The 234724-nt window shown below is 42.0% G+C and overlaps 15 protein-coding genes across 24 annotated transcripts; 6 read left to right on the top strand and 9 right to left on the bottom strand.

Moving 5' to 3' along the window:
• Positions 1 to 1205: 1205 nt before the first annotated feature.
• Positions 1206 to 13196, top strand: LOC122624306 (probable E3 ubiquitin-protein ligase IRF2BPL). 2 transcript variants are annotated; one of them, XM_043803799.1, is made up of 4 exons: positions 1207 to 2817; positions 10578 to 10667; positions 11047 to 11684; positions 11913 to 13196. In XM_043803799.1, exons 1-4 carry the CDS (start codon positions 1833 to 1835, stop codon positions 12051 to 12053), a joined length of 1854 nt encoding a protein of 617 aa, XP_043659734.1. In that variant the 5' UTR covers positions 1207 to 1832; the 3' UTR covers positions 12054 to 13196. The 2 variants fall into 2 exon arrangements, with proteins under 2 accessions (XP_043659735.1, XP_043659734.1); XM_043803800.1 differs by lacking the exon at positions 10578 to 10667 and having other exon boundaries at positions 1206 to 2817.
• A 5671-nt stretch (positions 13197 to 18867) lies between these two features.
• LOC122623178 lies at positions 18868 to 69151 on the top strand. The gene is given in 10 exon segments (XM_043802163.1): positions 18868 to 19295; positions 19652 to 20032; positions 21104 to 21263; positions 54211 to 54345; positions 61526 to 62282; positions 63059 to 63924; positions 63995 to 66164; positions 66233 to 66416; positions 66478 to 66597; positions 66675 to 69151. Coding segments are annotated over 10 exon segments (5388 nt in total). The 3' UTR covers positions 66862 to 69151.
• Positions 29683 to 30400, bottom strand: LOC122623179 (endocuticle structural glycoprotein SgAbd-8). Of its 2 annotated transcripts, none has more exons than XM_043802165.1 (3): positions 30138 to 30400; positions 29868 to 30077; positions 29683 to 29803 (listed from the first exon to the last, which is right to left on the bottom strand). In XM_043802165.1, the coding sequence occupies exons 1-3, from the start codon at positions 30398 to 30400 to the stop codon at positions 29683 to 29685; spliced, it is 594 nt and encodes a 197-aa protein (XP_043658100.1). The 2 variants fall into 2 exon arrangements, with proteins under 2 accessions (XP_043658100.1, XP_043658101.1); XM_043802166.1 differs by having other exon boundaries at positions 29683 to 29797.
• Positions 69152 to 69364: 213 nt separating the features above from the next.
• LOC122623739 (myosin heavy chain kinase D) lies at positions 69365 to 88313 on the bottom strand. Its single transcript, XM_043803057.1, has 4 exons — positions 87895 to 88313; positions 70311 to 71359; positions 70110 to 70235; positions 69365 to 70050 (listed from the first exon to the last, which is right to left on the bottom strand). The coding sequence occupies exons 1-4, from the start codon at positions 87913 to 87915 to the stop codon at positions 69816 to 69818; spliced, it is 1431 nt and encodes a 476-aa protein (XP_043658992.1). The 5' UTR covers positions 87916 to 88313; the 3' UTR covers positions 69365 to 69815.
• Positions 88314 to 88825: 512 nt separating this feature from the next.
• LOC122624377 (Meckel syndrome type 1 protein homolog) lies at positions 88826 to 91040 on the top strand. Its single transcript, XM_043803886.1, has one exon. The coding sequence runs from the start codon at positions 88934 to 88936 to the stop codon at positions 90998 to 91000; it is 2067 nt and encodes a 688-aa protein (XP_043659821.1). The 5' UTR covers positions 88826 to 88933; the 3' UTR covers positions 91001 to 91040.
• A 189-nt stretch (positions 91041 to 91229) lies between these two features.
• On the bottom strand, positions 91230 to 93715 carry LOC122623991 (larval serum protein 1 alpha chain). The gene is made up of 2 exons (XM_043803404.1): positions 93506 to 93715; positions 91230 to 93449 (listed from the first exon to the last, which is right to left on the bottom strand). Exons 1-2 carry the CDS (start codon positions 93713 to 93715, stop codon positions 91230 to 91232), a joined length of 2430 nt encoding a protein of 809 aa, XP_043659339.1.
• Positions 93716 to 95082: 1367 nt separating this feature from the next.
• LOC122624839 lies at positions 95083 to 97028 on the bottom strand. Its single transcript, XM_043804565.1, has 4 exons — positions 96932 to 97028; positions 95967 to 96181; positions 95516 to 95695; positions 95083 to 95335 (listed from the first exon to the last, which is right to left on the bottom strand). The coding sequence occupies exons 1-4, from the start codon at positions 96941 to 96943 to the stop codon at positions 95083 to 95085; spliced, it is 660 nt and encodes a 219-aa protein (XP_043660500.1). The 5' UTR covers positions 96944 to 97028.
• Positions 97029 to 106260: 9232 nt separating this feature from the next.
• Positions 106261 to 120638, bottom strand: LOC122624211 (serine/threonine-protein kinase phg2). Of its 3 annotated transcripts, XM_043803682.1 has the most exons (6): positions 120103 to 120638; positions 119458 to 119712; positions 108624 to 108824; positions 108457 to 108539; positions 108251 to 108366; positions 106261 to 108192 (listed from the first exon to the last, which is right to left on the bottom strand). In XM_043803682.1, the coding sequence occupies exons 1-6, from the start codon at positions 120636 to 120638 to the stop codon at positions 107950 to 107952; spliced, it is 1434 nt and encodes a 477-aa protein (XP_043659617.1). In that variant the 3' UTR covers positions 106261 to 107949. The 3 variants fall into 3 exon arrangements, with proteins under 3 accessions (XP_043659617.1, XP_043659619.1, XP_043659618.1); XM_043803684.1 differs by lacking the exons at positions 119458 to 119712; positions 120103 to 120638 and adding an exon at positions 113014 to 113253; XM_043803683.1 differs by lacking the exons at positions 119458 to 119712; positions 120103 to 120638 and adding an exon at positions 109195 to 109347.
• A 1216-nt stretch (positions 120639 to 121854) lies between these two features.
• LOC122623971 (ras-related protein Rab-40C) lies at positions 121855 to 125155 on the top strand. Of its 2 annotated transcripts, none has more exons than XM_043803382.1 (5): positions 121855 to 122089; positions 123078 to 123214; positions 123300 to 123493; positions 123727 to 123949; positions 124373 to 125155. In XM_043803382.1, exons 2-5 carry the CDS (start codon positions 123082 to 123084, stop codon positions 124588 to 124590), a joined length of 768 nt encoding a protein of 255 aa, XP_043659317.1. In that variant the 5' UTR covers positions 121855 to 122089; positions 123078 to 123081; the 3' UTR covers positions 124591 to 125155. The 2 variants fall into 2 exon arrangements, with proteins under 2 accessions (XP_043659317.1, XP_043659316.1); XM_043803381.1 differs by having other exon boundaries at positions 123270 to 123493.
• Positions 125156 to 126595: 1440 nt separating this feature from the next.
• LOC122624092 (glycine-rich cell wall structural protein 1.8) lies at positions 126596 to 128047 on the top strand. Its single transcript, XM_043803531.1, has 3 exons — positions 126596 to 126626; positions 126719 to 126795; positions 127019 to 128047. Exons 1-3 carry the CDS (start codon positions 126596 to 126598, stop codon positions 128045 to 128047), a joined length of 1137 nt encoding a protein of 378 aa, XP_043659466.1.
• Positions 128048 to 128954: 907 nt separating this feature from the next.
• On the bottom strand, positions 128955 to 129613 carry LOC122624091. Its single transcript, XM_043803530.1, has one exon. It carries the CDS (start codon positions 129611 to 129613, stop codon positions 129032 to 129034), a length of 582 nt encoding a protein of 193 aa, XP_043659465.1. The 3' UTR covers positions 128955 to 129031.
• Positions 129614 to 130879: 1266 nt separating this feature from the next.
• LOC122625371 (putative protein kinase C delta type homolog) lies at positions 130880 to 149840 on the bottom strand. 5 transcript variants are annotated; one of them, XM_043805522.1, is made up of 15 exons: positions 149633 to 149822; positions 147667 to 148029; positions 146776 to 147113; positions 146572 to 146687; positions 146421 to 146506; positions 146232 to 146361; positions 134081 to 134182; positions 133591 to 133674; positions 133265 to 133311; positions 133036 to 133209; positions 132109 to 132263; positions 131893 to 132040; positions 131646 to 131825; positions 131445 to 131585; positions 130895 to 131374 (listed from the first exon to the last, which is right to left on the bottom strand). In XM_043805522.1, exons 2-15 carry the CDS (start codon positions 147757 to 147759, stop codon positions 131225 to 131227), a joined length of 1944 nt encoding a protein of 647 aa, XP_043661457.1. In that variant the 5' UTR covers positions 147760 to 148029; positions 149633 to 149822; the 3' UTR covers positions 130895 to 131224. The 5 variants fall into 5 exon arrangements, with proteins under 5 accessions (XP_043661453.1, XP_043661452.1, XP_043661457.1 ...); XM_043805521.1 differs by having other exon boundaries at positions 130896 to 131374; positions 133265 to 133401; positions 149633 to 149840; XM_043805518.1 differs by lacking the exons at positions 133591 to 133674; positions 134081 to 134182; positions 146232 to 146361; ... (3 more) ...; positions 147667 to 148029; positions 149633 to 149822 and adding exons at positions 136732 to 141427; positions 142892 to 142972 and having other exon boundaries at positions 130880 to 131374.
• Positions 149841 to 172663: 22823 nt separating this feature from the next.
• Positions 172664 to 173660, bottom strand: LOC122624544 (ubiquitin-conjugating enzyme E2 4). Its single transcript, XM_043804174.1, has 2 exons — positions 173030 to 173660; positions 172664 to 172971 (listed from the first exon to the last, which is right to left on the bottom strand). The coding sequence occupies exons 1-2, from the start codon at positions 173534 to 173536 to the stop codon at positions 172747 to 172749; spliced, it is 732 nt and encodes a 243-aa protein (XP_043660109.1). The 5' UTR covers positions 173537 to 173660; the 3' UTR covers positions 172664 to 172746.
• A 25377-nt stretch (positions 173661 to 199037) lies between these two features.
• On the top strand, positions 199038 to 201120 carry LOC122624089. The gene is made up of 3 exons (XM_043803527.1): positions 199038 to 199426; positions 199519 to 200077; positions 200134 to 201120. Exons 1-3 carry the CDS (start codon positions 199038 to 199040, stop codon positions 201118 to 201120), a joined length of 1935 nt encoding a protein of 644 aa, XP_043659462.1.
• Positions 201121 to 202361: 1241 nt separating this feature from the next.
• Positions 202362 to 203641, bottom strand: LOC122624153 (casein kinase I). The gene has a single exon (XM_043803596.1). The coding sequence runs from the start codon at positions 203546 to 203548 to the stop codon at positions 202514 to 202516; it is 1035 nt and encodes a 344-aa protein (XP_043659531.1). The 5' UTR covers positions 203549 to 203641; the 3' UTR covers positions 202362 to 202513.
• Between the last annotated feature and the right edge of the window lie 31083 nt (positions 203642 to 234724).

Below are 234724 nucleotides of genomic sequence, written 5' to 3'. Positions count from 1 at the left end.
GCTTGTGTATAAACGTAGTGTATAGATTCTCGTTTGATTTTAATCGTAAACCTTTTTTTTTTGTTAATTAAAAGTGAAAATTATAAAGAAACCATCAACTTTGTATTGCATTTTTTGTGGAACTTTAATTAAAAAAAGATGCCTGGGCTATTTAACCTTTAATTGAGCCAAGTATTTCAAACAAGAATGAAATCTTAACTGAAATGCGAAGAAATTGGTACAGTTGTGCGCGCACGGAAATAAACATATGGTCAGGACTGTGGGGGCGTATGGAAGGAAGGGGGGTGGAGAGGGGGCGTGAAGAAAAGGACCCCGTTTACGAGGTCGTTGCTTGTTCGTGTGTTTCTGTATCTGGTGGCTCCTTTTCCGCATTTCCTTTTCACAGGATGTACGCACAGATACGGAATTTGTCCCAGACCATGGTCGGGAAATCGATTCAGGCCAACAGCCAGGAACACGAGCACCGAAGTATATATGTATATATGTAACGATATTTACATATATGCTTGCAGTTTGTGGTCCTGCGCAGTTCTATTTAGATGTCCTTTTTTTCATTGAATTCAGGGCTTTTAATTTCATTAACAGTTGCGGAGCGCTGTTAAGTCAGCTGTTCGCCGAGCGAAAGAGACGGAGCATGCGGATTCAAGGTCTACATTTCTGTATCCTATGTACGTTTCGTATCTATGTATCTGTGTATCTATACAAAAAACGAATGTGTATCCAGTTGGGCCACGAACTTAACGTGGTATACTTACTGACGGACATTCGGGGCAGGACTTCGTCACTAGATTCCGTTTCGTGACTATGACGTGCAGGCACGTACGCCTGTGGCAGTGACGTAGCGCAAAGGGGGTTTCCATTCATGTATATACTACCTTTCATTGCATACACAGTTAAAACGATTTTTTATAATATTTGGGCCTAATATTAAAAGTAGTATATCAAAGGGCATACGCATTTAAAAGAAATAGTAACAATACTGCTCGCAAAAAAAAGTTGTTAAATTAAAAAACATTTCAATTTCGCTCGGTTCAAGTCTTCGCTGTCGCATTAGCCAATTCACATCTCCGGTTGGAGTTCATGCTAAGGTTGGTGTCTCTGCTATTATCAGCATTTCTGGTATTTCCTTGGTATTTTCCAGTAAGCCAGCGCGGATTTTTTAGTGCATTTCGCTAGGCTCCTGGGGCATATTCGCACATGCCCGCCAAGGCCACACTCTATCAGCGAGTTTTGTGGCGTCCGGTTGGCCTTTCCGTATTCGCTGCGTCGCTGCGATCTTGTTCCTCCACGTTTTTGGCGTCGTCGTACGTTTACGTGTCCCGCTTACTCGCGCGCACTCTCTCTCTTTCACTCTGCTGCGCGCGTGCCTAAGTGTGCTGTGTGTGTGTGTATGTTTGTGTGTGCCTCTGTGTGCGTGCGTGAGGCGAGCAGCGCAGCGCAATAGAAAAGAAGAAGCAGAAGCAAAAAACATAAGTGAATTTTTTTCGGGTGGAAGCGCGGTGAAAAATGCGTGCCTGCGCGCGTGTGTGTGTGCGTGTGTGCGAAAATCAATACGAAAACATGAATAACAAAAGCTAAGAAAGAAAAATAGCTACAACGCACAACAGAAAAAGAAGCTGAAGCTGAAACATAAAATACAAACAAGAAAAAAACGAGAAAATAATAAATAATAGGAATAGGGTAGCCAGCAGGAAGGAACAGTTAGCCATTCCAGTGAGCTAAAACAGCACACACACGCACGAACCCATTTCCACATCCAGCCCATCCAGGGCTTCCAATTGACAGTTGCCAGTTGCCAGTAGCCAGTTGCCAGTTTCCAGGACCGCAGCAGGATGTCGCTGCAAACGAAAAGGCAGCACTGCTATCTGTGCGATTTACCCCGCATGCCATGGGCGATGATCAATGATTTCTCGGAGGCGGTATGCCGCGGTTGCGTCAACTACGAGGGCGCCGATCGCATCGAGGCGGTGCTGGACGCCGCCCGCCAAATGAAGCGTCTCCATCCCGCCAGCAAACAGCAGCGTTCCCATGAGAACGGCGAAGTATCCGCCGCTGCAGCAGCAGCCGTCGTCCTGCAACAGCAGCAGCAACAACAGTTACAAGTTGGTCCAGTTCCGGGACCAGGACCGGGTTCCCATCGCGGCGGTGGCGGAGGCGGTCCACCGGGTGCTCCGCCCGGCAGCGGTGTTCCCGGTCCGTCGGGCGCCGGTTCGCTGAGTTCGCTGGGCAATGCCGTTGCTGCTGCCGCTGCCGCTGCTGCAGTGCATCATCACCATCAGATGCCCTATCAAATGCCCGTGCCACGCATCGGTCCGCCACTGGACTATCCCGTTAAGCTGGAGGATGCGCCCGGTGGCGGTGTGCGACCCGTACGCATTTCACACATGACGCCCCACCACCTGCCGCCAAATGCGACCCGCGGCGGAGGCGGTGCACCCGGCGTCGGTGTACCCACTGCCGGCAGTGGCGGTGGCAGCCTACCGCCCGCCCTCTCCGTAAATCTAAAGCGACCGCCCAGCGAGGATGTCGATGTGGATGTGAGCCAGCAGCAACAGCAATCGGGACACGGCCTGCCGCCAGATGGCGGTGCTGGCAACGCCCTATCCGCCGGCGGAGGCGTGGCCGGTGGCGGTCCGCCCGGCATCAAGCGCAGCGCCATGGACGATCCAACGGGCGGTGGCGGCCGACCGCCATTGACGCGCGGCGAATCCCTTCCAGCGGCGGTCAGCTACGTGCCCGAGCGGCAGCTCAGCGGACTCCGTGATAAGCAGCAGCCGGTCAGAGCGCCCAGTTTCGATGCATCGACCTTCAAAGCAGGTGAGCAAATGGGGAAGAGATAATTGATAATATTTGCTACAGTGATTACACAATAGGAAGAATTTTGCATTTCAATTTAATGGAGATATTTATCATTTACAGTAGTGATTCTCCTATATACATAGGACTTGAACATTACCTTTGATAATAATTAACTTAATAAATCTAAACAGTGCATAAGAAGTTGGGTTATCAACCCAACATGAATATTTGGCTTTATAAATAATAATTCAAAACACTGTCACCATCGCGTTAGAATACAGATTGGGATTATCTCCTATCAGTGATGGATTCCTTATCAGTTGTAGCGATCGAATCGCCAGTGGGAAATACGCGATATGGATAGGAAAATGGAGTGACAAGGGTGGTTGTGTTTCCAAGTCACAGTGAACACTTGATATCTTCTCAAGTCAATGTTATCGAAATATTGCCATTGAAAGCCATGGGAAACTCTTCGAGGGGTGATATTTAAGTTTATTTAGATAGGCAACGGCAAGAAAAAATCCAAACAATCGAGACTTGTTTAAACAATCAAGAGATTGTTTAAAAAGAGTTAAAGGAAATAATTTGTTTGTCTACAATTTCTTGCTGATTTCAAGCTAAAAATGCCTGGATAATAATAATCACTATTAAATTCCACGGAAAGCTAAGGAATTGTTGAAATCCCAGGTTACAAAGAGCTGGCGCCCACTGTATTTGTTTACCGTTTTTTCCCCCATTTTTTTTTTTTTTTGTATTTGAGCCTCGATCGCGGGATACAGAGCACTGTCTCTGTCTTGCTCTAGGCTGGATGTGGGCGGGTGGGCGTTCGCGGTGGGGGAGTGGCGCGGGAGGAAAAGCGGCGGCGATATAGTGGCACACATACCGCTTATTCAGGGCAGAGTGAAACGGCGTGATTGCCTGCTTCTTATCTCTCCTTACTGGAAGGCGTGTAAGAAGAAGACTATGCTTGTCATGTATATGCACATTCACATGTACATATGTACGTTTGTATGGATGATAAGGAGCGTTGTGTCGGAGATTAGATAACGTATTTGCTTATCAGCGCGTCCTTATCGCTTCCCAATGCGTATGTATAACACACATACACACGTGCACATGCATGTACATTCGTGCAGTATAAGAAGCGTAGAAACGCATTTTGCAACCCTCCGTAGAAAAAGGGGCTGCTAACCCTTGCCATTAAAAGGCATGCGCACATGCCAATATACATATGTACATGTAAGGGAATATGCATCTGCATGTACCGCATATACACACACACATAGCTACGTGCTCGTTTACATGCACGTACGTAACAGGCGCAATAGCAAAAACAAAAAAAAAACGGCGGAAAAAAAGCGCAAAAAGCACACGAAAAAAGGGCCGCAGAATGTAATAAAAACAGAGACGTGCAAAAATCGTCGACGCTGACGTTGTAATGTTCTCGCTCTCTATCTCTTTCTCCCTCTTTCTTCTGTCGCTTTCCTCTTCTTTCCAAACTGGTTTCGTGCGTTTGTGTTAGTGTGTGTACCTTTTGTTTTTTGTATTTTTTCTTTCTTGTCTGCGCGCGCAAAACGTCATTAAACTTGTTTTGGTTTTCGCTGCTGCTTCTTCTGCTGTTTCTCCTTTTTACGCTATGCGATAACAAGTTGCACACACACACATGCAAACGCACACAGTCAAACCTGGGTGTAGATAAATTTTAGTTGGTATACGAATTACGGAACGAGCTGCAGTGACAACAGCAACAAAATGAGACACCAAAGACGAGATGAAAAAAAACTTTTTCGCTCATACCGATGCCGTCATCAAACAGTGGGGCAAAACTTGTTAGCTGGAAAAAAAAACATCGTTATATTGCATTTTTTCTATCTTTAAACTTTGCTCTTTGAAAAACCAAAGCGTTACTTAGGTGTATTTTGCTGAAATTACAATTACAAAGAAATTACAAAATGTACAAAAAAAAAAAGAATAAAAAGGCCAATAAGACCAAATACTTTTTCCCAGACGAAGTGCAATAAGAACTGGCCAAACAAAAATAATTTCTATAAAATATGAAGATATATGTATACATTTTTGGAATTTCCCACCTAACGCCCACTGTGCCAATTTCGTTTGTTGTTTTGTATTTACGTTACGCTTCTGCTTCTTCCTTCCTGTGTGTATTCGTTTCATTACCAAAAAAACAGGGAAAAAAACCCACTCTGGTACATATTTATTGCGTCTGTGTATATACTAAAAATATAACAAACATTTTCTGGGTGTACAGAGGAAAAATTGTACAAATTGTATGTTGCTATATGTATGTTTGTACGTATGTATGTATATTCTTGTATGTACAAAATGATAAAATGGAACGGCAACGTGCGCGCGCCACCCCCACTCCACCCCTCTACTCATTTGCCCACCAACCACCCGCCCCCTCTTCATTGTTTCGTTTCATTCAGCGCTTCATGTTGCCGGCTAAGTGTGTCTGTGTGTGTGTATCTAGTTCGTATGTATGCATTTACTGACTGACCATTCCAATGCGTTCGCCAGGAATTCTGTTCGTGCTTTCGTTTTGTTGGGGTGATGGGATGGGGGGCGGAGTGCATCTCCCTCTTCCACTCTTATAATTTAGACATTGCGTGCTCAGTGCAGCTGCAGTGGCGGCAAGTGCGAGGGAGATGGCTAGCTGGAGTGCATGGCCGCTGTTAACCGTTAAAACACGTGAAGTAGCAAAGTCTCCGCCGCTGATTAGATACAGCAGCGGCCACTAGAATAAACCCATTGGAAATTCTTAAATTGGAATTTGGACATTCTGTAGAATATTTGTACACTTGAACTCTTCTGTAGAACATCAATAAAAGTTTTTTATGTTCAAGACCGTCAGATACTTTATGAGATACATTCCATGAAATATTAGTCAAAAGTTACAAAAGCTGTGTATCGTAACATCATAGCATTTGGCTCACTTATATAGAGAGTCTGTAAGGGTATCTAGAGCTTACACATTTCATTTGCCATTTTAGGGGTTGGCACTTGGTCTATGTGTGAAGATAAGCGATTAACTTATCGGCGTAGATTGCGCCATCGACCATATCTTATCTTAACTGCGGGACCCGACCATGTGGTTAATTGATAAGGCAAACAACTGCTCGATAAGGCGACCCGAAAAACAAACAGACGGAAAGAGCAGCGGCCTGAGGATTGTCGGTTTCTGCCGATATGATATGCTATCGCCTGGTTTTGATAAATGATCTTTTATTGATGGATAGATGCCGGAATCATATTACCAGCGTTAACTTATCAACAGTTGGGGGAACTTTATACCGCTTTTGATGATAATAATCTTGGGGTTTTCTAAGTTTTGTTTTTTCTTTTTAGGTTTGTGGGATTAGACGTTAAAACTGTTAACATTTATGAGGGGTTACTCCGAACCTAAAGTTATAGGAAGCCCAGTTTAGTGGTAAACCAAAAGTTTCTTGATCTCTTCAGTGAGATCATCTCGATTTGTATGGTTTGTATGTGTTGATAAGCTCTTTTTCCGCCCGATAGCCAGCCGCCGACATGGAGATAAGAAAAGCAATCTAGACGGATTCCGATGGAAAGTAAGACTTACTCGAGTACAGGGTACACAAAACACCGCGTCGTTTCCCATTTCCATTTCCAATTCCATTTGCACATCCAATTCCACTTTCGTTTGCTCTTGGGGCCGCTCTTGATACTTAATACACACAGCTGTTTTGTGTATCTTATCTAATTGTTAAGTGGACTGGGGTCCTTAGCCAATCTTATCAACTCTTATCAGCCCAGCCACGGCCAACTTTGACTGATAGTGCCGCGTTGTACCGGGTCGCTATATTCAATTTGAGTGCTGGCATGCCATGCACCCTGTAGCACATTTGTTTATTTTTCATTAGATCTTTTGTGTTTTGTTAAAAGTTTACTACACTGAATAAACACAGATAAACGAGCGCTGATACTTTTCCCTTTGAAGATGTGCTTTCGGAAACCAATCGATGGAGATTGGATCCACTTAAGAGTATTCCCACTTGGGGCAATGCTTCAATTTATTATATCGCTGAATAACTTATAACATTGCCCATGATAAGTATGCATTAAACAGTGCGGGCTGTACTTGTAAAGCTTATAAAACGTAATGGCCTCTCAGCTTTAAACTTTTTATTTTATTGTTTAATGTTTTGATATTAACGAATTCGAATCAAAAAAGGTTGGTAATTTTAACATTTCCGCCGTTCAGCCGTTTAGTTATCCAGAAATCACGTGGTTTGATAATTTGTTGATAAAATGTAAATATGACATAATCATCTCATCATTATAATGTACTTATTGAGCTATTAGAAATTTATAGTCTTATCAAATAAGGTTAAATACCTATCATCCACACTTGCGTTTGTCAATAAGGGAACTTTGATAACTGATTATAGCTGATTAAAAATAATACAAATTTTAGTTTGCAAGAAATACGTATTACTATAATACAGTATTTGAATTTGAATTAAATATTCAAATCAAATAATCGATTCCGTACAAATGATTCGCGAGGCAATTGAAATTCCTTTCCCCATGGAAGCTCATTTTTATACCCGCAAAATAGATTTCTAGTGCTGTGAAAAATGGGGAGGGCGAGGGCAAGTGGGCGTGGCCGCCCATTGGGTGTGGTGCGATTCGTTTTCATTCATTCGAAGGTGAATAGTTTCTATTCCACATATAAACACACACCATACACAATATGGTTTCCTTTCTCAAATACAACATTGTATAAATATTTATTGTTTGTATTTCTCGCCCCGGTTTTCACTGGCTCATGACTAAAAATGTGTAATAAATTGTCAAATGATTCATTCTAGCAAAGTAGTGCGAAAACGAAAAAAAAAAAAAATAATAATAAATGAACGCGGAATATCGAGAAATATTCCATAGCCAGGCAAAATGTGCTGAACGGCGGAAAACGTAAACTAATTCTATAAATAGTTTCATATTCGATACTGGGAACGCAGGAGATCGCGCAAATTTGTTTGTTTTCAGCTCCGAATGTATGAAAAACAAATAAACATTGGGCTGTATATCTACATATGTATATCTAAATGCACTAAAGCAGCACTGCATGTGTATGTGTGCACATATATCAGCGTTTAATAAAGTCGTTTCAAAAATAGATTGCAACGAAGTTGCAGTTAAGTGAAGTTCGACTGCAGAAAACTGAAACTGAATACAGTGGTTCGTTGGAATTAGAATGCCTTTTGAAAATCGCACTGGTGCTGAAGAATGTTAATGACCTAGAACGAAATTTAGTAGTTTTATGGCTAATTCACTTATGTACATTTGTTTGTAGTTTACTGCAGTTGCTTGGCCCAACTATTAATGCAAAATACCCATAAATTTGTATTTCTTTCTTTACGATTTTCGCATTTTGTATTACAGTTGCTCTAAAAACTAAAGTATGTTATTTCAAAACTGCAAATACAAAATTAGTTTAAATTTCGTTTGGATTTTAAATTTGTGGATTTATTTATGGATTTTTATTTGTTAATACTTAAAATACACAGAGTTATTTTTGTGCCACTGTTATCCAATCACTTGTTCTTGCATTTCGCCCACTGTGCGCCGCGCTTGCAACTGTATGTGGCAGGCTTGCCGTCTCGCTCTAACGCTCGCTATCTCCACATTCTTCTCAATGGGCCACGCACATGCAACTGCAACTGTGCAACGGCAGCAGTGCGAAAGGGATGGAGGAGAATGCGGTGGTGGGTTGTGTGTGGAGCGGGGAGGGGGAGGGTGGGCCGAGAGAAGAGGGGATAGGCTTTTGCTTTGGCATTTATTGCTGTTGTTCTTCAGCTCTTGCATGCAAAATATAAACAAATGCTATAAATACACACGCACACGTACTATAATGCATACGTGTTGGGGCCACACAACATGCACGACTTTGCCTTGCCGTCCTCTGCTCTCCTCACCTATCCATTTTCGCTCCTCCTTTGCCGTTTTCTTCATGTGTTGCTGCTGCTCGCTTCTTCTTCCTTTTCCTTATTCGCCAATTTAGCCAGCGTAAGCAATTTAGCAAGAGCAAAAGCCAGAGGAAAAGGAAAAGTAAAAGAAGCAACAGTTTATCAAATAAATAAACATAACAGCACACACTCGCCAAATGTGCGAGAGCTTCATTTCGTATGCAGACCACTGTGCGACGCCGGCAAACTGACAAGCGTCGACATTTGAGCAATGTGCTATCTTCTGTTGGGCATACAAATGAAATACGCTATGCCATTCGCTTCTTTTCGTCCACCTTCTGCAGCGCGCTGTTGTGTGTTTTAATTTTCATTTTTTATTTTCAATATCAAGCAGCTACGCGTGCGCGTGCATTGCATGCCAAAAGAAACCAAATTGAAGTCTTGTTTAAAAAAATCCACCAAGTTTACAGCAGAATAACAGCTTAATTACAGCGCCGTAACAGAGACAGCGAACAGCAAACACAAAAGCAGGCGAATAAGAGAAGAAGAGCAGCAGCAGCAGCGCGCAGTCAAAACAAATCGGCATATGCATGTATGTATGTATGTGTCTGGGGTACATACACATTATTGCATGCTGGCATGCAAAAAATAACAAAACGAGATGGAAAAACCGGCTGCATGTTCTCTTTCTCTCTCTGTCTCGCTCACTCGCACGCTCGTCCGCTTTTCGTGACGTATGCGCAGCAGCAGCAGAACTCGTTTCGTTTCGTTTCATTCCATTCCATTCATTTCGCTTTGCTTATGGCACTTTGCCAACAAGAAGAAGGTGAAGAAGGAGAATAAGACGACAGAGAGACCGCGAAACAAGAGCAACAAAAACAAAGGAGGCAAAATCGAAAAGGAAAAAAAAAACAGCTGTGTGAGCTGCACAGTGGAACAGAATGACACGCAATCGTATCGTGCCGTTGTGACGTCACATATTCAATGGCTAGCCGGTGAATGAAACTTGTTGTTGCTGTTCTTGTTGTTGAGCCGGCGTCGCCAAGTAATAAGTGAATGTGGATATTTGTATGTATGTACATACGTACAAGTACATGCTACGTGTTTATATGTACATAACACATAATATACATAGAAACATGTTTCGTGCCAAGTTCTAAAATTACACATACAACACAGCAACAAAATAACAAAAACAACAACAACTATAAATTCATTTTGCACTGAGGGAAGAAAAAACCGAACATGTGATTAACTCTTTGTTGTTTAATTAATTCGCCTACAAAATCGAAAGCACAAGTTGAATGAAAACGGCATATTCTTCCCCCCAATTCTGCAAGAATTTACCAATTTGGTTCAGAAATGTCTAGAAAGCATTTTCGTAAACGATTTGGGAGGTTGACTTTGCCCCACAATCGCCGATGTCAACGTCAATTATGGATAATTTAGTATTAATAATAGGATGAGCTCTTGAATTATAGGCTGTGGCGTCGTCAGTGATGATTTTGTGGGTGTGTCGACATACTTATGCATGCCAGTGTATAATAATGTGGCAAAGTGGGGCCAAGGCCCATAGTACATTGCACTTGACTCACGAGATTACATGCTTAAGTTTTCATGGTGACCAATGACACATATAAATGTGCAATCCATGACAAGTTTTTGTTTATATATAAATTTAGTATGTAAATGTATATAATAATTTCACTGGGAATGGAGTATCATATCATCCTGCGTATATCTCGCTGACATCGAGCTGCTTCTTGTTTTCTCTCTGTGCAGCCAATCCGATTCCTAATCCGATTCCACACCATCTTCACATTGCAGAGCACATGTCCCCGGCCAGCCGACGCAATGGATCGAGTCCGCCCTCGGGACCGCTGCCACCGCGCAGCGTACACTCGCCGAACAGTTCGGGTTAGTTTGCATCCACACAATCGGTTGCGGTTTTAGTTTGTAGTCATATGTAGTACATATCACCAATACATTTTATACTTATTTAAAGCAAACTTGGATATCATAAGTTGTTTTTCCTTATTTAAGTAGAATTTTTCTTGCATTTTTCGTAGTATTATTAACCATTTGAGATTTTACACATGTTTCTACTTAATGATATTTTTTTTAAAATTCTATCATTTCCTTAAAACTGTATTATAATCTTGTAGAGATATATTATATATTTTATTGGTGATTTATTATTATATTAATTTAGTTTCTTTTCATTTTCATCAATTTGTTTGCGTATGTCGTTGCTTGCCAAGTCTAATGGAATCGATTTCTTTGTAAAATCTTGCAGGTTCCTCGTCGGGACGTCGTTCTTCCGGATCCCGTCACGTGTCCAGCACCACTGTTACCAGCTCCGAGGTGGGCGGCTCGAATCCGGGCCAGGCGGTGGTTGCCGGCGGCCTTGGGGGCGGTGGCGGCGGAGGACCCGGCTCGAATGCAGCCAGCGGCCAACTGGGCGGACCCAGTGGCGGCAGTGGACAGCTGAGCTGTACAAGCGGCGGACCGGGCGGCGGTGCCAGTTCCGGCAGCGGAGGCAATGGAGCCATTGGTCCCGCCTCGATGGCGCCAAATTCAGTGACCGGTGATGGCAGTCCGGCCGGCGGTAATGGTCCTTCCGGCAGCAATGGCAGCGGCGGCTCAGTGAATCCCGGTCCCGGCAGCAGTGGCAGTCAGGGCGGCGGCGGAGGCGGCACACCGCTGGCCAGCGGCGGCGGTTCGGCGGGCAGCGGCGGCCTCGGCGGAGCTCCAGGCAGCAGTGCCGCCTCAAATTCAGCAGCGGCAGCGGCGGCGGCAGCTGCCCAGAATGCCACGCTCAAGTGCACCCTGTGCCAGGAGCGATTGGAGGACACGCACTTTGTGCAATGTCCCTCGGTGAATCACCACAAGTTTTGCTTCCCCTGCAGTCGCGAGAGCATCAAACGACAGAATGTAAGTGGGGCGAAAGATGGTCCATATATCCATTGCAACATACTTTTACACTGTCACGATCAATTATGTATCTGTAGAAACAGCAGACAATTCTGCATCTCCCAAAAATTAATTTAATCTGCGTAAAGAACTGTGATAGTTGGACAAATATGTTGCAGTTGGATTGATAGCGTTTTCATTATGGAATTATATACTAATATAATACTAATTGTTTCGTTTCCTCGACAGGGACTGGGCAACGAGGTGTACTGTCCCAGCGGCGATCGCTGTCCGCTAGCCAACTCGGTGATACCGTGGGCTTTTATGCAGGGCGAGATCACCACCATTCTGGGCGAGGAGGTCAAGGTGAAGAAGGAGCGCGAGTCTTAATGTCCATTTTACTGTAAGAAGCTGCGCAGGGCTTTGGAGCACTTTTGAGAGGCGACAACTCCCCGGATAATATCTGGCATCCAACTCTCGACACTCTCTGTTGGGTCAATGGTTTAAGATTGGGGGGATTTTAAGGAGTAACCGTTTTTTTTTTGGCCACGGCGGCGGCATCTCAACAGTAGCAGATATGAATGTATATGCACTGTCTTTGTCCATGACGACCGACCAAACAACAACAACTACAACAACAACATCAACAGCATCAACAACAACAAAACCACAATTTTGTAGGCGTAAGCAACAAAAAACAAATAAGAGATGAAACCACGTAAATGAAAATTGCAATTTGTTACCAGCAAAATGAGTTTATGAAGAAAGAAAACACCAAAACGCTCGCAAATCAGAAAATCAGTAAAACAAATGTAAGCGAATGCGTTGATACACATTTTTGTAGCTTACTTATAGACGGGCGTTGGTAAATTTGTCCAAAAAGAAAACCAACCAACACGAAATTTCTACGAAAATGCATACGTAGTCAAGTGAGAAAGATTTTCGAACCGAAATGAAGCGAGAGAAACTTGAAATTTTTCTTAATAAAACGATAGTAAACTAAAATCAACCTAATTGTAGCAGACACAAGCGGCAAACACAAACCACAAATAAAGGAAAATACACTTGCTGGCATTAGATATAAAATCCTTTTTTTTAATACGATTATACATAAAACCTATACATTAGACGATAATTATAATTCTGTTATGTAGGCGAGCGATTTATTTCATAAGTTACACTTAGTTTGCACTAATTAATTAATTTATTTCTATACATGTTGCCTAATTTACAATCGACATTTTACCCTCCTTCCCTCACTCTTTTACTTTTTTTTTTTTAAATACTTTTATTCGGATAATACCATTTTTTTTTTTGTAAGTTAACTAATTTAAAACACAATGAAAAAACGAATGGAAACGATAGAGAGAAAAACAGTTATTATGCTAAAGAAATGTACATACGTATGCATACCACATAATCGGAATATAAATATATACATATATTTAATAATATAGAAATATATTTCATGTTGAACACGAAATTGGCGGCAAAAACAATTGGCAACACACCGATAACGGAGTTGCAGTGGAATTTTAAACAGACTTTTAAATCACAGCGAATCCCATTCGCTCACTGAACATTTTAGCAACACTTTTTGTGCTCTTGAACGAGGCGATGGACCCAACTGGGCGATAACTCCTCTTGGGTATTAGATTGGCAAATGTTTTTTAGCTATATATATATATATATATATATATATATATATATATAGGATGTATATAGCCGATGTTGCTGGGCATGAATTGCAAAAAGTAAGAAGCACACACAAACTGGACCAACCAATCGAAAAAGCACAACAAATCTCGATATCGGTTTGAATCGAACATTACCAGCAATATAACTTTTTTGAATGCGTCCCAATAGACGGCATTTGGTGGGACTGTATCAATGCCAATTGTCCTTTTTGCGGTTCCAATTTGAAACTGATTTATAAATGCTGTCTACTAAAGGCTGTTTTTACTCGGCTCGCAAGAAGTCCGAATGGAAAGCTATATTAACATATAGGAGGAAAGCTGTCAAGCGACTCGATCATCAAATACAATTTATATATGTATGCATAGCACATATATCCATATGTATAAATATATGATTATATACAAGTAGAGGCATATTGAGCAAGGCATATTATCAAGTTCGATTTGCCAAATTCATTCGATTTACTTCGACGTCTTTAAACTCTATTAATGAAAGGAAAATCGTAGGGTTTATTTGAAAATTTATTTAAATCTATCAATACGATATTAATTTCATTTTTTGTAGTTCCAAAACATATTTCCCATTCAGTAGAACAATTTATTCTGTTTGATTTTAAGGAAATCTCCTTTTCTGATAGACAGCAGCAGTTTGATTGTTGAGGTATTTCGATGATTTCGATAGAAGCATTAAATAATCGGCAATTATCGATAGCACCACATTTTCACGAAATCGCTGGAAAAGTAAGTGAAATAGAACGGAGAACTTACATATGTATACATATGTGAATCTTTAATTCCCTATTAACAATAAAAGCTGTCATTACTTTTTCGTTCAACGCACGATTTAAGTTAACAAAAATACTTTCAAAACAAAAAACTCAAAAAACTTTACGGTAGTTTTTTCTTTTGAAACTGATTTTGTTTGCATAAATGCTGAGTTTAATGCACAATTCTACACATTTTGGTTCCTCTTCAAGCGAAAGAGCAGTTGGAACAAAAACAAAAAGATATAAACACATTTTGTGATATAGCCTAGCAAGAAGAACAACAAGAAGAGCATGAGATCCTGGAAATCGGAAATACCAAAATGGAAAATGCATGAAAAGCAAAAAAGCTAAGAAAACTTTAAACAGGTTTAGCACTTTGGCGACCCAGAAAACGATCTCAATTAAGAAAAATGAGATTCCCAATTAAAGAAATCAACAAGAAAAGTAAAGAAAAATGGAAAAAAATGAAAAACAATTTATAAAGAAATCATACAATAGGCCAATACCAACGTTTTAGCAATCTAAGTCTAAGAAGAAAACTAATCGAAATTTTCTTTACAACAAAACTAAACTAAATAATAACTAACGTTTGTAAACCTTGTGCGTGTGTGTGTAAAACAGTAGTGCTATCTAAATATAATACAGATTAGATATCGCATAATGCATCAACCCTATATAAGTACGAGTACATACATATTAAAAAACCTAAAAAAAAAAAATCAAACGAAAAGGAATATAAACTATATTTGTGTGTTTGATGTCAGTCAACTAAATGTTAAAGTCAACTAACGATCACGTAATTGTATTGCATAGCCTATAACATTTTTTGAAAGAAGCAAACCAAGTCGATTCGATTTAGCATTGAGTATCAACTTTATACTACATATACACTTAACGACTAAAGATAGACACACATGTGGTACAACTAAGAGGAAACACCGGATGCAGCAGACACGAAAACAAATACCTAATCGGAAGCGGATGCTGGCAATGATTAATTGATTGATTGATTGGGGACTTTGATGACGGGCAAAACAATTAAAAATACTATACAAAATCGATAAATTCGTTCATGTTTTATTTGCTGGGCGGCAGAATCGAACTTACCGTACTAAATGTATGGCTAGACAAAAAGTATTGCCTACTTATCGGATGAGTGTTGCGATACCAGACATTCGACTTTGTGTTTCTTTTTTTAATTTTTGATATAGAAAAAAATGTTGGTTGTCCTGAACAAACCAATTTGGTCAATCTTTGATTTTAATAAATACGTATGCCAAACACAACAACACTGCGAATGAGTGATATTTTTGGTAAATATCGCTCATACGACATGTGTTTCATTTGCAATATTACGCATACGACATGTATTTTAGATATATGATATGATTGCTGGTATTATTTTGTAAGTAGAAAATACCACAGCGCCCGCTATTGGTGGCGTTCCAAGCAGTTTGTCCATAAGGGAAACTTCCAGCTTATTTTTTTTTGTAAATCTAATCTCAATTTTCTTTGCATTTACCACCGATGCGCCCTCTGTTGGTGGTTTCTTTGGGGGTTTTATCGTTTTAGTTGCGAACAACACATGACAGATGTCGCTTTGCTGCGCAATCGTCCTGCAATAGGATTCTCTTTCAACGGCTCTCGCTCTCGCTTTTAAGCCCGGCAAGCGATATTTCCAATGTTTACATTTTACCGACCTGATATTCAAGCGGTTGAGCTGTCGTTTCAACTTCGGGTGTGGGTCCTCGTGTCCTCGGCTCTCAGCTGCTGAGGCTGCTTTCACAGCCGCTGCTTTTGCCACAGTGGCTCCGTTATTTGTGCGTGCGCGTTGCCAATAAACGGGCAGCGGCTTCTGCTCAGCTCTCGTGTGATACAAAAATGTGGATTCCTGTGGATTCCGATTGATTGTTTACCGTTAGCCGTTTGCCAATTAGGCAGTGTGTGTTTTTCAAAATTTTAACCGGTATTCAAAATTCCTTTGTGCGACCATGTGTGTGTGTGTGAGACTGCTGGCCCCAAAATATAGGCAACAAAAGGTGTCAAAACGGTTAAACAGCCAGCTTCTTCTCGCTCTCACTCTCATTCTCTCTCTATCTGTGCGAGTATATTCCTCTGCAGCGCAATGTGTTTGTGTTATACACAGGACACAACTATGAATACAGCCCCAAAAAAAAAACCAACTCACACGTATACGGAAACGGGACTGGATACCGTAACTTGGCTTGCGCCCACGCACGACCACATTCACATCCTAAGCGGCAAGAGCGCACTCTCTCCAGCTCTTGCACTCTCTATTGTAACCTTTCTCTCTGACTTGCACCGTGGGTGTTTTTGGTTTCACATCTCAAACAATTTGCGAAAATTATATTATAGTGTCCAATTTTTTGTATAATTAATATATTTAACGAATTATAATTACTATTTTTCTTGTGTTTATAACAAATTTTTAGTTTTGGAATAAACTTGACAAGCGAAAGCAACCCACTGTGCAGAGAGACAGTGTCCCTGTTTTTTTGGCTTTTTTTTGGGTGAACTGAAATGATGTTGACTCAACGTGCCAGCAGCCAGGCAGGCGCTAACGGTAACAGCAACAACAACAACTACAGCAACAACCTGACAACGAGACAACAACTGCGTTGTAGTTGTGGAATTCGCAGCACTTAATAAGTGTATTTTCCACGCAAAATTACACAAATTGTGTGCAAAAATTAGATAGTGAAAATGAAAGAAGCAGCACAGCTATTAAAATAAGTGCATAAAGTGTGCTGATAACGGGATAAAAAGTAACTCTTCTGAGCAAGCAAGAGACAAAAGAGAGCGAGAGCGTTGTAGAGAGTGAGTGAGAGGCAGTGGCAAAAAAATTCGTCATTCATTCACAAGTGCAATGTGGAAAACAACAACAGCAACAAATAGGGGCAAAAATAGAGCGGCTTAGGCAGAAAATAAAACAAATAACAAACATAACAAAACGAAAAAAAGAAAAAATGAGTGAAGCGCGTGCTTAACCTAAAAGTGCAGGCCACTCACCCACACAATTACACACAATCAGGAACTTAAGCAGTCTAAGCATACACATACATACGTACATACATATATGTACCCTGCAGTTCCATTCATTACGTTTGCAGCAGTGAATCACCGCCTAGTATTCATCACGAGCGCTCAATCACCGCTCAGTTTGTTTTTAAACTAAAAATAATTTTAACATTTTACCCATGGTATTATTTGTACATCACAAATCTAGGGAAATCGCAGCGATTAATTGTGGAACTGCAGGGTACATTTGTTTCGACTCCTAGACTCAAATTCATGCTCTTTGATTTCCGCTTCCGCTATTCGCAGACAACAACAACAATCGAAATGACAACAACAACAATGCATAGTTCCTGCTGAGTAGCTTTTTTGTATAATCGAATGTGTGTCCCTTTGTGTATTTGAATGAGACGTAAGGTAATCCAAGATGAAAGCCAATCAAGCAATAACAACGGCTTCTGCAACAACAACTAATCACTGCCACCTACGAACAATAAGTTAACAACAATAACAACAACCGCAGCACAGAAGAGAGGAGAAAGACCCCAAAGACCGAAAGGAAAAGCAGAAAAGGAAGATGAGTGGCAAACAGGAAACTAGAAAATGTCCCAGCCCTCGTAGCTAGCTGAAATTTCCCAATAGGAAAATGGATAACCAAAACAACTGATAAATATATTAAGAAACAACAACACGAAAAAACAAATAATAAGAACGTCACATGAAATCGACCCCTAGGTAAAAAAACTATCTAAATCAACGGGGGAATAATCGACTATCAAAAACTGCCAAGAATATTCAACAACAACGATAATTTACACCAGCTAACAACCAAAGTTTACTAAGCCGATCCCATTATTAAATCCCATTAAAATTATTCCACAGTAACTTCGAGAGAAACCGTTATCTTACAAAATAACTATTGAATAGAAAAAACTTCAACAACGAAAGTAAACATCAAAAACTTCCTAGCAATAGCTAAAACTTTTCGAAAAAAACATGTGGCAATTGAACTATATAAATTAACCAAGAATAAAAAAAATGTGCTTGCCAATATCAAAAACATTAAATCTTTAGGATTAATACAGATTAAGGGTAAACTAAACTCGCACAAAAGTTAAACTAACGTAACGCTTTAGCAACAACAATTTTTACATTTAAATGCATTTAAAACAATGTTGTGGATTACGCAAATAAATTTATCTTAGATCTACGGCTTCCATAAATTTAAAGCATTTATAAATAAACTAAAAAATTGCTAATCATTTCACATTATATCACATATTTACAACAATTAATGTATTTAACAAAGATTACGTTATACCCATACAAATTTGACATTCTTTGTGCAAATTATTATATAATTCAACAAGTAGTAATTTTAAAAAGAACAAATTTTGATCGGTACATGAAGAAAAACACCAACAAGAGACATTCAACAACGCACACAAATTCTCAACAATGAATCAACAAAGGAAATCCAGCAGATCTAACGCATTTGGCATTAACTTAAAAAAAGCTCTTATATCTTAACTACAAATACTTAACTATTTAACAACAGTATATATATATTAAAAACTATTTGCTGGGGTAAAACGAAACGAGTAATGGGAACTGTAATAAGCTAACAAAGAAATTCAACAACCACTTTCAACAACCGACTAACTTCATCGATTGCACCGCAAGGAATCTAGCGGACTCTTCAAGATGGAGCGCATGTGGCGAAAAGTAAACCACAGTTTGCGCAACACCAGCAAGTCGCAACCACAGCAAGCAGCAGGTGGCGATGGAATCATCGGTGGCGCCGCCACAGGAGCCACTGCAGCCACGCCTCAATCCACCGACACGATTAGTTCGGCTGGCGGTTTCGGCGATGGCCAGCTGGTGGTCGCTGTCCAGGGATTGGCCGCCACTGGTGGCATCACCGCCAGTGGGGGCAGCAATGCCACCGGAAGACGCCTGGCCAGCAGCGGCGGAGGTGGCGGATGTAACAAATCCCTGAGCCAACATGTCCTGCAAACACGTACCGCTTCCTCGGAACGCCGCAGGCGACGCCGGCGAAAGAGTCGTCCGCGACGTGGCGGTGGCATGGGAGTCACCAGTTGCGTCGGTGATCCTGGTGGCGACAATATGTCGTAAGTTGAGATTTCTTTTCAAACATTTGCAATTTAACAGAGGCGGGCTTAATTTCGTTTCATTGTTTGCATCCTTCCACTAAGGTGTTCAAAAGTATGTCACGATGTGCATATTTGAAATCCGGATTCCGCGTTCCGGAAGTTCGATGAATCAATGCCGCAAGACAATATGCTCTTTTGGGCGCCACTTGAAGCGCATTCAAAACTGTAGAGATTTCTCGAGCACCCCTTTTCATGGTGGTTTTCTTTATGTTCAATGTTCTCGTTCTCACCAGACAATGCCATTCAATGTTGAGTGGTGGGTTGGTGTTCCTGGCGGCGACTCTAACGAGGCCTTGACTTGCTTTCCATTGCAGTTCCTCGGGCGGCTTTTATACCCTGAAAGAGCACCAGCACTATCGTCCCAGTCACCATCATGGCGGTGGCGTCTCTGTTGGCGGTGGCGGTGGCTCATCCCGTCGTCTGTTTGCCACTTCGGCGCCCAGCGGCACAGTGATGATGTATCCGAATCCCCAGCGCGCCACGGCACTAGCACCAACTGGAGGATCTGGATTCGGGCAGGCAACCACTGCGGGCGGAGGAGGAGGAGGAGCTGGCGGTGCTGGAGGAGGTGCGGCTGGATCCGGATCTGGAGGACAGCCGGACATCTCACTGAGGCAGCGGGCGGTGGCCAAGCTGCGCATGTTCAACTTCCATCTCAACTGGGATCTGCACATGACGCACTGCAAGCCCTGCGGGTGAGTACCACTTATACACTTAAGAAAAAGGAACTCAATTGATAAGCAATTCACACTCCAAACAGAATAGTTAAACAAAAACTGGAGCACTACTTATATTTTTAAAACGAAATTTAAGATACCTTATATAATCTTAAGAAATATATAAAGAACTTTTGTTAACACCGATTTTTCTGAGTGCAGCGCGCAACTGGAGTTGCAACTGGAGCTCCAGTGCATTGGAGTGCCCAAGTGGCTGCCACTTGAGTCTGCTCCAGTGGCTTGTGCTTTTGTTTGCCGCATAGTTTTTACCGGGTTGCCTACTATTTTTATTTTTTTTTATTATTTTTTTTTGTTTTGTTTTTTATCGTATTTATGTCCCCTCGGGACATGTTCGCTCGGTCTTTTCCTTGTTTCTTAAACCTTTTTACCCCATTTTCGACCGCCCTCTCAGAGTTTTTCATTTGTTTGTTGTTGTGGCTGTGGTTAAGTTGGGGCGTTGGAGTTTTTGGTTGCAACTCCGAGTTTTCAGTTTTCAGTTTGCAGCATTTTCGAGCCACTGAAGTGGCCGCGGGCGTTGAACGAACCCAAATGCAAAGTGGGTCGCCGTTCCATTGGGCGCTGAGCTTAACTTTTTGAGGCTTTAAGCCAACAACATCAGACATCGCGCATACATAATAAGGTAAATGGAGCACAGTTTTCTTTACCGCCGAATGTGTGAAATTTTAATGAAGCGCCAGCTAACGAGCTCCAATGTGACCCGCCCACCATGCGGTGGGCACAGTATTATTCTTTTTTTTTATTTCTTTTTTTTTTTTTGCATATCCTTACTCTTTTTTGATGGTTAATGTGCAGAGAGGGGGTGGGGCAGGCGCCTGTCAGCAGAGAAATCAAGTTGATGGCGCCCGAACAGCTTTTACAGCAATTAAGTTTTGCGTCGGATAAAAATATTTATAAATAAGGAACAATAATATTTATTTAATTACCTGATACTTTTTGCATACCCTTTAGCTTTCTGAATATATTCAAACTAAGCACATTTCTATGCAAAATCCCAATAAAACCTTTATTATTGATTTCTTTCGATTGCAGTCCGCGTTTGAGTGGCAGTGGCGGCAACATAATCACCCGCAGGCTGTGCCGCAACCGTCGGCGGGAGGACAACGAACTGTACCGCTCCAACAGCTTCAAGTTCGAGCGATTCGAGCGCAAGGAGTGCCTGGAGGAGTTGTCCAACACGTTGCAGAAGCAGGTGAGTCATGCCAACATAAATATTCGTATATATAGTATAAGGGGTAGTATATGTATGTAAGTATTGGGGAAACCAAAATACCAATCGAACACCACATGTTGCACATGCCGCATCAATTTATGCGCATAGATTACAGCTAATTGCGGAGTCCGATGGAAAAGCTGCTTCGTCAACAGCGTCGGCCACACTAATTAGTGGGGCCGCCATGCGCTGCAGGTGGTGGCGAGACTGATCAAAGGATGTGGGTACACTTGCATAAAGATAAATGGGTGGCTCGCTTGTCTAATGACACTAATAATGGTGGGGGATACAAAGTCTCAGGTGGCTTGCGTTTGCCATTAGAAGAAAGTTCAGTCTCCTCCTGCAGCCCCGAAAGCCATCATTGAACATGAACACGAAGGGGGGAAGGGGAGGAGAATCTAATTAATGGCGCGCAACAAATTGAATTTTAATTGGGCGTCGAATTTGATTTGGCAGCCGAAAACACTCTGGCCCCGGGGTGCCACAGCCGATAACAAAGTTTAATTGAAATTGAAACTGGCGGCTGCGAAGCAGAATGCTGCAAATGCGGCAGGACTCCGGGCCAAGCTTAATGAATATTTAAACATAATTAAAGTCACTGCTTAATAAGGCTCTCCAACTGGGAAAAAAATACAAGTGAAACTGAAAGCCGCTGGCGCCAGCAGGTGGACACTTTTAAGTCGATTAACTAAATTATTTCTAGAAATTAAAGTCTAGAGGCGCAATATTATAGGGCGGTGTATTTATGCAATACTTATAATGTTTTTAATGAATGATGTAGTGAATTTCCTGAACTGTCGCCTTCAAATATATAGTTGTATACATGATTGTTGCGATTTCATATTTTATAACAGAACTTTAGAGACGGCTTTTGAAAAATGCACTTCCAGCCGGAACTTAGCCGTAGGCTACTCAGTCTCCACCTCAAGTTGAAGTCCACACGCTGGCCTAAAACTCAATCTCAAATCCAACCTCAACCTCGGGCTGACTAATGCGATTTCTCGTTTGGGGAACTTCAACTTTGTTTTATTTTTTAGCACGCCTGCGGGCAAGTTGCTCCGACTGTGGGTTAAATGGGTGCTGGTGGATGGGTGGGTGGATGGTTGGGTGGTTGGTTGCTTCGTTGGTTGGTTGGATGGTTGGATGTTTGGCTTAGTACTCCATCAAGAACGCGGCTAAGTGACAGGCAACCATTTATCAGCCGGCAAACGTTGTCTAAGTACGCTGCGGTCTCTGTCTGCAGAGCACTTCAAATCGCTTCTACCTCGCTGCCTCATCATCGCTCCCATCCTCCCGTGAATCCTCCAATCCACCCATCCATCCATCCATCCATCCATCTATTCTGGTAGTGGCTCCTCCGGCTCCTGTGAGCTTCCACAACTGTCAGCTGTCCGATTCGATAAGCTGCGTGGACAGTAAACGTAATACCCCTGACGAAACCGAATCCCAATCCAAAAAGGCGGAAGTCCAATCCAAAACTTTGCCTCACCTGCCGCCGTTCGCTTGATAAATAAATAAGCAGGACAAGTTGGTTGGCAAAAGTGTTTTGAAATTGTTGAATTGCTAATACCCTTACAAATCATTGGCTTTGTTGCTCTTCAGTATTTTTAAATTTATTGAGCTTTCTATTTTCCAAATTTCCTGTTTGTAGTACTATTCTTAGAATACTATTTTTATACTATTTCAATGTTTGTATATGCAAGCGAAAATTCCCGATTAATGCCAGTGTACACGAATTCGCCATTCCACTACTGCGGCTTCCGGATTTTGATGGATTTATCAGGTGTGCGGCAGACGGATCCGGCAATCCGTTGGCGTGGGATTTGGATTTATTCACCCCCAGGCGCCCAGTGACATCGCTCCCACGTAAGGGGCACTCTCAGTAATCAGAAGTCGGAGTAAAAGTTGGAGTTGGAGCTCCCTCGATATTTCCCATTTGGCATTTACCCCGACGCATGGCACTCCTCTAAAAACCAACCCAACCACTTGTGGCTGTCCTTGTCAATTCGATTTTCCCTAATATGAGTGGAACAACCGAGTAATGCAAAAAGTATAGACGGAATATACAGGGACGGTAAACAAATGGCATTTGAAAATGTTGTTGGCACTTTAAGTAACTAGTTCAGTCCAATCGAAAAATAAACTTTCAAATTGCTTCCATAATCGACCGCACACACACCTCATTTCGGCATTTCATTTGGCTTGGGGGAATTAAATTTGACTTTGATTGAACTTTATTCAAATTCGATTGACCCAAAACGGATGGTAATCTGTTTATCAATTTGTAATATAATGGGATAATGTTTTTTGTTGGTTAAAGGATCACAAATTGTTGTAAGCTAGCAAGTCATTTAAAGCTATGTAATTGTGCATAGTTTAATTTGGTTTAACTATAACTTCTTTAGTAAAGAGATACATAATTTAATAATTTCAAGGATTTGCCATACAATTCAATTTAAATTTCTTTGCATTAGTTGAAATACCCTGTAATGGTCGCTTTTTACTAAGCCTTACTAATGTCTTTTCTACAACTTACAGAGTGCCCAATCATTTTTTATACGCATAATTCCTGGTTTATTTTCCATTTTCGACTGATGCCAGGCACTTGCTCATTTCAATTTCTGCGCCATTTGAGGACCTTTATTTGTCACTGTTCACCTTTGACTTTCTGCCCCACCCCACTTCCGCCCACTTTCTCCTTCGTCCTTTCGCCAGGCTCTAGTTTCCATCATGGGCACCACAATGACCCGACGACAGGCTTTCTCTTCCATTGTCCCGGATAATTTCCATCATCTAATGCGTTATCTTGGCCCAGCAAGTGCCTAATATTCTTTATTTTTTTGTGGGGTGAGTGGGGGGTTTGTAGATGCCATCGGGGTAAAATTTCCCGCCCACGCATTATTTTTGATGGCACAATTTTCAGCATTAGGAGGGTAGCTGGATGCTGGTGAAAAGCCCCCCCTGCCCCAATCTTCGTGCTCAGTGATCTGTGTGCGCTGGCAATCATTAGCCTCAATGTCCTGTCCGCTTTGCGCTTTATTCATGCAACAATTGTTGATTGCCACCCCTCTGGAAAACAGCCAGAATCAAGCAACCACCCACCCATCGTTTGTTGCGTGTGAATTATTGTTGGTAATAACGTGGAATTGCCCTGTCAGTCAGCAATCTGCAAGAAATGAAGCCTTCACTTGCTAGGTAAAACTCAAGTATTAAGTAGCTGGGTAGGTACGAGAGCACCACCACCATCACATCACAGAAATAGTTCCATAAAAGGCGCAATAAAACGAGTTAATTTCCGAGTCAAGTTCCCGAAAACTTGCTACAACTTCAAGGAGCTTACTCCATTTCTCCTACAAATTTAATCAAACACACACATGGGTGGCAGCCAAAAGGGGGGCGACTATAAAGGAGGTGAATGGGTGATGGGGGAGGGGGGCATTCTCAACCCAGTTGGCGCTCTAAATAATTCATGTCGGCAACATTCGTTCTGGGTTCGCTTTCTAGCTTGGAGAGTTTTCTGCAACATTTTCCAACTTGTTGTAATACATTCAAATGAGTCTGGGAAAGAGGTTGCAAAAGTGGGGGGGTTACATGGAGTGGTGGAGGGGGGCAGGGATGGGCGCAGAAAGGTGGCACGAATGGGGGAGAAATGGGCCGAGTTCTGTGGCAAGGTGGGTGGACTACTGTCCAACCAACGCACATGAGAAAAGTCACACGTGCAAGTGGGAAATATTAAACAAAATAAGCAATTGAAAAAAGGTATGAGAAAAGCTGTAACTTTTATTTTAAAAAAATACCCTTTAACTAATTCTTCATTTTATTTATCAATTATAGCAGCATTCTTTTATTTTATTTCCATTTGCGTGGAGCGTTTAGTTTTAGACTTCATTATATATCAATTTCTCACAATTTTTCCAACAAATTTTGATACAATTTCTTTTGAAATGAAGTTTCTTATTTCATTAATTTGGCCCCAGCTTAGTTTTGGCCACGTTTTGTGGAATCCACGGCGTCATGCCGCTGACTTGAGTGTGCCATTCACTTGACTTTTCTCTTCACGCCACCCGCCGCATAATTTGGCGCACTAAATTTATGTGCGCAATTGTGCTGAGTTGTGTGAATCGCCCCAAAACACCAGCAGGATGTGATGTGGTGTGCTCCCCATGCTCCACATCCCCATCCTCTATTGCAGCATTCGGAATGTATTACATGGCACTGCCTTTGTGCTGCTGAAATGTGATGCACTGCGCGAAATAAAACAATGCTGCTTTACAAATTGAATAAATATTTCTAGACAGAGTTCAGTACCAGCTAAATACTCGTTTCTTTAAGCTACTATTGAACCAATGCACCAAGTAAGTCGTATAAGTTTCTTGCCGTGTACAACTGCTCACTTTCGTCCTTTCGGAGGTCCTGCGTGGAATTCTCCATTTGTCGCCGGTCTACAGTTACATGTATCCCGTGGATACGGATACTGTCGCTGCACCTTCTTTATCCTGCGATTCGAGGGGTCCTTTGTGTGTTATTATTCAAAATCCAGTCAATAATGCGAAACGCGATGCTAATTTATTACACCAAATACGCAACAAGATGCTCCACGCTTTTTTATACAGCGAAATTTTATATTTTTTTTTCTTGGTTGGGGCTGGCGAGAAGTTACAATTACGACCAGGGAATACCGCTAGCAGTTAACGCACACATATGCAAATTTTACATATGTATTGCAGATAGGGATATATATGTGTATCCTTGGGATTGTGAGTGCGCTGTCTGGTTTTCAATTTTATCCCTTTTATTGGCTCTGCATTTGTTCCAGCTGCTTAAAATTCATACGCAAATACTTGGTAAAAGTTTGGGGGACTGAGAAAAAACAGAGGCGTGGTAGGGGGTTAGGGGGGGGGGGTGGCTGGTTAAGCAGATTGCAAGGGGGCTCAAATTGTTCCTTTTGGGTCCATAAAGTCCCCCGTCAACCAGCTGCCAAAAGTTTCCTCGACGCTTTGTGCAAATTAGTTTATTGGAATTTCTTGTTTTTTTTTCCTTTTTTATATTTTATTTCGCTTCGATTTATTTCCTCTCGAAACGAATTGGAAAAAGGGGGCGGAACATTTGTGGGAGGGAAAACGAGGTGGCATGTGCGTAGAGATTTATAGTTTCCCTGAAGCCATTGTGCATATTACATGGCTTTCAGTTGCTATACCAGCTACCAGTTTTATTAAATTACTTATTTTTGTTTTCATTCATCTCTCTTTTTAATATTTGTTATTCAAAGAATTTTTCATATTTTATGTGTTAGGTAAATCCTAATTTTGTAAATGACTCGTAAAGTTGTGAATTTATTCATAAAAACTGGAAATATACGCTGTCATTAACCTGATTTTTATACAAAAAAAATGAAATAGAAAATATATACCAGAAACATTGTTAAGCAGAAAAATTGTTCAACAGAAAAGGTTGATATGTGTAAAATGTGTAAGAGAATGACTGTTGGTATTTTCAAGATATTTTATGCGATATTTTTTAATGCCAAACGGGGTTCACTCTGTTTTTTTCACCCGTAAGAACTAAAGGCCACTTTATTTTCCCCCATAACTTGCTAAATTTATAATATTACGTGTTACACACTGAGGGAGCTCCAAAAGGGGGCGGGTGAGGCGCGGAGGGGAAAAACTGGGGGCCAACACACACAGACTATTAAAATTTTAATGAAAATGATGTCCGTTGGGACGGGTAACAACGTTCTCGCATTGCCAATGAAGATGACTCACCCGAGTCGGAAAAGCCGGGGGAAAAAGCGGGCGAAAAGCGGGGGAAAGCTTTTGGCTAAGGCTAAGTAATGTAACTGCCAAAGGGAGAATGGGGGATGGGGGGAAAAGCGTGGAAAATGTGCGTGCAACTGCCATATCAATATCAACACACACACATGGCGCAGCACATCCATTCCAAACACACAGGTGGATTAACATTGAAATTGACTGACACAAACGCAAGGTTCGCTTTTCTCAATTTTCTCCTCGGGTCGAATTCGCACGCAATTATATTCCAGGTGTAGCCAAATTAATGTGCACATCCCAGTTAAAGTTCAGCTAAGGTCAAGCTTTAATTTTATGTTTTTATTTCAAGCGCAGAATGTATTTTTTAAGCCATCCCACAACTAAAACTAGCAGTTTATCAATAATATGCTTAATATGTAACTTGCACTTTTGACACCAGTTGCAAAGTTTGTAACATATGTTTTTAGTGGGCTTTTGTAAAATATATAATATTAACTATCTTTAGTTTATATATTATATGGAATACTTGCAAGTGCCTAAAAATATTTATTTGAATTTGCATTGTGTAATTTTCTAAACGTTTGCCATGTGCCATTTTGTGTGATTTTCTTCTGGCATTAAAACTGTGTGTTTGCCCCTGGCAAATGTCAGTACACCCGTTTCCGCCCCCACCCCTCCGCCACACCCCCTCACAACGACGACGCCCCTGAACTGTGAAAGCCCCCCTCAACCCCCTTTAAGGGTTGCTTCATGCCCGGTAACTTGATTTTTTGCTCGCGGCACAGCGCCAAATCCGTTTAAATTTATGGCGTGTCATTGTTTTGGCATAAAATTAAGTGAGTTCGCTTTTCGGGGGCTGGGGGTGGGGGTGGAGGTGGTGGAAATGTAGTTAAACATGCACAGACATGCATGCAAATGATTGCAGTTGCCACCCCGCCAACCCGCCAGAGGAAGGACCTCCGAAAATAGAAGACCCAGTTCACATGTTAATGAAATTCAATAAGCGCTGCCTACTTTCGGGCGCTTTCGGAGCGATGCCTGTTCATAATGGCCGCTCCTTGTGCACTGGCAGAAAATTTAAGTGAATTGAAAATATACTATGGCGTTTTTCTCTGCGAAATATATTCGGATTTAAGAAACTATCATTTTTGAGATCAACACATTGGCAATAGCTGAAAACTAATAGTATATAATAATTTCGTTGAGTGTAGCCCCCCAGCTAGAATCTCCTCTGTTCTCTAGACATCCCATTTCTGCATTTTCCCCCCTCGCATCGCCAGCAATTGTTCATCTTCCCCAGCGAGGCCGCAACATGGAAAATAATTTATAAAATTCATAAGCGCCTTTAATTTATGAGAACATCCTTTTCCCCCCTCGCCAACAGCCCCCCGCCGCCGCTGGCTCCTTTCCTGGGAATTCCCCCGCTGCCCCCGCAGCAATTCAGTGTAATTTTAATTAATGCTAAAACGGAATGCGAATGCTAAGCGACCAAGAGACGGTTAGAAAAGGAAAAAAAAAAAGAAAGGAAAAAGAAAGATGAAGACACAAGAATGGCTCGGGAAAAATCATCGAAAACAATTCCGAAAAAAGGACGGAGAAGAAAGTTCAGAGACAATGCGAGAAGGAAATTTGACAGTAGAGTGGAGAATGGGCGGAAAAACAAGGGAAAAGCGGTGGGAAAATCGTGTGGCAGCATTTGCATTTGAAAAGCCTGTGGGTTTTTCTTCTATCCGTCTTTTGAGATCTTTCAAATAATACGAATTTTTGGTTTGCACTCCAATTATAAACACCAATCATATTAACTGTTTATATGCATATGATTTTGATATTACTTAAAGCTAATTAAATTTAATTTCACTAATTTTTAACTCTTTTAACTGAAAACCTTATTATCTTTCCCCATTAAAGTTTCGCCACCTTTTTTTTGTCTTTTAAGAGTCCTCAACTCAAAGCTTCAACTTGCAGACAAAAAATAAACAGAGCCTCAGACGTTGGCAAAAGTTGGCTTTACTTATGATTAATGCCAGGCGACAATGGCCAAAAAGTTTAGACTCTTTTTTTTTGGTTTTTTGTTTGCCAAAAGGGCGCAAAAAGTTGGTAACGTGGCAAAAGCAGGGATTTCGCTTGTTTTGATTGCGGACCTCAAATGCTTAACTGCATATTAATTCACCCCTTCCCTCGAACGTCTGTGTGTTTTTGTATTGAGCACTTACTATATTTCGGTTTTTGGCCAAAAGTCAAAGTCCACAAAAACCAAAAAAAAAAAAAAATGCAAACAGCAAAGAGGCGTGGCAGTGTGTTCTTTTGGCAGCCTTTTTGTGGGCGGGGCTCAGAAGTTGTTCACTTAAATTAGCTACAAAGGCGGTTACTCGATTGTCGTAGTTTTTCGCAATGGTTTCTGTATAAAGCAGTATATAAATTAATGCTGGTTAGCCCCTTTAATGGGAATAGAAGGACATCTGTCGTAATTGCTGGCATATTTACTTTTAAATAATTGTGCTTTTAAAGAACCAGCGTATAAAGTCAACCGTTTTTCGAAAATTACCTAAAGAGGCTTCTATTTATTGAAATTTACAGTATTAATAGCAGTTTACTGGGTGTTCTGTTCATCCCATCGAGTATATCACTTAGTAGTGCCTGCGCTGGCGATATCCTGGTGGCAGATACCGAGTGGCAGGAGCAGGAGCAGGGACATGCGATGAGGCCGATCCACGGTAGCCAGATCCACCGGCGCCATAAGAGCTGCGACTGAGATTACATAAGGTTTAATACTCATAGCAAGTGGTTCATATAAAGTGGTTCTTGGTCTTACCCAGCTGAAGCAGCGGGCACCGCGGGAGAAACGGGCAGATGGGCACCTTCGGCATGGAATCCGTTCTTATCAGCCGTATAGTTCACCGTGTACTGCTTGCCATCGTCGCCGGTGTATGAGTAGGATCCCTGGACACCCAGCGATCCGTGGGGCCATCCGCCGCGGAACTCACCGGTCTCATCGCGGTGAATGCCATTGCCAGTGTCAAAACTGAGAATTTATAGGGTACCATTAGTTCATAACTTAACGGGGAAATTGAAGGTTTCCTACCCGAAGTTGTAGTTGCCATTGGCGTCGCTGTTATAGTCGCTCCTCACGATGGGAATTTGCGGCTGTTGCTGCCGCTGGAAGCTGGAGCCGCCTGCAAATGAATGTCCTGCGCCAGGACGAGCGTGTCCTTGGCCACTGACACCATGGTAGTGCAGCTGACTCGCCTGCGGAGTGGGCAAATACCGCTGGCTAAGGCGACCGGCCCAAATGGCCGAGGAAAAGCCGAAAAGCACAAGGGCAACGGTCAACAGAGGTCGCATCATTTTCGCGCTTTTAAACCACAAATCACAGAACACACAAGACACTTGCAAAAAAAAGAAAGAAATCAAATGATGTACAGATGGATTATGGAGACGGATTCTCGATCTGGGGAACGCTCGAACGGCAACTGCTGGCGAATCCGCTGGAGCGATTTGGTTTTATAGCCCCTCCATCAAGCACTCACACTCCGACAAACATTCCATGCTCGGTTTTAATTGTTTTCTGTTCAACTTCTTTTTGCCTTCTTTTTTTGCCCATTTTTTTCTTTGCTGAGATTTTTTTTCGTTGTTGTTGTTGTTTTGTTTGCTTTGGCCGTTTAATTAGCCAAAGGCAGACGCGGCCAGCAAACAATTTTTGGAATAGTTTTTCAAACCCCTCAAGGCCCGCCCTCTTTCTAATTTTTTTTCTTCTTGTTTTTGTGCGGTGGGTGAGGCTGTGGTTGGTTTGGTTTTTGGCCTGCAACCCGCTGAGTGGTGCATTTTCGCAGTACATGCCACTTGGCACTTGGTCAAAATGCTGCGGCTAAGCTAATTTTGGCTACAACGAAGCCATGGGTTCAACCTTTTCGGGGGTTGGCACTCATATCAGTACCTAATATTATTCTGCAAAAGTTGTTAGGCAGACAGTCTGCTTTGAAATATGCATATGCTATATACATGAATGCTTAGAAAACTTATTTGTATAAAGAAGTGTTTTTTAATAGTTACAAATAGTTATTTGCATTAGTTGTATTAGTTCAATTTATGTATTTGGGCCCTAAGCAGATCCATGCTTCTAATCTTATTAAAGTGATCTCTGATCTACGCGCCTGTCTGCTATTAAAGATAGAACCATAAACCGAAAAAAGCGATAAATGCAAAGAGATGAACACTTCTGCGGAGTTCCGGTTCGCGATTCGCTGGCTCGAGTGCTTTTGCTTTGGGGCTATCCAAAAACCAAAAATGCCCTCACTCGAGGGCCATTACAACAAAAGTCGCCGCTCGATTCTGGCAAAACAACTCGAGGGGCATCAAAGTCGGCGTTGATGATGATGATGTTGATTGGGATCAGTGGATGTTAACGAACAAATGATGATGGGTAAGAAGCACAGACGATGAAGATCCAATCCATGATGATGTTGTACGCGGCGAAAACGGTAGCAAAAGTTTGACGAAAAATTCCTCAATGGATTTGTGAATTCTAATCACAATTAATAGGTGTTGAAACAGCAGGGCACCCATGGATGGTTCAAGAGTTCAGGGCTGTTGATCCATGCCGAAATTCTGTGGAACTTAATTGGGTTTTGCACCTTGATTATTCTTCTTTGATTTTGAAATCAAAGAATATATTAACTATCTATATAAGATAAAGGCAAAAAATATTAACGACAAGAAGACTGGGTAGATTTCAATCATTATTGTTGTGCTAAACTATGAAATATAACAAATGGGTGTGAAAACAGTGGGGGATCCTGAATGGATTGGTAAGTTCAAGGTTAGCCACTCATCGTGTACAACTTTCAGCTGAGTCAGTTTAGTTTTACTTTCCTCATTTATTCCCATCAAATTTTCACCCAACAATAAACCCATTCAAGTGGGATTAATGTCTAAAAATACTTTTGCACCATCATCATAACTTAATAGTGGATTGCAGTTGAACCCAAAAAACCGAGTTAAAAATACAAAATAAAACTGGTTATCGAGTGACTTATTATGTTTGTTAGGATTTTCCAGCGCAGAACATACAATAAATTGAATTCTGACCATATCCGCAATTATGATGATAATCGCGTCAAATTTGTTATTGTTTGAGGTGTTTAATAATGATTAATAATAAACACAGCCAGCGCTGCGAAACGCCATTAATTAATAATAATAAATGATGAACTAATCAAATAAAAGCGTGAAAAGTGAAGCTGCGACGTTAATGATGCTTGAGGCGCAGATCATTCATTAGCTTGACTCGCGTCGGTTGATTTGAGCATAGTAGTGTGGAGTGCACCCACACTGAAAGCACAGTACAGTCACATCCGCAGTGAAGTGCAGCCACACTAAAAGCAATGTACATAAACACCAATTGAACGCTTCGCTGGCGCCAAAAAGTGCATAATGCACAGTTAGCCGCGACACTCGCTAATGGCTCCTCATTATGTTCCATTAGCGGTGACTGTACCTTGTCCACAGTCCATCCTGCTCCATCGCCTTCTCCATCGCTCTCTGTCGTTCAGCTGCTACCTCTGCATCTCGGCGATGGCTTATAATTTATGCAGCTTGGCAAAGTATTCGTGTAAGACGGTATGGCTTAGACGCTTAAGCGGATGTAATGCCAGTCGCAAATGAACTTGTAATTTACAATGCAACTGACAACTGACAGGTGACTGTACCCAGGTACTCGATACTTGTACTCGTTTTTCGCAGCACATTCGCTGACAGCGGGTACTTGGCTAGTGCTTGTCGGATTCTTGGCTGGACTTAATCTGGGGCTTAAATCCAATTTGGTTATTTTTGATGTTGCAAGGGATTGGCTAATTGCGGCTAAGCTTGGTATCGCTTGCAGTTAAGTTTTAGAGTTTGCAGATGCATAACATTATTTTAAAGTGCTTGAAATGTTGGGTGGCTTTTTTTTTTTACAGTATATCCTAAGTAATTTGAATGTGCTTTGGTTTATCCCCCCGAAAGTTCACTCGTCTGTGGCTAATTGAATCATGAATGGAACTGAATTGCAATGTGTTCATTTTATCAAAGTTTCCATTTTCCGGGACATTCAAGTAATCGCCTTAAAGAAACGAAGTGGTTGGAGTGCGGAGTGAACGTAAACATTTGCCTAGGCCAAGAGCCTGTTTCACTTCCAACGTTCCCCGCAGGATTCTCGATGTCGTCGTGATAAGAACTTCAGTGACGTCGAAAAGGGGGATGGGAATGGCCTGTCATCGCTCTTATCGCGTTTTTATACCTGTTACTCGTAGAGTAAAAGGGTATACTAGACGTGTTGAAAAGTATGTAACAGAGACATAGACGCAGCGCAAGTTTTTTGACCCATGTTGCCACGCCCACTCTAACGCCCACAAACGGCCAAAAACTGTCAGTGTTTTCTCCTTCGCACTTCCAATAGCTGAGTAACGGGTATCAGATAGTCGGGGAACTGGACGATAGCGTTCTTTCTTGTTTTTCTTCTCTTTTCGTTCACATCGACTTGTTATTTCCGTTTATGATTTTTCCTTTGAACTTTTCTTTCCTTTGTCGTGCAAGAAAATGTCAAATTCAGCTATTTGTTTAATTGAAAATAAAGAACTGGCGCTGCAAGCTTTAATACGGGGCGTGTCCAATTGTTGTGTGTCATTAATTTAAATTAGAGCTCGAAGCCCAATTCCATTTCACATCGATTTGCTACTTCACTGGATACGTTTAATGGGGATGGAGTTGAATGTCGGTAGATTGTTTGTTCGGCTAGATAAAGTAAGTTCGTGGGGGAAATGTAGAAGTACTTCTGCTGAATCACTGAAATTCAGAGATTACAATTTCTATTGCTATATAACGTGTTTTCAAGGACTTGAGAAGTTGCTTAAATTTTCCGCAAAATAAAATGTATTTTCGACACCTTCTGTGCAACTTCTGGTTGATTTATGAAATGGTACATGAAAATGAGTTATATTCACGAGTATCATTATCTATTTGCTTTCTTTCCCCTCTTCTATTTGGATTTCCTTCATTCCGTTGCCAAAAGTAAGTTTAACTTTTTGCTTATCGCCCTTAGCCTGGCAACAATAACAATTTGTTGCTAATGCACATTGCTGTTTACTTAACCCACAAATACACACACACACACACATTTATAAACAAACAGAAACCACCACCCAGCACCTTTTCATATAGCAAACCCCCCACCAAAGTTGACTTCCCCGTCCATGAAAGGCTGTGGGAACATGAGCTAAACTACTCATTAAGCCAACTTTGGCGTTTCTCCATATGAAACTCAAGCGATTTGTCCACAGTTCAGAGGAAAAAGGGGAGATATGCTGCGATGCAGAGTCAGGGGCGGAGTCGGTTGAGCTTATCCCCAGCGCTGTGTTTGATTAAGCAATTCCAGGCGGAAATTAAATGGACACGCAAAACAAACTGTGAGCTGGAAAAGCTGCTCCCAGGATCATCACTACCAGTAAACAAAAAAGTGACCGAAAAGGGTCATTCTGAGGGAAAATGGGGGAGATGCAGGACGTTGGGCAGCTCTGTGACCCCCATGGGTTCGTCTCTATCAAACTTAACTGAGCAGCGCTCAAGTGAGAAGATTAAATCGCCATAAATATTAACTACAGTTGCTTTCCCATTTCAAATGGGTGGTGGGTTGGTCCACGGCTCCATCGAAAGGTAAGACAATTCGAAAGCGTTCGCCTTGATTTAGCACCGGAAGGCACGCACACCACGTGCCACCAGTTCAAGTCCCCTGGACCCCCCAACCCATTTACCCAACTCCGTGCCTGCCCGCGGGCAAGTGTACAAATCAAATGATTTATTGGACCACGGTCAGTTGTTGTGGCATGCGAATTTGGAGCATCTCGCGTGAGAGGGCCACCAAATAATTGAAACGTACGTCTGTCAGTTGGAAAAATCCCCCAAAAACAAAAACAAAAAAACATGTTTCAAGTTGAGGGATCCTTTGGGCGGAGGCATCCACCTGGTGCGGAAAATTCGTTTTCTGGCGTCTGCTAATTGGTGGCGGGGTCAAAGGTGGTGTGGGAATGCCAGGGCTCGTGATGAATTGCAAGACTCGGTTTCTGGGGTACGTATTCTCTAGCATTTACCTGAAAACTGCGTCTTTATTAAACATTTTTTCATGGAATTATAAAAGCTTCATAAATGATGTATGCTGTAATATGATCCTGCATTTGTACAACGTAATTACGTCCATTTCAAATCGGTGTTATTTTAAGTTATAAAATGCAAATTAAATTCAAATTAGTTGGCAGATAAGGACTGTAGTATTACAATTATATTATTTATGATTCTATTTTGGCTATACTAAACGTTTAAATGTTTAACACATTTTAATTGTGTTTACAATTTGTTTTTTTCATCAAACTGCTTTAGAGTTTAATGCGAGTCATTAGGCAATAAAGCTGATGCATAATCAGATTTCAACTGATTTCAAGCATCCATCTAAGGCATCCACTCCCCGGTACTCCACCCCCCTCCTTTGGCCCAGCTGGCATTCAGGAATCATCCCCATTTTCAGTTAGTTAATTGCCAATATTACACAAGTGCCACATCCAGAGTTGCCGCGCTCAATAGTATGCTATGCGAGTTGCTCATCCAATCCTTCGTTTTTGGTCGGCTTAGCTCGGCTTTCTTCGTTTCGATGCGGTCTCTCAAGCGCTTTCTCTCACTCTCTCTCTCTCTCGCTCTCTCTGCTTTTTTGGGCACAGGCGTTGTGGTAAGTCAGTGGTCATAACATTTTTTATTTGCATTCTTATTGTTTAATTTGTTGATTTGTGTTGATATTTCAAGTCATAAATCTAATGTAATAACAATAAAAATAAAAGTAATTAAAACCACGTAAAACAAAAAAAAAAAACTATATAATCAAAAATATGAAATTAATATTAAAATTGTAAAGAAGGAAAAGGTTTTAGGGGAATTTGATTTTATAACAGCATATTTATTTCCGGTTTGGTCAATAAACACTTTTCGACCTCACTGTGTGAGCTGCCTTTGCAGCGTTGCCACTGTGCGCAGAATCCGGAAACCGGCAACGTAGGGTGGCAGCGCTCATCTCTGTTGTTGTGCTTTCGGGCCTTCTCTCGAATCCTTTCCGTCCTTCCTCGTCCTTCCGCTGGCATTTCGTTCGCTCTGTTGTGGGTGCCGCCGCACGTGCCGTATCCGCATCCGTATGCTTGTTGTTATACCCGGCACCCGTGGATTTCGAGGGTATGTAGTACTCGAACTATGTATATCGAACTATGTATATTTGATAAAATTGATTATGTTAAGCTATAACTATACGTAATTTACCGTGTATACATAGAAATTGTACACTAATAAAGTTTAAAAATGACTAAAACCATATTTTAAATTGCACTTCCAAAACAATTGAGATATAATAATATAATATAATAAACATATAAAATAGTGAGGAAGTAAGTGTTTATAACTTGCAGTTATTTTTTTATTCTGTAGCTACAGTGTCGTATTCGTCCCTTTACGAGTAACGGGTACTTTCCAGATTGAGACACCCGCTTTAAACTTTCTTACTTGTTTTGCATGCTCTCCGGCGCTCTCACTCTTTCTTTCCCTTTCGCTCGCGGGGGTTGTCACCACTACGAGAATGAGAGAGAGTACGTGTTGTGGGGGAGTGGGAGAAAGGCTGGGAGAGCGGCGAGGCGACTTGGCGGCTGTCGATGGAAGTGCCGTTAGTTCAGCATCAGACTTTGCAACGCACGCAACTGCACGCAAATAACGCGGGCGTCGCTGTCACGTCGCCGCCGACGGCCCAAAAACATCTAAAAACGAACAAACCTACAGTGACTAAAAGTTAGTTAGGCGAACTCTTTCTGGTACGCCAAGAACCAAAAGAAGAACAATTCGCGAACAGTGACTTGAAAATCAGTTTAAAAACTGCAAATTGTTGTTACACATTTTTTCTAAATATTTTGTTGTTGTGAGTGAGCAAAACTTTCAGTGTAAAGTCAAAAACACAAACACACAGCCGCACATATCAGTGAAAACGAGGAAAGTGTGCTAGAGGTGAGTGATTTTCTGGGGAATTTTTTATTGAAACCAATGAGTTATGTTTCCGCAACAAGGTGTTTAATTAACGCTTATTGATAGGCGTAATTTGAGATGATGGTTAAAGGCGCAAAACAACAAGAAATTAATAATAATAAGAGGGCAAACACAAACACAAACAAACATGTGCGCAAGTCAACGTCGTAACATTGCGAAATTGATTTTTCATCTGCTTGCGGTACTTTTCGCTCTCACCACGCGAGAGAGCAAGAGCGAGAGAGCGGGAAAAGGAGAGTGAATGAGAGCGGGAGAGAGTGCTGCCAAACTGTCTGGCAGTCAACCTGTCATGCCAACAACAAAAACAGCTAGAACAAAAACAAAAACACATACAGCGCCTAATCAAAGCAGCGCGTTTTGGCAGCGACTTTTGCCGCTGCTTTCGTCATGACCTTCATGACTCATCGTTTTTGGGGGAAGGCCCCTACATTCTTCCAGCCCAAGCCCTCCTTCTCCCATTCGCCACACTCTCTGGCCCTCTCGTTCTCTCTCTTTGCAGCTCCTTGCGGTTTTTGCTCCAATTTGCTGGCCTGCGAATTTAATTAAATTGTCTTTATATATTAGCCGGATCAAATTGGAGCGCCTGTAATTTATAGTTGACCCATTGTGTTCATTAATTTTACCTCCGCATTTCCTACTGTTTATTTTTTCTTTTTTCCTGCCACTTGGCCACACCTTTGTCCTGTTTTGCTTTTTATACGCATAAAAACTCCAGTTATGACAGTTGAACATTTACTTTTGGGTCTTCAAATTGCGTAGCATACTTTCAGGAAGGCTCTGTGTTTTTGTAATTAAAATTGCTCAAAACAGTTTAGTAAGGATGAAAATTTCCATTGAAATTGTTTTTAAATTTAGTCAAAAGCCGTTTTTCCGAATTTCCGTCATAAAATAATCCGTTTTTTAGCCAATACTTTTAAAATAGTAGTCTGAATATGGAATGGCATACCTCTATGAGTTCGTTATTATATTTCCAATCAAACTGTGTTTAAAAATGATGATTTTACTTTTTTCACATTTTTTGCAAATTTTGACGATGTTACCCCTTACAAAAAATGCGAAAATTTGGCCAACAATTATTTTAACGATGTCCGTCAAAAGGTGATTTGGTTGGTTAGTATTGGTAATTAGGAGTAAAAAACTGCAATTCTTTTAGCTTTCTGACCATTTTTAGCCGAGCTATGCAGAAAATACCAATTGTAAATATTGCATTTTTGACGAAAATCGTTTTTCTGATTTTTTGCGTAAATAATTATCAATATTTTAATCAGAACATTCGAAATAGTGGTCCAAATATGGAATATCACACCTCGTTAAGCTCGTAATTAAATTCCCGATCGAACTGTGTTTAAAAATTGAGATTCTATTTTTTTCACATTTTTTGCAAATTTGGACGATGTTACCCCTTACAAAAATGACGAAAATAGTGCCAAAAATTAAATGCCTACTTAATAGCTCAAAAAGTTTTTAAATATGCTGTACGAAAGTTTAAAAAACTTTCTGTGCTTAAATTCATTTTATTTTAGTTCGCGTATTTTAATTCCCAAAACTTCCGTTCATTTCAAGCGAATTGCGCTTAAATGCTTTTTATTTGAACAGTATTTTGCCGAGGCCAAAAGGAGCGAAAAGTCGGCGGTACTGGCGATGGTGTCAAGTTTTAAGCCTTTTAATGAGCCTCGAGGTCGCCCGTCGAACTTAATGAAAAAGCTCGAAAAAAATATGCAAATAAATTTTCCAAAAATAGCTGGGAACTGGGGAAAAGTTTCTCCGTAACGGAGGCGTTGCTGGGTTGGATCTAGATCCCCTTTCATTTTCGACTGTGGGCTTGGATGTCAATCCCCCAAAATAGAGTTCGCAACCCAACACAAAAAAAAGAGGAAAATGTAATCAAAGGGCAAGAAGTCCAATTTTTTTTGTTGTCACGTTTTTTCTTTTTTCTGGTCAGACGTAATATTAACAAATGGCTTGGCCATCAATTTGAGGCTTATTTAATGTTCAACAACTGCCCAAAAAGGCAACTGTCGCATTTCTTATGCCAGCCACTGTCAAATTATATAATCCCACTGAAAAGTACGTGTTTCTTGAGAATTTTCTGCATATAAGGACATGAATAATAAATTACATGTAATAATAGGAGGGGTTAGAGAGGTACAAGTCGGTGTTTCATGAAGTGATTTTCCGCAATTTTCATGCAGACGTCTGCGGCACGAGATAAAAAACATTTTAGGCCCAGTCTATTGTTGTCGAAAAGGGGGAGGTTGATATACGAATAATGCGGGATGGGGGCTAAGAGATGAAAATACTCAACAAAAGAAGCAACAGAACAGTCAGAAGCCGCTTAGCAGAAAAGCTTGGACGTGGGACTCCATTGCTTACTTCGCATACTTATACCCACACTCTGTTCAAAAATTCCCCCATATCCTCTAACTACACACAGAAAAAGCATGATCGATTATACATTAAATTGCAATATGCAAGTTTTTTTTAATGTCAATGTGCAAACAAATCCTTGAAGCTTAAGCTATCAAAAACTTATTGCTGGTCACAGACTCCCATGCTACGTAGTGTTTAGCATATTCTTAAAATTCATAACTGCGTTATAAATGGATTTTTTTTGTGTGTATTACTGCCTTTCCCATAGACAGACGTCGCACTTTGGCGCTAATGATTAATGGCTGTCGTTGTCCTGGAAGTCTAGCTGCTGTCCTCGCCTCCGGCTTGAAAATGCAAAACTCTCGGAGTTTCAAATGGCCTTACCTTCCCCTCACCACCTCACTACCTCACCACCATGATTTTCCACCCGCTTTTCCGCACTTGTCGATTGCAGCTGTTGCAAATCTCAGCAGTCAGTGTTGATAAATGCAAGCGGAGCGTGTTGTGTTGACATTTGTCATGGGTCTTAAGTAACCAGCTTATCGGTTCTCAATCTTAAGGTGTTGTGCCCTCCTAGCTTCCTTCAGCTACCCAGTCACTCAGCCACCCATCCACCCGTCCACCCAGTTACCTTTCACTTTTGCCACCTTTTCCTGTGCGCTTGTTGTTGCTTTTGAACTCCCTACTCTACACGGAAGCTAGTGTTGTAAACTGCTTTGTAAGTGTCTGCCATTCATTTGGGTTCATTAGTGGCATTTGCCACATGACAGCGTTAGAGTGGAAAAGTTGCGTTCCAGTTGCGATAAACCAAATGAAAATTGACAAGCTCTCACACACGTCCACGCGCTGAGTGTTTATATAAATAAACCGGATGACAATAGAAAATTCGCAAGGCAAAGAAAAATATGGCCTGAACTTGGGTGCGGATGTGGGGGGAAACGCTTACGGAATTTTAAAATGCTTCATCTCATCCTTTGTTCGTTTTTCGGCTACGAGTCCCTCCCAAGAAAAAAAACCGTGACAGGTGCCAGAAAGGAAAGGAAAAGTCAATAGATTGTTTAGGCACTTACATTTTCAAAGAAAATGTGCCAGCAAAAGTGGTAGTTTTTGTATGGAAAATTATTCTTACATAAAATTGCATATTTAGATAATAATAATGATTTAAAAACAGAATTTTGTATTTACAAATTCAAATAACAAGAGTTAGTGAGTGACTTGCTAGTAAAAGGCTCCCGAACTCAGTATTCCATGAAATACCAGCTTTGTGTTGATTTAATGATTCATTAGTTTCAAACGTGAAATTACCCTATATCCCACATTAAATGGCTTTATGTTAATTAATTAAAGTGACTTTTAGACCAAACAGCGCACGCCTTTGTTTTATTACACAACGAATGGAGTGAATCATCAAAGTGTTTTCTAGACTGATGACTAAATAGCTCAATAGTTTGAACAATCATTTATTTACCATTCGATGGCTGAGTAATGACATTTTCTTATTGCATATTTAATATGGAATTATTGGTGTTGAATGAGGGAGAAGTAAACAGGAATAAATCAAATTATCTAAATTGAATAATGTATTTGTATATTATGACCAAGCTAATGTTATTTCTATTTTATTGTACATTTAACAAGTTGGAGATTTGAGGCAACACTAAAGTACATATCTATGTAGAGCATAAAATAAGGGCCTTGAGTAATAATGAGCCCTATTTGTTAGGTGAGCTGGCTACACCTTCACAGGTGTAAATAACTTCGTTCAGATAGATGATCTCATCAGGTATTCAAGTTAATGATATTACATATATATATTTTGTGTGTATTTGGCGGCGAACATTACTTTTTCAATTTCAATTACGCACCCTGCAATCCCCAATGATTCCGAAAGTGGAAATCTTTTGGCTAATGCCTCCCAAGTGTAACTCGTGCAAAATTGCGTTGAAAGGTCTCTCGAAAAACTTACTTCATATATGTACCATATATGTGTGTTTTTCGGGGGTGTGGAATAACAACAACAATTGGCGGATGTGAAGTGGATTGGGGGTGTAACATGTGTAACAACAAGTGTTAAGTCAAACACCTTTTTGTACCTACCCCTCCACCAAACGCCACTGGCCAGCGCAATTTGTCATTTGGTAAATGAAAAAAATAGAGCCGAGAAAGTTGGAGAGGTTCACCTGGCACTGGCTCTATTAAATATTCACCCCTTTTTCGTGGGCCGAACGAAATCCAAGGAATAAAAGGAGGCATAGGGGAAAGATAAACCCCTCAACATGTAAGTTTCGTTTATTTGCTGATGTTTACAAATTTTCACGGCAAAATGAAAAAAGTTTTCCTGTTCTCGATAAGGTGAAGTTGTTTCTGTTTGTTTCTAGTGGGTGTGTATATTTTTTTTGGTCACTTATGCAACCATTGCCATGAAACGTGAGTTGTTGCGAAAACTTGTTTAGTATTGTTTTGCTTTTCCAGCTCAGCTCCTTGGCCACTTGTCCTTGTCATGTGTCAAGTTGGTGAGTTGGTAAACAACTTGCCAAGGAAATGCAAAAGAAATTGGAAAATTGGAAAGGGTGTGACCAAAGCGGTTTATAGAAATATAGATTGTCCATTAAGCCGGGGCCATACCCTCATAATTTTCCCGTTTCCCATTTGCCATTCGCCATTTCCGTTGACCATTGACAGTAATGAGTCCAGGGGCTCCTGACAACGCCTAAAAGCTGGCAACAGTTTGCCCAAATTGCTTATTTATGCCATGTCCACGTCTGCCAATGTGTGTGTGTGACCCATGTTTGAGCCATGCGTTGTTGTGCATGCGACTTTACACATACCCAGTAGTGCATAATTTCAGTACTGAGGAATGTAATGCTTCAATCCTAGCTACTACCTACTAGTCCTACTTTAAATTCTCAAATACGTACAATTTCTTTAGCCAGCTTGTGCAAGTAAGAGCTTAAACAGCAACTAAACTGATTTCCTGCCCTACAGGGGTACCTATAAGTCGGGTATTTCGATGGCAGCCCATTTGCCGCTATTAGTTATGTAAAGTGCGACTGGCTGTATGGTTTTGTTTTTTTTTTCTCTGTTTTGTCCAGCCGTGTTGCGGTCAATCCCCACACCCCCCTTAAATACCCACCGAAACTCATACCCCTGCTTGCAATTTTTGTTGATTTGTCACGTAGGACAACCAAATGGCAGATATACGAAATATGTACGTTTCAGTAACGAGAGGATACGGCATTTGGCCAACAGATGGCGCTGCGGTCGATCGGTGACTGACCACTGCAGTGCACTGGCTGGCTGGCGCCATCGTGTTCAAATTGCGAATTATGCTAATTTGCATTCTCTGCTTCACTTCTCCACCTTATCGCCTTTTACCCATTCTCCTGCTTCGCCGCTTTTTCCCACTTTCTTTTGCCTCCGGTCTGCTTCCTTTTACACTTGTAAACGTGTCAAAAAATCTAGTTTCATACATTTCCGCCTCCCACTCAATTTTACCGGACGGTGTTATGTTTCATAAAATATGCAGAAAGGGGGTGGCAACAGTGTGACAGGGGAGGGGGGTGGTGAAAGGGCAAGAAGAAAGGCGGTAGAGAGGGAGAAAGACATGGAGAGAGATGATAGACGGTCAGCAGAATTTCACTGCAATACTAAAACTAATAGCAAAATAGTTGATTTCCTGTTTTTTGCAGTTTTTATCAAAAAGATAAATATTCAATTGTTATTTGGTTAAGATGACAAGTACTAAAAGAGTTGGTGTTGTTAACTTTAAAGACATATTTTTTGTGTGTTTGGGCAAAGAGCGACGCAACGTGAAAATGCGGACCGGAAACCGGAAAAGCAAGTCAGGTGGCCATTTGTCTCAGTGCAGCTGTCGCCGTCCCCAGGGTTTCCACCATGGGGGCATAATGCGTCATCGTCGGCGGTGGCTTTATATTTACCGTTACACCGGCAACGCACACACACACACACACACGCACGCACAGATACTCACACTCATACACAGACAAGTGTGCGTCGTCACATGTGCGCAACAAATTGCGTCTGCCGCTTTGAATTTTTGCGGTTACATTTCCGTTGCACCGGCGGGCGAGAACGGCGACATCGACGGCATTTCAATAAGCCAAAAGGAAAGCGACACCAGGGGGGAGGAGGTGTAGGTGGCGGGGAGGAATGAAGGAAAAGGGGACAGGGAAAGCCAGAAGATGAAGGCTCAGATGGAAGAAGGACTCGAAGAATCGGAATCATACAGATGCTTTCCCCGCACATTGGTATGCAACGAGAAATTGATTCGCTAGAATCAGCAAACTCGCGAAACGTAAGTAAAAACTAGATGAGTTTAAGTCGGAAATTCGATCCTAATGCTTTGCAGATTTACAGTCTTATATATTAGTTAGAATCCATTGAGCATATCTTAATATATTTCGATTTACTTGATGGATTTCGGTTCCACTGTGCCGGCATCTGCAGCCGCAAAGTGTGCAGCGTGAATGAGAAAAAAAATAGAATATAAATCTGATTTATGCCCCTGGCTATTCCGGCTATTGCCGGCCCCCTCAGAAAGTGGCCACATGTGGGGAAGCTAGTGGTGAGATACAGAGATTGGAAGAAATCGCAGCAAATTCGCATCAAATTTTCATATTTACTATGAATTACAAATTGTCAGATTATGGAAATGGTGTTTTGCCTGTGGCCCAGCTGGGAATCAGTTTTTGGCTTAGCCTCTTACGGTTATTGATCTTGCAGGCCACACATGATGCACAGGAAAAAAAGACTACTACTACCTGTTCTGGATATATACAAAATACATATATTAACATTAGCTGAACGCCATGTTAGTAAAAAATACAATGTGACCTTGCCAACTAGCTAAAACTATTACCTAGTGATTTACATGTGATTCTCTAGTAACAATTCTCTCAGTGCACGTACATGATTGCTCATAATTCGCACGTGTGTGTGTGTTCGTGTGTGTGTGTGTTTGGCCTGTGCGTCGTAGTAGTTAAGATAGATTTTCGTTGATGTTATGACTCATGGATGTCTGCTGGAATAAGCGGAATAGATAGAGTCATAGAAGCGGAAATGGGGGGTGGGATGAGGCGAGATTTTCCTTATTTTTTTTGCCCGTGGTGGAGGATTAGGTGGCCTGGATGTTTAGCTCCTGCGGTCTCCCTTTGGCATAACCTGATACTTGGGGCAAAGCTATGCCATTCCAGCCATAATACCTGTGGACAAATAATTACAACAACAGCCGAGTGGGCTTTGGGTGCGCATGTAGCATATTTAATGACAAAGGAACTCGTGTCAAGGATTACTAATTAGTGTCTGGACGTTGACGACCACGATGATGTTGCCCGGCTGGCTGCTCTCTTGTTGCTGTTTATGTCCTTTGGCTTAAGTGCACACCCCACCCATTCACCCAGCAACCTCCCAAAATCCAAAAAGGTGAGGGGGGAGGGGCTGGGTTATTTTCGTTTATATATTTGCTTTTTAAATTGACTTTGGGCGCGCTGGCAAATTGAGTTGTCCAATGGCGTCTGTCTGATAAGCGTGTGCCATGTTCCAGGTCTTACCTGCGACTTAAGTGAAATTTCCTCAAGGGTTTTAATATCAGTGGGTAGCAGGGGAGGAGGGTGGGGATTACACTTGTCCTTTCAGCAGTTGGGGGGATGGGGGGGTGGCAAGTGGGTGGTGGTGCCTGTTTAATTGCGGTGGGGGCACATTCACCGCTTGCGTTAGTGGCTCGTACAAAAATGTGCGCCATTTGCGGCTGCTGCCTAAGCTGATTTGTATTTAATGAGCTGTATATCCTTATACACACTCACGCTTGGCTACACAACGAAAACATTTCGCTCTTACAAATTGCTGGCCATTAAACATTAAAAAATCATTAAAAACGCACACAGCTATCATAAGCTAGTTTTGAAAGCATTAATAAATTGGCGTTTGCATACTTTTAAGCAAGTTCATAAATACAATTTGGAAATTTGGCTTAATTAATTATTTTTCTCAGTGCATTTCGGCACAGACAGGCACTTATAAGGGCAGACAAATTGCCGTTAGTCTCGACGGCGAAATGAAAACATTTACTTGAGGGATGCGGGATTAAGGATGGCAACGCGTCTGGGTGGGAAACCTAAAGTGGGTGGTGCTCTGCCACCTGTCAGCGACTTTTCCACTCGCCGAAAAGCATCAACCTCACATCATCGCCAATTATTTGTTTATCTTGCGGAGCGCAGTGGGTGTTGTGGGTGGTTTGGGTGGTTTGGGTGGCTTCGTTGGCTTGGGTGGTTCACGGTTGCCTGGGAGGCTGTGTGGTTGGTGCTTTCCTTCTGGCTTATCCACGGAAACCCCGTATTTGCTTAGCATTATGCCGAGCTCCGTTTTTTGATGTTTTAACCCCGCGGCCAGGGCATCATGCTCTTAACCCCCGAGTGGAGATTCATAAATTAAATTCCTCGAATATTTTGGCAATCGGAACATTTTGAGACATCTCAAAAGCAGGCGAAACGAAACTTGTTTGCCTAGCAACAAATACGGAAGGCAGCCTGGGCAATCCCACAAGTTATCCACTTAAAGTTTGCAGTCTAGCCATATTGAAATTTAATCTAGTGAAATAATATTTGAATATGGGTGGGTTAATACACATGTACATATGTCTGACATGAGATAATTAAACGCAAAGTTTGCTTAAGCAGTTTAGAATATTCTAAAAGGTGTTTTCTTTAATATACAGTCTTTAATAATACAACAGAATTTGTATTATTTCATATAAATTCTTTGCTTCCTTTCCATGCAGCATTAAAAATTAAATATTTCTTTTCAATTTGGCTAAGCAATCTTTTCAATTTCCGGCCCTGTGTTCTGGAATAAATCAAGCTCATTGCCATGGCTTTTATGTTTTTTGTTGTGGCAAAGGAATTTTGTGTGGACTAATAACAATGATAAGGATGTGGCCAAGGATGGTCCGTCCTGCCACTTTCCACGCAGCTGTGGCTGAGTCATAGACAAGCCATTAACTGAGTCGGCGGGGTAATCTCGATGTCCTGAATGGGAAATGTCCTTGCCGGAGTTGCCTCTTTCCATCGGTTAGCAGCTGCCTTTTGGCGGCGGACAAAGCTTAATCGACTTTGCCGACATTAAATGCGTGCGGTTAGCCAAGCCCAAAGTTGGAAAACCCCCCACCCCCTCCCCACTCTATCGGAAAATGGCGTGAAAAACAGTTTTCCCTCACCCGCCCCCTTGTCGCCAAAGCCAAGGAAGAACATCCCCTTTGTGGACCGTTGTATTATTTATGCCCATAAAAATATTATTGCCATTTTTTCGCATTTGGATTTCTGTGCGAGTCTCCTCCGCTTACTTTATTTTGTAGACGTCATGGAGGGAAAACCACCCAAGGCACACAGCGTCTTGTCAAATGTCAGGCGTGAAGTGTTTGTTGATGCGCCGCCCTACAGGATATACATACATACATATGTATATAAATGTATATGCGTATGTATGACATTTAGAGTGGGGAAACCCGAAGGAAGCGCCGGAAATGCTGCGTAATTGGACCCATATGCTCAGGAATGCCAATAGTGGCTGGAGTGGAAAAAGGATATGACCGTGGCCACCGCATCTTGGGTAGCTTGGTAGTTTTTGCGTGGTGGTGACATCGTGTGGAACCTGCCATCGCCCCATCAAATGCCAGATTAGTCAGGCACTGTGACTCCGCAACAGAAAAAGGGGTCTCTGCCAGGAGCCACCACAAAAAAGTGCGGTTTTTTGGGAGCAAATCCAATTGGGCTGTTTTCGGGGCTATGGTTTGCGGTTTACCCAGTTTTATAAGGAGAAACTCCCGCTGCGAATGTGAAAATATTCAGAAATAGTAGAACTTCCTGGAAAATGCTGGTTACTGCAATGACAACTAGGGATAAGTTACATTCACAAAATGGATTCAAAAGAGAAGGAAATGTGTGGGAAGCTGCAAGCTATTTAAAGTTAAGTATCTAATACAAAAGGATCAAAACTCTTGAACTATTGCTGCACAAATTATATTTCATTTGTTGCATATTATGAAACATGCCAGTAAACACGCGATTAAAGCAAAAATGCAAAGGGTATCAATTGGCAAATGTTGTGTATAGATTTTTGTTAAAAGCAATTTAGTTGTCATGCAATCTGAATCTAGCCCCATTTCATTTACGAACTGGTTCTATTCGTTCTATTTTAACAAACCACGACTAACTGCCGTTTTCAAATCAGCTAAAAACCATTGCCAATCACCAGCACAGGGAATACAAATCAAATTTGGTCAACAGCATGGCACCTAAATTGATGAAGCAACCATTAAAAACCGGCAAAAAAGCAGGTTGCGGATTAGATAATGGCCAGTGGGCAATGGCCTCGGATGTTGGCTGACCTAGCCCACAATCTGCAGTCCATATTCCGTAGTCCGTAGTCCATAGTCCGTAGTCCATATTCCGTAGTCTGCAGTCCGCAAACTGCCAAAGTTTGATTGCATTTTGAGGTTAGCGGCTAACTGGAGCGACTGTACTGTAATTTCCGATCTGGCGAATGCGAATGGGAATGGGAATGGGAATGGCCATTGGGTCTCAATTATGGCCACTCGGCAATGGGCAATTCATTTGGCCGCGCCACGTAATGTCCATTTAAACAAAGAAAGAAGGGCAGCAAAGGCAGCAAAGGCAAAGGGAAGGATGGCTGCAAATATTCGCAAATAAAGTGGCGATTGGATATTACAACTTTCCGGTCACTGCACTTCTGCAAAGTTCACAAAACTACAACACTCGGTATACAAGCAGCGCCCATCCACAGTTGAACCACCCACAACCACACTCACACACTCACACCCACACCCACAAAAGCAACCCATTGAACCACTCACCCACTCGATAAAGTGCCACCCGCTCAACTTCTGCTCCCGTGAGCAGAACAATTTCCAATGTTCGCTCAACTGTGGTGGCAACGAAAGGAGCCTGAATATGTCGTATACAAATGCCAACTGCAGGACTCTACATATATATGTGGGACTATGGAACTACAGGACTACGGAACTACAGGACTACGCGGACTACGGGACTAAAGGACTACGGGACTACGCGGACTGCGGGACTACCGACTACGGACTACGGACCGGAAACCGGAAGTTGGCTTCGCTTTGCACTGGGCCAACAAAAAAATGAAAACCAAAAAGGGAGCAGCAAAGAAAAACAGAGGGGGTGGCGGGCGAACCTGTTCGTTTGGCAACATGTGTAGTATTTAAAACTCAACCGGCCTTGGTCAGCGGCCACAAATGAATTTATTTATTTTACAGTCTCACTTCGCCATCTCCTTATCCATTTACCCGTTTGATACTCTACCAAAGAGTTGGTACAAATTATTAAGTAATGGAAAAGGATTACCAAGATAAGCACAAAATAAGTGCAAACTACACTCTACAAGTAGTTTTCCATATTATATAGTAAATGTAAGAAATCGTTGTAATTAGTTTTGTTTGGTAGAGTATTTCTCGATTCGTTTCCGGCATCAATTTGTATCTTTCTTCACTGGGTTTCCCCACGCTCTTTTGTGTGATTTTCATTGCATTTGGCCAAACAATTTATGTGGCCCAAAGGGGTGGTCGTTGTCACTTGGCCAGAGGTTGAATCTGGACAGGGATGTGCCTGTGGATGAGGATGTGGATGAGGAAGAGGAAGAGGATGACGATGTGCCTGTGGATGGTGCACTCCTGATCTCCAGCCACCCTTGACTCGCTGGCAAAGTCAAAGTTGTCTGCCGGCACGCATCGCATCGCATCGCGTTTGGTTTGAGTGTTGCGACATTGAAATTTATAGACCTCCAGCCTCCTGTTTTGGTTTCTGTTTTGGTTTGGGTTTGGGCCTGCTCCTGGCAGTCAGGTGGTGCGCCATTCAAGTGGTGCAGAGGATACGTTTACAACGCACCACTCATCCGCAGCCTTCGTGTCTGCGCTTTAAACAAACAGCAAGCATTAAAAAATAAAAAAAAAGGAAAACAACATAGAAACACATCGAAACATACCGAAAAATATTTAATTAAAATTTATGTGCAACCCCAAAAGCAACCCAACCTCCCCCGCCACCCCCCGCCACGCAGCATGCCCCGGAAAGTGACGGCTGCAGTCGAGGGAACGCTTTTGACGATGACACCCTTCAGCGACCTCCCCCAACCCCCCTCAATGCCCCTTAACCTGCAGAATCCGCTGGGGTTGAGCACTTGAAACTTTGCTTTTTACCGCTTTGCTGCAACACTTGCAAAAAAGCCATGTGAAATACATAAAAAATAGGCTATAAAACTGGTTTAACAATTGAGCAAGTATTCAACAACCTAATGCATAATTTGATAGCTTTGTTGTAATATTTTACAAAATGTAGTATTTACTCTAAATTGGCATTTATAAAATCAAAGGGGAGGGATTTTCTATATATGTAAATGCGTTTTTTTTTTGAGTGCAGCTCCTGTCTGCTGCTCCCAAATGTCCCATTGACGAGGCCGCGTCGGCCATTTTTAATGGTTCCGCTGCAGAAGGACGCCCCCGGTTCGGTGCGGTGTATTTGCAGGAGAAGCGGAAAAAATTAAAAATATTTTGCATACTTGCCGGCGCATATGCCGCAAAATGCTTGGCCGAAGAGCTATTAAAAAGTTTCCAAACATAATGAAGGGAAATACATACCTATATATATATATATACAATAGGGGAGTCCCCTTTTCTAGGGGTTGGAAAACTGAGTGTGTGTGTGTGTGTGTGTAAGTGCGTGGAGTGTGTAAACACTTCGCGGAGCAATTGCCCGGTCAGAAGGCGGAAATTTACCTGTAATCGGCCACGCATTAACCAAACAAATCAATTGAGCGTTAAAGGCCAAAAGGCCAACAAGGCAACAGGGGATTGAGTTTGAGTTTGGGTTGGGGTGTGGGTTTTAGCCTGGATATATGTATGGACGCCTTGTGTTGCAACCGTAATGGGTAATTGAAAGTGGCCCATTCGTGCCCCATACCGACGAGCTAATCAATCAAGGGGCAAGGTGGCAGCGTGGAACTTGGAAACTTTGATCTAGGCGGCGAGCTAACCCCAATCGATTAATCAATCAATCAATCAATCAGCCAAACAGCCAGACAGATAACGCCAGTTTAACGGATTGCAAAGCAAAGCGAAGCAAAGGTCAAAGGGTTCCGGGGTTTCGGTGCCAATTAGCGAAGCTCAACATCTGGATTAGGGCCGCGAATTAGCGATTGAGAGTGACAAGGGCAACGGGCGTGGAGGAGATTACCCACTGATATCGATCCCAGTTAACTCTGATGCCAACTTTCGTTTCACTTGCATTTAACTCAATTAAGATCGCTGTTCATTACGGAAGATAGACAATCAATATTGGTCGGGTTCACCAGTCTGTGCATTATCCACTATTACAACTTGAAATGCTAAGAATAGTTATAAAAAAATTCACTAGCCACAGAAGTCACTATTGATGCAACTACCATTGCTGCCATGGCATACAAAAACCATCCATTTATTCAGTGAAAGACCCTGAGGTCACCGCGAGCAACGTGGCTAGAATGGCACTGCATATGAAGCAGCCATCACCACGAGCGCTTTTGTTACCTGTCGGTGTCATTTTAATAAAAATCAAAGCCAGCACAAAATAGATGGATACAGTGGATAGGGGACCGACCACAGAGCACAGAATGTGCCACAAGATGCACGAGATTTTCTGTTCTCTGTGGCAACGCAATCTCCGCAATATGCCAGCTGAATAGAGGCGAGGAGCAAGAACCAAGAACCAAGAATAGAGAACCCAGGACCGAAGACCAAAGAGCCGGGCCATCATTTCCTGCGCGGCCAAAATGTGTCACACAAAAGCCAGTTGGCGGAGACAAGGGCAACATGTGGCCAGGACTCGTTGCAGTGGGCCCAGTGCCAAAGTGCCTGCGGTTATGCAGGCAAAAAGACTGGAAATTCGAATGGAACGGAATGGCAGAGGCGAAGGCGGAGGCGACACCGAAAATGGCTGGCTGGCGGCAGCAGCAGCAGCAGCCTTGCAACATTTACCTGCAACTCTTGTGCGGAACGAGCGCATTAATGCCGCCTTTAAAATTTATGATATTTACTCAGCTCAGACTGAGAGAGAGCCAATGAGCCCAGAACCCAAACATCCCTTTGCCCCTTTTGCCATTTTCAACGCAGTGGGTGGCTGGGTGCATTCTGCCTTATGCCTTCTGCATTTTGCATTTAGCACTCGGCATTTCGCATTTGCCATTTGGCTCGAAGGACCCGTGAGCCGTGAGCCAAAGTGGCAATCACGACGTTGGCCAAGCCAATGAGTTGAGCCTCGGTGAGTCATCGTCTGCTTTTGTGGCTGCTGATTTGCCTTACATAAGGAGCCACTCAACTTTCACTGCAGCCAATTTGGTGGCTGCAATTCAGTTTAGCTGGTTGTAAGTTAATAAAGAAGGAACTATAAACTCTACTTTCAATCTTGTTAGTTATGACAAGAAAGTGTTGCAAAGTAATCAAATTATGCTCAATTTTGAGATCATCACAAGGCTTTGCCCATAAATGTTTTACTCTGGCAGTTAATGGTAACCTTTTTCGTTGGCCATCCAAACGGGGGTCAATAAGGGCTGGCTGTGACCCATGTCAGACGATGTTAACACCTCGGAGAGCCAGACACTGGGTGCACCAACCGGCCAATTGCCCGGACAAGACGCCATCACCAGGTCCTTCCTCCTTCCTCCTGCCGAATTGGCCTTTCAATCGCCCAACTAACTAACTCATGGCCCCGGGCCATCAGCGACAAACATCTGTGCACAAAAGTTGGCCATAGTTGGCCCCATTCATGCCACGGACCTCCTCCGCGAGCAACTGGCTCAGTGCTGCTCCAGCGCTCAGTTTAAGCTTCCTTTCATTTCACTTCGCCGCACGACGTTCGCATGTCAACACCTGAGACGCTCGCTATCGGTGGAAATATATACGTATATCCTTTTTTTTTTTTGTAATTTTCTTAAGTGTTGTCATCGTGGTGCTGGAAATTATTGGCAACATGTTCTGTCGTCTCTGCTGGATTGATTTTAATGCCGGCGAGTCGATGGTGGAGTGCGCGGGTCCCTGTGGAAGTTGCTACCACCGCAATTGTGTCGATGTCACCGGGGATGTGGCGCACATCCTGGCCACCGGCGGTGGTTACTATTCGGGTCTGGAATGGTATTGCCGCACTTGTCGTCAACTTTATCGCCTGCAAGTGTACTTCGAGGTAGCTATAAGTGAAGAACGACTCCATTCCACAAAATCTCTAGTTGTGGGATTTACGGCAAATTCGCGCTCGGCAGCCCGGAAACTTTCCTTTCTGATTGAATTTGTGGCGCGTGTGTCTGAGTTCAGAGTTCTGTTCGTTTCTCGATGACCTTGGGGCGGGGACTCTACTAGCACAAGTTACCCAAGTCAGCAATTAAATTATGCTTGCCATTTTGATTGCTCCATGGCATAGGATAATCATAATAGCATTAACGAAATTAGCTTAAACGCAACTGTACTTGGAAAATTCTAAAGTGGATATATAATGTGTGCTTAAGCTCAAGTTATTCTATAAATAAACGTTTAGATACAGCAGACAAATTGCAAAAGAGCATGGGGCAAGCCAGGAGATTAGGTTTTGTATACGCAATGGCGCCCTTCGCAATGTTTTGCCACCTACTGTACTTGCTGCACCAAGTGGACTTTTAAGTTGAGTCCTGTGTAAAATGACCAGCATAAGTTTGGCTTAAGGCGGTAATTTGTTGGCCACTTTAATCCATCTCGATTCGTTTCCATCAGCCGCTAAGCTCTTCCGCTTTTCCTATGCTCCCTTCCCAATCCGCTATATCCGCTATATATATGTATAATATATATATGTATTTATATACACCAACCCCTTCTCGCTTCACCACTTAACGTTAATTGCAATACTCAAGACTTTGCCTTCGGTATCAACAGCAACAGCAATAGCAACAAAGCTTTGTACATTTGCATCATCTGGGCTTGAATCTTTAGCAGGTGGAAAATGTGTGGGTGGTGGCGATATGGGGGAAAAGTCCCAACAAAAGAACCAGCTGGAAAAGCATCGTCGCCATTTTTAATTGTAACTGTAATTTAGCCATTGTTGCACACTTTTGATGACGCAGACGTTCAGCCAAATGGCAAGAAGTCTGCTTCTGGGCTTAAAAGATATGGCATGGGTTGGAAAATGGGGGGAGGGGTGGGGAAAAGCGAAAAAACAGTTGGAAAAAGCGGGGCAGGTCCACACACTTGAGGTGCACGTGTCGTGGCGTTCGTTATTGTTTTTCCCTCGTATTTTCTTGTTTTATTCAGTTCAAGGGTATTCATATGCAACGTGGCAAAGCCTGTCAAAAATATATGCTAAGGTTTCCCAAATAGCCAAGAAGTTTATCAATCTGAGAACGTTGTGTGTGTAGAAAGTTTAAAACTTCTAATTATATTGTATATTATAATCATTTAACTTCTATAAGTAAATACATACATATGTAATGGTTTGTATATATATTTAAATAATTGAAACCTTGACTCATATTATCTTAAGTATTAATTATGTGGGGAATCTATTATAGCTATCTATAAAGCTTTTATCTTACACCGACTAATTGAGCGAATCCCGCTTCTTGTTATCCCATTCCAGATTGCCATCTGTGATGATTACAGCCTGCCCGTAGACTTTGTTAAAAAACGACCGTCCAGCTTCGATCCGTGCCTGGCGGAGGCGATACCAGCGAATCCCGAGCACTGGATAGCCCCCAGTCCGCAAACCGAGTTTGTAAGTCCATGCTCGTTAAGTGGGTTGTTTGAGTGGCTTGGTGGTTGAGTGGTTCGGTGGTTCAGTGGTTCAGTGTTGCAGTGGTTGGGTGCCTGGGCCGTTGAGATGGATGGCTGTCTCGTTGGTGGGGCAATGGCAATTAACTGCTCCGGACAGCTAATTGATAAACTGCACGCTCCAGCGAATCGAGTGCTGGCAGTGGTGGTGGTGGTGGTGATGATGGTGGTGGTGGTCTGGGATTTTGGACAAGTCGCAGCAACGTCAGCCGCATCAGCAGCAGCAGCAGCAGCATCAGCAGTGCGTTAATGAAAAGCTCACTCCTGCCCCCTGCCCCCTTCCCCCTGCTCGTTTGGCTTATCCTGCAGCGGCAGGCGGACAAACAAAGAGCTGCTCAAACAATGCACGGACTATTGGCTAAATATTGAACAACAAAAAAAAAGAAAATAGAAGCGCAAAAAACCAGGAAAGCCAAGGCAAAAGGCAAAATATATAAGCGATACAAACAAAAGGGGAAGTGGCAGTGGCAGTGGAAGTTGGGGGCAAAATGACAAACAAACGAATCTGCCCAGCGGGCGATGGCTGACCATAAAAAATGGACACGGATAGGATAATAGCCAAGTGTGGCTGCCACTTCAGCTGCTTTTTAGCCAGATTTATAGGTGCAAAATGGGACACTAGAGTGCATTAATATTTACTATTTGAATTAAAAAATATTTAGAGCCAGCTAGATAAACACAAAAATTATAAGAAAAATTGGACATAAGGACTTGGAGTATAACTTTTGGCCAGTTTATTGCTCTTTAATAAATATTTTTTTTATAATTAGTAAAAATACATAATACGGCTGCATTTATAACGAGTATATCATTTTGCAAACATTCGACAAGATTTATTTGAAGTTTTTAAGGCCGAACTCGTTCAACAAAGTTATGGAACCAATTTAGTTATGATTATATTCTGCTTATTTTGCCAATCAAAGTTTCCCAGCACTAAAGTAAACGCAAAGAGCAAAAGAAAGCGATAGAAAAGCCGCTGAGATAGAAGATAGGAGAGTAGATAACCTCGGGCTGCAGCAAATGCGCCGTGCCACAAATCAAATGATGCCCCCAAAAACCAAAAAATCACCGTGCCCCGTGCCCCAAAGCCCCCGACCTCTGAAGCCGCCCCGGGTGGGCAAAAAGGAAAAATAAAATACGAAAAACCCCCCCAAGGGGGTGGTGCGTCGCCTCTTTTTTATGGCCCATACGGAAATATTTCGCTTCGTGTTTTGTTCCCTTTTGCATATTGCCACTAAAAATGAAAAGGAAAGCCGCATGAGGCGCACACATAAAACACACAGAGAATCTGACTCGGGAACAGGATGCAGGGCTTTCATGCCACTTGAAATTCATTTTTATTGAAATTTGTTTAGCCCAGAATGGCGGCCAAGAATGCTGCCAAGAAAATACGATTTGCGGCAACGACCTTCAGCTCGAACTTCTGCAGATTGAAACCATATTGAGGGTGTGGAGTGGATAAATCAGTGCCAAGTATTCAATCCCTGGGATGGCAGAAAGTCTCGTAATTTAAAGGCAAATAACTGAAACAGAGTGCTATCTGAAAATTAATAACAATCAATTGGTGTAAATATAATATTTCAAGCACTTTAGCTTATTACTTTTTAGATGGATTTATGGAATGGCAGGATAGTGTGAAAATCAACAAGTTGTTACAATTTTTAAGCAAGCTATCATATATTAATACTTTAATCCTACTTTAATATATTAACAATGTAATGCAAATACGTGAGCTACCGAATAATATGCATAATTCATAGGAATTTAAAGCTGGTTAAGGTTTAAGCACACAGGAAGTTGTGTGTACACATTACAGCTAATTAAATGGCCATAAATGTTTTGAAAACAATCTTCCTCGAATTTCATGGCATCTTCTTCCTATTTTTCCTTATTTTTATATGCACATAATCCTGGCTTTTCGTCCTTCTTCCGGGAAAAATAATATTCCAGCAGCAAATGGCCCAAAGCGATAACGTTTAGCGCCTTTCGATGCTCGCTTTTCCCTCTGCTCTTTCGTCCTTTTCTCGCCTTCTATGCCGCTCTCTTTCCCACGCTCGGCACTTTCCTTGCTGCATTAATATGCAGTGTGTGTGTGTGTGTGTGTGCTGTGAAGCCGTGTGCGTGTGAGCCTGCTCACAATTATTAATGTAATTTTATCTTATGACTTTTGTTTGCCATAAACATTGGAGCGGCACAGCGAAAGATAGAAGATAAACAGAGAAAACAGGCGCTACACTTGCAATAAAATATGCCAATGTTGATTTACTTTTTGCTGAATAAAAAACACACATTTATAACAAATATTAGGCAAAGCTCTTATATTAAAAGGCAAATGCTAAGGACTCATTTGATTAGAAGCTTTAAATTCAAAGTATTTCGCTTATTAGGTTATCAGTTTCAGGACTATATTCATGGGTAGTGTAGCAGCATCCATGTGATGATGCCATAATAGCTTTCACCAGCCATGTGTGTTGGCCATTGTTATTTTCTTGACTTTCTTTTTTTTCGTTGGCAACTCACGTTTTAATGGAAGCGAACGCGACATTTTTCGATATATGTATGTTTGTATGTATGTGGAGCGTCTGGCTGTGAAGTGGAATCTGTTTAAAAAAAAAACAAGGAAAAAAAGTGAGTTTGTGGAAATGGAAGGAAATTCGTTTGGCTTTCGCAGTTGTTGCTATTACTCTCCATGGAGTAATATTCAACGATAACTCACACAAACACAAAAGGCGGCAGTCCGGACACGTTTGTGTACATGTTTGCGTGCTTTTTGTTTATTTCAATAACTTGGCTATGCTCTTTATGTGTGCATGCGCATATACATATATATATATTATTTTTACTTTCCAACAAAATAAAACAGCGAAGCAAAACGAACAGACAGCGTCAGCTTAGATATCACTCATACGACGCGTTGTCTGTGCCTGAAGTACCGACTACCAGATGCCCTTTGAAAGAAAGAAGGTTGGCTAAGCAAATTAGTTAGCCTACTTTAATGATAACCAATGTGAGCTAACTGGAAGTCTAGGTAGAAGTCCTGTTAGGTACAAAAAAACTTTCCTTTGGTAACAGTTTCTCTATGCGGATTACACGTGGCTTGATGCTTAAGGGATGTCCAATCGTCATCAGCCTTGGTCGCCCAACAATGGCAGTGGCAAGGATGAGAGTTAGATTTGCAGACAGGACATTAGACCTCCCATCACTCTCCCCCCCTCCACAATTGGAGTTGAATTCTTTTTTCATTAAAGTTGGCATAAAAATCACGTTGCTGCGGCAACAAGCGCAGACAAGTGGAGTCGGAAGTGAAGTTGGGGACGCTATCCAGCAGTTTTCATTATTCTAGATGTGCCCCGCCCCCCATTTCTTGCCCGATTTGTGGGCGCAATCGTGCATGAGTATATGCCATATGTATGTGATATATGTACATACATATGTACATATGTATATGTTGGGCACAACGCATAAACGTCTGCTTATATCGCTTGTGGATAATCAAAGGCAAATATTTAAACGGGTACATCTGAATGGATGACTGGAGAAGAGAGCCACCCCCCTCTCCCCTTTCGCCCGGTTAACAGGGCACAACCCCATTATCAATGTGCCTTGGAAACCAAACCACCCCACCCCCCCTTTTGTTCACCCGGGGCATGGGGCATGGGGCATCGTGGAATAAAAGCGCCGGAAGGCAGGAGCGCCAGCACTCGGTTTCAAGTTCAAATTCATTAAAAATGTTTTTGATTCAGGCAGAGAAGTGTGTGTGTGTGGCGAGAATGGTGGCCACCACCACCACTTCTCTCGTAATTTATGTGTTTCAATTAAAAAAGTTCCCGCACCAGCGGGAATGCATCTGCACTTGTCTTCGCCTGCAGAACAATGACAACCCTGCACCAGAGTTGTCTCCGTCAATTTCCGTTAGCAACATATCAGGACACCGCAGGCTAACCCGGCCGCAGGACAAGTTACCAAGTGGACATGGGACATGGGGCCATGTAAACGGAAATTTATGTTTAGCATAATGGATCCAGAAACAGAGTCTGGACAAGGGGGAGGGGCGATGATAGATCCATAGATACCGTCGAGCCTCATAATTTGCACACATTAGGATCCTGTGCTGATGCCACCGATGTTGCAGTTCCGTAATGTCCAGCTATTTGTCAAACTCAACGGATGTGAATCGATGGGGATGGGCGAGAGCAGAAGGCAAGGATATTGTGATTGACATGGATTGTTATGAGCAAACTGAGGAACTGGGAGGCACGAGTGGGGGAGGGGCCAGGACATGGAATATTGTGTATGAGAAATGAAATCCATCTATCAACGAGGAAATATCCAGACAAATGGCGAATGAAGCGAGGGGAATGTGGTGTCTTTGACTGCCATCATTACGACCAGTTTGCAGTTCACATTTCAATTTCATTATCACGACATCAAAGGGGTGACACTCGTTCAATACTTTTAATGTTTTGTCCAAAAAAATGATTATTTAATTGGCAAAAAATGTGAAAAAAGTAGAATCTTTATTTTTGAACACAGTTCTATTGCAAATTTAATTACGAACTCAACGAGGTATGTCACTCAATATTCAGACAATTATTTCGAATGTTCTGATCAAAATACTGATAAATGTTTACGCGAAAAATCAGAAAAACGATTTTCGGCAAATATGCAATATTTACAATTGGTATTTTCGGTATAACTCGGCTTAAAATGGTCATACAGCTAAAAGAAGTGCAGTTTTTTACTCCTAATTACCAATACTAACCAACCAAATCACTTTTGGACCGACTTTGTAAAAATATTTTTTGGCCAAATTTCCGCATTTTTTGTAAGGGGTACCATCATCAAATGCATGCAAAAAATGTGAAAAAAATAGAGTCCCCATTTTTGAACACAGTTCGATTGGAAATTTAATTACGAGCTCAACGAGGTATAACATTCCATATTTGGGCCACTATTTCGAATGCAGTGATAAAAATAGTAAAAATAATGTTCGCAAAAAAACAGAAAAACGATTTTCGGCAAAAATTCAAGATTTACGATTGGTATTTTCTGTATAACTTGGCCAATAATGGTCGGAAAGTTAAAAAAATTACATTTTTGTACTCCTAATTACCAATACTAACCAAAAAGTTAACTTTTGGACCGACTTTGTCAAAATAATTTTTGGCCAAATTTTCGCATTTTTTGTAAGGGGTACCATCATCAAAATTTGCAATAAATGTGAAAAAAATAGAATTTCAATTTTTGAACACAGTTTGATTGGAGATTTAATTACGAGGTCAACGAGGTATGGCATTCCATATTTGGACCACAATTTCGAATGCAGTGATAAAAATAGTGAAAATAAAGTTCGCCAAAAAACAGAAAAACGATTTTCGGCAAAAATTCAAGATTTACGATTGGTATTTTCTGTATAACTTGGCCAATAATGGTCGGAAAGTTAAAAAAATTACATTTTTGTACTCCTAATTACCAATACTAACCAAAAAGTTAACTTTTGGACCGACTTTGTCAAAATAATTTTTGGCCAAATTTTCGCATTTTTTGTAAGGGGTACCATCATCAAAATTTGCAAAAAATGTGAAAAAAATAGAATTTCAATTTTTGAACACAGTTTGATTGGAGATTTAATTACGAGGTCAACAAGGTATGGCATTCCATATTTGGACCACAATTTCGAATGCAGTGATAAAAATAGTGAAAATAAAGTTCGCCAAAAAACAGAAAAACGATTTTCGGCAAAAATGCAATATTTACGATTGGTATTTTCTGTATAACTTGGCCAATAATGGTCGGAAAGTTAAAAAAATTACATTTTTGTACTCCTAATTACCAATACTAACCAAAAAGTTAACTTTTGGACCGACTTTGTCAAAATAATTTTTGGCCAAATTTTCGCATTTTTTGTAAGGGGTACCATCATCAAAATTTGCAAAAAATGTGAAAAAAATAGAATTTCAATTTTTGAACACAGTTCGATTGGAAATTTAATTACGAGCTCAACGAGGTATAACATTCCATATTTGGACCACAATTTCGAATGCAGTGATAAAAATAGTGAAAATAAAGTTCGCCAAAAAACAGAAAAACGATTTTCGGCAAAAATGCAATATTTACGATTGGTATTTTCTGTATAACTTGGCCAATAATGGTCGGAAAGTTAAAAAAATTACATTTTTGTACTCCTAATTACCAATACTAACCAAAAAGTTAACTTTTGGACCGACTTTGTCAAAATAATTTTTGGCCAAATTTTCGCATTTTTTGTAAGGGGTACCATCATCAAAATTTGAAAAAAATGGCAAAAAATAGAATTTAATATGTTGGAAACAGTTCGATTGGAAATTTAAATACGATCTCAACGAGGTATAACATTCCATATTCAGACAATTATTTTAAAAGTTTTGGCCAAAAAACTGAGTTTTTTAGGACAAAAATTAGGAAAATCGACTTTAGTCGAAAATTTGATATTTACTATTAGGATTTTTATCATAACTTGGCTAAAAATTGTCATAAAGATGAAAGAATTGCAGTTTTTAACAGCTTATTACCACGGCTAACCATCCCAATCACTTTTTGGGAACATTTTGTAAGCGTAAGAATTTGAAGAAAAAAAGGCCAAAAATTAGAAATCCCATTTTGAACACAGTTCGATTGGAAATTTAATTACGAGTTCAGCGAAGTATGGCATTCCAAATTCAGACAAATATTTTTAACGTTGTACCCGAAAAACGGATTATTTTATGATGAAAATCAAAAAAAAGGAAAAGGTTGTGAGGCGTAGCTTGCTACCAATTCCGAAAAAGTACCACATTACGTATCCGCCACCGAACCCAAATGAAAAGGAGGCTTAAAAGTGTTGCCTGCTTTCGGGGGGAGTGCTTGATTCGATTGGCGGTTTGCGGCGTAGTTCGTGCTTTTACTGACCGGGGGGAAACCCAATAAGCGCCACAATCGCGTTGGCCACGCACATTCCTTTATTCTTTTCAATTAAATGCCAAACAAATTGGAAATTGAAATGCAAATCAAATTAGCCGCGTAACAAAATGCTAATGCCCCTTCTTCTTTTTCTTTCTTTGCCTCCCTTTCTTGATTTCCGTTTGGCCTGCTGTTTGAACCAACAGCTGCCATTTGGTGAAGCCCAACAAGCGTTGCAGCTACAATCAGCAGCAACCACAGCAGCAGCAGCAGCAACAACATCCGCAGCAGCAGCAGCGGCAAGCGCAACTGCAGCAGCTCCACAACTACCGCCCCCGCTGCCCGCCCCCGTGGCAACATTGCCCACTCAGGCGGCGACGGCAGCAGCAGCAGCAGCAACAACAGCTGCTATTTTGGCCACTCACCAGCAGCAGCAACAGCAACAGCAGCAGCATCAGCATTTGAGCAGCAGCAGCAACAACAACAACAACGGCGGCAACACACACGGCCAACAGCATACGCACAGCAACAACAACAACACATTGCCAGTAGGGGCACAGCAACAGCAGCATCAGCAGCAACCACAACAACGTGCAACATTGCAACATCCACCGCTGCCCAACAGCAACATCAAGCAGGCATCGGTGAAACTGATCGAAGGATATTCAGATCCCAAGGATACGCGCAATCACAAGAAGGTCTACCACAAAAAGGCCAAGAAACGCTCGACGACTGGGCACAAGCGGCATCAGCAGCAGCATCAGCCGCATCAACAGCAGCCGCATCAACAGCAGCCGCATCAGCAGCAGCAACAGCAGCAGCAGTTGCATCAACAGCAAACGTTGCCAACGCCCAGAAGTGCGCAGCAGCAACAGCAGCAAAAGTTGCAGCAGCGGCATTCCACCTACAACAACAACAACGGCAACTTAAGGAAGGACAAGCGCAACAGTCAATATAACTCAGGTATGCCAAATGATAAACAAACTATTATTAACCAAAATATAGAAAAATAAGTGACTAAAAACTAAATTCAAGCTTGATTAATTAATTGCGGAAAGTTAGCTGCAGTTTGTAGAAAGGCGCATGCATACTTATAACTTTTGGAAACTTTTCTAGAACAAAAAAAAAAAGAAAACCCCTTTTTAAATCAATAATCAAAGTGGAATCAGCTAAAGTTCATTAGGCGTTCATGGTCCAGAGATCGTTGCAATCCTGCCAGAAAGGACCCCATTGCAAGTGGCCAGCAATTAGGAAAACCCAAAGGCGGTTCAACTTTTCTCGCTGCGGCAACATCGATTATCCAAGCGTAAAATGGAAACTGGCAGGCTCTGATTAAGGGGTGCAAAAATGGGAAAGGCAAGCAACTGCAGTAAGATGGAGAGTTAGTTGTCCTCCTCGGATGCAGTGGGGGTGATGGTGACTGCGGCCATGGAGACAGTGGAGCAAGCAGCGGGCAGCCAAGCGCCAAATAGACTGCGTCAACTCCATTGGCGTTCCGATTGCGTGGCCCGCGGCGCCGCAATGTCGTCGCAGCGACTTAATTAGAAACTGTCAGCGCCAACTCAGTGCCTCGGAAAATAGAATCCGCATCTTAAATTAACCAGACGCCTGTTCATTTGCAACTAGATTGTTAGATTGGCCAGCTAGGTGGGAGGTGGTAACCTTATTGAAATATATTTAAAACGCACTTTAATTTGATTTAACTTCGAAAACTTACTTACCTCTTTGATCATTTGCAGACTCCTCGGCTCCGAAGTCATCCGACGACGAGGCGGACATCGACGAGGAGGTTGAGCAGCAACCGCCGCCCGTGCCACAAGCGGCCCAGAGTGCGCCACTAGCAGCAGCCGGTCTCAACTCTCCGGACTCCATATCCGATGACCTGGTGCGTCCGCTGCCACCGCAACTGCAGCGCAGTCCGCGCAAACTGACCGTCGCTCCCGCGGAGCACAGCAAGCGGCAGCCCTCGCCCTACTACTACTCCGATCTGCTCAAGAGTCGTGACAAGGACAAGGATAAAGACAAGGATAAGGACAAGGATAAGGACAAAGATAAGGATAAGGATAAAGACAAGGACAAGGATAAGGAACGGGACAAGGACAGAGACAAGGACAAGGACAGGGACAAGGAACGGGACAAGGACAGGGAGGACTTCAAGCTCAAGTGCCGCCAATAGACGGCCAGTGAACCGCCGCAGCAAACTCAAACGCAGTTGGCTGGCTACCGGAAGAGCTCCAGCTTGGATGTGCCGCCGGCGGAGGAGCAGCCGGAAGCAGAGAGTCACGAGGAGGAGGAGGATCCCAGGACGGGCCAGGACTCTCAGTCCACGCCCAAGCGTTACAGTTTCACCGAGGAGGGTGTGCACATCATCCGCTGCGAGACGCCCAGCACCAGCACTTCCGAGGAATCCGATTGCAGTGAGTGCCTCAAGCGACGCGAGTGGCACGCTCGTGCCTTAGCCTTAGTCCGCAAGACCTGCAACGTTCAGCCACGAAATCAGAATCCCACTGGCAGCGAACTTCAGCTGCAGCTGCAGCACTGCGACGCCGGCGAGGGCGAACTACTCAAGTGCTGTCCACCGCCACCGGCTCCAGCGGAGATCCAGGTGAGTCAATCAGTACACTCCTCTAGTTCGCATCACGAAATTCATTGAAATCGATTTGCTTTGCTTACAGGTTCAGGTCCAGCCGATGCCACCGCACCGCCTGCTGGGACCAGCAGCCGTGTGCGGAGCCTGCATCACATCCGCTCCTGCCTCCTCCTTGGCCGGCGGACGGGGCAGCGAGCTCGGCGATGATCTGGAAGAGGAGTACTTCCGGCCGCGCAGCATCTTCTATGTGCATCCGCATGGCGTCCACGAGTGCGTCGAGTGCGCCCAGCCAGCCCAGCCTGCGACTGTTCAAGCGCCAACGCTGAGCAATCCATCGCTCGATATCTACGGCGACGACGAGGACGAAGTGGACGGCGACGAGGACGAAGAGGACGAAGAGGACGACTCCGAGGACATCATGGGCAGCCGGCGGCGGCAGATCTATGAGACTGCCTTCGACTGCAAGATTGCCAAGTCGGATGACGATCTGGATGAGGTGGATCGCATTACCAATTGCTCGGTGCTGCTGCAGTTGAGCAATGGCAACGGTGCCGACATCACCAAGGTCACCGGCTCCACCAAGACGCGAGCCGAGTGCAAGCGAGCCAAGAACTCCAAGAACCAGGCTCTGCAAGAGCAAACGGGCGAGGCCCATGTCCAGGTGCATCATGTGGAGGCGGAGCTGGGCAAGCTGCAGCTGAGTCAAGTGGACCAGCAGAATCAGAACCAGAACCAGAGCCAGGGCCAGCAGCATGGAGTTAGTGCCACCGGCAGTGGAGCAAGTGCATCCAGCACGCAGCAGTTGCCCGTGCGGGGATATACGCCATCGCCGCCATCGACGGCTCCGCTGCCAATGAAATTTCCCGGCAAACATGATCGCTACCTGAACATGAACAGCATCAGGAGTGCACCCAATCTGCCCGCCGCCAATCCAGCGCATCCCCGTCTCCGGGATCTCCGTCTGCCCATCCAGTCCATGCGGCATCAGTGCGGCGGCAGCAGCAATGACAACAGTCTCACCGACAGCGCCTACGTGAATCCGCCCTCGACCAACTCGAATTCGAATGCGGCATCGGCATCCGCCTCGGCCTCCGTCTCGGCAACCGGATCAGCAGCTGCCCGCCGACCGCGATCCTTTGTCCTGGAATCGGGCCGGGTGCTGGAGCTGCGACGCAGTGCCGGGGGCCACCAGGGTGGTCAGTCGACCCACCATCACCATCATCATCATCATCATGCGCCGGGGAGCAGGAGAAATCGCCATGGCCACGGCCAGGGGCAAACGCCCGGTGGTGGCCACAACTACAGCAGCACAGAGAGCATTGCCACCTCGAGCAGTGGCGGCAGCATGGAATCGCTGCGTTCCAGCACCAGCGAGGGCAATCGCAGCACCTCCAGCTCCGAGTCGCGGCACTCCAGTTCGCTGAGCTCTCACAGCTCGGAGAGCGGCAGCGGTGGCAGTGGCGGTAGCGGTGGCTCCAGTGTGGCCTACCCCCTGCGACCGGCTCCGCTTCTGCTGCACTCCAAACTGCACATCCTGAGTCCCATTTCCGACAAGTCCTCGCAGGAACCGGCCTCGGCCAGTGCGTCGGAGCAATCGCAGCAGCCGTCCCAGCAGCTGGCGCCGATGGCGTCGCAGGAAGACGATTCCACAACGAGTGCCACCCCAGCAGGAAACCAAGTCCAGGTGACTGCCTCCCTGAAGCAGCCGCGCAGCAATCGGGGTGCTCCGAATAAGGCACTGCTCCAGCTGGCCGATGAGCTACTGGGTTCGGATAGTGGCATATCGTTGCATTCCCGGGAGGAGGGCAAACCACAGGCCTTGGCGCTTCAGCGTTTAACGCTGCCCAAGCTACAGTTGATTGGTGCCGAAGGAACAACAACGTCAGCAACGGCCGCCGGTGCAGGAGGCAGCTCAGCGATGGGTGGCAGTAGTGGGGCCGGTGGATCAGGATCCGGATCGGTAATCGCCAGCGGATCAACTGGCATACCGCAGGATCTGCGTGATCTGCCCTTCGATATGCCCAAATTGAGGCGACGCAAGACACTGCAACAGGAGGCCGCCTGCACATCGGGCAGTGCCACGTCCGTCGATCTCGGCGAGCTGCCCTTCGACATGCCCAAGCTGCGACGACGCCTGAGGGCCAATCAGGCGGAGATCAACAACCTGCTGATGCACAGCACCGAATCCAGTGGCATCTCGCAGGCTTCCTCCAGCCACTCGATGCGCGACGATCAGAAGTTGGCCAGCAAGTTGGGTTAGTTGACCTAAACTTAATCCCTGCCTTTTCTTTATAACAAGCTACAACTTTTATCCCAATTACAGATACGGCACTGTTCCGGCAGAATCTTACCCTAAACCTTAATGAATCGCGACAGGCGACCAAGCAGTTTGGCAGCCTGGATCTGCGGGGACTCAATAGCAACAAGGAGCTGAACATGAACCTCAGCCAGGGATATGTCACTGCTGTGGATCTCATCGATGTGACCATTCCGCTGGAGCGACAAGGGTAAGTAGCTCGCCTGATATTCGAGTAACATAAAATACCAATGCTCAACTGTTTGTTTCAGTTGGTACCATGGTGCCATAACGCGAATTGAGGCGGAGACCACACTGCGTCCGCTGTCCGAGGGATCCTTCCTGGTGCGCAACTGCGAGTCCACGAAGCAGGACTACTCGCTATCCCTCAAGTAAGTGAAGTCAAGTAATGTGAAGTGATTGCATCTGGAAATACTTGATAATAAACATCTGAATCCGTGCTTTTTAGGGGCGCCAAGGGCTTCATGCACATGCGCATCCAGCGCAACGAGACTGGACAGTACATCCTGGGCCAGTTTAGCCGTCCCTTCGAGACGGTACCGGAGATGATCCGGCACTTCTGCCTCAACCGGCTGCCAGTGCGCGGTGCCGAGCACATGTGTCTGATCGAGCCGGTCATCGCCCAGCTGCTCTAGAGAGGCTCCAAGGACTCGAAGGACACCGGGAGTTAGCCGATCAATGGCTTTAGAGGCTCCAGGGGGAAGGGGAACCAAACAGAATTACATATTAATAGCGTGTAGAGAACGTAGGAACCTATGTGAACAATGTGTATGCACTAGTTATATATGCGAGTTAGTTGTAAAAGGATGATGGCAATTTTTTCATGTTTTTTTTTGGCCTCGAACTTTGTATGTCGGTCTACTAAAGTACACACACACACAACTCACTCACTAACACACGAACTAGTTTAGCGTTTAAAGTACGTAGCACATTCAGACAATACCAGCAAATTACAAAAAAACAAAAACCAAACAACAAACGATATTTATATAGAAGGCATATATACAAGCGAGACGATATATACAAGAGCATATAGATACGGAAAACAAGAGCACTTGACGACAGTTGCTAAAAACGTAGTTGGTACATGATGATCCCAAATGCGGACAAAGATGGTACAGATTTTAGATGTGTTTACACCGAACCGAGCATCAGATTAGGAGCAACTAATTGTAGCATTGGGCGCCAAAAAACAGAGAACAAAACAAAAAAAACAAAAAGAACCCTTCCGTTTGGCTAAAGATTTATGGTAGAACACATACAACTCACTTCTAGCGATTATATGGTCAAAACTTATGCAACTTTTCGCAGCACACACACTCACACACACACACTCGCCCACTAGCACCGCCCAGCATCGTCCGATTATTCAGATAATTACGCCATTATTTATAAACCCTGATTCCTTTGGCGACGGATGCTAGTGGGCATCGCTTAAGGCACTTTTACACTAAGAAAAGTTTTAGCAAGCAACTCTAAAAATTTGTTGATTAATTTTATGTTACCAAAACGAAGAAAACGAACAAAAAAAATATCTAAAATATGTATATCTATATGTATGAGAACTAACTTTAGCAAGAGCGATGTCTTTTTTTTTTGGTCTTAGCTGTAGGTCAGAGGTACGCGAAATAGAACGCTCAAAGCGCTTTTGGTTAATGGATCGAAACGAATAGGATCAGATCAGATCGGATCGGATCAGATGAAATAGGTGGATCGATCGATGGAATGGGATCGATAGAGATGGTTAGACGAGGCAAGGATATAGCAACGCATATGAAATGTCAGTTTAAGTGTTAGTTTCTAATTGAGCGAACGAAGGGCAGACTATTTATATATATATATACATACAATATATATATTATGTATATATATATATATATATATTGAGTGCTAAAAAATGATATATACTTACTATTTATATTTCTATATATACATCTATATATATATATACACGATATTAAAGAGCAGTCAATGGTTTTTTGGTTCCAGTTCCGAAAGAGAAGCAAGTGTCAGGATGCAGGATGCTAATTAACTAATTAACTAATTATTGTTTCTGGCAGTTTTCTGTTCCACCCTCGTACCGCCGAGCAATACAACTGATTTCCAGTATCTCACCCAAAAGTTATGTTTATATGTGTGTGCCAAAGTATTATTCTAGTCGTATGTATGTGAATCGAATCTCCGTGTGAATATCAGCGCGTTATATTATTTTCGATATGTTGATTGTTGCCTAATTTCTAATACTCAAGCAATCCAATGCAGTGCAATATACGAATACGTTTATATATCTCGGTTATGTATCTATGATTTGACTAATTTAGCTTTACGTTAAGAATGCCCTGATTTGTCCATAGTTAAGCGAATCGGTTGATAACCATCTCCATTTTGGCGAAAGCTGCGCCAGTTTGTAAACGGCTTTTGTAAATATACGGAATATAAATACAACACGACAGTTATGTACGATATATACAAGTCGGTATGATTTTAGTTGCAATACACAACTTTTAAGCTAAGATTTCAACTTCACATAGAAACAGCAAATCCACATACATAAACGACGTACATAGCAATGTATTTTGAGGCTTCCGTAGCAGTAAAAAAAAGAAAAACCCAACCAACCAAACTACCAAAAATCAACCAAAATTCCAAGATTATCGCAGCACTCGGACACCGTTTACACCTGCAATCCTCGTGGATCGTAGTGCAAATTCGCTGAGTGTCGATCGCTTCCGTTTTGTTGTGTATAAAGATTGTACTTTTAGGTCTGTGGATGATGATGAACAACCGGCTTACTCTAACCGAAACTTGTACTCCAAACTAGAGGCGCTCTCTATCTACGGCACCCTAATATCTGATTAATTCAATTAGTACAGAGCGAATACGTAACAAGAACTTAACAAACAGAAACCGTAACAACAAACGAAAGAAACGAAATGTATTGAATAAAAATAAATATGATAAATTTCCAAAATCTATTATTAGTATCATTATTGCAGTGCTTTGCATATTTCAGGCTTGCCACGGATCCCGCACCACACACTAACGGGTATCAGATAGTCGGGAAACTCGACTAAAGCGTTCTCTCTTGTTTTTGTTTTTTTTTTTTATTTTTTTTAAATCGTTTTTTCATATTGGTTTCGTACATATAGTATTTTGTTTACATATTTTCATATATGGTATATATAAAGTTGATTTGTAATAAATTATAAGCAAGTCGACTGTACTCGCACTGGAAACAAGAAGAATTATATATATACAATAGAGTTCTCGAACAGTTCACGTACACATTACAAATTACACATATAAATCGCTTTAAGTACAGGCAATTCAGTTTCGTTATAATTTCAATTCCCATTAATTGGCATTAAGATTAATTCGTTGATAAGCAGCTTTCGCAGGTGAAGAGGGCGAAGAAGGAGGAGGACCTGGACGTGGACGTGGACTCGTAGAAGTGGGAGGATCAAGTGTGTTAGTGTGGACACTATATTAATAATTTGGTCTGCTCTGCACCAGATCGTTGGTGTGTATGTTTTTGTATTTCATCATTTTTGTTTTTGTCGTTTTAGACAGGATTCACGACCCACATTCTTTAGATGATCGCCTCGACCGTTCCCACCTCGGCGTTCTTTTTGATCAGGCTCTCCCACTGGGCGATGAGTCCACGCGATGAGGGCGCCTCCTCGGGCGTCAGGTCGCAGAGCTGGGCCAGCGACATAGCCGGACGCATTCCGTTGCCATTACCATTGCTGATGCCATTCGATATGTAGGCGGCTGCGTTCAGACTGCGATTACCCGATGGCTTGTGCACGATGTCCTGCTCGTTTCTGTAAGGATTACACTGTTTAAATCTCTCTCTATCAGGGGCTAACTTTGGTATACTCACCCATTCCTATCGAGTTCCTGTGTGGACTGGGCATTGCGCAGTTTTCCGGGCCCGTAGCAGTGCTCCACCTCAGAGTCCTCATCGTCATCAGCATCTGCATCAGCCTCGTCATCTGTGCTGAGTTGGCTGCAATAGAAACACAAACATTTAGATTCTGGAAGTTTTCACAGAATTGTGTATCCAAAGCCATCGAAAACTCACAGCTTGTCCAGCGAGGCCTTCAGTGTGTTCTGCCGGTTGATCTTGCGCAGACGCTTCAACTCCGATTCGCGTGACTTCAGGTCCTGCAGCTCGCGCTGGATCTTCTGCTCAACGGGGACGTATCCACGTCGCAGGGGCCTGCCCTCCGAGTCCCGCTCGATGCCCGCCGACGAAAGCGTCACCGATGACGAGTTGATGCCCCCCGTTGAGCCGCCAGACTCCAGGAATGCCATTGCTGTGCGGGTGTTCAGCTTGAGGGTGTTGTTGTTGTTGGTGCTGTTGCTATTGTTGCTGCTGATATTATTGATCTGGCCATTGGCATTTGAGGTGCCATTGGCATTGACAGCGCCCAGGGAGAGGGTCATTGGAGAGGCAGCCGGCAGGGGGCTGGTGTTGCCCAGCTTGCCATGCGAGGCAATGAAGCGCTGCATCACACCCTTGGTGGCGGCGCCACCGAAGGCAAACTGCCGCTTCTGGGGCAGACCACTCAGCTGGGGCGTGGATATGGTGCGGGTGATCAGCTTCTGCTGTGGCGGCTCAGGGGTCAAATTGTAGCAGTTGGGTCCAATGTAGCGCTGCTCCTGACGCGTCACCAGGGTCAGTTTGAGTGGCTGCTGCTTGGCCACGTTCGTGGTGATCCCAGTGATGAGGGTGTTGCTCTGCGAGGAGGCCGAAATGCCCGAGTCATCCGAGTGCTGGCCATCGAGACTCTCCTCCTTGGCGCTGTTCACGCTGGAGGCCAGCGATGGTGTGTTGGACAGCTCGTCGATGGGCAGCAGGAGCGAGGTGGTCTGCACGGCCGCCGGTTGGGCGGTGACCAGCATGCCCTGATCCTGATCCTGTTCCTGGTCCTGGCCTTCAACCAGATCGTGCTCGTCATCCGGCTGCAGTTTCGGCTCAAAGTTACCATTAACCGTGTATGTCTCGAAATCCGGCGAAGCGGAAGTGATCGTGGCGCTGGACGAAAGAGTGGCCAGCTGGCGGTACTCCTCCTCGCGCCGCACCACCTCCTTGATCTCCTCCTGAATGCGTGTCAGGGGATCGATTTTCTGCGAGCACAAAGAGCACAAGAAATGGGTTAAAAAGAGGTCCTTGTCTCCTTTTAAGAGCATAAGAAAGTATGCACTGAAAGAATGCTGTCTAACTGCAAGAACTTGCATATACAATCGATTGACTGAATAAAGAAGAAACCTGGTCTAATTTTTTGCAGAGTGCAGTTGGTAACCCAAGGCGGTGGAAGTGATCGAATTACCCTGCGAAGTTCAAACTTCTAAGTTGAATGTAATCGAATATGCCGCAAAAGCGAGTGCCATTCACTTTCGATCCGCTTCAAATTGAAAGAGTTGCAAGCCGCATTACAACAAAGAAACCGAAAAAAAAACAGAAGAAATACACAAGATACACCCGCATCCGTGGATTGCATCTTTGAGCGAAATCGGAGGAGACAAATCCGCTGTTTGCATAATCCGATTGGCTTCGATCGTGCTGCCCAAATGATCCGCCTAAAACCACACACGTCGTGGGTCGTGTGGTTCCGTGTGTTACAGAGTGGTTCAGGGTGGCCCGCAGTAATGTAGAGTGTAGAGTGGCCCACAGTTCAGAGTGGACCCAAGCGTAACCTAAGCCGATTATTGTGCGTGACATCGACAACAAAGTTAGGTGGCTTGGTGATTCCTCTACGGTTCGTTGACTGTTTTGTATCGCGGTTTTTGAATCGGTGTTTTTTTTTTTGTATAAAATATGCGAAACTATGACAAAACAACCCATAGAGAGTAAAAGTGTTTAGCAGTCTCACTTTCAGCGAGCTTTTATTATATTCTGCATACAAACATAGGAAAGATATTTGGGTTGATAATTTATGGTGGCAAGCTATTTCCTTTGAAATGATAACCAAACTTATAGCAAAGTCACATTAATTTGTTGTCGGGTTTTTGAAATTATATCGTATTCGTTGAAATTTACTTTAATCATAAATTGTGACTCATAGCGCACCCAAATCATACTTTTTAACTATTATTATGGTGTAATGCAAATATCACATGTTTGATGATTACACACTTACGAATTGCCCCTTTGAAATGTATAACATGGAAAACTTTTGCCTAAGATAAGCATTAAATGTGTTCATGCGATTGTTTTCGATTTGGTGAACTCAGAAATATTTTTGCATTTATAGTAGTTAAACAAATAATAAAAAAGTAACCAACCTAGTAAAATGTAAAAATGGGAAAATTTCGTGAAAGATAAGATATAAAATGCTAATGTGTTCATTTGATTGTGTTCGATGTTGTGAAATTTAAATTATTCCAACATTGATAATTGTTACAAACTATATATGAATTGCGCACTGTTTTTCATTATGCAATAAACATTGGGTAGGGCAATGCATTGAAACTATGTACACGCCTGTCAATTTAAAATAAAAGTTTTCTTCATTTTCTTTCACTTTTCTATCTGCTTTTCTCAGTCTTCAGACTCTTTGCGCAATAAGAACATTCCCACAGCAATCAGCATCTATTTGATGGCTAAATACTTCCCCTGCAGTCAGACTTCAAGCACTTACAGGGCCTCCACCTTATCCGCCTCATATATGTATATGCATATTACTTTATTTTCCGGGGAAAAAGGGAGGTTTATTTTCAGGAAAAGGGGGACTCGACTGGTGGTGGTTCGGGGGCAGATGATGGGGCAGCTTTTTCGGGTCACCGCATTGCCATTTGGGGGCATTTAGGGTCTTTGGGGTCTGTGACACCGCCATGTGGGTGCTCCCATTGATTGTTGATGTTGTGGTTGCTGTTGCAGGTGTGTTGCCTTGCTGCTGTTGCGTTGTTGCAATGTTGCTGCAGTGCTGCTGTTGCTGCTTTTGCTGCTGTCGGCAGTCGAGTGTCGTCAGTTGGCTTCCGCATCGTTGTCGCATTAGAAAGTGCCAGTCTTTCGGAGTCGCCAAGTGCTCGCCATTAGCGAATGCGGCATTTATGCTTCATTTTTTGTATGCTTTTCCTCACTGTATTGTCTTGTTTTGTTTGGTCTAAGTCGCCAAAAAAAAATATATACGTATGTATATATTGTGTCGCAGTCGCAGTATGAAAAAAGTGACTGTTGCCGCCCATAACTCATCGATTCGATGCAGATTTTCACTCAATTGTTTGGGCTAGGCACCCAAAACGACAACAAATCGCATCAAAATGTGCGTTTAACGACGTCGTTTTCACTTACTTCAAAACAAAAATAAGCTGGGTGAAAACCACAGCGCGGAAAAACTGGCAACGCAAATCGAAGTAAAAAATACTCTAAAGTTCAAAATAATCTAATCACAAAATGAGCTCTTGCTCAAAACAAAATGTTGTATAAATACGCAAAAACACTGTTTAATTTTTTTAATTTTGGGCCAGGTAACTTAATATCGTAAGTACTTCCCTTAACGAAGTGTCGAAGTTTTATGTACATACATATTAATTTGTACACAAAAAGTAACGTGATGCCGAGGGTTCAAAGTTTAATTAAAAAAGAAAGAGCCATGGGAAGCGCTTCCTGCGGTGGCTTCTTTCCCCCGTTTGTTGTATGTTGCATGTAAAAAGAAAGGGTATAGCTATGCACAAAAAAAAAAGAAGTTGTACGATACTTCCGTTTTCTGCTACTTGTTGCTGCCGTCCAAGTGCAATGACAGCGGCAACTTTTGGCGGCAGCTGCCTAAAGTCAAGTTGACAGCTGCTCCTCGACCGGCTGTCACTTTTGGCGCGCGTTTTTCCAGCAAATTTACCGCAAGGGGGAAATGCAAATGCAACTGCAACTGCAACGGCAACGGCAAATGCGAATGGCATGCGGCTCTTGTCCAAGTTTGAACCCATTTGCATGCCACATTCGCTGGGGTCAAACGCCCAATGGGTCGCGTGAACAGGCAGCCAGCTGAAAAACAGCAAAAAGCAGGCAACAAGCAAATAAGCCAAAGACTTGGGCGCAATTTGTTGCTGCTGCTGCTGTTGCTGTTGCTGCCGCAATGTTGCTGCCACGACAAGATCGGCCAACAATAAGATCAGCAACGAGGCAGAAAGCAAATTGGCAAGAGGGGGAACAACACAAAACATGAGTAACGAAAAGCGAAACAAATAAGAACATGCTGGCGATGATCGGGACTGCAAAGTACCCATTACTAAAAACCAATTTAACATTAAAATAAATTATACTCATACTTATAATATGTTTATTAGAAACACATACAGTATGCAGAAAAGAACCAAATGAGCAATACAAGTAACATACATGAACTAGAAAGTTTCTAAAGATTGAATTATTTAGTGAACCTTCTACTTGGGAAACCTCGGAATGGGAAATCAATTAGCGTATGGATAAGGAAAATTGTATACCCAAATCGGTGGCATTAGTGGGTACGAACAGCAGAGGAGAAGAAACAAGAGAAGAAACGTAGAAACAGCGGGAGAACGTGACAAGAAACGTGACCGTGACTGTGGCTCTTTCTCCGCGCCCCCCACTTTCCCTCTCCCTCTTTCCATATCGCGCTATCTCTGTCTGGCAACTGATCCACTTCGGGCAATAACACAGCGACACTGAGACAAATTTAGGGAAGTTCTTTACAATATGCAATATTCTATAAATTAGTTAATTATGCAGATTTTCTCCTTGCATTTCGGATAAGTAAAGATCAAGTTACAAGATGCTCGTACATTTTTCTTGCAGTGTAATCTTCGCTGCTCTGCTTGGGCTGCTGCGACGCTGACGTCGTTTCCAGGCGAGCGATCAGCATTAGCATAACGACCATCATTATCGTCATCATCGCCTTCGTGATCATCGCGTACAACACTCGTATTTGGGGCAATTCATTTAGCGTTTTCCTCAGTGACCGCCGCATATGCAGCTGAAGCGTGCAAAAAAAATTGTACAAATCAACAAAGAAGAAGCGAACGCAACAAAAACCAAACTAAAGGTACCAAAAAATCCAAAACAATACATTGAATATGCAAACGAAGGGCGGTACTTAAAACTTTTTTGCCATTTTAAAACAAAAGACGCAGAGGGAAAATCACAAGATGCCAAAAAGCAGATTGTGCTCATATCCTGTGCTTAGAATAAACTAATTTATCACTTCGTGATAGGATCGGCTTAAAACCAAAAACTACAAAAAATGTTTTTTAAACTACATACGTAGTTAAACTTATCAGCATTACATGATTCATACATAAGTTGACTAATTTGCTTACTAAATTCCTAAAAGCTTAGAAGCAGCATTCTTAGTTATAATATATATAAGTAATACCACATTTTAAATTAGTTTTTAAGTTGTTTCATTTCGATGCGATCTATTATAGTAAGTTCTATGCTATATCATTTCAGAATTACTTGAGCTCAAGCTATTACAATTGATACAAAGTCCCAGGAAATTACTATTATTGCCTTTAAATCGGCACCATATCATCTTGAATATAATCTAAATTTCTGTTTTCAGATACGTATATGCAACCATAGACCTTCAGTTCCCACGAGTGCATGCTTTTGTACCTCCCATCGCAGGTATTTGCCAATGCCATTATCTTTTTGCCCAACTGCAACTGAACATTGCTCCGGCTGAACGAGCTTTAGCCACGATCCGATCGACCCAGTTTCGACTTACCTATAGCAAATCGTGATCCACACACTATATATTTTGGTCTAAAGGGGGAAAAGCAAAAGATAAGCAAAGCTACGGAGACGGAGATAATGGCCAAGGGAAATCTAAGGCGGATGCACTTGGAGCATGTGTCAATTATGACGCCATATCATTAGCATTACCAATACCATTAAGAATGGACCGTTACTGGGATGGCTGGTCATTAGATTTCTGGATTTGCCATGCCACAGAAGAAAATGTTGGCCAAAAACCCAGAAAGGCAACAAAAAACAACTCAACCAAAATACCAAGAGACCACTCAAAATGATGGCCAGAGTCACGTCCCCAGCTCTGGGCGCTCCATTAGCAAAAAAAGAAGAAAACAAATTGGTCAACAACGCGAAAACAGGCCGAAATAGATGGCCAAAAATGGTACAAAAGGGGCGGGGGCTTGGGGGTGCGGAACCCAGGATTGTGGGTGGGATTGCTGGGAAATGGGGCCAAAGAGATATTGGGTTTTTGCGCAATTCACGGGCAAATACATAGTTCGTGTTGCTTTTCATTCGAACCTTATCTTATATGATGGGTAGGTAGGTTCCTATAAAACGTTCCCACACACATGTGTGTTAACCAAAATGAATTTGGCGATAACCGAATGGATGGGTGGGGGGGGCGTGGAGTGAAACGGGCGAGTGCTGATAAAGAAAAGCCCATCGATTCGATCGTTGTTTGTTTCCCAGCTGCTCCAGGTTTTTCGGCTTTTTAGCCAACAATGCGTGACCTGGCCAAATCAGGGGCTTGAACTGAAGTTTGCTTTTTCAATTCCGTCTCGTTACATTCGGCGGCTTGATTGCGGATTGTTTGGCCATTAATTTGGCTTCGGCTGTCGGTCTTGGCCAGCTTTTTATTGGCCCCGGACAGTTAGTTAGTTAGTCGGTCATTAAATTAAGTGCCTGGCTGACGGGAGGCAGAGCACTCAGCTCTAAAGATAGACACGCCGGATGATTCAGTCAACCGAACAGAAAACTAAGTGTTATCTTGGGCGAAACTGTTTTATTGACCCAGCTCTAAGCTCTAGGCAAACACATTGATTTAACGCCAAGGGAACATTGAGCAAAGTTCAATTCTTTTATTATTTTATTATAAACAAAAAGTATGCACAGCTCAAAATTCGAAAAGAGTATTGATTGGCCAAATACTGTATTATTTAACGAAGAAATTGCTAATAATTATTCAGAGCAAAAAGGTGCAACATCTGGCATTTCAAGCCAACTTCCCATGGAAAAATGTGGCCTGGCCACTCAACCGGCGCACCAAATATGCGATCCGCACCGCATTGCGCCGCAAAAAAATGCCATAACAATAGGGCATAAAAGCCGATAAAACAAAAAGCCAAACAAAAAGTGAAACAAAAACCAAATTATGTCATACGAATGCAGACTAGAGCGGAGCTGCATGCCGATGACCAGACCCACAAAACGTGCCCAGCATATCTTACTAAATAATATAATAATATGGTAAGGTAAAGTGGCGGACCATTATGTCATCTGTCCACTGCGAAATGCGAAGGCAGCAGCTGAACATCTTCCCAAAGGAAAAGTGGCCAAGTGGCAGCTGGTTTGGGCCATTGACACTTAAAATAAGCGCCACAAGCGAGGAAAAAACTGCTGAACTGTTGAGAACTGCTGAGAAGTGTGGAAGCAAAGAACAAGCCATGTAGACACATGTATGTGCAGCTGTAAGTGCAGCAAACAGTTGCGTGTTGAACTTGGGGCGCTCCACGAAGCACGTAAAAGATGCAGGGCACACTGAGAGAAAAACCTAACGAAATATATGCACTATTATGCTTTTAGGTGTTCAGTATCATTTTGTATATTCTACTCGCTGTACTCATTGATTTCCGTGCACTACACCTGGGCACCTGTTGTCTGTTCTTTGGGCCAGATCAGATCGCTGGGGTGCACATATCTGGGCCTTTGTAATTGCCATGTCTTTTGATGGCTGCTGTAAATTGAAACTGTGTTTCATATTGTGTCGCTGGCTGATTGAAATATGTACCTCAAGTACCAAGACAATGGCAAATATTTGCGAAACACTTTGTCGGTGAGCCGCGACGACAACAACCGCAAGATTCTTCTACGGATGGGGACAAACAGACGCGATTCAGATACAAGATACACGGGCAAAGTTAATTGACTTGCTTTGTTCGCTTTCGAGCTATTTGCTCTGCATTTTCAGTATTATTATTTGTTTTTACTCTAGTTGTATTTTTCTCGGTTTTTTTTGGCTAACCTGGAAACGGAACAAACTGAGATCGATGGGGTAACTACGTAGTGCCAAGAGCAGCAGTGACAGGCGGGAATTACCTCAGTTTTTTGGGTTGATTAAAAGCGAAACCATTTCACTGACTGCCTTGAGAAAGTGCCCAGCACTTAAGACGTGACAATGGCCCGCGTTTGCTGAACGGTTTGGCTCATTTTCCCGCCCAGACAGTTGACCGTTAAGCATTTGAAACCGAACCCCACCCACCCGATGAAAAGCACATACCATCCTATCCAAGTCCACACCCACTGGAGCTGAACTTGAGCCAAACTGAATGGGCACGGTTTTCTTTTTCCCCTGTTCTTTTTTATTATATTTTCTTTTTTGTGAATGAAATGCGCCCGTCCATTGTCCGCATTTATGACATTTAGCAGCCGCTTAGCCAACGAGCCACTGCCAACGAACGGTAAACGGTTTGGATGCTAACTGCACTTTATAAGCGTCATATTTTGTCCGTTTGTCTGTCTGTCCGTTTGTCCGTTGGTCCGCTGTCCGTCAGTTGGCATGGATCGTAAAAATTATCATTATCATTATCGTCGCTGGGTTATTCCTATATTTTTGTCCAACTCCCCTAACACCTTGCATTCCATTTTCATCATTTTTTGTTTCTTTTTGTTTGTTATGTTTTGTGAAAGGTTGTGCATACTTATTAAGACCATGTGCCATGGAAATGTTTAGCGGTTGCCTTTCACCAACTTTTCCGAGTTTTCCAGGCTAACAGTTATTGCACTTCCTAGAATTTTCGTGATAGTGCAAATAGATAAGTCTTGTGGACATTGACTAGCAGCAAATCAATGACAAGGTGAAGCCATTGATAATGGTTGTAAATCATTATTAAATACCTATGGCAAAATAGATTAATGGAGTGTTATTCTCTGAAAGCTCCAACTATTTTTCTTGAAAATGTATATTTTTTTAGCTACCTTGTAAGAGTTTTTTCCCAACAAACTCAGTCAAGAAACCAGGTCAAAAGAGACGTAAACCGCCAACACCTTCACAAAATTCGCCAGCGAAAACAAAACCGAGTGTTGAAACAATAACAATATCTGTCTCTAATTTAGTTAAATGTACTTATAACAAGCATAACAAATGTGGGAATGTCTTTCCCACGCCTTTGGAACAAAGTGGAGTTGGAGTTGGATACGTCGTTTTCTGAGTTTTAGACTTGGAGAGACAATTGCCAAATCATGTCAGAGATAAATTACGCGAAAGGCAGAAATCTCCAATGCATATGCAAAGTTAGTGACTCTTTTTATGTTTAAACACATTTATATGTACATACATATATGCTCCACTCGGAATGGATGGGGGCCAACTGTCTCCGCTGGCTTATTTATGTTACTATGTCTGTGTGACAGCCGATGTCGACGATACTTAGTGGCGATGGCGATGGTGATGGTGATGGTAATGCGTCGACCGTTAAACACCCGACCATTGTTAAGCAAATGCAAAAAACAACACCGGACACCGGACAGTGGACACTGGACAGTGGCATTTGAGACATTCGAGGCATTTTGCAGAAGCAGGTGGCAGCGGAAATGCCCGCACTGTGGAAATGGCTTCATTACGGGAAGGCGGTCATAAACTCGATGGCACGAGACCTGCAACTTTTCAGCGATTTCAGATTGCAGCTTATGCAATCCACGGGGGCAACATATGCAAAGAGTTTCTATTATTTTATAGAGCAGTACTAAATAGCTCGATGAAATATATCGATAAAGGTGAAGTAATTGCCATGTCATAGCCAAGATGATGGGTGCTATCAACCCATCTGGTACTACTAAATATAGATACTGTTCCAATGCTTCTTGAGCAACATTTGGGGAAGCACTCGGGCCGGTAAAATACACTTTGCTGTTGTTGCTGCTGCTGCAGTAAATGAGTCACCTGGCCATTTATAATTGGCAACGGCATTTTCAATTACTTTCGGCCAAAGTATCTTATCTGGTTTCCTTTGCTCCAGTTGCCGACATTCCCCACTTGTTATTTCGTTTGTTTAGCACCACCAACACCACCACCACCAACACCAGCACCACCACAACCCACTGGAGCACTCGAACAGCACCACCAGCAGAATAGGCACCACCATGTACTCTGTACTCTGTGTTTTTTACAACAACCTGCTGCAATATTATCAGTAGATGGGCTGAATTAGCAGCTCAGAATTTGGCGCCCCTTGCAGGTGTCTATATACCATATTTACACCACGGACTTACGAATGTATGCAGCAAAGTTACGTCTGATACGCCTTATCAGCTATCATTTCGTTATCGATATATACATATTAACAGTCAAGTTCAGTTAACAAAATTGAGTCATCAGCGCTGGAATTTGTATTGAAACTCTCCTTTTGGGCCCGAGATTTACCTTCTTGGTGATTGTTGTAAGGAACGGCAGGTTGGTACGATATCACTGCTATAATTAATAGGTAATAAATCTGGGCCGTTTTGTATTTTTAAGTGTAGGTAGAATTCGGAAAAATATAGTTCTCTCTTGGGGGAATAAGATTACTGTGGCAATAGAACTTTTCGATTAGATAAAGTCGCTGATTTCTTTCACACAAACCAGTTGTTAAAAATATTTGTTAAGGTTCAAAGAAAAACACTTACTCCATTGGAATGAGTATTAAAATGAGAGGTTTAGTGGCCGCCCAAAATATTATATACAACATTTCCGGCTAATGGCTCTTATCAAGCGTCACTTAATGCCAGCCATATGCTAATTAGCCCCCAGCCCCGCCCACCAATTTGTGTATATAACACCTTGACATTGATGAATTGCAAATGTTGGAAACGTTGGCAGACTTTCGTTGTGAAACTTCCATGGTATAGGCACTGAAATCGTTCTTATCGTAGATATATATGGTTGATAATGACGCTTATCATTCAATGTTAGTCGCAAGTCAATAGAACCTTGACTTATATAGTAGATCCTACAATATCCAACCATATATATCAAACCATCCGTCGAAGTTTGCAATTGAACTTGGGGTTGCGAGCCGAGACAATTGCATTTGCACTTTGGTGCCATCAATTTGGCGACTCTCACGCCATGCCATATAAAAACCATGGCGTACCATAATATTCCATACTATACCGTTCCAATAATAATTGAATTTGGAGAAAGTACAGTCACGGCCCATTGTTTAGTTGGTTTTTTTCAGATGGCTGTTGATGGTGGAAATTGCGACACGCTTTTGCCAACGTCTGCCATTGACACTTGCTTCTCTCGCTTTCATTCAAATTTTCGCAGTCAAAAGCCAATAGAAATAAAACAGTGTTGTGTGAAACTAAAGATCCAATGCCATACCATACCATCCTCATCCTCATCCTATCCCATCGTTCAGCCAACCGAAGTGCAATGCATCGTGGCAAAAATGTAAAGTAGCACAAAATGTTAGTAAGTCGAGCAAACAAAATGCATCGGGAGGGGGTCTCTCACTCCATTATAAATCATAATACACCGTCTCATATACTATACCATACCATATACGTATCATACGTATCCATCATAATGCAAACGCCCACCCAGGCGATCCGACATGCAATCGAAAGCGGCTCTTCTGCCGGCAATCTAATTGATATTTCTACTGGCTGACGCTGACTGGCATTTACATGGCTCGATTTTCAGGGGCCTGTGAAAAAGTGCTGGGCTAATTGAAAGAGAGAGTGCGCACATCGGTGCCAATGGGTTAAGGTTGCCATGCAAATCGCAGTGCCGAGACAAAAACAAAAAACATTGTGGTAGGTCACCGAGTTCTCCTTTTTTTATTAGAGGACGGGGGCTTATTTTATCAATACACCCAGACAATGGGGCAAAGGAAAGTGTTTTGTTTCTTTTCGGTTTTTGGTTTTCGGTTTGGCATGGGAGCGCCAGTTATGAGTAAAGTGCCTGGGAAGTCGACACATTGAACCTTTGGTTGGGCGAAAGTTTTCCAATAATTTCCATGACGTGCCATAGCAAAACAATATGTCGTATTTTTATCTTTGCCAGTATGATTTAAAGTCGTCAGAAGTCTGGGTGCTCGTGTTTAAATTTGATATTGATAACACATGATTGAAGCTTGATCATTTCTTTCAAATAAATGATCTGATTTCAAATATCACTTGTTGCTAACACAAGTTGTAAACATAACTCAAACACCTTCCTGTTTTTGGAGAGCTCCCAACTTCCCAACTTCCCACCAGAAACGCCGTTTTATCTTGTGGCCAACAAGGCCATCTCCAGCTGACATTTCTCACACTGACAAAACCCTTTCATCTCCCCGAAAGCAATCAATCAAATGGTAATTGAAAAACTGCAAGTTATGAACATGTGTACCCTTGCATACGCATGACATCTGCCGCAATGAACTTGCATCTCTGCCAAGTTCCTTCTTCCGCGCGGAAAAACAAATCTGTGCAACTGGAAAAACAATAAGCGGGAAAATGAGGGAACAACAAAAAGGTCAGGCTGTGCTGAGGAGGAAGAAAAAAAACTTTCTAGAAAAAGAAAATATAAAAGCTCATTATTTCTCCTGCACGTTCTTCTTCGATGACTTGTGCTGAGGATGGAGTGAGTTGATTCCGAGTTGATTTGAGAAAACAACTTTCAAAGCGAAACGATCATGAGAAAAGAATGGAATAGATCTGGGGACTAGCAATGCATCTTTCATCATCTGGTCATCGATTTCCTTCGCCTCACGTTGAAGAATACATATTTCCACAGGGAAAAATGTTGGGAAATATTTAAGAGGCGATAAGCTACAAAAATATCTAATGTAAGCACACAATTGAATGTTTTCCTTTCTCAAACGCTCTAATTTTGTAAAAGCATTTTCATAGAGCACTCCAAATTGCCCCTAAAATCTAGGGAATGTCCTATTTTTTCTTACTGTACACTGAAAACTGATAATTTTCTTGTGCCATGACGAAAAATCAATTTTGGCTAATCGATGATCGTGGATCAGTAGTAAGTCGGTGCAAAATTACAGCCAATGACATCGAATCGATTCGATATCGAAGGTATCCGTGGTACAATCAATTGATTTACTAATTGCGAACAATTTAATAGCAATTATGTGTTATGTTCGGCTGCAATCGGGAAAATCTTGTATCTGTGAGATAATCGATGACTTGCGATGACTTCTTTCACTTTGATTGACACGCTTTTTGGGTTATGGTTTATACATTATGTACGTGTGTATGTGCATGGTATATGGCTAATTGATTTCTGACCACCTCAAGTTGAGTCGAAGTTATAAAATCGACTTGCGGCCGGCAATTATATCAGCCGGCCAACGGTAAACGAGCTGCGATCGATCAATTAAGAAACGCGCTATATATTGCTATCTATATATAGTATATATGTATATATTATGTATGGGGTACGAGTATTAGGTTTGGGTTATGGGTTTGCTGTGGCTTGGTTTCATTTTGTCCGCTTCGGATTGCCGCATAAAATGTAGTTCAAATCACTTTCGAAAATAGAGCTGAATATAGATACATATATAAAGGAAAACATTGCATTGTGTTGTATTGTGTTGTGTTGTGTGGGGCAGTTAAAAATGCTTGCCACAGTCCTAACGGTCATCGCATTCACATTCACTTTTCATTGAAAAACCGGGAAAGAAACAGAAACAGAAACTGAAACTGAATCAGCCTTAAACACATTTGAATTTCTAATCGGCCGACGACGAAATGTTTTATGTGCGTCTTATTACTATTATTATTCAGATTGGGGCTTATTCGATTTCGTAATCGCAGATCATTTCGCTTTTACACCTCGCCATCTCGACATTATTCCAATTTCATTTGTTACCAACAAAAATACATATACATATGTGTAAAAGTCTCGGTCTGGGTCTTTGGCTTTTAAGTTCATTGCCAGAACTGAATAATACAAAAAAAAAAGAAAAAACTGGTTTTCTGTTTCGTTGTCGGTGAAATTTATGATGCATAATATTTGTTTTATTTGCCATTGTTTGTGGTCGGTCATAGGCAGCCCCGTTGCACTCTCGTCATCTCGCAATGATTTGAACGCCAAGATGCAATTGAAAGTTCCCAGAAAAAAACTTGGCGAGTTCCCAGAAGGCTTACGAAACTTTGGGGATTTACCAAATGCTTGGGGTGTTTTAGAAATTCAATTTATGGGCATTTTTTTGAGGTAATCTAATATGGGAATTGTCAGCCGAAAGGAGTTTTTGGGTCATTTTTCAAACCGTTTTATGTTCTTAGTTTATGGTTCATCTTTTTGATGGATAATACCCTAAAATATACAAATGATGCATATTCCTAGCGTGTTGAATCGTTAATTAATCAACATGCTGATACGCTTTTTCATAGCCTAAAATGATTGATCTTTTGTAACCAAATTTAAGATACTAGGTATCATTAAAACGAAATCAAATCAGCATTTTTATAGCATCATTAAATATACTATGAAATATAAGAATATACCTGCTTAATTCCACATTTATTAAGCTGCAAATAAGTACTAAAAATGAAGTGAAAATTAAAGTTGAATGCCTGCCAGGCGCATTGATTTGGCTAAGCTCCATTTCCAGATTAGCTTGAGATCTAGTTTAGCTTAGCCGCCCATAATTAGTGGTTAATTAACTTGTCCGATTGTGTAGGATTCTCGGCATCTGAGATCTGAGATCTGAGATACATTTGCTTCGCTTCGTTTTCCATATCTTCGCTTTGGATACGTTCAACTGCTTCAGTTTCCGAGATAATATCTCCCATCTTTTCGGTTTGAGTGCTTCAATAATAACTGTTGTTTTTGGGATTTTCTCTGTTTGTTTTTGTTTTGGTTTCCCCCCATCTTGAGATTGCCAGAGGTCAGGAGTCGTTGAACCCAGACATTGACCTCCACCTTCTCCACCTCCGCCCCTTTGGCGATCGACACACGACAAGTTTCGAGTTTTGTTTTATTTTATTTCATTTTTTTTTTATTTAACGTACTTTGCGTTCGCCGTTTGCGTTTTTCATTTGAGCCTGACTTTGGCTTTGGGCCATCATCTCCCACCTCCAAAAAAAAGAAAGAAAAATAAAAAGGTAACTTTCGGCTATCCCCTCTTTTATCTGACCATCTGCGTTTATGTGTAATTACATCGGTCTCTTGGGAGACTCCAAGATCTGAGTTTTGAAGTTTTTGAGGGATTCTTTGCATTTCATTCCGATACGCCTTTTGGCTTTTGTCCACTAGACAACGTTTTCTTCTAGCCACTTTGGAAAAATTTGGAAAGAGCAGTTAGCCCATCATCTTTTCTACCCACTCACCCTCCACTTGAATCATTATGTTTATGTTTTTCGACTTGGGTAATTTCCATTTTCTATTACAAACGTTGTATTGGCTGCGAAGCTGCATTTAAACATTCATTAGGCATTTATCAAACAGTTTGCTGTCAGGATCTCACGGTTTTTCGTTGTTTGGCTGACCGGTTTTCGGGCATTTTTACTTTCAATTGGCAAACGGGAAAAATCGACGTGAAAATCTTACTACCGCCGTCTGCGTCCGCAATGCGCAAAAAAAGCGAAATTTTAATAGACCAGCAACGACCAGAAATGATGCATCAAATTCTAACCGGTTTTTGGGGTTTTTCTTCTACTTTTATTGGGAAAAAGTGTTTTTTTGTTGTGAAGAAAATGGGGGAAAAACAAATGGAGATGTTCAGGCCAAAGGTAATTATTAGGAAATAAATTGAAAAAGATTAAGTAAACAAGTAGCTATATTTTTGAAAATATTTATAATTTAAGTGGAGACCAATTATAACAAGGTTTGGGTATTTCTTGTCTAAATTGATAAAATATCAAAATAGCCTCGGCTTCAGTCGTTCTTAACTGCACTTTTAATAGTTAAGATGCAAATGGGCTTGTAAAAGTTTGCCGAGTGTAGCGAGGTTAATCAGGAATTGGAGTCTTCATTTCACGGATTTCAGACTTCTGCTCAAACGGACTGCTGATCGAGTGCAGATCTTCAGCTTGGCCTGAATCGCATCCGTCGGTTTGATGGAGATCCTCGAGCGCAATCCGCTGCCATGGCCAATCAGCCAGTCTCAATCACTTGACCATGGAGCCCCCACTGCCCCCGTTCACCGACCCCCCATTCCCCCCTCGACCTCTCCACCGTCTCGATCATTTGTCGACATGTCCATTGCGATTCTCGAGGCATTTTATTTGGGTCATGGACAGTCATCTGGCTCGATGGTCCCCTCTGCGATGTCTTGTGTCTACAGGTTTTTCGACTTTTACTTGCAACTGGCATTGGCCAGGCCGAAAAAGGCATTTTTCTGGCTCTGCGGTTCCGTGTTTCATCTCGTTTGGGCTTTCAATACGAAACAGTCATTTTTTTGGGGGGTTCTCGGCTGTTGAGTAAGCTGCTTGAGCAGCTGTTATGGCACTTCTCAAAGTTATTCATATTTTTTGACAGGTTTGCATACTAAAAACATCAAGTATTTATAGACCGTGTTTATATTGGTTCTTAAAGTATTTTAAATATGGCATAATTGCATATGAGAAGATTTCGAGTAGAAAGCTACTAACTAATAAGTTGTTAAGTTTATTATAAATTTCAAATTGCTACTAGAATGTTTTTCATTTGTGCTGGTACAGATCTTTTAATATTTTATCTTCATTTTTTGTGTGCCATGATGTGGATGATTTTGAAAGAGATTTCTTATCGAAAATGACATTTGTGGCACACTTTTGGACTTAAGGCCTGAATTCTCCGACTTCGCCAGAGGTGCGAAAGAGAGGGAACCAAAAAGAAAGAGAGCAGGACAGAGAGAAGGAGGAGTACCGCGAGAATTGTAGACCAAAACAATGGCGATCACAAATTTCACAGCTCTTACCATGACTTTGGTTTTGGCCCCCAAGAAAAAAGATCAAGACGGGTCCAAAAATATATATTAAACACAATAAAACAGCGTGGCCAACTGTGCAAATAAAGCGCCAGCCACAATAACAACAATGGGGGACACACACACATGCACACCTGTGGGCAACAGAAGAAGTAGAAAAACAACAAAAAAAAACCAAAAAAAGAACAACATGTAAATGAAAAACCAAACAAAACCATTTTACAATTGTGGCCATTGTTGTTGTTGTTCGGTTTTTTTTCTGCGGAAAGTCGGGAAAATCAGTCAATGGAACGTCACGGCAGAGCAGCGACAGAGGCGCCGGCAGCGACGCCAGCAGAGGCAGCGCAGCATCGGGGGCGTACTAAGTTCAATGGAATACAGGAGAAGGCAGGGAAGCGAAGGAGATGAAGAAATGGGTGGAGAATGGGTTGCAACAAGAATAAAAGGAAATACAAGAACCACTTCATAAGCTGCTACATTAATGTAATCATCTAATATGTTATTGTTCAAAATTTTAAGAATATATTTTTTATGTCTTTTCCTCAGTCATAAAATATAAACTGCTCCAGTTCAAACAAATATAGAAAATACTCTCAATCACCTAAAAGTCTAATTAAGGCATCTGAAATTATCTAAAAGTTTGTTGATTTTTTGATCAGCATATTCTGGAAATATTTCATTTTTATAAAAGCATTCTCTGCTGAGTTCTAGTTATAAACATATTCAATATACACAAAATAAGTAGTATTATCTTTCTAGCTAAGTTAGAATCAAATAATATATTATAGCTTACTGCTAAGATTTAAATATTTACTAACCTCTTCAACTTTCTGCTGCATTTTGACGAAAAGTTTTACTTTGCTGTTTTTGCAAAAATGCTCCTTTCAACACTTAACAGAACAAAATTTATAAAAAAAAGAAACGAAAGTAAATGTTTCAACTGGAAAACATTCACTGCAACGTCTATTTAAAATTGCACTTCCAGTGTTTGTTGCAGAATTTCTCCTTTTCTTGTTTTCTCTTGTTTATCGGCGGTTGCGCGCGCGCAAAGAGTGCAGCGAAGAAAGGAAACAACCAAACAAACAGACGGATGAATGGGGAGTTGGAGTACGCGCGAAGAATCGTAGAATTGTTGAATCGTGGAGAATCGTAGACTTGGAGGAACGACCAGCACGCAGAGCAATCGAAAACACAACTGGCGGCCAAAATGAAACGAGGAATGTGTGGAGTGCATAGAGCAGCCGACGATAACACAAACACAGCGGCAAAGCTCCGCGAGCAATCGATAAGCCTATCGAATATACCGAAACGGAGTTGGTATTTTCCAGGGATGGCGACTGTGAAACTAACAAGCTAAATTTAGCTAACGTATTTGATATTGGTATATTTTACTATAAATTGGTTGGACTTTTTGAATTACTATTATTACTATTATTATTTGTAGTTTATTAATTTAAAATTATAAACCTCTAGCCAACTAATTTTTGTAAATATTTACCATCTTATTGATATTATGTTTACCTAAAATAAATAAGTTACAAATTATGTCAAATTCATAAGCAAATTGCACTTTACACAACTTAAATTTAGTTTTTAAATCCCATTAGGTAGGTAATCTTTTGGCTACTTTTTAGCTATTATATTTCCCACTATAGTTATCGACCTTGACAGTTGTCACGGCAACAATAGATGGCTTTTGGTATATAATCGATTGGTTGCCTGGGCAACGGTATTTCAAAAACCATAAACAAAACATAACAAAATAGAAAACAAACAAAGAAGGCCACTAGTTTACAATCTTTGAGGCTTAAAAAACGAAACTATAAGACGAGTGGCAGGAAAAATCATCAATATATCATGCAAAAAAGCAGTGACATAAAGCGCACTGGCGTTTATCGCGTGAGCGGAAACATTGGCGATCTCCAATTGGAACTGAAGCTGCGTCACATCAGTGAATGGCTTCCGGTGCCCAAGTTTGAGTACGTGGGTGCGCAGTCGACGAACGCACATGGTGACCACTATCCCGCATCGGAGGAAGACATCTGGCATGATTGCTATATCCATGTTCCCCACGGCGATGACTCCTATGGTGGCAGGAATCGCTTGGGCTACTACTGCAGCTATTATAATGTGGGAACTGGTTACACCGGCAATGCAGTCAGGAGACGAAGGAGTCCCATGGCCCAGCACGAGGAGGAGGAGGAGGACAAGGAGAAGAAGGAGGAGGAAATAACGGATGTGGAGTCCCAGAGTAATCCCTCGTGGAGCATCCTAAGTGATAATAGTCGTCCTCCCGCTGGTGATCTGTTCTATGAACGGAATAAGGAACTCTGCAATGGTGCCATAGCCACGATACGCATATCCTGGCAGCAAAAGCACTTCAGTCAAGCGGAACTGGAACGATATGTAAACGATCCCGGAAGTTGTGCCTCGAAACTCCAGCGACGCTATCACAATTGGGCCTTGGAAAGCCTGGAGCTGCAACAGCGATATCTAAGGAAACTGGAGAATCGGGAAGATGGGGAAAAGGAGCCGGATCCTGAACCAATTACAGTTCGTCGCCGGATGCGTAAGACCAAGACGAAACAGAGAAGTTGCTCCACCCTAGTGCACCTGGGAGGTAATAGTCTGTCCTCGGCGAATATGTCGGATGTTTCGGTACTGGATGATCCCAACTTTGCTGCCAGAACTTGCCTCATACACACCTTATTGGATACTGATCCCGAGAATCTTATGCCCGCCGAAGCGACTGAGTTCCACAAGAAGGGCTATCAGCTAATGTACATCTATGCCGATCTGCAGCAGGACACTCTGTTGATCAGTATACGCTATGATCCCGAACAGGGTCTGCTCTATGTCTATCCGGATTTCAGCAGCAGTGCCCAAGATCTGGATTATGTGGTGCAGATCGAGCGGAATAACGATTGCCGACAGTTGTATGCCTTTGGCTTTGAGAATGTCACACCGCTGGAGGCCTACGACGATGCCAGTTTCCCGGAGGAGGCGAATGGGGAGGAGGAGCAGGAGCTGGGGGATGGCTTCACCCACGAAGAAGATCTGCCCGATGAAGCCTCCGCCGAAGACATTCTGGAGTTTTACCACAGACGCCGAGCGGCAGCCAGCGAGCGGAGAAGTCTCCTCCAGTTCGAAATGCCGCCCAAGAGAATGAGGCGGGTCAGCCTGCTGCTGGAACTACAGGAAGGCCAGAACTTTGAGAACCCCAACATACACGTCAGATACTATCTGAAAGCTCCAGCAAATACCCTTTACGAGGGCACACCTGGTGTGGATCCCATGCAGGGAGCCACGGCAACGTGCAGGAATGCCGGCGACTGGAGGACTGCCCATTTGGGTCACTGCTGGCAGGTGACCCTACTGCTGGAGGAACAACACCATCCCGCTGACCTACTGCATCTATATTGCGAAGTGATCAGCATAGACAGCTGGCAGCGGGAGCGATGTGAGGGATATGCCCACCATGCCATATCACTGACATCCGCCCTGCCAACGGACTCCATACGGTTGCAGTGCATCCGACCTCTGGGCAACTGGCTGGATGCCCTCAATCGGTATTTCATAGGCGGTCGGCAGCTGTTCGACTTTGAGTCCTTCTTCGATGTCCACCGGCAATCGGAAGTGCACACCCGTTTGCATTTCAACTCGGACAGCGCAATGACCACCACGGGAACACTTTCGCTCCGGCTCCAAAAGCTTCAGCAGCGCCAAGTGGACACATCTAGCCAGTTCCACCACCATTTCCATCTGGATCTCGGCAACGATAGCAGCGACGATGGCGTCAGCGAGGATGAGGATGTCAAATCCAGTTCGAATGCTGATACTTCGAGGGCCACCACTTTGGACGAGGTGATGGCCGCCTTTGTGGAGGCCAGGGAACGGATCGAGTTGCTGCTGGGAACCAGCTGAGAAACACCCTCACCATCATCGGCATACTTCCAGGCTGGGATTGGAGCTCTTCAATGTGTACAGTAATATGATAACCAAAAATGTTTTTTTATAAACTAATTAATTTGGTGAAAAAGACACCAAACTGAACAGAGAAATCAGAATACCTTGGATTTTCGAAAGTTTATTTCACTTTTTGCTATCTATAAACTAGATTCGATTCATGGTCAACATCAAAGTGCCATATGGTCTACAACTTGAAGTACTTGGTGTAGTAGTCGCTGAAGAAGGAGTAATCAAAGTGACCGTAGTTGGAGTATTCCTTGTAGTTGTAGTACTTCTCCATGGCATCCGCATGGTAGATGGTCACATCCTTGAAGTACATGTTGGGCACGTAGAACTCGTACTCGTCGATTTCGCGATCGAAGGGATATCCAAAAGGCAGGCTGTCCACGTGGCGAGCTCCGGATCCGATGCCGCAGGAGTAGGTGTAGTCGAAGGTGGTGAACTGCTCGTGCTGTGGGGCCATGTAGGGAACCACCATGAAGAACATCTGCATGGGCATGCCCTTCTTCCAGCCCATGGGCAGAACCAGACGGTCGGGGAATCCGCAGTGGGGCTCAGTCAGGTCCATTGGGTAATCGTACTTGCCATCGAAGGCCATCATCGTGTAGTAGTACAACTCGGTGTAGGTGGTGCGATCCTTGACGGTCCAAGCGAAGTCGTTGGACTTTCTGGTGATCAGGTTGCTGCCCGTTTTCAGGGTGTAGGTGAACTCGTCGATTTCCATAAAGTTGAAGCGGTTGTCCGCCAGCGAGATCATCCTGCCGAACTCATCGAACTTGGGTCCCAGGAAGGCGCGAATGACCACCTTCTCATCCCTGGCCGAGTCGATGGTGTAGGTGTAGCTGAAGGGTTTGTGGTTCAAACGCATCTGGCGGGCAAACAAGGACTTGTCCCATACGAACTGGCCCTCGTGGAAGACCATCTTGCCGTTGAGCATGTTGGTCACATCGAAATCAACCAGATCGAAGTAGGTAACCAGCTCGCTGACCTCCACATGCTTCAGTGTAACGCCGGGCATGAGAAGTTGCTCCTTGGTGTACTTGGGCAGATGGTGCATGAACTGGAAGTAGACCTGGGCGATCGACTTGTAGAACATGTAGAACATGGGATCCCGCATCATCGTCTCGAAGTTCAGCATAACGTTGGGGTACACCTCCATCTGATAGTAGGTGGTGTCGGCGAAGTACATATGGGCCAGCATGTACCAGAACTGGAAGAACATGTTGTCGATGGCATCAATGTTGCCCTGCAGCATGTTACCGATGATCTCAATGGACTCCGGCTTGCGCAGATCGATCATGTGACCGTCGGTCGTCTGGTAGTAGCCCAAATCGATGATGTTGTGGATGCGGCGCTGGAAATCGGTGATCTTGTCCAGCATCTCAAAGTTACCGTACGTCTCCAGTTCGTAGTAGTTCTTGCGGTAGCTGTAGCCAATGCCATTGTAGTAGATCATCTGCGGATCGTAGCCCATCTCGATCTGGTGGTACCAGGAGAACTGGGGAATCTCACCGAGGCCATGGGACAAACGCTCCATGTGGTATCTGCTGAGCAGCTGGTGCACATTGTACAGCCACCACTCGCCGCGACGATCGTTCTGCAGGCCAAAGGTCTTGCCGTCCAGGAAGAAGGAGTAGTCCATGTTCAGGTAGTACCAGTAGGTGTTCCAGCCCAGATCCTCGGTGAAGTAGGACAGCTTGGACTCCTCGTTGTAGACGTGCAGATCGCGACTGTAGTCCACCGGCATGTAGAACTTCTTCACGTCCTTCATCATCGTCAGCCACTTGCTTTCCTGGTTGAACTCGTAGATGTTCTCGCGCAGGATGAAGTTGCTCTCACTGTACCAGTGCTCGCCCAGACCCATCAGCTTCCACCACTGCCACGTCTTGAAGTCCTTCATGTACATGTAGTCGCTGGACTGGTACATGCTGCTGAATCCATGTTCGTAAGTCTTTCCGTATCCGAGTCCCATTCCTTGTGCGTATCCGTGTCCGTATGAAAAAGTGGGGATCTTGTGGTACACATCCATGTACTCCTTCTCGTACAGGCTAGTCTTCATCCACATCTCGTAGTCGAACTTCTCGGCCTCCATCACAAACTTGCTGTTGAAGAAGAACTGCGGGAAGATCTCGTGGATGGCGGGCAGCATGAGTCCATGGAAGTCATCGCGATGGATGACGGCCAGGGTCAGGGCGTAGACGAACATGCCCTCGTTGAAGTGCATGCGAGCGAAGGCCACATTGGCCATGAAGGTCTCCCAGTCCTTGGCGTAGTAGAAGAAGTTGAACAGTCCCCGTGCCTGCTTGGCATGGTGCTTCACCAGGGCGCCAAAGAACTCGCCCTTGGGCAGCAGGGCATGTGCCTTGTAGGCCTCGTAGAACTTCTCCATGTACATATCGAAGTGCTGCAAGGGATTAAAGGCGTATTTAGGTACTGACCATTTGGTCAACTCCCACTCACCATGTAGTGCTCCTGCTCGAAGTAGAACTTCTTGCCCATCGCAATGTACTCCTCGAACATCAGCGGATCCTCCACGCGGTAGACGATCTCGAAGAGGAACTTCTGCTTCATCAGGAAGTCCTTGTCAGCGACCTTGATGTCGTGGGTCTGGTGGTAGCCGGTCGCAGCGACCACGGCCACACAGGCCAGGAATGCGATGGCAAACTTCATCCTGGACACTCCTTTCTTCGCTCGAAACACACTCAACTTCAACTGCTCCGGATCGGATGCACTTGGTGGATCCAATGCCTAAAGACTGTTGCCTTAACGACGCCCACGGGTCTGCTTTTATAGCCCCAGCTGCCCGCGGTAATCGGGAGTAACATATCTGTGACGCTGGGGTCAGGGATCACCGGGTGTATCTCAGGTGCTCGCCGCGAACATCTGTTGCTACTGCAGCGCATCCGCTTATCACCTGGACAGCCTCCGTTGGTCCCAACATATCGAGTCCAGATTTGCATGCCAAAAATAGAGCAACCTTCGGTTCTTTGACTGCAATTTCTGCACAAGTTCCAAGCGCTTTCAATTTATATTATTTAATTTAATATATATATAAATATTTTAGAGACAATACCAATCAGATACCAACCTAGAACTTGAGTTAAATATTTGGCATACAATATTATAGGAAATTATGTACAGCATGGCGTATGAGTAATTTTATACCTTTGTCTTGAGTGTTGATACTTTATTCTGATTTTGAAAACGTTTTGGTTCCAGATATATAAAGAATTGATAAAGCAAAATTTGCCTGCTGCCAAGAGCTCAAACTAGAAGTCATTAATTATAGCTTTAATTTATACATTTTTGTATATGTGTATGTGTATGTAGATGCTGATGAATTTCACACTTTCGTTGCATGCTTTTAGGCTTTCGTGCAAAATCATTTCTGGTATCTTCGTTCAGAAATGTTATAAGCTATACTATCAAAACAGTAAACAAAATATGAATTTCAAGTTAATGAGATAACGCCCACAATTCAATTTTATTCTGAATCAATAAACTCCCGTTGTATCGATGATGAATAAATTTAAGAAAATGCTTGCAATAAAATAAAATGAAATCTCCACATCCATAATATTCCCAATTAAAGAAAAACACATTAAAACTTTGATCGTTAGTTTAGCCATTTTATTTACTACTAATATCACTCAGTGTATATACATAGATTCGTTTGTGTCTTTTCTCGGGATTTGTGTGTGTGTTTGTGTGTTTCTTTTTGTTGTGTTTGTGTGTGTGTTTTTGTGTGGGCTAGATATATAACATATATCAGTGTGTATATAGGTATAATATCATATAAAATTGTGCTCCGTGTATAACACTAAAAAATGATAAAAAAAAATTTTGCTAGCTCTGTTTTACTCTTCATTTGCCTGTTGGAGTTGCACTTAAAAACTAAATACTTGCAGCTGGGGGGAAAAATCAGGGATCGGGAATCAGGAATCAGGAATCAGGAATCGGGAATCAGGAATCGGGTGGGGCATAAATCTTGCGTTAAGAACGGTGTTGGATAGGGGTATATCTAAATTGTAACCGCCTTATGCCGTGGGCAAATACAGACGAGATGGCGTCGCCAGTGGCACCTGAGGAGGCTGGTAGTCGTAGCCATTGCCATAGGCACTTCCATAGGGAGACGTGTAGCTGTAGTCATCGCCGCTCTGGCCACTGCCCCTCAGAGGTCCCTGATCGGAGTCCAGGGTCTGCTGCAGGAACTGGAAGCGGTTCTTGTTGCCCAACAGGCTGCTGGGGTCCACGGTCTGGCGCTGTCCGGCGGAAGCCAAAGGCTGGGGTCTAGACCAAAAAAAAGGAATAAATACACAGTAAGTCCATGGTATTTATAATATGGGTTGTCATAATATCAAATGAATCTTTTGATTGGTATGCTAATGTGCCTTAAGGGTTCATTATCAATTTTCATCAGATTTTACACTCTTTTTTTTTAGGGTTGTGTGAAGTGCAATGGTTACTCACTCGGGGATGTCCAGATCCAGCTCGGTGATGGGATGGTAGCCGAACTCGTCGGCGGTGTAGCGAGTCTTGTACCGCTTGCCATCGGCGCCGGTGAAGGAGTAGGAGCCGCTGACCACGAAGGTCTTGTCGTCCTTCAGTTTGCCCACGCTGCTCACTTCGATGCCGTTCTGGGTCTTCAGTCTGAAAAAAAGGATTTTAAGTTGAGTTAGCCTTCGTGAATTACTTAAAAAATATATAAAATGACTTGAGTTTATTTTGGTATGCCCCAAAACCTTTACAGAACTTAATAACTCTATAAAGCTATGTTAAAATAGTACTATAAATCTTTAAAACTTCGTATTAATTTGCAAGAAAATGTGTTCTACGAACGCTTAGCCCCCATAAATTAATTTTAATTGATTCAATCGAAAGCAGTATCTCAGCTATATACACAAATGTGTATACTACTCACTCCAGCTTGAACTTCTTGCCCGAATTGTAGTTCTGCAGGGTCTCGGTCTTGGCCTTCATGACATCGCCGCTGAAGTGCACGGCCGGCTTGTCCTCATCGATGTCCTCGGGCAAGGTGTAGACGTCACTGGGATTGTACTTGAAGAGGTCCAGATTGCGATCCGTCAGGTGCTTGACATCGGCGGCCGCCAGAGCAGCGAAACCCAGAAGGATCAGCTGAAAGATAGAATGCCAGGTTAGTAGTGTCACTCGCCACGACGATTTGTCTGCCATACGCAAGTATCTGTGCATCACAGACGTTTCAATTTATTTTTTATTCGGAATCGCATTTGGATTCGAATTCGGATACGGATTTGGATTCGTATTTTGCATTTCGCATTAGCGGGCAATTAATCAAAGTCGCGCGCGAATCGCTGGCGTTTCTGACCGCACAGCGTCGCTTTGTCTCGCAAGTCTCTCGGTTTTTTTTTTCGGTTGTTTTATTTATTTTTTTGTTGCTGTTTAATTTTTTTTATCTATATTTGCCGTGATTTATTTGATTTGGTTTCGGGCCGAGGCACTAATCATAATGGGTTCCAAACGTTTCGATATTTGTCATTCGTCTGCTTTGACGTTGATGAGCTGTGCGGCTGCCCAAGGTGATTCAAACATTTCAAGTTTCGGACTTTCCTCAAAGTGTGGGTCATTAGTTCTTTAATTTGGCATACTAATACTCAGGTGATCCCAGAAATGTAAAAAAAACTACAGGGCAGCCTCACAGGAACTTGGCGTAAATTGATTTTAAATGTGTCTCAAACTAATTTGTAAAGTCATTTCTGTGGCTTAAAAGTATTCACACATTTTAAGGACATTTTTTGCGCGCACTTTCACTTGATCCTTGTTCTCTTTTTTACTTGTTATTGGGACACCACGAAAAAAAAATATAACGTATTAAATGTATACTTTTCAGCATTTGCAGGCACTTACAAAACTCTTCATTTTTATGTGTGTGTGTTTCGTAACTCGAGGACTCGAATTTATGTTTTATTATTAAGTAGCGGCTCGGTTAGTTCCGATGCTCACAGATTCTAGCAAATAAATACAAACGATGCGACTTCTTGTTTCCTTATATATGGTATTATCTGCGACGCCGGCAGCGAAGTCGGCAGAAATAGGAACCGGACAACGAACTGAGCCTCTGCCGGCGTCGCAGCCGCTCAGAATCGAAAAAAGCCAAAGTTTGTCAACGCTGAAATCGGTAATATATATATATACATCATATATGTGTATATATATATGTGAGTGTGTGGGGGAGGGGATTAGCCCAAAAGCGGGGCATCATCCATCTGCAGGCAGTCATCAACTTCAGCAACTATCAACTTCCAGAAGATGTAACTTTTTAGGGTCTTCTGGACAATTCTCCTTTGCCATCTCGGTTGCTGACGGAGCCTGAACGCAGATCGAAGCATAGAAATCTGGTTTTCGGGGCAACAAAATTAGAAAACCGCCATCATCAAATTAGCATACACGTTTAATGATGATTCTCGCCCTGAGTGTGTGTGTGTGTGTGTGTGCATGTGCGTAAATTTAAATCTGCGTTAATTTTTTATAAAGCATGGAATATATAAAATATATCTATATATATATATATATATATATAAATATATATACTAACGATAAAATATGCGCCGATTCACGATTAACGATTTTGGGCGACCAGTTTGTTTTAGCGGACACCCAAGAGCTCCACTATCCGAAAGTACTGCCGCACTATGCTGAATGGAACCAGCAAATCTTCCAATCTTTCCTCCGTTTCTTCGGCGGAAAGGGGCGATGGTGATGCTACTCCACTGATAAGATGCCCCATTCTCGAGCTACGGTTTCATATGCTAATGCATCCGTCAGCCTTCGCTTAATTAGCCGCTTCGTTTCGTTTCGTTTCGTCGCTCTTATCAAAATCTATCAAATGCGATTCTTCTGGCGGATCACTGTCTGTCTTGGGGTCTTTGGATCTCTGGGTCTTTAGATCTTTTGGATCTTAGGCTCTTGGGATCTGGGGATCTGCTTAAGATCGTGAGATCTTGGGCTCTCAGAAATGCCATTTAAACATTTTGGACCGCACAGGGTCATCGGATTTTCGCTTTCGGTAGCTTTGCAGCGTTTTGTATTTCCATCATTTGCATAGTTATTGGTTACACTAATGGCTCTATTTATGAAACTATTTGTTGGGCTTTGTTGGTCTTTTGATCTTCCAATCTTCCAATTTACTTGTAAATTGCATTATTGTATTTGATTTATGGTTCATGTTTCTATTTGGTTCTCAGCGCTCTTGCCTTGAATTCCAGTTATCTAAAGATAATTATTCATATTCCATTTTTAAACGATTTTATGTAATGTGCAAACATAACGTTTTTATAAACTAGTTCTCCATTAATTAATATTTATTTCCTTTTTTTGTTCTTGCCAATTTTGAAGATCTAAAAGTAAACCATTTATACAAATCCTGATATATGGCAAAATGACTTATCAAACTGTTTTAAAAATACAATGACACTCGTATACACTCGAAATTCAAGGTATAACGAAAATATTGTATATTTTAAAATGTTAATATTCATTCTGATTGCTAAACTTGGTTTGCATTTAATTTAATGGCCAGTTTATAAATACATTTACTCCTGGATGGCAATTTTTGCCAACAATTTGATTAGGCACTGGGATTTATAGCTGCCAGCAATCAAGTCAATCCAAAATCCAATCACATTTTGGTTTCCCATCGTGGGGATAAGATTGAAATCAAACCGGACCGGACACGCAGCTCTAATGATAATCGCTAATGGTGCCTCTAATTTAAGTTTTATGCTTAATAACTTAAACGAATACCGCACGGCATTCATTTTTCATCTGAAAAGAAGTATCTCTTATTTTTGGCGAGTTAATACTTCTTCTGGTTGTGATCTTCTTGGCCTAATGAAAACGTTTTTGGCCATTTCAGCGACTTGTCAAATGTGTGATGATCGCTGTTAGTTAGTTGGTTGGCTCAGTGGGCTCAGTTGGCTCACTTGGTTAGTTCGCCTTGGAAATTAACCTGGTGTCTGATGGTCTAATGGTCCGATGGTCTGTTATTTGATGTGTGATGTCTGCTGTTTCGTCCGTGTCTTTGATATCGCATCGCATTTGTTATGCATACTTGCACACGCCCCAGAGAGTTTTGTCTTCGATCTGTAGGCCGATCTTGATGTCTCACTTAGAGACCATGTCCAACAAAACGAGTTATATCAAAAGTCCGCCCAAAAGGGAGTGGCAATCGATCTGACTCATCTCGATCTATCTCACCCCATTAATTGTCATCGCCTAATTCCAAGTAAAAGGCTACAGCTGCCGTATTAATTACCATGCGATTAACGTGAATTTTTCACCATTGTTTTTGCAAATCATTAAGCTTTACATTTGCCATTTGCATACACAATGGCCCGCACAGAAAAGAAAAGAAAGTGTTTCATTTCTGTCTCTAATTTTTATTGCGCTCTTTCGGCCGTGTCTGCCTGTGATTTCTTTGGCAAATTAACAGATCGAACAACTTGTTACGCAGCCCCCAGTTCCCTCGTTTCGTCGGTCGCTTTGAATTTTGCCGATTTTCGGAATTATGCCCCATTATCTGGGGTATTTTGAATTTGCCACGTTTTTCGAGGATCACTGAAGAATTTTCAATCGACTTAAGGACGAGGACAAGACAATAAATGTCCTTTGCATTAGTTTATTATTATAGCTTTAAATGTCATTTGCATTACTTTATTATAGCTTTAGTAGTTAAGAACTTTTTAAGTATTCCCTATTGTTTCATGATATTATAACTAATTCCCTTTTGTTTCATGCTATTATAACTTATTAAGGTGGTTTTTCAGATGGTTTATAAAACTAGTAAATACATAAAACTCAAAAATAAATATAGGATCACCCGTAGAGCATTCAAATCTTCGTTGGGTCGTAAAACAGCCATCTCTCTGTTTATTTGTTTCCCGTCAACGCTTAGCCAAAACAATAAAGAAAGAGCTAAATAAAAAAAGAGCTAAAATAAATAAATAAATTAGCAATTATATGGAGACAGAAACGAGATTTCTAAGAAACCAAAACATTTAGTTCTGCACCATTCGATTCCAATCCCAATCCATTCGATTTCAGCTCGATTCGATTTGAAACGATTCTGTTCCCTCCTTCCTTTTCTTGCCCTTGAGCAAGTTGAGGAATGGATGATGTAAAAGTTATGTAAAATCACTAAAATCAGTAGAACAAGATTCGATTAGGAAAACACGCACTGAAATCAGAGCCTAAAACTGACCAGCATGACGAACAGTCATTATGACTGCGAGTAAATATGTTTACGAGACAGATTGTCTCCATCAATTCGGAACTGTGGGAATTTTTACGAGCCTCACAATATATTTTGCACCTAACCCACCCACAGACCAAAATTCACGGAAGCTTGCCATTTTTTCATTAATTTCATTAATTTTGCTAAGTAAATTAGATACCTATATATAAATGTTTCATTGATAAAACAGTTTGCGGTGTTCTGTGAAGATGTTTTTCATGCAATTAATGTTTAGACTTCGATTTCATAGGTACATGTATACATACGAGTATATGTCAGTATATGTCGATTTATTCATAGATAGAAACATGCATATAAGGCTCAGTTACCGTTTCCAATTCATGTTGCTGTTCCCATCTCGTTGTACAATTTATTGGCCAAATTAAGCAGTATCTATCAGTGCATCTAATATTCTATTGATATGCAGATCGCATTGTGAACCTCTCCTTATAGACAGTTCCATAAATCTGGGCAGCTCCATTTCGGAGCAACCCATCACCCAGCCAATCTGATCGGATCTGCCTACATCTCTTTCTCTCGATACTCGTATTGAACTGGTTCGATGGCGTCCGTTAATCCAACTGATTTGCATTGGGGCACATGCAGAGGAACCCCCCCCTCTGCTTCGTACATGCTATTATCAAATCGAACCTCCCCCCCTTCATATAGAATAATATTATAATTATTCTTGTAGGTGGCCGAACAACGCCCCTAATTTTTATTTGGCAATAGCTGGTTGTCATTAGTGGAGCATGTCCAGGGCGTGATTGAATCTGAATGGAATATTAAGAATCAGTTATGGCTGCACGTTCTCAATCGGAATCGGAATCAGAATCCAGAATCAGAATAAGAGAGAGCGAAAGAGAAAGAGCGAGATCTGGTTGCGGCCATAAATAATATGTGGCTAAATCATATTTTATGGCCAACTTAAGGAAATACGCCATACTCAACGCAACGCAACTCAACTCGACTCGACTCAACTCGACTTGACTGGGATCCCAGTGTGGTTGGTTCTACGGGTCTAGAACTCAACCGTGTAGCCGTGCAAACCAACTAAATCGAGTTGCGATCAGGTTCTCTGTGGTCTTTGACCGGTTATGCATATGCCACCTGAGCCGATCCATCGATCGATCGATCCAACGCTCCTTTTTATGGCTGTTTTCTACGGTGTTTTTTTTCACCTTTTTTCTATTATTTTTTTGTTGTTTTTGTTTTTTGTTTCGTGTTTTACTTTGGTTTTGAGGGGGGCATTTTATTTGTATTATTTCTGCGAGAGCCAAAAAAATAAATAATCAATGCGAATTTGCATAGTTTAAATAGAAAGCTTAACACGTTTTGCTTTTACCCCGAAAACGTAAAGTTATCTGTCTCTGCGCTCGGCTTTTTGTAGTTTTTATACCCGTTACTCGTAGAGTAAAAGGGTATACTAGATTCGTTGAAAAGTATGTAACAGGCAGAAGGAAGCGCTTCCGACCATATAAAGGATATATATTCTTGATCGGATCAGGCGATCATAATCAGCAGTAGGTGTCTACTCGAAACGAAATGACATTTCCTGACATTTCTGTTCGCCTGCTATCTGAAATCCAAAATCCCTTAATTTTCCCAACAAAACCCGCACCCCGCACCTCCACACTCTTGTTCTTTTTTTTTCGTTGAATTAGTATAATTAAACCAAAAGTTTTTTCGTTGTATTCGATTTTAGGGGAGTATTAGGTTCCTTTAAACATATGCAGACATACAGTGCGTTTCGGTGTTAAAAATGCCATCGACATTATGGGATGAAAGTAGATGCCGCAGTACCATAATTTACTCATTTTGTTCATTAAGCTTTGGTTTTTTGTTCGTTTTCGATACCTGTTCTAAATAAAACATACTAATGTGCTAAATTTAGAATTAAATTTAATAAAATATTTAAATCGTCATACATACTAATACCTGTTTTAAGCAAGTTTAACAATGCTATTAAGTAGGCCATTTGTTCGAATTTAATTTAATGTGTTATTTAATTCGAAAACTTTTTAGACACTGGATGAGGTAATCCATTTTTGGTTTTCTACAAGATTCTTGGTACAAATATTTACCAAGCGGCTATATATGGTGACTTTGAAATGTTTTACATTTAAAGATTTAGAATAAATGTATTATTTGTAGGTCTCCAAATTATTCCATATTAAATCTAGATGGAGCTTCTCGAGCGTGACAACAAGTGCAGAGCCACAGGTTCAGAAATCCAGAACCAAGCCCAAAATTTAAAGAAAAAAAGTTCGAGTCCGAGATCGCCAGCGAGTCTAAGAGAAATCACATAAAAGTGAAGCTGTCGCCATTTAAGACCGCCGTTCAATTAACTCTGCCTCACTAATTCCATTAAAGTTTTATAGGGATTATAAATCTCCCGGCAGATATATTAAACTCGTCTTTGGAAACGGGCAAAGCCAAAAGGAGCATTGATGATCCATCTAATTAATAGTTGGTAGGAGTAGTTCGAGTTTACGACTTGTTTATTTAATAATTTATCAGAGTTTTCCGCAATACTGAGATCCGGTCAACCCCCCGCCACATAAAAATCTGGTTTTCAAGATAATTTTTCAGCTTTCGGCTTGTTAGCATTTTGTGCGCACAAACTCTAAAAATAGCACAGAAAATAACAAAAAATATGTTTTGGGAAAACACTTTTGGGCGGCTTTGTTCACTTTAAGGCGGCGCCAAGGGCAAGAATTGATTGGAACTGTGTCAATCATGATTGTTGGATGGTTAATTTAATAACATATATGCTTAAAAGATTCTAAGTTTAGTTACATTTTTAGAGATTCACGTTTTGATAGTTTTTAGTATTTTGCTTGGTTGCTTGCACGGCTCATTTAGTTAATTATGTGCATTTAATTCCCAAAATTAACTTGATTATATATAACGGCTTTCAACAACAGAATTGTAAGGCATGTATTTTTTAATCTAGTATAAAGGAAGTTTTTGATATAATAGCTCGATTTTTCTTCATCCTGGTTCCCAGTATATTTATTTTTCCAATCAATCATTTATTGCCTCAATCTCTACATCAACAAGTTCTTAAATTTCTTAATGATCAGCCAACTTGCTCAAGCTTTCAATTAAGTTGAAAGACGAATCAATCATTCAGCGCCAGTCGCGCATAAATCAAAAAATCCCGAACAACAAAGAATGAGAAAGCGAATTATATGGCTCTGTTTGAATTTGGATCTATAGGTCTAAATAATGCCGCCCATGGAGTTACCCAGACGACTTATTAAAACTCGACGGAAAATCGAGACGCGCCGGCGAAGACACTTGCTCCACTTCCAAAAGCTTACAGCGCAGACAGCGCGACTCCACCGCATAAACAAACAATCACAGCCTCCCCATCCAAAGAGCACAGTGATGGCACAAACTGGGAGGCTAATGAATGAGATGATACACCAAAAAAGTACAACATTCTGTGAATAAAATATCAACCATATATGTTCAGTTCAAAATATATATGTTAACTTTAAAATGAAACACACAGCTAACTTAATACTAACACAATATTGTTACCTAAAAGTAAAAACTTTAAGAGAACTTAAAGCTAAGAACTAGGTATCAGCTACTTAATCTAGCTAAGAACTAGCTAAATTATGATCAGCTCTGCGCAGTAAGAGCAAGCGAGACAGCGCGTAAAAGGCAGCGTGTGCGCGTTTGTACAGTTAGACACACATGCGCCAATATTACGTATACGTATACACCACTCAATATTACGTATACGTACAGGGGCCACTGTTTGTATTTGTGCGGCGACGCGTGCGGCGCATGCGCAGCTTTTTTTGATTGTTGTTTTTTCGGTGTTTTTTCGTTTTTTTCGGTTTTTTTCTTATAAATTTTGATCGACCGATGTGTCCATTGCCTAACTAACCGATCTTTATCTCCAAGCGTGGCTACCTTTTGCCCCTCTGCCGTTTTACACATGTCGCGTCTTTATGGCACCCCTCCCCCGGTAACAGAGCTTCTTCGTTATTCTTCCTGAGATTATTTGGCTTATTCCCCGCTGTTTCTTTTTTTTGCCATAAATTATTGTGGCTTTTGTTGCTTTGGTTCGTTGTTTTGGGTCTCATCATAATTTGCACCTGCACGAGAATCGCACTCGCAAATTAGGTGCGCTTTTTTTTTTGGTTGGCAAAACGAGAGATATGAAGGGGGTTTTTGGGAACAAGATTTAGAAGCACAGTATCTGAAAAATGTTTGCGTCTTTGCCTATGTTCATTTTGTTTCAAAATTATTCAGGATCTTATTAGTTATTGCCTATTAAAAATAACAACGATGTTTTACAACATAAAGGAAGTTTTTTACCACGCTTTATGGTAACGTTGCTAGTATAACTGACTTAATAAGTAAATGTACATTAGCAATCTAAAGTGGTACTCAGACTTCTCAGTGCTACTGTGGGTGTCATGCCATATGCCCATTGGAAAGAAAACACGTTTGACCATTAACGATGACTGACTTTCATTAGATAGATGGCCAAAATCCAGTTTCCCTTCTCCATTTCTGAGTGGGTGCCTTGGGTAAGATCACCAATCGCCAACAGCCAAGTCGCATCATCGATACCCAAATCAAATACAGTTCAATTCAATTCAAATCGAAACGCGGGCTTGGTTCCAATTCGATGAGATCGTGATCGAGAGGCAGAGACATTTCCGCTTACTTAGGCGCAACAATTTCAAAATTGACAGCTCCCCGGTTGCCAATTAATCTTTTATTGGAATCCGAATCCGAATCCGAATGCGAGTGTGAATCGGAATGGACCAAAGCCATAAACCAAATCCAGATAAATTGCTATAAATGTCTTTCCGAGTAGAGTTCATAAATTAAATCAACTCCAAATTAATAACACAAAAAAAAGAACCAAATTCGCATTCTGGTTTTTCATCTTTAAAAGCCGTGTGACGTGGGTGAATTCAGAACTTGATAGTTCATTTGGGAAACCGTTGACCCTATCCGGAATATTCAAACTATATTTTAAAATCAATAAAAACCAGTGATATTTCCTACTTGCTTTACAGCTCTATTCATTATATAACGACATTTTCTTAAAACTTCCTTAAAGCTGTGCGAGCTTAGAAAACATATATTATATTTTCCGACAAACATTTTTAGTTTTTCCCTCAAATAAGAATTTCAATTGGTAAAAAGTATAGATAGATAGGAGTAAACTTGCTATAAGGAATATCGCCTAGAAAAATCCTGGGTATCAGAGCATTCAAATTTAAATAAGCTTAAGTCGCACATTTGGCAATATAATTATGCAGTTGCGCCATGCGATTAATTGGCAATTAACAAATTCGATTTCTACAGATTGCTTTTGCCCAATTTTGTCGATTTGTGGCGATGAGGTGAAAGGTTCTTTGGCAGTTCCTCGTTTTGTTGTTCATCGATTGGAATACTAAATTTGGTCGATGCGGAAGCATTAAGCGATTTGTTTGCCTTAAACAATTGCAATCAATTATCCGTCGATCGAATGAACTAAAAGCATTCATCAATCAATATGTATTTCTATCTCTCTCCTTTTGTGGATCCCACGCGAAGTATATACATACATATATATTCATATATTTTTTTGTAAAGCCTAGAAATTGGCTTCACTATTGCAGCCCCGAAAGTTATGCTACACTTGGAATAATACACATCTTGATTCATTTTAGCTTTCGTTTTTTATTTAGGATTTTTTATACAATAACTTAACATTTTGTTGTTTTTCTTTTTTTAATAGGTTTTTGCTTTTTGGAATCGGAAATTTACAATATTAAATATTGATTTTATTGCTGTACTGGCTGCTGTTTTATCCGTCTGATGGATTTAGTTTACGAATTTCTTTATTTTCATTTGCGGACTTTGAAATTTTCCCATTTGCTGTTTGCTTATTTCCAGTTGAAACAATATTGCTATTTCATATATCTGTGTGTGTGTGTATATATATATATATATATATTTAATTTATTTTTTGTTTTTCATTACGTTTATCAAATGCAGCATATTGATGCTTAGGCTGTAGGTGTGTGGGTGGTGGTGTTGGTGTGTCAGTGTCAGTGTGTTTGAGAGTGTGTGAGTGGGTGTGGCTGTCCATTTCGGTGTTCTCATTACATTCTTTAGCTATTTGGTTGCTGCTTTTTCTCTCTGTGTAAACTTTCTTGTACCTCGCTTTGCTCGATTTACCTGCATATTACTTCTGCATATTTGTTTGCCTTCACTTTTGTTTTTGCTTTTGATTTGCGTTCAAACTGAGAAAAATACTGAGTGAAAGGGGTTGGAAAAATGGGTGGTTGGGTGGTTGGTTGGTTGTTTTGTGAGGGTTTGTATTGTGCTTAACTAAGCTGAAAAACGGTGGTTCTTCCTTTTTTATATACTTTTTCTGGCCTCATTTCTAAGCTTTTGTCTTGGGATTTCGGTTTCTTCAAAGCCTTTCTTTCTATCTATATATATGTATATATATATATATTCTCCTCAAAGCACTAAGACCTTTTCTACCATTTTCGCCGTCTTTCTTCAGCACCGCTTGCCTTTGATCAGCCGCTACAGTGGGCCCCAAAAGTCAGCGCACCCGGTTTTAATTGTCTGCCTCATGTATATAATGATACAAAATAATTACTCATTATTTAGCCTTAGAAAAGTGGGATTTCTTTAATTAGTTTTTTTTTCTACTATTTCCGGTTCATCTCGTTTTGCTTTATTGCGTCATTCATTTCATCTCATATATCGTATAATATATATGCGTATGTGTGTGTGTGTGTATTTTGTATATGTACGTGTGTATGTGTATATTTGTTTTAAGGTTTAACATTTAATTTACTTTCATCTGCTTCGTCGTCATTATATAAATAAAAATAAATACATTATTCTTTATGTTAATTTTTTTTTTGCATTCTTTTTTTTCGATTTTGTATCCATTATGCATGCAAGCAAAACGTTTTTCGTTATTTTTTGTCCTTTTAGATTTTACTTGTTAAACGTCCCTACATCCTTTTCATTTTTTAAAAAAGCCGCACTAAATTTTACGATTACAAAAAAAAAAATAAATTCACATATATGCATACAATAATTTTTATAATACACATATGCAGGTCGAGTCCACATTACACAAAAAGGAAAAAAAAAGAGTATGTATATATAATAATGGTGAATTGCAGTGTGTAGCATCGCCTGCAGACTAACAGATATATATATAAACATATATAAGTGTGGTCGTCAGATTTACAATTCAAATTTTGGATTTTTTGTTATTCTCGAAGCTGGAGCAACAGCTGCTGGGTGTTGCATACATTTTGGTTCTCACTGTGGCTGCCGGCTGGTGCCGCTACAACATTCTTGATAATCTGCTGTTGCTGCTGGTCAGAGAGCTTGGTTTTCCTAATGTTCTTCTAGTTCATCATTGTGTTGCAAGAATCTCAATCTCGGTCTCGGTCTCAGTATTAGGGTCTCGTCGTCTTGCAAAGCGAAGCAAAGCGATTTATGCGGCATGCAAAATATCAACAGCTCGGCTCCATTTCGTCCAAAAAAACATTAACATCAAAAAACACGGCTAGCCGTAAAATGACCGCCCCCCCTAATCCGCTCAATCGCGTCGTCCCCCGCCGCTGTTTGCCCCAAATTATTGAAGGACACAGCAGCCCTTCTTCTTGTTCTTCTTCTCGTCGATGACCACATGACTAGCGGACGTCGGTCCGGGAACCACCTGTTTGGACACCTGTCCCAGCGAGGTGACCCCATTGTTTCCGTTCCCGTTTCCGCCGCTCAGCTCGGTCGCCGTCGCTGCTTTTCCGGCGCCAGCGTCGGCAGTTGCAGAGGCATGGGAATTTGTACCATTTTGTGCTGTTGCTAGATTCTGCGAGAGCTGCAAATGACATAGAGATTTAATCACACATATGGTTAACCTATATCTGCAATCTTACATTTGATTTGGTTACACTCTCGCCGATCGCCGTGCCGCCGTTGCAATTGTCGTCCGCATGCTGGGCGCTCCCGTTGCCAATTGTACGCTCCTCTGTGGGTGTGATGGGCTTGCCACCTGAAAGTAAGGGTGTTTGATTACAGATATATCATGTAACTGGCGTCAATAGGTCTGTACTCCTTATGTCTCTGATCAAATAGAACTCACCTCTGATCATGTTGACAATTTCATCAGCCTCTCTAGACAGATCGCCGCCTGGGCGAAAGGGGTTGTCCCAGCCGGAATCGGTGCTGCAATGGAGGATTACCAAAGAATCGATAAGATACATATATACATTAAATGGTTCATGGTATGGCCACCTGGCCACCACCCACCTTTGCTGTCGATCGTAGGCCGCACCCAGGCCAATCACCTGCTGCTGTGGGATCCCCGCCGCCGTCGTGGCCATCGTAGTGTAGTCTAGGAGGTTGCTGCTGTAGTTGTACTCCGGATACTCCAGATACTCCGCCGGTGGACAGATTATCTGCGGCTGGCTGCTTTGGTAGATTGAAACGCGCACTATCGAACGCTCCGATCTGGAAATGGGCAGAGCAGGCAAACACAAATCGAATTAGAGATTTGCTATATATTATATTGTGTGTATCTAAATGTGCAGTGGTTGATGTGCAGCGTTTGTTGTATCGAGATTACGAGAGGGGCCAGTGGGGGCGGACGAGCACTAAAATCACGCATCGGCGCATGTGACCTTAAAATAGCTGAGCAAGTGCGTCATCTACTGAGGAGCCACCTCAATGTCAATTAAATTAAGTCATTTGGCAATTGGCTTTCAGCTAAATATCTGATTCAATTGATTGAAACAACTGCCAGCGAAATACAATTTTCTCTCTGTATTTCTGTATTTTGGCCAGGCTCATGGGATAAATGTAGAAATTGCAACTATATTACTCTTCAATCATCTGCTTATCCGCGTCTGATATGGCGCCCCTCATCCAGGAATCGTCCAAAGATTCGTTGGGTTCCATCGAATACTCTATACGTGTGTGGTAGCAATCCATATTGTTGGCAACGAAAACGAATTCTGACTTCTGGCACTTACACAAATATCACAGGTCACTGGATCAAACAAGTTAAATCGATACAGGGGGAAAGTGTTCCAGATTTTGGGATTTCCTTTTCATTTTCTTTTTTTTTTGGGCATTGGGGGATCTTTGGCGTTATTTTAGGATTAGTTTCCCTCTCGGAAGACATTTTTGAAACATTTTTGGAGCATCCAGGAATACAATGCGTTATTTACAGAAGTTGGCTTTATTCTTGAAATATTTATATTATATTCAGCTTATTCAGCTGCACTGGCAGAAAATTGGATCAACAGCATTGAAGGTATGATAACCATGACATATTTTTATGCCCAATAGAAAACCAGCAATTTGACAAATCAGTTCAGAAATAAATTAGGTTTTTATAGCGCAGTCTGCTGGATGGGCAGCTTTTTTTTTTTATCTTTATAACTGGTTTATGTCGATGACTTCATTTATGGCTGGTTGGTTGTGCGAAAAGCCCGAGACTTACTGAGCCGAAACGCACTGTACTATCAAAGAACTGGAATGGGAGAGGCGATTCAACTTGTAAGATCTCAATCTCCGCCATCCATCCAATGGCCCATGGGACATTCACTTCCTACATCTTTCCAGCATTCGGTTTTATTGTCCCAGAACTTTGAACCCCAAGTGGGAAAACCATTAGAGAAACCTGTCGACAAAAAAAATTGAGAACCAGAAGAAGTAGCAAAAAGTAAACAGCCTACAATCGAATCAGACAACCCGTTCACTATATAAAGACCCCTCCCTCCTCCTCCTCCTCCCCCACACAACACAGCTTTTTATCTGTTTACATTTCAAATACACTTCATAACTCAGTGTGCTTGTTCTTGTAATTATTTTGTTGTTGTTGTTGCCGCTGCTGAACATGTGAAGATTACGTCATGTGCCGAAATTGATATGGAAAAAATTGATACAGGGCACACTCTACAGTGCGAACTAAGTTTGTTATGCAAATAATAATAACAAATTGGTTTTAACTTTAAGCAACGGATTCTTAACAAGGGACGTAAAAAGCTATAGCTTAACTATTGCCTGTTTTCCAAGTCAAATAACTGTAAAGGAGTATAACTTTTGTATTTGGCAAATAGAGTGTGAAATAATGAACTAAAACTAAATATTATGATAAGGAATTATAAAACAAAGACAATAAATGGGTGTTCTATAGTATCTCTTGATAATATTGACTTCTATGATATAACTATGAACTCTATAACTCTCAACTCTTTAGCACATTATTGAGAGCGGCCTGTAGCAACTGGAACAAGAACAAGACCATCAACAAAACACGAGTGTTACAAGCTCGAAAAACAAGTTTTAGGCAAATAACAAATAACAAAAAAAAAAAACAAGAAAAAGAAAAACGTTTTCATCTTGTTTCAGCCCAGAGCATTATTAAACGTTTTTTCCTCGGAACAAAATGCTTGTTAAGTAGAAGTGGAGAAAAAGTTTAAGGAGTTACCACTAACTCATAAACGCAACTTCAAGTGCCCCAACAAATTAAACAACTGAAAAATATGGGAAAAATACTTGTTGCCATTACTGCGAAGCAGGAGGTGGAGTGAATAAATGGATAATTCTCAAGAGAAGAGGAGTGGAGAGGAGAGGAGAGGAAGGGAAGCGAGAAGACACGAAGAGGAGGTGGAACATGAGCTGTAAATGGGAAACAGAAGCAGAAGAAGCAGCATCAGCTGGGGAAAAACGAACTCAAAGATGATCGCATTAATTATGTTTGCCACCAACGATCTGGTGGTGCTGAGCGCTCGGCCATTTTCTGGCTACTTAATAGCTATGTATATCCAAGGCTTAAATTAACAGGTGATCTTTGTCAGGGGTTCGACTTGTTGACACAATGCATTGCAGCTATTAGCTTATTGATTAATAAGGTTTATCATTGATTTTTACTGTGACTATGAATTTTATATGGGCTGTCACTGCAATATTAAATTGTAGTTTGCATTTAAATTGATAATTATTTTTTGTGATGATTTATTTTCCTCTCGCTAGGCAACGAAAGTTTCATACAAATTTCATGTCAATTTCTGGCATTTTTCTTGAGCACATATGGAACTTTTCAAATGAAAGATTGGCACATTGAAAAAAAGCACTTGAAACATATGTTTATGTTGTCATGAGACATTTGGCTACAATTTAGCCTATTCTTTTTTTGCATCGAATGGATGGCAACACTGTTTGGCGACTGCGACGCTGGCAGCGCAGCAGCTTTTCAATTAGTTTTGGTTTTTACTGTTGTATTTTGGGGCACACACGCGAGGGACTACGTCACGGGGAAGAAGAAGAAAATTCTAAGGGGGAGGGGGTCAAGTGCGAGAGGGAGAGTGAAAATTAATTTAACAAATTATGCGACCCCACCCGCAAACACAAAAACAACAAAAATAAAACACACAAGCACATGAGAAACATATAGCGGAAAATTCAATTTTGCACTTGAAAAGCGAAAACAGAGAGGAAAAAGAGAGCGCAAGAAACGCAAAGGAGGGAAGACAAGAGAGGGCCACTGCAGTGCGGCGTTGATTTTGATTTGTTTTAATAATTTCAAAATATATACACTGGCGCAACCGAAGTGGGCACATATTGTATAATGCATACGGTTTATATATAGTATAAATAACAGCGACTAAGGCTAATTTATGTACAAACAAGGTGCTATTTTAACACGCACACACACTGGCGCACATTTATTTTAATTGCGTTTAGCGGTGTACACAGAGCGAATCGGATATGATTTGGTAATTTAATTGAACTCAATAACCATATTACTAACTATATAAGATAAGGAATGTACTGCAAAAAACACACATTTATTAATCTGCAAATGTTCTATTATATATTTCAAGATCTGAATTTTATTGCTAATCTAGCCTCTATTTCTCGCAGTGCAGGCGTGCGAGGGAGAGGAGGCGTTGTCGTTCTCTCTCACGCTGTTCGTGTGTGTGTGTGTGTATTATTTTTTGCGATGAACTCACTGCGCGCAACAACAACAACAATTACAAGTGTACTACTAATGTTTAACTACTTAAGTGTGTGTGAACCAAATAGCAGAAATTACTTTCACATTGTTTTTGCTATTTTAATTGCGTTTAGCGGTGTACACAGAGCGAATCGGATATGATTTGGTAATTTAATTGAACTCAATAACCATATTACTAACTATATAAGATAAGGAATGTACTGCAAAAAACACACATTTATTAATCTGCAAATGTTCTATTATATATTTCAAGATCTGAATTTTATTGCTAATCTAGCCTCTATTTCTCGCAGTGCAGGCGTGCGAGGGAGAGGAGGCGTTGTCGTTCTCTCTCACGCTGTTCGTGTGTGTGTGTGTGTATTATTTTTTGCGATGAACTCACTGCGCGCAACAACAACAACAATTACAAGTGTACTACTAATGTTTAACTACTTAAGTGTGTGTGAACCAAATAGCAGAAATTACTTTCACATTGTTTTTGCTATTTTCTTATTTAATTCAAGTGTTTTTTTTTGTTTTTTCTCAACCACTTGCACTTGCTTATTCGACTCTCTTTGCCCGCCTACCCGCCCTCTCTCTATTTCGCTCACGCAGTTAACTGTAATTTTTCCCTCTCTTTTTGCACTTTTCTTGGGTTTAAACTTAATACTTTTCTTGTTTGTATTTGAAACGCACTTTTAAGGAAATTCTACGCGCGTTTTGCACTCGCTCTTCTTCTTTGATCCTTTTGCGAATTAAAAAAATAGCCGAAGAGCGGGAAGTAGCAGCAGCAACGATTGATGAGCGCGTAATTTTCTTTCGTTTCGGTTTTTGGGTTTTTGTGCTTTTATTTTTTGTGTGAGGTGAGCGCTCTTTTTTTTGTTTGGAGGCTCTTCGAACTTTTGCGTTGTTGCTGCCTAAACTGAAAAACTGAACTGAAACTGACTGTTTGAGTTTCACGCTGCTGAAAAGTAAAAGATACAAAACACACACACACTCACACGCAGGCGTTCACACGCACGAATGTTTGCAGGAGCGGGAAAGAGAGAGAGAGACCGCTCTCTCGCAAACTTTTGCCAATGTTGCCACCTAACTGACTGTTCAGTGGCGCGCTGTTTGAATCCTCAACTTTTCAAGTTAACAAATAAGCTAAACGGTTAATTAACAATAGTTTGTATCAGAAAACGAAATGAATAAAATTGTTAAATTCTTTTTTTAATGTTATGAATTTATATTGTACATTGTATTGTTTCAAGTTAACATATAACTTTATATAACTTGTTTTTAATGCAAAAAGCAAATGCCAAATAAAACGTATGTACATTCTTCTGCTAATAAAAAATAGTCCTTCGAAGAAGTCAACCCTATTTCATGCTTGAAGCCCGAAGTACTCGAAATAAATCACTTGAGATATCTGAAATACGCCGCAAGTGTTTCACTTTACAACAGAAGACACAAAGAACAATTAACATTCTCTTTAATGAGCTCTTTAATGGGCTCCAGACGCACACGTCTACGTCTATCTTTTGTCATGGTTTTATTGCGATCTATTTTGAGCGAAACAAAAACATTTCCAAATTTTTCATTTCGCGCATTTCCTGGCTAGAAAATTTACACATTTCGGGCAAACAAATGAAAACAAACAGCACAACCGGCAATTTATGCTTTTTGTATGGGGATTTTTGGCAGCTGCTGCAGGCAAACCTGAAAGCACACTAGCCAACAAAGACGCAAATATTTTTCAACATTTTCGTTTATAACTTTAAAAAATACAAGAAAATTTACATAAATGTTTCCATCAAAAAGTTGATTTCGAATTGAAATGTATAATTTATTTTGGATATTTTATATACATTTCTGACACAAATTCTTAATTTTTGTTTTATTTTAGTCAGCACTAAACCGCCGGAAACCTAACAAGTTTTGAAGAGTGTTCTTGCTGCCTAGTGTAGTTTTGAGATCTGCGTATTTGCTTGGTTCTTTTGTTGTAAAAGCCCAGATGAAATGCGCAATAAGCAAAAGGCGAAAACGCCGCGCATTTGTAATGGCAAAAACGGGAAAACAAACAAACGTAAATCCAAATGCGCCACATCTGGCAACGTTGCCAAAGCCAACAAACATGACATCACTTTTTTGCGCACTCACCAAAGTAATAAAAGAGCGTAAGCTCGCTCTACCGCTCCTCGCTCGCAATCTCTCCCTCTCTCTCACTTGTTATACACAAGCAACGGACCGAAAATAATATAACAACAACAACAGAAAAAAAAAAGCCAAAGAGAGCACAAGGGAAACACGGAAAAACATAAACACGTAACCACACACACATAAAGGTAAAAACGGGGAAGCTGCTGGAAATAGCGATGGAAAAGGGCGAGGGGATAAAAAACGACACAGAAGGGGGGTTGATTAAAACAGGGTTGCCACCGCTACCATACAGATGCTTAGAATCGGGGTCCCCAACTATTGTTGTCCAAAAAAAAAATGGGAAAAACCGAAAATATAAGCGAAAAATTAAAATAGGAGCAGAACAAAATCAAGAAAACCACGGCACACAAACCACAAACACATTCACACCTGTGGTCAGCCAAATAGCACACTATAAAAACAATATAGACTCGTACATTCAACAGTTGTGGTGAGAAGTCCGAAATAAATTGAAATATTTTACATTTTTCAAATAATTTCAAGATTTGCGTACACTAAAAAAGAAAGTGTTTATGAGTTAACGATCGAATATTTGATCATTATTTTTAGATTGAGATATGAATCATTGAACGCGAGATTCTATTTTCTCTGTGTACGAGATGCCGCAAAAATATCTCACGGTTTGCCATTTAGCACTTCAGATACTTTAGGTTAGCTGTAAATATTGGCAATAAACAATTATCGTTTTGGCATTGCATGCTAATTAAAAAGTTACTCACAGAAAATATTGAATACTGAATAAGGATATTTAAATTTGACAACAAACACTTAAATGTAATGAATAATAAAATTATAGATATTTACGTTTTTGGGTAATATTTTTACGACCTGCACGGTGCACACGTAAATGGGTAATAGGGCTAATGCACAGTGGGAAATACGAATACGATCCAATTTGAATATGACAGCATGACTGAGGCTAAAAATAGAATTTACTACTCCCGATTAATTCGCCTCTGGAATTACGCGCTCCTCCGCGTTTGCCACACAATATATTTTGGGCATTAAGTGATTTGAAATTATTTGGCATTGCCGTGGACAGAGATAAGTCCAGCAACAATTGATAACGAAACGATTTGAGGCGAAGATGGATTGAGTGACGTTGGTAGCAGAAAATAAATACTTATAACATTTGGGCAATTTGTTGCCATTGCCAATGGGAATTTGTCGAGAGTATTATAGTATTTACGAGTTATTATAGATCTATTATACATAAACATTTGAAAATCTCACGGAATGCTCGTGCTTGGGAACACAAGTATATTTCTTTTAGTATGCTCGCATTTTCCCCATTTCCGTTACAATTTCAAACAACTAAAACACAATTGGCATAGTTCCCAATGAAATTGACAGTATTCAAGATTGGCGTACTAAAAAATATCAAAGAAAATGCTTGCTATACAAGAATTTTTGCAGAGAAATTTAATTGAAATGAAGGCGACGCTAGCATTTGAATTATAGATACAAAAACTACCAGAATATAATTTTAATAAACTTGATTAGCTAAAACCTGAATATAATACATATGATATATTATACCTTTCGAAGCATCTGGAATAAAATAATTTTTTGCAGGGCTTACAATTGTTTTATATCACAACAATTTAAACCAATTTGTTTTGCAAGTATCTGTTGTAAAGCTGACAGCTTTAATTCAATAAGTTGAACAAAACTACACTGAACTATGCATAATCTTTGTGTGGAAAAATGTATTCTGCCTACCTTGTGGCCTCATAATCGCGTATCTTTTGTTCCTGCTCGTTTTTTTGTTTAGCCTAAAAGTTAATAATAATTTCCACTGTTCCGTTGCACAGAAGAGGCAACAACAATTACACACGCACTGCTGGCCAGCGGCACAATTACCGTTGTTGGCATTACAACAATGTGACAATGGGCCTGACCCGTCTGCCTATGATTATAATTATGCCTATATGATTATGATTATGACTGGGTCCGCTGGTGATGTTCATGATGACGATGCCGACGTTGATGATGATGATGATGAGCACGCTGTATGCATGTCAAGTGTGCCGTGGGTACCGGAAAATCAATTGACTGAGTGACAGGCGGACAGTTCGAGATGTACTTTCACAATAGCTATAGACATGAGCAAGGCCCACCGGCCGATCGAATTTCTTAAGTAAAAAAATGAGAAAAAAAAACAGAATCATGTCGAGGTCAGATGTTCAATCAGCCTCCTTTCGTTGGTTTTTAGCAGAGAAAAGAAAAGTAAATAGTTGGATTTTTAGCTCAAGAAATACCTTTCTTTTGCACAAACGGTCACACTATGTCAATTCAATGAAATAGCACACTAGAAATGGCATATTACTGAATAACTAATGAATGATCATTTTATGGGTTAAATTTGATACATTTGTTCCCCGTGTATCTGGATAATCGATTAGAAGAATAAAGAGCCGCAAGATTCCCGGTTTTTCTTTTCTCCTCTCTGCGTTCTTTTGCCTTGTTCTTTCCATTCCTTTCTTTTGTGACTCTGACTAACTGTAAGAAAGAAAGTTCTACAGCAAGTGCCGAGCTCAAAAGCTGATGACATCACGCTCCACCGGCAAATTAATGCTCCGCACATACAATAAAAACTGAAGAAACACACATGTGGAGAGACTGGCGAACAAAAAGGTCACAACATGTGTTAAGTCTAATCTCTCCCAAAATGGAATATGCCACCTAGACGAAACAGCAATAGACAAAGCAAAACAAATTGTCAGCAAATTTGATTTGATGCCCGTTTGACAGCCATCACAAGAAATAAAACACCTTCTATATTTGTCTTGTCAGCACTTTTAACTCAATGCTTTTTTTCACATTCTGGGAAATAATAATAGCAAACTTATTGTACTTTAAAAACGGGATAGTAACTTTCTTTTCGATTATATTCTCCTCATTTTACTCACATAAAACTTAAACTCACTTAAAAACTTAATCTTTAATTAAATATATAAATCATTTAACTGATCGAATGCTTTAAATTGCACCCGTCATTGAGATAATCGAATAATTTGGGCGTAGATTATCACATTGCAGCTCTTCTCCATGACAGTAATCGATTGTCAAGCTCTGTTATCGACGTGAATCCAACTAGAACTAAAGTTAAAGCGCCCAATTCGAATCTAGTGGGTGCGGCACATCCATTAGATACACGTTCAGATACGGATACACAAAATGCAGCCGAAAAAGATGTGGGTCAACAACCACCGAATGAAGTTGACCCACTTATACATATATATATATATTGCTTTAAAATGCACACACACAAACACACTTACATTGGCGACACACGCACATGGGGTCATTATGTAATAAAACGATGACGATGTTTAACGGTATTCCAGTTAGAATGACTGCAGCGCCGGCGCATTATAAACTCCAATTGGAGTTCCCTTTGGTGGTGGGAAATGCGAAAAGGCAGACGAAGAAGAACCCAAACAAACAAACCCATCTTCCAATTGGACTGATAACAGAATGGGGCGAGGAAGAAGTGAGAGAGGATAAACAACAATACAGTGTCAGCTCGTCAATTCGAATCCTTTTTGGCGCTTTTTCTATTGGAAAATAATTTCCTTTCCTATTTTGATTAGATTTTAGTTTAATATTTTCAAGCCTTTTTCAAGTACCATTTTTATACATAATTGACTTGTGAAAGGAACATCTCCTATTTAAATACGCTTAATTATAATAGTTTCCAATTATTTTAAGAAAAGAGACACTGTTTTTTTTGCGTGGAAAGAACACGAATAAATTTAATGAGCTTCTCAAGCAATGAAAACCAATGTTGAAATGTCTTTTTAATTGTTTCCGCTCCTACTTGGCATTATACACTTCGTTACGATTTTATTCAAGCCCTAGCCCCACCATTTGATTTGCTATAAAAAAAATGCATGTCCATCAACTGAGTGAACACTGTACGTGGGTTAAAGCTAGGTAGCAAAGTTTATAAAACCAAACTGCTGACGACGGTGAGCGGTAATTATCGATTCAAAAATTTGTGTGTCTCAAGCTTCCTGCCTTTGGGGGAGGTTGTGGGTAAAAAACGCGGGGATTTGGGGGGCTTTAGTTTTGGGGTTGGGTGCGATGAGCACAAAGTTCATCGCTTGCTATTTGGGTTGATAGCGATGTATGTACGTATGGTGGTGGTGGTGTGGAAAACCCAGCTGCACTTTTTGCCCAAAGGCTTTGGGAAAAGAGATCAGCTTTGGATTGGCCCAAAAACAAAAAGTGCCGGGCTTACTATGAATTAGAAAAGCGAAACAAAAGTGAAAGCTGCCAAAAAGTCATTAGACGGATATTTTAATTAGGTAAAAGTAGGCCCACTTTCGGGGCATACACAATAAAAGCCCTGCAATGAATGCCGAAGATGAACCACACATTGTTACACTGACAAAAATATATACAACATTATACAAAACTGTCCAAAAAGGGCACTAGATCGGAACCAGAGTTTACTTTTACACACGACGATAAACCACACATTGTTACACTGACAAACTATACTATTTAAAAAGTGCATAAGATCAGAGCATTTTATCACGAAGCCGTCGTCTAATCAAATAAAGCCATAATTTATGTGAGGAACCTTGAGGTGTATTTATACATTTTCTGATATCAGAGTTTACTTTTAGTCATTTTGCCGGTGCAAATAAGAGTTTGCCTTTACCTAGGAGAAATGGTGAATCAGCTTCGTTTTTTAAATGACCTATTCTTTTGAATATTGACCATACATTTTGGAGAACCACTAACTTGAATAGCCATAACTATTGTATATTTATTTGGTCATGAAGGCAGGTTTTTATAATACCAGCATAAGAAGAACTTGTCTGATTTTTATTGAACCTAGTTCCGTATATAGCAACACACATGTGACTAGTTTTATTTAGCAGGGAAAACTTTAATAAATATTGCTTAAAGTATGTTACTTACTCTTCCTGCACCTCAATGCCGCTGTCATCCATGGTCCCCTTGGCATAGTCTCCACTGTAGCCACCGGCCAGCGGCTGATGCGACGCCAGCGTCGACGCCAGCTGCGGCTGACCAGCGGCGGCAGCGGCGGTATCGGCAGCAGAATTCGCTGCCGCATCGAACCCAAAAGTGGACTCCATGTGCTCCGACAACGGCGTCGGCGTCTCGAAGACGAGTGTCTCCACCATCGAACCCTTTGACGACCCAAAGGATACGCTGTGGAAACAAACAATTAGAAGGTTAGAGGTCATCAATATATCATCAAAAACTAGTATATTTAAGATACCCCAGGGGCAAAAAGAAAGAGTTAAAAATCGAAGAAAGGCACTTTTCGAAAACCCCAAACTTTAAACTAGTGCTAATGTCACTGTTAAACTAAATCTATTAATTAAACAAGTAATCCCTTGAATACCCCTCAAGATATATAGCAGTGTGTTGTTGCGACAAAATTCGAAATTATAATCGATCGCTCAGGTCGCTTTTAAGTGATAATTATGAATTGCAAGGCTTTCTAATACCTATTATAGCCTTTTCGAAAATATTTGTATTCAGACTGTAGTCTTGGAGCATACTTTATGTAAGAGTAAGTAATAGTAAGTCATTTACCGTTTGAGGCCGACGCTTTTGGTGCCCAATTTGCTCAGTTTGCCGGGTTTCTTTTGGGGGCGTGGGAATTTATCGCTCAGATCGCTGGATATATCCTCATCATCAGCTGCTGTTGTTGTTGTTACTGTTACCGGTTCTTCTCCTGTCGTCGTCGTTGTTGTTGTTGTAGGCGCTGCAGCTGCTGCCGCCGCATTGTTATTGTTGCTGCTGCTGCTGGCCTCGTTGTTTTTGCATTTGCTGATATTCTTATTACTTTTATTATTAGCCATGTTTTTCGCACTGACCACAAGCGAACCATTATTGTTGTTGTTCACATTGTTGTTGTTTTGTTGCGTTGTTGTTGTTGCTGTTGTGTGCACCAGAGGCAGCGACGTTGGCGGCGCAGCAGCAGCGACGCCGGCAGAGAACGTCGACGCAGGCAGCGGCGCAACAACAATCTCTTCGCTTAGCAAAAGCGTTCGCTCATCACAGTCGCCAGCGACGCCGGCGGCGACGTCAACGTCAGCAGCGACGCCAGCAGAGCCGTTTGACAGCATTGCGGTTGCAGCAAAACGATTCGATTTCGATTTCGCGGCTAACGGTGCATTTCGAGGGGGCGGCGTGGTGGGCGGGGCCAGGGCCAGCATAGGTATATCTATATATATTATATATATAGGTGCGCCACACACACACTCTTAATTGAATCGCAATTTGTGTGTGCAAAATAATGACAACCCAACAAAAAACCAAACAAAACCAAGCACTTGCACAAAGACACAAATTTATCTCTATATTATTTAGCACATTAACGCGCACCTCTGTAAACAGCAACAAAAAAAAAACAAGCAGCAACAGCTACCGCAACTGCGACGTCGACGGAGGCAGCGGCTGCGGCAGAGGCGTCGGTGACCTGCACTTTAGTTCCCGACCAAAAACTCGCGTTTATAAATAAATATGCATGTGCATTTAATAAATCCGATGGCGCGCGCTCTGTTGCTCTTGTCCTGCGATTCGGAACTCGGATTTTTCGGATCGGAGCGATACAATCGGAACAATCGTGTGTGTATATTTGGCAACGCTTCGAATTTCTGTTCTGTTCTGTTCCGTTTTGTTCGAACGCACTGGCGATGACACCCGGCCGATAGCTCGACTGTCCGATAAGTATAGCGCCACTTGCGATAGTTGCGACGATAGCTTTTGTATAGGAAAGCAGAAATTTAAGAAAAACTACAAAGCCCAAAGCCAAATTTATGAAAGGTATTTTATACTTACATGTCTAATAATAAAAATAATGTAATAAGTTGTGTTAAGCGTGCGCAATAACATACTTATATTCAGAGAAAAACGAACGTAATATACTAGTTTACACATTTTTATACTTAACAGAATTTTATAGAAATTGATTTATATAAATTATTGTAAGAAATACATTGTAAATTTCTTATACATTTAAATTTGTTTTGTATAGGAAATCAGAGATTTAAGAAAAACTACAAAGCCCAAAGCCAAATTAATGAAAGTTATTTTATTCTTACATGTCTAATTATAAAAATAATGTAATAATTTGTGTTAAACGTGCGCAATAAAATACTTATGTTAAGAGAAAAACGAACATAATATACTAGCTTACACATTTTTATATTTAATACAATTTTATAGAAATTGATTTATTTAAATTATTATTGGAAATACATTTTAAATTTCTTAAACAACACTGTATGGAAGATCTGTCGGCCATCGATAGTTAATCGATAGGCGCTGCCTAGTAGTTCTTCCATCCCTATAGAGATGAGCAAAATTGCAATTTTCTGTATTAATATTCGCAGCAGAAAAGACACAAATAAACAACACTAAATCGGAATACATGGAAGATATAGCTGCGATTTAACTAGAGTAAATCGTGGGGCTGGAAAAGCGTGAAAAGCCCGCCGATGTTAAGTCGCCAAAGCGAGGAAAATCGCTCATCTCTATTACAAATACGAAAATGAAACTGCGTGCATTCTAAATGGTAAGTTAAACGCCCAGAAAAAAACGGTTAGTAATGTTCACTAAACAAAATACCCAATTACACGGCTATAATTAATTGGTTTTCAATTGCGGCGGGTGAAAACAATTAACATTGCACACATTTGCAGCAAAAACAACAATCAAAATAAGCACGCACACTAATACGCAAATGTTTTTCTCTATTTTCATTTATTTCCCTTTTTGTTTAAAACAAAGTGCTTAAAACGCAACAATTACACGCTTTAATGGTTTTGTACACTTCGGTAAATTGTGAAATACATTTTCATGCGAAACCAAAACACACCCACTTTTTACCTGTGCGTGTGTGTGTGAATGTGGAAAATCCTTTTACAGTGCGCGACATAAAAACAAGTGCGAAAATCTATAATTGAGTGTCATGCTTTTGTTTATACTTTTTATTACCATGACTCACATAGAGAATTACTTGGTCTGCAGAAATAGAACGCACAAATATTGCCGGTACAAAAATACCGGTTAGCCCGGTTAAGAAATGCAAGAAAAAAACAAGAATAAATGTTTAAGAACCACAACCACTTTGGCCACAAAACCCTAGCCCACATTTAATTGCAGCTGAAATTACGTAAAAATGGAAAAAAATGTCTCATTCAATGAGCGAACTTCTTGCGGCTCTAAGTTGTTAACTGGGTTATCTAAAAAAACATTTTTTAAAATAGAAAAATTGAGTGTGTAAGGTAATTTCCGGCATTCATTTGGAACACTCTAGTGGAACAATTTAAAAATACTTTGCCCTAGAAAATGTGTTGAGCGGTTTTAATGTTTGAGGTACACACTTTTTTCCAGCAATTTAAATATTAAAAAGCACACGTCGTCACGTTTGTGACATCAAGTTTTAGTAATAGTTAGAAATATATTTCAAATTGTAGTCATTTACCTTAGCCATCCAACAATAGTTATTATTTAAATATATATATTTTATTACAATATTAATAATTTTTCTACCATGCCAGCCACATGGGAACCATGACCAAGGATTACGACTATCTGCTGAAGGTTCTACTGGTGGGCGACAGCGATGTGGGCAAGCACGAGATCCTTTCGAATCTGGAGGATCCCTCCACGGAGAGTCCCTTCTGCAGCGGGAACGGTAAGTGTTGGCTATATCCCTTGAACGACCACCGATCTGCAATCCAATCTAATAGACTGCACATCTCATATCCTCCAAACGGTAGCCTACAAGACTACCACCATACTGCTGGAGGGCAAGCGGGTGAAGCTGCAGCTGTGGGACACCTCTGGCCAGGGACGCTTCTGCACGATCATCCGCTCCTATTCGCGCGGCGCCCAGGGCATTATCCTCGTCTACGACATCACCAACAAGTGGAGCTTCGACGGCATCGATAGGTGGCTCAAGGAGGTCGACGAGGTGTGTTGGGAATTGTAAATTGCATAAGGAAACAAAACACATTGGAAGGATAGAAGGAAACTAGACGTTTCTCAATATTTTTCTAACTACTGTTAATTTATACTTATAAAAGTATTGCTTGTTAGATGTCTCCGCGGTACTACCTACTACTTATGGACTCCAATGTGTTTGCCTTTCTTATTTTACCATTCAAAATTCCCAATAATAACATCTTATGTGCGTCAACTTTGCAGCATGCCCCTGGAATTCCAAAGGTTCTTGTTGGGAATCGCCTGCACTTGGCGTTCAAGCGACAGGTGGCGGCCAAACAGGCCGAGACCTACGCCAGCCGCAACAACATGTCCTGCTTCGAGATATCGCCTCTCTGCGACTTCAACATCCGCGAGTCCTTTTGCGAACTGGCGCGGATGGCGCTGCACCGCAACGGCATGGAGCACATCTGGCGCAGCAATAAGGGTAAATATATTACTAGGCGATTTAATGAGAAAATATAGTGCCTTTCGAGTAAAGACTCAATATATAGTTGCCTTAAACCAGGTTGAAGTTAATAAATCTCATCTATTTTTAGTTAAATTGTGAAAATGGCGTGAAAAAGCCTTCAGGTCATTTTTGATTGAGCTCCAATTAAAGCGTTCATTATGACATTCCAATCATTAATCATTTTTCGACAGTTGGATAAGTCTTAATCGCTATAATGTGTGAACTTTTGTAAATTCTCATACCAGTTGCGGTTAATATCAGATATCTTTTGTAGATTTCGGATTTAGTATTTTTAATACATGAACTTTAGAGAAACCCCGAAATGCAAATTCTCCAGCAGACAGATATATAAATATTGTTCTAAATTCACTTAGTAACCCATTTTAAATCCCATTGCAGTGTTATCGCTCCAGGAACTGTGCTGCAGGACGATCGTGCGAAGGACGAGCGTGTACGCGATCGATTCGCTGCCGCTGCCGCCGTCGGTGAAGTCGACGCTCAAGTCATACGCGCTGACCACGTCGCAGTGCTTCAACTCGCTGACCCAGAGCTCCAAGAGCAAGAACCGCTGCAAGACGCCGACGAGCAGCAGTCGGAATAGCTGTGCGATCGCGTGATCGTTGCCTTGTAGGCCGCCGTCCAGCCGCCTACACCGCCACGCCCCTAACCGACATTAACTTTAATTGAGCTCTACTTATGTACTCTAGGCTAACACACACACCCATACCATACCCATACCCGTACCCAAACACCCACTCACCCCAGCTCTTGGTTATATTTTGTTTCATTGACATTGATATTTGTGGTCAAGAATGTTTACTTTTTACACAGTAAAGCGTGCACCTTTTTACTTTTTAACCACCCCCATCCCAGCCCCATTTTCCCAACTCCACTCTTTTGCATTAATCTAATGTTGTTAATATTATTATGTTTGTATAATTCTAATATTTAATGCATCAAACTCATCAACATATAAGACAAAAAAAAAAAAGAAAAAGAAAAACGATGAAATAACATCAAGTGAAAATCAATTTTTATATGGAAAAAGATAATAATTTTTTTTTTGTTTGTTTACCATCGGATTTAAATATTCTTAGAGAAGTATTGTAATTGAAGCGAACTCAGCAAGAGGAGCACACACAAAGCGAATTGATAAAAAAATAATTCATACTGAACTAGAAATTGTGTTTTCATTTATTTTCTATCCCTTTCTGATTCCCGGCCAGGTGACTCCATCTCTTTCCATTTAGGTTTCTGATTTGTGGTAATCTAAAGTGAAAGTTCGCTGCATCTTTAATCCTATTAAGTTGGATGTCATTATGCAACTCGTTAAAGTTTTTGTTGAAAAACTGCGCTTCTATTTTCATTTGTTATTTTTTTATTAGAGTTAACCTCTAATAATACTTTATTATTAAATAATTGGATAGACCAAAATTATTTTATACTGGCCATTAAAATTGCTTGATATGTGTTGGAAAACTGATATTGTTTGAGCATAGGTTCTGTATAGCTCCTTATTTCGACTTGTATCTTTGAAATACTCTTCTGCACCTGTGCATTCTTATTATCATTATTTTATATAACAGGAAGATGACATTTGTCGAATCAATACCCTTCCCATTTCAGCTTGAAGAGCATTTGGATTGTCGATGTTTGGATTCTGCTCTTCCTCAGTAGCTTTGTTGGTTTTCCATCAACATCTGCTGGGGGTTGTCCCTTGTCGGATGTGATTAATCGGTTGGCTGCAAACCCAATTTGATATTGTAATATTATTTAAATGACTCAAATTGGCTTTTCGTCGGTTTGCTTTGCATTGGGATTCATTCGCCCTTTGAGGCAAAAACAATTCGCGGCTTCTATTTCGACATCTATTGCTTCCCCGAAAATTTCGGTTGTTTGGCGTTTTGCCTTTACACAATTCCCGAAGTTGGGCAATCAAAAGGGGGCGGGGCTCTCGGGGGCAGTGGACTCGTTATAATTTAAATGTATCTTCCCATTTCGAATGTAACACCTGGGGAATTGAATGCGAAGTGATAGCGAAATTATTGCAAAAATTTGCATACGCTTTAATTCACTTTATAAATGGTTTGACTGTCTTTTTTATTGTTTTTTGTTTTATAGTTTTGGCTCAGTTATAAAATCTTTTACTTATATAGTTTAGTTAAACTTACTCTATGCATGTATGTAAATATCTTACTAAGCCTCAAACATTAATTTCAAACTAAGTTTATGAAAAGTTTAAATGTAAAAGATGACCTTTTGCCATTCAGTTAATATTTTTATTTGGTTTGTAGTTTGTTACTACCACTGTTATTTGAGGACTTCCCCCTATTTAATGATTTTTAGTTTTTTTTTTTCCAAAAATGCATTCCCCATATGGGTCTGCATTGGGAAAGTGCTAATCCGACCTGAACTGCACTGACCTAGCCCATCGATCAGGTGACCCACGGGGGGCGGGGTCACCATCATTAAGTGGTCCGTTCATGCCCGGCGGATTAATTTCGGCGGCCGGTTCCAATTATGGAACTGCTATTTTTCCCATTTTTTTCCACCGGACTCATTTGCATTTGCCAGCCGTCGATGCGTTTGTTGTTGGACCAACGCGAGTCCAGATGGACGGAGATGATGGCTTTCGGGTTGGTTGGCGGTGGTGGTGGGCAGCAAGATGACGAAAGCAAGTTCACAGACAGATGGAGCAACTCGCCATCCGGCTGCTATAAAAACCGTGGATCGCTCGGATTGGAGCATCAGTTGGCTTCCTCTTCTGCTACGTGAAGTTCCACAGTTTTCAACCCCCAAGCAAGAAACTTCCAGCAATGAAGGTGAGTCTTCTCGACACAGTGCACAAAACATTATTATACTCATTAAGAAATATTTCAAATCAGTTATAAAACATTAAAAGTTCCAAAACTACGCTAAAAAATATGGACAAAGCTATTAACTTAATATACAATTAGTAAAAATCCGTGTGATGAAGAGTTTAAAATATGATTATTTACTTATATGAAATATAAATATTTATTAAATCCTTTTTCTTATTTACAGATCTTTGTGTGTCTCCTGGCTACCTTGGCTGCCACCGCATCGGCTGGCTTCATTGGCGGATCCGGCGGTGGTGGCGGTGGCGGTGGCTACAGCTATGGAATCGGTTCCGGCGGCGGCGGTGGTGGCCACCAGGAGGTGAAGACCATCCAGGTGATCCACCAGGAGGGTGGCGGCTACTCCGGCGGTGGCGGCGGCGGTTACGGTGGCTACTCCGGTGGCCATGGAGGCTACTCTGGCGGCGGCCACCAGGAGGTCAAGACTATCAAGGTTATTCAGCAGGAAGGTGGCGGCTATTCCGGCGGTCATGGCTTCTCTGGTGGCCACGGTGGCTACTCTGGCGGCGGACACCAGGAGGTGAAGACCGTTAAGGTCATCCATGAGGAGGGACATGCCCTGGGCGGCGGCGGTTATGCCGGTGGCTTTGCCGGTCATGGACACGGACATGGTGGCCACCAGGAGGTGAAGGTGGTCAAGGTCATCCATGAGGAAGGCGGTCATGCCCACGGACACGGCGGCGGCTACTCCCATGGCGGATTCTCTGGCGGTCATCAGGAGGTTAAGACAGTGAAGGTCATCCAGGAGGAAGGCGGTCATGCCCACGGACACGGCGGCGGCTACTCCCATGGCGGATTCTCTGGCGGTCATCAGGAGGTTAAGACTGTGAAGGTCATCCACGAGGAAGGACACGCTTTGGGCGGCGGCGGTGGCTACTCCGGTGGCTACTCTGGTGGCTTCTCCGGTCATGGACATGGACATGGTGGCCATGAGGAAGTGAAGGTGGTCAAGGTGATCCACGAGGAGGGCGGTCACAGTCATGGTGGTCACAGTCATGGCGGTCACGGTCACTCGCACGGCGGATTCGAGGAGGTCAAGACCATCAAGGTCATTCACGAGGAGGGTGGCCACGCCCACGGCCATGGACCCGCCCCCATCATCAGCAACGAGTACCTGCCGCCCAGCAATGAGTACCTGCCCCCCGTATCCGCTCCCCAGCCCGGATATCTGCCCCCATCCTCTAGCTGGAAGTGATTCCTTGCCATTCGATTCGAGCCATACTGATCCTTGAGTCTTGTTAAGTAATTTTAGGTCTACTTTTTTTTTAATCCCATGTTTTTTTACTGTTGTTCCCATTTTACCTCACCCTTTGAACAAATATACCATCTGTAAATTATAAAACATTCGGATTTTCTATGATATATGGGTACCAAAAGCTTTGGAAAGTTGGCAATGTTTTAGGAAATAGTTGGAAAGTTCTGATTGATGGCGAAATTAACGTATCATTGATCATTTCGCCCAGCTTGAAAATTTGATTAAAAAACCCCATTCCCTATGCATTCTTATTTCCAGCGTATTCACGGTTAGTTAGGCTGTGTGAATTAGCATTTTATTCATTTTTTTCATTTGGTTCCATTCATGCGACCCGGTCACTTTCGATTCGCGTTTCAATTTCACTCTCAACTCGAACCGATCGACCCATATTATCATAATCACAGTCATCCAATTTAGCGGTAGCTCAACGACCTTTTCATCGGCGGGCTCATGTTCATTATAGATAGCCGTCGAATCTAATGGATTTCATTTGTATATCTTAACGTTTATTTTAATGTTTAGAAATGTATTTTGTGTCTGGTGGATGTTGTTGTAGCGTGTGTTTGTGTGTTGTGGATTAATGTGTATCTGTGTAGTACATTTTGTATCTTATGGTTTGTTTTGAACGATCTGGCTAAATTCTTATTTCAAACTTTTTTTTTTTCTATTTTCAATGGTTATTACTTTTGAGATTTTTAGAACTGTTATTCCATCGCGTGCATTTTATACAATTTGTTATTAAATGTTATAAGATATTATAGGATCATTACTTTTTTTCTTCAAAAATTCAAATGAATATCATTGAGATTTCGCTTAAAAATATGTTCCAAATATGTGAATGTGCGCTGGGTGCTGTGTTGTTTAAAAATAAACAATTAAATGAGTTATGTTAAATATAAAATAAATATGTATTTGTTTCCTTTATTATTTGTGTGGCCACATATCCTGCCGCCTCCTTTTCGCCGTATTTTGATCGATGTGATTACTATTCTGGCCCAGATACTGATGCAGGGGCAGTGGGCGTGGCGAGGAGGAGGTGACGCCCAGAGGAAACTCGCTGGTGGGTCGCCACTTCGAGGGCATCCATGGTGAGTCGTAGCTCTGGTATCTGCTTTGGTATTTCTCCTCTTGATAATCTCTTGCTGGTTCCATGCCCTTCTGATCGTTGTGCACCTTGAGATTCAGCAGCAGTTCACCATCGTCATCGATCAAGTTATACAGCTGGACACCTTTGGCCTCCCGCAAAGGATGGGCTCTCTCCAATCTGATTTGTTGTTGTTGCTTGACCTTTGGCCTTACCACGGGCTTTGGCCTCTGGCCAATATACCGCGATGATCGATCGTGGGACTGCAACTGCCGCAGGATATTCAGTGGCAGGAGTAGATCCGATTCGAAGGGCATAAAGCCGCTGGCTCGCACTTTAATGATATTTCTCAGCAGCGGCTGATGGCCATAACTCGCGACCAGGCCCAAAAGGCTCAGAATGCAAAGGCCCAAGGTGTGCATTTTGCGGCAGTTGTTAGCTCATTTTACACGAGGATCACTGGTTGCTATAGGCACTCGAACAAAAAAGTAAATAAAGTGTTTATTTGGTCGAGAGTGGAGCGAATGAGCAGCGCGTTCTAGGCCCGTGTTGCACCAACTGAACGGACTAAAAACTACACGGCTCAAATCAAGCTGAGGCCAGCTGAATGCGCTCGTAAAAACGAATTAATTAGAGAAAATACCGTACGGTACGCGAACGCACAGTGGGTGGAAACATATGCATTTGTAACCACAAAATGAATATATAAGGGACTTTGCTTGATGTTTGTTTAATGAATAGCTTGTGGTGGCAATCATCTAAGGTATCCAGACATAGTTGGGTAACGAAATAAATCGGATATTCATAGCTTGGCCCCACTGTGCGCGATATGTCCAACACTTTGAATTGAAAATAAAAACATAACTGGCCGCGGCGACTGGACGTTTATTGTTGACAGGGGGAACTGTTGAAGTGGCTCTTTCTTCCATTATTTCCTCTATTTTGTTATGGGCAACACACAATTTATTAACAACATCAAGTGAGTCAAGTGTGTGAGTGCTGATTTATGCCAGTGTGGAAAAGAATAATTCTTTGAATGCCTTCGTGTGGGGAGGATTGACATTAAAACTGGCTCACTAGCCGACAGTTGAGCCATTACAATGGCCATTAAAACATAACCCGTCCACTCTCGCTGCCACTGGTGACCCAAACAAAAGAGCAGCACATACTGCCATAAACACACACCACACACATCTCCGCCACATTAGCATTAACACAAAAGACACCCGCATTGAAAAAAACAAAAAAAAAATTAAGAAAAAAAACGAAAACCAACAAAGGCAGTAAACTCTCTATGCAGATTAGCAAGGTGGAAAAGCGTGGCTCAGAATTTTCACTCCAGCCGGGTTTTGCAGTTGACAAACGCTCCGCTGATCACTCTCACTGTTCCACATTTGCATATGGACAGACCGGTACAGTGCGTGACATAACGAATAACATGAACTCGAACCTACTTTAACATTATAGCGAAGTATTGGGTTCGTAATTCGCCATTAAAGTTATATTTTATTTCTAAACATCTATTTCTAAACATTAATTTCGTTGCAGGTGTTACTTTTTCGAAACGCACTGTATTAATTAATAACCAGCGGAAAGCGCTGGTAACGGTAGCTAAATCACAATCCCATTTGATTGACATTGTTTTTATTCAACATCGATATCCACATGAAGTCTGCATTATGTTTATATTTTTTACGTTTTTTATTTCTCATAGACGTAGACCTTTGCTTAATCACTAAAATTTAGAACAAATAATTTGCAAAAAAAAAAGATATATATATATATATATATGTATATAGGTAAATGTGAGGAGGGATATCTGTACAATTAGACTTAGACATAAACGTATAGCTAACTGACTAGAATTACAATCCAAATTTTCCAAATTGCAAATTGCTGCAAAGCTTAACTACAAGGTATTCAAATTCAATATTCTTTGGTTGTTAATCTCTTGTTTCCTTGGCCATAATAAATATTTACATATACAAATACTGTTGCTCTAAATAATAATTAATTAGGATATTAATTAGGCTCTAGTCCAGGGTGATGTGAGGATTTGTGTAGGTGAAGCCGTGGAACTGCTTCTGGTCCATGGATGCCAATATCTCCTTATCGATGGGGGTTAGACGCACCCTTTCCCTGGTGAAGACCCGATCGAAGTACTGCGTATCCAGGGGGTGTTTCTGTCCAAAGAAAAAAAGAAACATATGAATTAAAGTAATTAATAAAGCATTATGTCCGTGGAATACTCACCACTTGGGGCTTGAAGGGCGGCTCGATTTGTCGCTTCTCCAGCAAACCCCAGTCGATCGGGCGAAAGAATATATGGTCGGCTATATCACCAGCTGGGCTGTACTGCGAACCAATGCGCTTCGTATAGTCCTTCTCCAGCAACTGAAATGGTAGATTAAGTTGTGTTATAAATGTTATAAATTGGAAAGCTTGGAAGCTTACCCCCTTGAGAATCCCGGTGGCCTCGGCGGATATGTAAACAGGGAACCATGGAATTTCATTGCAAATGGACCAGAAGAGCTCGTCTTCGTCGCAGCCACTGAATGGCGACTGTCCAATCAGCATTTCGTAGAGCAGCACACCGAACGACCACCAATCCACGTTCTGATTGTACTTTTCGCCCTGCAAATGGAAAGGTAAGAGTTAAGATATAATATTTCATCTTATACATTAGAGACTAGTAACATACCTTAATGATTTCGGGCGCCATATAATCGGGTGTGCCGCAAAAGCTATCAGCCGTCTTGTCCAAATAGATTTGCAACTTGCACATGCCAAAGTCGGCAATTCGCACATGTCCCTCGTAGTCCAGCAGGACATTATCCAGTTTGAGATCCCTAAAAAATCGCAAAGAAATGTATAAAATATGCAATAAAATAGTCAAAAGTAATATGATTGAGCCCACCTATAGATAATGCCCTTTTTGTGCAGGAATTTGAGTCCCGAGATGATTTCGGCCCCATAGAATCTGGCTCGCTCCTCGGAGAAGCGACCGCTCTCCTGGATGTGGAACATGAGATCGCCGCCATTCAGGTACTCCATCACAAAGAACAAGTGGCTCTGCGGGAGGATATGGGATATGGGAAAATATAGCGAGCGGTTTTACATACCGATCGAGAACAAACGAGAGACCACCAACAATAATATAGCGAGAGATCGAGATCGAGATTCAGATTGAGATTGAGAGATCGTCCCCCAAAGTCATAAATAATTAAAATACCTTCTAATCGGTGTCAATGCAAGACGTTGCAGTTGCAGATGCAGATTTTCGGATTGAGAGAAACACACAAAAACAAAAAAAAAACCAAACAAAATAAATACAATAAAATAAAAGCGTACGGACAGGCACCCTGATCTACATGATGTCCGATCGACGTCGTGTGCCCCAATCGATGGCCAGAGCCCAGTGATCCAATAATAGACCGTTTTACCTTTCCTCTGGCTATAAATAGCCAGCCGATCGACTGTTCTATATGATAAATATCGATCAAGAGTGCAGACACACCTTCGACTGGTGACCCCCACCTGTGAATTGCCTCTAATTGAAAGCAAAAGCGGTGCAAAGTGCGCCTGAAACACCTTCGCCTGAATACTTTTAGCTGGATAACATCAGTTTATATGCCACATTTCCACTTTGACTGATTGGGATAGTTTTCCAGAGCAAATAAACCACTTTTACGAAATATTTGTAAGTTCAATTTGAATTTTATCCAAGGGTCACTGACCTACGGTTGCTAAGCAATACATGTCTAATATTTAATGTTTATAATTGTAATTCATTCCTTCACTCATTTATATTATTTGTATATTTTTGTATTTATTTGCGACTTACCTCCGTTTGGAAGGTGCAAAACAGATGGCACAGGTAGGGATGTTTGGTACCCAGGGCCAGGACCTTGCGTTCGATGAGCGTGGAGTCCACATCGTCGTCCTCCAGGACGACATCCTTTTTCAGGCACTTGATGGCATAGTAGTATGTGGTATCACGCAGCTCAGCCAGCAGAACCTAATTGCAAAATTCAAAATTAATCAAGAAAATCATATTCCCATTCGTAACTCACCTTGCCGAAACTTCCCTTGCCGAGAACGGCCAGAAAGTGGAAATCATCTACCGAATAATTCTTAAATCTAGGTATTACTGTTGCTGGCGCAGTGAAACGTCCGGATTTTTGGAATTGTGAATATGTATATGATGTTTCTGTGCGATCGAGACAGCAAGATATTTATAGTTGCAGAAAGAGAGAGAGAGCCAGTCATGGAATAAAAGTTAAAGTTAGTTAAGATCTTAAAAAATTATATAGGAGTATGAGTCATGAGCTCTTCTTTCGTTGGTCACTTGAATTGGGGGCTACATATGTGGGACTTATATGATATTTAATCGGCATACCATCGTGTTCTTCGCTGGCCTCGATTTTATAGGCTGGATTCAAGCTGGGCGGAGTGCTGGGTGAGTCACGGGCTTCTCGGGCTCCTAATTATTCGGGAATATTAGTCGAGGTCTAGCACATGGATCTTTTGAGAGATCTCTGGGAAATTCGTTATTTCTGGGTCTGATTTTGCTAACAGAATTCATGCTTGACTAACATAAATGCACATTGAACTTATATATATGTATATATATTTTATACCAAGACTTTTTTGATTCACAATGATTCAGATATTTTTCTTATAAGAAATGCATATAGTAAAAAAAAGACTTTCCCAGAATAAATATTTCCTGGTTTCCAGTCGCTCCATTAACACATTATAAATTCTGTTTTGAGCAAAATCGGACCCATAAATTCGAGGCACAAATTATGAATATGAATATTGCTTGGCCTCCATATTTCCCGACTGCGATTTCGACTGTGATTTGTGCATTTTGTCTGGTTTTTTACCTCGCTTCACGTGGTTGAGTGCCTCAACGATGAGTTTCTGATTGACACCGCATAAATTGGCCGTGAGCCGTTCGCATTTCTTGTGACAATTCACGTCACATTCTGGTTCGCGTGTTTCGATTCGATTTTTTGAATTTCGTTGTGGACGTGAATGTGGACGTGGACGTGGATGTGGATGGGGCCCACGCATAACATCGCATTGGAGGGGAATTAATTGCAAACAAATTATTAATACATTTTTGTTGCGGCAAAACTGGGCGGGTTACCCAATCTTCTGTTGCGATTTATTGGCTGCACGCTTCTTTGACTCGAGCAAAATGTATTCAAATTGAAAATGTACTGGCCGAGACGTTAATAATACAAATTAGTCAGGTGCAAGCCCCAAAATGTGTAGACTAACTTGGAAAATAATTCCTAAATTAAGCTGAATGCTGTCCATGTACAAAACATGTATCTTAGAAATATTTTCAATAAACAATAACAAGTTAGTCAGCTAAAGCAAACTGTGATAAACAGCAAACCCATACTAACTGATTTTCAAACGTCAAACATATGTCTATTTAAATAATTGATTTGGTCAGAGGTAAAAATGCCACAATAATTGAATATATAAATATCTAATGGTACATTTTCAAATTAACCAAAACCACAGATATTTTGGGAAATTTCTAATAACAGCGCTGTCAGCATTAAAGAAATTCCCCATACATTTAGCTGATTATTGTGCTCAGTGCATTCCAATCGGTTTAAAGACATGAATTTCCGATGATTATTTCGGGTGGGAGGTTCTGCTCGCATAAACAATGCGAATCCGCAATTGTTTCTGCCCACTTTGATTGAATTTCCCACCAAATGAGGCGGATAGCCGGATATCACGTATACGCAGTGTGGTAACGGAACAAAACACAAATGATTTTCCTCTTCCTCGCTCTGCGAGGGAATTTATATAATCTGCGAATTGACTGTATGGCCCATAACTGCGTTGTTTTGTTTCGTATGGTTGGGTAGAACAACTGCAGGGGATGTCTAAATCAATATAGTATCTATGCAGATATATCTGAATTTATGTACACAAAAGCATTCTCTTTGACGCTCAGACAGACACGACGATGACCTAAACAATTTGTTTTCATTTGTTGTTTTGCCTAAAAGTAAAATGCCAACTTGTAGATTCGTTCTTTCTCTTTTTTCCTTTTTGCTTTTTGCGGCTTCTGGCAGCGGATCTCTAGCAAATTCTCGCACAAACATCAAGGAAACGCCACCACGGAACAGTAAGCAACGATAAAATTCTCGGCGAAAAATTACATAAAACACGAATCGAGCAATAGAAATAGGAAGTCGATTACCCAAATTCACTATCGCACAACAAGAGTAACAATGCTAATAAATAAATCCGTACACAAAATAGAGACACTAAAATTCGCTCTTTTAAAAGTGATTCTTTTTAGCTTTTAAAGCACCGAAAACATTGGAAGAAATTGGGGCTGAATATTTGTTAAATGAATATGAATACTCAGCACTCAATAAAAGTATATTTTACAACAAATTTGGGAACCTAAGGCAAAGACAATAACAAAATGAAACAACCTCTTAAGCAGTTATAACCAAAGAGAATACCAAGCAAAGAGCGAACTAACATACAATATATAGTAATTTAAACAGAAAATAGAGAAGCTCGAGTTTTTAGCAAATCTTAAGTAATAATAAAGACATTAACATAAATATTTAAATATTTTATTACTTGGTTGGAAAAAAAGCTATTGAAATAATCCCTTGTTCATTTTCATTTAAAAAGTGACATAAAAAGTCGTATCTATAAGCTTTATTAACCCAGAGAAGAGTGTCCCAGAAAAATAGGAAAAACGCGGCATATTCACCATACGACGAATAACTCACAATTTTTCTCCAGCTGCTGGTCGTTGAACCCGTCGCATTTTCCGCAGAATATTATTTTCCGAGCCTGCACTTCCTAGTTAACACTTTGGGCTCGATTGCACTACTATGCCGTCGACTAGACGCGAATATATATTTATATAGATGGGCGGCATCTTTCCCCGGATGATATACTAGCTATTGATCGTTATGACTTTGTTTATTTCTTTGTCTCTCAACTTTTCGCCAGAAATCCTCATATATCTTATATCTATAGGTTGTGTTTTTCTTTTTATTTTTTATTGTTGTTGCTGTTGTTTTTGTGAAAACGAAGGCATTCCGAAATGCCTGGGATAGTCAAAAGTAAGTCGAAAGCTCTTTTTTGATCCGGACACGTGCCGCCCATTCAAGTGACCAACGGAGGAAATGGGGGAGCGGGGTGTGAACTGATGTACACTGGGAAAAAAAAGGGAGCAGTGGCTTTTCTCAATTCCATTTGTTATCAATTGTTTAATTATCACGATTGAACATGCCTTCGCAGTGATGAAGTATAGACTATTTAAGGGAAAAACTTGTATATAAAATACTTTTATGGTCTATCATCATTTAAATTTCGTGTGTTATAGTAATTAATTATTTTTCCCATTGGATTACAAAAGTTGTGAATTGATTACAAAGCGTGCTCTGAGTTTTTCCCAGTGTATTGACTGATTTGTCCGCTATCTTTGCGAGATGAATGTGCAGGGTATCGAGAGAGTCGGCCAACACGCCAGCCTTACCTAACATCTTCTTGGGACTGGAGGGCGCGGTGCCGCCTTCGAATCCGGAATCGTTGCTGCAGGTGCTCATCCGGATGATGGACGGCGAGCTGGATGTGGAGGCACCACCACCACCACTGCCACTACCACCACTGGGCACACCCAGTGTTCCGGCATTTGAGCCGCTGGAACTGGGCGAATCCACCACCGTGGTGGCATTGGAGCTGCCACCCTTGGTGACCATGGCCACCGCATCGAGATCCTCGGAACTGGCGCTGCTGCTGGTGGAGCTGCACTCCTCGCCGCCGCTCTCATCGTCGCTGTCCTCGTCCAAGGAGCCACCGCTGCCCTCCTCGCTGCCGCTCTCATCGTCCGTGTTCTCATCCGAGTAGACGATCTTCTCGCGCTTCCACAGCGGACGCGGTGTGGCCACCAGTGGATACCTGGGCGCCTCCTCCTTCACATAACACTTGTTCGTCGTATCAATTTTGATCTTCTTGTGCGGATCGAAGCGTTTCGCCTCGGCGGCGGCGGCTTTCGCCTTCTGCTTCTTTTTCTCCTTGCGCAGTTTCTTTTTCATGCTGGCGCTTAAGTTCGCACAACCGTCAACACTGGAATAATCGTCGGAACTGCCGCTGCTGCTCCCGTCGTCGTCGTAGTCGTCGTCGTCGTCTTCTTGGCTATTTTCCGCCGACGAGGGTATATAGTCGTCTAGCTCGGCATCAACGTCTCGCAGACACTGTGCCAAATTCGATACTGTTGCAAACTTTGATAAATTATTGCCGACGCCTTCGCCGCAGCTGTTGTTGCCGCTGAGCGAGGTAGTCGCATCAGCATCAGCAGTAGCAGCAGCAGCGGCATCAACAGCAGCAGCAGCAGCAGGAGGAGCAACAGCAACATTAACAGCAGCAACACCAATTGTTATTGTTGTGGGCGTTGTGGTTGCATCGCCAGTTGCCGCCGGCGATGACGCATTTGTGGCCTGTTGCCGCTGCTGCTGCGGCGGAGGCTGCTGCGGCGGCGGCTGCTGCTCATGTTGCTGTTGCAATTGCAATGATTGCTGCTTGTTCGGTGATGTTTTGGCCGCCTTTGTGGGGGCCAGCGTTATAAATTGATCGGCATTGATTGGGGTCACATTGCTCTCAGACAAAGCCGTAACAGCTTCTGCTGCTGTGACTGATGCTGCTGCTGCGACTGCTGCTGCTGCTGGCGTTGCAGCTTTCTTTTTGCCAACATTTGTTTTGCCGGCACTTTTTGGCTTTGTCGTATTCGGTGATTGCACCTTTGACTTGCCCGTTGGCTCAGCGGCTTCCGTCAATTTCGTTTTGGTTTCCGTTTGTGGCACCAATGTTGCTGCCGTGTCGATCAGTTGTTGCTGCTGCTGCTGTTGCTGCTGTTGCTGCTGTTGTTGCAGTTGTTGCTGCTGTTGCTGTTGCTGCTGCTGCTGTTGTTCCTTGTCCGTTGTTTTATTTATTTTCGTTTCGACTGCGGCTGCCGTTGCCTGTTGTTGTTCAGGTGACTTGGCCGGCTGCCCGCTATTTATTTTTGGCCCTGCTGTTTCGTTCAATTTTGATTTGCCTGTTGCTGTTGTTGGTGTGGTTGTTGGTGCGATTGTTGGTGTTGCTGTTGTCATGGCTACGGCGTTGCCAGATTGCTTGAGCCCCTTGGGTGATATTGTTTTTCCTGCCTCGGCAACAGTTGTTCCTGCCGTTGTTGTCACGCTGATCTTGGCCATTGTTGTCTTTGGTGTCGCTGGTGTTGACTTCGGCTCATCTGTTGCTGCTTTAGCTTGTGGTGTTTTTTGTGGTGTGTCCACTTTTGTTGGTGGTGATGTTGATGATGCAGCTGCCTTGGGTTGTGGTGTTGTGGGCGTTCCAATCTTTCTTGTTGGTGAATCCTTTGTTGGTGTTTCTGCTTTAGCTTGTGGTGTGGTTGGTGCTGCTGCTTTCGTCGTTGGTGGCGAATCTTTTGTTGGTGGTGTATCAGGCTTTATTTGTGGTGTAGCTGCTTTTCTTGTTGGTGTTTCCACTTTCGGCTGTTGCACTGCATCTTCTGTTTTTTGTGATATTTCTATCTTGGCTTGTGGTGTTTTTGGGGAACCAATTGTCGCTTTGGTGGTTATTGTTGGCTTAGCGTCGTCTGCCGTTTTTAGTTTTGGTAAGTCTTTTTTGGGCACTGTCGGTTTGGCCTTACTATTATCAGTTGCGGACTTTATTTTCGGTGATTCAGCAGTTGTTGAAGCGTCAATAGATTTAGTTTTTGGTGTTTCACTAGTTGGTGCTTTAACTAAAGTATCGCTTGTTTCTACTTTCTTAACTTCGACTTGGTTAGTTTTCACAACTGTTGGAGTAAGTGGTGTTGATGGTACCTTTTGGATGGCCGATTTGCCAGTTGTGGACACCATGGAAGGTGTTGTCTTCAGCTCGATGAGAATTTCCGATTTGAGTTTGGGTGTTGTTGGTGTCTTACCATCTGTCTTTGTTTCCTTGGGCGTTGCTGGTGACTTGGGCGATTCCTCCTCCAGGAGCTGCTCCTGTTGCTCCTGTCGCGTGTTGAAGACCTTTTTGCGATTGGTCATGTATAGCGTTTCCCTGGAACCGATTTGCGACCAAAAGTCCTCGCCGCTCTCCGATTTCTGTATAGCCTTGCGAATGGGCTTGGGCGTGGCTACGCCCTCGACCTTGGCCTCGGTTTTAGGCAGTTGTGGCTGCTGCTGCTGTTGCGCTTGTTGTTGCTGCGCTTGCTGCTGCTGCACTTGTTGCTGCTGTTGTATGGCTGCCTCATCGAAGGTGAAAATCTGCGCCTCACTCACATGTGGCTGTTTGATTGCCTTCTTCAGAGGCGACGTCTTGGTTGTTTTGGGAGCAGCTTTCATGAAGCCCTCGGGCAATGACGAATCGTCCTGTTCCTTGGGCACTGTCTTTTTCTTGGGCAACTTGAAGATCTTGTGTATCTGATGGTGCTCCTCCACAGTCTCCACATTAACGGTGAACTTCGGTTTCGGACTGGGAGTTGGAGTGGAACTCGAACCGGAACCGGAACCGGCAGCTAGTGGTTGCACTAGTAGGGATTCCTCGTTCAACTCCAAGACACTGGGCATATGCTCCACTGGCTGCGCTTGGGGAGCATTTTCCACATCAACAGTGGCGGTGATCTTGTGGCGCATCTTCTTGCTCTTCTTGGAGCGTCTCTTGGATCTCTCCTTGAGATCATCATCGTTTGTGGTGGTACTATCGTGACTGGATCTACGTTCCAGGTGGATCAACTGGAAGCTACCGGAGTTCGACTTCTGCAGCTTGTTCAGTATTTCCTGTTCTTGCTCTTGTATAATGGAGGCCCTGCGTCTGAGTTCTCCGGCATTTAGATCATCATCGATCTTATCGGATGAAATATCCTCGCAAATGTCATGAAAGGTTGGACACTGAACCAAACTCAAGCGACGAATGGTCTCCTGCATCTCCTCCAGTTCATGTTCCTGTTTATCAGAGTCCTCCTCCTTTTCGTCAGCCGTTTTTTCATCCTTTTTGACACTTATCTCCACTTCCGGAGTCGAAGTCCTATGAGCACTTTGTGGTTGGCTAAGCTCCTGGATTTGGGATCTATTGAAACTGGGTGTTTCATCTCTCTCATCTTTGATGTAGAATCTCTCGCGAAGCAATTCGCCGGGTGACTTTTTATTGCTGGCTACTGGAAAGGCTGCCAATTCCTCGGCCAGTTTTTGGCGCCAACTTAAACTGGGCTCGGTGGCAGGTGGCAGATCCCGGAATTGATGCTCCTGCACTTGCTCCTTCTTGGGACTCTCGGCACTGCGATCCTTGCTGCGTCTGCGTATGGTGGACAGTCGTACCACAGGACGATTTCTCCTGATGGTGGATCTACGATTGGGTCTGCTTTCGGCCCCGGCATCAGGACTTTCGGATGGTGTTTCCTTGGCAGAAGGCTTAACCTCCTCCTGCACCTGCTCCTTCAACTCCTTCGGCTCCTTCAGCTCCTTCGGCTCCTTCGGTTCCTTCTGCTTGACCTCCTCCTCCTTGGGCTGCTCCTTTTCCTGCGACTTGGAAGGCACTGCCCTGCGATACCGCGACGAACTCACATCAATATCTGCCGTATTGATGGCAATGGGCCTGGCTGGTATGTACCGACTACTGGCACCCGATGAGCCATAACTCGATGTGCTCACCGAACTGCTGTACTTCGGCGAGTTGATCCTGGTCAGTGGCATCAGGCTGCTGTGTCCACTGTGCCGTCCCGTCTCCGTGATCGTGGTCAGCTTGGGTTGGTATCTGGAGCCCAGGCCATGGAGGGAGCTACTGCTGCCGGAGCTGCCACTGGAATAGCTGCTCGGCGATCTCGGCGAGGAGGGACTCAGGGGAACCATATAGCTGGCCGGATACGAGCGATTGTAGCTGGACGTATAGCTCGAGGATCCTGGTGAGGATCCCATGCCCAAGTTGAGACCCAGGCCGGAACTATAGTACGGCGAGTACAGCTGACTGCTGCCGCCACTATAGTAGTAGTTGGTTGAATCCGAATACAGCGGCATTTTGCAGCACTCACTCAAACAAAAAAAACCAAAAAAAAAAAGAAAATCACAATACGCGAAGAAAACCTTCGGTTTGAATTTTTGGTTTGCTTATTTTCCGGCGCTTTTCCGCTGCTTTTAGCTTAATTGTTTCCTTCGGTTCGTTTAGGATCTCATATTTTAATCGTAATTACGCTGTATTCGAATGGACACATAAATATCTTTATCTAAATGGCACAGTCATGGCTTCTTTCGACTTTAATGGCAAACTAATACACTACAAATTAATAGTTTTCAAAAATTGTATATCATAATCATAGTATATTCAAAGAATTTAATGTAAAATACTATTAATAGAAGAAAAAATTGATTGGAAAATGTAAGATTTGGCCTAGATAAACTACTTGAAAACACGCCGTACTTCCTCATTTGGCCATTTGTCTATCATTAACTAAATAAACCAATTTGATGGCCGATCTGTTCATTTCCAATTCGATTTCCGGCTAAGCCAATTCGATGTCAATAACTCAATTTAATGGCCATTGCGGCCTTTAACAAGACTAATCCCACGATTCAATTGGGCAAGATGATAAATTTAGATTGGGAACGAACAGAGATTCGCCCATAAATTCGGTGGCACTTCAGTTTATTCTTCACAGGTTAACGCTTGCTTGAAATATGTATTTCTGGGGCTGTCGTTCATGTATTTTTGTATTTTTGCATACATACATATGTATGTATCTTGCCCTCCGACGCTGCCGCAGTTTAATTATACAATTTTAGAGATTTCAGAACGGCTGTCATAACGTGCCAGCATTTGGCAATACCGAAGCCACATTAATTATAGCCTAATTGGCCCAAAGGGTTTAATTCCGCCTGATCGAACAAAACGCTGCGATCGAAATTAAACCGAATCAGCCAACTTCCCTGACAATTTCCGTGTGGCTTATTAACCATTTAGATATGGGATATATGCAGAAATATTTTAAATCAAAGGATATTCACAATAGTTTTGATAATTTATCTTAATTTTGTTTAAATAACATTAAATCGATCAGTGTGAATCAGCTGAACTTTGGTAGAAAATCAAAAATGGATATTAAAAAGATTGATAGTGCATTTAATTGATTTGAAAAACGAAAGCTAACCGATTTGTTTATCCGACTCAATAAACAAAGCGTTTCCGATGAAGTTTAATGCTAAAGTGCTAGATTTTTATTTGCCGAAAAAGAGGCATTTGAAATGGATTTGAAATTGAACTGTCATTGGCTGAAGGTCAGCTGGAATCGATGGCTTTTCAATTATTCCAATTTCCTCCAACTTTTCTCCCTCGATATATAATATGTTTATTATTGGCTTTCGCCTTTAGCCCACATGTGCCATATAGAAATAGATATATATAATCCGATGTAGGAGATAAATTTTTTCGCATGACGTAAGCGCTCACGAGTCGTCGTTGTCTGCGATTTTCCTCAGCTATTTTCCACGCATAAATTGCTGACACTTCTTGTTCGTTGTTGCTTCTATGTTGTACGGTAATATAATTATCTCTTTTTTTATTAGTCACTTTAAGCACACGGCGAGTTCGATTCGATTTTTTCTCGTTATACTCGAATGCTTGAACTTTGAGCAATAATTAGTTATTGTTATGATTTTTACCGTCAGCGCGACTCAGGAAAAAATTCAAAGGAGCTACTCGACGAGGCGAACGCATTAACGGAAACTACTGAAATGTGAAAGGCAGCGCAGAATATTTTCAATTCCGATTCCTGAACTCACCAGCACACACGCACACACACACGCAAACACACACACAAACTCATGTCGATGATTTTCACGGGAAAATTCGAAGTCCATCTGTGTGAGAGAGAGGCTAACTTGGCAGCAGTATCTCTGTATCTTGTATCTGTATCTTGTGTTCATCTGCATCTGTATCCGTGTTGAGGCACAGGCCCAGATCATCATTTTCATGTTCCTCTTCTTTCAATTATCTCTACGTGTCTGCCAATTTCGAAATATGCCCCGTCAGAATTTTCAACACAACCACACCATAAATTTCACACGAAGGCGAGCGCGCTCTTTCGAATTTCGAAAAAGCATCAAAAACATTTTTGACGTCTTTCCAAATGCCCGTTGCTCGTTTTTGCACAGCGAAAGTAAAAGCGAAATCTGCGAAAGAGCGAAGAACTCATATGGTAGATTCTTCCGAAGAATTGAGCGAAATACAAGAGAGTCCATAAAGTATGCGGAACAATTAACTAAAATAGGTATACGAACATAGATCGCAGTTGTTTATTACAAGCAAATTGGACCTGGCATTTGAGATTCTTACCAGTTGCACATGGTAACGTGGACATTCAAAGATGCAAAGATACTTTTACAACTTCGAGTATTTAAACTCATATAGTAGTTAAGCAGAAGAAAATCCCTAGCGAGTAAAGTAAAATTTAAGGAAAGTGAAAAACTATTGTTCTAAAGTGCAAATAAATACAATTAAAAACGAGACAAAAAAACGATTTCAACTCGATGTCGTGATAGAAATAGACATGGACAGAAAATGAGAGCAGGCGGTGGTGTGGGATTGCTGTCATAAAATGTGTGACCAATTAATTGTCACTAAAATGTGTATATGGCATAAATTAAACGAATTAGGCAAGTGTAATCAAACATCAAAGTGTTCATCTCGGCGATGCACAGTGAAATGGCAGTTTCAACAAATTGAGATGCTCTGGATTTGAGAAAGTGAAAAGAAATGTATTGAAAACCGAAAAATCGAAAAGAGACAAGATCTTGAATACTATTTCAATGTTACATTATCAAAATAAGTAATAGTTTTCAATATAAACTGAGTTGAAAGGGTGTAAAATCTATGAAGTAATGTGCTGAAATAACCTTCTTTTTATAGGAAATGGCGAACTTATTTTATTGCAAATCCAAAGATGGCAAACATGGTTGTTAATTTGCGGCAGAACGAGGGCTAAGATCCTTTGGGGCAATCATCAATCTGCCTGTTGGTAGCACCTGCTATCGAGATGTTTGGCTAAATTTGTCCATTCCACCACACATCACCCCACCCCACCCCACCCCCCGGCAAATAGAAAGCGGGGGGGAAATCGAAAACAAATGCCAGAAATGCCGCACGTAGGATGTATCTCACATCTCACATGAGATGTACTACCCGTAGCACTCGGATTCGTTTGTACATGCGATGCTAATGGTGACGCTTTTCGGTTCCGCAAAGTACATTTATAGACCAGCGAGCAAGAGGAAGAGGCAGTTGGAAAGCGCCAAACAACTAGAAATAGAACTGCAACATGCTCTTCTTGCTACTTTCTTCTTTCCTATTTGTGGTTTTTGTTTGATTTTCGCCTCTGCCTCAGCACTTAATCTTTGCGATTTATAGTGAAACGCGGCGTTTGTACATATATACATATGTATATTTCTGTGTGCGATATTTTTGCTCTGCATTCCTGTGCCGTCAGTTGCAAAAGCGCATATCCATGGGCTTACTCTTTCATAAAACATATTTGCTTTCATATCTGGTTAATGGGTTATTAAGTTTAAATACCTCCTAAAACGAAATCACTTAGAACGTTTACAAAAAGTTACTTTTATATGTTTTTAAGTGCTTCTGTTTGTTAGCACTTTCTAAATGCTAAGCTAATTGCCTTTGAAGCATTTATTTTGAATATATTAAGAATTAAATGTAAATAAAAACGTTTTGCATAAAATGTCAAAAATCTGGTTGAAATGTTTGCCTTGTAATTAAAATCTCATCTTGTGGTGAATAATAATTTATTTATCTAATAATGATTTGCCAAAATAAAAACTTTAAGAGTATGTAGCCATGAACTAATTTAGCTTTAAGTGACTCTAAAGTTTGTGAAGCTGTATGTAAGTTATATCTGAGTAATGTACTAAGGGCTATGTCAGAGAAATTAATAGGTATCCTGCCATTCGAATATCACAGACTTCTTGTTGGTTGCGTTGTATTTTCGGCTTGTTCGGTACGCCATGTTTTTTTCTCCTTTTTTCGCATGTCTTGTGTTGGCAAAGTCGCAATAAATTGATTTCTAATGCAGTCTGGCTATCTGTCTAACCATCTATTATATATAGCGATTGCAGCTTAATCTGGCTTTCGCATTATTTCCGCTTTGATCGCACACACAGCGAGTGAAAGTATTTCTTCCTTTGTTCGTCGAATAAAAAGTGCAAATACAAATTGCACAATTTCATGCACCTGCACAATGAATGGCCCTCGTTTCGGTTTGCAAAATTACGACACCATTGGAGGAAAATTGCATATATTTGCAGTGGGCTTGTTTTTCATAAAAAATGGTTCTTAAAAGTTGAGTGCAATGATTGCCTTCTTATTTTCACAGCAAAATATACGGTTCGTGATAATTTCAAGAATTTTTCGAGAAACGTTAAATGGGTCGCATTTATATATAACCATAGGAGTCGGAAACTTTTATAATATTATTTTCAAAAGTTTGATGCCTATCTAATTATAATGTATTTTCCGAAGTGAAATATATAAAATGCAATATTGTAAACCTTTTCTTTGTTTTTTTTTGACGTTTTGTAATAAGTCAACTGAATGTTTGCCTATTGTCATGTAAATGTCATGTAATGTAAGTAATGTAACATGCGACATACAGCCATAAAGCCTCAAGAATATACCACTATATCCCCCTTTCTGATACCCCTTATTTTTTCTGACCGTTACATTTTGTGGCCGGGAATAAGCATAAGCATTCTGGGGTTGTTATGACCACTAAAGAATCGGGCAAGCTTTGTATAAAAGCTCTGCGGTTTACCTCTGGCACAGATGGTGCCACCTGCCAAAAGCTCGAGCCAAAGTAGCCCATGTAGCCAATGAATAATCGCAACAGGATTGAGTTAACAAGCTATTTCCTCTAAGATAATAGCACTGTATATTGTTAAGGAAAGTTGACTAATAAAGTGCTAATATTTGTACAAAACAGAGACAACTTACCTTCGCACTTGAGGCCCTGAATAAAAAATCCACCCATCAAAGATCCGCAATGGTCACAAAAAGTCGGCGACATGAAGGTGTGTGGCTTAAACCGATGTGGCATATCGATCTTAAAGCGTTCGCGTAGTAACTAAATTGATATAAATTATTTAAGGAATGTGGTAATAAACAATTTACAATGCAACCTACAATTGTACTGGCTGAGGTGAAAACGGAACCGGAACATTTGCCCAGAAGTTTATCATGGCACTTCTTGTGCACCACCGTTTGGCAGACTGAAAATAGAATAATGGGAATATATATTAATGTTTCGAGTTTTGAGGTCAGCGTATGAACTTACTTATGCACTGATAGCCCTGTTTGCCAAATCCCCAGAGAAACAAATTGCAGAAGGCACAAAAGGTGGGCTGGCGAAAGAACTTTGCCACAAAACGATGCCCGTTGATGTCGTGGGTTCTGTAAAAAAAAAAGAAAGTAATTAGCAATAGTTAACAATAGTTGAAAAGGAAAGATTTATGTATTATATTCACTTCTGTAAACTCACTTCTGATGCTTGATGGCCCCGCGACGATTGGTTATGCTCCTGGGGCGTGTCCTTCTGTCCACGTAGACGCCGCCGCCGGTGACGCCACCACCATTGCCACCAATGCCACTCCGATCGCCCCTGTCGGCACCACCCGCACTGCTCTCCCGATCTCTGTCCCGATCCCGATCCCGGTGGTAGGCCTCCTCCTTGGAGTGCTGGCGTGGCAGCTCAAAGGAATGCTTTCCATAGTGATCCCTGTCCCGGTACTGATCCCTTCGGGCGCCGGAGGTTCCACTGCCGCCACTCAAGCCACTGCCTGCTCCACTGCTGCTGGTGGAGCTCTGTTTGTAGCGTGTCTGGGCAAGAAATATATAATGAAAATCAGTGTTAAATAAAACATTAAATGTGCTATGTAAAAACAACTATGAACAGAAAGTAAATAAACTCTTGTTTTGTTGCTAGTGAACCATTTTGCCTCTAGTGGCCACACGTGTTGTACCATTTTATAGCCGAATAGCGAACTTTTATTAAATACCAAAGCACTGCTGCTTTAAGGTAAATACCGGAAAAACACTTGTCCATGTTTACCCATTGGTTTTATTCTTTTAAATTGTTCAACAAAAATGTGGCAAAACATCGTTTGCATGGTCTCAATGTGTAAATATATACATATTAATTGTTAATTGTCTAGTAATGACTAGGCCAACAGGTGCAGTTCGGTTTTGTTTTCATATTCTAAGGCTTAAGGAATTTGTTGATACTGGACATCAGAAAAATCTGCAAAATCTCAGAGATTAGCCAAAGCTCTAAACTAACCATAAATGTCTGAGAAGATATATACAAGTGCATTGCTTAAGAAACTAGTTTTAGTACAATCACAATTTAAATGCCATTGGTAATGATAGTCACCTCATGTCGGGACGATCCTCCCGAGCTGCGAGGTCGCTGGCTGCTCGAGTTGGTGGTCTTCTGTTTGCGCACCTGGGCACGTGTGAACATCATCTTGTGATCTCCCGGTATCCGAATCCGTATCCAAATCCCATCCACATTCGATATGATTTCCCAGGTTTTTTTCGTTGGGCGTATTCCGTGGGCTTCTGGTTTGTGTTTCGCTTGCGGCTTTATGGCGCGTACAAGGCGTTTTCTTTTATATATTTATATTAAATAAACAGCTAGCATCTTTAGTCAGCTGTATGTGGTATCCGGCTTTCGGTGTACTGGCATTTTCGACGCGACTGTGTTGGCCAGGTTTAAAGCCTCGTTGATGGATATCTGAAAGCCAACAGGAGCAGGGGAATATCAAAAGAATATTTAACTATATGCTACATATATACAATCGGTTGCTGCCACAACGGGCAGTTTTGTTGTGGATCGTGCCTTGATATTATAACGTGGCCTCCAGCCCGTCCCCCTCTGAATCTGAATCTTTGATCCCCCCTCCCCCTGAGGGAATTGTGTCACGTATGCGAAGTGACATTGAAAAAATGAGGAGGAGGAGGGGAGGTAGAGGCTTTGCTGAGGGTGGAGAAACCTCAAGAACTATTTGTCTCTATTAATTACACGGCGAAAAATCTGTAGGGAATGACTTTCGATTTGTATTGATCCCTTGATTTTATTATTAAATATAATGAAATATTTTGAAATTTTACTCTTTTTTGTTAGTTCTCAAAAGGTTTAAATAGTTTTAATAATTTTCATTTTCAATAACTTACAAAATCTAGTTTTAATTGGTTGTTCAACTGCATTTATTCAGTTCAGGGCAACTCAATCTTTTCTGTCATCGAAGAAAATACCTAGGACTATAAAGTTCACATTTTATGTTTAAAAGTTAAATGTTTTTCTAAGAAGTATTCGCTGGGTCGAAATAGCATTTGATTCGGCGGAATCAAGTCGGATTAGACATTATTTAGGTATGTACTCAGAGTTTTTCTTGCATTGCATGTTTTCCCCCCTTTTCTTTGATTTATTCTAATATTTTTTTTGTTTTGGCTTGGGAAAGTCTGACTGGAGAGGGCGATAAATGTGTTTTGAAATTTTACAGCTCCACACACTCAAGCGAAATTCTTGGAGGGAATCCATTGGCAAACGTTTTAAAAATATGATTTCTGTTGATGCTTCGACGCGCCACCAAAAATAAGCGCTTGAATCATTTAGAATTTGTTGTGAATACTTTTGGACGCCCCCGCCACGCCTCCGGCCGCCCACCATGCCATGCGTTTGTTGTTAATGTTATTAAAAATAGAAATTAAGTGGCGAATTGTGCGAGATAGCGTGCCAATTGATTGCCGGACATGATAAAAACACAAACAAGATGTGCCAATAGTGAGGCAATTGGTAATGGTGAGGAACCCCGAAGGATGGAAGCTATACATTCCGATTCAGGGTTAAGGTTTTTGGGCCAATCAAGGCTGAAACCATTATGCATCCGAAAGATATTTTAATTTGATTTGAATTTTCTAGGTGCCCTTGAGGAGTGCATGTATATATGTACACAAGCGACAATGCCAAAGAAGACAAAATATGATAAAAGGTGTTCTGCATCTTGCATCTTATTACTTTGATACTCATAATCACAAATTAATGTGGCTTAAAAAAAAATGTTGTTATTGGTATCACGTATATGAAGACGGGAATTTTCATTTGTTTTGACTGTTTGTTTTTTTGTTGCCTTAAATTTCTAGCACACAAAATTGTTTGGCAATAGCAAGGGAAATTGTTTTTTACTTTGGCACTATTGCTGAAATATATTTCACTGGCTAATATAATTATACACAAATCATACATTATACATTCCAAGGATAACAAATGCGAAACTTTCCATCAAAGTTGAATTCAAACACAGCTATTTATCTTTCAGCCTCCGAAGATCACTCACCTTTAAGCGATATATGTAAACATCGGTGTTAGAATCGTAATGTCCAGAACTCACACGATCGATTTCGTTAATGAACTGTTTTCACACCGTAGATCCATTTTGATCCAGTTTTTGTTATTTCCGCTGCCAGTTCTTTTTGTTGATTGATTATCGAGTGGGCCATCAGAGATGACAAGCGGTTTATATGGGGGAATTACTCTGAGTGATCGAAGGATTCCAGCACTTAGCACGTGTCCAAAATCTATTTGTGGGGGCGGCAGAGGGTTGGAATGAAAACACACACAAACACAGGGGAAAATGTGAACAAATTGGAAAACGGGAGGTTGGAAAATAAAGGCGATTTCGAATCTGGACTTTTGGGGGCTACTATAAACACATTCCACATTGGTACACACGATAATAAATATTTCGTAGTGAAATGCTTTTGTTTTAATGCCCCGAAAAACACAGCGCAAATTGACTGTATGATTGTGCGGTTGCCAGCGCGTTCTTTAGCCTTCTCTCTATTCCCCCCTCATACATATATATGTACATACATACATATATAAGTACATATATTCGTATATAGTTCTATGTTTGTGTGACGTCATGCCAGGGGGAAAGCCTTTTTGGCCAGGTGCACAGGTGTGGATATTCAAACATCAAAAATCTCTCTCTGCTTTGCACTTTCACCATCACCATCACCATCACTTTCACTTAAAAAAATTGAAAGAAAGAAGGAATCGTGGCCGATAATTAATTTGCACGCACATTTACTTGGCTGCATCACGCATCCGCCACGTTGCACATTCCATAGGTTTTTGTGTGTGCCGCCGCGACAAACGAACCAAAATGAAAACTAAATAATTTAGCGATATATTATGTAGTTGTATACAGTTGAAAGACCACGAAATGCTTAATAAAGCAAAACAGGAACACACCGAAATGGCAACAACGTGGAACAATACTCGTACAGAAAAAGCCAGCCGCAGAAAGTAATAAGAAATAGATGCGAGTATCTGTCAGATACAAAGATACAACGTCAACGCGGAATCTTCCGCTCTGTTTGAACGCTGCGTTCGCACGGGAGCGCACAGCATCCGTATCTGAAAGTGATATACCCGGACTATACTGCCATATCTGAGAACGTGCCCGATCTGAATATGTGTATCTGTATATCTGTATATCGGTATCCGCATCTGTGTATCCGCAAGTCCCCACGTATCCGTCGGATCCAGAGAGAAAGCCCAGCGATCGCGGCTTCTTCGGTTCTCAGTTCTCAGTTCTGTTTTTGTTTCGGCCTTTGCCTTCATCCTCCATATAGACAATATGTGTTTCGTATATGCAGCTCCTCCACCTCCATCGATCATGTGCTCTTTTAACATTTTCCTTTTCAATTTTCCTTGGCTAGTTCTTGATCATATGGCAGCTATGGGCGGTGAGAGAGAGAGAGAGAGAGAGAGAGAGAGAGATTGAGAGAGTTGCAGAGGAAAGCTTCACTGTACCCAGAGAACTTATTGTGGGCTCACAACAAAACAAAGAAGTGAACATAAGGGTAATTCCCTTTCACAACTTTTACCTTAGCCTTACCATAATAACTTTCAGCCAACTTAAAATATGTCTTTGAGATTAGTAATACAACTTCTTAAAAAGTTGCCAATTATGTTGCATACAAAGTGCATACAAACGATTTCAATTAAAGCTTAAACATATTAAACTTACAATCAAAAAACTGCTTCGCTTTATAGAAAATCTTTATATTCGATGCCCACAACAATTTCCAAAAAAAAGCTGCCAAAGCTTTTGCTTTTGGAATGGGCGCGTGCCCTCTCATTTTCACCAAACTGAATGTTTATTTATGTATTTTGTTAATTTTAATGTATACAAACAAGAAAAGAGGTAGAGAGAGAGAGCGTCTAGAAACTTTGGCACTTGCAAAATATTCTTAATGTTCCGAAAAATGAACACTTTTACAGAAGTGCACGACATTCCTCATGATTTGTTTGTTCGTTTTCCTTGCATTAAATAAATAAACTGTGCAAAATGCGCCCATCAATTTCCATAAGCCGTTCATTTTAATCACACGAGAGTATTGATACAGCTATTTAGAATAACTGATAATTCATTTTTAAATAATTGCTGCAGAACAGGGAGAGATTGTTCATATCACTGGCACAAAAACTCGCCATCTACATAAATGTGGCAACTTGACCCCTGTTTAACCCCTGCCACTCGGCGGACACCATCGGATATTGCCGGACAATCCGGACGGAAGCCCATCCGCCGGACTGTCGGCGGGACATCTCCGATTTGACTTCGACTTTGCCAGGCAATGGGCACATTGCCCATTGGTCAAACACCGAGCCAAACAATGATTGAGTTTCGAGTCAAGGCCACCGAGCTGGGAAAACTTTATCGTTTAACTTCTCCGTGAATCTGACTGGGGTTGGGGTTGGGGTAGATATGTACATATGTGCACGGGGGAGTCGGAGGGTCAGGGGTTGTGGGTTGTGGGTTGGGGGGTCAACAGCTGCTGCTGCTGCTGCTTGGCATTTGTATTCCGAATTGGCCGCACTACTGATTCATGGGCTTCATTTTCCGGCGGTTTGTCTGCCGAAAGCGAATTGAATGGCATAAATCAGTTGGCCAGACAATAATGAAAATGCTCGCCCATATTGCCACACTTATGTATCCGTATCCGTATCCGTATCTGTATCTGTATCAGCATCTTGTCCTTCTGCTCATTGTTGTTTTCTATATATGTATGTATATTCTGCGATATTGTGTATTGATATTCATTTCAAAAGTTAATCAAGCAAAAATGTTTGCAACTTTCCTTGCCGCAAACCGAGCTCTTTGCCTTCTTTAAGTTCGCCTGAAATAGTGGATAATGGATAATGGATAGTCGCGTGACAGGGGTTTATAAGTAGGATATAAAAAGAGAATGTATCCTGGACGAAAGGATTCGTGTGGCATCCAACAAATGTCGGTTGCATGCCATGCGAATTATAAGAGTGCATCAAGATGGCGGAGATTGCATGCTGCAAGGATTTTTGCCAGGTGGCAGGAAAAGCAGAAAAAGCTGAAAAAAATCTCTGAAATTCTGCACCTGGCATTCGCTGGTCATTATGGTTTGTTTTTCTGGTTCCAACTTTTTTCTTTTTACCTGCCAGTGGAAATTGAAAGTGCAAGCACAGCCAAGTTATCAAGAATTCAATTTTAAAACATTATTGGTATGCTTAACTGAAATGTCAGCCTAACAAACAAGGCCATGCAAATAATGCCTTAAAGTGTTTTCCTAGCCAAGCACAAAGCCCACGTGGAATATAATAATAATTTACGTAAACTATAATAACTACGGTTTATATGGGTTTTCGCACAAAGGCTTCGACCAAATGAGTCAGCTTTCTGAGCCCCTGGATTCCGGCTGGATTAGGCCAAAACATTTTGATGACCACAGCTGGAACGGATGTGCACACACGCACACACACACACACACACACACCAAAATGACAATGATTGCGATGGGGGGAAATGGAGTGCGTACAATATATAACCATTATCAGGTGTCAGTCCCGTTTGTTTACTTAGTCAGCGACAATTTCCATTCGAAGACAGTGGGGTCATGGGGTGATTGGGTGAATGGGTGCTTTTCCGGATATGAAGGGGCTGAAAAGGGTCCATGGCAGTCGTACACGTCGTACAATCAATTGCTATTAGTTTTCATTACACGCAAATTACCATAAAATCACACATAGCCACACTCACAGTCCATCCAGACTCCTTGTGACTCGCCCCCTTTTACTACGATTTCTTTTTTGGCTTTTGTGTAACTACTCACGACGACCGCAAGGTGAACACTTTTTCGATATTCATGGAATAATTACACTTTATCAGGGACACTTCATGAATTAACAACGGCCCAAAAGCCAAGGTCCTTGCTCCTGTGCTCCTGTGCTCCTTTGCGGCCACTGAAATTAGTCAAGTTTTGTTGCGTTTACGTGGAAATTATCGTAATTAGAATATATTGAGCAATAAAAGTGATTTTTATTATTGAACTTCCACCAGAGGCTGGGAGAACGAGTGAGACAGAGATAGAGAGCGACAGAGAGAGAGAGAGAAAGAGAGAGGGAGGGCGGGTCAGAGTTCACATACTTGTTTGCAGTTGATTTTGTTGCCCAGGTAAAGTGGCAAACTTTTGCATGCCTGATTTTTGGCGAGGGCAAAGGGCAACTTTTTCACTTGCAGGGCTGCCGAACTTCCAACGGAGCCAACCCGAAGTTCTTCAAAGAGTTCCACACCGTAAAGCCCGAAGCCCTGGACTCTGGGCCAAATTAACTTTGATGCCTGCCTGGTCATAAAAACGCAGGCCATTTGCCTGCTACTAAATATCGTCGCTTCACCAGAGGCAGATGAGAACACTGCAAAAAGTTGGGGGACTTTGGACAGGGAAACGAATTAACTCTGGATCATAATCAACTAAATAGAATAAACTGGCTAAATGACAATGCGCCTGGCTTTCCATGTATATAAGCTCTTGAATTTAACACAACATCATTCAATTTGTTCCATCCAACAACTGCAAGTGGAGCCCGTGTTCCCTGTGTGTGCTGCGAAAAGAGGTCCTGGGGTTAGGGTTAGGCTAGGAGTGCCAGCCAGTGACCAGTGGTCAATGTCAATGGTTGCAGGACTCGAGTTGGAGGCGCCCAGGATGCCGAGTGGGCACATGTGCGGGTGTGTTTTGTCAAGAAGCGAATGTCAATAGCCAAAAACAGCTGTCAAAACACAGACGCTGCTCCTTTACGAGGATGATAATGTAATTTGACAATCAGGCGAGTGCCAGCAGGGCACCGAAAACGAACCGAACGAGCTCTGAACTTTGAACGAAGGACCCTGGACACCCTAGACCCTGAAACCCTGAAATCCTGATATCCTGAAATCCAGAAATCCTGCCCATCGGAATCGTGGACCTTGGTGCCTGGTGGTGGTGAACTGGTGGACTAATGCAACTTCATCGATTGGCAGGCTGGCCATTTTCTAGGTAATCGACTTTGATGGCCATACTTGGGTGAAATGAATTCGGATGGGATGTGAAAATACGAACGGGGATTTAATGAGCAGCCCAACTGACATGAAGGCCTCATAAATTGCTGCCTTTGCTTGTCGGCTTTTATGAAAACATTTCCGTGGACACCACACCACAGCACACTCCTCTATTAAATGGGCAAATGGACGGAATTTGACGTGGCTATATAGCCACATTGCACTTAGCCGAAGGTCCTGTATTGTTTTGTTTTATATGCAAAGAGCTTATAAAATTGAATAGAGCCGCGCGTATTCATAATAATGGCTCCAATGTGGGCACTGCGTATAACCCGCTTAATGTGTGCACTTAAATCTATAATATCGGCGAGCGTGTAAAAAATGTTGCATATAAATGATGTCCTTGTTTGCAGGGTGGCTCTGCTTCCAAACGCCAAAGCCAAGGACTTGAAACTCAACGAAACTGAAAGATCAGCATAAGTAAGTATCATTTGGTATTCCATTTCTATTGCTATTTATTTTTATTTTTTTAATAATATTTATGCAATTATTATTTACTTAAATTATGTCTCTGAAGACTGAAATAATTTGCCAAAATGTTCTTAACTGCAATTTGGGTCCAGCCCAAAGGAGTGCCCAGCAATAAATAGAAAAATTACATTAAAATAATGTTGTGTAAGCGAACATTGCGTTTGCAAATCCAATCTGTGCGGAGTCCAAAAAAAGGGGCAGCCAATATGGAGTGGAATTGGGAGTGGGTATGGGTATAGTATACCATACTCGTATAGTCATGGGCTGATGGAGGAGGAACAGTGCGCTGCAGTGTGGCACAAAATGGTCGAGTTTTTATAGTAACGCCCACATTAAATTACAAGCGGCCAGATAACTTTGCCAATGGCACTTTGATGATGCCGTTTGCCATTTGCCATTTGCAGCTACTGCCATCCGGAAAGCCCTGAAACCTGAGCAATGACCAGTGGGTGTGAGTTGGTGGCACATAAAGTTTCGAGCATCGTCTTTTTGATGATGAACAACTGCATTTTCAGCAGGCGATGGGAACGAGCTCACACTGAGCGAAAACAGGAGTGTAAATAACAATAGAACATTTACATATATTCTACAAATGTTGTATAGGATTTGAAAGACAATTTATGCCTTAATTTGAATTAATTTGAATTGGTCTTAATTTAAAAATGGTTTCAAAGTGTGACGAGCCTTTCGCCCCTGCGGTTTCGCTCTTTTCCAGGAACAGGACTCTTGGCATTGCTTCCCGTCACTTGTGGCTTTCGCAGGAGAAAGGGGAAAGTGGAGTGGAAAGTGCAGGGAAAGTGGAGTGAAAAGTGCAGGCGTGGTGAAAAGCAGGGGTCAGTCGGCTGAAGAGAAAACTTAACAAGCTGGTCAGGCAGGCAAATAGATAAACTGGCACCGCATGCTCGGCAATTTGACTCCGCTCGGCATGCAGGTGGTGCAAAGGTGTTGCCCCCACCGGAAATGGTCAAGGGGGGGTGGGGGTGAGGGGAGGTGCACACATACACATGCCTTGGTCATAGACAAGCGTTTCAGATTTTCAAAACATTTTATTCAGTCGAAGTCATAGTGGCAACAACTGCTCAGGTTCACAGGAATGCGATGCATTCAGTTGCATGTACTGGCAAAAAGTCTTCATAATAAATCAGTAAAATATAATTTTCCTTCGTAGCAAAATCTGTAATGATGTACTATTGGTAGTTAATAACGAATTTTATATGTACGATATAGTTATTAATATAATATAGTTCTCATACTTATATATTTGCTTATAATTTACAAGGCTTTAAAATAATCATGCCTATTTCAATCTTGTTAATTGTTCTATCAACCTTAGCTTACCAGTTAAAAGTGCTTATATTTGTTAATATGGTTTCCATGTGCATTGTTTTTACCATGCTATACCATATTAATTTGTAAGTGGATGTCCTGTGGTGATTATTTATTTTGAGCAGTGCCAAAGTGGCTGAAAATGGAACGTCTATGTTTGCGGTGGCCAGGAGTTGGCTGTGGCAGTGGCAGTAGCAGTGGCAGTGGCTGTGGCAGTGGCAGTGGCAGTAGCAGGAGCAACTAGCCACTAGTTGGAGCTACTAGCCACTAGTGGCAGAGCAATTGCAGCACGTCCATCAGTGGCCCATTGTCTGTGTCGCGCATACATAATGAAGTGAAGTGATTGGACTGCTGGGGAATGAGTGTCCAGGGTCCGGAGTCCGGAGTCCTTGGAGCTGAAGTTGCATCTGCAGTTCACCTGACCCGGCCACCTCATCATCATCATCATCATCCCCATCATCATCCTCATTCGCATCCGCATCCGCATCCCCATCCCCGCCAGCATCATCATCACAATCATCATCATAGCCAGCTTGGATGTCAGGATGTGGGGCGGCGATTGGCTGCTGTTTGTTAGCGTTCATTGTGGAGCGAGGCCAAGAAGGTGGGAAAATAGGATTGGGAAATTGCTGGGAAAATTGTTGAGGGCGGGAGGAGGGCGGAGGGCGGCCAGAGTGGGCGGTACATCGGTGTCGGATTGTCCATTGAAAGAAGCGCAATTAGCACTTCGATTGTGTTCAGTTGACGCGATTTGCATCAAATTAATGTCTTCATCAACAGACAAACAGACAGGACGGACAACCGACGACACGGACAATTGAAAACATTTTGCCATCGAAAATGATAAATGCAGCCAGGCCAAAAACAACTCAGTTATCATCAACTTAACCCTGTCAGTTGTTGGGTATTTTACGGTTTTTAAATTGCTTGTAAAATATTTGAGATCATATGAGCCTTGTACCTTTCGGTTTTACACTTTCTATTACTGTTTCAATGAAGAGTAAAACTGGATTAATAATAGTTGGCTAATCAAAATCAAATCGGTGGTAGTTCGGTTTTTCCGGCCGAAACTTGTTGATCTTTCAGGGTCAAAACAATTGATTGTGCACTCGAGTCTACAAACGTGGAATCTGTTCTAGTATCCGTATCTGGACTTTCGAACTGCGGACTGCGGATCCAAGTGGCATCTGCTTATCCTGTCGCCCATTTCTTGTCTCCTAGCATCCTTTATTTATTTATTTTCCCAGCTTTCTTTCGCCCTGGTTTTTGGTTTTTCTTTTTTCCACCCAGTGTGTGTGTGTGTGTGTGTGTGTCGCTCTTGTTGTTTTTCTGGCTTTCCTTTTCTTTCATTTGCCTTCAATGCAATTATACTGGATAAATATCTTCTTCCGTTTTAGCTGTAATTACAAAAGTTTAATTGAGTTTTCTCGGCTCGTTGTGTTCTTTTTTTTTTTTTGCTGCTGCTGCTGCTCTGCTCGCTGTTGTTGTTGTGGTGGGCGGAGTTTAGGGGGTGGCAGACGAAGTTTTCCCTCCCAGAATTCGTCCTGAAGTTGTCGTATCGTTGTCGCCGCGACTGCCGTTGACGTTTGCCCATCCCAATCTCGACTCCAAATCCAAATCCAGCTCTGAGTCTGAGTCTGGCCCCTACTGCTGCCATATCTTCTGCGTCTGTCCGCATCCTACAGATTTTTTTCAGTGCACAGAGCGAAAAAGTAATCGTGAAAATTGGGAAATACTTTTAGGAAATATTTTTAAAAACCTTTATAGTAGAGTTGTATATATTTTTATATTTAAAGGAAATTCTTTTTGTGTATCATTGCTCTAAATAAATGTTAGACAATTTCCCTATTATTTTCATTTTATATTATTTATATAATTATATAATTTGCTAAATTTGCACTTTCCGTGTATTCTCATCTGCAGGATCTTGTTATTGTTGATGTTGCAAAAATAAGAAATAACACAAGAGAACGCTATCGACGAGTTGCTCGACTATCTAATACCCGTTACTTAGCTTGTTAGAGAGCGAACGATTTGTTTTGTCATATCGATAGTAATTGGTAAACAAGGATATATATTCTTCGTGCTGCACAATATTCAACGAGTCTAGCATACCCTCATACTCTTCGACTAAGGGGTAAGAAAAGAGTTGCCGCTCGTTGTCAGGCTGCCCGAACCGGCCTGTCTGTCTCTTGGCCACGTGATTGTTTTCCTTTTTCCTGGGCCTTTGGCAAACACTTTGTTAACACCCCGCCCACCCAGCGAAGCACCCAGCCACCCACTCACCCACCCACTCCCCACTCAAGGACAGCGCATAATAAAAAGTGATTAAAACAGAAAATAAAGCTGCTAGCTGGGCTGCACATTTTTTATTGATAAGATTAAAAGCCAAGTTCACTCACTCTTGGCTACTAGAGGATTGTGGTTATTGAATAAATATCATACAAATTATTACAAATTTAATACTATATTATAAATATTATTTATTTCTCCACAAATGCTGTTACTTTGATTTCCGCATAAAAGTAATTCATGTTCACAGGCCTTTCGCATTTTCCGCCCCCAAAAATGCATATGTGAGTGTTCGATGGGGGCGTGAGTTGGCAAAGTCAATTTATATTTTAATAAATAGCGAAAGTGCTGAGAAGCGTCACAGGAACGCTGCTCAAAAAAGCTGGAGGATGGGGAAGGAGCAGTTTGACTCTGGTTAATTTATTCATTGCAAATTTACATGCTCATGTTTGCAAATTTAAAAACTGCACACACATGTACACTGGGAAAAAGTGGGTAGTGGGTAGTGAGTAGACTGGGTGGTTAAGTGGGGGAAGTTTATTCAAAGCAGACTTTCCCTTTAGTAATATGTAAATCGGATTGCCAGCCCAGCAGTTCCTCTCGCAATCTGCAGCTCAGAAAACACACACATCACACACATCACACGCATCTGCATCAGCGCCTCCACTGGATGGCATACCCAGCATCCCCAGCATACCCATCACTCGCAGCATTTACATATCGTAGTTAACCCAACAAGCGGCGATGGGATATGGTATTATGATTTGGAAATTAGCTCCCCGGGGTCCACAATCAACTTGTTTATTTTATGTGACACTATAAAAACGAACTTTGCAATCTCGCCAGACAGTTTAATCTTATTGCACTTGCCTCGGGGCGAAAATAATTGACAAAATTAATTTTTGATTAATTGCAATAATACTTTTGCTCAACTTTAAAGCCACAATAAATTGCTTAGATGTTCAAATTGTAAATATTCTTATAGATTTATTTTTGTATATTTATGTTATGTATAATTATTTATTAAATAATGAGTTCACCTATTAATAATTTAATGAATATCTATACTAATAAGACTAGCTTAAACACAAGATTTTTATTGTTCATTTCCGGTCGATGGAGTTATACATTCATTATAACAACGGTTCAAAATTTATCCGTTTTTTTTGTTGTTTTGCTTTGGCATTTCCCAATTGAATTGGCCGTTTCAAATCTAATATAATAAATTACATACGCTCGAGTAATCTAATATTTATGATGAAAGTATACCTAAGCATAAACCACTCGGTCCCAAGAAAACATAACCAGACTTATCCACACCCATTTCATATGCATTGGATGAAAAGAAATGCGCACAAAACTGGGAAGGTGGAGACGGGGTGTTTTACTTTGGGATGTGAGCGATTCACTGGGATGTGGAAGTGGATGTGGATGTGGATGTGCGGCACTCCTGTCAAAACAAATCCGTAAGAGATTACATTAAAAGGCGCATTTGGACAGCTCAATCGCAAAATAGCAAAACATTCCAGCAAAGAAATCCACTCTGTATGCTTGTATGCCCGTATGTCTGTACATATGTGTGTTTGTATGTTTCGGATATATCCCCAGCGGATTTAGTAGACGCCAACACCCAAATCAAATCCGCAGTCCCCAGTCCCCAAGATTTTCCTTCCGGTTCCGCACTTGGCGGGGAAATGATGGAAACTTCCCTGATGCAAGCTGACAGTAGTTTTTTATTACGAATTCATGTAATCTTTCTACGTGGCTCGCTTTTTTAAACGGCCAATCTCTCAATTTTTCCCCTCTTTCCTTGGGGGGGTGGTGAAACTTGGGAAAATGCGGAAATGGAGGCAAAGGTGGTTGACAAGCTGGAACTTCGATTGATTCAATAAGCGATAAATTATGTTAATTTCAGTTGGGATTCAGGGAAAGAGAACTTCGCCTCAATTTAGATTAATGATTCCTGTCGGGCTGGTGTGCAAATAGATACTATGTATGTACATATGTTTGTTACTAAACATGGGCTTAAAAATAGTTAATACAACTGGAAATGTGTATTAATGACAGATTTCTTGCAAATAATGTGATGTATTTAAGCCCAGAGCCCAACACTTCTGTCCATTATGAACATTTGGTATCTCCTAGGCACATGAAGTAACATCACTTGATGGGATTCCTTGCACATAACCAAACTTTGGTTATGGCCATCTTGTGTGTCATGGCTGTAAGCCGACAAATCAGCTTAGATGGAGTGCGATGCCGTCGCCGAAGACAAGTATGGTGGACTCAGGACTCAGGATCCAGGATCCAGGATGCAGGACGCAGGACGCAGGAATCAGGTCCTTTTGGTGGCCCCACTCGTTCGTCCGCCCACTTTTGAGCCGACAGTTGAATCTGACATTCTGAAGGACCTGGCAACCGCAAGGAGCCTTTGTCATGCAAAGAGCTGTGGGCTCCCACCGCCCAGACAAAAGCCAGGTGAGACACGGCCAAAGGGGCAAGGGGGGCGTGGCAGGATAATGGAGCAGGGGGCGGTGCTGTGGCAAGGGGTGCTCTATAAATTGTAAAACTATTTTCAATAACAGCACACAACAAGGATGCTCGGAGCTGAGGTCTCTGATTATTTGCCTTCTACCTTGACAAGACGTGTGCACTGAGCGAAAGTACACTGTTCTCGAATGGTCTTCATATTCTATTGGTTACATTTATATTTCAAATGCTGCTTATGCTCGTATATTTCTAGTTTCATAGTATGGCATTGGTGTAATGGCGTCGATAAACAATTAATATATATATATATATATCTAGTATTTTTGCGTGTGGCAGAAGGACTGTCCGAAAGAAAGGCAATCTTCCCATCCCCTTTATGACTCCCTTTGCAAAAGGGATTTTAGTACCCAGTAAATGTAACCAAATGGTGTTCAGGACTGCTGATAAAGGGTGCGCAGATATTAGGTTTTGAATAATATTATGAATATATTAAAAACAATGGTTTTTATATTTGTTTTCAATACTTCGTTGTATATAGATGACTATGCTCACTTATTGCTTTGTAAAAAGCTTGCCACAGCTTTTGTTATTAACTTACCATTGATACAACTCAGGTATGTAGAACAAAGCGCCTAATAGGTATCTGTTAGTCGTGCGGGTGATCCTCGTGCGCTGCTTTTGTCGTTAGCCGGGGAAGCAGGTTCCAGATTTCAACTCGACTTTGGGCAACTTCTCGAGAATACTTTTTTAGAGAGCGGTCGGAGGGGGGAGGGGGGAGTCTAACAAAGTTTATTCTTTCTGCCATTCTTTTTTCGTGCGCCGTGTTTGGTTTTTTGTCTTTTCGTAATTTAGCATATTCCTTGCAGCACTTGTTGTCCTTGTCTGCTGTGTTCTTAAGTTTTGCTTCACCGTTTGCGGTGTGCAAATGCAAATTGCTTGGCTTGCATATTTTCACCCGCTCCTTCAGCTTTTCTTCGGGTTTTCCCGGAGACAGGACTAGGATTGGAGCTGATGTAGCTGAAGTGCGGCCAGCCGCATTGATAGTTCCATTCCCAGAGACAGGTAAGTGGCTTCTTTTGGGGACTTGGGGCCATTTCTGTAGTGGGCTGCACTGAGTTGCAGTGGGTTGCAGTGGGTAGCAGTGGGTTGCAGGGGGCGGAAATCAATTCGCAAATAACTCAAAGTGAACTCATCGAATCAGGGGAGTTGATAAAGGGAGTTGCCAGGTGCTCAGTGGGAATTGCTTCACTTAATGAAGCGGTGGCTCAAATATTCTGGGATAATTGAATACTTGATTTGTAAGCCAAATACATAGAACGCATTCTGCAGACATTGTTTTATTTATGTTTTCCTTTTCAGATTTATGTTACAAGTTCTCAATGACACAGCCGCAGGTGAGCTCAACCTTAATTATACCAAATTGCTTTGTGTATAATAATATTTTATTGTATTACTTCTTTCGCTGGCATACTTAATTATTTCGCTTAAGTAGAAGTCCTTATTTTCTCACTGATTCCCAACCTCTCAATTATCCACTCGTTCGCCGATTTGTTTAACAATTTAATCACTCAGTCATCCACGCCATTCATTCATCTTCTTCAGTTTGAATAAACGATGAAAACTGCCCGCCCTTGGTTTTTTTTCCTTGGCAATCCTTCAGTTTTTCGTCTGTTGTCTTTCGGTCGTGTGTCCAGATGTTTTGATTCAGTTTTAATTCATTTCACTTGGTGACCCAACCCCCCAACCTCCTTTGCCACCCGTCCACCCCTTGAGTCCTGACTGTTATTGCTCTTCCCATTGTTATTGTTTCACCACTTGTTGTTTTATTTTTTTGGTTTCTGTATTTCTCTGAGTTGCTATTAAGAAAAACGCCTCCAAGAATAATCGACTAAACGAGCGAGCAAACGACAATTGCTGCACTGCGCAAAAATACCATTTAATCGGATGATAGAGTATTTAAAATTATGAATAATCTCTTTACTTGGCAATTGAAGTGTATGCAGCTAGTCTTTAAAAGAGTTTTACTTACAACGTATATTATAATGTTGACCTATCGAACTTTTTCAATAAATTGTTGCACATTTTGAATGTAATGTGAGCATTCTAGTGTTTTCCTGCGGTTTCCTTTGATAAGAGATTTCGAATGACCAGAGAGATGACCAATTTTTCGCCTTGTGGAGCGAATGACCCGCCCGCTCCTTGCCGGAGGTCCTTGATGTGCCACCCGACCCTTTTTCGCCGTTCGGCAATGTGTCCGCTTCCTTGGGCTCGCCTCGAAATGCAGCCAACCAGCCGGCAATAAAAATATGATTGTATTTTCGCTTGAGTTGTTTTCATTTCTCGATGATGTCGAGGACGAGGTCCTCTGTCTGCGGCCGAGTCCTCAGTTCTCAGTCCTCAGTCCATAGTCCACAGTCCACAGTCCTCAATTTCGAGTCCTGAGTTCTGACCCAATGCATGGTTAAATCAGGCGAACGCCAGCGGTCGAGCATTGAACCGCTTGACGTTGTTTTTCCAGCGCCGCCTTTTGTTTTGCTTTCCCTGTTTTCCGTTTGCCTGGCTTGCCCTTTTCCACTTCCCCTCCACTTCCATTCCCTTCCCATCCCCTTGCGGATCCCCATTTTGAAATCAGGACGGCAACTCTCGCATATTCGCTACATTACATTTCTCGTTGCCATTAATCGTGCATCTCAGGACTTTCAGGACTTTCAGGACTCGGAAACTCGTGAGCTCAGAGCTCGCAACGCATACACATACACATGCACATACATATCCTGCACAATTTTCCCTTGGAGTGTCTCGCTCGTATTTACTCGAGTGATGTAATTTTTGAATAGCTTAAGGCATCTCAAAATGTTTAGCAAGGCAAATCCTTTTTAAACGTCGATTTTCCCTCCGTGTCCGTGACTGTTTGCCCACTTGTGCGTGGGTTTCTGTGTGCGGTCGTTTGGGCACTTTGCATATATGCATATTTCCTATTATTGTTATTAATAATCATAAATTATGTTAGTTTTTTTTTTTGTTGGGGAGAAGAAACATCTTTAAGGGCTTGTATCACAAGTACTTGGCGGAGTTGAGTTAAGGAGCGTAACTAAACACTGGTTTTGCTTCAGTTTGCGTTATCCAACACTTACAATGCTTAGCATTAACGGACCTTAAATGATTTTTGCCATTTATATGTATCAATACCAATGAAAATTTGCTAGTTCTTGTAAAACAATTAATTTAGTCCTTTTTCCACAAATGTTTTCCACAGAATAGTCTCCTGATAAACATGCCCTACGGTTAACCCAAGCAAATTCAAAGAACAAACGAAGAGGGCAGTGCAAAAAACATAAAACAAAAAACGAAGGCAACAAATTTGTAATGAAATTTTGTATGCTGACATTTCGAAAAATTGCTTTTTAACCTTTGTGCGCGCCACCGTTCCCCTTTGACCTCCGGCGGCACCAAAACTGCAGCTACTTCGTGTGTGTCAGTGACATGTTAGACGTGTATCTGAATCTCGACTCCTCGCCATGGGCTGTCCCACCACGACCCGTATTCAAGTAGGGACTCAGACCAGGACTTAGATCGGGACCTCTGCCTCTACACTGATAACAAAAAGGATATCCCATTGTGTACTCATTACTCATCATATAAATGATGTTTATTAAACTGGCTCTCTTCAATGTTGGCATCTATTTAAATTATTTTCGTTATTTCCTGTTTCCCTTTTTAACTGTTAAAGAATATTCGCAATATTTTCTTGCAGTGTGCCAGGGCAAAGTTGTGTGTGCAGTCTGCGAAAATCTGTAAACCGAAAAGTCTGTGACATGTTTTTAAGTTTCTCAGCTTGGCATGCAGATTATTATTAGGTTGTCTGTCCGCTCGTCTGTCTGTCCGTATGTCTGTCTGTCCGTACGTCCGTCCGTCCGTCCGTCCGTTTGTTCATCTCGTGCCAGGTGAGTCCCCGGGAAAAGTTTGCCCATGTCCAGTGACAGAAACAACTTTGAGGGTGCGCCTGTGTGCATGTGTGTGCCATAAGTTTTGTTCTAACAAACCAATTACTCGCACCAATTTCCAAAAGAGGCTGACTTGCCTTTAACCTCCATGATGGAAGAGTTCGACTTTGAGATATTCCAATACCAAAAACAGAAAACCGAAAACAGAAAACAGAAGGGGACAAAGCGGACGGAAGCGAGCGACAGAGACAGAGACAGAGACAGAAAAGCTGAAGAAAATACAAATACGACTTTGAGTTACTTTTTCATTATTTTGCCAAGGAGTTTGTCCTCTAGCGTGTGTGTTGCAATGTTCAAAACATTGGCAGATGTCGCCGCACTAGCAAAAGTTACGAGAGCGGCAAGTGGAAAGTGGCACAGGAAATAGGGGGAGTGGGCTACAAAAAGAAAAAAAAAGAAGACAGACAAGACATCCCAGCCAGCCAAGTCAACAAAAAAATGTAAAAATTGTAAAAAAAAAAATGGAAAAAAGTAGAAAAAACCAGCGCATACATATGAAAAAAAGTTGCTACAAGCGTTCTTTTTTTTTTCTAATTTTGTGCTTTCTTTCGGTGTCTTTCCTTGGGAGCAGGAAAAGCCCGAAATTGTTTAAGCCAAAGCGAGGGGGGAGACAAGGTGTCCTTAAAGCAGCCACTAAGTGCTCTTAAAACCAACTCATCGGAAGGATCAGGGAATGTTCTTGGGGGTATTGAAAGGGGGCAAACAACATCTTGGGGTAAGTGAATATCCATTACACTGAATGCCTGGGAACTATTCACGATGCATTTGCGCAGGAAAACACGGTTTTACTTTATGATTGATTGGATCTAGTTGCATACATTAATTCATATATTTTTTATATTTTATAGATAATAGTGCTCAAAGTTAATCATTAATAATATTTAAATGCCTTTTTATTAAAGAATTGGTCAATATTTGAAATAATCTTTGATCAGCCTGCCCCGCAGAAAATGTATTAATTTTTCATAATTTTCCTGTCCCCATTTAATGGCAAAGGGATGAGCCTTTGTGGGATGAGCAAGTTCTCGCTGTTGCAGCAGGCTATATCTGACATGTGGCATGCTGCAAGTTGCAAGTTGCATGTTGCATGTGGGTGTCACCGCCTGCGGTTGTTCTTACTCGGGATTAAGACGCTTCTCCACGTTGCTGGCGCTTACTGAAAGGCTAGTGCGACGTAATCTTCTTGCCACGCCCCCCTTCCCCCACATGCCGCCCCCCTCTCTGGCCGCTTAACTTTTTCCACTTGCATTTTGGCCCCGCTTACAGGATATTATGGCAGCGCAAAAGGAGGAGCAGCAGCCGCGCATGTTGTGTGCGCTGTAAAAAGTTTTTAATTTTTCTTTTCAAACATTTAACTAAAAGAGCAAGTGCAGCCCACCACCAACTACCCCATCGCCCCACCAAAAAAAAGGGTATAAAAAAGAAGGAAGTGAAAAAAAAGCAGAGAAAAGATTCCCCATTTTTTCTTGGGGCTGGCTGCCTTTGCCTTTTGCCAGCTTCCTTATAGAACTCATAACTTTGGCTTGGCAAAATATCATACGCATAAAACAACATACGATGCAATCTGCCACCGCCTTTGCCCCGCATTTTCCTACCCCCCCAAACCCCCGCAACCCCATCCCCCTGCCCGCCAAACTGCACTTTCCCCCATTCAGATTTTGCTGCGATTTTCCTGCTGGTTTATTTTTCTTTTAATGAAACAGTTGTTGCCTGGCGGCATTATGACGATTATTATTATTATGAGGCATGCAAAAGTTGCCGTTAAAGCATCGTGTAAAATAATATTTAGACGGCAACTTTCGAAAGGCTTTTCCAACCCCCCTCTCTCTCGCTCTCCCCCTCCCCCCTTACTCATCTCTTCGTCTCATTTTCAGCCTGCGGCACGGCTTAATTAAATTTCAAGCAAGCCAAAAATCCGAGCGAAGACCGCCAAATGAAGAGCAATGCCAAAACTCAATCCGATGTCGCTCCAATTGCACCACAAGCTTCAAGTTCTTCGTCTGAGTTGCTTGGAAAATTCTCACAAATTAATTGAGTCCGTAAAGCCTTAGTTTCGATGCCAGGCTAGCCAACTCCCTATACCCTATACTCCATACCCCACAACCCACACCTCACACCCATTCCCCATCCCGATCCCAATCCCATTCCCAATCCAACCTGATGAAGCCCTGGAAAATTCTTCAGCTGCACTCGGTTGACGAAATTAATTTTCCTTTGTTGAGGTTGAATTCTCATTGTGCGAATGCCATGAAATTCATCTACACAGTCCAGATTTGAATGCACTATGTTGTGATTTTGATGTGGAAGCCCTTGCCAGTCGGCAATTTCAATTGAGCAGACAGTTCTCTTCTCTTCCAGAGTGCAAAAAGGGTCCCTCGGATAATACATACGTTCCATACACAAATTGTAACCAAGTTGACAGAGGCCATTACCATTTTTTACTTCAAAACTTCTATGGCTTCATACAAAAAAAAGAAAAATTAAATTTAAAATTGAGGTTTCAATATATACGTATGGAAAACTCTGTTTATTTAGTGATATGTATCATATTTGTATCCAAAATATTTTATTTGAAAATGAATATTATAAAATTAATATTAACAAATTTAGCAAAAATGCTGAATTAATCTGTTTCTTTCAGTGTGCGCTACCCAAAAGCTAATTGGCTTTCGATGCTTGGTAATTTTTAAATGGCCAAAACTGTAGGATGGCTGGCCAAAATAATTGTCCGGCCGATACGTAAACCTTCGGACGTTCCGCCGGCATAATCATAATTTTCCCTACCCCATTTTCGCCATTTTCCCCATGGACTCTGGACTCTGGACTGTGGACTGTGGACTTTTCCGACCGTCGGAAAAGTCTGTCTGGTGCGATAAGCAGCGGAGTGCTTTTGTAGTCGCACTTTTGACAAACTACTACGCTCTCTCTCTCTGTGTGTGTCTCTTGATTGGCAAACAGGATGCGGGCCTCGTCCTGGCTCAGTGAGACACTGTCACCGGCAGAAGTCGGTGCTCTAAAACAATTTGCCATTAACATTAATGACAGCAATCGGTGGGTGTTCATTATATTGCCCCAAAAAGGCAAACAGCCCGGCCATGCCACCATGCGGCCATGCGGCCATGCGGCCATGTGGCCCTTATGATGACGTTACTCCACTGATGGACATGAATCTGTAATGGAATTCAATAAAAGCTGAGAGTGCAGAAACCGTTTGACACGGAATTCAATCGACTACGGTCCTCCGGCAATGGAAACTGCCCCAGAAATCGAGAAGGGGCTTTCCCGCCCTTTTTCGGGGGCGGGCCTCTCGCTTGGGTTGGCTTTTCCGGGCCAATTCCAGTGTGGGCGTGGGCGTGGGCGTCGGAGTGGGCGTGGGCATCGAAACTCATCAGCCGAACGCTTGTCGGGCTCATTTGTTAATTTTGTGCAATATCGGCGAGTGGCCGTCGTCCTGTAGCCTGTTGGGTGCCGCCATATCTCCCCAATCCCCTGAATCCCCTGAATCCCCCAAGCGTCCAGTCCTTGAATCCTCGAGGTTGAGCAGTCAGGTCCATCGCATAGTCATCGGGATGGGGAGTGAAACATTTAACATGCGGCAATATTTATTGCCATGTGACACACGACAATGGGGTATATTAACTGCAAGGTGAATGGCTGAGTTTATTAATTTACGAGTACTCATGCCGAGTGCTCATCTTATGCGCATACTTTCGTAAGTACCAACAAAGTTACAATAAATAAATAAAATAAGACTTTATAGATTTGATATACGCTTATTCTGAGTATTTCATAGCAAATTTAAAAAAATACGTTAGGTATTTAAATAATATTTGGTTTAGGATAATTCGAATGTTGTGGTTTGTGTTTGAACGAGAAAAGATTAAATGCAAATAAGAAAATCACAAGTTTGAAGTCCGATCGTTCGGTTGAGAAGCTCTGTAGATAGCAATTTGCATGGAAACTCAAATCGCCTTTGGATCATTAGCCATCACGAATTAGCTCGCCGTGGAAATGTGCAGCAAATGAGAATTCGATTGCAGCGAGAACACAGTCCGCGGATGTGGCATCCTCATGTCCTGTGTGCCTCCTCGTCCTAATTAACCGCCCACTTGCAGGACACCCATTATGCAATGCGATTATCGACCCAAGTCGGGGCCATTCCACATCCCACATCCCACATCCCATATGCCCAAAACCCATCCGAATCCACATTCGAAGCTATGACGGATTGTCGAAGCTATTTTCCTGTTTGCCGGCAATCGCCAATCCCCAATTGGCAATTGGAATCGGGCGACTCTGTGGGATTAGCCGGGTGCGAATGCAGCGACGCCTGCGGCGGTTGACACATTTGGCGGTTGAGGGTTTAGTGGGTCGGGAGCGGTCTGGAGGGCCCACGGGGGTTAATGAGAACAGGTGCAGGAAGCGTGGACGAAGTCATCACTTCTGTGGCTTGCCCCACTTGCAGCTGGAAATAAAAAGAAACACAGTCAATTGTCTTCAAATGAATATCCCTCATTTCTGCAACTAAAACGTTTCAAAATAAGAAGTTTGTTATAGAACAGTTGTGTGCGACAAAGAAGATCGCACAGTATTAGCAAATATTCAGAAGTAGATTTAAGCTACGACAACTATGTTCAATAAGATGTTGGTCTATATACAATTTCATTGGATCAAAACATACATAGATATTATTAATATGCATTATTTAAGTAAATGAGCTAAAACGAAGGGCATCTGTTCGTCGTTTTCAGTGGGCTTCGCTGGCGACAGTGGGAACTCCCATCTGCCTGGCTGACTTCATTTTTAACGGTCAGGTTGTCTCAGTGCGAGCAACTTGCTTTTATTGCATTTTCCCCGGGAAGAAAGCCATCCGATCCGATCCTATCCTATCCTATCCGAAACAAACCGATGCGATGCGATGCGATGCGAATGGCCAAGGACTTTGACGTCCTGCCCGGATGTCGATTCCAATAAACGGGAATCGAAACAGGCGTTAAGCTGCGAGCTCTTTATGTACTGCTCTGTACGTATGTATGTTGTATTGTATGTGCACCATATGTGGGTGCTGTGGGTGATGGGTGGTGGTTGGTGGGCGGTGGGTGGCTGACTGTCCTGGCACTTTAATTAATTTCTTTAAGTTCATTAACGTTTGACTTGTCGGGGGGCATGAGGGACAGACAAGCGGCAGACAGGCAATGGGCGGTTATATTGGAAAGGCACTCGGCACTTTGATGACATTGTTGGCCAGACTCGGTATCCAAGGGATTTTCATTGCTGGGCGGAGGAGCAGGAGCAGGAGGATGAGGAGGAGGTGGTGGTATCCTGTCACTTGGGTTATACGTTTATCACCCCGGATTCATGAAATTGCTGTGCGTTCTGGCATTTCCGCTATATGACAGTATCAATATTGTCACTTGTAGCCTCAACCAACTGAATTGGCGCCTTGTTATATGAACATTCGTGGGTGTTACGGAATCTTCATTTCCATTTTGCCGATATATATATAAACATTTATAGCCAAATTATGGGAAAAAAAATCCTCAGTAAGTATTAAATATCTGCCAAAGTTCGTACTACTATTTTACAGTCAATTTTCGTGCCACTTTTCGTATTAAATAATGGTCCATGGTGTCGATTGCCTTACATCATTGAACTTGTATTTGAAGTCCCAATTCAACTGTGTTCAAAAATGGATATTCTTTTTGGAATGATTTGATTGGGATGGTTAGCATGGTTAATTAGCTGTTAAAAACTGTCATTCTTTCATCTTTATGACAATTTTTAGCCAAGTTATGATAAAAATCCTCGTAGTAAATATTGAATTTTCACCAAAAGCCGATTTTTCAAGTTTTCTTCATAAAATAATCAGTTTTTTGCCACAACTTTTAAAATAATGTAAGTAATGTGGAATGTCACACCTCGTTGAGCTCGTAATTAAATTTCCAATCGAACTGTGTTCAAAAATGGGGACTCTATTTTTTACAAATTTTTTGCAAATTTTGATGATGGTACCCCTTACAAAAAATGCGAAAATTTGGCCAAAAATTATTTTGACAAAGTCGGTCCAAAAGTTATATTTTTGGTTAGTATTGGTTATTAGGAGTACAAAAATGTAGTTTTTTTAACTTTCCGACCATTTTTGGCCAAGTTATACAGAAAATACCAATCGTAAATATTGCATTTTTGCCGAAAATCGTTTTTCATTTTTTTTGCGAACTTTATTTTCACTATTTGTATCACTGCATTCGAAATAGTGGCCCAAATATGGAATGTTATACCTCGTCGAGCTCGTATTTTAATTTCCAATCGAACTGTGTTCAAAGTTTGAGATTCTATTTTTTTCAAAATTTTTGCAAATTTTGATGATGGTACCCCTTACAAAAAATGCGAAAATTCCGCCAAAAATTATTTTAACAATGTCGGTCAAAACGTGATTTGGTTGGTTAGTATTCGTAATTAGGAGTAAAAAACTGTAATTCTGTCAACTTTCTGACCATTTTTAGTGGAGTTATGGTTACAAATCTGATAAAAAAGGCGTTTTTTCTCAAAAAATTGTTTTCCTGATATTTCTTCAATCTTTTCTTAAGCCATAGGTGTTCCTTCTGCTCGCAGGTCAATAATTGTGTTTGTCTCACTCACCTTATGTTTAGAGCCATATGGGCATTAAAGATTGTCGGCTTGAATATTTCCTCGCACTCAATGGAGGTGACCCCGATGTGCGGCAATCCTTTTTTTGGTCGTGGTCCTTTGAGACCGTGTCCCGTGTATCGCTGATGGCCTGCAACGCCATCTTGGTGGGATTCGGTGTGGGCGTGGTGGTGTTGGCATCCTTAAACACTTCGCGTTCCAATTCATTTTTCAAAGCTAACCAAAAGCAACCCACCCACGTTCCGCGTCCATTGGGCCGTGGATGTTTTTCCAACGTTCATTTTTTGGCACCTCATGAATATTCATAGACATGAGCGGCCAAAGGACCGCGTTGGACTATCTGACACAGTCAGCATTTCTGGGGGCAGGAGGACGACCACAACGACCAGAAGGACCAGGAGGACCAGGAGGACCAGGCTGGGCAGGAGCTGAGCATGCTGGCACATTACGCTGGGAGTATTTTGAAAACTGCTTGCCTTGAGGAGGCATTTTGGTACAGGGGTCAAAGGGCAGAAGCAGCTCTCAACTGGCTTACATTTGCGGGCGCCCTTTAAGAACGCCATTAAAGGGAAGGGAAGAAAGTGTGACAACGGCTTGAAATACTTCATATTTATATTCATTTCAGTTTGTACTTAACGGGCACTCATTCTTAAGACCGTGAGTATATAAGTTTTGTATCTCAGCGATTCAATATAAACTTAATATACATATGCATCAATTCATAACTGCAATTTTCTATGTTTATTTTCTATTTGCACTTAAGAGTGTTGTGTTTAATACAATTGGCTGCTCTTGTGACTGCTAATCTGCTGGCTGACTTGGCATTGGATTTGGTTCCTGATTTTGCTGATCCGCGTCCTTTTCTCCTTTCTTATCCTGCACTTTGGTCATCGCAAACAGCTTCGTCCAGTGCCTGGCAATTTTGTCGTGCTCCCTGCGGTTTGTCTTGTACTGATCGGCAATGCACATGACTAGTGGATCATCTGGATTGCACTCACTCATCAGCACGTAAATAGAAAGTAGAACCTAATCGAAAATCATAAATTCATAATTGGTAAGAGACTGGATGGTAAATCAAACCCACCTTGGCCACGTTCATCACCGGCGACCAGCGTTCGCCGAGGACGTCCAGGCAAATGGCGCCGCGACTGTCCACGTTGCAGTGGTAGATGCGGGTGGTAAACCGGATGCGTGGCGGCCGGAAGGGATAGCTGGCCGGAAATCGTATATCCAGCCGGAAGTGACCGCCCTCGTAAACGGAGCCAGCTGGCCCATTCACGCCTGCCGTCCAGCGAAGAAGATCCCCGTGATGCAAATCGGCGCTGCAATTCGGCGGCGGATGTTTCCGAATGTCCTGCAGTTCGCGCTTGATTCGCACCACACAGCCAGTGAGTGGTGCCTCCGAGGACTTGCCCGCAGGACGGTGACTGTGACTGGTGCTGGGTGCCTGGGTCTCTTCCACGGAGCTGGCCACACTGGCTAGCGAGAGCACTTCGGGTTCACCATCCACTTCCGTTTCCGCTACCGCTTCCACTGCCGCCTCCGCTTGCGCTTCCGTTTCCGGTTGGGAATTCACCTGATCGCTGGACATTGTGGCGATTTCGAGTCCCGATTTCTCACTTCAATTTTGTATGGCTTTCATGTCGCCAGCCAACGCACAAGGCCCTAGTGATTGTAGTCTCACGATCGGTGAACTTTATTCCAAAGGCTGCTCAATTGGGGAAGCATGGGAAAGATGTTGTGAATAGAGTGTGTGATCCATTTGCACTCGCTCTCAATCGACCAGCCGTTCAACAACTGACATCTACAACCAAATTTTACAATAATCATATACATTTTCTTCGATCTTCTTGAATCCATTATGAACTGTGTGATGTGCCATAAAGCATAAATCAAAACACGGCATAAACAAAGGTGTCCTATTTTTGTTCGAAGAGCATGTAATTAGTTTCTTTTTTTTTTGGATTGGCTGTCTGCATTTGTGCAACCTAAATGTATTACCTACACTTTTTTGTCCTCCACGTTCTTAAGCATTCTTTAATCAAATTGGCTTCTTTTTTACCCACTTCCTTCGCATTTTTCTCTTTTGGAAAATTAGGAAAGTGAGAAAACAGCACTGGATGATGTGGCCAGGACGAAACAGGAGGGAGAATAGATCTAAGGAAAGCGACACTCAATTTGCAAAATGCAATAAATTGAATGAAAAGTGTGAAAATGAAGAGGAGTCATCAGCATCGGCGACAACACTAACGACCAAACAGAGACAGAGACAGTGGAGTGAGACGGTGGAGTGAGCGAGATGGATGGAGATAGAGCATGGCGCTAAGAAAGCCAGAAAATGTAAATGAAAATTCAAGAAAATTTAATAATAAAAACATCAGCATAAAGTGAAACGCATAAAATCCAATGAAATGTAAAAGGCGCCCGCTGGACCTTCTTCCTGTTGTGTCGCTTGTCCTGCTTGCCGTCTCTTTCTCTTTCTCTGCCCGATCACCCGTCTCTTTCCAGCGCCGTAGTGACAGTGGCGTGTGCCGTGCCCTAAAAGTAGTTTGAATACATTTTGAAAATGAGCAACAAAAAAATGTTGAAATATACTTATACCATATGGAATATAGTTAAAATAAAATAGATATCTTTTAAATTGTATAATATTATTTTATTACAGTTTATTAACTGTTAAGTAATCATTTTAAAATGGTTTTTCGAGGTGTGATTTCTTAGACACATAGCTTTACAAGGTCACCCCCTTGAATAATTGTGAACTAAGCCCCTGGGCGGATGTATGTGGAAAATAGCGTCGGGTAATCACATTTCTCTGGTATAGTACGGCAGTATGACAGTGTCCTGCAGCCGGCAGGATATGCTCAATTGAACATGTTGATTGCTGACAGCGCGTTCTGACCCACCGACCCACCAACCCACCAACCCACCAACCCACCAAATCCGCACACCCACCGACTCCAGCGACTCCAACCACCTCAACGCACCACTGCAAATGAGGAGTCAATTGAAAATCAAGTTAGAGCTGGCTTTAATGGAATTAGTTCTACATGGCAGCGAGGCATCTGCGAGATGCAAACGCAAAAGCAAACTCGAGCTCAATAGCAAAAGCACCCAAGGATGTATGCGAACCAGGCATTATACTACTACTATGGCTCCGGAAGTTCCACTTACTTACCTCTGAGTATCTGTGTGAGTATCTGTGTGAGTGGATGCGATGGATGGGCGATGAGTGGGCGAATGAGTGAGTGGGTGGCTGGAAAGTGATGTGCCGCCGAGTGGGTGGGTGGGGCACCTAGGCAAACATTTAAATGGAGCTCGATTGGAGCGCTGGGAAGCGCTGAAAAGCGTGTAAATGAAATTAGAGAGCTGCCACGCCCACAAGGCTGGCCAATGCCACATCTCACGAAGGCACTAGTTTTAGCCGCGCCAACAGCAAACAAGGTATGAAAAATGGGAATCCCGGTAGGGACCTTTTCCAAGCTCAAATGACGCATAACAAAGTGGACAATGTTTTTAATAAAGAATTTTACATTGATTAATAAGGAAATGTAATCAAATGCTGAACTCTTTATCGATCTATAGCTCTTCTTCATCTATTGTTGTGGCTCGAAGTTTTCTAAAAAATTACTCATACCACACGTATGCCAGTTGGGCATTTAATTTGTAATTTTAATTCTTTTTGTAACTTAGTAAAGTATGAATAATATTACCAATATCATTTCTCGCTACTGAGTAACTAAAAAGAGAATCTAAAATATATATTTTCCGCTGAACCATTTAGTGGAATAAATGTTCGCTACAAATTACAGTGACATCTTGAACCCTTCGAACTCAAAACTAAAGCGATATCGTCGAGGACTCGACAGAAATGATTGAATGAGTGTCGGCTTGAATGGCTGGGCGAATTGGTGCATGAATCAATGAATGAGTGAATGAGTGAGTGCACGAAGGGCAATGCTATAAAGTCCACTCACCGTTTCTCCAGTGAATGTGATTGTGGGTGTTGCTGGGTGGCACTGGTTACTGGTTACTGCCAATGATGACGATGATTCTGGGTGGTGGCTCCGGGTAGCCCAGGGTTTTTCTGACGCGACAGCTGATGGGTTATTGGACGCTTGTGGTCCCTGCTTCTCGTGTGTGCGTGTGTGCGATGGTTCGAGCTGGCTGCCTTGTGCTGTGTAACTGCCTTTGTAGCTTAATTGAATTTAAGTGCGACGCACAATATGCAATATTGCAAAATGAATCATCACATGTACTGTACTGCACAGTGTACACATGTATGCACATTGTACACATTCACATTCACTACCACTCCCACTCGCTGCTGGCAATTTTCCACAGCTTTTCCTTTAGTTTTCCACTGGTATCGTGAAGTGCATTTGACTTTGTTGCACGATTTGTCGCCGTACTTGAAGTGTTGGCAAACCATCCGCCACTTGCCAAAAGCGTCAGTGTCAAAAAGGTTGCCTCACTCGGCAAAACTTTGTTGGCCCGGCTAAAATAGTTTTATTAACTGACAATGCAGCTGTACTTTTTTGCTGGGTTTGGGTTTTACTTACTCAGCTGGCTGGCACATTCATGATTATTAAATTATTAAAAGTAACTAAAGCTTGGAGGCTCCAAAGAGATACCACCGATCTAAATCGCATAAATAGGACTTTAATCTTTCATTTATTTATGTTTTTCCTTCACAATATGCAATACTGAAATGTTGTAAAAGTTAAATAAACAAGAAGCAATAACTTTAGTCATTGGTAGTGTTTTTAAACTGGATATGTTTGTTTTATGCAACCAAGGATACTCTTTAATTGCTTGGGGTGCCAAGTGATTACTCGCCGGACTCATGATTTCGAGTTTGAGTGTGGGTGGGTGGGTGAATGAATGCACTCATGGGGCACTCACTCGGTACTCGCTACTGGAAAGTGTTGTGCTCGACTTAAGAGCATCGTTAAATGTCGCTTTAAAAAGTTCTGTCCTCGTGCCGCGTTTTCACGCCTCTTCCCCAACCACGCCCCCAAAATTGCTCGTCGCCTTCTTTTTTTTTTTTTAACATTTTCCACGCCCTTTCTCCCAGTTCTCCGCTTTCCGCCCTTCTCATCCACCTTTTTCTCACCAAGCAGTTACGGCACATAAACAAACAGTGCCAAACAAACAACTCCGATGTACGGTTCCACCTTTCTACCCCCTCCCCCTCTCCCTCCTCCGTAGAATGGCAAATAAAAAGCACTGAGCGAAAATCGATGTGCATAAAAGAGTAGCCAACAAGTGAACAAAACAAAACAAGCCAACGAAAAAAAGTTGCAAAAAAGAACAGGATGAAGGAAACTTGGACCAGTCCACATTAGCGCTGAACACTCCCCTTCCGTAAATAAAAAAGAAAAATGTCACACGGTTAAAAACACGAACAATTTATGGGGCAACTCGACCATTAAATACCCATTCTTTCTTTTCTATCATCATGCTAAACTCATCATGTCATATAAACTGGCGAATTCTTTCCAAATAGATTTCGACGCTTTGCAAGTATATATTATATACTTCACATTACATTTCTTAAGACTAACATACCCCGGAAGCTGTTGGGTTGACAGGGTATGAGAGGGGAGGAGGTGGGGAGAAACAATTTGTAGGGCCGCGTTTTGGCGACCAACGCAAACACTTGGCACTTGGCACTTTTTGATGTTGTTAGTGGCCATGTCTGCTCTCCAGTCTGCATCTGGATGGGTATTGGTTTGTGGGGCAAACCAGGGGGACTTGGGGTAGCGGGGTAGCGGGGTAGTGGAGTATCCGGATCCGGGCAGGACGCCCAGCTTGGGGTGACCATTCCTGCAGGTGTCGCCGCGCAGACTTGCAAACTATGCACATGGCGGTAAATACTCCGCTCGCCACGTGGCCAAAACCGCGTTCCATTGCCGTTTCCGCTGGCCAAACTGGCTCGGCTCCTCAACTTTCCTCAACATCCAACTGGCAACAAGGAGCAACTCCTGCCGGGCGCTTAAATTTACTGCCCTCAGGCATTTCATTTGGTTTCCCGTCCAAATGGGGGAGGAGTGTCTGCCTTTTGACACAACAAAAAATGGCAAGAAATAGCAGCAGCAACAGCAGCTACAGATAGGTTAGCCTTTTGGCATTGGCACTGGCTTAAAATTTGCAAAAAAAAAAGAAGAGAAAATCATTTCGATGGTTTTAGCAACTGGAAAGGAAATTTGGCATTTCTAAAGATTAAATTTAAGTCCTTCATTTATACTTACAACAATAGTGCAAAATTCGGGGTAAAGGGTAACACAAAGATAAAGGTAAGAAAACGTGTTAAATCCATAACCACTTCTGAATGATAAGTACTATAACTACTCCACAGCTGAGCATTCGATTAATTTGTTTTACGGCATTCATTCGATTTATGCGACAGAGGCAAAATAGCAAATAGCGACATCGCCGTTGAAGTGCTGGCATTTCAAATTGCAGCGCTCATAATAAATTGAATCAACCTTAATTCGATGCCCCAACTATGGGGCTTCCAGATAGTGAGTTCTGCCCATAACTTGGGCATTTCATCGCACCTCGCACCACCTCGCACCACCCACATCATTTCACGCGGAAATCAAAGACGCTTCCTTATTTTTCTTTAGTTTAAATTGCAGGAAATTACTTTCCAGCGGCAGAGTGGCACTGAAGGGGGTCTTGTCTCCGTTCCCCATACCCCATACCCCCTACCCATTTTCCCCATCATCTTTTCCCTGATATTAAAACTCAAAGGTAAGCCGGGGGAAATTGGGTGAAAAACAGAGTGGGGGTGTGGACTCTCGTCTCCCTTTTGACCATGCGGATATTGAGAAGAGCAGCGAAATCTTAACTGCTACTTATCGAGTCGCGCTTTCATTTCGGCCCCGTTGCCACGGAAATTCATCAAAATCATATAAACTTGTTCCCTGTTTGCTTGACTGCCCCGCCCACTTTTCCGTCATTCCGCCCACTGCCGCCCACAGCCGCCCACAACCGCCTCGAATCTCATCTCTCGAATCTGAAGTCTCTGGCTCTGGCAGCATTGCGGTCTATCGTTGGCCAAAAACTTTCCTTTGGACCATCTGCATGTTTTCTTACACGGTTTTCCACGATAATCGGCTTGTTGTTGTTGTCGTTGTTGTTGTTGTTGCGGTGGCTGGTGGGTGCGGCTGCCACTGGCACTTGAGCAATATTTGATTTTCCTCTTTGATGCCATTAGTTTTTCTTTTATTCGCTTGCCCATACCCTGCGAAGGAGGCACCCTCCTTTTCTTCGGCACTCTTTTCTTTTATCGGATTGGGAACATTAAATGTTTAAATATTGATTAAAGAAGGCCAATATATATTTAGTATATTCATCAAAAAACATGTTGGTTTAAAATGAATAATTGAGGAAATGATCGTTGACATGACCGCTGACAACAATTTTGTACTTTAAAATACTTTGATATAATTGAACTTATTTAAAATTTGGTTTTTCATTGTTCGGAAATTTGTTTAAAGTATTTATATTAAAATAATAGTAATATTATAAAGCTACTATTGTTAGTCTTGAATTTAAAACAGGAACTGTTGGATATTGCCGCACTCAAAGAAAGGGTATCCCCAGCCTCGACCTCTTGAGTTTGACATTTGATGGCTTGATCTTTTTCGTCCTGCGCCTCGTCCTGCGCCTGGTCCCGATCCTGGCCGTGGTCCTCCACCTGAATCTGGGCCTCCTTCACCTGGTTCCACCTGGTCGCAGTCGCAGTCGCATTCGCAGTCGCAGTCCGTTTCCTGGCGCAAAACGCGCACTCCAAGATAAACTTTTGTAAATGAAATTGCAAAATATATTTCTTTAGCTTCGCTTTGCGCTCTCCACTTGCCGCATTTCCCGCATTTTCCCCCGATTTTCCCCCGATTTTCCTCCGATTTTCCTCCGATTTTCCCCCGATTTTCTCCCCGATTCCGACAGCCCAAACTCCATCCCGCCACTTGCCACTTTCCACTTGCCACTTTCCACTTGACAGCTGAAGCAGATAATGCGTTTTGCCACTGTTGCATTGCCCCAGAATGGAACCAAACGGAATGATGAGGGGACTGACTGCTTGTAAAAGGATGGGCTGTTTCAGGACGAGATGGGAGGTGGGTGGTGGGTGGTGAGTGGTCTGGCTCCCCTTTTGGTGCTTAGAAACCGTTCGAGTAATCAAAGCTCGACTACTTGCAATGCCAAAGCAATCAGCTGTCGGGCCCAGGGAGCACCTGGAATAACAGTTTCCGCAGCTCCACGCGTGCCTTTCCCCATCTATAGAATAGTATAGTATATCCCCCACATATATATGTGTATATATATTAATATGTGAGTTGGCAGAAACACTCACGACAACAAGTGATGCACAATGTTTAGTGTTGTTAAAAAAGGTAAAAATTCCAACTAATTCTTTAAAAAATAATGTCACAAATGAATCCTGTCACAGAAAGTACAATAAAGTTTGAAATCTAAAAACAAATATTATATTTCCTATGCTTAATATTACTTACTTGAACTTGCATTATTTTTTAAATTTATTTTTAAGTAGTATAATTACTCAGCCGCAAAGAAGTCAGCTGTAAGCTGAAATTAGACGTGTTTGTTTCAGTTCCCGCACGAAACTAATATAGTGATGTAGTGGCACCACAAGAATAAGCCAGCGAGAAAATATAAGCAATCCCCAGATTTATGCAACCTCAACGAGGCAAAAACATCGTCAAGTTTTCCACGTCTGCCATATGAGAAAAATGCTTGTTGGCTGCACAAATATATATACATACATATGTATGTATGTACGAGTGTTTGTGTGGAGGTTTTTCGCCCAAAAAGCAGCTAACACACGTGGAGCAGCGCAATCTCAGTTGCATTTTAATTACCGAATCAAAAATCAGGCAAGCGGAAATACTTATGAATTTCTTATGAAGGCGACGACGACCAAGAAGGCGTCGCAGTCGCAGTTGCAGTCGACGTCGCAGCCAGCGTTAATATCAAAAAGATGGCCAAAAAGAGCGGCAGGAGTTTCGGCAGGAAAAGCGAAAGAAAAAGGCAGCAGCTGCTCGCATTAAATTCCCCACCCCGCCCACGAAACAGCTTTAGTTTTTGGCTGAAAATGCAGCGAGGAGATCCAAAAGTTACAGAATATTTAATGCATATTTTTCCGAGTTGTAATACTCAAGGAAAAAGATACAATTTTTCTAGGTCTCTGTTTTTGAAGAGGTCTTTTAATATATCTCCTTATATATAGCTCATTCAAATGCTTTTTATTACAGATATACCTAATGCTAGATTTTTCTGTTGAGAACCTAAACTTGTAACAGACATACAATTTTTTAAAACATTAAAATTTAATTTAATTTAATTTTAAGTCATAGTGTGCAAACATTTCGATCTCCTCTCGATGAGAGGGACAAAAACAAGAACTACAGCCGACTCACAAACACATCTGCAGGCAGTCAGACAAATTGGTTTAACACACACATATCTACACTCGCACACACATGCAGGACGTGTGTGTGTGGGTGCATATGGAAGCAGGATTCAACGTACAATTGCGAAATGTGAAAGATGTTTAATTCAAGTGCGGGCGTTTTTGGGCCAGCTTCTGTATTTGTATAGGTATCTCTATCTGTATCTGTATCTCCATCTGTATTTGTGTGTGAGTCTGTGTCTGAGTCTGCCACCGAGTACATGTGTGTGTGTGTGTTTGTCTGGGGGTCTGGGTCTAGGCCACGCCCCCCTCCCTTCGGCCGCCCCTTTGCGGCTGCTGCGGTTGCACTTCACTAAAAAATGATATACTACTGACATTTCGCATGTCTACTGGCCGGGAATTTGGCTCCTTGCTGGATATCCTTGTTGGATACTCTTTAGGATCCTTTTGCATTTGAGATACTTTCGCCACATCTGCAAGACCCACTCGCATTCACACTGCCACTTGGGCGTCCATTAGGGTGGAACCTATTCCTTATCGTCCTCATAGTCCTTATCGTCCTTTTCGTCCTTTGCGCCTTTAAGAGCTTGATGAGCCGTGACAGGCGGTTTTGGATGCAGTTCGATTTGGACTGTCTTCATGGCTGCTCAATTACGATATCCTTTGTGTTTGGTGGCACGCAATCAAGTGCAATGAATATGCTCCACTTGGGAGCTAAATATCAAAGTAAGTGGCTTTAATAAGTTGAGAAAGAACTACTTTCTACTACTACTTCTATGTTGTCTGAGACTTTTCAACGACTGCTGTGTTTTGCTGAAATAGTTGCCACTGTGGCTACTTTAGTGCAACTTGCCTGTCATACAGCCAACGTTTTGGCTGTTGCAACACCTGTAATACACACAAAAATAAATTTGGCAGTGAATATGTAGAACTTGATATCCGTACACCGCGTTCTTGTTTTAATTTTTGTATTTTTTTATTTGTTTTTTTTTTGTGGTGGGGGGCGAAGAACTTTTGGCAACATTTTGAACCGTTGGTAATTTGTCTGCCGCTGCTGCCAGTGAAGCTACACACATTTGTGCTTAACAATTATTTATTTATGAGGTTAACATCATTCAGATGCAGCGACGTTTGCTGCTTTATGAATACATAAATGACACGCCCCCTGCCCCCGCCCCCCATTAGATTGGCTGGCTGGCCAAATGACCGTTGCGAATTTGATTGCATTTACATATGCAGATATGCACATACAGATACAGATGCAGATACAGATACTCGTGCACTTGCGGGTCATTAGGGATGGGGATAAATAGGATAAAGCCGACGCCATTATTTTCGCTGACATGGCGGCTTAATCCTCGCTACCTCATAAACAAGTTGGCTAAATTGCATTACCTGGACCGCAAAAAATTACTTGGCTAGAAAAGGTCCACAATATGCTACATAAATATTGATTCAAATGCTAAATGCTATTGTGGCAAATACATTATAATTATGGAAATAGGAATATATATTGTAATATTCCCCGTTTATTAAGATGATTTTTTGTCTGACTAAAAGGTAAATAAAAATGTATTTACTTATTATATATAATATAATGTATAATGTATAATGTATAATGTATGTATGCATTCACAGGTACACGGAGTCAGGTATTTGATGGCACAAAACACGCGCAAATTAGTTCCCAAAAATATGAAATATACTCTCATTACCTTAATCCGGTTAAAGCCCAGTGCCAACACCGTATCTGCAAGTCCAACGACTCCAAACGGAATTATATTTGACTGGGCCAGCGCTCAATATGTGGATTTTATTGTGTTGGGCGGGATAATTGCTTCGGAGGCAGCACCATCCCACCATCCCAACATCCCAACCGATTCCATCTCAACGCGAATCTGCTCGTCTCCAAAACGCCTTTGGCCCGTGGCCCAAACATACGAGTATACTCGCAGAGAGTGGCATATCCGGATGGATATATGTACATATATAGGGACTTGGCCATTGTTTGGCTGCTGCTCATTTGGTTTTGGCTTATTGGAATGGCGAATTGGCAATTGGCTGCACTTGCCGCGCGTAACAACTGAATATTGAATATGAAGCGATTGCTTGGCGGCTTCCCCTGGCACGTCCATAAATATTTGATGCCGCCCACTTCAGCCCCGCCCACTTCGCGCACAGATGCAGGAAGAGCTACACAGACACAGGCACATGCGAATGCGAATGCAGGAGGAAAAATGTGTGTAATTGTGCACAACTCATATGCGAAGATATGGATCGTTAGGGCAGGGATTTCATAAAGAAGAGCAGCGCCTAAATTCAGAAATTCATTGCGAGGCCCGGTAGTCGACCCCAGCCCAACTATGATTATGCAGGAGGAACGCCACTTCTTACACCGAAAGAAACACTTTTATTTCAAGCAGATGTGGAAAATAACTTGAATACAATCTGCAAAAAGCGGAGATGTAAAGAAGCCAACGTTATATAGGAAATAAGGAAGTATTTATTAGCAACTAAGTACTACCAGTATTAACAATTTTGTTGGAAGTTGTATGGTTACATACACTTTTAAACCTATATGTAATGTTTAAAAAAACTTTAATAAAATAACCTTTTTTTTCGCGGTGTCTATGTTTTATTCAGCGAATTGGGCTGCGGGAGTCTGTTATTGTATATCGCAATATTCTTATTTAGTTTCATTGTATTTTCTTCGGTTATCCACCACAAGGGGCATAAATATTTGAGCACCTTTAGTGCCCAACATCCTGCGAATTCCCATCATCCTGTTTTCCCTGCCCATTTCCCCCCATTTCCCATTTCACCTTACCCCTCTCCCCTTTCCCGTTTCCCCTTTCACTTTGCCTCCTTCCGTTTGGCGCCAGGAAAATATTTTGAAATTGAATCAAGTGCGAGTGCGAAAGAGGATTAGGAATTGGCTTAGGCCAAATCAAATCGGCTAAGAAACATCATTATTTTGTGTAGCAGGCAACGAGTTTCCAGAAAGTTGAAATTGTTATTTTCCCAGGAGGAATTTAATAAAAAAAATATGTTTCTTAGCTAAAAATATAAATAATTCCAAAGACCAAAGGCATGCCGACTTGTACAAAACTGATTTAAAATACCCAAATAGTGGCAAAGTTGACGCAAAACTACTCCGATGTAACTCTCGACTTGTACAAAACTGATTTAAAATACCCAAATAGTGGCAAAGTTGACGCAAAACTACTCCGATGTAACTCTCGAATGCGACAGGATATTTTGGCTTGAAGCGTGTCAAAGCCAAACCGAAATCGTTTAAAAGTTAAGGCCAAGTTTGTGCTCTTTCAAGGCTCTGCGTCTTTTGACTGGAGACTAATATCCCTAACGAGATTTTTGCGATGATGGCAAAATGGTTGCCTCGACTTCGGGGTCATTAAATCGCTGGAATGCGTGGCTGGCATTTTTTTGTTTTTTTTTTTTTTTGGAAAAGGTTGTGGGAAATGCGAAATGCGTTTGGCAAAAATGCCGACCGACTCATAAAATGCAATGTTGGAATAAAAACAAATTCACGCGGGTGCGACAAACCAAATGACAAGCCCATTAAGGACTTACCAACAAACACACACACACACACACACGTGTGCAAACATAGCTCACCTAGCCATACACACACGCAAGGATAAGAGAGAGAGATACTCACGCACACAGGCACATGCGGCAGGAGCACGTCTGTATTCGTAACTTTTGCAATGATTTCGCCATTAGATTTTATTTGCACTTTCGTTGACATTTTGCGCAGCCCAAAACAACACAAAAACAAACAACCCAAAAAGGACATGGGAATGGGACTTTGCCGTGGAGTGGGAGTGGCAAAGTGGGCTGTCGTCCTGCGGTGCATAACGTTTTAAAGCGGCTACAAAATCTCCAAAGCACACTTGAGTTAAATCCAAGGATGATGCCACGACCTGAGACAGGTGCTCCGGCAACATCGAAGGATGTTGCAGGCAGAGGAGGAGGAGGAGTAGTCCTGCCCCGGCCAAATACGTAGCAGTGGATGTGCCATTACCACAGTCAGACAGATGGAGATACATCCAGCAACCACATATGACACTTGTTAACCCGACAACAACAAGGGACTCCAAAGTGGGTGGTCGGGTGGGTTTTGAAGGACGAGTGGAGTGTGCATCGCTGAAAATGATACGCCAGTGCTGACACTTCGGTTACGAGAGTGAAGTGAAGTAACTCCAACGTTCTGAATAATTAATTTCAAACAATAATTTACCAATTAATAATATTAATAGAAGAAAGAGCAATCAAAACTACAGGCATGCGGCTGACTTTTAAAGATGTTTCAAATATACCAGTAATATTTTCTTCTTCTGACCTCTTTCTTCTGAACTAAGATAAAAAATAATTAAATCAGTGTAAGCTAAAAAGTAGCCAGCTGGGCATCACAATTCGAGAAGAGGCTTATGGAGCAGGGTTTCTAGAAAGGCGGATGGCGGAAGGGAACCAAACCCGGGGACCAGAGGACATTACACATGGAACTGGACTAGTTCAAGACAACTCTCGTCAGGATTTTGGACAAACACCAGCCTCAGCCACGAAAGAGACGACAGATGCGGGGCTAGAGGGAGAGGGGCTGAGTGATAGGGGGCTGCGACACACGCACACCAATAAAAACAAACGGAACGATAGGACATTCGGAATCCTCATTGCAACGAAAGTGATTTTAATAATAAATGACATTTTTCCCTCTCCCCCGAGGGGCCGGCAAATGGGGGCGTGGCCTTAACCTCAGCTCTGTTTTGCGGCCAACTATCCCCCTGGACCCCCGCCGAATCCTCGCGAATTTTAGGACTCTTTTGGGCCAAATCAGACGAGTGCCGCATCAGCAAAGCATCGAGATATTGGATGGTTGGTTGCTACAAAAGTGAGCAGCAGACATTTGGAAGTCAATGAGGAGGTTACTTTTGGCAAGGATATTTGTAATACACGATATGAAATTCATAGGAAAAGTAGCAAAAAAACAAAGAACTTTATGGAACAAGTCAGCATTTTGATTTTAAGAAAAGATTGAGTGGAAAATGTTAGCGAAAAGTACGAAACAGTTTCTATGCAACGTGGTGTATTATGTTGAATTCCCGGACTCCAACTACAACTTATGAAGTAGGATTAATTCATGGAATCGACTAGCCCATCTGTCAATTGCCGGTCACATAACTCATTCGCCTGTTGGCCAATGTTCATCCAATTACTCGAAAGTTTCCCCGCAACTCGACGCCTTCGCAATGGACTGTAAACTAATCCGAGACCGCGAAACGAAGTGCTGAAAAATTAATAGCCTGCCAGCGAGCATAACCTCAAAGAGCCTAGCAGCCTAGACTAGCAGCTCATAATTATGAGTGGGCGGTTGGGTGGTCGAAAAGGGGGCGGGGCCCGTGCCTCAGCCATAACTCATAAACATAAATTTAAATTAGAAAACAAATGAAAACCGCGCCGTGTCGTTAATTTTCCCAGCCATCCCTTATCCATTTTTTGTCTACCCCTTTAATTTCCATCCTCTCCCCCCTTTTAAATTTTCCCTCCTCTTTTTATTCAACTCACCGCTGGAAAATCGGTCAAATCAGGCTATATTGAAATGAGTCGGCGAAAGTTTGCGAATCGGGTCAGCGGGTCAAGGTATTGGATGGGTAGATACTTTAAAATAAATCAATGGCCTGAAATTATTGAATTTATAACTTAATGTATTTGTATTATTTATATTCTGAATTTTTCAACCAACTCAAAATTACTATTCAAAGCTGTAAGTCTTGCTTTATGAATAAATAATTTTTTCTAACAATTAGATCCTTTTTCTTAATCTTACCATGAGTACTCCCTATATTGATGCATTTACTTCTATATAGTGCTCATATCGGGAATATATCAAAACCACAAACGGAGCTAAGCGGATGATGAAAGTTTCAGCAGACCGAAATGGCGGACAACACAACACAAACAGCAAAATGCGACCACAATCGATGATTAAGGAGGGGAATGGGGCATGGGGCATGGGGCATGTGGCTATGGGGCATGGGTTTGGGGTCCATTGAGATGCTGGGGAATAGGGGCTGGGGAGTGGGGAGTGGGGAGTGGCCTTGCCTTTGATGTGGCCAAAAAGCAGGACGAACAACTTTTTATTCCATTCCACTTGACTCGACTCCACTTTGCTACGCTTTTTGTTGGCAGATCTTGATTATAAGCCACATTAATGCACAGACATGCCTCGAGTAGTGGAAAATCGGGGGGTGAAGAAATGCGGTTGGTGTCGGTGTCGGTGTCGGAAAATGGGAAAGCGGGAAAACGGGGAAAATGGGTAGTAGGGTTCGCACTAAAAGCCCACAGAACGGAAAACGCGCGGGAAAAAATTAGGTACAGCTCTTTGCCGGTCAGCACTTTTAATTAAAACAAAACAAAACAGGACCAAATACAGCGGAGAATGGAGGACAGAGAATAGTTAAATAATGCATGAAGTGCGTGCGACAGGGACGGCAGGACGCCAACGGAAGGAGAAAGAGACAGGAGACAGTCAGTGCCAAATAAAGAAGTTCCAAGCAGAAAACTGCAGAATGGCAAAAACACTTATCTATGTCTCGTAAACACCCGGGTGTCTGGTATACACTCGAGTGTATTATTAGTATTATTAAGTATTTGGTATTATTTAGTATTTAATACTATTTTAGTATTTTTTCTTTTATTTTTTAGTATTATTTAGTATTTAGTATTATTCATTATTTCCCTTTAATGTAACGTAATACTTTCAGCTATCTTACTTATAATTTCACTTTGAATGCCAGCTAGAACAATAGAAATAGAATAGTGTTAATTAGGTATAAATATTATTTATTAATATATAAGATTGTTTTTTGCAAGTAACAAAAAACACCCGGGTGGCAAAACACTGCTTGCTGTAGTTCTCTGGTTCCAAGTTCGCAATTCGCAGTCCGCAATAAAATGTGGACGCAAAATGTGCGGAAAATGTGATGGTCAACAAATTATCAACAACAATAATGCCGAAAAGAAAAGCAGGAAGTCGCAACAAAATAAAGAAAGCTAAAAATATAAAAAGGGAACGGCGAAAACGAAACAGAAGCGGAAGTGGAACGGAAAAACTGGACGGGTCACAAAACAAGTGGCTGCAAAAAAGGCCCTACGAATGAACAGCTGTGAACTATGACCCCAGCTTTCCCCCTTTTTTGCAGACATTTAGCAATGCCAAAAAGAAAAGAATTTATTATATGTGCACTAAAACAAATGGTTACAGATACGCAATTCCGATTTTCTTCTGCAATATTTTCTAAAGTTCTGCATGCAAGGATGTATTTTTTTCGATTCCCAACAAAAAATCAAATGTTCTTTACAAATAAATGCTTCACAATTAAAGGCTTTTGTTGTAAAATTAGTAAACTACATGCAATTGGCGCAGTGTATTTATATCAACATATAAATAAAAGTGGCCCACAAAACGAACGCGAAACAGGGAAAACCAAGCAACTTTTTTGCCCATTATTTAAGGCGCTTGCCTTGGCGGCTTGAGTTCCTTTCCCCTCGCGGGGCTTCTAAATTGGTATTATACGGCTTAAGTGGGCGTTGGAAGGAAGGGGGCGGGGCTGGGTTCAAGGGTAACTAACAAAGAGACACCTGATGATAGTTCCAAATAGGGCTTAAGGGAAATGAGCTCGGTGAACCAGTGCTTTTGGCTTATTATCAGTAGTGTATGCTGGTCTAATTAGATTTTTCTTTTTGTAAGTATTGGGGTTTCGCTCTGCAAATTAAATTAATAATCTACCGATTTCGGTTCCCAGAATTTCATTAATGGTTACCTTGTCGGCTTAATTTGATGTCCCATTCCTCCAATTAGTTGGCCAAAACCGCTAAATTGGCACAGGAAATGTGATGTTATTAGAACGAAACGCTTACAGAAATCATTTCAAAGAAAACGTATAGAAAAGTCTTGAACTTTGGGAGAAGCTGCAATCGTGTGGTAGTTACATCTAGTTTTGCTCCTCTGATTGATGGACTGCGTTTCAATTTTTCAATGAGGCCAGTATGCATTTAAAAGAGTAAGCAGACTGCAGGCTGTGGAAAAGGGCAGTTGAAATTAAGTTGTTACTTTTGTGGAGCGCTTCTTTCTGTGTTTTCCGTGTGCCTTTTTCCCCTTTTATTACTCCATCATATTGTCCCAGCGACGAATGGAAGACATTGAAGTGTTGTGCATGGAGAAAAATCAACACAGTTTCGGTTTTAATTTGAATCATAAAGATAATTATCAGGAATCCACTCGTACTTAATGGCGGCTAAATTATATGTTGTCAATCCCGAAACGAATTTAATGAGTGTTAACTTACAGTAATTTAATTAAAAATACCAAAATGCCTGACTACGAAACTGCACTTGAAAATGCAAATTTCGATAAATCGTAGGTTTAAATATGTTGAAAAATAACACAAGTAAAAATATATGGCAAACAATTTATTGCAGATTAAAATTCTTAAGAAATCGGGATGTATGAAAAGTCTATAAATCATGGAGCAGTGTTCAATATTTTCTCAGCATTTTGTTGCCGTGTGAAAATAGAGTTTTCCCTGGGCCAAGTCCATTCTGGCCTGGTCTTTTTAGTCTCGTTTGGCTACCCGTTGACTGTTTTTGCCCCTTGGCCCGGCGAAAACCTTTTGGCCTTTCATTTCGGTCAGCTTGCACTTGGCCAGCCAGTCGCTGGGAATGTTTATTGTTGCTGCCGTTGTTCTTCGCCTTCGACCCCCCATTCTTTTGCGCTCCCAGCCTTCCTTTTTTGTGGCTAAATACAAAAGGCAGCTGGTTTTTATGCCTACTTCCCCATCCTCAATCTGAGCCCCCTTTTCTGGCCGCCTCCAAGTAGAAAATGTCTGGCTTTCGGCTTTCTGGGCGGTTTGGGTTGGCCGGTGCCCTTTTTTTGTTTTTTTTTTTGTGCCGGCTCGGTCGGTTGTTAGTTGCATGAATATGAAGTGGTCTTATAATCCACACCAAACAACAAAATGACCCAAGTGCGAAATTAAAAGGCGAAAATGTGCCATGGGCGGGGTAAAAACGGGGTGTGGACTAGCCTTTGGGTTTGGGTAAAAAGGCCAAGTGGCAAAGAGGAAAAGGAAGCGGGCTGAAACGTGATGACTGCAAAATGAAGACATTGGAACCGGAAGCCTCCAACTGTATGCGACACAAAAACAAAGTTCCCCTCCCACGTCGAACAACAAACAAAAAATGCGAACAATATAGTTGATGTTCCGGCTATAAGATAGCTGCTACTCAGGTTGATTTATTGTCTGTGGATTCACGCCAATTAACAAAACAAGAGCACGGAAATTGTCAGTCTGCTACTCAATGCCTATGCAATGTAACCAATTCGATTCGGGTTTTGGGTAATTAAAATTATTAAATGTTTGCCTCAATGCATTTTGTTCATTAAGTATGAGTTTCGGAGCTATACAGCAGATTTATAGAATTTTCAAATACCAAATGGTTTTTTTTTGAATGCTCCAATTCATTGCATTTGTTTACCCATCTTTTTGAATCTTATGATAAAATGAAAACAAATACTTCACGCTAAGCTTTTCGAAAATCGTAAATTCTTTTTATTGTGTTTTACATACATTAGCACAGCCAGTGATTTGTGGCCACAGGTAATTGAGATTTATTCGAAGGAGGATATGCCTCGAGGATATGTACAGAACGAAAGGGTTAAATGTGTTTTGCAGCGACTCAAAATTCAGCTGATGTTTCAGCCAAAATACCCCCGACCAAAATAAAATCCGGCATATCCTGCTGTTAAACACTGTTTTTTTTTCTTTTTTACCAGCGATTTCTCAATTTCTCTCGGATTCTGCGCAAAGGAAGAGAAAGAGATTTATGGTGCTGTTCTTTGATATGTTCAATAATTATGATTGGGTGTGAAACTCGGCTATCTGCAGTGATACAAATATAAAGAGGTCCTTTCCGAAAATAGCACATCGCTCTTTCGCGTTGTTAATCCTTGAGTCATGCGCTGTGTTGACCGCTTTAACTTTTTAAATATTTGTTATACATTCTGTCTCTTAAATAACTCTTATATCTCCTCAAGGACTGTGTCTCAGCTAATCTATTATCTGCTGCAGTTTTTATTCGGAGTCTTTCATACTTGTTGCTAAACTCATGTGGGATTGAATTTGATTCAACTCAAATACTTCATTTAATTGGTAAGGAATTTTGATGTGCTGATTCAATTAACTCGGCAATGCTAACTTCTATCGACATTAAGTAGATTATTGTTGCCTGTTGGGTATGTTTAAGCAAATTCAAATGAGTAACAAGTGACGGGCAAAAATTTGTAAGGTAAAGCGAATTTGAAAAATGATATTGGTAAGTATGCCATCAACAATTTAAGCATCTGCTTTCTTACAAAATGGATTACCTAAAAAATTGATTCCAAATTGCATGGTTTATTAGTTTATTTTTTCGGTTAACAATTCGTTGTTATTGCTTTTTTGAATATTCAATTTTTTTTATTTTTGGAACCCTGTTCGTATTTCTTTACATTTATAGTGAAATTAAATTAATTTTGTATTTTATTTTAAGTTTTGGGAAGAATTTATTTTCCTACATTAATTTTCGATCTAGAAAAATAGCTTTGCGATTTAATGCAAGGATATATTTTAATGAATACATATATATCCAAAAAAAATTTTAAGCACATGAAAGATAAGACAAATAAGTTGTATAATGTAATGTTAGTGAAACAGCAATAACAGTCATTAAGCTTAACGCGAATGTTAAATAGGAAATGTTAAACAAAATTACAGAAGCTGTTATCAGCAGAAATCTGTTTTCAAAAGAAGCGTTTCGAAAAACATCGCCCAGCGAATTCGAAAGCTTTTAGGACACAATGGCGCTCAGTCTGAAAACATCCCAGAACCCGACTTTTGCCAACATGGTACTTTTCCAGGCTGGGATTTTCATAGGGTTTTCCCACCCACAATTGACCACCCAATAAAAGCAACCCCCTTCCGCCCGCCGCCCGCCGCCCACCGACCTCTCAGCCAGCCAATCTCTTGGGCATAAGTGCTTGCGTTTCATAATTGCCCTTGTTTGTGGCCGCGTATTAAGTTGTTCTTGTTCCTGTTTCTGTTGCTGATTGTCCGCATTGCGTATACGCCACGTGGCCGCAGAACGAGAGGGCATAACCTAATAGACAGAGAGAGAGAGAGGGAGAGAGATAGAGGGAGATGGCAACACAATTGCATATTGATTACAGCAAAACTCCCCTGTCGACAACTCCGCGGTGGATAATAAATTTCCAATTATGATCGGTCAGAGGAGGGGGAAGAAGAGGAGAAGGAGAAGGGGGAGGGGGAGGAGACCAACAAAAAGAAGTGAACAAAATGAGGAAACAGTACGAGACTGCGAAATTTATATGTTGAACAAATTGGATTAATTATGAAACCATGAAAATGAAGTTAATTCCTTCTGGTTAAATAATCGTTAACTATTCGAACCCGGCCTTTAACCAAATCCAATCGCCGACCTCCCGGGGGATTTCCATATGGCTGGACACGTGCGACATGCAGTTCGCAATGTGCAATGTGCAATGTGCAACTGCATCGGTTGCAATTACATGTGGCGTTAATAAAAACAAATGAGTTTCGGCCAGAGAGATCGGCTGCCATTAAATGTAATTATTTTAATACGATTTACAGTTTGCTTCAATACCCCATGCCCCACCATGTCCCCGCCCACAAAACACTGCAATGCGCTCAACGGGCGTTTATGTTTTGATTTTCGATATCTGCAATTAAATCTCTTGTTTGGTGGCGTCTTCTGCAGAGGAATGATGAAATGATATGAATAAATGCTGTGTCGAGTTCACTTATAATTAATGAACCTCATTAGATGTACATACGAGTATGTACTACTCAAAGAGTAATGGTACTTAAGGCATTTTTAACAATTAGCAAAAATGTATGTATGTGGCCAACACTTTCTCGCAGTGCAACGTCGATGCCTCTGTAATTAGTATTGTTGCTATCCTGTCTTAACTGATTTCGTGTTACTGTCATTACCGCTATTGCAGCTCCGTGGCATTTCGGTGCATTTCGGTGCATTTCTGTGGAGTTCGTAGGCACTTACAGCTTAGTTGCAAATACGAGCTTAAATGCATTTATATTTACAGATTGCCACAGATTCAGCTGTCATCAACGTTGTGCTACAAGCTTTATAACTACATATGGGCCAGATACTATAGATACTTGCATTTTAGGTGTTCAATGCTAGGCTTTGAACATTTATTCTTATTTGTAATGTTGCACTATGTGCCTACTGATAATTAATGAGATATATATATTTTTCGAGCCATTTAAATATAAATAATATTTTTACTGCATTGATTACTGTAAACGAAAGACAAAAGTTTACTAATAAGGCTTAAAACATTGTATAAATATCGTGTATTATTGATCCCAAATTATTTCCTTTTAATAAAAATCCCCATATCCTTAAAAAGTGTCCCTAGCATGCACCAGCGCCACCTGTTGTCTAGAAAATCGTGATTTTCTCACAGTTCGCTAGAGGGCGTTTTGCAAAGCTCTCAATAGTGCAAGATGTGGCCAAGTACAAGAACATTTTGAAATGTTCGCCAGAGGGCGTGCTGCAAAGCTCTCAATAGTGCAAGATGTGACCAACATTTTGAAATGTTCGCTAGAGGGCGTGCTGCAAAGCTCTCAATAGTGCAAGATGTGACCAATAACAACATAATTTTAATATGGCATAGGCAACTTTCTGAAAGTTATTTACAGAAAGTCCTTGATAAATAAATATCCATAGATATCACCAAAATTCAACTATCACTTCACTTATAATTTAATAATCCCATTTTGCCGAATATTCACACTCTCTGCGTTCTCAATTACACCGCATGACTAAACCCGTTGAGGGTTCCCCAATTTTCGCATAATTTTGGTAATTTTTTGGTAGCTAATCAACTGCTAAAAATCCATGCACGAGCATTTTCGGTGGCGCTTTCGCTCGGGGGGCATTGTTATTTATTTGAATGCCTTCAATAAATAATTGTGTCCAACGATGAGGCAGCGGCATGCATAATTTTGCGTTGATTGTGTTTTAATTAATGCAACACACAAAAAAGAGAGAGACGGACTCCATGGTGGAGCGAAGAGAGGGAGCGCGGTGGGGGGTTAAAGATCGGGCCGTAATAGTTGCAAAAAATGAAAATGAAAATCAACTGGCCAGCAAACTAACTAGCGGCTATTGTTTGGCCACGGCGCCAACATTTACATGCACTCGCATTTAACCCCCTCACGCACACACACATGTAAACGGCAGCAACACGTATGGCGGTGCACTGCACTAAGTAATCAATGTTAATAAACATTTTTAATATTTTCTTTTATTTTAATATGGCTCTCTAATATGGCTGGTTTTTGTTTTTGCCAGAGAAAATGCGCATCCTTTTATTTTTTGACATTCCAAAGCTACTTTTAGTCCATTAATTAAAAATGATTTGGTATAAATCTACATGGATTAACTATTTTTAAGTAACTATAGTTTTAGTTATTTGCTTGGCAAATTTTCATTCAGTTTTCGCTGTGTTCTCAGTGTATTCGCCTTAGAACAATGGCCTCAAATTAAAAGCTGAAATCAATGGACCCTCATCGACCCCTCGCAAAATCTGTGTGGCTCTTTATCCCCTCACCCCTACCCCCTCCTTGCCCCTCTTACCCCCCTTACCCCCACCCCTGACCTGGATCCCGTCCCCAATTTATTCAGTTTGTTCATCGCTTGCATTAAACATAATGCACGTAATTATTATCATTTTGCGGCAGCTTCTACATGCAATCACACACACACACACACACACACACACACACACTTTTGGCTTCCAACCGAACCGAAAATACAGAAATCCTCACTTTTCGGTTGAAACTGCCAATTTATACTCCATTGTGGACTATTTATTAGCGCATAACTTTATAAATGCGCGGTGTTGGGACAGGAGTTGTTGTATTAAAGGGGACATGCCATGCACATACGGGTATGAATGCATGTGTGTATTCCATTGATTTTACCATGATAATACGCAGAGCAAGTTAAGTCCGATGGCAAAAGCCATCCAGAGTTTGAGGTTTGCAGATCGGATCATTAGCACTTGAAAGCCGTTGAGTGTGGGGTGTGTGATGTGTAGTGATTATTTTCGTAGATTTCTAATTTGTTGCACAATTAGCGGCATTGAATTTTACACTGAATGCGAAGCCATTAATCAATGCTGCGATACGCGGACTGGATGGCCATTGGTTCGACCAAAGAGCAAAGACCAAAGTTTTGGCTGATTGATTGAGGTTTTGGTTAATTGAATTACTCGCACTGTGTTTACATTTTCCAGAGTTCAACTGAGTTAGCCGTATTTCTCAATCGCTGTACAATTTATTTGCAATTCAAGGATTTATTGTCAATTATTATCAATATTTTTTCTAATTGTGCATTTCATTTAGTTTTTTCTTGTGCTTTGCAGTCACAGGATGTTTTAGTTATTCACCTGGCGAAAACCCAGGAAAACCCCATGGGTCCGGATAATCCAGAGCCAGTGGATCTTGGTGGGGAGTAGCCGCCTCGATTGCCGCTGTCCCCTGGAGAAAATAAAGAAAGTCCCTAATCGCATTTGACTTTACCAGTGTTCCCAGCTGGCATGCGAGCTGCTTGGCTCGCCCCAGTTTTCCATTGGATTTTCCATGGGCTTTTCCTGTTTGTACTTGGGTTTCGTCCTACTGACAAATATGTGTGTGTGGTTGTGTGTGTAGCCGGCAGAATGCCAACAATATGCAGGTGCATATTGTGAAGGCAGATTGCGGCTTGTCGTTCCGAGTGCCTAACAAGTGCCAGCAAATGTACCGTGAAGAAACCATTTAGGATTAGTTTAATATGATACACAGGGATCTCGGACGACGGGGGCTGCAGATGGAGGTTGGAGGTGGTGCCTAGATAACGCTCCTGGAATAAGCAAACAGTACTTAAAACTGCCGGCGACCAGGACTACTTAAGATGGTGCGGGTGCTCCGGATTCTAAGGCAAGGAAAAAAAGTTGGGGAGAAAAAAAATAGAAAAAAGCCACAAGCAAACGGACAGACTCTGGCAAAATATTGGTGAGATAAAGCCAAGGCTCAGCCCGAGCTGCACAAAGGAAAAAAATGACAAATTTGCAAATGTTAAGACGAAAAGAAAACATCAACATAAGTTATAGGCTTAGTGCGTAATCGTTTTTCGCCAAAGGACCAAGGACTCTCCACGACTCGGCAGGCAAAAGCCGAAAAACTGGGGGCAAAGACGTTGGTGGTTGGGGCATGTGGCAACATGGATATGTCGTGCCACCAGCGATGTTTTTCCTTTTCGGAGAAGGGGCACTTTAAAAGTGGAGCACAGCAATTGAACGCCAAGGATATTGATACCGCTGGCATGTAATTGATGCGAGCTGAATGACTAGGTAAATGCATATTAATACAATACCGCAGCAGACATTATTGCATTTTTACTTCATCCACTTGTGTTTAAAGTGCCAAGTATATTATTACTCAAAGTTGTCATCGTATCGGGCTATAAATCACGATTGCTGCTCTGCAAGCAATAAGCAATTGGCAATCGAAAATGGCAGCTCCTTTTAGCTGCTTGAGATCAGCGACTTATCTGCCGTCCGCCTCCATTAGACATTGGACATTAGCCATGCGGATTTCCCTGACTGTTCAAATTAAAAATTCATAAAAGCAGAAATGCGAAATTATGATGATAAAATAAACACAGAAAAGAAGCCGCAGACGAGGCGACGGCCAACGACAGGCTGAAAGAATCAGGAAACTGCACTGAGAGAAATGCGCTTTATATGTAAGTGTGGAAAGCCCATTCAAAATTCATTTAAGAAGCATTCAACTAGTGGATCTAAAGATGAACCTTTCTTCAAAGAGACCTCTCTAAAAAATCGGAATATTAAATGGATATATCAAAACATAACATAACATAAATATTGTAAATATGTCATGGTTTTTTGCCCATAGCTAATAATAATAATTGGAAGTTGACAATCGCCCAGTTCGTGCAGACTAATGATAATCATGTATATCATACAGGACTTTGACCCAATTTCGGGCAGTGTCCATCCAGATGGAAGGAGGAGGAAGAGGAGGAGGAGGAGGGGGAGGAGGAGGAGGAGGTGGGTGGCGCTCTGAACGTGACATTGGCCGGCTACTGTGAGAAAAAGCCAGCCGCAGATTCGGACCCTGCTCCGGAGACTTGAGCGCTGATGATGTGGATAAAATAAACATGGGACATTGGTTTGGCCGAGCAGCATTTACGAGGGGGGATGAGGGGCAGGGAGGTTGGGCGGATGTGGGTGGAGATGGGAGATGAGAGGTGGGAGGTGGGAGGTGGGTGGCTGGTCGAGAACGAAAGCGTGTTTAAACATTAAAAGGACCATTAGATACGCCTTAAAGTATGCTTCAAGTAGATTATCTTCCATCAGTTTTGTTTGCTTGCTTGGAATTGTTTCGCTTCATTTTTCTCGTTTGCAAACACACACAGACACCCAAAGCTTGGTTTACTTAGTCCGTGGGTGTGCGTGGGTATGTGTGTGTGTGGGTGCGTTTTCCTTTTGGCCAAGGGAAAGCATCTTTCGGAGTAGAAAGCCAAAGCCAAAGACGAAGACGAAGAAGACGACGACGAAGAAAAGCCCGAGACGAAGACGACGTTATTATAAATTGTGCGCGTGTCCTTGTAAAATAACATCTAGTGAACCCAAAAGGCGCCCTGCACCACTCTAGGCCCGACCCCCGACCCCCGACCCCCGAACCCCGACCTCCGACCCCGAACCACATTCTGGTCAAGTCGTGGCCTCGGCAATGCTTCTTAAATTACCAAGAAGTGCGCTCTGGGTGGCTCTGATTGCCACTGCCACTGCCCCAGCCTTTCGCTTTTGGCCACGGCGCACGGCACACGGCTCATGGCTCATGGCTCATGACTGATGGCCAAGATGGTGGATGGGGCTGGTGGCCAGTGGGTGGCAAGCGGGTGGTGCCAAGTGGGTGGCCTTGACTCAATTTAAAGCCCGTCCAATTGGTCGTGAATTTCTGTTTCTGTCCCTGGCGCCTCAGATGCTCGCAGTTCGCCAGAGAGAGCGCTATCTGGAAAGGACATCTTGGTCTTTATACCTGCAGAAGCGCTTAGGCTAATAACATTTTGTGAATTTAAACAGAAAATTGCCTAATTATATACAAGTAATAAACATTTGAGAGCCAAGTAAAAACATCAGAAGATAATCATGATAATCAGGGACTACTTTCCTGAGCTTCACTATAGTTAATTGATGTTTGTAAATATTTTCCTGATTTATTTGTAAGACTCGAATGGTGATTATTGGTTTTTTCCTAATACCTCCACATAAAGAACAGCATTTTTCTCACTCTAGCAAGGACATAGCAAGGACATGGTCAATCAATATGGGAGTCTTTGCAATTAATTAATCATATCAGCCAAGTGCTATCGCCAATTAATTTAGCACCGTGTCCACCGTCCACTGATGTCCAGGTGACCAAAGTCCTGTCGCGTTTTCACCAACGACCATTCAATCATGCGCCTCGCTATCCTGTGGCTGTGCTCCGGCTGCCTTCTGCTGGGTATTCCGCCTGGGATGTGGTCCTGGGTGCGAGCACAGGCCACTGGTCGAGATCTGCTCCTCGCGCGGATGGGCAATCCGCAGCAGGAGCTCAACACCAGACGCCTGGCGAATGCCTCAAGTTATCTGACCAGGAACTACATTGCGGACAGGATCAACACGCTGGTCGTGCGACAGAGCTGTGTGGAGTGTTCCGACGAGCTGACCCACCGCCAGCGACAGCTGGTCGACCAGATCCTGGCCAGCCTCGCGCCGGACCTCAGTGTGCTGCTGCACAAGAGCACTGCGGAGGAGATCATCTGGGAGTACACACTGCTGGTGGCCAACAACCACAACACTTTCAGGTGAGACACAACCCACTTCCGACCTTACTATATATAGATGTTCTTCCTTATATTTTTTTATGGGAACTCAAAATATTATATTTATTTGCCAGGGGTCAGGGCCTCAGCTTTCCCGACGAGCTGCTGGAGCGCGAGTTCTTCTGCATCGTGGTGGTGTCGGAGATCCAGAGTCGCCAGTTTGTCAAGCAGACCGTTGAATCGATTGTGCGATACAATCTGCAGACGCAGTTCGTCAACGTGGTGGTGCTGGCTCAGCTGGAGGACGGCACGGTGGCCACCTACAGCTACAAGATCTTCAAGGGCAACTGCAGGCCGGGCATTACGGTGCGGCAAATCAATCACTTCGACAGGATCACCGGGGAGCCGCAACAGCACATGCAGGACCTGTATCCCGTGCGGAATGGCCACTTGGGCGACTGCCCGGTCAACGTGAGCGCCACCCACCTGCCGCCCCACCTGATCTACAAGCGGTACAGCGAGCACCCGCCTCCACCCGGCAACGAGTCCATTCCGGCTGAGGATCTGTCCGGCATCGACTGGGATATGCTGCAGCTGCTGGCCAAGGTGCTGCGGTTCCGCATCCAGCTCTTTATGCCCCAGGAACCCAGCCAGATCTTCGGCGAGGGCAACGTTACCGGCTGCTTCAAGCAGGTGATTCAAAACAGAGTATACATCAGTCTCAGTCAGTCTACATCAGTCCATTCCAGCTGGCAGATGGCGTCGTGTCCATAGCCATTGGTGGCTTGAGTGGCTCGGACAAGCGGCGATCGCTGTTCTCCAAGTCCACCGTGTACCACCAGAGCCACTTCGTGATGGTGGTGCGCAGGGATCGGTACTTGGGGCGCTTTGGCCCGCTGTTCCTGCCGTTTCGCGGCAAAGTGTGGGGCGTGATCATCGCGATGCTGCTGCTGGCCGTGCTGAGCACCTGTGCGCTGAGATCCCGTCTGCGTCTGCGGCATCCCATGGAGAATCTCTTTGTGGTGATTGTGGGCAATCCCATACCCGAGCAACGGCTGCCCACCAGGGGATTCCTGCGCTACTTGGTCGCCAGCTGGATGCTACTCACCCTGGTGCTGCGGTGTGCCTACCAGGCGCGACTCTTCGACGTTCTCCGCCTCTCGCGGCACCGCCCGCTGCCGGAGGATCTCAGTGGCCTGATCAGGGACAACTACACCATGGTGGCGAATGGGTATCATGACTTCTATCCGTTGGAACTCACCAGCCGCCAGCCTCTGGACTTTGCGGCCCGATTCGAGCGGGTTCAGAGGGCGGCTCCGGGCGAGAGGCTGACCACCATCTCGCTGATGAGCAACCTGGCCTTCTGGAACCACCAGCACCGGAACATCAGCTGTCTGACCTTCGTGCGCCAGCCCATCTACATGTACCACCTGGTCATCTACTTTCCCAAGAGATACTTCCTGCGGCCAGCCGTCGACCGGAAGATCAAACAGCTGCTGAGCGCCGGTGTGTTGGCCCACATCGAGCGGAGGTACATGCAGTTCGAGGGCAACCAGAATGTGGCTTCTAATGACCCCATTCTCCTGCGGCGGATCACCAAGCGAATAATGAACGGGGCGTACCGCATCCACGCACTGGTGCTTGTCGTGGCCACCGGGACCTTCGTCCTGGAGTTTCTGGCGCGGCGCGGAAATGGCCGACTCAGACGCTGGATGGAGTGGATGCATCAGCCGTAGAAAAGTCACTTAAAACATATTTTTTTGTTGTGCTAAATCCCTAAATATAATCACTGATTTGCAGTGAGTTTAAAAATATAGTTGGCTGACTAACCAAATGGTAGTAACTTAAAGCTAGTTCGTTAATAGTCAATGCCGCACTTGCTAATTTGTTAATCTTCGGAGGGAACGAGCCACGAATCAGCCAGATGTTCCTCCTGCTCAATATCCTGGCTGCCTTTCGGTGTCCTTTGGTGTCCTTTGGTGTCCTTTGGTGTCCTTCGGTGTCTTTCGGCGATGGTGGGAACCTAAGTGGTTGGCGCGTAAGCCAGACATGCTGCACTTAGATGGATTTTTGTGCGGTGGCCGGCTGGGCTTAAAAATTGATTTAAGACTTGTAATGCAGCCGCTGGATGGTTTCCTTTTTTTTGGGGGGGTTTCCAACCACCACCCCCCCTCACCCCGCCGGTAGTTGGCTGCTCCACTCTTTGCCACTCGGCACCACTCTTAGCCATGTGTGAGCAGCAGCAACTGGCCAACTGGCCGAGCGGCACGGAGCGGCACTTGAGTTAAGCTGTGCAAACGTTTGCATAATCACGTTCCAATTTAAATTGCTCTATTTGCCGGGATGCCACCCACCCACTCATCTCCCATCCTCCATCCTCCATGGCCCATCTTTGGCCAGCCAGTGGGCGTGGCCCATCGTTGTCGCCTCTTTCGAATTGGAAAATCCGAACCACTTTTATTAGCCGTGGGTGGTGTGTACATACATATGTACATACAAATGTATGTATGAATGAACCATCTGTTTGCGGAGTCGGAGCAAAAATGGGATTCCGTTTTTACTTGGTCGCTATCCATCTGTGTGTCCACTCTTCAAATCACTGTTTCCTGTGTCGGTGCGTAAACAAAGGGCAACAGTTGATAGTTTGTGTGGGCAAAAAAAGCCCATCGATGCGATTTACATAGCATGCATATGGGCAGCAAGGAATTGCAATGTTTTCGGGATTAGGACGAGGTGAAGACATTCTTCGGTCCACTTCCAGATGGGGCTAGCAATACGAATGTGCATTCATTTTTGCTCCAATTAAACGTTGCTTATGGAAACAAATATTCAAATATTTAAGCTATAAAGGTGCAGCTCAAATGCAGCTGGTAATCAAAGCAAGTGCAGCTTTGGCTTTGCTTAAACGCTGGACTTGGGCAAATTGGTGGCTTAAAGTTCATACAATTTACATTTTACTGATTTACTTTACTTTTCGTTATACTTCTGCAATTCATTATTCACACGTGCAATTTGAAAATGTGTTATTTAAGCGAGCATATGCCTGTAATGCTCGTTTCAGGCTAAGCACTAATCAATTTGCTGCAACTATCAATTTATACATTTCACACAATTTGAAGCTACGGTTTTTCACGGCCAGAAGTTGCACTTCTCATCCTTGATGATCGGCTCGCCGCTGACGCCGTCGTCCTCCTTCTGTTTGGGCGGAAACACGCGCATTCCGATGCCAGGATTCTTCTGCGTGTTGTGGAACTTCATCATCAGCATGTCCCAGTCGTAGATGAGCCCCGGCCGCAGGTTGAGTCCATTCCGCAGCATCCTGAACATGCGGCAGAAGAAGTCGTAGTCGGGCTGGTCGTAGAATCCCATGCCGCGGCAGTAGTTAAGGTACATGGTGAACTCGCAGGGAAAGCCCTCGCAAAGGACCTCGATGCTCACCGAGATCTTCTTCTCGTGTATGCGCTCGTACTTCTGCTGCTTGGTGGACGCCTTCAAGTCCTGCCACGGCAGCGAGCCCCGATTGAAGTACATGAGCACATAGCCCACGGCCACCATGTCATCCCTCCGGGCGGACTCGACGCCCGCATGGGCGCCAATGGAGGCGTAGCGGGCGGTGCCCGTGAGCGAGCGCTCCTCGCGATACGGTATATGCACACCGGTGGTTATGTCCAGGAACTTCTTGGACAGCCCGAAGTCGATGAGGTACACCTGCTTGGACATGGTGCCCAGGCCCATCAGGAAGTTGTCCGGCTTGATGTCGCGGTGCAGGAAGCCCCGGTTATGGACGTACTCCACCCGGCGCAGCATCTGCTCGGCCAGCAGCAGCACGGTCTTGATGGTGAAGGCGCGCTCGCAGAACTGGAAGAGCCTCTCCAGCGACGGACCGAGCAGGTCCATCACCATCGCCTGGTAGTGCTGCTCCTTGTGGAAGTACCGAATCCGCGGCAGTCCGGGTGCGGGCCGCAGGGCGCGGTAGATGCGCCTCTCGTAGTTCAGCTGCGGATGGCGCACCTTGCTGCTCTCCACCTTGATGGCCACCCGCTCGCCGCTGTGGATGTAGATGCCCAGGTAGATGTCGCCAAAGGATCCGCAGCCGATCTTGCGCACCACCTTGTAGTTGCCGATTCGCACTTCGCGGCTTTGCGAGGAGCGCAATCGTTCCATGGTCTTGGCTTCTTGTCCAATTCAATCAAAATATAACTCCTAAAGGTAAGTAAGGTATGAGCACATCGAAGAGTACTGTGACTGATCTAGTAGCTTGAATTTAACGACAAATAATGACTTTAATCTAGAAGCAGACTATTTTCCAGAGAGAGAACCCTTGAATTAAGCCCATATTGAATTAAACCCAAGCTATCTGTATGCCATTTAACAATAGTTTCTTAAAGCGCGATTAGTTTGTAATCCGATATTAAGTATCCGCCCTGTTGATCGCATCTAAGGTCTGCGCTTTAACTGCGATTCAACCAAATGCGAGCCCCATCCAATCCTTTAATGTGCCATCCTGCCCGGGCTGTTAGTAGCGTATGTGAGTGTGTGTGTAAGTGTGTGTGCGTGTGTGTACTTGTGCGTATCGATTATCCTGGCAGACGGCGGCATCCGTAGACGGAGACACAAATGCACAAGTGAGGAGCTCAGGAACTGGGTATGGAGGGCCAAGTGGTGGCGACGAGGACGGATCAACTAGCCAGTAATAATGTCTTTCGCTGACATTTGACATTTTGGCTATATATCACTCACATTGTGACAACTGGCAACTTGGCATTCAAATATAGCAGGAGCGCCAGTAGCCCCAGCCCGGCTCTCAGATGTTTAAGAACAATAAATTTGTGGGCCTTCGGCTCGTTCCCGTGCGTGTGCCATCTCCATCTCCATCTTCTCCAACTCCCCGATATATGTAACCCCGATTCGCCCATGCCCCGTAATACACCCACCGTATACGAGTATGTATGTATGTATGTATGTATATCCTGCTGGCAAATTTCAGTTCGGGAGCAGCCTTACGGCCTCACAGCCTGCAAACCCAATGACAAGACGGAAGCGACATATTTGAACTGGAATGAAGCGGGATTGAGGCTGCAGCCGGGTCCATTATCATCATCAGTGCAGTGAGAAAAATTAGATGGAATATATACGACTCTGGGGTATAATTCATCAGAACTAGGCAAAAAATGGTCATACAGCTATAGAAAAGTGTGTTTAGTGAAGCTAATTGCCAATGCTAACGACCCAAATCAATATTAGGTGGATATTAGGAAAATAATTTTTGGCCGAATTTTCGCATTTTTTGTAAGGGGTACCATCATCAAAATTTGCAAAAAATGTGAAAAAATAGAGTCCCCATTTTTGAACACAGTTCGATTGGAAATTTAATTACGAGCTCAACGAGGTATTACATTCCATATTTGGACCACTATTTCGAATGCTGTGAAAAAAATTGTGAAAACAAAGTTCGCAAAAAAACAAAAAAAACGATTTTCGGCAAAAATGCAATATTTACAATTGGTATTTTCTGTATAACTCGGCTAAAAATGGTCAGAAAGCTAAAAAAATTACAGTTTTTTACTTCTAATTACCAATACCAACCATCCAATTCACTTTTTGACCGACTTGGTTAAAATAATTTTTGGCCAAATTTTCGCATTTTTTGTAAGGGGTACCATCATCAAAATTTGCAAAAAATGTGAAAAAAATAGGGTCCCCATTTTTGAACAGAGTTCGATTGGGAATTTAATTACGAGCTCAACGAGATATTGGATTCCATATTTGGACGATTTTTTCATTTTGAAAATCCTTTCCTTTCCTCAAGAAAACGAGTTTTTGAAGAAATTTGATATCTATTATGGTCTTTGCTTTTATAACTCGGCTTAAAATGGTCAAAAAGATGTAGAAATAACCATTTTGGTTGCTACTCGCAAATGCGAGTCATTGTATTATTTTTATAGGTAATTTTGGATATATTTCTTGGTTTCAGTGTAGAGGCGTTAAGCAGAGGATGAGCTGGCAGCCGGGCATTTACATCATAACATGGCCGCCTGATGGATAGACAGATAGTCAGGCATTAGCATTAGTGGCCACCACCGTCGGTATTTCGATGATGATGGTCATAATGAGGATTGGCTGCGATGATGAAGACGATTTGGATGATTACGATGATGGGCAGATGATGATGATGCTTCTGTTCCTATCGCCTGGCTGTGTACTCGGCTTCGGATTCAGATTCAGATTCAGTAAGCGATTCGCTGCAATCCGACTCCGATTCAGCTCCAAACTCAAAGCTAGATACTCCGTCTTGGCGTGCGGATTTTGGGTGGGCGTGGCCGGCCATGATGTTGAAACATGCGGGTAAATTATCTTTTCATTTCCATCAACGTCGTCGTAGTCGTGGCTTTACTGTGCCTGTGCCTGTAACTGTTGTTGTCGTGGAAATTGCCACTTCCACTCGCCTTGCCTACTCCAACTTCCATTGCCACACACCTCCTTCCCTGCTACTTGTAGTTACAATGGCAACACATTCGGGAAATCGGGGGATTGAAATCGCCACTGAATTGTTTGGCTTTCTCTGTTTTCTTTTCCTCCCAAAGTATTGCGACTCATTAAAATGGAACTGGAGCCATTTAGGGGACGTCTAGATCTCGAAACTGAATAATTGTAATGATATGCTAGAGGTGCTAAAACCTGTTAAATTTCCCTACCAAATAAATACAAGTGATATTGTTCTGGTAGCAACATCTTGAGGTTATATAAAACAATTGCAATGGCTTTAATTGCAATTGCAAATACGTAGATGCAGTTGACCCTGTCGTGGCTGCAGTTCAATATCCGTTGGAGCGATAGCTTGTCCGGGTGCAAATGAGTATTAATGAATATGAAAGTTATCCTCTTTCCTCTGCCGAACGGACGAACGAACTAACTTGCCAACGTGCCGAGAACAAACGTGACAAAAGTTTATGTATAGCCAGCCGGCAGTTGCACAGGCAAGTGAGAGAGAGACGGATTGCATGGCCGAGAAAGAGAGCGCATTAGCAGGGCCGAGAGAGATGGGAAGATGGCGCTGAAGTTGGATGAACAACAAACAGCAAAATATAAATGACTTTAATAGCTCATCAATGATTCAGGCGGAAATCCGGGCTGTCCAAGTGCAGTCGGTTTATTGGATACCGGAAAGGCATTATTTTGCTCTCTCTCTCTCTCTGTCTATTGCCCACTCTGACTCTATCTCGCTCTTCCTGCACAACCCGTCCCGCTCTATTTGTGTTTTTGTTTGATTGTGCTGACTGGAGTAGTCTGTCTGACTTTCTGGTCTGGGGCTTGTGGATCGAAGCTGCGGGGTGCGGGGCTTCTGTCTGCTTAGCTGCAATGATTTTCACGCTGCCTCCGAAAAGTATGCAACAAAATTTGCATATTGTTTTGCTCCTGCATTTTGCCCCTGCAATTTGTCCCGCTCCCTGTTTTCACCACCCATCCCTCCCCTCCCCACCCCCTCCAACAGCTCATCATCTCCTGTTGCACGTGGAGAAAAGGTGGGCCAACATCACTTGTCCAAAATCACTTACAGAGATGTCTGAAAGTGAGGAAAACTCTATTTTATATGCGGAATTTCGACAATTTCCCCCTTTTTCACAACACACCAAGCAAGTAGGCTCCGGTTTCGCACAGTGCTCTTTGGCATATGCCGCCCATTTGCATTCGTGTCCAAGTCAACTCTCACTTCAATTGCCCCCACACCTTTTACACCTGTTTTGCAGGTGTGTGTGTGTGTGTGTGTGTGTGTGTGTGGTGTGTGTGCATTTGCATCATTATTATCATCATTATAGATGGCACATGGCCAGTTTCCCCCATTGGCCATGTGACAGTAGCCGCTTGGCTTTTGTGTCTCATTTATTATGCAAATCCGAGCCAGGGGTCGAGAACGAGGCGTGTGGCAGGCGTGGGGTTAAGTCCGGATGAAGGGTGTGCAGATGTGCAGATGTGCGAGTGGAAATGGGGACAGTATCCTTTATTCCTTGGCCGATTGTCCGATGGTCCGGACTGGTCAAAGAGTTCAAGTTTTGCAACAATTATGCCGCAATAATCATCGATGTGTTGCAGTCTTGTATGCGCCGTGTATGCGCCGTGCCATTTGCCCAGAAACAATAATGCTTATCGCATATTAATGAAACGACAGCAAATACAACAAATCAACGCAATTGGAAAATTTATTCAGCTCCCTTTCCTTTATTGCAAAATGTTATTTAAAGTTTCGACAAACACAAATCGAATCTGACACAAAGGCCTTCCTACAAATCGAAGCACTAAATACACTCTATGTGTTCTTTTCAAATGTTTTCATCACATAAACAGGCTTAAGTGCAGGAAAGCCAGGGTCAAAAGCATTCAAATTAGTAATGTTTACGCACTAACAATACGAGTATATCCAGCATTTTAGAGATCCGAGTAAATAAATGCAAGTGCGCCGATGAAAGGCAGTGTATGCATTGCCTGGGAAACTTATGGAAAACGAAACTATATATACTATAGCTGAGATTGGGTGGGTGGACAATAATAAAAAGTAAATATAATTTCCATTTTTATTCTCGCTTCAATGTTAATCAATTACGTGCTTTAATTGAAATCGCCAAAGTCAATAGCGAGCATCAAGTAAAACCAAAAGCAAAAACAGAAACCATTTTGGCACATATACTCGCACTCGTATGAGTATTCGTACACGTATTTATATAGGCGAAGCACACATATTATTGTGCGTTATTTGTCTATGAATTTTTAAGCGGCCAAAAGATCCCGGTCGGCCACTCATTTTCACTCCGGAAAATCGACTGTCCGCCGATTGCTGTTTGCGTACGAATTGCTTTTCAATTAACTCTAAGCCGTAAAAACATAATTGAAATGCGGCTGCCCCTTCTCCATTCTCCATTCTGCATTCTGTATTCTCGATTCTCGATTCTCCACTTGCGAATGGCCAACGCGCAATAAACTATTAAGATATTAAGTTTGCTCGAGGACCTCGACTTTGAGGTACTCAGTAGTAGTGCAATGACTGCTTAAAATAGCATATCTATTTCGATTTATTGTGAGCTTAGCTGAATACTATCCCTTCTAGTGGATAACAGCTATATATACTAAGTCATTTATTATTTGAATTTAGTCAAAGATTTCAACAGACCCAATAAATTGTAATTGTAAATGTAATATATAGTTCTATAGTTTTATACGACCTTCTCAAGGCTAGAGTGTCTTAAGGCTAGGTTACCATGAGAAATGAGGTCAGAAGTCTCGAAGCCATCGAGTGTACTGAGGCTATAGCATTCGAACTGGAGCCTGGAGAGCTCTGCTCGGTGTCCTGGCGCCTAGCATCCTGCTGTCCCTAATATCCCACTCCCATATCATAGTATCGTAGTCCCATGATTCAGTCCAGGACTGAACTAAACCAGAACCAAACCGAACTGAACTGAACTCGAACTGAACCGAACTCGACGTTGCTCGACTCGAATGGGCCTCCTGTCGTCTGCGGCTGTAAATGAAGTTGTGTTTTAATTAAAATTCCAGACTTTATTTCTGTAATTATATTAACTCGCTGTTCGAATTCGTTTGCCGGGCCTTCGCTTTCTCTCGATCGATCTATGGGGTGGACATGCAGGTTGTGGGGGTGGTGGGGAAAGTAAGGAAAAGATAAAACCATTAACGGCAAAGTGGAGAAATGTGGAAAACGTGGCAAAGGCATGCGGTCTTCTCGGCCCAGAGTGTTTGCTCCTGGGTACTGAGTAGTGAGTACTGGGTCGTGGGTCCCGAGTCCTGCGTCCTGTGTCCTGTGGCCTGGCTCCTCAGTGCCGAGCGGTGAATCCTGAATATCCTGCTGTGTCGTCATTGGCATCGGCATCGGCATTGGCATCTTCGGCGGGGTCAGCTCACCCCTTGGCGCGTCCTGCCGAGTCCTTCGTCCTTCGTCCCTCTTCCTTCCTCCTCCGACTATCGTCCTGCTGCCCTGCCAGCTGCCCGACTGCAAATGGTGTTAAAATTAATTTAATTGAATGTGAAATGAAATTTGTTTTGACACACACCGGCACCAGCACTTCGAGTCCAACGAAAACCCCCCATCCACCCAGCCACCCATCCACCCATCCACCCACTCCCATTTAAACCCACAAGAGCAACATCAATGCCAACTCGCACTCAAACCCCTGCTGCTCCTACACTGTTAAAAGTGAAATTATATTTGCCACCCCAAATGAAAATTGTCGAAAGAGGCAAACATATATATTCATTTAACTTAAGAATGGCTTTTTGAGTCAACTTTATGGGCATGGGTAGGGAATCACTTCTTTCGCCCAGTGCAGCATCCCAAGTTGCTCATGGATTGCTGTGGATTCCTTTTGGCCTCTGCTCCCATTGTTTTCCTATCGCTGCATCGTCGCATTGTCGCACATTGCAAATGCCCGCCATTGCATACTGAGGAATTGCGTCCCGCCGTCGGAATATCGGAATGCAAAGGCCTGGCATGAGTGTGAGCTTGTTGGGTGTTTCCCGCAAATGGCAAAGGGGTTAAGTTAAGTAAGGGCCGAGGGGTTGGGGGGTGGAAAGGATATGGCAATACAAATGCTCCAAAAATGAAGTTAATGAACTCTAGTTAGGCGGTTCATCTGCAAGATACTGCAGATACTACGACTTATATGGAACTTAAACAATCTCATAAGATCCCTCATAAGTTTGTTCTATATCCTAGCTTTAAGTTAAGTCTTACGTTCTAAGGATACTTACCAATCCTTGTCTAAAAGGCCTATGTTCCGAGCCGAACTCATTGGGTGTCCCGTGTGATTCCTGCGATTCCTGCGATTCCCACGAGTGGGGCATATAGATAGTATCCCTTGGCACCTAAAATTCCTGCCACATATGACCGTGTGTGTTTGGTATTGTCGTGTTGTTGGTTGCCTAATCAAAAACAGAAGCTACGAAAGCCGCAAATTTTGGCCAGCGGATGCTGTCAAGTGCATGTGTATGGGTGCCACTGAGTGTCCGTATGCGTGTGTGAGTGCGTGTGTGTGGCTGTATGTGTAGGTGTGCGTGTGCACGTCCATTTTGTGGCGGCACACGTTGCGTATGCGCAACGCATTTCTATCGGCAGCAGCGCTGAAACAACTAAAAGCAACAATTTTTGTTAAAATTTGCTAAATTTGCATTTTTTGACGTTTTTGCGGTGAGGAGCGTTGTAGCAGCAGCAGCAGCAGCTAGAGCCCGAAAATGCCTACGCCTCATGGCCTCCGTCCGTCCGTCCATCTGTTTGTGTTGCAAATATAATTTTTAATTTAAATGCAAATTTTGGAAATCATTTTCGAAGCATTATGTGCCCATATTGATACGCAAATTGCTGTCAGCACACACGCACACTGGCGCAGACCGGCATAGAGACACACACATACACACATGTACATACGCGTACATGCATAGGCGAGGTTGCGAGGATGCGAGGATGCGAGTACGCACACGCACACACATGCAGATTTAATAACGCATACGCGTCAGTCAACCGCCGGCAAAAGCCGCAGAGCCAACAGTTTTGGGAGCTACGGGTTACGGGTGGCAGGCACTATGTATGCCTCCTTTGGGCACTGTGACCACCACCGAGGAGCTGACAGCGTCAGACTCCGTTCTCCCCGGCCACTTTTCAGTTTTCAGTTTTCCCGCCCCATGTACCCGTGTTCAGTTTTCAGTTTTCCGTTTCAGTTTTGAAGAATCCGCTACGCTAGGTGGATATTTTAGCCAGATTGCCCAAATGCAAGTTGTCGACGCCTGTTTTCAATGTTTATTGGCGGTGGCAACCGAAGCAGCTGAAATGCGATTAAGGTGATGTCCGCCTAGGAAACCAAAAATAGCATCAAATAAATACCTTCAAAATCCCAAAGAACAGAACACTTTTGGAATTTGTTTCTAATTTATTTATATTTTATTATGGTTTTTCCCCAATTTCGATTGAAATGCCAGACAAATGTTGACATTTCGCGTTCGCCCTTCCACTAGCTGAGTAGGGGGTATCTGATAGTCGGGTAACTATCGCGCCCCTTGTTTTTTGCCCGACTGTTGCTCTAATGATTATAATTCCATCGGACTGAACGCCACTGAACACCGACGCATTTAAGACCATTTCACAAGTCGTCAAATCCGATTATGAACTCATTTCACTATACACTCTCTGCTCTCTGTCCGCCGAGTGACTTTGATGTTTAATTTGCAATTTCATTTTAATGTGCCTACCGCGTACCACGCCTCCCTTCCTTCCGCCCTTCCGCACTTCCGCCCTTCCGCCATTAAACCCCCCCACCCCCGTCCACGTCGCGCCTTCAGTGCCGGCAGTGTCCACCTGGGCGTATGAGCAATTCATAAAGGCGGGCTCCCTTTTCCCCTTTCGGCGATAATTTTATTATTGCCGCCAATGTTGGCGTTGTATTTGCCATTTTGCTATTAGTTGGTTGCCAGCAGCTGGCCATTAACGTCCATTTAGCCAGGCGCCACGCATTTCTAAGTCGGTAACATTTTCTAATTGCCGCAGATGGCCAAACAGCGGGGGTCAACCAAATAGCACCACACTGGCAATGTTATAGAAATATATTATTACAAATATTCACTAGTTAAATAAGAATTGAGCATTGGGTGCATAAGTTATTAAAATTATTTATTGATATTTTACCAGACCTATTAGTTTGCGCTTGATAGTGGCTGGTGAGTGGATGGGGTGTGACTTGAACGTTGATTACAACTGACAGCGACAACAGCAACATTACGGGAAAAGCGGGTGAAAAGCCGGAGAAAGCGAGAGAAAAGCGGGGGAAAAGCGGGTGAAAAGCGGGGGAAAAGCGGAGGCAAAGCGAGTGAAAAGTGGACTGAGCGAGGAACTAGAGCGTTTTGCATGCGATGGATGCGATGGCTTTGTTGCCTCTGCCAGTTGCCATTGATTTCACCCAATTTGCCCGCCAGCAATTAGTGCAACTCCAGCAGCAACATCAGCACACCACCCGCAATGTAAACCTTCAACCTCAATAAGTGCGACGGGGGCCATCGGGGAATGGGGAGGGGGGTGTAGGTTGCAGGGTTGCAGGGTGCCATGGTAGAGAACCCCACCTTATCCCATTAGCACCCGACAAACTCTTTTTGCATTCATTATTATTATTTTTAAATTCATTGCTGATGTTGCTGCCGTGCAAGTTGCTGCTGCTGCTGCTGCTGCTGCTGCTGCTGCTGCCGTTGTTGTTATTATTGAAATCTAGTCGGAAATTAAGTTGTCCCGCTCGACCGTGTGGCAATAATGGAGTGTGTGCCACTGCTCCCCGCAGCAGCCAACTGAAACCCATTCCCATCCCATCCATTCCCGTTCCCTTTCCCTTTTCCGTACTAGGGACTTGCCCACTTTGTTAGTTACCTGAGACATCTTAATGGACATGCAAGTCCAAAGTTCGGCCTGCAAGCAAGTTGATGTACGACTTTATACGTATGTATGTACATACTCGTACATACACTCACATACTCGTACATCTATTCACATACTCGTACATGGCGCTGCGAGAGATGGAGGTGACTATAATGGCTTGGTCGGGCACAAAGGGTTTGGCATTACATTAGTCCGACATCTGAGCCAAAGGTCGAACAGCGAATGGCATTTGTGGTCCAGTTAAGCGAGATTCCTTGGGATTTCTGTTATTGTTAAAAATCAAGTTTTTATTGCAATTAGTGGAATTAGTTACTCTTTCTTTTAGTGTTTATTTTCAATAGTATATAGCTGTGAGACGATAGGTTCGTAATCATTTGAATATGGCAAAGCAACTCGCAGTGTAGGGAGATGTGTAAGGAGCGACAGCATGTCCTTCTATCTATCTGCTCTTCCTTTGGGTGGCGGTCCTTGGATTCTGGGCGCTGCTTGGAGGTTGGAGGTGGGAGTTGGGAGGTTCCTGCTTCCTGGTTCCAGGTCACGTGCAGGATGCTGACGCTCCTCGGGTTAACAAGTAACAAGTAAGGACCTTCGAGGCCAAAGGACGATGGTAGCAGAATGGTGTCCTCCACACGGAAGGCAGAGAGAGACAGGCAGAGAGAGAGGGAGATAGAGAGAGATAGAGAGCGAGCGAGATGGCGCGTTAATGTTTCTTTTACGTGCCCACAGCGGCTCCCTGCCCCTTTTAAGTCATACCCAGGCACTTCTTAGGTTCTTAGGTAATGTAAGTTAATAGCCATTGTTGTGCCCGTGCCCCTCGTGCCCCTCGACCTTCCACCTGCCACCCCCTGACCCAGCACCACCCTTCTGCATCTCGGTGCGCTGCTCAAAAAAATAGAAAAGAAAACAAAAGCGAAAACGAAATGGTGGAACGGTCAGGTTTATTGATAATTATTGTGCCCGGCTTCCTTTTGGCGCTCACCCGCCATCTTCTCCCGCCCCCTCTTGCTGTTGTTGTGCATAAATTTAATTTGGTTAATTAATTAAGAAAAGCTGCAAGTGGGAGAGGGAGCGGAAGGGCGAGTGGCCGAGCGAGCGGGATGGGGATAGTGGGTGGGTCACTTGGCGAGGCACTAATTGAAAATAAAGACCAATTTTTTAATTAAACTTTAAATTAATTTATTGAAGTGCTCCTGGAGGGCAGGCAAAGGTAGCGACGCAACACAAAAAAAACAGTGAGGGGATTGCCGGGGATTATGAACTTTGACCCGCGGTCACTTCACTTTCACATCAAAGTGCTCACTAATTAACTGAAATAAAGCGCGAATCATTCAAATATTCCATTAAACGCAACGGATTTGAGATTTATCACTCGCTCAATAAATTCATTTTCCAACGAAATGCAGTAGATAAGAAGTGGAGCGCTCTCTTCACATTTTAAGCACTGAGAAGTTGTTGAATTCTCAATTTAAAACCCATAAACTTATGGAATAAACTCTATTCAAATTTGCTCCAAAATCAGCAAGAAACTTTATTATTCGGGCGCTCCTGGAAGCCATAAAGTATTTCAATGCCTGCAAATATCCACTGTTCGCGGATGAAGCCCCTCATCCTAATGGCGGGCTTAAATTCCGGCTTTAATTCAGCCCGTTTAGGGGGCGTAGATGGCCTGCTCGTCGAGGGGGCGTGGCGCAGGGCTCGCTGCACTAAACCAACAATGCGCTAATGCTCATTTAATGCGATTTCGCACGTTTGCATTTTCTATTAGACACACACACTCACTCACACACTAACTCACACACTGGCACAGGACCTCACACCCACACATACATGCACTGAAAAGTGGACATTCGTGATGAGTTTATGGCAGGTTGAAACTTGATCAATTAATATCATATAAAGAAACTTAAAGTACATACTTAATCATAGTTATTGACGAATCATGCACCCAAATATTTAACCAAGTTAAATGGCTTTTATTCTTTTCAAATAAATGGAACTGAATGCACATCTGTTGAAGATCGCAAGTGTACAACTAATCGCGAACTTTGTTGGCCCATCAACGGATTTGAGCCCATCTGCTGGCCATGCGAGTCTATTGCTAAAACGTATTTATCTAAGTTTTTCGCAATATTTGCACTATATTACACAGCCGCATTGTTCCCGCCGCCAATGAAGCTCGAAATGAAAAGCCAGGCTGTGCAAAAAACAGCCAGACGTGTGGGGGTTGGGGGGGCGTGGCTGAGGGGGAGTGTGGGAGGCGGGTGGGTGTGGCAGGTTGGCTGCCGTGCAAAAGGTAAACACAAATTGTTGCATGGGAGCGCCCAAGCGATGGCTTACAGTGCGCCAAAAATCTGTGATAATAGAATTGAAATAACAAATGTACACAACTTAATAATGTCTCTTTCTGTGTAAAACTAAATGTTTTCTTAATTTTTAGGGGTCCAAAAATGTACAGCTTACTATTTAAATTACAATACAAATTTCTTTTAAGCTCATATTTAAAAACTTTGAACAATTTTTGAATAAATCAAATATCGCACTCTATAAAATGCTGCTGTTTGTTGTGAGATATGTTAAATATGAAATAAATCGCATAGAAGATGAAAAAGGGCCGAGAATAGACAGAGTGGCGAGCTAAAAATCTGTGCTGGCCGAACTAAAGTACACGTGGAGAAAAAAGGGCGAAAATATTAATTAAATTAAAACCACAAAACCAAGCCCGCAAATATCCGCACACACAAAATGTTGTAATCACGATTTATGCTGAGTTGGTTATTTACACTTTGCACTTAATACACACACTACACACCTACACACACACTCACACACACACACACCTACATATCGTTTGGTGAGAGGGGGGGAGTGGGGGTGGGGGGTGGGTGGTATGTGCATACATGAGTGCATGTTGCACACGTTGCGCGAAGCTTTTTGCATGTTTAGCAGAAAATAATATGCAAATTATGCAATTATTTTAGCTTCGTCTGTGTGCGTCCTTATCGCCCACTATCCCACCTGTCCCACCTATCCAGCTATCCTACCCATCCACCTATCCCACCTATCCAGCTATCCTACTCATCCAGCTATCCCACCTATCCAGCTATCCTACTCATCCAGCTATCCACCTAGCCACCAATCCACCTGGCTAGCCATGTATCCCGCCCATTTGGCAGGTGACCATCGCCGGACACTGGAGCAACATAACCAGAAGGCACAGCACAGCACAGTAGAGTGGAGCATGGAGCATGGAGCATGGAGAGCAACATGGAGGCACTTTGCCTGATTGCACCCGTCTGCTGGGTGTCCAATTGCATAGTCTGGTGTCTTGCGAGCTTGGCTCTAATCGCTTTGGAGGCGGAGCGAGCAGGGCGGCGGTTAAGGATACTTTTTAACCTTCCCGATTTCTGGCAGATCATTTGCCAACTTTGCCAGCCAGTGAGCCAGTGAGCCAGGCAGCCACCTCAGGACTCACATCCTTTGCGTAAATTTGCCATCCCATTTTTTGGCCAGACAACCGCACTGCTTTTCGTTGTGCCTTTGTTTTTGCCTTTGCGCCTTTGTGCCGTTCAGTTTGGCACGGCACATTGTTGCCCAGCCAGGATTTGCCAGGACTCTGCCGATCATCCAGCACCAGCACCAACTCCGACTCCTCGTCCTCGTCCTGGCTGGCAGGTTTGTCCTGTCGGCGCCAGAAATTTATGACAGCATTTGGCCAAAACATATGCCGGCAGACGGGCATTAGCTGCCTTCGCCTTCGCCTTCGTCGTCGTCGACTTAACCTCAAGCTGGGAAACCGTCGAGGAAGGACGAAGAAGGACGAGGAAGGATGGTCGACCACTTTGGGCACGAAATGTCACTCGTCCTGTGGGATTTAATAATGCGAAAATCATCAAATAAATGGCAGTATAGAATTTGCATAAATCGGTTAAAGTTGAAGGGGCTGCATTTCGTGTGCACTTGAATGACAAGCATATGTATACATTATCTATTATTTATTTCTCAGTCAATCGTAAATATTTCCGAAATTGTTTATTTATACTTTATCACACTGCATACAAGTGGAGTGCCTACCAGATACTACCTACATAAATAATGCACTCATTTATTTGGGAACATTCTGCAAAATGATTTGCGTTGATTAATTACAGATTGGCATTATGCACATTCATCCAGATCTGCAACCATTTCCAAGGAGAGGGAGATTCCCCCAAGGAGAACTCTTTCGCTCGAATGGCGAAATCAAAATTCACTCATTGAACTGCCAGCGAAATGGAAGGACTCTGCGTTTATGAAGGCGACTCCTTGAATGCCTAATGAGCAGAATAAAATAACGAAGAGAGAGTGTGCCATAAATCCATATTTATTGACTTTCATATGCAATTTGGCAGGCCGGCGAGCAAACAGACAAACAAACGCTAAATTATGCACCCCGCCATCCATCGATTCGCTTCGATTTCGCCCAGTCTCCAGTCTCCAGACTTCAGACTTCAGGCATCAGCATCACATAAGCATAACAAAGTCACTTGTCAAATGCAGCTACAGTGAAGCCCAAAGCCAATCTCCATCTGAATCCAAGGGCGAGCAATGCTGGCAGAAATTAAAAGACCCGGCTGGGCACAGCAAACACTTAATGCCAAAAATATGGATAATGTCATTTTTCTATCGAACATCCCCCCACACCCACATCCACATCCACATCCACATTTATTGGGCCTGTCGCTTTCCGCTTCCTGATGTGATTATGATAAAATATCCTCGAGCCGTTCTGCTCGCTCCTTTTTTGTGATTTATGACTTTGAATATGGCAAACAAAACGGCTTCGATTTGTGTATTGGCACGAGGGGCGCACCAGGGGCGGAGCAGGGCCGGCAGCAGGGGGCGTGGCAGGACAATAAGCACTCGAGTGCGTCGGCATAATTTATCCTTGTTTGCCCGCCGAGCCGCCACTTCGCATTGGTAAAACTTTACCCGGCTCTGTTCATTCTCCTCGCCCGCCCTCCTTCATCTACATACATACATATATACATATGTATATATATATATATTTTTTTAATATTTCCTCGACCAGCAGCAGTGCGATTACCACCACCTGAAATGGGGGTGTCTGGCCATCCTGGCCATCGTGGCCATCCTGGCTGAGTAGCGAGTCCTTCGGCAACAAAACCCCATCGATACACCCGTCTGGCCAGCATTTTTCGCGCATAATTTGCTCTATTATGGGGCTCGAGTTCCACTTCGGTGTCCTGCGTGTCCTTGTTTGCCCGCATCCTTGGCGAGGCGCCTTCAATTTTCATAATTTGCGACTTTTTGGGGTTGCCACGAGGTCAACTCACTTAGCACTGTCACGCCCAGCAAAAAAGCAAACAAAAAATACAATAAAAGCTGAAAGGAGGGGAAGGAGGGGAAGGAGAAGGGAAAAAGGATGTTGTGGATAAAAAGGGAGTTCGAATGCCCTTGATCGCAATAAGGGGTGAAATCGTATATATTGTGTTGGCATATTTGCCTAGAAGAACAGACGAAAATATTTATAATCAGAACCTCTTCAATATACTTCAATATAATTGAACTGTTTATCACTTATGATTAGAGTTTGGAATTTTAAAATCAAACCAATAGTACTGGCTTTGTATATTTTATAAATCATACGAACCAAAAGGGAAATTGTCTCTGAACTACTCTAATTGCGAATTTATGTAAGATTCAAGTACAGGGTACTTTCTCCACCTGCCCCGAAGATTCCTTCCATTGCATAGGTGCATGCAACTTCTAATCAAGCGAATGCAATCAGTTTTCCATCGAAAAGAAAGGCCAAATCAAATCAGGGCAGCACACTCAATTACCATATGAGTCGAGGCGAGTGTATTCATTGCATTCATTTCTGGCGTACGCTCACGTACCTACGAGTATTCCCTGCTCGCATAAGCACTCCTTTGCGTCCTTCAATCTGCTCCAATCTTGGGCCACCGACTTTGCATCCTCGCCGGACTGCGCATAGCGTATACGCCCTGTGCACCAAGCCCCCTCTCCACAAACCCTCTCCCTCATCCGCTCACCGATTTTTCCGTGGATCTAGACGGATACCCCCCCTCTCCCCCCCTCCATAAACTAGCCATGGTCAAGAGCGGCTGGCTTCGAGGGTTGGAGAGTGGCGAGCTGGCTTCAGTGTTTGGTTTGGTCGCATTTGGGCGCTTTGGTGGGTGGGCAACAGTGTGGAGTCCCCTTCGCGTCACTTCTAACCAAAAATCCTTGTCAACAAGCGCGTAAAGGAGCTGTATTTTAAAGGGCTTTCTGGCCACCAATGCAACTCCTTTAAACATGGAATCGATGCACACCTTATGGCTTATTTACCTTTGAAACGATTCTGATTTTGTGGCTGATAATAGGAGAATGTCAGTTAGTCTCGGTGTCCGTGCATTATTTTGACCACTTGGAATCGACTTTTTCGACGAGGCCGCTGCATTGGTCACGCACCGATGTCAGCCCCCAAAAAGCCAACCTCCCACACCACTCCAACCCACTCCAACCCACTCCACCCCACTCCACCCCACTCCACCCACCAAATGGCAGACGAAAGGTGCACAAATGAGGACACCGCACACCAGACACACACACATACATACATACGTACGTACATATGTGCGGAATGAAACGTAATGAATTTGATGATCTATTGTCAAAGTGGGCTGGCACTTCTGGGGGGGATTGGACTCCTCGGTGGGGGAGGCCGCTCCTCGTAGGCCTCTTTTAAAGTCACTTCGTTGGGCTTACTTTGTATGCGTGTCTCGCAGAATGCGAGCGAGTGTGCGTGTGTGTGCGAAGTGTGTGGAGTGTGTGGAGTGTGTGGAGTGTGTGTATGTGTGTGGAGTGTGTGCATCCTTAGCATCTATCAGTCTGCAGAGCTTCCTTCCTTCCTTCCTGTCCCCCAGAAGCGAACGTGCGGCAATGCGTGTGTCTGCCCCTCATCCTGCCCCTCCCCATCCATCGTTCAGTGTTATTTCGGAATGCGTTGACTGATATGCATATGTGGATGTGCACAGGCCGAAAAGTAGAGTATCAATCGAATTCGAAAGGAAAATGACCAGGTGCCACAGTTCTGCCTTTGCAGATCACAACAGCACGCAGAATGCTAAGGAATTCGCTTGATTAGGTTGTAATATAGTGATCATGATATAATCTGTATAATTTTGGCTTCTATCAAGGATGGATTGGGACATTTTTCGCAGTGCCTGGCTGTGCGGTTTCAAGCAGGGACAACAAGACACAGCCACGGCCTCATCGCATCCACACCCACATGTGTGCTCATTCATTCATTCATTCATTTCGGAACCCGGGAACCCAGCTACCCAGCAACCCAGCTACCCAGCCCTGGAACATCCCGGATTTGGATCTCGGGATCTGCTCTGCTCTACTGTGCTCTACTGTGCTCTTCTCTGCTCAACGCAGATAGCGGTGGATTGAAAAAGGAGCGCCGCAGAGGCATATATATGAATGGGGGGGCATATTCAATTTAGCAACACACGAGAAGATGACAAAACGATTGCTTTCGACTGCTTGTCATATGGATGATGAATTGTTCCTGTTCCGACCGACCGTCGGACCAACCAGCCAACCGACCAACTCCCGTCCTCATTCTTATCTTGGCCACCATCCTTACAAAACATCCTTTTGTTTTTGCTGCTGCTCCTACTGCTGCTGCTGCTGCCACTGCTGCATATTAATGCCCAGTGAGTGTGTGACAAACTTAAAGCGGAAATTAAATTTGGGGCAATTAAGGTGTCTGCCCACCCTTCCACTCGAAGGTGGAGATGGCAACAGCTTGTTTTTCAAAAGGTGTGACTTGCATAGTTTCCACATCACTTTTTGTGGTGACTGTCTTAAAATATGTTGGCAAATTTCAGCAGAGGGAATTCATTCCTGGGGCCACACAATCGTTTTAGTTTTCAATTTGCTGAATTGCAAAATATTTCCTACGATATCGGGCTTAATAAGTAAGAGCGCGTTGAATGCACAATGTTTCTAGGTCATTATTACTTCAATTCTTTTGCTCCACAAATGCGGCAGAGTGATTTTCAAGGAGTATTTGTAAAACTTTTTGGACTTTTAATGACACCTTTTTAGACATTAGAATAAGTCTAACCATTGTAACCATTGCAGGAAAGGGTTACCATGAGCTAGAGTTCCATTCGGGTTTGTCATTAAAAGGGACACCCGGCAGCAACTTGAGCAACTCCTTTGGCCTCGGGCGCAGTTGAGGTCCTGGGTGCAGTGCGGTGTGTGACCCCCCGAACCGGAAGTCCTGGATCCTCTGTACACGGGCACTAGCGAATCAATTAGTTCAATGCATGTGAAGAGCGCAGCGTCGGCGCTATTTGCTCTGGAGCACTTCCGCTGCTCGCTGCCAACAAACAAAACTAATTACAAGCGTTTTCATTAACGCCTACGAGTGAGCAACTCCCTCGCCTTTCACCCCCTCCCCCTCTTCCCCACTTCCCTGCACTTGCATTTGGCTGGGAAACGGAAAATGGGAAATGGGGAATGGAAAGTGGGCGGGGAAAGTGCTCGGGTGTCGGCGGGAATGGGGCAACTACTTAAAAGTCGATGCGCAAGCAAGGCTAAAACACTTTTGCAGTCACTCAAGTGACAATGCAGACGGCCAGTGGGAAATTGGGTGGGGGAGGGGAGGGGGGAAAAGTGGGCGGGTGATGGAGATACCAACTGTGGATCACAACAAGTAGGCAGTCGCGACTTGGAATACATGGAAAAGTAGCTAAGTGCAGGCAAGCCCTGAAATATACATAGTAATATATTGAGTTTAACATTGTTGTTATAGTTTCACATTTAAATAATAATGGCACATAATCAGAATAAACACCTAAAGACATTTAACAGTAATTAATAAGTAACTTGCCAGTAGTCCCAATATATTATTTATTCAATTATTACCATGCATTGCCAAACGGAGTTACTGTAATACAAATACAAATATTCGATCGGATTTTAGTGTTTTCTTGCGTTTAATTTGGCTAATAACTTGCCAGTGTCGCAGTACTGATGTTGGGTGGAAAATTAGGGGGTTGGGAGCAGAGTAGCAGAGTGGCAGAGTGGCAGAGTGGCAGAGTGGCAGAGTCACCGGAGACGACGACAAAGTTCGGTGGCGCAAACTTTACCGCCAATGCGGCGCATCCCGAATCTGTGCCGTCAACAAAAAATATTCGACGCGACGAGCGGCGAGCGGCAAGCGGCGAGTGAGCCCAAAAAACGTGGTGTGGGCCAAGTCCGCGTCCAAGTCGCAGACCTGGAGTCCGAGTCCGGGAAAGTGGCAAATCCGAAGATGCGAGGATGCGAAGATGCGGCGAAGGGGGTTTGGGGCTAAGGGAAAGGGGGAAAGGGGGAAAGGGGGTAAGGGGGAGTGGAAGGGCGAGTGAATTGTCTAATTACAGCTGCCAGCTGCAGGGGAAAACAAAAGGCGGCGCTGTCAGGAGCAGCGGGAAAATGCGAGGCCAACTACTGCGCCTTTTGTCGCCGCATCGTCGCCAAAGCGAGTCGAAAACATCTTAAGCACATTTTTAATTAATTTAAATGCGTTAAGTTGCCTGTCACTTCATCTGGCGCCCCAGACTCTCAAGGACCCGCCACTCGAGTCCACGTTTCGGCACTTCAGCACTTCAGCACTTTGGTTCCATTCAGTTTGGTTTCGTTTGGTTTGGTTTGGTCTGGTTTGGTTTGGTTTGGCTGGATTGGGTTCTGTTGCGAAGGGTTCGTTCGGCGGACAGGTGTCCTGCGGCCGGGACATGGCCAGGAATCCGGATCTCACTCGGGATCCAAAGGGCGCTGCCACCGGATCCGGGACCAAGTCCAGTTGATTTGTCCGAGCAGCCAAAAGGGTCACTTTCGCCTTGAATCTTGTTTTCATATGTTTTATTAAATAAATATGTGCACACAAAGCAGTTACATATTTACATATTTCAGTAAAATGCAGCAAACATCTTTGTAACCATTTATCATTATTTGAACACCGCATCCATTAACAAACCGATAAGGATGTTCCATTTTTGGTCGGCGACTCGACGACACTCACTTCCACTTCCCTCTGCAGCTGAAATCTAAGCCACAGTATGTCGCTTATGGACATTCACACACACAGGCACATAGCCGATGTCCAGCAGATATCGAGGATGCCATCAAATGGACCGAAAACTCCATGATTCCATTCCATGCCATTCCATTCGCAACGACTGGCTACAAATTGTCCAACTCAATTAAAGAAACGCTGTCTTACTTTGTGATTGAGCGGCCGCCGCACACGACAGCGCCATCTACCGGCACAACAGAGCATATATGTGTGCGGTATGTGTGTGTACATAATGCGCACAGCTACGGCCACTAATATATTTCGATAAGGAATCCACATAAGGCCTTGATGCATATGCATCCACGGGAAAACGATAGCTACTCCCCACGCTCTAGAAATACAAGGTTTATTTGATAAATATGATATATAAATATAATATATTCGAATCGCTTGCATTTAACATTTACTTAATCAGGAAAATACCAATATTTTTATTGCGAATCTAGAGATAACAGCTGTGATTTCCAGGTCAGCCAATTTGCCCGCGGCTGTTTTCGATTTGCCGGCGAAAAGGAGACACCAACAGCTGGCTGTCTCGCTCACGCCTGCAACATTGGGGCTACTTCATAAGCTGGCAGAAATAAAGCGAAATACACATAAAAAAACAAAAAAGGCCGAAAAACAAAAAGCAAAAAAACACTCAAAGTGGAAAAAGCGGAGCAATTTCCGTGTGTGTTGACGGCGACAACATCGTAGCAGCAACAGCAGCAACAGCAGCGGCAGCAACTGCAACACATATTGCAGCTGGGAGGACGACAAGGGGGCGTGGCAGTGACATGAAATTGTATCTGGACAAAAAAGTGCACCGTTGCTTTTAATTGAAAACGCAAATTGGTCATCAATTAATTTGACATACATATAGACGTTGACATTGGCCGTCGCTCCTCCAGCAGCAAAACGAAAACAAAAAACAAATACACACATATATAAAAAAAAACATTGGAAAGTGTGTGTGGAAAAGCCCAAATACTCGGCGAAAACTCCAGCCCATCTCCTTTCTTGGCGGGTCATTATCCTCGAAGGGCGGCGATCGGAGCTACCGCCACTTTTCCGCATTATTTTGTGCGCCGGCGAAGGGAAATGCAAATCCGGGAAATTCGTTTAAATGGTTTTGATAACTTCAAATGCAGCCGCAAATTAAATGGCGGAGAAAAGAGGAAAGCCGGAAAAGCGCTGTACAAATAAATAAATATATATGAAAATAAATAAGACGGTGGCCGCAGCTCCCCCAATGATTATCATTACTGTTGCTGGCGCTTCTTTTGTCTTTCCGAATGCTGATACCCTGTAGCTTGAAGTTAGAATTGCCAATGATGCAGTGGGCACCCATAAAAGTATGCTACGAATTTAAGATTCCTTTACAAAGCCAAATCCCAATATAAAAGTACATCAAAACACCTAATTCAACATGCATCAACTTTTATTGATAATTATATGTATTTTATGAATTGATAGAGTTCGTAAAGTATCTCTACCCTTGGCCTTAAGCTTCAATGCAGTGTTTATTTATTTGCGGGGTACCCTCCAGTCTATACACTCGTATTCGCTTGGTCACTTCTCACTTGCTGCTGCTACTGCTGTTACTGTTGCAGCTTATGTTGCTGCTGCTGCTGCTGCTGCTGTTGCAAGTATGGCTGCCGTCGCCCCTGGCGCTGCATTTGCAATGGAAATGGGCATGGGAATGGCTCCCATCGTCGCCGTCGCCGTCATCATCATCGCATGCGAAATGCATTTTAAACGCGACTCCAGCCGAAAAAGCGGATCGCATCGGTCCGTTTCGCTTTCCCAAAAAGTCGTTGACAATTTGGCGACGATGAAAATAAATAAATAGGCGGAGGCGGCAGGCAAAGTTATATCCCCCCAACGTTTTTTTTTTCCCCTTTTTCTAGGGGACTCTCCCCTTTCCCTTTCCCTTCCCCTTCCCCTTTCCCGCATCCGCAACCCCCCTCACGCCAGCGAGGAGGCAACGTAAGCATGCAAATATTTAGATTAATGCAAGACTTTTGCAACAAAATACGCGGCGCGCATATTGCAAACGAATTTTTATTTATGCCAAGGGAGGAGCTGCGAGTCCAAGTCACTTGTCAGTCGCAACGCCAACGCCGCTGACAAAATTAGTTTTGGTTGTGTTGTTTGCTGGGTTTTTATTTTCATTTCGACTTGTACGAGTACTTCTCGTTTTGTTCCAATTTCCCTGGCCAGCGAATATCTGTGTGTTCTATCTATAGCTTCAAATTTATAGGTCCTATAAATATTGGTTCAATTTCCTTAGCAAAGAAACAAGATTGAAAATCAATAAGGGACAATTTTGAAAACTAATTTATTAATTATTAAAATATGTTATTTTGAATGCCATTCAACTCGTATGTCGACAATACATTGCACTTTGTTTGTGGGTTTCGCCAATTTTGTTTACTATATCCTGGGAATCCCTCGAAGAAGAAGAAGAACCACCCACCAGTACCCACAATCTCTTTCCTTTTTACCATGCTCTTACTCTCTTCTTTCCACTTTCTCTGCTTACGCCTTCTGCAGCTTCTCTCTTGAGCTGTTATAACTCTCGCTTGAAGTTGCTATAAAGGCTGCGTGCTCCTTCTGCAGCTTCTCTCTTGAGCTGCCATACGCACTCGTGCCCACAATCTCCTTCCTTTTAACCATACTCATAGTACACTCTCTTACTCTCTCCTTTCCACTTTCTCTGTTTTCTATTCTGCAGCTTCTCTCTTGAGCTGCCACAATCTCTTTCCTTTCGACCATACTCATAGTACACTCTCTTACTGTCTCTGCAGCTTCTCTCTTGAGCTGTTATAACTCTCGCTTGAAGTTGCTATAAATGCCGCTGTCGGGGTTTGAAACCGGGCTAAAATTCGATTGTAGATGTAAATGTAGAATGTAAACTTGAATTTGAGCTCCTGTTATTCTCCTTCAGGTTAGTGTTATCGTCGTTAGCAGAAATTAAAATCTCTGTAAACTAATGTATATATATGAATATTTTTGAGTTTCGCATTCTAATGAAGACTGTTAATTAGATTAATTAATTGTTAGGTTGTACATCCAAAAAAACGCATTAAATTTAATAGTAAATATTCAATGCTAAGTCTTCACTATATGTTCAATTATTTTGATGTAAACCCGTTTTCATGCAAGGTTTTCAATGAGGTAAAGCCTTTTTTCGAACTGAAAACACAACAAATGAGTGACAGAGTTTGTGAATCGCATATTATGTTCCCTCATGTCTCTTTTGGCAGTGCCAGGATACTGACGTGGTGAGACAGCGATGCATATGTGAATTCGGTTAGCCGATAAACTGGAATTGCACTTGAAACTTAATTACGAACTCGTGGCCGACTGACTGGCAAGCAGCAAAATGCAAATGCAAATGCAAATGCAGATGCAAATGCAAATGCATGTGAATGTGTAGGTGAAATAGGAATACCTGACAGCCGGGGAGCTAAGGCTGAAAGCCGAAACTAAGTGCCACTCGCCCCAAAACTCGCCTCACTCCTAATTTCATTCGCATATGCATCCCTCCTCTGCTTCGTCATACATGGCGTATGAGCAATACGCAATCGGCAAACGACTGCCTTTTAAACTAAATGTGTCCATCACCCCATATACTCAGTCCACTGCACACCCAGCACACCTATTCTGACACACTTATGTAATTAAGTGTCTTGTTAAAACGGAAATGGAATTCGGGTTGTGATTTTAATTTACATTAATTGCAGCTGCAACAGCAGCAGCAGCAGCATTCGGATGCGTGGCCGAGGTGGTTGAATGGAAAACAAATACGGTCAACAGGTAATAACAACAATAGCTTCGATGTGGTGGCCGAGCTACTCAAAACAGCAGCACAAAACAGTCTTTATTTTAGCTGTGCTCCCATTTTTGGCCAAGTTATGGCTAAAACGCCGATTGAATATATCCGATTTTTTTACAATTTTTTTTTCGATTTTTTTATACAAAATAATCAGTATTTCTTTGATAGCATTAAAAATAATTGTCCAAAAGTGGAATGCCATACCTCGTTGAATTCGTAACAAAATTCCCTATCGATCCATGTGCATATATTGAAATTCTAATTTTTGGCCATTTTTCGCAAATTTTAATGATGGTACCCCTTATCGAAAATGAAAAAAATGTGTCAAAATTTTTTTTTCGAAAATAAGAAAAGTAGGGATGGACATAGTTAGCTATGTTTATTAGCAGCACAAAACAGTCTTTATTTTAGCTGTGCTCCCATTTTTGGCCAAGTTATGGCTAAAACGCCGATTGAATATATCCGATTTTTTTACAATTTTTTTTTCGATTTTCTTATACAAAATAATCAGTATTTCTTTGATAGCATTAAAAATAATTGTCCAAAAGTGGAATGCCATACCTCGTTGAATTCGTAACAAAATTCCCTATCGATCTATGTGCATATATTGAAATTCTAATTTTTGGCCATTTTTCGCAAATTTTAATGATGGTACCCCTTATCGAAAATGAAAAAAATGTGTCAAAATTTTTTTTTCGAAAATAAGAAAAGTAGGGATGGACATAGTTAGCTATGTTTATTAGCAGCACAAAACAGTCTTTATTTTAGCTGTGCTCCCATTTTTGGCCAAGTTATGGCTAAAACGCCGATTGAATATATCCGATTTTTTTTACAATTTTTTTTTCGATTTTTTTATACAAAATAATCAGTATTTCTTTGATAGCATTAAAAATAATTGTCCAAAAGTGGAATGCCATACCTCGTTGAATTCGTAACAAAATTCCCTATCGATCTATGTGCATATATTGAAATTCTAATTTTTGGCCATTTTTCGCAAATTTTAATGATGGTACCCCTTATCGAAAATGCAAAAAATGTGTCAAAATTTTTTTTTCGAAAATAAGAAAAGTAGGGATGGACATAGTTAGCTATGTTTATTAGCAGCACAAAACAGTCTTTATTTTAGCTGTGCTCCCATTTTTGGCCAAGTTATGGCTAAAACGCCGATTGAATATATCCGATTTTTTTTACAATTTTTTTTCGATTTTTTTATACAAAATAATCAGTATTTCTTTGATAGCATTAAAAATAATTGTCCAAAAGTGGAATGCCATACCTCGTTGAATTCGTAACAAAATTCCCTATCGATCCATGTGCATATATTGAAATTCTAATTTTTGGACATTTTTCGCAAATTTTAATGTCCTTATCGAAAATGAAAAAAATGTGTCAAAATTTTTTTTTCGAAAATAAGAAAAGTAGGGATGGACATAGTTAGCTATGTTTATTAGCAGCACAAAACAGTCTTTATTTTAGCTGTGCTCCCATTTTTGGCCAAGTTATGGCTAAAACGCCGATTGAATATATCCGATTTTTTTACAATTTTTTTTTCGATTTTCTTATACAAAATAATCAGTATTTCTTTGATAGCATTAAAAATAATTGTCCAAAAGTGGAATGCCATACCTCGTTGAATTCGTAACAAAATTCCCTATCGATCTATGTGCATATATTGAAATTCTAATTTTTGGCCATTTTTCGCAAATTTTAATGATGGTACCCCTTATCGAAAATGAAAAAAATGTGTCAAAATTTTTTTTTCGAAAATAAGAAAAGTAGGGATGGACATAGTTAGCTATGTTTATTAGCAGCACAAAACAGTCTTTATTTTAGCTGTGCTCCCATTTTTGGCCAAGTTATGGCTAAAACGCCGATTGAATATATCCGATTTTTTTTACAATTTTTTTTTCGATTTTTTTATACAAAATAATCAGTATTTCTTTGATAGCATTAAAAATAATTGTCCAAAAGTGGAATGCCATACCTCGTTGAATTCGTAACAAAATTCCCTATCGATCTATGTGCATATATTGAAATTCTAATTTTTGGCCATTTTTCGCAAATTTTAATGATGGTACCCCTTATCGAAAATGCAAAAAATGTGTCAAAATTTTTTTTTCGAAAATAAGAAAAGTAGGGATGGACATAGTTAGCTATGTTTATTAGCAGCACAAAACAGTCTTTATTTTAGCTGTGCTCCCATTTTTGGCCAAGTTATGGCTAAAACGCCGATTGAATATATCCGATTTTTTTTACAATTTTTTTTCGATTTTTTTATACAAAATAATCAGTATTTCTTTGATAGCATTAAAAATAATTGTCCAAAAGTGGAATGCCATACCTCGTTGAATTCGTAACAAAATTCCCTATCGATCCATGTGCATATATTGAAATTCTAATTTTTGGACATTTTTCGCAAATTTTAATGTCCTTATCGAAAATGCAAAAAATGTGTCAAAATTTTTTTTTCGAAAATAAGAAAAGTAGGGATGGACATAGTTAGCTATGTTTATTAGCAGCACAAAACAGTCTTTATTTTAGCTGTGCTCCCATTTTTGGCCAAGTTATGGCTAAAACGCCGATTGAATATATCCGATTTTTTTTACAATTTTTTTTTCGATTTTTTTATACAAAATAATCAGTATTTCTTTGATAGCATTAAAAATAATTGTCCAAAAGTGGAATGCCATACCTCGTTGAATTCGTAACAAAATTCCCTATCGATCTATGTGCATATATTGAAATTCTAATTTTTGGCCATTTTTCGCAAATTTTAATGATGGTACCCCTTATCGAAAATGCAAAAAATGTGTCAAAATTTTTTTTTCGAAAATAAGAAAAGTAGGGATGGACATAGTTAGCTATGTTTATTAGCAGCACAAAACAGTCTTTATTTTAGCTGTGCTCCCATTTTTGGCCAAGTTATGGCTAAAACGCCGATTGAATATATCCGATTTTTTTTACAATTTTTTTTCGATTTTTTTATACAAAATAATCAGTATTTCTTTGATAGCATTAAAAATAATTGTCCAAAAGTGGAATGCCATACCTCGTTGAATTCGTAACAAAATTCCCTATCGATCCATGTGCATATATTGAAATTCTAATTTTTGGACATTTTTCGCAAATTTTAATGTCCTTATCGAAAATGCAAAAAATGTGTCAAAATTTTTTTTTCGAAAATAAGAAAAGTAGGGATGGACATAGTTAGCTATGTTTATTAGCAGCACAAAACAGTCTTTATTTTAGCTGTGCTCCCATTTTTGGCCAAGTTATGGCTAAAACGCCGATTGAATATATCCGATTTTTTTTACAATTTTTTTTTCGATTTTTTTATACAAAATAATCAGTATTTCTTTGATAGCATTAAAAATAATTGTCCAAAAGTGGAATGCCATACCTCGTTGAATTCGTAACAAAATTCCCTATCGATCCATGTGCATATATTGAAATTCTAATTTTTGGCCATTTTTCGCAAATTTTAATGATGGTACCCCTTATCGAAAATGCAAAAAATGTGTCAACATTTTTTTTTCGAAAATAAGAAAAGTAGGGATGGACATAGTTAGCTATGTTTATTAGCAGCACAAAACAGTCTTTATTTTAGCTGTGCTCCCATTTTTGGCCAAGTTATGGCTAAAACGCCGATTGAATATATCCGATTTTTTTTACAATTTTTTTTTCGATTTTTTTATACAAAATAATCAGTATTTCTTTGATAGCATTAAAAATAATTGCCCAAAAGTGGAATGCCATACCTCGTTGAATTCGTAACAAAATTCCCTATCGATCCATGTGCATATATTGAAATTCTAATTTTTGGCCATTTTTCGCAAATTTTAATGATGGTACCCCTTATCGAAAATGCAAAAAATGTGTCAAAATTTTTTTTTCGAAAATAAGAAAAGTAGGGATGGACATAGTTAGCTATGTTTATTAGCAGCACAAAACAGTCTTTATTTTAGCTGTGCTCCCATTTTTGGCCAAGTTATGGCTAAAACGCCGATTGAATATATCCGTTTTTTTTTACAATTTTTTTTTCGATTTTTTTATACAAAATAATCAGTATTTCTTTGATAGCATTAAAAATAATTGTCCAAAAGTGGAATGCCATACCTCGTTGAATTCGTAACAAAATTCCCTATCGATCCATGTGCATATATTGAAATTCTAATTTTTGGCCATTTTTCGCAAATTTTAATGATGGTACCCCTTATCGAAAATGCAAAAAATGTGTCAAAATTTTTTTTTCGAAAATAAAAAAAGTAGGGATGGACATAGTTAGCTATGTTTATTAGCAGCACAAAACAGTCTTTATTTTAGCTGTGCTCCCATTTTTGGCCAAGTTATGGCTAAAACGCCGATTGAATATATCCGTTTTTTTTACAATTTTTTTTTCGATTTTTTTATACAAAATAATCAGTATTTCTTTGATAGCATTAAAAATAATTGCCCAAAAGTGGAATGCCATACCTCGTTGAATTCGTAACAAAATTCCCTATCGATCCATGTGCATATATTGAAATTCTAATTTTTGGCCATTTTTCGCAAATTTTAATGATGGTACCCCTTATCGAAAATGCAAAAAATGTGTCAAAATTTTTTTCGAAAATAAGAAAAGTAGGGATGGACATAGTTAGCTATGTTTATTAGCAAAATACAGTACAAAATAAATACAAAATAATCAGTATTTCTTTGATAGCATTAAAAATAATTGTCCAAAAGTGGAATGCCATACCTCGTTGAATTCGTAACAAAATTCCCTATCGATCCATGTGCATATATTGAAATTCTAATTTTTGGCCATTTTTCGCAAATTTTAATGATGGTACCCCTTATCGAAAATGCAAAAAATGTGTCAAAATTTTTTTTTCGAAAATAAGAAAAAGTAGGGATGGACATAGTTAGCTATGTTTATTAGCAGCACAAAACAGTCTTTATTTTAGCTGTGCTCCCATTTTTGGCCAAGTTATGGCTAAAACGCCGATTGAATATATCCGATTTTTTTTACAATTTTTTTTTCGATTTTTTTATACAAAATAATCAGTATTTCGTTGATATCATTAAAAATAATTGTCCAAAAGTGGAATGCCATACCTCGTTGAATTCGTAACAAAATTCCCTATCGATCCATGTGCATATATTGAAATTCTAATTTTTGGCCATTTTTCGCAAATTTTAATGATGGTACCCCTTATCGAAAATGAAAAAATGTGTCAAAATTTTTTTTTCGAAAATAAGAAAAGTAGGGATGGACATAGTTAGCTATGTTTATTAGCAGCACAAAACAGTCTTTATTTTAGCTGTGCTCCCATTTTTGGCCAAGTTATGGCTAAAACGCCGATTGAATATATCCGTTTTTTTTTACAATTTTTTTTTCGATTTTTTTATACAAAATAATCAGTATTTCTTTGATAGCATTAAAAATAATTGCCCAAAAGTGGAATGCCATACCTCGTTGAATTCGTAACAAAATTCCCTATCGATCCATGTGCATATATTGAAATTCTAATTTTTGGCCATTTTTCGCAAATTTTAATGATGGTACCCCTTATCGAAAATGCAAAAAATGTGTCAAAATTTTTTTTTCGAAAATAAGAAAAGTAGGGATGGACATAGTTAGCTATGTTTATTAGCAAAATACAGTACAAAATAAATACAAAATAATCAGTATTTCTTTGATAGCATTAAAAATAATTGTCCAAAAGTGGAATGCCATACCTCGTTGAATTCGTAACAAAATTCCCTATCGATCCATGTGCATATATTGAAATTCTAATTTTTGGCCATTTTTCGCAAATTTTAATGATGGTACCCCTTATCGAAAATGCAAAAAATGTGTCAAAATTTTTTTTTCGAAAATAAGAAAAGTAGGGATGGACATAGTTAGCTATGTTTATTAGCAGCACAAAACAGTCTTTATTTTAGCTGTGCTCCCATTTTTGGCCAAGTTATGGCTAAAACGCCGATTGAATATATCCGATTTTTTTACAATTTTTTTTTCGATTTTTGTATACAAAATAATCAGTATTTCGTTGATAGCATTAAAAATAATTGTCCAAAAGTGGAATGCCATACCTCGTTGAATTCGTAACAAAATTCCCTATCAATCCATGTGCATATATTGAAATTCTAATTTTTGGCCATTTTTTGCAAATTTTAATGATGGTACCCCTTATCGAAAATGCAAAAAATGTGTCAAAATTTTTTTTTCGAAAATAAGAAAAGTAGGGATGGACATAGTTAGCTATGTTTATTAGCAGCACAAAACAGTCTTTATTTTAGCTGTGCTCCCATTTTTGGCCAAGTTATGGCTAAAACGCCGATTGAATATATCCGATTTTTTTTACAATTTTTTTTTCGATTTTTGTATACAAAATAATCAGTATTTCGTTGATAGCATTAAAAATAATTGTCCAAAAGTGGAATGCCATACCTCGTTGAATTCGTAACAAAATTCCCTATCAATCCATGTGCATATATTGAAATTCTAATTTTTGGCCATTTTTTGCAAATTTTAATGATGGTACCCCTTATCGAAAATGCAAAAAATGTGTCAAAATTTTTTTTTCGAAAATAAGAAAAGTAGGGATGGACATAGTTAGCTATGTTTATTAGCAGCACAAAACAGTCTTTATTTTAGCTGTGCTCCCATTTTTGGCCAAGTTATGGCTAAAACGCCGATTGAATATATCCGATTTTTTTTACAATTTTTTTTTCGATTTTTTTATACAAAATAATCAGTATTTCGTTGATAGCATTAAAAATAATTGTCCAAAAGTGGAATGCCATACCTCGTTGAATTCGTAACAAAATTCCCTATCGATCCATGTGCATATATTGAAATTCTAATTTTTGGCCATTTTTCGCAAATTTTAATGATGGTACCCCTTATTGAAAATGAAAAAATGTGTCAAAATTTTTTTTTCGAAAATAAGAAAAGTAGGGATGGACATAGTTAGCTATGTTTATTAGCAGCACAAAACAGTCTTTATTTTAGCTGTGCTCCCATTTTTGGCCAAGTTATGGCTAAAACGCCGATTGAATATATCCGATTTTTTTTACAATTTTTTTTTCGATTTTTTTATACAAAATAATCAGTATTTCTTTGATAGCATTAAAAATAATTGCCCAAAAGTGGAATGCCATACCTCGTTGAATTCGTAACAAAATTCCCTATCGATCCTTGTGCATATATTGAAATTCTAATTTTTGGCCATTTTTCGCAAATTTTAATGATGGTACCCCTTATCGAAAATGCAAAAAATGTGTCAAAATTTTTTTTTCGAAAATAAAAAAAGTAGGGATGGACATAGTTAGCTATGTTTATTAGCAGCACAAAACAGTCTTTATTTTAGCTGTGCTCCCATTTTTGGCCAAGTTATGGCTAAAACGCCGATTGAATATATCCGTTTTTTTTACAATTTTTTTTTCGATTTTTTTATACAAAATAATCAGTATTTCTTTGATAGCATTAAAAATAATTGCCCAAAAGTGGAATGCCATACCTCGTTGAATTCGTAACAAAATTCCCTATCGATCCATGTGCATATATTGAAATTCTAATTTTTGGCCATTTTTCGCAAATTTTAATGATGGTACCCCTTATCGAAAATGCAAAAAATGTGTCAAAATTTTTTTTTCGAAAATAAGAAAAGTAGGGATGGACATAGTTAGCTATGTTTATTAGCAAAATACAGTACAAAATAAATACAAAATAATCAGTATTTCTTTGATAGCATTAAAAATAATTGTCCAAAAGTGGAATGCCATACCTCGTTGAATTCGTAACAAAATTCCCTATCGATCCATGTGCATATATTGAAATTCTAATTTTTGGCCATTTTTCGCAAATTTTAATGATGGTACCCCTTATCGAAAATGAAAAAATGTGTCAACATTTTTTTTCGAAAATAAGAAAAGTAGGGATGGACATAGTTAGCTATGTTTATTAGCAGCACAAAACAGTCT

The sequence above is a fragment of the Drosophila teissieri genome, chromosome X (genome assembly GCF_016746235.2).
Source record: "Drosophila teissieri strain GT53w chromosome X, Prin_Dtei_1.1, whole genome shotgun sequence".
Lineage (NCBI taxonomy): Eukaryota > Metazoa > Arthropoda > Insecta > Diptera > Drosophilidae > Drosophila > Drosophila teissieri.
The sequence above is the reverse complement of the archived record's forward strand: the minus strand, read 5'-3'. Positions and strand labels throughout refer to the sequence as shown.

Coding starts and splice junctions, on each gene's coding strand:
- LOC122624153 (XM_043803596.1), bottom strand. CDS start 203,548: ATGGAACGATTGCGCTCCTCGCAAAGCCGCGAAGTGCGAATCGGCAAC.
- LOC122624839 (XM_043804565.1), bottom strand. Junction 95,696..95,966: donor GGCAAGAAGTTCAAGCTGGA/GTGAGTAGTATA, acceptor CCTTTTTTTCAG/ACTGAAGACCCAGAACGGCA. Junction 95,336..95,515: donor CTGGATCTGGACATCCCCGA/GTGAGTAACCAT, acceptor TTTTTGGTCTAG/ACCCCAGCCTTTGGCTTCCG.
- LOC122624306 (XM_043803799.1), top strand. CDS start 1,833: ATGTCGCTGCAAACGAAAAGGCAGCACTGCTATCTGTGCGATTTACCC. Junction 2,818..10,577: donor TGCATCGACCTTCAAAGCAG/GTGAGCAAATGG, acceptor TTCACATTGCAG/AGCACATGTCCCCGGCCAGC. Junction 10,668..11,046: donor ACACTCGCCGAACAGTTCGG/GTTAGTTTGCAT, acceptor AAAATCTTGCAG/GTTCCTCGTCGGGACGTCGT.
- LOC122623739 (XM_043803057.1), bottom strand. CDS start 87,915: ATGCAGCAGAAAGTTGAAGAG. Junction 71,360..87,894: donor TGCAGCAGAAAGTTGAAGAG/GTTAGTAAATAT, acceptor TTGTGCTCGCAG/AAAATCGATCCCCTGACACG. Junction 70,051..70,109: donor CAGGAACTCGATAGGAATGG/GTGAGTATACCA, acceptor TAATCCTTACAG/AAACGAGCAGGACATCGTGC.
- LOC122624211 (XM_043803682.1), bottom strand. CDS start 120,638: ATGCTGTCAAACGGCTCTGCTGGCGTCGCTGCTGACGTTGACGTCGCC. Junction 108,825..119,457: donor GGCATTGAGGTGCAGGAAGA/GTAAGTAACATA, acceptor GCCCATTTCCAG/ATCGGAGCGTTCGATAGTGC. Junction 108,193..108,250: donor AGAGTGTAACCAAATCAAAT/GTAAGATTGCAG, acceptor TGTCATTTGCAG/CTCTCGCAGAATCTAGCAAC.
- LOC122623991 (XM_043803404.1), bottom strand. CDS start 93,715: ATGAAGTTTGCCATCGCATTCCTGGCCTGTGTGGCCGTGGTCGCTGCG. Junction 93,450..93,505: donor TCGAGCAGGAGCACTACATG/GTGAGTGGGAGT, acceptor AATCCCTTGCAG/CACTTCGATATGTACATGGA.
- LOC122623179 (XM_043802165.1), bottom strand. CDS start 30,400: ATGATGCGACCTCTGTTGACCGTTGCCCTTGTGCTTTTCGGCTTTTCC. Junction 30,078..30,137: donor AATGGCAACTACAACTTCGG/GTAGGAAACCTT, acceptor ATAAATTCTCAG/TTTTGACACTGGCAATGGCA. Junction 29,804..29,867: donor GTGCCCGCTGCTTCAGCTGG/GTAAGACCAAGA, acceptor ATGTAATCTCAG/TCGCAGCTCTTATGGCGCCG.
- LOC122625371 (XM_043805517.1), bottom strand. CDS start 141,253: ATGCCGCTGTATTCGGATTCAACCAACTACTACTATAGTGGCGGCAGC. Junction 132,264..133,035: donor TTTGCACCTTCCAAACGGAG/GTAAGTCGCAAA, acceptor ATCCTCCCGCAG/AGCCACTTGTTCTTTGTGAT. Junction 131,826..131,892: donor TGGCGCCCGAAATCATTAAG/GTATGTTACTAG, acceptor TTCCATTTGCAG/GGCGAAAAGTACAATCAGAA.
- LOC122624089 (XM_043803527.1), top strand. CDS start 199,038: ATGCGCCTCGCTATCCTGTGGCTGTGCTCCGGCTGCCTTCTGCTGGGT. Junction 199,427..199,518: donor AACAACCACAACACTTTCAG/GTGAGACACAAC, acceptor TTTATTTGCCAG/GGGTCAGGGCCTCAGCTTTC. Junction 200,078..200,133: donor TTACCGGCTGCTTCAAGCAG/GTGATTCAAAAC, acceptor AGTCCATTCCAG/CTGGCAGATGGCGTCGTGTC.
- LOC122624377 (XM_043803886.1), top strand. CDS start 88,934: ATGCAAAAAAGCAGTGACATAAAGCGCACTGGCGTTTATCGCGTGAGC.
- LOC122623971 (XM_043803381.1), top strand. CDS start 123,082: ATGGGAACCATGACCAAGGATTACGACTATCTGCTGAAGGTTCTACTG. Junction 123,494..123,726: donor GGCTCAAGGAGGTCGACGAG/GTGTGTTGGGAA, acceptor TCAACTTTGCAG/CATGCCCCTGGAATTCCAAA. Junction 123,950..124,372: donor CATCTGGCGCAGCAATAAGG/GTAAATATATTA, acceptor ATCCCATTGCAG/TGTTATCGCTCCAGGAACTG.
- LOC122624091 (XM_043803530.1), bottom strand. CDS start 129,613: ATGCACACCTTGGGCCTTTGCATTCTGAGCCTTTTGGGCCTGGTCGCG.
- LOC122624544 (XM_043804174.1), bottom strand. CDS start 173,536: ATGTCCAGCGATCAGGTGAATTCCCAACCGGAAACGGAAGCGCAAGCG. Junction 172,972..173,029: donor CGGTGATGAACGTGGCCAAG/GTGGGTTTGATT, acceptor ATTTTCGATTAG/GTTCTACTTTCTATTTACGT.
- LOC122624092 (XM_043803531.1), top strand. CDS start 126,596: ATGATGGCTTTCGGGTTGGTTGGCGGTGGTG. Junction 126,627..126,718: donor CGGGTTGGTTGGCGGTGGTG/GTGGGCAGCAAG, acceptor CTCGGATTGGAG/CATCAGTTGGCTTCCTCTTC. Junction 126,796..127,018: donor AGAAACTTCCAGCAATGAAG/GTGAGTCTTCTC, acceptor TCTTATTTACAG/ATCTTTGTGTGTCTCCTGGC.